This window comes from Crotalus tigris, unplaced genomic scaffold (assembly GCF_016545835.1).
Source record: "Crotalus tigris isolate CLP2741 ecotype Arizona unplaced genomic scaffold, ASM1654583v1 scf7180000023675.2660513, whole genome shotgun sequence".
NCBI classification, from domain to species: Eukaryota; Metazoa; Chordata; class Lepidosauria; order Squamata; family Viperidae; genus Crotalus; species Crotalus tigris.
The window spans coordinates 2,310,118-2,598,475 of NW_024100112.1; the positions used below are offsets into that span (position 1 = coordinate 2,310,118).

The 288,358-nt window shown below is 38.3% G+C and overlaps 1 protein-coding gene across 6 annotated transcripts; it reads left to right on the top strand.

Annotated features, from left to right (window-relative positions):
* Nucleotides 1–11,982: 11,982 nt before the first annotated feature.
* Nucleotides 11,983–223,861, top strand: GPM6A (glycoprotein M6A). 6 transcript variants are annotated; one of them, XM_039320637.1, is made up of 9 exons: nt 11,983–12,316; nt 105,051–105,366; nt 159,646–159,717; nt 202,829–203,021; nt 208,682–208,838; nt 215,414–215,567; nt 217,780–217,856; nt 218,810–218,875; nt 221,688–223,861. In XM_039320637.1, exons 2-9 carry the CDS (start codon nt 105,330–105,332, stop codon nt 221,838–221,840), a joined length of 909 nt encoding a protein of 302 aa, XP_039176571.1. In that variant the 5' UTR covers nt 11,983–12,316; nt 105,051–105,329; the 3' UTR covers nt 221,841–223,861. The 6 variants fall into 6 exon arrangements, with proteins under 6 accessions (XP_039176571.1, XP_039176573.1, XP_039176576.1 ...); XM_039320639.1 differs by lacking the exon at nt 105,051–105,366 and having other exon boundaries at nt 11,985–12,316; XM_039320636.1 differs by lacking the exon at nt 11,983–12,316 and having other exon boundaries at nt 104,909–105,366.
* The last annotated feature ends 64,497 nt before the right edge of the window (nt 223,862–288,358 follow it).

Sequence of the window (288,358 nt, forward strand, 5' to 3'; positions counted from 1 at the left end):
GCAAAATCACTATGTAGAAATATAGAAAATTTTGGTATGTATAAGAATTTATTCAATTTAATTAAATAATCTGTCCAGAAAAGGCTCTAATGCTGGGAAAGGTGGAAGGAAAGCGAAGAAGAGGATGACCAGCAGCAGCAAGGCAGATGGACTCAGTTACAGTAGCGATGAGGGCGCTGTTGGGAGATGTGAAAGAATGGGTTAGGAAAAAATAATCATGAAGAAAATCTATGTATCATTACAATGACACATAATCAAATAAACACAACAGTTTAGGATAAGGTTATACAGTCAAACCTACACAGAAATAAATTGTGTAGGAAATAGGAGGATAGCTACCTTAATCCGTATTTTATTTCATTTTTATTGGTATGGTATATATTGAATAATAGTATCAAGCAGTTAGAACCAGAAAGGAAAAGAACAATTTTAATTCCCCTGTCACATTTATTTGTGATCATACATTCCCTACTCAAGACATACATTAATTCCCCCCATGTATCCGAAACATAAAAAACATTTCCAGGATTGTCAAATGATAAAAAAGTAGTTTTGGAGTACTGCATAGTTTCTGTTGTCGCTAGCTGCTGACCGTGCTAGAGAAACTGTAAACTAACCCAATTGTAGAAGCCTTGTGCTACAACTGTGGGAATAAGAGTCCCACTGTATCACACAACCTATTGTACCAGGATTACATGATGCAGCAGGAATGACTGACTACATTTCAGAACCCTCACTGGGTTATGAACTGCAGCTGTCTGGCCACAGCATGCTGCCTCCCCTCTATGTGCCTATCAGCTATGACTTATCAGCTAACAGATGTGTGCAGGAAGAAGATTGCTTGTTGCAGTGGGAGGAAGGCTTGCCCGATACAAACTGCAGCATGTCTGTCAAGCAATGGTGTGCAAGGGGACAGGACCAAATGGGTGTAGATGGGGAGAGATAGGCAGGTAAGAGGAATTGATGTCACTGCAGTCGTAAATCTGGGTGAGCAGCCAAGTGTCCAGATTTTGATCACATGACTGCAGGGACATTGCAACAGCTGTGAACTTTGGGGCTGGTCCAAAGTCTCTTAGTTCAGTGCTGCTGTAACTTTGAACAGTCATTAAATGAATGGTCATAAGACAAGGACTATGTGTATAAAGGCATATTTGTGCCATGGTTAGATAATGCTTGTTTGACTGCTTCTCAGGATTTTCAGAAAGACATATTACAGCTTTTCTTCTGGAAAGATAAATATGTTTCCCAGCAAGTTACTCAATTGTAACCACATTTTTTTTTACTTTCTAAGAATGTCTATGTGACTCAGAAGTGTTCCTGATTGATGCTAAAAACTGCTACTTTGATGTATAGCTTCTCAATCTTTTTAAAATTAAAAGCAAGTTTTAAAAATATCAGCAGAGCAGAGCAAGATAAGTAATGAGATAATCATAAACATATGGATACCAGTGGACACCAACTCTAACCAGTTTCTATTAAACAGAATATTTTCTGATTATTAAAATGGAAGTAAGATATACTTAGCAAATATTATCAGTTCTCTAGAACACTATAACTTCTCCAGATATAAATTTGAGTAGCAATTTAGCAGATATTAAGAAAGATAAATGTGATATAAGATTATGTTTCTCATGTGTGCATGCAGATTTTTTAAAAAAGCTAGTTCATCAGAAGCAAGAGATCCTTTTAGTATCACTGTGTTTTAGAGCATGTTCTAACATACATACAGCATAAAGTATTGGAATTTCATAGTGCTCATCTACTGTGTATTGACAATGCATAGCAAAATGAACTGTGCACAGGCAAGTACACATGAAATAGTGTGAAAATATTTCTTTCCACAGATGACTGATGATAGTAGCACTGAACTTTCTATATCTGCTGATCTATCATGAGCCTGAGAAATTTCTATATGAACTAACTGCTGTAGTAAAACTCATAGGCAAGGCAATTAACTTAAAAATATAGTACAGCAAAAAATGCCACCATTTTATGGTAGGTTAAAAATTAATAAAAATCAGAATTAATATTTTAAACTTTCAATAGTATGTATAATTAAGCAGTATAATCCCATTATCATTACTTAGCTGGAACACAGAGTAGACCTATAGACATTGATAGGATGGAATGGCTTTTATTTTATTGAATAGAATATTTTTCTGATTATTGAATTGACTTGAGATATAGTTAGCAAACACTATCACTTCTTTAGAAGATAAATTCTCCAGATATAAATTTGAGTAGCAATTCGGCAGATATTAAGGAAAGAAAGATAAATGTGATGTAAGATTATATTTCCCATGTGTGCATGCAGAGATTTTTTTTAAACAACTAGTTTAAAGACTGTGGCAAGATTCTATTTAGAATAGAATCAAGTTTTTATTATAGTTCACAGTTAGAAGAACAGATACAAGAACATTTAAAAATTAAAATAAATATAACAAAACAGGAAGTAAAAACATAAAGATAGTCCCCAATTTACAACTGTAATTGAGCCTGGAACTACTGTCTCAAGTCATGGCAGTGTTAAGTGGGTCACCACATGACAGCACTCAATTTTACAACTTTTTTTGTGGGGGTCGTTAGGCAAGTGCCATAGTCACTAAGCAAATATTACTGTCATTAAACAAATCCATTTTCTTGAATGGATGCTGGAAATAAGAAGCAAACCAGAAAAAATATATGGAAAAATGCTGTGGGATACTGCAAATGGCCATAAAGGTGAGCAAGATTCTAATGACCCAAAATGTGACCCCATTGCCATAGTGATGTGTGTGTGGCTGTTGGAAATCCGGAACCAGATCTTAAGTAGCTCTGGGGAGGTGTTTCATAACTTCAAATGGTCATTAAATAACTGGTCATTAAGCAAGGATTACCTGTATTACGAATGGTGATTGATTGACAGACAAAGTCTGTCTGATTTTACAAATATCATAACAACATTTAGTTCTGATAAAAGGAGATTGAACAGAACTAATTTATATATATTCAATTTTACATTAATACCATCTGGCTCAATTACAGGCATCATTATTTAAGAGTAGTCCTACTCCATTATATAATCTTATTGGTCTCAAATCAACCCACATAGGATGCTGCCTGGGGGAGGGGGGGATATAATAAGTTCAGAATATGATGTAAGCTGCCCAGAGTCCCCTTGGAGAGAGATGAGTGGCTAAATAAATAAATAAACAGAAATGAAATGAAATGCTGAAATGTTAATAATGTTAAGACATAAACTCTGACTTTTGTACTCATGTTGTGATATCACAAAGAAGTATATAAGTTATGTGATTTGAATTGTGATCTTATCTTTGACATTTGCCTGCTTGCTGAGGATGACCAAAGTCAGTTTATTTAGCATATGTCATATCATACATGATACTAGAAATATATATATTAACATCTCATATAGATTAGAGAGAACACAATAAAAATATAAATGTTATAAAGATCCATGTTCAAATACTAATGTCTAGGCCATCTAACCATTGAAGAGCAGCATTGTTTCTATTAAAAAATCAGATACTGGACCAGTGTATGCCCCTCAGCTTACAGGCGGTCACCATGTGATCTACAGTTTGACGAGGGACCCTGCAGTCACACTGAGGATGCTGTGACGCATTTATGCAGTGAGTCCTGGCAGATACCGTGTGAGGTGCGAATCCTGTTCAGGATTGTCCATTACTGACATGATAGTTCAAAGCCTGGCACCTTTTTTGTGGGGTCATTTATATGTCTTCCTATGACGTTCAGCATTCAGCAACCGATTTGGCTTTCCATTGGAAAAGTTGTCAAAGTTGTTAGGCAGATATGCAAATCTAGTGGGGGCTTCCTCAAGTTTAGTCTTCCAGCTGATAAATGAGGAAGGCTGGCATGTATCGGTAGGAGTGAATTGTTCATAATTTTTCTGTATTCTCTTACTAGTGTATCTTGCTTTCGTAAAGCTGGTGGTGCTACATGACTCAGGACAGGTAGCCAGCAAGTCAGAATGCTTTTAATACATTCACTTATTATCTTCATGGTTGTTGAGTCTGGCATCTAACTTACTACTATGGCAGCTGTTAATCCATACAGGGGCACAGTATTCTGCTATGGAGTACACCAACCCTTGTGCTGATGACCTGAGGGTGGCAGCTGAACCTCCCCATTTAGTTCCACATAATTTCTGGAGTATGTTGTTCCTAGTATTGATGTTTGCCACTGTATTCCCAAGATATATCTTATAGGAGAGAGTCTGTCCAATGTTACTCCAAGGTATTTTGGATGGGGCTCATAAGGGAATAAATTGTTGTTTAAGTAGACCTTCGAGGCTTCATACGCTACTTTGTTCTTAAGGTGGAAGTACATAGGTTACCGTTTTGCTAGTGATAGGAGTGAGCCTCCAGTCAGTGAAGAATTTTCCCAAGATGTTAAGAACTTAGGACAGGGTTGTCAACCACCTCCATGTGTTTTTCTTGTATTGCTATGGCCAAATGATCATTGTATCCAAATTTGCATCCCCGTGTTGCTGCCATGTCTGATATGTATGTTGAATAGTGTAGGTGCTATTACAGAGCTTTGTGGAAGGCCATTGTTTAATCTTCTTACCTTACTTACTTTGTCCCCCATTATGACCTGAAAGGACCTATCATTCAGCATGTTATTAATTAGTCAATACAAATTTTTGCAGAGGATAATGTGGCATAGTTTCTATAACAAACTGTCCTTCCAAACTGTGTAATATGATGCAGTTACAATAAAGTTATAACAATAACTTATTATAACTGTTATAATAAATTATAGTAATAAATGATAGTGCTTAATAACATATTTTTTCATTATGTAATTAGGGATAGCAATAGCACTTAGACTACTTACCACAAATATTTACAGTCACTAATTCAAATTCAGTGAGTTTAGTGGACTTGATTCACAAAATATCCATCTAATAACCTAATACAGGTACTTCTTGACTTACAACCCCAGTTGAGCCCAAACTTTCTGTTCCTAAATTGGGATATTTGTTAAGTGAGCTTTGCCCCATTTTACAACCTTTCTTGCCATTGTTGTTAAGTGAATCCCTGCAGTTGTTAAATTAGTCACATGAATGAATTAATCTGGCTTCTCCTTTGACTTTGCTTGTCAGGACATAAAAGGTGATCATGTGACCCTGGAACACTGCAACCAACATAAATATGAGCCAGTTGCCAAGTGTCTAATGATATGACCATGGGAATACTGCAAACAGTACAAGCCATTTTGAGCAGACGCATGCCACTATCTTAGCCATAGCGCTGGAATCTTACAATTGGCGATGGGTCCATTTCAGGTTTATTTGATACTGTATATCACATAAAACCCTGGTTTTCAAATCCTGCTTTAAATTCTGTACAATTGGGGATAGTTATTACTAATTTTGTTAAAAATACGAATCCTGGGTATAGTCATATTATAAGAGTAAGCAAACACGAACACCAGGAAACGCCGTGTGCACATATTGACGAACACCGTGTGCACAAATTGACTAGCATTATAAAGGAGACTCCCATTGACTGATTTTAAGCCCTGATGATGTTGGCAGTTAGCCGACGAAAGCTTGGCATTAGAATAAATATTTCTAGTTTTATATTTTTCCTGGTGTTCGTGTTTGCTTACTCTTATTACTGGGGATAGTGTATACATGCCTGAAGAGACTAGTATACTAGTATACATGTATACTAATATACATGCCTGAAGAAACTAGAAGCATTTGAAATGAGGATTTAGAGGCGGCTGTTACATATAACCTGGGTTGACAAGATCAGAAATGGGGAGGTGATAAGCCACCTGGGAAAGCCAAGGGAAATCATCAAAACAATTAAAAAAATGAAAATTAGAATATTTCGGACATGTGGTGCGACACCCAGAAAAATATGGCATACTCCATTTAATCCTCCAGGGAAAGATTGAAGGCAAATAAGGTCCAGGCAGAAGAAGAACATTGTGGTTTCAAAATCTAAGGGATTGGTTTGGACAAAACTCAGCAGCATTTTTTCATGCGGCTGCTGATAAAAACAGGATCGCCAACATGATCGCCAATGTCCAATAACGGATATGGCACAAGAAGAAGTATACATGCCATCAACAAGGATTTTTGACTTAATACATCAATGCATAATGTATGCTCTTGATTCTCTCCTGATTCTGGTTAAAAGACTCCAGGTCTTATATGGTAGTATATTACAGTGGGAAGAATCTAGAGAAATAAATATTTTGGGAAATATTAAAAAGGGCAGAATATATTTCCCCAAAGGAATAATGGAGAAGATCTTTAAAAAAGACAGAAACCAGCCCCCAGAAATCAGCTCCAGCCCCTAGGTAGAAGCCAGCTTTTTGAAGTGCAAATTCAATAATCCATTCAGGAAGGTTGGGGTCAGGAAACTAAAAATTATGAGATTAGGAAGACAAAGACCTCTAAATCTACATACCCCCCCAAACTCTAAAAAACAGGACCTTTGGGGACATAATAGGATTAACCCACCAATACCAAAAGAGCGCACTCAGACTCAGGTCAAAGTACATGACACAGGAAATACAAAGCCTCAAACAGGAACAGAAAACAACCTCAAGAGCCCCAGAAGATATAATAACCCACCACTCCCAGCAACATGTGGTCTGTTTTCCCAGAGCCATCTTTCTGTCTGGCTCTCCTCTTCAATAAACTGCAATCTTCTTTCTAAAAGGTTTATTCCCAGCTTGGACTGGACCCTGATGAAGATTTTTCTTTCAACATTACTTTGAGCAGTGCTTTTTTTGTAAAAAAAAAAAAAAAAAAAGGTGCTGGAACTCATGCGTCATACAACCCGCCTTGCCTACCCTACAAGGTTCCATCCAAAAACAGGTGTCGGAACTCCATTCTGGGAGTTCTATGACAAAAAAAGCCCTGGCCTTGAGTCAATTGTAACTGAAGTGTTATTATAGTCTAATAAATAAACTCTATTTGTAATTGTATGTAGAGATCAAATTCAATTTATGGGATAAAATTAGGAATCTCATCAGATTTGATTTACATGTTTCTGTTACTCATAGTTCATTTAAGCATGATTTATTTATGTGGTAGGACTGACTTAAACAATCTCAATCTTAGGAACCCAATGGCTGCATTTGTATATTGTACTAACCTATGATTTGCTGAATTAGCCCAATTATGTTGGTTTGTCAAATACATTGACAAACCATAAATTAGCCATCCACATTATAAGTGTTACTGTGAATGTAAATTGTCAGAAGTAAGTCTTCATCCTGGTTCATCCAAGCCGGGAATAAATAAGCAACATGGCGACTGCTTTGGGAAGAAGGTTACAGTTTATTGAAAAAGCAGAAAAATGATCCTTGCAAGAAAAAGCAGAAGAGAGGAAAAAGGAATTGAGCACACGGGCAGGTTTTTATACCCTTTCTAGCCTTGTTTGGAATAGTTTCCTGTTCCTGTGGCATGAACCTTGAGGCTATTTCTGAGTGGTTTTCTAGGCCTTGATATCTGTGGTTTAATCCTATTATCATATCCTGCTTCCCAGGTGATGGGGCTAATGACTCCTAGAGTTTGGGTGGGGCATGCAGATTTTCTCTTTGTCTTCTTGACTGCTCTGGCTTCAGTTCTCTGATGGTTTTACATCTGCATTTGTACGGGGCTAGCTCTTGCTTGGGGCAGAGAGATAGATTTGGGGCCAAGTTTGGTTTTAAAAAGTCCTTTTGAGGAAAAATATATTTTTCTGCCCTTTTAATATTTCCTTCTCTGGGCTAACTTCCCTCAATCCCCGTTTTGTGCGTTAAGTGTGAGAATGTCACACTTATTGGCGCATTAAAATTGATCTGGTCCGGGAGACTTGGTAGGCAAGCTTTTAAACTGTTAAGCCAAAAAAAAAAAAAAAAGACATTAATGGAGGCAGCAGAAAAAGATCCCTTTAGTGGCTCCCAAAAGGGGAGCTTGCACCCATAAAGTTCTAAAAGTCAGGGCAAAAATTTTGTTAGGTGGAAAAGAAATTTATAGTGTTCAATATTCTGTGCCAATCATTTTCAAATGTTGGATGTCACTTTTAGCTTCCAGTCAGGTTTGCCTACCTCCCAAAATTCTTCACAGCCATGGTTTTCCTTAGTACATGACCACTGGCTGCCCATTTTCAAGGGTTGTTTCCTGCCTTAGCTCTTAGTTCAGTGCATCCTGGTTTGTAATGTCCAACTGAGGTTAGCAGTATGCCAGGCTATTAAATTTTTCTTTAAATTGCACATAATGAGATCTAGGAATCCCAATCTGAGCCCAACAGTGCAAGATAGGTTTGGGATCTCTTTCCTATTGCTTCCTTAATCAGGGCATAAGAATTGCAAATCACCTGAGGGGGCCTAGTTCCCTCCCCCTTGGAATTTTCAGGAAGTTGTGCTTGCAAAGCTTTGGTACAATAGAGCAAAACATCAGCCTGGGGGGAACTTTACTAAAGGTAGGTGGAGGGGATAGACTCAATGTGGTTCTGAATGGTGTGTGTGCATATGCAGCTACTCTACAAAACAGGCAATACAAACATTCTGGATAAATTTTCCCTCCCACCAGACAGAAGTCCAAGGTGTTCAGTACTTGTTCTGCCAACTACTCCCAAATGCCATCTCTCCATTAATACATTCAACTGGCTTGTTACAATACAAATGGGGCAAGAAAGAAAAGTTTACAATGAGTTTCCACCCTCCCCCCACAGTCTAATTTTCTCTTCTGAGACTTCACATGGCTCCAGGACTCCTTCCTTCTGCAGCTCTCACAGGCATCTGGGGACTGGTAGGACTTGGGAAGATGTTTCACTCAAATTGCATGGTGGCTTTTTAGTGGGTGGCTGGATTCAAAACCCAATTCCATGGCTCAAATGGATGGAGGCAGCATCTGGGTCTGTGTGTTCTGCTTCCAAAGGTTTTGGGGGGGATTGCAGGGCTGAAAGATACAAGAACAAGGTCTCCCCCCCGTTTTCTGGGTGGACTCTTCCAGGAGAGGCAGACAAAAGGTATGGAGAACAAAGGGCAAGAAAAGAATTGGAAGGGGGGTAGCTTGCAGGCAGTGTGAAAAGGCATCAATACTGCAGTTATTAAAGAAACAGACAAATGGGGAACAACAAAATGAAATATTTCACCTTTGAACTTGACCATTTGCAACATATTAAGGACAAGATCTTGCAACTTGAAAAAAAAATGCTAGGCAGCTTGAGAATGCTGAAAACTCCAAATAATTTTAAAAGCCTAATATTTTAAGATATGCAACTTGCCAAGGGCAGGAAGATCTGCCTTTAACATTTATTCTAAAATAGATCACATTATTTTAGAGAGTGCAAAATGCTTATGTTTCAGAAAGCTTCATAGTAGTTTCACCAGTAAGTGATAGGATAAGAAAAGTAACTTAAGAAAATTATTTCCCCACACAAGCAGACTTGAGTTTCAAAAGGCTCTTGTAGATAGACACACATTTTTCAGGAAAAGGATAGATAGATAAAACACATACAGTAAATGCAAGTGAAACTTTTCCAACAGATAAACTTAAAACAATCTCTCCTGGTAACTTTGGGCTGTTCTTAAGAGTACAAACAAACAAACAAACAAACAAACATATTTTTCTTCACTCTGTTTGTTGGCCAGACAAACAGAGTGAGGTATTTCCTTTTTGTGGCTTATTTTAAGCCGAATTTCTAGCAGAATTTAAAATTATTTTTTCTTTGGATTTGAAACAATTAACAGTCACGTTTACCTCTCACACACAGACTTTGACAAACATATATACACAAAGACAAGAGAACAGAAAAGGAAACAAGTCTTAGTTTTACACATCCTAGTCATTCCCACCATAAATTTCAGATAACTCAAGTTAGGAAAGGCACACATTTTAAACATGGTTGCATAGAGAGAGAGAGAAGGAAAGAGAATCACTATTTCTTATTTTCCCTTAAAGTACCTTTATTTAGCCAAATTGGTTTCCCAGCAAAGCCCTAAGCAAAATCTATTTTTACCTATCTCATTTTCATTCCAGCCTGGACAGGAAGCTGATTCCTGTCCCAGGCTTCAAGCAAGCTCTCAACTGGGAAACCTACCTCAGCCCTTGAATTGGAACCTCCCATGCTTAACGGGATTTTCCTCTAATGCTAAAGGGCACTATAAGCCGGAAGCCTCCTTGCGAGACTTCCTCCTTCCACCATGGTTTTGTTGGGTCCAAAAAGGGGACTCACGGAGCACTCTGGATCCCTCTCAGAGTACGTGGGCTCCTTGAGGGATCTGCTACGTTTTCAGACCAAAAAGGGTCTGCAGAGCCACTTCTGGCTCCCCCCTCAGAAGGTAAGGGTTACTCTTCGACCGGCCGGCTTCACGCCACTGTTTTGCGGACCTCCAATGTTCGTGAGGACCTCTGCTTGCTTTCAGAAGTAAGTGGCTGCTCCTAGCCTGAGGCTTAATTTCCTAACTTTGCTTTGCTTACAGGGCCTTACCAGCTAGTTGCCCAAATCCAATTCTTTCATTCACTCATTCCATTTCATTTTCACACAGCCTCTCCCTTTTTCCTAACAAAAGGTTCTGTGCTCTGACCAATCCCCCATGCTTTCCAGGATCTGCCAATTAAACAGATCCTTTCTGTGGCTAGGAAAGACCAGAAGGAACAAAATCAAACTGTGATTGGAGAAAAAAGGTCTTCTCACTCACACAAACAGAAATATATACATTTCTTTGTTCCCCTGGGCTTTAAACTTAAAATTTAGAGGTACTCACCTTCACCTTCTTTCCAAAGCAGCCCTTGAACTCAAACTCTCAAAACTCCCTTTACTATCCTAGCTCCACATGGGCAAGGCCTGGGAAACCCATCCACAGACACAAGGGGGTCTGCTGCCAGCAAGATGGGGCTTACCAGTCTCAGTCCATTGGAGAGGTTAGCTTGGAGTCCCATCTGGGGTGCCAAATTGTCAGAAGTAAGTCTTCATCCTGGTTCATTCAAGCCAGGAATAAATAAGCAACATGGCAACTGCTTTGGGAAGAAGGTTACAGTTTATTGAAGAAGCAGAAAGATGGTCCTTGCAAGAAAAAGCAGAGGAGAGGAAAAATGAGTTGAGTACATGGGCAGTAGGTTTTTATACCCTCTCTAGCCTTGTTTGGAATAGTTTCCTGTTCTTATGGCATGAACCTTGAGGCTATTTCTGAGTGGTTTTCTAGGCCTTGATATCTGTGGTTTAATCCTATTATCATATCCTGCTTCCCAGGTGATGGGGCTAATGACTCCTAGAGTTTGGGTGGGGCATGCAGATTTTCTCTGTCTTCTTGATTGCTCTGGCTTCAATTCTCTGATGGCTTTACATCTGCATTCGTATGGGGCTAGCTCTTGCTTGGGGCAGAGAGATAGATTTGGGGCCAAGTTTGGTTTTACAAAGTCCTTTTGAGGAAAAATATATTTTTCTGCCTTTTTAATATTTCCTTCTCTGGGCTAACTTCCCTCAATATATATTGTATGTGTGTCAGAGAACTAGAGTAAGCTTCAGATCAGTTAACCTCAGATACATATGTGATATGAACATGTAACACAGAAGTATTTCATTGGCAGTTTCCAGAAACTATTTCCCCCTCCTCCAAGTGGGCAGGAAAAAATGATTTTTTCTCTGTTTGGGAAGATTTAAGGTGTTTGTGATTTGGGGAGAAAATGGATGCCTTTAACTTTCCAAAGAGAAATCATCACAAGGGCCTAACTCCATTTGCTGAAGGCTAAGGTTCTAATGTTGCTCTGCTCAAAGGCGAACTTGCGTCAGCAAGTAGAAGATGGAAGTGGCTGTTCCTTCCATGCGGAAGTTGCTCTGTTCCCCAGTTGAGGGGACTCGGAGCCCTATTTTCCTTTTGCACAGCCTCGAGAAACGAGCAAGAGACACGCGGGGCGCGTGGTTTCCCATCCCTTCCATCCCTTTCCGAGGCAGGTGAAGAAATGTTGCCTCTTCTCGCACCCATAGCCGCTAGCTGTACTTCCAGCGCAATAAAAGCGGCAGTGTTTTTCTAGATGGGAAAGCAAGTATACCGTTAATGTTCCCATCTCTCGAGGGCAAGCGGAACGTGCCTTCCAGCTCGTCTGGGAAAGGCGCCGTTCGACGCCCCATCGCTCTGGGACTCAGCCTCGGGTCGAGTGGGATGAGGCAAATGGAGGAGGGGTTTCTGAACCCGCCTCCGCTTTGCTGACGCCCGGCCGGGGGAACGGGTAGGGGAAGCGGTGGCTATTGAGGCGGTTGTTGGAGGTCCCTGTTCCTTCTCTTTGGACAACATCTTTCGGCTCGGCCGTCGGAGAATAAAGCGAAGTCCAACGGCATGGGTGAGTTAGTTGGGGAGAAGCTAGGCAACTCCGGACCGGTTTCAGGCTGTAGCGTTAAGCTTGGGCCGTCTTCCGTCCGCTTCCATGGAAACTTTGAGCCTACTTGGCGCCGACTTGCAAAATCCCACTTGATGGGTACAGAATTCAAGGGCTGGGGTTTGCTCCCGCTGCTGTTCGCCTGCAAGCTGTACCTGGAGATCTCTCCCAGCTTGGGGACGCCCCCCACTTTAGGATCCGGGAGGACGGGGAAAAGAATGAAAGGGGGGGGGGAATGTAGTGCTCTGCTTTCTTTCCCATAAGCCCGCCTCTAAGTGGATAGTGGTGGTGGGGATTTAAAGCGTCGCGTCTTTCCGAGCGTTCGGAGGTGGTTTAGGGGAGCCCCTGAAACGGAGGGCGGGATTTCGATCTCGGGCACCTGCAAAGGAGTGTGTAGGTGCACCTGGTTACTTTCAAGCGTCTCGGAAGATTTGAAGCAAGCTTTGGTTGCGTTTGAGAGAGAAACACATGCCGGAATTTGGATTGGAGACCAGATTGGCTTATCTGTGCTGGGTGTACAGATAAAGTTACTTATGAACTTGCGTGGATGTTTTGGGCGCCTTTGGAGGTTCTCCTCTCGCCAAGGAAAGTAAACCAGGAAAAGCCTTTTTCTTTGCGAAGTCTTGTTCGTGGAATGCCCCCCCCACAGAGGCTCTTCTGGCACCCACATGCTGTCATTTGGCTGACCTCAGGCTAAGACATTTCTTTTCTCCCAGGCATTGTTACAGTTTTGGCACCAGTGTTAAGTCCCCATTAAATAAATTTCATGCCTCGTATTTTTAAAATCCTGACAAAAAATAACTTCTGTTCTTTTCTTTGGTGTTTATTTAATTTTAAAAGCTGTAATAAAAAGAATGGATATATTCTTTTACAAATGTTGAAAGAACTTGGGTGATATGTTAGTTTAGAAGTAACTGAACAAATGAGATCATCATTATATAAAGCTCCTTGGAAGAAAAGTGAAGTATAAGAAACAAATGTAAAACATGCATGTATAGATAACTGGCAAATGCCCTCCCATGTTTTCAGTATAGTCAATGTTACAGTTAGTTAATTGTGGCATCTTTATATTGGGGATATATATATTTTTCTGTTTGATATGGCTGACTTCCTTGTATAATGGAACCAATTTATTTTAGATGAACCCATGTGCCATATTCTGATTTCTGGTTTCATAGCAAAGGTTGTGCTGGTCTCACTCTAAAAATAATACTTGAAAGGTTTGGTCAAAGCAGGGCCGAAGGAAATTGATTCCTAATACCTTGCTACATACATCCTTTATTCTTCCCTGTTGTGCATGTTTCACTTGGTCCACCACTGCATGTTATACTGTAAATTGTATTATATTCTCTGCTCCATTATGTACATTGTCTGCTTTGTGGTGGTTAATAATGCCAAAAGTTAGTACTGCTAATCCTTTGTTATAAATATAATAGCCCAAATGTTGGGCTACTCAAATTACTCACTATGTGAAGCTTATGTTTCTCATTTGTGAAGTGTGTATTCTTAAAAATAAATTGTATACAGTGATCTTGAAAGACATATTCTTTTACTAATGTCACATGAGAATATTTTAGCAATCAACCCAATGCTGCAGTTCTTAAGTGAATCACACAGCTGTTAACTGAATCAAACTTTCTCCTTGATTTTGCTAGTCAGAAGATGGCTGAGGAAGTCGCAAAGGCAAATTAATTGACTTGGGACACTGGAACTGTTGTAAATAGGTGCCAGTTGCTTAATTCCAGTAGTTTGATTATGTAAGTGTAGGGATGCTGTAATGATTGTAAGTATGAGGAACAGTTGTATTACTTTTTTCAGTGCTGTTGTAATTTTGGTCACTAAACAAATGGTTGGTTGTTAAGTTGAGGATTAAACAATAGATTGATTATTTTTGATAGAATAGATATCTTATTTTTCTCATTACATAGATTAAACACATTCTGCCTGTTGCTCTGTCTAGTTTGGATATGGATATGCTAGATAATAATTAGGTTTTCTTTTAACCTAGGTTTGATGACTTCTATTGTATTAGTAACAATTGGAATGTCCCACGTTAAAAAGTGCTTAGGTTTACAGAACTGGTTTTGATAACAAATATTTGATAACAAATATTTTGCACATTTTGCACATCTGTTTTACAATGTCTTTTCCTCTTGATTTCTATTAATAAACAACCCATCTTTGGAAACACAGCAACATTTCACTGCTTCCAAAGAATTTCATTAGTCACAATGTATTTCTGAAATGCAACAAGTACTGCTAAATAAAACAATAAAATCCTTCTTTTTCGCATGTAACAGTTCTCATAAACTGTGGAATCTGGATGGTTCCATAAAGAACAGCAGCAAAAACTCATTAAAAAAGGGATATAAAAATCAACTGCAATTTATTCAGTTATAATTCTTTCCTTCATTTATTTCTTGTCAAATACTTGTTGCCAGAGTACATATTGTAAAACAGTGGTTCTCAACCTGTGGGTCGGGACCCCATTTGGGGTCGAATGACCATTTCACGGGGGTCACCAAACAATGCAGTCCGCCATTTCCCCCCCCTTTTCCTTAGCTGTGCTACTCCCTTTTATTCTATTGGCTTTTGAAAGCCAATAGAATAGACTCTCTTGAATAGAGTCTAATTCTATTGGCTTTCAAAAGCCAATAGGAATTGTCCAGGCTGTCTCTGCCCTGCTGAGCCCGCCAAAAGTCCCATTCTGCAAACGGTGCTGCACCAGTTGAGTAGTCCTCGATTTACAACCGGTTGAGTAGTCCTCGACGTACGACCGGTTGGGGATCGCAGCATTAAAAAGGTTGAGAACCACTGTTGTAAAATATGATAACCAATATGTGGTTAGTATTACAGAATTGTCCTACTCTATTGATTTGAATGGATGAAGGTGTTTTTGATACTTTATTATGTAGGACATAGGGGTTTCTTCCCCTTTGAATAAACAACTCTACTTAAATCTGTGGTTTCCATGAATAATAATTTGTAGAGGTGACTGAATTTTTTTAAGGACCAGACTTTATATGGCATGTGAGATTTATAATATCTATAGCAAAAGCAATACTGAATACAAATTACCAGGGAACATGATTTGCAGAGTTTTATTGCTGTCGTGTCTTGCTTGTAACATCTTCTACTGTGTGAACAGAATAAACTTGGTTTGCTCCAATAGGGTTCTTATTATGTTTTTTGACTATAATCTCATTTCCTGATAACATTTTTATCCACTTTATAGTGGCTTGGGAAATCACTAATTTGAGTTAATGCTAGTGACAACATGGAAATACTGTATAATCATAGAATCATAGGGTTGGAAGGAAACTTGGAGATCTTCTAGTCCAACCAATAAGTCTATAATTCAGGTAGTCCTCCATTTATGACCTTTCATTTAGTGACCATTCAAAGTTACAACAGTACTGAAAAAGGTGGCATGACCATTTTTCACACTTATGGCTGTTGTAGCATCCTCACAGTCACCTAGTCAGAATCTGAATGATTGACAACTGGCATGTATTTATGACAGTTGCACTGTCCTGGGGTCATTTGATCACTATTTATAAACTTCCCAGCAGCTTCTGACAAGCAAATTCTCTGGAGAAGCCAGATTCACTTAACAACTGTGTTACTAAACAACTGCAGTGATTCACTTAACAGCTGTGGCAAGAAAGATCACAAAATGGGGCAGAACTCACTTAACAAATGTCTCTCTTAGCAACATAAATTTAGGCTCTATTCTGGTCGTAAGTCAAGGACTACCTGTATGTGATTTTTTTTTTCTTCATGGGAGTTAATAGGACAGGCAGAGAGATTTTAATCAGGGAAGAGGTACACTAAAAAGGGCTAATTTCTTCCATTTAGGGTTGTTCTTTCTGAATTATTAGGTAGTACTTTGAAATAATGATATTACAATTTTCAATTACCTATCTCATTTCATGTACAGGTATTGTATATTAATTTTAAACTAACATTTTTTTTTAAAAACTTGATTACTATATAAATTGATTTCATCAACAAGCAGTGTATTTAATTATGATTTTTTAAAAAAGAGAATGGTGTGATAAATATGTTTTCTCTTTTGATTGTGGAATAATGTAGTATTTTTATTTAATATTGTAATAGAAGAAGTATTTCATTTGCTGTATCCATTGAAGAAGAATTCTCCTTCTCAAATGGTCTCCTGTTTATTATTACATTTATAGCTCAAAGTGTTGTATAGTCCTCATCTTTTTTATACACCAAGTCTGTGGCTATATGTGTATCACATAGTAGTAGTTGCATTTGTACAATAAGGTATACTAGGTTACAATTAATTAAATTGATATTTAAATATTTGAGATAAAAAAATAATTGGAGTCTGGTTTTGCATGTTATTGGCTGAAAGTATTATGAGAAATTTATAAGTATAGGTTTTATTTTTATTTTTTCTATTAAAATTAGAAATCAAGAGCATAGGAAATATAACATGTACTATTACTGATAAAGCATGGCTCCTTTGTGTTTAACTTATCAAATCAAATCTCCTTAGAACAATTTAGAACAGTTTGTCAGCTTTGAGTCCTTTCAGAAAAGATTTAAAAGGTCTTATTTCCTGTACAGTGGTACCTTGATACTCAATGCTTTGAAATTCATCAAATTTGGTACTCAATGCATTTTGATGCAAAATTTTTGTCCTATAACTGATCGTTTATTTGGTACTCAACGCACAAGCCCTGTTGGTGTTGGTTGCCTTGTGACTTGCTACATTATTCCTTATGGGAAAAATGTGTTTGGTACTTATCATTTTGAATACTCATCGTGCCTCCCAGAACCAATTAATGATGAGTTCCAAGGTACCACTGTATATGTTTCTATCCCCACCTGCATTTCCAGTTAGAACAAAACAAGTTTTGATTCTGAAAAATATTTCTGTTACATTTGTAACAGAAATATTTGTGCTGTCTTGTTCAGTGTTTGAGAAATATAGATGCACTTTGCTGCTTTTCTCTGTGGCTTGTTGACAACACTGATAGAGTGTAACATTTTGCTTTTTTGATGCTCTTGTTGGGTAATTAATTTATTATGCAACATCTGAATAAGAAAGAGTTTGTTTACCAAGGCTGCAGGATTTTGCAAAACTAATTTTAAATTCATAAATTTTGTGGTCATAAACACACAAAAAGAAGCTCACTAAACACAATTTGATAATAGTTCAGAATTTTGAGAGCAATAAATCCATGTTGACTATTACTTTCTGGCATAAATACAAAAGACTTCCTTTTCTGAGATGAGTGAACGTTTTAATTTGTCTGAAATATAATTATAACAATGAATCAAATGAATTCTCAATTTCATGTTTAGAAAATGAAATTTTCTGGCAGTTTGGAAATTAACAACAGAGGACACTGAATATTACGGTATAGTAAAATATACTTTTGTATTTATTTAAGTCTGTAAATATATTAAAGCTGATTTGCAAAATTTGGGCTTTCAAGTGAAATTCAAGGTGCATTGATGTGTCAAATTCATCATTTAGGCACTAGGCACATAGTTTGTCAGAGTCTTCTTTAAAATAAAAAAATAATGAAAACATATGAATGGATCCTGTGATTTAACCTAAATATTGTCAGACAACTATTTCTTTTTACATACTGTCAATATTTTACCATATTTAATATTTTCTTGTGTATTAGTCAAATGCAACTTGCCACAATTCCTGAAAATATTTGTGCTAGGGCTCAAAACGTACTCTTTGACCTCTGGCTTCTTTGACTCTAAAAATCTTTTCTGAAAGCAAAGTCTCCCATTGAGTTGAAAAGAAATTCTCAAAAGTGGTCCAATATTCAGCTGAAAGAACAGAGATGTATACAGCAAGCAGCATGATCTTGAATACAGAAAGCTAATGGTTTATTAACATGTTAAATCATGGCTGGTTAATCATGAATTCCTGAATGAATCATAAATTATTGGATTCATAGTGCATGTAAAGCCATAGACCAGGGGTAGGCAACCTTGGCTCTTTTATGACTTGTGGACTTCAACTCCCAGAATTCCTGAGCCAGCATAGCTCAGTTTGGAAACCTCTCCTTTTCCCCTCAGCATGGCTGGCTCAAGAGTTCTGGGAGTTGGAGTCTACTAGTCATAAAAGAGCCAAGGTTGTCTACCCCTGCCATAGACCATAGTTTACATGCCACAGTGATAGGGTATAATGTATTATGTCACATACAAAACTATTTTACTGTAAATGTGAACCTAGTCATATGTTAAATAATATAATAAGTAATACTATGTATTACATATTTTTAGAAAAAAAGAAAATGGGTTATTAAAGCAGCTAGGGGACATACCTTCTGAGAAAAAGTAATGCTTCCCATCCACTGAACTCCAGTTGGAGGCTCCATCTCTTTGTTTTCCTGTGAAAGTGTAAGATTTGGAAAATAATGTAAACACTCTTAACAACTGTCACTTCTATAACAATTTTTTAAAATAGTATCAATGGTTTTTTTGCACATTTCTGAAACAATATAAGTAAATTATATACTGTATAACAACATTATATTATATATAAAGAAAAAACTCTAGAGAACATAAGAATATTAAATATTCCAAAAGAATTTAAAAAATAACAACTAAACCTCTTGACAAACAAATGATAGATTAAAAAAAGAAAAACCATTAATAAATGTATTGGGCTAATAACAGGTATAATTACATTAGTTTTAGATTTCATCGTTATGATTAAGTTTTTTTTTAAAAATAAAGCAAGCCATAATTAAAGCTAATTAAGAACTAAGATTGACAAAACTCAACTTTTGAGCTCTGGCCCATAAACATTGTTCAGCTCTTGTTCTTTTTTCTTGCCATTAGTGATAAAATCTCACATCCAAATTTTTTTTGGCCCAATAGCAGATACAGAAAATCAATCTAATCTAATCTAATCTAATCTAATCTAATCTAATCTAGTAACATCAGAAAAAACCCTGTTAATGTCCATAGCTTTTCCACATTTTGCTAAGAAAACATAATTACTTCAATAAATCTTGTTCTTAACAAGAACCTGTCAAGTGCTAGCGAATACTACCTTATTTCCAAGAAGGGAAAAGATCATTCTTCTTAAAAAATATTCCCATGCTTCAGGGTTAGACCAATTGGTCTATAGTCCTTAATTTATAAAAGTTAGAGAATTTTTGCATAATGACCAATCGCTTCACAACTGTTCAGTTACAGTAGCCCACTTCCCAAAAGTACATACAACCCAATTTTGAAGTTTTTATGGATGCATCCCCTGTGGTCATATGATTGCAATTTAAGGGCAACTAGTTTGCATTTGTGGTTGTTTGCAGCATCACAATTTTTGGCAGTTTTTGCTGATTTCTAGCATTTCCTTCCTGTATCTAACAAAAAATGTCATTGGATATAATAGATTTGTTCAATGATCACTGCATTCATTTATCTACCACTGTGTTCACTTCCCTTAATGACTACTGCAAAAATTGTCACTAAAATCAAACGTGATCACCTGGTGATCCACATAATAACTGCATTGACTTAAGAGCATAATTCCAGTTCAAGATTAATTATAGTCATAGGTAGATGAGTACCTGCAGTTTCTTCAGTTTCTATCTGGCCTTGAGGATATGATTGGTGACTATATTTCTTCCTGGGTTAGATAGAATCCTTGGTTTCATACTTGACCATTAGAATGCGTACTGTGGGAAGTCAGTCCCCCCCCCGAAAAGGAAATATTAAAAGGCAGAATATTATATTTCCTCAAAGGGTCTTAAAGAGGCAGAAAAGCATGCCCAGTTTTTTCTTAATAGCCCCAAGTCTCCCTCTCCCAAACAGAAACCAGCTCTGTAGAAGTGCAGATGAGGCCTCCACCTAGAAGTTTAGGAAGACAAAGACACTTAAAATCTACATACCCCCCCCCTAAACTCTAAGACTGGACATCATAGGATTAACCCACAGATGCCAAAGGGGTACACTCAGACTCAGGTCAAAGTACATGACACAGGAAATACAAAGCCACAGACAGGAACAGGAAACAACGTCAAGAGCCCAAGATGGTATAAAACCCCACTCCCTTCATGTGCTTTCTCTCTTTTCTTCCAGAGCCATCTTTCTATCTGGCTCTCCTCTTCAATAAACTGCAACTTTCTTTCTAAAGCAGTCGCCATGTTGCTTATTTCGGCTTGGACTGAACCATGATGAAGATTTTTCCTTCAACAATACAATAAAAGTAACTTTTTGAAAGACAATTTGACTTTTGTAAATACATTTATTGACATTTATGAATACGTTCATATAATTTTCTTGGCATTAATTTGCCTTATTGTATTTCTCCAGGACTGTTTTGTTTTTTATTTCACTTCACAGGCTAGCCAACAGACCTCTTATGTTCTGTTTACCTGATCCAATCCTGTTTTAGCCTTTCAAGATTTAATTTGACTAGATCTTGGCAAGAGGCAAGGCACATTGGGGGGGAAAAGGCCATATGAAAATAATGCAGTTCCATTATATTATATGTCTTCCTTTTAGTATCTTTACCGAAGATCTTATATCATGTTACATTCAGTTATGCTACATTTCAATTCTGCTAGATTTTCTGTTTGTTTCTGATGATATTGAAATTGAGATTAAACACTGTTCCTTAATACTATAAAAGTGTCCTTCCTCAATTTTACCATTTGCTGTTTTTATGAATACAAAGAAAACACTGTTAAATAAGGGAATTTTCTAGGGCCTCAACATATTCAATTGCAAGATAATGATTTCCTATCTTGCTATTGCTAATAACACCAACTGTAAATAATTGCAGAGGAAAGAGTAAAAATCTCAACTTTCCATTTTCATGTCTACTGCTATTTCTACTGATGGCAATTTTAAACAGCAGAAAGAAGCACTAAATTCCACTTAATTTATTTGACCAAGCCAATGAAAATGTAAACCAAGAACAATCAACTGATGTTGGTAAACAGTGTATATCAAATAAAACATACTAGAGTGCGTACAGGTAAAGATAGTGAGTCATTTTCTGTTCTGCCTATGTTTGACTTTTAGGTGATTATTAAATAATTCTAGAAAATCGTTAGAAATTTTTTAATAGTTTATCTCTTCTATAAATGTTAGATGTTGATTGTAATATTAAAGCAAAAATAATGTATACATTCCAGCCAGTAGGGGGCAATATATATTTACCTACTAATTACATATTCTGGAGTTGCATGATTTTAAAAAAAGTTTGTCATATTGTTTTTTTGCTTTAAAGATAAATTAATACTAAGTCACAGGGATCATTTTCTTTAAAATCATTTCAGGTCAGATTCAATGAATTTTGCATCACAATTTTTTGTCATTGCTATAGGATCTGGCAAACAGTATCTATACATGATGGTGGTTATCAGCATTATAAGGAAGCCCTGTCATTTTCTACACTTGGGTTATGTTGGTATATGTGCAAAAGAGAAGCAGCTTCAATTGTGATTCTGTGACCACCATCTTATTTAATTTAATATCCCACTACCATCTCCTACTGGTTAAGTTTTTGGAATAAACAGGCTTTGCTGAAAATACCTTAGCCATCATATGAAGTTAGCTAATAATACTGTATCAGGAAATTCCTTGGACAAGTATTCAGAAACTACGTTGGTATAAGAGGCTGCTATTGGGCAAAAGTAATTATAGCAGAAGCATACTGTGATTCAGACATTACATTGATTGCCAATAGATTTCCAAGGAACAATAAAAGCCCTTGGTGGCTCATCTTCTTTCATGTGGCATATGCCCATCCTGTGCATGCAAGCCAGGATAATTTGGTATGTGTTAACTTTCTTTATGAAAGGAGTGGGTCCAGGGTCTCGAAGTAGACCTTCTCTGCGTTGGCCATGACCCTATGGAGCAGCTTCCTGCTGAAGCTAAGAAGGCTTCCAGTAGAGCATTTGGAAGCTAGGTTGTTGGCTCAGATCAGCTACTTCTTGCTCAGCACCATTTTTACTTGTTACATTTTATTCTTTATGTTTTTATGATGAATATAGACTGCCCATATGCAATACATAATTGGGATGGTAAATGAATGAAATAAAATAAATAATAATTGAAAGCCATTTTTTTTTCAAATAAAAAGCTCCTGTTTTTGTTATGTTTATGCCTGGGTGCAGTGGTGCTTTTGCTGAAATGGAGACATTTAATGAAAGTAGGATTATTTATATGTGAGCAGATAAAAAGGGTTATGGTTCCTGTATGGAGTTGTTCCCATTTACTTTTATATACTGTATGTTCCATTTTATTTATTTGGGCCTGTCAGAATAACAATAGAAAGTGTGCAAATGCTGTCAATGAATTGCTTTGTGAATTTCATATGTCATAGATACAAAAAAGGACTGGATCTAAGGGTCTGGTAATCCAAATGTACTGTATATTACTATAATAAGACTTCTATGATAAAGCAAATTAGAATGCTGGAGCTTTTTGAAACATCATCTGTAGATCATATTCTAAATGAAATTTCAGAGACCTCACACCTGCATTAAAGGCGCAAAGATATGTTATCAATTAGAGGATAAATTAAGCTTGCCATAATGTTGGTAACCAGGATGGAATAAATGACAAGGTTTCTGGCAGACCCTTCCTGAAGGTTTCCCCAGTAAAAAATGTAAATAACAATAGGCTGCCACTCATCCAGTTTTATCCAGTTTGATTGGGCATGTTGCAGATCCTGTCAGAATAAAGAGTGTTGACTGGCAGGATCTAAAAGACAGACCTTCTATCCTGTAGCCCTGCTTTGGGACTATTCTTCTTTGAGATATTAGAATGGCCCCATCCTTCTTGGCCTTTCACAAGGCTCTAAAAACTCCACTATACTGTGGGCTTGGAATATATTAAGGATGCCATTTCTTAATTTTAGTTGGTTAACTATCTTGCTTGCTTTATGTATCTGGATATTTTTAATGTTTTATTGTTTTTGTTTGTTTTAACTGATTTATTCTTTTCAAACACTAAGTTTTCCTAACTAACTAACTAACTATCTATCTATCTATCTATCTATCTATCTATCTATCTATCTATCTATCTACATACATATATATATATGTACATACATACATATATATATGTACATACATACACACATATATATATGTACGTATATATATATATATACGTACATATATATGTGTGTATGTATGTACATATATATATGTATGTATGTACATATATATATATATGTACATATATATATGTGTGTATGTATGTACATATATATATGTATGTATGTATATATAGTCAATTACCAATAAAATGTGAACACCAGGAATATAATAAACTATAAAAGTTTAATACCATCACCGATCACCAAGCTTTCGTCAGATACTTCTGACATTGTCAGGGTTAATGCTGGTCTGTGGGAGAGTGCCTTTATAGGTGAGCCATCATTTGCACACCGCTCCTAGATCTTGTCGTAGGTCCTAATTGATTTAACTGCTTTTTAATTATGGCTTCCATACTGATGACTCCTCTTTTCTTGCTTTTACTGCTTGTGGGTGTGTCATTATTCCCCTCTACCTCCCACTGTCTTGAATTAGGGAGGTTCTTTCCTCCCCTTTTTTGGTCATTCGTATCTCTAAGTTGTTCCCTCTTCACACCTCCGTGTCTCCTACCTTCCTCCTTCTTCTGATCTTTACTTGCTCCCCAATTGTCATCCCTCATTCTATGGGGGCGCACTCTCAGCCTTTCTCCCCATCCCTTGCTTTCCATTTCCCTCTCTTTGGCTGCATAAACTCCGTTTCTGTCGTTGCCATTCCGTCTGACATCTACTTGCTCTTTCACCCCATTATTAATGTTCTCGGACTCCACGTCAGACTGAATCCCTTGAATATCTCCTTCCTCCTCACACAAGATCTAGGAGCTGTGTGCAAATGACGGCTCACCTATAAAAGCACTCTCCTACAGACCAGCATTAACCCTGACGATGTCAGAAGTATCTGACGAAAGCTTGGTGATCGGTGATGGTATTAAACTTTTATAGTTTATTATATTCCTGGTGTTCACGTTTTATTGGTAATTGACTATGGATTCACCCAGGAATCATATTTTTATTTTCACTATTCCTATTAATATATATATATATGTTGTTCGGGTTTTCTCCCGCGTAAAATTGGAAGTGTCTTGGCGACGTTTCAACGAAGTCCCATTCGTCATCTTCAGGCTGGTGTTTTCAGCTTTGTGCTTCGAGGAGCAATGTGTGGTCTTAGCTGTTTCTTCCTTTTAACTGCCAGTGGGGGTATGAACTGATTGGGTGGGGGCTTGGCTGTGTTCTGATTGGGTGGAGGTGTCTTCTGATTGGTTAGGGGCTTGGCTGTGCTCTGATTGGCTGGGGGCTGGCTGTGTTCTGATTGGCTGGGGGGTTGGCTGTGCTCTGATTGGCTGGGGGAGTGTTCTGTTTGGTTGTGCTCAGGTTAGTCTGAGTTGCAGGGGGGTTTAAGATGTTGGGCTGCATTGCTATTTTTTGGCTTCGCGTTCGTGGTCGTGCCTCCTCTTCATGGAGGGTGTCAGTTTGCTTCATGTATGGATTGGAGGGGTTTAAAGTGGCTAATGATGCAGCTGTGGTCTGGCTTCTGGTTTGTGGTCGTGCCTCATCATCGGTGTGGCTTTGGGTTTGCTTTTTGCATGGATGTGTGGTGGTGACATCCTGTGTGGTTTTTGTGTGGGTCTGGTATCATTTTTTGTGTTAGGGAGTCGTTTGTCAATAAGGGCGGGTTTCCAAATGGCTGGTAGGTGGGAGGTGTCATCTCGCTTGTTCATGCTGTGTGGACGTTTTTCTATCTCGATAGCTTCTCTGATTATTCTGTTAAAATGTTCACTTTTGGCAATAGTTCTGGTATTTTTAAAGTCAATTTCATGTCCTGTGGCTTTAAGGTGTTGGACCAGGGAAGATGTTGGTTCCTCTTTTTTGACTGAGTTCTTATGTTCTTCAGTGCGTGCACTTATTCTTCTGTTGGTTTGTCCGATGTATGTGGTGGGACAAGTGGTGCATGGGATTTCGTATACTCCTTGATTTTCTAACTCAATTTTATCTTTGGGGTTTCTTAGGATGGTGGATATTTTTCTGTTTGTGCAGAATGCTGTTTTGATGTTGTGTTTATGGAGGATCTTACTGATTCTGTCTGTGGTGCCTTTTATGTATGGGAGGAGGGCTTTGCCATTTTCTTGTTCTTTGTCTTGGATTTTAGTGGGGGTTTCTTTTTGGATTAGGTTTGTAATCTTATTTCTTTGGAATCCATTGGATGTTAGTACATTGGTGAGAGTGTGTAGTTCGGTTTTTAGGTGTTGTTCGTCAGCTAAGCGTTTTGTTCAGGAGATGAGTGTCTTGGCTACGGAGTTGATCTGTGCTGGCTGGTGGTGTGAGAGAGCGTGCAGATAGCGGTTTGTGTGTGTTTTCTTCTGGTAGATGGTGTGTCCTAGGGAGCCATTGGATTTCTTGTAGACTAAGACATCCAGGAAGGGAAGTTGGTTGTTAGCTTTTGTTTCCATGGTGAACTGTATTTTGGGGTGTAGGCCGTTGAGGTGTGTGAGGAAGTTGTCCAGTTTTTCTTTCCCATGTGGCCAGATTATGAAGGTGTCGTCTACGTATCTGAGCCAGAGTTTGAACACACCTCCACCCAATCAGAACACAGCCAAGCCCCCACCCAATCAGTTCATACCCCCACTGGCAGTTAAAAGGAAGAAACAGCTAAGACCACACATTGCTCCTCGAAGCACGAAGCTGAAAACACCAGCCTGAAGATGACGAATGGGACTTTGTTGAAACGTCACCAAGACACTTCCAATTTTACGCAGGAGAAAACCCGAACAACCAAAGACCTACGTACAAACACCCGCGAAAACCTCAGAAATAATATATATATTAATAGTAACGTTGGAAGGGACTGGGTAGGAGATATCCAGAAGTGGGGGGAACCCAAACATGCAGATCTAGTTGACAGAGATGGAAAATGATCCTCGCTTTGCACAACAGCAATGGCAAGGACAGCCAGACAGCTCCCTAGACCTGCCTGTCTAGGCCAATGACAAATGCCACACTCTAAGTGGAACAGGTGGTCTAAAAGTAATTTCCCCTTCGCTCAACTCACACCAGAAATAAAGTACAGAACCACCAATGAGTAGTTAGAACAATAACGCCAGTACAGACCAGGAATTAACTGTGATTCTCCTCATAACAAACTGATAAACTTCCCCCCAGTTAAAGCCCTGACAACGCAGGCCAGTGGTAAGTAAGGCAGATCTCAGTGCCTTGGAGAGGAACATGAGGTCCCTACAAATTGGCTTCTGTGCCTAAGGATACTCTCAAAATGGCGGCTGTGCCTAAAATCACTCAAAATGGCGGCCGCTCCCAATAATGCTTTCAAAATGGCGGCCATGTCCTGCGCACACGGTCAAAATGGCAGCCGCACCCATTCAGTGCCTCCAAAGAAAGGCAATGGCAGACAGTTCCTCGCCCCAGGCATCACAGGGCTCTGGTATTCCCCCTGCACAAGCAAAGCACAGATCTACTGATTTGGATGCGGGGAAAAAAAAAGGCCAAGACAAAACACATCTCCACCAAGGAGCCCTCCAAGGCAACCGAGCGAGAGGCCTTGAGGAGACATCTGGCACTGGAGAGGGAATTCTCCAAAGCCCAAAGGCTCATGTCCAGTGAAGCTGAAGTGGTTCTCCCCATTCCATTGGACACTTCCCCATTTGAGCCTCCATTTACACCTTCTCATGATGCCCCTAGGGCTTGGTCTCCTCAGGGGGAAACTGAACAGGTTGGTCCCCCTCGCTCATCGTGATCTGCTCATCAAGGACCTGAGGGCATGTTTATTCCAGCTGAGGCTGGGGTTAGTTCTATGGAACAAAGGGATATGTGGTCAGATCAGTTTCAGGCTTTCATGCACAATGCGTTTATGCAAATCATATCTTCTAGGGGACAATGACCCTTGCAACCACCACCGCCTCCTTCTATTCCTCCTTCTCAAACGGGACGTAGCACAGTCCCTGGTTCAGGCATCTCTGAGACTTCTTCCCAGCTAGGGGAGGAGGGATCTGTGGACCTGGAGATAGCTGACATGCCCATGTCAGAGGATGAGGAGGCAGTGCTTGAACAGGCACCAACTTTGGGGCTTTTTGACCCTTCTATTTTCAGGTTTATCCTGATGAAGGCCTGTACCACCGCCAACCTCACTTCAGTACAGGAGAAGAAACCTTCTACCTCCACCAGCCAGGAATCTAACCCATTGTTCGCAGAACAGGTTGTGGAGGACAAGCAGATTCCTTGTCCACAGGTTTTCCATACTACGGTGGAGAAACAGTGGTCATCCCTGGCTACTCTGCCTTCTCCTAATAGTACAGAGAAGAAACTGTTCAATGTTTCTTCTTCATTTGCTTCCCTCTTGGAGGTGCTTTCTGTAGACACTCTTCTGACTTCTTTGTTTTCCACATCTGCTATTCCAGGGGATATAGTTGAGGCTCTGAAAGCGGAGGACAAGAAGTTTGAGCTTTCCCTCTGCCGAGCGCACCAGGCCTCGGCATGGGCGATCAAGGCTGCGACTTCATCTTCTTTCTTCTCAAGGGCTTCAATCATGTGGCTCTGTGAACTGCAGGCAATCATTCCCTCGGATCAGGTTCGGATACATCAGACACTAGGGAAGCTGGTGGCGGCTTCAGAGTACATGGCAGACGCTTCCCTTCATTCAACCAGGTACTCTGCTAGATCTATTGCAGCCATGGTTGCCTCTCGTAGGTTACTGTGGCTGAAGCAGTGGAGAACTGACTTAAAGTCAAAGTGGCATCTGTCCACGGCCAAATATAGTGGTACATAGCTATTCAGTTCAATCCTCGAACCGCACATTATTGAGGGCAAGGACAAATGCAAGATTCTGGCACATCCCTCCAAACGGTCGGATAGGCGGCCCCAGCAGGAGTTTCATAGACAGGCTTTCCGTCCCAGTGGTTCCTGGGAGTGGAGGCAACCCTTTCGGGCAGGGCAGTCCCAGGATTGGTCAAGAGGCTCGCGATCCTTTCCCCCAAGGCAGGATTGTCCACAGGACCGCCAGAGCATGGGAGCCAAGGGCCAATTTCAATCCAAACATCCCTTCCGGGGCTCGGGTGGCCATCCTTACAGAAGGTCCAAGTGACGCCAAGGAGGACTCTCCCATTGGGGGTCGCCTGGTGCTGTTCAGCAACACTTGGGAAGCTACCACCACCGACTCTTGGGTCAGGGATACCATCAAATATGGTCTAACCCTAGAGTTCTACTCTCTTCCTCCAGACCGTTTCATACAGTGCCTGATGTCACGAAATGCAACCAAGGCACAACTGGTAGCCATGGCCATCTCCCATCTGACAGAAATCAAGGCCATAGAACCCGTTCCACAGGAACAGGAAGGAGAGGGGTTTTACTCCATTCTGTTCGTGGTCCCCAAAGCCTCAGGGGGATGGAGGGTGATACTGGACTTAAAGGGTCTGAACTACTTCTTGACCTACAGAAGGTTCAAGATGTAGACCCTAAAGTCCATTCTCTCCAGTGTCAGAAAAGGGGACTTCCTCTCTTCCATAGATCTGACAGAGGCGTACCTTCATATCCCGATAGTGCCAGAACACCGCAGGTTCCTTCGGTTTTGTTACGCGCACCGGCATTACCAATACAGAGCCCTTCCCTTTGGGCTATCTTCAGCAGTCTTGGCAACTCACCTAAGGATGATGCCGGTGCATGTGCAATGCTATCTAGACGACATCCTAGTTCAGTCCAGTTCTTTCCGGTCGGCTCAGTCAGACCTGGAAATAACGATACATACCCTTCAGGTTCACGGGTTCTCAGTGAACTTCAAAAAGAGCCACACGATCCCCACGAAGCACCTCCTACATCTTGGGCAATCATAGATTCAGACCTTTGCAAGGTTGGTCTATCACAGGAACGTCGAGTCAGCATCCGAAAGTTGGTACATCAGGTTTGGAGAGCAAAAACTGTGCCCCTGGTACAACTGTCTCAACTCTTGGGAAAGATGGTTTCTTGCATGGGGATCGTTCCATGGGCCAGGCTTCACTCAAGAAGCCTTCAGTGGTTCCTCCTTCCCTTTCAGAAACAGCACCTCAGTTCATCCAACTGAAGGGTCAGGGTCCCCCACCACACCCTGTTATCCCTCCATGGTGGGCTTCGTCCGCAATGATCAAGGGGACCATCTTCAAGGATCCCTTCAGGCTCACCTTGACGACTGACCTAGCTCACAACATAAATTGGCTCGAACTCAGGGCCATACACTTAACACTGCAGCAGTTTTCCTCACTAGTGATGGGACAGCATGTCCTGATTATGACAGAAAACGTGGCAGCCAAGGCCCACGTCAACGAACAGGGAGGGACCCGATCCTGGTTGCTCATGCAGGAGGCCTTGGATCTAGGTCTTTGGGCAGAGTCCACCCTGGGGTCCATCAGGGCAGAACACATATTGGAGGAGGCAAATCGACAAGATTCCTTCAGCAGGGTCACGGTGGACCACTCGGAGTGGCGACTGGACCCGGCACTGTTCAGGGACATCTCGATAAGGTTTGGTCATCCACATCTGGATCTCTTTGCCCCCCCTTCAAACACTCAACTTCCCAGGTTCTTCTCCAGGTTCCCGACACAGGGAGCAGAGGGAACAGACGCCCTCTGGTGCCAGTGACCGGGGGGCTGCTTTATGCCTTTCCTCTCCTTCCATTGTTACAGGCAACCATCTGCAAGCTGATCCAGGAAAGGGCGGAGATAATCCTGATTGCTCCACATTGGCCAAGGCGTCCATGATTTGCTGACCTTGTGGATCTATCGCTCTCACCACTGTGGGGGATTCCCCCGGAATGAGTGGCTCTCAGCCAAGGGAATCTTCAGCACCCAGATCTACAGTGGCTCCAGCTAGCCGCCTGGCACTTGAGCGGGAAGGTTTAACTAGGCAATCCTATTCGTCCAGGGTGATCTCCATGATCCAGGCCTCAAGGCGCCTCTCGACTAATAGAATTTATGACGCCATGTGGAGGAACTTCTGCATGTGGTGCACTAAGCAAAATCTCAGGTCTCTCTCGGTCACAATTCCCAATATTTTGGACTATCTGCTGGAAGATATGAACAAGGGCTTATCACCTAGTACCATTCGCAGGCAGGTCGCGGCCCTGTCAACGGTCCTTACCTGTGACAACTTGGTTCCTTTGTCGCAACATCCGGCAGTTAGTGCTTTCCTAAAATGGTTGGTTAACGCTAGACCGCCCGCGGTACATCGCTATCCATCTTGGGACCCACCTAGGTTGTTATAAGCTCTGACCTCTCCTCCGTTTGAACCTCTCAGTTCTTGTTCTCTTCATTTTCTGTCTTTGAAAGTGGCATTCCTTGTAGCCATAACATCAGCTAGAAGGATTTCAGAATTGGCCGCACTTTCAGTTAGGAGTGATCTGTGCACCTTTTTTGAGGATAGGGTGGTCCTCAGATTGGACCCTTCCTTCATTCCAAAGGTCAATACCTTGTTTCACAGGTCCCAAGACTTAGTTCTTCCAAATTTCTGTCTGAATCCTTCACATAGTCTAGAACGACAGTGGCATAAATTGGATGTATGCAGGGCTCTGCGTCATTATGTCAAGCGAACCTCGGCATTTTGCAAGTCGGAAGCCTTGTTCATGTCTTTTCAACCCTCTGCCATGGGTCAGAAGGTTTCATCTCCGACCATTGGTAGGTGGATAAGGGCATGCACTGCTCGGGCCTATCGTTCTCAGTCACTTCCAGTTCCTGCACACATCACAGCTCACTCAATGCGCAGCATAGCTGCGTTAGTGGCTTGGTCCACACAGGCTTCGGTCGAGGAGATCTGTAGGGCAGCGACGTGGTCCACCCCTTCCTCATTTGTCAGGCATTATAGGATAATAGGTTTGCAGCGGCAAATGCCGCGTTTGGCAGACAGGTCCTACAACCGGTTGTTTCTTCTCAGCGGACACAAGCCTAGACTCCCCCCCCCGTAGGGACATGAGCGGCTTTGGTATGTCCCAGCGATGGATTCTATACTCGTCATGCTGGAGAAGGGGTGTTGTCTTATCTGAACGCCTTTTTTCAGCATGATGATGTAGAATCCACACCCTCTCGTTAGGGTAGTCTAGGCAAGTGTCACGATGATTGGAGCCATTGTGCCAGACTTTGTCAGGGATGCTTCGCCTCGTCAAAACTGGGAAGACACACCCAGAGGGAGGCATGGCCAAAGTTCTGACCTAGTCTCTTCTGAGCAGGAAGGCTGAAATTACCCACCGGTGGATTCTACATCATCATGCTGAGAAAAGGCGTTCAGGTAAGACAACACCCCTTTCCGCCATCTCCACCTGATGATCTCCACCAGATGGATCCGTAGCTGGCAGACTGGCCGTACTCAGTGTGTGGTCCTCAATGGAACCGCATCTACATGGAGGGAAGTGTTTAGTGGGGTGCCCCAGGGCTCTGTTATGGGCCCACTGCTCTTCAACATCTTCATCAACGATTTGGACGAGGGGATAGATGGGTAAATCATCAACTTTGCAGATGATACCAAGCTGGCAGGAATAGCCAACACTCCAGAAGATAGGCTTAGGATACAGGAGGATCTGGACAGACTTGAACACTGGGCGCTATCTAACAAAATGAAATTCAATGGTGAAAAAAGCAAGGTTCTACATTTAGGCAAGAAAAACCAAATGTACAGGTATAGTATAGGGGGTACCTCAATAGTAGTAACTGTGAGAGGGATCTCGTAGTCCTAGTGAACAATCACCTAAATATGAGCCAGCAGTGTGCTGCAGCTGCCAAAAAAGCCAACACGGTGCTGGGCTGCATTAACAGAGAAATAGAATCAAGATCTCGTGAAGTATTAATACCACTTTACAATGCCTTGGTAAGGCCACACCTGGAATACTGCATCCAGTTTTGGTCACCATGATGTAAAAAAAGATGTTGAGACTCTAGAAAGAGTACAGAGAAGAGCAACAAAGATGATTAGGGGACTGGAGGCCAAAGCATATAAGGAATGGCTCCTGGAATTGGGTATGTCTAGCTTAATGAAGAGAAGGACGAGGGGGGACATGATAGCAGTATTCCAATATCTCAGGGGCTGCTACAAAGAAGAGGTAGTCAAGCTATTTTCCAAGGCGCCTGAAAGCAGGACAAGAAGCAATGGATGGAAACTAATCAAGGAGAGAAGCAACCTAGAACTAAGGAGAAACTTCCTGACGATTAGAACAATTAACCAGTGAAAGAACCTGCCTCCAGAAGTGGTGAATGCTCCAACACTGGAAATTTTAAAGAGGAGACTGGACAGCCATTTGTCTGAAATGGTATAGGGTTTCCTGCCTGAGCAGGGGGTTGGACTAGATGACCTCCAAGGTCCCTTTCAACTTTATTATTATTATTATCCTGTGGCTCCCAGCCATGTGCAGTACCAAAAAAAAAAAAAAAACGGGACTAAAAACGTTGAACCAATCAATTCAAACTTCTCACGAAAGAAGTTTGAATTGATTGGTTCAACTTCTTTCGTTTATGGGACGCCGTCCACTTGTCAAGCCCCGTGGGCTCGCCATAGATGAGAGGGAGGAAGACAGCTCCTGAGGGAGGCAACCCTGCAGCCAAAAGCCGGCGGTCTGAGCGGACCCACACAGAAGACCTACCGGTCAGCATGGGAGGCTCCAGCATTGCCAGTGAGCTAGGCCTGCCATCTGCGGCCTGGTTCCATACCCCAATGACCAGCAGGACCAGCTTTCACTGCTCCAGCCTGGGGATGCGAGCAGCATAGAAGGCGGTTTGGCAGTGCTGCTGTGGGCAGGGTGTCCTTACAGTAGAGAACTCGGGCCCGGATATTGCTCGTGGCTCGGGACCGGAGACACTGGTGGCACATGGCCTGGACTGTCGGCACTGCCCGTGGAACCACCCCCTGTGGTGCCAGCTAATGTGGCATGGTTCCAGTGGTGAAAAAGGGGCTTGAGCGGTGGCAGAATGAGAGACGCTGGGCAGCACGAACTGAGCATGGTCTTGATAAGCAACAAGCCAAGGCTTGCCGCTGCTTAGTTCGTGCTACTCAGCTGCCGCCGCTTAGTCCATGCTGCCCAGCTGCCGCTGCTCAGTTCATGCTGCCCAGCGTCTGCCTGCCTGCCTTCTTGCAGGCCTCCGTGCTCCTTCCCCAAAACGTGCAATTGCTTGGAGCCCCTGCCCCGAAAGGTGCTGCTTCCCTGGCAGGAGCTGAGTTTGCAAGCCTCACCGGCAAGCTGGAAGTACCGAAGGTCTGGAGGGTTCCCTCCTGCTGCGGAGCCGCAGTGCCTGGGCTGATGGGGGAGGGGTGGGGGTATCTGGGGCCTAAAAAGTCCTCCAAGACAGGCTCAGGGCCGGCCCTCTTTCCCTGACCCAGGAGAAGGGAAGGCGCAGGGTCTCCACCTGGGCAGGTGGGCGAGCGAAACCATGAAACCTTTCGTGTTCATTTGCAAAGAGAAGCACGCTGCATTAGCTGGCATGCAGAGGGTGGTCCCATGGCAACATCGACAGTCCAAGCTGTGCGCCACTGGCGTCTTCTCTTTGCAAACAAATGCAAAAGGTTTCGGGGTTTCGCTCGCCTGCCCGCCCGGGCGGAGACCAGAGTTGGTGACTCTAACGTCCTACTATTGGCTGCAATTCTATCCCCCTGTTTTGCTCAACCAATCGCAAGACAACCGCTGCTTGGTTGCTGGATTAATAGCTTGGAGGGCATGCCAAGCCCACTCATCTGCGTGATCTCAATGACCGAACTGACTTTGCAGGAGCCTCCATCGGATTGGACCTTTCCTGTCTGATTGAGCTCAGTTTAGGCAGGGCCCTTCTTAGTGTGGGGTTCACATGTTAGTTAGTGGGGCTGACAAGTGGCTCTTTCACTGTTTCAGGTTGCCGACCCCTTATCTAGTGTTCTGGATTCACTTCTATATCAACAGATTAGTAATACAATATAATATTCTTGTTTTCATTATAATTTCCAAATATTATAGATTCAGTAACCAAAATTTCTCCCATTTCAGCATTCTTCCCTATGTCCACTTTCTCATATTTAAGCTTATAATTTTTATTCTTATAACTACATCAAAACATGTTAATTATGTTACATTACTCTTAACATATATATGTCTTGATCGTCTTTATCTTATCTTTATGAACAACTCAATATTTCAATTTAACTGTTGATATTTATTCATCTAGGTTTTAATTAGCCAACATTTTTCTTTATCTTCATATCATAACTATATCTTTTATTCAAAATACAGATCTTGTCTACTTAAGTATATCTATTTTAAACTTCCTAAATATGTCCACACTCCATTCTTCTTCAGTCTATTCTGGCTTTTTTTTCTTTGCCAAATCATCTTTTATGTTCTTGCTTCAGGATCCTGAAAGAATTCTTGTATTTTATATATATATATACATATATACATATATGTATATGAAGAGGAGGCACGACCACGAACGCAAAGCCAAGGAATAGCAAGGCAGCCCAAAATCTTAAACCCCTCTGCAGCTCAGACTAACCTGAGCACAACCAAACAGAACACTCCCCCAGCCAATCAGAGCAACACCTAAAAACCGAACTACACACTCTCACCAATGTACTAACATCCAATGGATTCCAAAGAAATAAGATTACAAACCTAATCCAAAAAGAAACCCCCACTAAAATCCAAGACAAAGAACAAGAAAACGGCAAAGCCCTCCTCCCATACATAAAAGGCACCACAGACAGAATCAGTAAGATCCTCCATAAACACAACATCAAAACAGCATTCTGCACAAACAGAAAAATATCCACCATCCTTAGAAACCCCAAAGATAAAATTGAATTAGAAAATCAAGGAGTATACGAAATCCCATGCACCACTTGTCCCACCACATACATCGGACAAACCAACAGAAGAATAAGTGCACGCATTGAAGAACATAAGAACTCAGTCAAAAAAGAGGAACCAACATCTTCCCTGGTCCAACACCTTAAAGCCACAGGACATGAAATTGACTTTAAAAATACCAGAACCATTGCCAAAAGTGAACATTTTAATAACAGAATAATCAGAGAAGCCATCGAGATAGAAAAACGCCCACACAGCATGAACAAGCGAGATGATACCTCCCGCCTACCAGCCATTTGGAAACCCGCCCTTATTGACAAACGACTCCCTAACACAAAAAATGATACCAGACCCACACTCACAAAAATCACACAGGATGTCACCACCACACATCCACGCAAAAAACAAACCCAAAGCCACACCGATGATGAGGCACGACCACAAACCAGAAGCCAGACCACAGCTGCATCATTAGCCACTTTAAACCCCTCCAATCCATACATGAAGCAAACTGACACCCTCCATGAAGAGAGGCACGACCACGAACGCGAAGCCAAAAAATAGCAAGGCAGCCAAAATCTTAAACCCCTCTGCAACTCAGACTAACCTGAGCACAACCAAACAGAACACTCCCCCAGCCAATCAGAGCACAGCCAACCCCCCAGCCAATCAGAGCACAGCCACCCCCCAGCCAATCAGAGCACAGCCAAGCCCCTAACCAATCAGAACACACCTCCACCCAATCAGAACACAGCCAAGCTCCCACCCAATCAGTTCATACCCCCACTGGCAGTTAAAAGGAAGAAACAGCTAAGACCACACATTGCTGCTCGAAGCACGAAGCTGAAAACACCAGCCTGAAGATGACGAATGGGACTTCGTCGAAACGTCGCCAAGACACTTCCAATTTTACGCGGGAGAAAACCCGAACAACCAAAGACCTACATATATATATATATATATATATATATATATATATATATATATATATATATATTAGGTTTTAGGTTTTGCTAACAAAGAATAAAGAGAGAATGGTATAGCTATTTCGGGTTCTTTTAACCCTCATCAGCCAAACTTACTCTTCTGAGATTCGAACCTGGGCTATCTGCATGTTAGGCAGATGTTATCAACCAGTTTGGCTGATGAGGGTTAAAGGAACCCGAAATAGCTATACCATTCTCTCTTTATTCTTTGTTAGCAAAAACCTAAAAACCTAAAAATGTAAAATGATGTCGCAGTTAGTGACTGCTGCTTGTGGATGGCTCTAGATTGAGCTGATACAGGCAAAAGAAAAGAAAAGAAAGAAGATGTCTTTCTCCCATATCTGGGCTGACAGGGTGTTCATTCAAGGTAAAAATCTCCTCCCCCTGTCTCTCTCCTGGTAGCTAACAAAGTGGGAGAGAACCCGTGTCTTAGAGGTTATAACATCTGCCTAACATGCAGATAGCCCAGGTTCGAATCTCAGAAGAGTAAGTTTGGCTGATGAGGGTTAAAGGAACCCGAAATAGCTATACCATTCTCTCTTTATTCTTTGTTAGCAAAACCTAAAAACCTAAAAATGTAAACTGATGTCGCAGTTAGTGACTGCTGCTTGTGGATGGCTCTAGATTGAGCTGATACAGGCAAAAGAAAAGAAAAGAAAGAAGATTTCTTTCTCCCATATCTGGGCTGACAGGGTGTTCATTCAAGGTAAATATATATATATATATATATATATATATATATATATATATATATATATATATATATATATATATATATATGGAGATAACCATGCAATCACCATTTTTGAAAGGCTGAGGTGTCTGGCAGGACTACCAGATCATATCTTTATTTTCTCCTCTTAATGTAATTGTCCTGAACTGTTTATCTTTCCTTCCATCTGTTTCTCTTCTTGATTTTCAAATTCCTTCTGATTTATATAACAGGTTTTTTCCTCCATCCAAGTTGTCAGATTTTTTTCTGGATTTTCTATTGTCTGTACTTGTTGGGCAGTTAGGTCTTCTGTGATAATATTTAATTGTTCATTTTTTTCTGTTGTATTCTGTATAGATAGGTTTTTTGTTATAGTCAAAGTTTTAGTTTGCATATCTAAGATGTTTTCTGATTTTTTTCCTGAAAGCTCTTATTTCATCACTAACTGTAAGAAGAGTTTGGTAAGTTATTTTCAATATAGCAGAAATTTGTTTTTGCATTTCTTCCATAGAAGAGGTCTGTTCCTGGTCTTCCATAGTGATAAGTTGAATTGAAAACCTTTACATTTAAAAATTTGGAAATGATAAATATTAAACGTTTAATTTAAATATCAACGCAAAATTAAAACTGGGAAAATTCATGTTATTGATGGTCCAAAAATGGAATGTTAAAATAAATAAGACATATAAAATTATTAATAAATGTAAGAAAGCTATTAAGTAGCTGATGGTTAGAATAAGAAGTATACTAAACAAGAGACAGTATGTATTAAGGGAAAAAAGAGAGGAAATATTGGCTGTAATAATTGGAGATTTGTATTAATAATATTTGTATGTAATGGAATTATTGTAACTCGGACACCACATTGCTTTTCAAAGATATAATTGTAACATTGGAAAATCAATAAAAAGTTTTTTTAAAAAATATAATCATTTCCTGATATCTCTTTGTCACTTTGTCTCATCTCCTTTTTCTAACTTGGCCATATGAATGAAATGCTGTGTAATTTTATACCGAGAAGCAAAACGCATAACTTCTTCTTGCTTCACTCACTTAACTGACAATAATTTGGGATCACCCTTTTGAGAGAGTCTACAGGTTTTAAAGTATATTGCCTTTTACTTCATCTATATCAGTGGTTCTTAACCTGTGGGTCGGGATCCCATTTGGGGTCGAACGACCATTTCATGGGGATTGCCAAACAACGCAGTCCGCCATTTTTTCCCCTTTTCCTTAGCTGTGCTACTCCCTTTTATTCTATTGGCTTTTGAAAGCCAATAGAATAGACTCTCTTGAATAGAGTCTAATTCTATTGGCTTTCAAAAGCCAATAGGAATTGTCCAGGCTGTCTCTGCCCTGTTGAGCCCACCAAAAGTCCCATTCTGCAAATGGTGCTGCACCAGTTGAGTAGTCCTTGACTTACAACCAGTTGAGTAGTCCTCGACTTATGACCAGTTGGGGGTCGCAGCATTAGAAAGGTTGAGAACCACTGATCTATATTAAAAGATATAAGGTCATGTTAAGGCTTTTTTTCATCTTTCCAGTTATTCCTTTACAAATGCATCCTTAGTGAATTTCAATACTCCTATTTAAATTGGACTGTCATAGCTTGCATAAAACTGGACTTTGGTCATTCTTGTACTTGTGTTCCAATATTTGTATTGAATTCCAATATTTAAGGGGCTACCTCCAATATTTGAGGGGCTGCCACAAAGAAGGTATGGTGCAGTGTGTCAGCAGTTAAGACTGGGCTTGTTGGATGGAAAACTGGCAGCCCAGGTTTGAGACCCAAATGCCATGCAACAGGTTGAGCTCCTGTCCTCACCCCAAATCTTACCAACCTAGCAGTTTGAAAGCATGTAAATGCAAGTAGATCAATAAATGCCACTTTGATGAAAAGGTAACAGCACTCCATGATGTCATGCTGGCCACAGACTGTAGAAATGTTTTTGGACAGCAATGGCTCAATGGCTTTGAAACAGAGATGAGCACCATCCTGTATAGTCAATGACTAGCAGAGTAAAATCTACAGGGACTCAAAAAAAAAAAAAAAAGTCCAAAGCACCAGGAGGCAAGGCAAAGAGCAATGGAAAGAAATTAATCAAGGAGAGAAGCAGAAATTTCCTGACAGCGACAACAATCAATGGCTTGCCTTCAGAGGTTGTGAGTTCTTCATCACTGGAGGCTTTTAAGAGATGAGACTGGACAGGCATGTGTCTGGAATGGTATAGGACTATAGGTCTTCTGCTTGATCAGGTGATTGTACCAGAAGGCCTCCAATGTCTCTTTCAACTCTGTTATTCTGTTAAAGTATGCAAAATTATTGTATTGTTAGAAGACAATGCAGCAAGTGACACTGATATGACTAAGACTACTAAACCAATTTATAACTCCTCTATTTTATTAAAAGACTTTTGTGAAAGAATCAATTAACCAAATCTATGATGGAAAGCAGAATTTAATATCTGTAGACCCATTGAGTATTGACTATGGCATATGGACACTTGCAACTTGAAATGTAAGAAAAATAAATGAGACAGAGATTGAATTGCCACATGAAATCAAAGACAAAATGGATATGTTTTATTATTGTGAATCTGAGAAAAGGAACGATGTATCTTATAAAGGTGGTCAAATATTGTGGGATGTATGCAGTGAAAATGTGGGTTTAAGTATTTTTATGCATATACAGGCATGAGAATAACTTTAAATTGAAAAGGATGACTGATTTAATTGTACAATGATAATCAGAAGTTCTAAATGTGGGACAGACTATTATTTAGTAGTGTCAAGTTTAGATTGTGGGAAAAGTGGGCACAGAAGAAAATGAAAGGAACTATGGTTACACAAAGAGTAAGTACAAGCCCTATATGAAAAAGTATTAGAAAACAGATTCATTCCCCTCAAATAAAAATTGGACATGGAATCTATTTCAAATAATTGAAAAAAAGCCCATAATGTATACAGGTACCCACTAACAGTGGACAGGCACAGAAAGAACCAATCTATTTCTTTGGTGTGCTTCCATGCTATTAAGATGATAGGTTGTGGTGCTGTATTTTTTGCCCCCATCTTATGCATTTGGAAACATATATACACTGTCAGGTCCAAAACCAATAAATACAAGTGGTGATTCTTTCAAGCTGAGTTGTTTATTGTTTCACACCTATAGACAACATCTTGCCAGACTGAACAGTACTGTCTGCATCTCCAATATACTCTGCGAAATATTAGGGAGTGGCTGTCTTCATCCTCTTTCTCTCACACAAAATATCTGGACCGAGGTGCCTCTTTCTCATGGGAATCCCACTCCTTACTGCATTCCATCGCATACACACACATAGTCAGGTTTCCAAACCTCAGAGATATCTATAAAGATAAAATTGCTTTCCTTACATAGATATCCCCAGCAGAACCTATGAGTGGGTAGAATTCAGCAGTAAGGTATATAATAGTATGGCCTGTTCTCTCCTTTATACAATTACAATCACACAGAGTAGGGGTCCCCAAACCCTGGGCCATGGACCATTTACTGGGTTGTGGCCCTTTAGGAGCTGCAAGTGACTGGCAAGGGCATAAAGCTTCATTTGCACATGCGCAGGATTAGGTTGAGCGCATGAACCCATTCCCTCGCCTTGCTGCTGCTACTGTGCATCACCGCCACTGTATTGGTTTTTGTTTTTTAGTTACCCAGGCTTGCTTTCTCCCAATCTAAGTGAGTGTAATTGAATCTGTTTATTATTACAACACATATGCTCATTTGGGCTTCCCCAACATTTATTTTCAATCTCAGGATTTATTCTAATGTTTGATTAAGAATGTTAGCAACCTTAGGAAACCTATCCATCTAAAGTCTCTTCTCTTTAACTTACCTTGAAAAGAAATTTCTTTTCTTTTGCCTAAAGCTAAACTAAAGTAAAATTAAAAACACTGTGAACATCTTAAGAACAGAAGGTGTAACTTAGCAACCATGCAGCCTTACATGTTAAGAAGATTTAATATGAATATTTCAAAATCCATTTTAAAAGAATAGAACCAAATATTCAGGTGCAAAAATGAATTATGTTGGGAACCATAAGTCTGTCTTGCCTAACTAGTTGCAGCATCACTTGTTAGTTTTTCTTAATTCCTATTCTAATAAGACAAATTTGGCAGTTTTCGTTTCCCTTACTTCCTCATATTTCAGCCTTAGGTTTTAATCCAATTCCCAAATTGGTTTACAAAAAAAAAAAAATAAGAACAGTTAACATGAATATCTGTATATATTTTTCCTGGTGGTACTTTCCTCCAATAAGAACCTTTATAATATACTGATCGTGTACTTTTTTTCATATATATATGTTTCTGATTAATATGCAAGCATTTGTGTGTACATTTTCTTATAGCATTTTGAAAGTTCTTCAGTGGTCATTGGTGTTCATAAAGTAACAGCTGATCAATTCCATCTTTCTGGCGTGGCATTTACTGACAAAACTCACTTGGGGATACACAGCTGAACTGTATAGTATTAGAAAGAGGCATTTTCCATTTTGTACTTTTTTATTTCTTCTAAAAAATTTTTATCATTAATTTGAAATATTGAACTAAAATACAAATGAGGCAGGAAGGGACATTGATAGATGAAGCAGCTTCTTGTTAGGGATACAGAGCACTGACCACCCATCCATTTTAGAATTTACTTTGCAGGGAATATTTATGATTTGACTACTTTCTTTTCCATAGTGTTTTTACAAAGATTTGTTCCTTTTTGTTTTTCATTCTTTCTGTAACGAATTATGCAAAGAATATGCAGGGTTGCAGACAACCCTGAACTGTTGTTAATAGGGAGACTATTTTTACTATTAAAAGAAAGGAAATACCATCTCAAGCTATCATGTATGTCATGTCATATATTTTCAAATGCAAGACAGGTTTTTATTCAGGATGCTGCTTATAAGTGCCATGTGCTTAGAGCTCAAAGCATTGTTAGAAACCCCACACATCCACTTTACGACGTCTTTCTGTTGCTCCCCTCTGGGAGAAGGTTTAGAAGTATTTCTAGCAGGACTACCCTATTCTGTGATAGCTTTGTTCCCTATCCATCTGTCTGGTAAATTCGCAAGATTCATTTTTGTCACCATGGACATATATACATAACCTGAACTAGACTGTTTTTTTCTCTGTGTCATATAATATATGTGGGTATATGCATAATTCTGTATTTATTTATTTTTGTCATCTTTATGTAGTGTATAATCAGAGGTGGTGACTCTTTGTGAGGTGAATGCAATGAAATCTCATTTTAATGTATGCCAATTGGTGTACATTCAAAGTGACAATAAAGTTATTATTCTATTCTTTTTTTAATACAAATTTTATTAGTTTTTCAATTTTTACATCCAAGTGCTTAGGAAACAACGTGGTGATGGGGTAATCAATTATCCAATAGCAAAGTCATACCTGAGGTTAACTCCTTAAAAGTTCCCTGTCTATTTCCCTTAATTAATATAACATAGTCAAATTAATACATTTCTAAATAAAGCTTAATCAATCAATACATTTATCAATAACATTTTACTTGTAGAATCCAAGTCCTGTTTTTAAGCTTTACTTGATTCCAATTACCATATTCCAGTTTAGCCTTAAATAAACTTATTGTTTACACTTCGGGTTACCCTAATTTCCCTCATTTCATGACATAATACTTATGATATTTAACATAAACATATTATTCCAAAAGTTATATTCTTACTTTTCCCAAATATATTCTATTTCTTGTCCTGATAGCTCCTCATTTACTAATACCATATCTTCCATTGTCACAATCCATTTCCTTATTCTCATTCCATTTCCAAATAATTATCATATCTAAGATAGACATATTCCAAAAATTACATTGTTACTCTAATTCACATATATATTCTATTTCATATCCTAATAACTCCTCCATTACTAATATAATAACTTCCATTATCTCAAAACCTTTTCCATATTACAATTCCAAACTATAATATAACAATTAATTTTCATCTCCATTATAAATCTAAATCCTAAATGTTAAATCAATCAATATCTCTAAAAAAAACTTTTAAACCCATCAATTGAAATTTTAAATCCCATTTTTAAATCTGACTCTGACTTTCTTTTTATGCCAAGCAGGTTTCCATAACGGAGCCTCTATATCATCAGATAGACCTCCCTTCATTCCTACACATATCATTTGAATCAAGGGAGAACATCCAGTTATCAGTTTTTCAAAGGAACTAGCTTCTTTGTAGTTATTCAATTGTTGCCCTAATAATTTGAATCTCAGTGTTTGATTAGGCATGTTTATCATCAATCCAGTCTGGTTTTGCTGCTCTTCTGCTTCTTTCTGAGTAACATAATCGGTTATATCCAATGATGTGATTATTGATTGATTGTCAAGGTTATCATAGTTCTCAATACATCGTGTTTGCAGATCAGTTCCTGTTGCTTTTGTAGTTATGTGTGCTTTGATTAAAGTCTCATTTAAATCATCAAAATTCTCAATGGGTTGTATGTAGTATTGTTTAAAGTCCTCTTTAATGTTGGTTTGTTCCTCTTCTGTTGTTTTTTTGCTTATAGCATGGTCAGTTGGTGTCTGGAATTCAGTTTGTAGTTTTGGGGGAACATCTTTGGCTTTTGTTCTGGAATTCATTTGCTCAGTAGCTTCAAGAATTTTTTCCAGTATAAGTTTATAATTGAGATGTGGATAAGATTCCTCCATCTCATTAAGTTGTACGTAGTGTTGTGTAAAATCCTCTTTAGTGTTGATCTGTTCCTGCTCTGCTATTCCTTGGCCTGTAAGTTGTTCAGTTGAAGTTTGGGGTTCAATTTGTAGTTCTGACATAGCATCTTTAGCTTTCGTTCTAGATTTCATTTGCTCAGTAGTTTCAAGGATTTTTTTCCAGTATAAGATTATAGTTAAGTTATGGTTAAAATTCCTCCATGTCTGTGGTGGTTAAAAATAATCGTTAAGTCTTTTAGTGGAGGCTATGTTTAATAACAGTCAGCCAGTGTCCACCTCCACGATTTCTAGCAGTTAGTTTCACCACCCAGCTGTTTCCAATTCTTTAATTTTTCCCTTTTATGATAATTTGAAGGTCAATCCCAGGTTCAAAATCAAAGAAAAAATTCAGTTGCAGTGCCAGATTTTGCTACAGGATGTCACAGTAGGCTATGGAATCTTTTTCCAAACACCAATAAAGTTTTATCCACTTAAAAAAGAAGAAAAAAAAGACAATGTTTTCCAACTTAATAAGTAAATAAAATAATAACATTTTGTAATAGGGATTTTTTGGGGACCCCAAAGTATCCCAAAAATAGAAATAGTCCTTAAAATTGATTATTCTTTCCTTTTGTTTCTAAAGCTTATTTTCCCAAGTAAGCAGAAAGGGAAGGGAAGGTCTCACTCGGATCTTCCATGGTGGTTCTTTGTGCTTAGTTGTTCTTCTGGCTTTCGGCTGGTACGGCTAGGTGATCGGCCATGTTAATCGCTGATCTTTACTTCGTTGGCCCTAAGGAGCTGCCTTGGACTGCAGAAGGTGCTGTCGCCCCTCCGCAGTCTGATGAGGGTCTTCCTCAACGGTGGTCACCCCTCCAGGGTGACTTTCGACCCTGTCCAGTGTCTACCGGCAAAGGGAAACTGGACGGTGAAGAGACGACTCTCTCCGAGTGTCTGCCAGTGCTGCGATCTGGAACTGGAAGCCAAATTATTATTCTATTCTTAGTCTATTCTAGCAGCTATGATGCAATAATGAAAGAGTCATTCAACATGTTTGATTCATTGAAATGCTTATCTGAGTATTTAATTCAGACTGCTGCTTACTAATTCCAAGATCGGCAGTGTTAGGTGAAGTACCATTGCATAATATGTGGGACTTTTGTCCAGCATTCCTCAAGCACATCTGAGAAGATAGAAGAGCAAGCAGTAAGTCTCTTTTAAAGGTTTGCTTCCCATTCCAGAGACAGAGGGAAAGAGAAAGAGAGAGAGAGAAAGAGAATACACTTGCTTTGGGAAATTGACGTGCGGCTCAGTTTAACATATATACATGTTCCTAGGGTACCTGGGATAACCTTAAATAATAATATTTTTAATTAAAACATAAGCTAATTATGTCTGAATTTAACTAAATTTTAAGATATAAAACTTTCCCTCACATAAATGAAGAAATGTTCTTGGTGAACCAACAAATATTTCTATGCCCTGCCCAAATGCTTTTGCTTCCGGGGAAAAAAGATGACATTTCTGTAACTATTTCCTACAACACCAACTTTCAGTTTTTTCATCCATATACTTAATTTCTCTATAATTCTCAGGATTATTTTTCAAAACAACAGCAAATTGTTTCTAGACATTCTATCTATTAACAGATATTCATAGCTATTTCATATATTCATGTTTTTTTAAAGTTGAATTTATATATAAATCAAATATATAATTCAGATTTTCGAAGATTATTTTCAGGTGGTTGGTTATAACTTTATCCCCTTCCCCTTCAAACACAACACACTCATATGGAATTCTCCATTATACAATATTTTAGTTCTTTCTTTTAACATATTTCTGTAGAAAATATAGCAATAGCAAATATTCCTGTGTGACAAATGAAAGACGGGTCCTTGGCCCAGTGTCTGATTTGCTCTTTGAAAGCTACAAAGAGTAACATGTGGCATCTTTAATTAAAAGGTAGTATATTTATAGCATTTTAGATTGTGTGGGTTGACATGTTCTGATATAAAACCTGCAATGGTTACCTTAATATGCAGGAACAATCTGTTTTCTTTTTTCTTTCTAATGCTTCAAATAATAATACAATGTCTGTAACAGGTCCCTTTAGAACACAGGTCGGCAATCTGCGGCTCTGAAGCCGCATGCGGCTCTTTGAGCCTTCCCCTGTGGCTCCCAGCCTCCTCTGCCATTTGCAGAGAGAGACAGAGACAGAGAGAGGCAATTGCACTTCCCTGCTTCTGTCTGTCTGTCTGTCTGTCTGTCTCTCTCTCTCTCTCTCTCTGTCTGTGTGTGTGTGTGTAAAAGAGAGTGCACTCACAGTGTTCTCCGAGGAGCTGAAAAGCTTATTGGATGGAGCTCCTCCCTTTGCTGCGCCTCTGCAGGAAGCAGGAAGCAGGAAGGGCAGGAGAGAGCTAGCTAGCCCAGCTATGCTGACTCAGGAATTCTGAGAGTTGAAGTCCATGAGTCATAAAAGAGCCGAGGTTGCCTACCCCTGAGCTTGTTGGAGAACAGCTTGAAGCCAGCTTGCCAGGTAAGCAGCAGATAGGAGAGAGGGAGAGAGAGGGGGAGAGAAAGAGAGAGAGAGGGAGGGAGAGAGGAAAGAGAGAGAGGAAAGAGAGAGAAAGAGAGAGTGGGGGAAGAGGACTGGCAGACCAAGGGCAGATAGGGAGAGAGGGAGGGAGAGAAGAGAGACACAGAGAGAGAGAGAGATCCTTTTGACATCTAAAATGAAGATAATACTGCATATATCCTTTTTTACCTGTGTGTGTATGTGTATATATATACATACATACATACACACACACACACACACACACACACACACCCCTATAATAAAGGTAAAAAATGATATATGCAATGTTATCTTCATTTTAGATATCAAAAGGGTTTTGCAGCTCCCAGTGTTTTGTTTTCGGTGAGAAATGGGTTCAAGTGGCTCTTTGAGTGTTTTGGGTTGCCTACCCCTGCTTTAGAAGGACTTGATAGATAGACAAAAATGCTAAATCCAATCTAGCTGACTCTGACCAAACCATAATAAGTCCATACCCCCAAAAAATCTTGGATGGCACTTAGAAAATCTGCACCTTGAGAAAATTTCCATCTGAATTGCAAAAGGCGTCATTGCTTGGATTCACACATATACTACAACAATACACGTCTAGGTTCTTGGGAAGCACTCGATGAGTATGGCTTGGAACAGCTTACATCTTGGGACCATGCCTTTAACAAATCAAACAACATCTACCTATCCCAGGTCCTTGGGAAGGACTCAATAGGTCAGTGGTTCTCAACCTTTTTAATGCCGCAACCCCCAACCGGTCGTAAGTCGAGGACTACTCAACCGGTCGTAAGTCGAGGACTACTCAACTGGTGCAGCACCGTTTGCAGAATGGGACTTTTGGCGGGCTCAGCAGGGCAGAGACAGCCTGGACACTTCCTATTGGCTTTTGAAAGCCAATAGAATTAGACTCTATTCAAGAGAGTCTATTCTATTGGCTTTCAAAAGCCAATAGAATAAAAGGGAGTAGCACAGCTAAGGAAAAGGGGAAAAAAATGGCGGACTGCATTGTTTGGTGACCCCCATGAAATGGTCGTTCAACCCCAAATGGGGTCCCGACCCACAGGTTGAGAACCACTGCAATAGGTGGATAAAAATGCAAAATCCATCTAGCTGACTGGGTGACAAACTATAATAACAATGTCTAGTATTATATATAAATCCAAAGATGTGTTCTGCATATATTGAAATAAAAAGATTAATAAAGGATTTTAGCTAGCTTAGTCTTACTTTGCTCATTCTCTTCTGCTTTGGTTACTATAGTTACTAGGTTAATCACAATGCAGAGAGCCATTTCTAATTACAGTACACTATATGCCAGCATAAAATTAATTCCTTGGGTATCTTAAGTCACAAACAACTTGCAGCTTTGTTCTTTGATGTTTTATTATCACAAAACCTGAAGTAATAGAATATCCTATAAAGTGAATAAAAAAATACAATTAATATGTGACATCTGTTGGTTTTTAAAATCTATGATGGTGATTTTTTTTTGTTTGATGGAATAGAATAGTAGGTTTTTTGGTGCAATATTCCTAGAAAGTGTTACTGTCCATTTACTGTCGTATAAAAAATAACAACAAAGACAATGTAATGAATGTAAATTATTCTATTAATAGAATATGTTTAATTTTTTCTTCATTTTGGCTAACAGTGCAAAATTTAGGAAGAATATGCTTTTGTTATGTCTAATTTAAGACTTACTGTAGTTATCATAAGAACACCATAGTGAGGTTTAGGGTAAATGTGCAGTAAGAATTTGAACAGGAGTATCTTATCAACTATTTGGCACAAAAATAGCTGATTTAGCATTGTGACCCATGTGTCATCTTTACAAATTGTGCTACTTATTTGGACTATTGGACAATTGCTTACTTTGTTTTGTTTACCCATTCACAAAACTGCTGGAATTTAGTTATTACGTTATTACTTTATTTACTGTGTAGATCATAAGTTACTTTTTTCAGTGCCTTTGTAGTTTCTGATGGTTGCTAAGTGAGTGGCTGTAAGTCAAGAATTACCTTTATAATTTCCCATCCTAAACTTAGTTGTTTGTGGGGGGAAATACCATAGAATCCAAGCTCTGCCTAGATTGCTTCAAACATCTCTCCTTCATTAGATGGGACCCCTGAAGTGGTAAAGTCAACAAACGTGGTACAACAGTGATTTTTAAACTGAGGGTAATTACCCAAGGGAGTATTTTGGGCAAATCCTGGGGATAATGTATCAATTTGTAATTGTGAGTCAGGAATTCAGTTTGGGACTGCCACTGGAAGATGCTTATGTACAACAAATCACATTTTGAAATTTGTGTGTAACACGAAGTAAAGTACTTCTACTGTTAACATGAAGTAAAGTACTTTTACCGCTACTACCACTTCATGGGATAGTTTGAACAATGTATACTAACCAGCAGTTATGTCTATATGTTGACTTTTTTGGAGCTCTGAAAATGTAAATAATTCAATAATGCTAAAAATCCTAAAAATAACCCTAAAACAATTTTTTTACTTGAATAATTCCATATATACTATAGATTTTTAAGTGTTAATAGAATACCTCCTTAAAATGCATCATTTGCATTTTTGACTGTTAATGAAATATTTGACACTGATCCAGGAGAGGTATTTTTATAACTGAGAACATCAGCATAATCACAATGCTTTGGAGTTTAATTGTAGACTGACTTGTATTTTGTAACTTAATTAAAAACTAATTTTTAAAAATTAAATGGTATTCTTCCAGAGACTGCATCTATGTAATCATTCTTCTGATTAACGTGCTATGTTATCGAAAGTAAAATACCACCTCAGTGTTCTTCTGTAAGTTCTCCAACTCATGCCTATACTGGGCCCTGCCTTTTCTGGGATTCTTTTGCAACTTCGAGGCTAGTTTTCAAACTTGGCATTTCCTGGTTCCCATCTGTTCAAGGTGCTTGAATTGTTATGTATCATAAGTTAAAGCAAAAATGGCTGAAGGAAAATAGCTCATGCCCATAAGAGATTATAATTTTGTTATTTTGCAAATTCAGCATATTTTAAAAGATCAGATTGTTGTTGCAAGTAATATACCATTATAGTCTAGAACCTTGTTTTCCAATAAGATGCATGCATACTATATGCCAAAGATCAGACATTTCTCTTACCATGGCAGGCACCTGATTGAATTTTATTCTGCAACTGCAGTGATGTATCCAATTATGTATACAACTTTCCTAGCTTCTAGAAAAATCTCTCAGAAAGTGCTTCTGAGTCTTGTATTTAATTTATTTATTGAAATGTATAATAGTAGCTGCAGACTGATGCTTTATTTTAGAAAAATGCCATCTGCCTATTAAAAAAAAATACAGAAACTAATTGAAGAGTTTCAGCATCCTGGGAGATCAGATAGCATTGGATGGGGAATAAGCTCATTGGTTTTCCTTTGGCAAGTGGTTGGTTTATGGCCAGGTTTATCAAAGAAATCATTTTCAGTATCAATGATTTAATCTCAAAAAGTAGAAGATGCCCCCAGTCCTAAAAGAATGATATACTCTGATCTAAAAGAGTTTGTTAATGTTTAATAAATATTTAATAATTGACTGCTTTAATAAAGAGTACAATTATTAATAATATTTTAGTATTCTTTTTCAGCAAGAGAGTATTGCTTTAAAGAAAGTAAAAACAAAATTGTTATTTTATGAATGATTGTGTTCTGACTTGATCTGTTTTACAGGTACTCTTCAGCTTACGTTCATTCGTTCAGTGGCTGTTCAAAGTTGTGCAGCACTGAAAAGATGGACATGTGATTGATCCTTGAAGTTCCAGCTATTTCAGCATCCTGTGGTCACATGATTGCAATCTGAGCATGTGGGGTCCATCTTGCCATAGGGAGCCACAGTCACACAATCACTATTCAGAACCTTTTCTGCTGGCTTCTCACAAGCAAAGTCAATGGGGAAACCAACAGGAAAGGTTGCAAGTTGCTCCAATAAATAATCCCAGCTTTCATCCCTCCTCTCCCCTCCCTCCTACAGCTGCCTCGTGCTCCTTACATAGGACTGTCAAAGTATTGATTTAACAGCTAGCCATTGGCCAGCATAATTGTTCTTTCCCAGCCTATGTGAGTCCTTGTTAAGTTCACAAGGAGAAACCCCTCTTCCAACAAGCAGGCTGGAACAGCAGGAAAAAACCAATCCCCTTTTATTATTCACAGACCTGAGTCAATGTCCCAGGCAAACAAAACATAGTTCACAGAAACCTGATTCCTCAACACAAATGGTTGCCTTTGGCAACCATCACCTCCCACACCTTCCCTTTTATTATGCAGCCAAGGCATGGCTTCCTAATGCTTTCTCCTTTGCCTTTGGAACCACCCCATTGCATTCCTCTGTCCGACTCTCTTTTCTTGTTGGCATTTACATACATCCTGGATATTTTCCAGCTGTGAGTCATCACTGATCAACTCAGACTCCCAGCACAGCTGTGTCTCAGCCTGAGTGCAAGTAGAGGGACCAGGCTCCTTCTCAGACTGTAAGTCTTGGAGTTCCTCAGAGCCTTCCTCTAACTCTGATGTCACTCCAGGCCCCCCCCTCCTCCTCTGATTCCCCAGATTCAGCTGCCAGGTCCACTGGCTGGTGAGGAATCACAACAATAATCCTGAGTTTGGAGGATAGCCAGCTGATACACGTGAGGGGTCTCCAGTCTGCTAAAATGTGCTGGGATGCTTTGCGCAGTGTGTATGTGAGAGAGCAAAGTTATGCTGACAAGAAAGCTATATAAGGCCCAGCTGAAACCGGGAGAGAGCATATCTTCTCATTTGCAGTCCACGAGAAAGACATTCCTAGAGTTAGAAGAAAGAGGAATGACTTTTACTGAGGCACACAAGTTCATTGGAGACTTCATGGGATGACCTAGTGACCAGTTTAGAGTCCATGCAAGAGAGGGATTTAACCATGAGTTATTTGACTGGCCGGCTGCTGGAGGAGGAACAGAAACTGCTAGCAAGGCAGCAGACGGGGTGACAATGCACACACCAGGCCTAAAACTGCAATATCCAAAGATGCCAGTAGAGCAGCTGAGAACGTTTGCATAGTGAAACGCTGCTTCACGTGTGGTTCTACAGAGCATCTCCACAGATACTGCCCTGAGAGGAGAAACAGAGGAGCAGCAAAACAAGGTTGTAGAGCTACATAACTGACATTTTCCCTGGCAGCAACATTAACTGAAAAAAAAAAACACTTGGCTGTTGGACAGTAGGGCAAGTCAGTATATTGCAAATGACCCACAAATGTTTTCAAACCTAAGACTAGCTAAACAAACATTTGTTAGCTTGGCTAATGGACAACAGTCTGCTGTTAAAGGGGAAGGTAAAGTTTATGTACCTGGTATTGGAGAAACATTGGATACTGTATTATATGTACCAGAGTTAGAACATAATTTACTCAGTATTTCAAGCTTAGATAATATGGGGTATGTAGTACTGTTTGCAAATGGTCAATACACCATCAGGAAAGGTGAGAGGATTTGTGCACAAGGTGTTAAGCTGGATAATTTATACATGTTAGGAAAGCAGCAGGTTGGTTGTGCACAAACACTTACAAACACTCCCACACATGATAATTGCATACATTTATTATACATGCAAGGTCATGCAAGTTTTAGAGTGCTGCAAAAGATGCTAGACCTAGCTGAAAAACTACACATTAAGCAATGCATCACTTATTTAGATTGCACTATTTGTAAGGTGTCAAAGTCCAGAGTGTATCCTGTAAGTAAGAAAAGCTCAAGGCAAACAGAGGTTTGCAGTTAGTGCATGGTGATCTAATTAGTCCTATGGTGTCCTTTCTAGGAGGGGCTAGGTACATATTAGTCTTAGTAGATGACTACACCAGATATGGGTTTTGCTATTTATTAAAGAACAAAACAGAAGTTCTACAACAGTTCAAGCAATGGGTGATCTGTGTAGAATGAAGATATGGCCATAAAGTATGCTAGCTGCAAACAGACAGGAGAACAGTTAATGTCTGACAATTTCCAAAAGTGGCTGAGAAACTTAGGCATAAGGCATAGACATACGAATCCATACTCACCAGCAGAAAATGGAGTAGTTGAACGGAGGAATGGCATATTGCAAACCATGAAAGACTCACTGCTGGCAGATACAGGAATGAGTAAAACATATTGGGGGAAGCCATGAAAACAGCCAACTATCTAGTAAACGGTATGTAGTGTTGCTATCAATGAAACTCCATATTACCTGTTACATGGAAGGAAACCTTTATTGGCTCACCTAAGGACATTTGGCAGTTATGCCTGGGTGCATATTCTAAAAAGCACCAGAAGGAAGGGATCGAAAAGGGCAGAAAACTTAGCTTTGTTGGATATGAGCCAGGTTCCAAAAGGTATAGATTCACAGATGGAACAAAGAAAGTTGTGATTTCAAGGTCTGCTAGTTTTGCAGAACAAAACAATTGGGACGGTACATGCTAACACCGAGGTGTTCATGTCAACATGTAGCGCTAGTTCTCAGGAAGGAGAGGCTACAGAAAGCCTAATGAAGGATGAACAAAATAGCAGGTCAGAAATAGTAGGAATAGAAGGGTATAGACCTGAGATAAAGAGAGAAGTCGCAGAAACACAGGAACAGATGATACAGAGGAGGTCTGAACATAGCAATAAAGGCGTATCTCCTGATTGGTTCTCAGCAAGTGGGGTTAGAGTATATAGTGTAAAGTAGGAACCTGTAATTATCAAAAGATGTTATCATTGCCTAAAGTAGAACAGGATAAATGGAAGGAGGCTGTGGGCAGAGAAATGGAGTCTATGAATGTGCAGAATGTGTTATGAGATTAACAGAAGGACAAAAGGCCGTGGAGTGTAAGTGGGTATATAAAAAGAAGGTTTTGCACAATAATAAACTGCAGTATAAGGCACAGTTAGTTGCACAAGAAAAAAAAGTTCATTATGTTTGCACCAACAGTAAGAGGTGAGACCATAAGACTAGCATTGGCTTTAGCAGCACGCATATCATTCTGATATTACCAATGCATATTTAAACACTGAATTAGAGGAAGACATATATATGGCACAAGCTCCAGGTTATGAAACTAAGCACCCTGGATATATATATATAAATTGAATAAAGCCATATATGGCTTAAAACAGTCAGAAAGAAACTGGAATCACTGTTTAGATGCTGCTCTCAAAGAGTTAGATTTTAGAAGCAGCAAGGCAGATCCATGTTTATACACTGCACAGTATAAAGGTGCAGAGTGTTTCCTGTTAGCTTATGTTGATGACTTGTGTTTTATTACTAAGAATCACTCCCAGGTTGACTCCTTTGTCAAGCAACTTGAAAGGAAGTTCCAATTAAAAAGCCTTGGGGAAATAAAGAATTATCTAGGTGTGGAGATAAGAAAACCAAAACAGGGAGGATATGTGTTAAGCCAAACAAGGAAAATAAAACAGCTGTTATAAAAGTATGATATGCTAGGCTGTAACAGTGTATTAACTCCTATGACATCAAGCTTCCAGAATGATATAGCAGATGACAGAATGTGACCAAGAAGTGTACCAATCAGCTATAGGTAGCTTATTGTATTTATCTCAATGGTCAAGACCAGATATATCCAGTGTGGTTAGCATTTTCAGTCAGCACACTTCAGCACCCAAATTACATTGGTTAGGGATAAAAAGAATATTCAGATATTTAAAAGGCACAATGGACTTAGGACTAAGGATAAGGCCATCTGATGAATTATCATTATAATGCTATGTAGACAGTGACTGGGCAAATGATATGCATGACAGAGTCAAACTCGGGGTTTGTAATATTGTTTGCTGGCACTGTAATTGGATGGAAATCCAGAAAACAACCTTCAGTGGCACTGTCAAATACTGAAGCTGAATTTATAGCATTGTCTGAAGCATGTTCTTAATTAACCTGGTATGTCCAATTACTAAGAGATGTACATATTGATGTAAAAGAAGCTGTGCCAATATTTGAGGACAATGTTGCATATATAAAGATGGCAATGGGAGAATGTATCAGAAGCAGAAGCAAACATGTAGACATAAAATATTGTAACATCAGGGAAGCTGTAAAGGATAAGCTGATAAAGTTACAGCATTGTTCCACTGACAATAGTATAGCCAATATGTTGATTAAGCCTTTAAATGCAGGCAAGAATCAAGAGTATGTAAAAGCATTTGGGTTAACAGCTGTTTAGATTTAAATGGGAGGAGTGTCAAGGTATTGATTGAACAGCTAACCAGCTTATGTAACGTAAAATATAAGATGTAATGATGGGAATGACTCAGCAAGGTCTGTGTCACTTTAAGAGCCTTTATATAAAGGGAAGGCTGTGCTGATGTATTCTTTCTCTTCCATTTCCTGCTGTAACTGGTTTGTTGGAGCCTGCTGTATTAGCACATATATGTATATTGTTCCTGGTGTATGATATTGTAGATAGTGTAAGATAAACCACCATTTACTATAGACCACTGTTTACTGTGTTTACTCCTGGGTTATCTAGCGTAATAAGACTGCACCCTCTGACAAGGTCTCTCACCACTTCCCCTTCATGAACCTGCATGCCTTGGCATTATGATGACAGTCATGACTGCCGAGATTGTCATTGCTAAGTGGTGCAGTCACATGATATCACACAAGAAGATTTGCTGCCTTTTGGACTTTCACTTGGCATGCTTTGCTGTTAATGCATTGTTCTCTGAGAAGCATTTTCCATATGCAGTTCAACATAGCCAGTCCTTAAATGACTACATATATATCTGAAATACCCCGGTCGCTATCTATCTATCTATCTATCTCATGGGTTGGCAACCCATGGCTCCGAAACCGCATGTGGCTCTTTGAGCCTTCTTCTGTGGCTCGCAGCCTCCTCTGCCATTTGCAGAGAGAGAGAGAGAGACAGAGAGGCACTTGCACTTCCCTTCTCTCTCTCTCTCTCTCTCTCTCTCTCTCTCTGTGTGTGTAAAAAAAGAGTGGCCTCACGCTGTTCTCAAACAAGCTGATAAGCTTATTGGGCGGGGCTCCTGCCTTTGCTGCATCTCAACAGGAAGCAGGAAGCAGCAGCTCTCTCTCTCTCTCTCTCTCTCTCTCTTTCTGTGTGTGTGTGTGTGAGAGAGAGAGAGCTTGTCGGAGAACAGCATGAAGCCAGCTTGCCAAGTGAGCAGAAGATCAGAGAGAGGGAGAGAAAGTGGGGGGAGAGAGGGAGGAAGATAGAGAGAAGGAGAGAGAGAGAGAGAGAACTCATGCATAGCAGCCTCTATTTCTTTTTAATTAAATTCTTCAATCAAGCTTCCCACCTTGTGCACGCGCACACGCACACATAAGTTTTGTGGCTCCCAGTATTTTATTTTCTCTTGGAATCCCATTGAATGATAAAATGAAAAATGGGGAAAGGGGGAAATGAAGTTATGTATTTAAATTATAGTCCATCTCCCTGCTCGTTGCAGGGATCCAGATGCATCCATACATCCAACTTCCTCCAAGAGGAACCTCCACTCTTTCTCTGTATAATTTGCTTCACTGTCAAGCTGCTCTTATTGTAAGGAAATCTGTTCCTGACATTCAGTTGGAATTTGCCATCAAGTAAGTTAAACCTATTATTTCATGTTCTGAATTCTGGAATGAGAAAGAAGAAGTTTAAAATTGTAGAGCTCACAATACAAGATAACATATGGCAAATTCTTTAGAACATTGACAGCATTCGAACGGCTGGATAACTGAACCTAAAGGCCGTATCTTTTCCATGGTTAACATACACTAGCTTGCATAACCAGATTAGGATTAAACAGATGGCAATTTGCAAATGAGAGTATTAAAAACTGCTCCCTGATATTCTTTAAACAACACACATGTGTTACCCTATTTCTTATAATAATGCCATTTCCTTTGTGGAAGATTTACTAGGACTGTGCAAAACTGTTTTGGTCTAGAGTTTTCTGTTTGTGCCTTGCAAAGGATGCAAGTTTCAAATGAGTCAAGTTGGTTTGCAAACTACTTTTTTTGAATGCTTTGCATAATTGAAAAAAAAGTAAAAAACAAACACAATTGCCACATCTGTGTTATATTAGGATGAATATATTACTTTTATTTTGTACTTAAAGAACTGAATGTATGCTGTATCAAGGCAGAACCACGACCAGTCAGATTTCTAGGATATTTTTTATTTATTTATTTTTAACTATGAATATCCTTCCTTTTGCTTACAGCATTTTAGTTTATTTTGTTATTTAATTTATTTAAGTAGATAGAGACTGTGAGTGCTTACAGCAAAAGCACTCACAGTCTCTATCTACTTAAATAAACTAAATAACAAAATAAACTAAAATGCTGAGGAATATTGGAACACAATATATAGGTGTTGACCACAACTATATACCACTGTTTGGGACCAGTATAAAAACTTTTATACTACATCAACTAATTTGATTAAAATATATTTAACAAAAACATTGAATGTGTTTTTGGAACCAAAGATGGATTTTTGAACAGCAATGAGAATAGCAAAGATGCCTTATTACATGCTCATATATTTCAACTCAATTTTGTTTAATATTTCTAGAACATATTCATATTGTCAGCCACTGATACTGTTTAAAATAAGTTGAGCTAAATCTCCTACCTGGCCCCAAAGATTATATCAGATACAATATTATTGATGTTGTACAACATTTTCTTACTATTTTATCAGTAATGTCATCTCTTGTATTGAAAGTAGATCTCCTTTTACATGAATGTTTAACAACACATTTTTATGCACCAACAATTCAATCTGTACAAATAATTTTTAAAATTAAGATTGGTGTACCTGGAGAATTATCTTTTCTTATTTGTGCCTGCTCACTGTATAGGTTCACAAACCGTGATGAGAACATTGAATTAACAACCAATTATCTGACCATAAGCTATGGTATAATCATGGCTTAATATAGTATATGAAACATTAAGCTATCTATTTCCCTACTTCAAACTCATATTTTGTTGAAAGGTTTTTTTTTCTGTTTTCTCTTGCCAAATTAGAAACTTGTGATTCACTTTGCCCCTCCTCCCATTTACCTTCTTTTCTATTGTTAACATCTTCCTGTTCAGGAAGATCTTTGTTTTTAAAATACGGATTTTATTGTTTCTCCTAGGTTTAAGTGAGTTGATTTTGTCCTATTTTCTCTGGTGGTATTCTGAATTGTTTTTGTTGCTGAGTTGATGTTTTTGTACTGCTTTTATTGCAGTTTTATGGACCATCTTGAACTGTGTAACGAAAGGAAATAAAAGTATGTAAAGTAAATCAACATTGTTTTAGGAGCTACTGTAATATAGTGGCCGAGGATCTCTTAGTAGCCAAAAGATTGGAATAAGTAATGTATGCGTGAGAGCATAATTTTAGTCATAATCTGTGCTGTGAATTTGTTAAATTGGTGAGAGTGAGAATATTGATTTATACCACTGGATTATTGCAAACATTATAAGACAGTAGAGATGAAATATCTGAAATACAGGTAGTGCTCGACTTACAACAGTTCATTTAGTGACCATTCAAAATTACAAAGGCATTGAAAAAATGATTTATGAATGTTTTTCATATTTACAACTGCTGCAGCACCCCCATGGTCACTTGATCATTTTATATTGATCCATCCAACCATCCACTGACTTCTGGTGATCTGTAATGGTGAGTTGACATTCCTTTAAAAGAGAAGATCACATTGTTCCTGAAATGGTGTCCAAATGCAGAATTCATATTGCTGAAATCTCTCTGGAGTTAAAAAGAGATTGTCAGAGAGTCAACATATACTCTGTACAACTGTAGGGTTTTTTTGGAGGGGGGAGCTGGAGGTTGCCAGGAACTGCCTTTTTGTGGTCATCTTGAGATTAGCTGGGAGTCATGGGATTCCATTGTGCTGATAGCTGCTAATGTCACCTATATAGACTCCAATTTCAACTTTGGACTTATTTTTTCCCCTATAGCTTTCTTTAAAGATTGAGAATTTTCAATCTTTCTTGACAGACTTTATTGAATTCACCAGATAAGTTTTCTTCAATCCTTTTCTTTTTAAAGAAAGTTCAACTATAATTTTAAAGATTTGCATTTTTTGAAATATACAACAGAAGGACTATTATTTTTGGCTTTAGAAAGTAAGGGCCATAAGAAGGAATCATCAAATGCTGTAAGTGAGTGCCACCACATAAGAAGCTTCAATGGCTGCCACGTTGTGTTGTGGTACTTGCCACCAGTGTCAAGTCTGGCATTCTTGAGTCCATCAGCCTTGCATCTGAAATACTTGGTATCCTTCCCAGCAAAGCTCAGATGCTTGCTCTCAAAATGCCATTTCAGTTTGTTTGGCTTCATAGATTCGGCTGATAAGACTTCACAACAAATGACACATTGCAGTTTCTCATTTCCAGCTGCAATTATTGAGGTAAAACCGCTATTGAGTTGGTTCTTCTTCCTGTGTTCCTCAGAGCATTTCTCTCTTCCACTCCTCTGGCGCACATCATACTCATTTGTATTTTTGTTATCACAATATTTCATACTGGGGGTTCCACCTCAACCCTCGTTTTCCAGCACATTTATTCCTACCACCCCTCCAGCACCCTCACGATCTTTGCCATTGATCTCATCCATACTTTTGTTTCCCCCCCACTGCTCCTAACGTATTGTCTAATTGATCCAAGGTTCGCCTTGTTTCGCTATAACAGGTGTTCCCCGAGACGTTTGTGTTAATTTGACATCTGTTCGGTGTCCTCCGTGCTCCTACTTTGTGCAATCTGGCACAATTCTCAACCTGGTTGCCTCTCTTTCAGCCTTCTGTAGTGCTGCTCTCTGAGAGCGCATGACTACTCCCATAGCAGGGCGGCTGTAAGTATTGATCTTCTGTGCATTTTTGGGAGGCGTGTCTCTGTCTTGGTAACTCTAATCAACGCAGCAGCATAGCAGAGGTATTATTCTGCCATCACTCATAGTAGTCATTTCCTTTTCTAAGTTCATACACATTCCCAAAACACCATCGTTCCTGATGGTGCTCTTATTACAATGCATCCGGTCGCTAGTGGTTTGGGAACGTGTATGAATGTTTGGCTGAATACAGGGAGACATCCACCATATACTTGGATGTGGCTAATAATTTGGTCAAATCCTGATGGAACCTGGTTTCTTCCAGCGGAATTCTTTCCTGTAACTGATGAAGCCAGGTAATAGAGATCCTTGCAAAGAAGGACGTGGCTGTTGCTGCCTTAGTTGCCCAGGCAGATGCCAAATGTGCCTTGCGCAAGGCCATTTTGGATTTTTTTATCTTCTGCCTTAAGGGCGTCCGATACATCTGCTGGGAGACTGGCAGTCGAAAATAGGGGGGCCAGAGATTCATCTACCTTTGGAACCTCTAAGAGGTCTGCTAAAATTCTTTGTCAAGTCTACTATTTTGCATTTAGTTGCACCTTGGCTGAGTAGCAGGTGACTCCCACTGTCCCTGAATATTTTTGAGGAATAACAGGGGACAGGGAATTTGGAGGTGTTTGTCTACTGGTTCAGCAAACAGGGGATTAGTTTCCTGATCAGAGGAAGGTTGAGGGTTTGGGACCTGGTGGGAGGAAAGCTTACTCGCTTCACAGGCTCTGCGCAGCAAGGCAGGAAAAAATGAAGCATTGAACAGCTCTGACATAGGCTGAGATTCATAAGTGGGTTCCTCGCAATCCGACCAACCGTCCTTACCTCCCTCATAATCTGAAATATTAGAGTCAGAATCAGGAGAATGGGATGGGGAGACCATACCTGACTGATCCAGTGAAGGACGTGTGGCAGTTGTTGGTGAAGAAGAAGGCCCCGGAATGGGAGACGTCTGCTAGTGACCCGCTGATGCCATGGCTTGGAACACAGCCTGTGATATCTACTCTCGGAGCTGGTCGGAGAAAGACTGCTCTAGCGGAGGCTTTAACCCCACAGCAGGTAGTGCGATAGCAGTAGTGGATGCTAGCAACAGACAGCAACAGACAGCAATAGACAGTAAGTGCCGCCTATGCAAAGAAGCTGAAGAAACAGTGGACCTGTCAGAATCCAATTATATTTCATCTTTAAATTATCAAATATAGAAACTCCCAATTCTGCCTTCTCTGGATTCTGCCATAAGAGGGAGAGAAGGGGGAGAACAAAGGGGCTTTATGGCCCTCACTTCCTTCTTTACCCTTCAAAGAGCTGAATGCTGAATGTGTGTTTATTGTAACCTCGAAGCGTTAACATACCAAAGGAGGGAAGTTGCCTTTCATGTAGTTATCTGAAGTCTCCATCCAGACGGAAGAAAGAAGAAAGGGAGTGGAATTGTGATACTTGAAACTATCACTGGAAGGGGGGTTGATTGGGTGGGACTACTGGGGAACCCCTTAAAACCTTGAATGGGAGAGCTTGGACCCCAAGTCCTGTCTAGCATGCCTGCAACCATTTTCTCTTAATAAAGGATTCCTGTTGGAAGAATTATTCCAAGAGTTCTGTCTTCTTAAGATGCAAAGTGGGGTGGGTCCTGAAAGTTTCCTGGGCTTTGCAAATTTTTACCGCCAATTCATCCCCTCATTTGCACAGATAGCCTTGCCCCTCACTAACTTACTAAAAACGAAGGGAACATCCTCAGTAAAACCTAGCCAGCCACTAACATGGACAATGGAGTGCCAAGCAGCGTTTGAGAGACTAAAGAGACTTTTTTCTGCCGAACCAGTACTAAGGCACCCAGACATGGACAAACCCTTCATAATACAGGCAGATGCAAGTGATGTGGCAGTGGGGGCTGTGCTATTACAAGAAAATGATGATGCAGTATTGCAACCCTGTGCATATACATCCAAGAAACTCACGGAAACAGAACAGCGCTGGCCCGTATGGGAGAAGGAGGCTTATGGGATACGTTGGGCATTACTCACGTGGCGACAGTTCCTGGAAGGCAACAAAATCCCCTTCCAGGTGTGGACTGATCACAAAAATTTAGAAGCCCTGAAAACTTCCAGGAAACTCAATCCCAAACAAGCCCGCTGGTCCCAGCATTTTCACCAATTCCAATTTAAGCTCAAACATTTACCAGGAAGAAAGAACTTCCTGGCAGATGCACTATCTCGCATGCCCCAATATAACAGCGCACGAACCACAGACTCTAGACCAATAATGGCAGAGTCACAACTGGCAGCACCAGTAACCACAAGAACCCAAGCCAAATTAAAACCACAACTGGACAGCCAAACTGGAATTGAATTCAGAAAAAGTTTGGAAACAGATGATTGGTTCCAGAAAAACAAAAATGTGTGCACAATGAAAGACGGGTTGCCTTGGATAGGGGAAAAGTTATATATACCAACAACTCAAAGAGTAACTTTCATGCACCTTTGCCATGACACAAAATCAGCAGGGCATTTTGGATTTGTAAAAACTTTACATTTAATTAAACGGCAATTTTGGTGGCCATCCATGAAAAAGGACATTGAAAGTTATATAGCCAGTTGTCCAAAATGTGCCACGGCAAAGAGGTTGCAAGGGAAAGTGCCAGGACTATTGCAAACAGTGGCAAGTCCCTCAGCCCCCTGGAGAGAAATAGCCATGGATTTTATAGTGGAATTGCCAGAAAGCAATGGGAATACTGTGGTCTGGACGGTCACGGACTTGTTTTCCAAACAGGTGCACTTTATCCCTTGCCAAAAGATTCCCACTGCAAAAGCCTTAGCAAAACTTTTCATCCAACACATTTACAGATTGCATGGGGGCACCCCAACGCATCATCTCTGACAGGGGGGTGCAATTTACGTCTGCATTTTGGAAGGAATTTTTATCCCTCTTAGGAACCACTCAGGGACTGACATCTAGCCACCACCCTCAAGGAAATGGGGGGGCTGAAAAAATGAACTCAGTACTTAAGCAATATTTAAGATGTTTTCTTAGTTTCCAGCAGACCGAGTGGGCGGACTTACTCCCCTTTGCAGAAGTTGCCTACAATAATGCAGTCCACTCCAGCACAGGTTACACTCCTTTTCAAATAGCCACCGGTCAAAGTTTCAACCCCATGCCAGAATTAACCCCAAACGAACCAACGATCCCCTCGCTGAAAGAATGGATGGAAAAATTACAAAACACCTGGCCAATAGTCAGAAAAGCACTAGATGAAGCTAGGCAGGCTTACAAAACACAAGCCGATAAAAAAAGGGTTGAGCCTACACCATTCATTATAGGAGAGATGGTGTACTTATCTACAAAATACCTAAAGTCCCTACAGCCCTGTAAAAAACTTGGACCAAAATACATAGGACCTTTTCCAATTAAAAGAATCATAAATCCAGTAACAGTAGAATTAGAATTACCCAAAAATCTCAGGCAAATACACCCAATTTTTCATTGCAGCTTGCTGAAAAGAGAGCATCAGTCACCTCTACGGCCAAAAATCCCCCCCCCACCACCTCCAATCATGGTGGAGGGTGAACAACACTTCAAAATAAAGGAAGTCGTTGACTCTAGGAGATATCATGGAGCAACTCAGTACCTAGTTGCCTGGAAACACCTCCCTCCCTCACAAAATGAGTGGGTCCATAAACGTCATGTCAGAGCCCCGAAGCTATTGAAGAAGTTTCACACAGAGTATCCTAACAAGCCTGACTAAATTTTATACTTGTGTTTTCTTTCAGGTGGATCTCTCTTATTTTTAAGAGGGGCCGGATGTCAGAATCCAATTATATTTCATCTTTAAATTATCAAATATAGAAACTCCCAATTCTGCCTTCTCTGGATTCTGCCATAAGAGGGAGAGAAGGGGGAGAACAAAGGGGCTTTATGGCCCTCACTTCCTTCTTTACACTTCAAAGAGCTGAATGCTGAATGTGTGTTTATTGTAACCTCGAAGCGTTAACATACCAAAGGAGGGAAGTTGCCTTTCATGTAGTTATCTGAAGTCTCCATCCAGACGGAAGAAAGAAGAAAGGGAGTGGAATTGTGATACTTGAAACTATCACTGGAAGGGGGGTTGATTGGGTGGGACTACTGGGGAACCCCTTAAAACCTTGAATGGGAGAGCTTGGACCCCAAGTCCTGTCTAGCATGCCTGCAACCATTTTCTCTTAATAAAGGATTCCTGTTGGAAGAATTATTCCAAGAGTTCTGTCTTCTTAAGATGCAAAGTGGGGTGGGTCCTTACAGGACCACCTGGTAAGCTGTTGCAAGAAGATTGCACAGACTGACTACAAGTAGCGGCATGACAAAGTAGCAACAATGGTGCATTGGAAGATCTGCAAAAAATATCATTTGCCTGTAAGCAAAAATTGGTGGGATCATAAAATAGAGAAAGTCATAGAAAATGATAAAATTAAACTGCTCTGGGACTTCAGAATTCAAACAGACAAGCACCTGCAACATAACACCCCAGACTTAACAATTGTCGATAAGAAAGACAAAAAAGTCTGGATAGTGGACGTGGCAGTGCCTGGAGACAGCAGAATAGAAGAGAAAGAACTGGAGAAGATAACAAAATACAAAGACCTACAAATAGAAATAGAAAGACTGTGGCAAAAGCAAGCAAGGGTAATACCAATAGTAATAGTCTCCTTGGGTGCAATCCCAAAACAACTAGAGTACCACTTGAACACCATTGGCATTGACAAATTCGCTTTTAGTCAATTGCAAAAGGCGGCCTTACTAGGAACTGCTTGCATCCTGCGACGATATCTGTAATATCATCAAACATCCACATCTGCCTATCCCAGATCCTGGGTAAGGACTCGATAGGTAGACAAAATGCCAAATTCAGTCTGAACATCTGGCTGACTGTGCGATGATCCATAATAATAATAATGATGATGATGTTTGAAGGGACCTTGGAGGTCATCTTGTCTAACCCCCTGCTCAGCCAAGAATCCCTATACCATTTCAGACAAATGGCTGTCCAGTCTCTTCTTAAAAACTTCTAGTGTTGGAGCATTCACCGCTTCAGGAGGCAGGTTATTCCACTGGTTAATTGTTCTAACTGTCAGGAAGTTTCTCCTTAGTTCTAGATTGCTCTCTCCTTGATTAGTTTCCATCCGTTGCTTCTTGACCTGCCTTCAGGTGCTTTGGAGAATAGCGTGACTCTCTCTTCTTTGTGGCAGCCCCTGAGGTATTGGAACACTGCTATCATGTCCCCCCTCGTCCTTCTCTTCATTAAACTAGACATACCCAATTCCAGCAACCGTTCCTTATATGTTTTAGCCTCCAGTCCTCTAATTATCTTTGTTGCTCTTCTCTTGTACTCTTTCTAGAGTCTCAGCATCTTTTTTACATTGTGGTGACCAAAACAGGATGCAGTATTCCAAGTGTGGCCTTACCAAGGCATTGTAAAGTGGTATTAATACTTCACGTGACCTTGATTCTATCTCTCTGTTAATGCAGCCTAACACTGTGTTGGTTTTTTTTGGCAGCTGCAGCACACTGCTGGCTCATATCTAAGTGATTGTCCACTAGGACTACGAGATCCCTCTCACAGTTACTACTATTGAGCAAAAAACCATCTATACTATACATCTATACTATACTTTACTACACCAAAAAACATTTGGTTTTTCTTGCCTAAATATAGAACCTTGCTTTTTTAACCATTGAATTTCATTTTATTAGATAGCGCCCTGTGTTCAAGTCTGTTCAGATCTTCCTGTATCTTAAGCCTATCTTCTGGAGTGTTGGCTATTCCTGCCAGCTTGGTGTCGTCTGCAAATTTGATGAGTTTCCCATCTATCCCCTTGTCCAAATCGTTGATGAAGATGTTGAAGAGCTCTGGACCAAAACAGAGTCCTGGGACACCCCACTACACACTTCCCTCCATGTAGATGCAGTTCCATTGAGGACCACATGCTGTGTATGGCTGGTCAACCAGCTACGAATCCATCTGGTGGTGATGCTGTCTAACCCACATTTTTCTATCTTATTGAGTAGTAGGTTGTGATTTACTTTATCAAATGCCTTACTGAAGTCCAAGTAAATTATATCCACAGCATTCCTCTGATCCACTAATTTTGTCACTTGGTCAAAGAATGCAATAAGGTTTGTCTGGCATGATCTGTTTTTGACAAACCCATGTTGGCTTTTAGTAATGACTTTGTTTGCCTCTAGGTGTTCGCTGATTCATTGTTTGATTATCTTTTCCAGAATCTTTCCAGGTTTGAGGTCAGGCTGATAGGTCTGTGGTTTCCTGGATCTATTTTTTTACCTTTTTTGAAGATGGGAACTACATCAGCTCTTTTCCAGTCCTCTGGTAGTTCCCCAGTGCTCCAGGATCTTTGAAAAATATAGTTCAGTGGTTCTGAGATCACATCTTACAGTTCCTTGAGAACCTTGGGGTGTAATCCATCTGGTCCTGTGATTTGAACTTGTTTAGGTTGGACAGGTGCTCACTTACCATTTTCTTGCCTACCTAACTTGTGTTTCTAATCTATTTTTTATGGTACTCTTTTTATAGGTTTGACTGTTTTTTCCCTTTGTGTATAGACTGATGCCAAAAATGAGTTAAATAGTTCTGCTTTCTCCCTATTGCTTGTCACCTTCTTGCCATTGTTTGGTTGGGTAGCCTATAGTATGCACCTATGACAATCTCATTTTCCCGCCTTTTTATATCAACCCAAATGCATTCAAGACACTTTTCATCATTGTTGTGCTCTATGTCTGTAGAGATGTAGTTATTTCTTATATAGAGAGCAACTCCACCTCCTCTTTTATTTGGTCTGTTTCTTTTAAATAATTTAAATCCCTCTAGCTGTGTGTTCCATTTGTGGGTTTCATCTCACCATGTTTCCGTAATGGCAACAATATCATATCTGCCCTCATTTACCTGAATTTCTAGTTCATCCTGTTTACTGTTCATCTCTGTGCATTGGTGTATAGACATTTGAGTCCTTTGTGACTGACCCTGTGTTTACTTTCTACATAATCTGTGTGGTGCCTGACTTCCCTTATTTTATTACCACCTGCTTGGTTAGTGCAGTTTGTGTGGCACTCGCTATTAAAAGCTTGATTTTGCTTGACAGCAAGGTTGATATTCTTGTCCACACACACATCTATGTTACATGCACTGATAGCCCTATAATTTTTTGATTACTGGGAACAGGATGTTCTTTATCAATTAACTCACTGTCCCCGTTGTTTAGTTTAAATATTCCTCTAGAAAATCTGTGAGTTTATTGCCAAATAACTCAGTCCCTTTCTTTGATGGATGTAAACCATCTCTTTTGTACATTTTTTTCATTGGACCAGCTACAGACATTGTGATTAATATTACCAAAGTCTTCCCCTTTACACCACTCCTTTAGCCACATATTGAATTCTGCTATACGCTGGCCTTTTCCATTTTGCTCCTTATACACTGGTAAAACCTCTGAAAAAGTAACCCTACAGCCTATCCTGCTAAGTTCCTGCCCCAAGCTCTAGAAATCATTTTTCACAAAGAGTACATTTTTGGGGGAAAGATTGTTAGTGCCAAGATATACAATAGGATCCATATCACAGTCCTTGCTGGCATTCTTAACTATTTTAAAAATAGTCTTGTCCCTACTGGCTGTAGCACCTGGAAGACACCTGACCTCTTTCGAAACCTTTGTGTCCTTTCTTAAATTTACCTCCCTTATAATTGAATCACCAACCAGAAGGTTGCTTCTCTTTTTGAATGCCTTTCTGTTCTTGTATGACTGATGTGTAATACCTGATTCGTACTTCTCCCTGTCAAAAACAAGTTCTTCATCTCGGATCACGATCCCCTGCTTATTTGAGTTATCATCACAAATACCTTTACCTGTCTCCTTAATGTCCCTATTAAGGTCAGCAAAGGCACTGTATCTGTTGTGCAGGGACACAGTGAAAGTTTTGTGTTTATGGTTCACAGCTTGCAGCCTGCCAGATCCCACAGTTGTCCACACTGCCCTTCTCCTGCAGGATCTTTGTAGTAGAGGGGGCTGATAGCGCAGAGGCTCAATTGAGTAGAAGGGCTGAACTGGACACCTAATTTCTGCCTGAAAAGCACAAATTCAGACCCTAGATAAACAATTTGTCCTTGTAGACTAGTGATTTGTTTACAGATAGGACAGTTTCCAAGTTTGAAAAGAGTACTGCGAAAGACAGCTGCAAAACAAGTGTTGCACTGAACTAAGCCAGACATTCTGAGATACAAGAAATCTCAGATGCGCTTATCCTGAATGTACCACTGCTGTTTTTGATTTTTAGTTATATGATTCACGGGCTGTTTTGACTGGCAAATTATCTTTGTGTTTATGGCTCATGTTAAAGTCTAATCTAACTGGGGCGTCTAAGACTCTTCTGAAAAGCAGGCAGTTCTGAATATGGAATAAAGTGCCTTGAAAGTCAAGAATTATTGCCAAGACATGGTGTTAAAATGGATATTGCATCCAGCAACTAACTTTCAATTTCAAAACAGTCCATAATTCAAGCACAGTTTATTCGGTTTAGGAATATTTTGGCCAGTATTCCATAAACATGACTAAAATGTAGCTTTTGCACAAGAATGTTCAATCATTTCGATGTAAACTAGATCTTTAATCCAGAGACTAGCTTGCAAGCCAACAAAATATTTCTTTGGTCCCATCAACTAGGAGGTCTCAGCAATGAATTGATGAGCTCAGGTTAGAGTTTATTAACATAGAATATTAAGAAACAAAGGATTAACAAAGAGCTTGTCATTGTTCTGTTTTTCTCAGAAATATTTAGCGTATAGAACTATTTAAAATATTTGCCAGTGTTTTTCCATTAAGAGTTTAAAGCTGCTTAAGGGCAAATAAAATCAGAGTTGAAAGAGATATTTAGGCCATTAAGTCTGAGCTCCTGCTTAGTGCAGTTATCAATTTAAAACATTCCTAGAAGCTGGCTATCTAGCATCCGCTTGAACATATCCAGTAAACATACCCCCATTACATCTTTTAGTCAGTTAATTCCATTGTCACAATGAACTTGCTATTAATATTTGTTTCCTTTAAATATCAGCCAGAATCTGATTTCATTAACCTGTTCATTAATTCTTGCCATGCATTCTTCCATAAGAAAAAAATTGCAAAAAGCACAATAAAAAGGTATCACTAATTAGTTATCAAAAAAGGTTGGAGCTTCCGGTGGGAGGCGACGGCGATGGCGGCTAGCTTTTAGCCGTCCAGCTGGGGAAGTGTCAGAGCCGCGGAGCGCAGCGCGCATCAGCTGGCCCGCGGCTCGGAAATCCCTTCCCGGGCAAAGGGAAGGGATAGAGAACGCAAGAGTAGAGGTAGAACCCCTGAACCCCCTCTGGATTTATTTCTAGAGGGGGTGAAAGGAGTGTTCCCTCGGAGCTCTTGCTGATCTCCGCCTCCCAGCTGTTTTTGCTTCCTTGGAAGCAAAAGAAACCGCCGCTTCTATCTCCGTGTTTACAGCATTTTGGTGAGTAATTTTTAAACGGACGGAGCAGTTTAAAGGATTTTTTGTTATATTTTAGGTGTTTATTTTTTTTATCTTTTGATTTTTACTATTTTTCCTCCTTTTCTTTGTTATACTAGTGAAAGGACTTAAGATGGCGTTTTGAAAGTGTCGGAGTTTTTTTTTCCTTTCTCTTTTGTTTTACTTTCCCTTTTTAAGGATTGTTTTTTGCTTTTGCTTTTGCTTTTGGCTTAGAATTTTTTCTTTTGAATTGTTTGCTCTTTTACTACTTATTCTTGGGATTTATTCTGGACTTTTAATGATTATAGTTTGTCTCTTTTTAAAAATTCTTTTTTTCTTTTTTTCCTCCTCCCTTTTTGGCTGGAGGGGAAAGGGAAGTGACAATTGTGCTTTTTAAAATGGCTTCAAAGAGGCAGCAGCCTTCCTCAATACCCAAGGTTATTTCTTCTCCTATAACTTCCACTGCACAGCTACAACAACAATCTAAACATGCACCACCGGCTCAGCCACCACCCTCCCCTCCTCTACCTGGACTTTCAGTGCAAGAGGTTAGAGGCATAATGGGAGAGATTGTAGTTCAAATGAGAGAGGAAATGACTCAATTTGTTTCACAGATTAAATCAGAAATTAAATCTGATCTCAAAGAAGAGATAACGGGGATAAAGTCTAAATTGCAAGAAAATAATAATGAATTACGACAAGATATACTGGCAGCTGTTTCAGGTTTGGCTACTGTGGTGGTTAAGCTCGATGCAAGGCTTGAGGAAGTGGAAGACAAAGTTGACTCTTTAGATGACAAAATTCAAGACGTGGAAAGGAAGGTGGACTCCTCACAAGAAGATATTTTGATGTTTCAGTACAGACAGATGGAGTATGCTCTGAGGATTAGAGGCCTCAAGGAAGATATGAATCAAGATTTGATGGAGGTGGTTCTTAGTGATCTGGCGCTGGCTTTGGATATGGATAAAGGAGAATTACAGAGAGAAGTAGAAAAAATTTATAGACTCAACTCCTGGATTGCTAAGCAGAAGAATTTGCCCAGAGATGTGGTGATTTACTTTACAAAGAAGTCCCTGCGGAATGAGATTATACAAGCTTTTTACAACAAAAGATTTCAGATTGCCGCCCAAGATGTCATCATTCTAAAGGAAATCCCATCTAAAATCTTAAGAAGTAGGAAAGACTTTGCTTTTTTAACCAATGAGCTTAAAGCTAGATCGATGCCATTCAGATGGGAAATTCCGATGGGTATCGTTTTGAGCCATGCTGGGACACGTTACAGATTGAACACAGTTGACAAAGCTAGAGATTTCTATACTTCGGTCCTGAGTGCAGGCTCAACTTCATCTGGTCGGAAATCTTTGAGTGCTAAGGAACCTGAGCAGCAATCTGAGGCACTAGATTTGGTTTCCGCAGGGATGATAGAAGTGGCAAAGCAACGCCAAACGGAGGCTAAAGAGCAGAGGATGACTCGTGCAGCTTATAAGCGTAAAGAGAAAGAGCAACGTAAAAAAGAGCCCAAAGAGAATTCTCCTGGAAGTGCATCACCGCCGGTGGGAGGAGCAAGACCCAAGAGTTATGCAACACACGCAGCTCTGTCAGAGTTTGATGGTGTCTTCTCCAGGCTGCGTGCCAAGGGAGATGGCAAAGTTTTTGACCTGGAATGTTAATGGATTGAATTCTCCTCAGAAACGGAAAAAAATCTTTTATTATTTGAAGCAACATACCAATGATGTTATTTGTTTACAGGAAACTCATATTCTACTTAAAGATCAGAAATATTTAGTTAATGCTCGTTTGGGATCTCATTTTATATCTCCTGCACCTGGGAAGAAAGGGGGAGTTGTTATATATGTCAAACAAAACCTGCCAGCTTGTCTGGTAGAATCAGATCCCCAGGGGAGATATGTGATGATTGAACTTGGTATTTATGGTAAGAAAGTACTTATAGTTGGACTTTATGCTCCAAATCAACAACAGGAACAATTTTATAAACAGTTACACCAAAAAATAACTTTGCTTGATTATAGATCAGTGGTATTAATGGGTGATTGGAATGGTGTCTTAGACACACAAAGGGATAAGAAAGGTTCCTCTCCTTTTCTTAAACAAGCAAGGCTACCTAAAGCCTTTTTTGATATGAAAGAAGACTGGGAATTAAGGGACTATTGGCGGGAACGTAATCAAGAGGAGAGAGACTTTACTTTTTTTTCTGACAGACACCAATCTTTTTCAAGAATTGACTTTTTCTTGATTACCACGGATTTGTATAATAAAGTAAAGAATGTAAAGATTTTTCCTAGATCACTGACGGATCATAGTCCAGTTTGGATGGAGTTGATTCAAGAGAAAGAGGAAAGAAGATCCTGGAGAGTTAATGAAAATTTGTTTAGACAAGAGAAGAATGTTCAAAAACTAAAGGAGTGTTTAAAGGACTATTTTGCTTTGAATATGTATAAGGGGACTTCAATGTCAATGGTATGGGATGCAGGTAAAGCATTTATGCGCGGTGTTTTGATAAAAATGAATAATTTTTATAAGCGAAATCAGATTCAGAAACGTAGAGAACTTGAAGATGAAATTAAACTAAAAGAAAGGGCTTTGATTCTAAATCCTTCTGATGAAAGTACTAAAGAATCTGTAAAGTTATTAAGGTCACAATTTAATATGTTGATAGCAGATCAAGCTGCAACCAATTTATTATTTATGAAACAAAATACATTTTGTAATGCTAATAAGCCGGGGAGATGGTTGGCTTATCAATTAAGAAAGAAACAGAGACTGAGAATAATAGAGAAAATAAATTATAAGGGTAAACTAGTTTCTCAGAAGGAATTAATTAAAAAATCTTTTTTGGATTATTATCAAAACCTATACAAATCTACTAATGTACAACTGTTAGATATAAATAAATATTTAGCTGAGGCAAGTTTTCCTAAACTGACTGAGGATCAGAAATATGAAATTAATGGTTTAATTACTAAGGAGGAAATTGCCTCAGCAATTCAACAATTGAAATTAGGGAAAGCACCGGGTACGGATGGGTTAACAGCTGTTTATTATAAAGCCTTAATGGAGGAGATGATTCAACCATTAAATGATCTTTTTAATGGTATCTTACAGGGTTTAGAGATTCCTCCTTCATGGCGTAGTGCTTTTATATCATTGATTCCAAAGGAGGATCAAGATCTTACTTTACCAAAAAATTATAGGCCTATATCTCTTTTAAACGTGGATTATAAGATATTTGTAAAAATTTTGGTAAATAGGCTTATGAGGGTGGTGCATCATCTTGTGCATAAAGATCAATCAGGGTTTATAACAGGAAGGTATATGAAAAACAATGTTAGACAAATTATTAATCTTATTAGAATACTTAGATAAGAACAACCAAGTTCCTGCAGGGCTCATATTTTTAGATGCTGAAAAAGCATTTGACCAACTGAATTGGCATTTTATGCTAAGAGTAATGGAAGAAATGAATTTTGGTGAAAACATATTACAAGCCCTTAAGGTAATATATCAAAAACAAACAGCACAACTTATTGTTAATGGAGGTTTGTCGGAGGTTTTCACAATAGAGAAAGGTACTAGACAGGGGTGTCCTTTATCGCCATTGTTGTTTGTTTTAACATTGGAAATATTATTGATTAAAATTCGAGAGTCTCAGGAAATTAAAGGAATATATGTTAATAAAAAAGAATATAAGTTGAGAGCTTTTGCGGATGACTTGGTTGTTACTTTGTCGCAACCTGATTATTCTGTAGTAAACTTATTACAGTTGATTCACCATTATGGTTTGGTCTCGGGTTTTAAGATTAATGTAAATAAGACTAAAATTTTACCTAAAAATATGTCGAGTCAGGAGAAGCAGATTTTGGTTAACTCGACGGGTTTTGAGATTGTTAATAAGGTAAAATATTTGGGGGTGATGCTGTCTGTTTCTAATGCAAAATTATTTAAAAACAATTATGAAAGGTTGTGGGTCGGGGTACAGAAAGACTTGAAGAACTGGGAAAAGCTGCAATTATCCCTCATGGGAAGAATTGCAGTGATAAAAATGAATATTCTACCCAAGTTTCTTTTTTTGTTTCAAATGTTACCAATTTTGAAAAATGAGATTAATTTAAATGAGTGGCAGAAGGGTCTCAATAAATTTATTTGGGCAGGGAAAAAACCAAGGGTTAAGTTCAAAATTATGCAAGACTTCCGTGAGAGGGGCGGACTCAAGGTACCAAATTTGAAATTATATTATGATGCGGTGGTTTTAACATTAATTAGTGACTGGGTAAATTTGACAAATTCTGAGATACTTTATCTAGAGGGATGGGATTTACTTTATGGGTGGCATGCCTATTTAATATTTAATAAAAAAATAGATTGGGCTTTTAAATCTCATATTTTAAGAATTTCTTTACTTAGGATTTGGAGAAAATATTATAAAAGTGATTTTAAAGTACCATTATGGGCTATACCTTGGCATGCGATAGAAGGAATAAAAAGAGGGGTTAAAATGGATATGGTGTCTTATAGACAGTTACTTAAATGGGATGGACAAAACTGGCAATTAAAATCACGGGAAGAATTAGCACAAGAAAATTTTACTTATTCTTGGTTCCAATATAGGCAACTACTAGATAGATGGAAGATGGATTGTAAGGTGGGTTTTCTTAGAGAAGATGAAAATCTTATTAAGCAACTGAAGGATCAAAGACAAACCCACATTAAGAGAATTTATGGGGTTTTAGTTGAATTGGACTCAGAAACGGAACTAATTAAAGATTGTATGATTAGATGGGCGCAGAACTTTGGTGAGCCAGTTTCATTGGACACCTGGGAAACTATTTGGGTGAGAAATGTCAAATTTACTCAAGCACAGAATTTAAGGGAGAATTTTTATAAAATGTTTTATAGATGGCACCTTGATCCACAAAAAATGTCTTACATGTACCCTGACGTGCAACCTAAATGCTGGAGATGTGGTTATAAGGAGGCTTCCTATTATCATATTTGGTGGTCATGCAGAGAGATAAAAGCATTTTGGATCAAAATATGGTGGAATATCCAGAGAATTTTTAGAAGGAGGGTAAAATTTACTCCGCAATTATTTTTGTTAGGTATTGTTACAGATTGTGATACAAAGGAGGTTGTATTGATGTTAAACTTGATCACAGCCGCGAGGCTGTTAGTTGGACAATATTGGAAGAAGGAATCTTTGCCTACATTGCAGGAATGGTTTTTTAAAGTAGCTTATCTGGCGGAAATGGCAAAGATTTCGGCTTTCTTAAAGCAACAAACGCAAGAGAAGTTTTTTGCTATCTGGGACAAATGGATAAAATTTATACAATTTAGATTGGGTATACAAAAATATTATATAGCTTTTTCATAAGTTTTATTTTTATATATATTATAGATATCTTTTATATATATATAAATATAAAGTTTTTAATTTAATTTTTATTTTTTTTTTTTATTATTTTTTTAAGCCTATATTCTGCTCTGGGAAGCTCAGGGGGGGGGAAGGGAGGGTTTTTGGGAGGGGTGTGGGGTGGGGGTTTTTTTTTATATGTATTGTTTAATTTTTTTTTTCTTTTGTATATGTTGTTTTTTGTTCTGTATTGTTCTTGTTTTTTTTGTAAAATTTATAAAACTTTTAATAAAAAAAAAAAAAAAAAGGTTAAAAAAACAGAAAGATAACACAAGACCTATAAAATACTATAATATATTGCCTACACCCAACTAATTAAATTAGAAAGCAAGGATGGTCAAATTGTAAAGGCAAGTTGACTATCTCTTTCTAATAGAAAACGTTAATCCATGCAGAAGTCCAATAAGCAAGTGGAATAATGGTTCTTTTTCCAAAAGAAGTTCCAAAATAGCATGGAAAGAAAAATATTTTTCCTGTAAAACATTATTTTGAAACACTTTTCTGGATTATTTAATATGCAAGATTAGTTTGGTTATGTGCCCTACTTTTAAGAAAGTCTTCTGCATAAAAAGCTGTTAAAAGACATTTCCACCTGCTACCTATGGTCTCCTAATCCTAGTTACTAAGTGGCACATAAAACACCTCTATTGGATAGTTTGACCGGATGATCCAGATTACGATTTTAATTTTCTGTGCTGGCTATCTGGCTATTAGAATATTAATTAGTAGGCTGTAATCTCAGGCTATTTCATAGTGTGTAGAAAATAAATAGGTTTCAAAGAGTCATTTTTCAGGGCTGTTAAAGACTTATTCTGCTCATGGTCAAATTGTTCAGGTATGAATTGAGACTAATAAACAATCAGGCAACAAATCCAGAAGACAAACAAGAGACAAAGTAGCGTAAATTCCAGTGTCCAAGATGCCGGCAAAGCAACATATAAGCAGTTGGGAACTGATTTTTGAAGAGCATTTTTCAAAACTTTGCTGAGAAAAGGGAGGATAAGCCACACTGAGACTTTACCCAGCACACAACTGAGGCACCTCACACAGGACCCGCAGTATTTCCTCTCCTGTTAGACTTCCATGCCTTTAGGCTAGCCTCTTAGTTCTTCTTCTGAATCTTCATTAAATCATGTGCCAAGGACTGAATAACTAAGAAACTGTCAGTGAGTGTGGGTCCTGGGAAACTGCTGGTTCTGTAAAAGTCATAGTGTACCAATAGATATTGGTCTTGATCTTAGTGTGGATTTCAATAATTGTATAATCTCTCTAGAGATAGAGAGGGATACCATAGGGCTTTTCAACATTTTCACCCATTGTATCACTTGATGACCCCCCCAAAAAAGGGAAAAAAGTGATAAAGTAAGGTAGTCGTTGACTTACAACAGTTCACTTAGTGACTGTTTGAAGTTACAATGGCACTGAAAAAAGTGACTTATGACCATTTTTCACACATCACTGTTGTAGCATCCCCAGGGTCTTGTGATTTACATTCAGATGCTTGGCAACTGACTCATTTATGAAGATCACAGTGTCCCAGGGTAAAGAGATTCCCTTGTGCGACCTTCTGTACACCCATTTACCACACTTTTAATCGGAAACTTGTGCCTGTTTCTCTGACATTAATCTTTGCAGTGTTCTGTCCCCTTCTCTCCTTCTGGTTGACTCAAAGAAGCTGACAGGTGATTGCAGGGGCTTTGGGGTGTGTGTGGCTTCTGCACTTGAAGTGGAGGCATGGGGGTCATGTTGGGGTGTTAGTTGTCTATCTCCCAAAGATTCACTAATGTTAAAATGGTTCTTGGGTGGCAACAGTTACCCTGCACGAGGGACTCAGGAGAAAGAGGTGCTGGCAATGCTAACTCCCAAGAATGAGGGGCTCAGAGGCAGCTACAAGCAGGGGAGGCAGGGAGAGAGGGAGAGGAAAGAAAGGAAATCATACCTAATTGACAGGGAACATAGTAACCTTACCCCTACTCTGCAGAAGGCAGATCCCCATCATCCCTGGGCCAGCAGGGGTCTTCCTCCCCCACCATTGCAGACAAAGAGAGTCTCCAATGAGAAGGAAGAGGAAGAGGGTTTAAGCAAGCTTAGCAACCGGAGTGGGAATCCCCCCCAAAAAACATATTTCGTGGGTAACCACCCAGCACAGCAGAAATGACCAAAACCTGCTGCAACTACCCAGCAGACGGGGGGGGGGGGATAAAAACTAAACAGCCCCCCTACCAATTCTCAGCAGAAATGCTCATGACAACGAAAACCTCAGATGGGGGAAGAGCGCAGGCAGGTGGGCATCTTGCTCGGTTGGTGGCTTGGGGGGGGAAAGGGGCAGTTTCATCCTCCCCAAATGCTGCCCTCTCACAAAAGCAGGAAAATGACCAGGAAAAAAGGTTAAAACAGAAGATTGTCTCTTCTGAACAAGAGAAAAAAAGATCGTATTCACATCCAGCTCTTGGGGGTGGAGTGGGGAATTTTTATTTTTTGCCTCATTTTGCTCTTTTAAAAAGACTGCCCCCCAACACCAGAAGCCATGCGCCATAACCGTTCATCTGCTGCGCCCCCATAGACCCCAATCCCTTCTTTCCCTTCCTTTGAAACAAACAACCCCCCAAATCCTCTCATTCCTCCCTTCTGAAATACAATGAAAGAAAGCCACGTTTTTTTCTTTTGTGGTCTTTACATTTTTAAATTGCTAGAAAGAAGTGGGGAAGCAAACCATCATGAGATACCCTTCTGTTTTAACCTTTTTCACTTGTTGATTTTTGGAGTTTTCATCCTGCTTTCTTGAGAGGGCAGCGTTTGAGGGGGGTGAAGCCTTTCCCCCCCATGTGATAGCTGAGCAAGACACCTGCCTGCCCACCTTGCCATGTTCTTCCTCCCATCCAAGGTTTCTGTTGTTGTGAGCATTTCTGTTGAGGATTGACAGCGTGGGGGGTGTTTGGTTTTTATTTCTCTCCCCCCCCATTTGCTGAGTGGATGCAGCAGGTTTTGGTCACTTCTGTTGTGCTGGAAGCTAACACGAAGCAAGTTTGTTTTTGGGGGGGGGGGGAATTCCCACTCCAATTGCTAAGCTTGCTTAAATCCTCTTCCTCCTCCTCAACGGACCCTCCTTTGTCTGCAACGGTGCAGCAGGCCCCTGCTGGGCTGGGGATGATGGGGATCTGCCCTCTGCAGAGTAGGATCAGGGTTCCAGCTGATCAGCACTTCTTTGGGGCTCAGCAGAAGCACCAGGTTCAGCGCCGAGCTCCAGCTGGAGCCCGGCGCTGATCCTGGTGCTTCTGCTGAGCCCTGACAGCCCCAAAGAAGTGCTGATCAGTTAGAAAGCAGCGCTAATCCTGGCGCTTCTGCTGAGCCCTGACAGCCCTGCAGCTCCAGCTGTCTCTCGGTCAGGCTTGTGTGGTGCTGCCGCCAGTTCAGTTCATTCCCCTTCCCTGCTACCACTTCTCTAGGATGGTCGTGTATTACCTGCCAGGTGCCAATGTACCACCAGTGGTACACATACCACGGGTTGAAAAGCCCTGCCATAAAACAGAATAGCCTTGACACTGATTTTAAGGACTGAAGTAATTTCTGTACCTGTTTTGGAGGAGACTATTTGAACCCTGTGAACATGCTACACAGCAATTTAATCTTCCCTGGGAAGATTAAATCCTTGGCTTCTAAGTTAACTAAGAGCAGATATAATAACATTCCAATATATGAACTGATATGTCCCTATTAGATGGCAGTTGTTGAATCTATTAGTCACATATGCAGATTGATAGCCCTTTTATTATTAAACTGTTATGCCTACTCTGATGTGAAGAAAATTTCTCTTGGCTGATACAGTTCCTGAAGGATCTAGCCAGGCTTTGCACAACTGTTTCTATTAGGACATTAACAATTTACAACACTTCTTACAATACTTCTATTGCCATTATGATTCCACGTAATCTTCTTTTAATAACTGGTTCATACATTGAGTGTTCAAAGTAATAATTGTGATGAAAAAGTAACTTATGGCCAGTTCTTGGATTTATGAGCTCTGCAGGTCTGTAAACCAAAGGAAAGTTGAAGTAAAATCATAAGTGCAGTCACGGTTTTACTTAGCAACTGCTGCACTTAATCAAATTTCTAGACCTAATTATATTTCCTTAAAAAGGACACACCCTTTATGTGTCTGAATATGTGCATTTGTGTATCATATTTTAGTATGTGTATATATGTATATGAAGTTAGCTATTCTGTTTTCTGCAGATTACCCACTATCTATTTACAGATCTTGATATTTTGTCAAACTATTTTATTCTTCTTTGTTTTCTTATGTTTTCCTTTATAATTTAGTCTGTTCTACCTGAGGAACTTACATTGCTATGATTATTTCATCTAAGAGCACAAATAATTTTAACTAAGTTGGCTGCATTTTGCCTTAGACAATGTTGCTGGTCCCCAAAGAATCTGCCAGACCATGGTACCAAAGTTCAACTGCAAAATTGTTGATTTTCAGTATTATTGGTACTATTATTGAATTTTTAGGCAGAAAAATAAATACCTACATATTTTTTTTACTCAAGAAATCAACAATTTACATCACCATTTTATGTCTCTGGAAGGTTGCAAAAGTTAATGTTACAACTTCTGCTACAATAATACTAATACTATAATTTTTGTCTTTTATATAAAGCAATATGATTGGGATGCTACAAGGTGGTTATTACATTTCAGTGACTGATTAATCTACTCTCAAATTGGAAAATTCTTTGCAACAATGTCATAATTTATCATGTCACTTAATCTTGTAGATTATGGGCATTCTTTAATTTTACTCTTTGTACAAATGCTTCTGCTTTATTGTACCCAATCTCTCATCCTAGAAATTATAGGCAGATCATATTTATTTATGGAGAAGAAACAAGAGTTTATGCAAATTGAAACAACTCTAAAGCAATAGCATATATGTAGATGCCACAAACTTTGTCCTATGTTTGATGTAGGTATGTATTCAAAGCATTTTCATGATGATGTCATCATCCCCTTCCTTGCCCTTCCTGATAACACCCATTATAGAAGATCAGTGGATTACTCTTCTGTAGTCATCTTCAGCGTGCAACAATCAACTCTACTACATTCAGGAGTGGATATCAAACATCCTTGGTACCAAAAAATAGGCACAGATATCCTAACAGAAGGGACTATTTATATGTAGGCTATAAAATTTATGCTGTTTTTGTGTAAAAGCAAGCTATCTATCCATTGTTCTTTTATGCAACATGCTATACAGGGAGAAATAAGCTTTGCTTTTTCAAAGAATAACATTTGGAAACAATATGGTTATATTTTGGCAATCAGGTTCTATAAAGATGCTCTGGCCCTTTAATGCTACATCTCTGTTGTCATGGCAATGGAGATTTTCTAGCAGCTTGATCTGCTTTGGTTTATTTTTTATATAAGATTTTATAGGTTCTTGGAGTAAATTCACTTTAGCAGGATCCTTGCATTGAAGGAGCAAGAAATCTCTATTTTTATATTCCTTTGTTTTTGTTTGATGTCCATAAACATCAGATAATAACCTCATAAACACCTAGGAATGAGGACAGATGTAAGAACTTAATATGCAAGTTCCAATTAATTGTATGATGGAGCTTATCCTTGAGATATAGAAGATGATACAATTTTATTGTCACATCTTTATATTAATTTTTGTCATGCAGCAGTTTATTTTACAAAAAAATAAAATGTTTATACAAACCTCCCAAATCAGTTCTGTACAATGCTTAAAGCTTTTCTATTCATTATAGTGTTGTACATATTTTCAGATTCATGGCTATATCTCAGTTATAGACTCAAAATACACAAATCAATCAATACTTTGGATTTAAAATATTTGATAGGGAAAACCAATTCTATGATAAGAAACCTCTTCTCAATTTTTTCTTGTTGTTTAAATTGTTGATGTATTATTGTTCATAGATGTTTTGAATAATCCTAGCTTGGTGTCCCCCTTTATGGATTACTGCCTTGTCGTGGCGAAGGGGCTTGTGTAACTCAATAAAGCTATAAGCTATGCCGTGCAGGGCCACCCAAGACGGACAGGTCATAGCAGAGAGTTCTGACAAAATGTGATCCACTGGAGAAGGAAATGGCAAACCACTCCAGTATCTTTGCCATGAAAACCCCATGGACAGTACTAAAAGGCAAAAAGATATGACGCTGGAAGATGAGCCCTCAGGTCGGAAGGTGTCCAATATGCTACTGGGGAAGAGCAGAGGGCTAGTACTAGTAGCGCCAGAAAGAATGAAGCGACTGGGCCAAAGCCGAAAGGACGCTCAGCTGTGGATATATCTGGTGGTGAAAAGAAAGTCCGATGCTGTAAAGACTTTTTCTCCATAGGAACCTGGAATGTAAGATCCATGAATCAAGGCAAGCTAGACGTAGTCAAAAAAGAGATGACAAGACTGAACATCGACATCTTAGGAATCAGCGAACTAAAATGGACAGGAATGGGTGAATTTAACTCAGATGAATATCAGGTATACTACTGTGGGCAAGAATCCCTCAGAAGAAATGGAGTAGACTTCATAGTCAATAAAAGAATAGGAAAAGCAATACTGGGATACAATCCCCAGAATGATCTCAATTCGAATCCAAGGCAAACCATTCAATGTCACAATAATCCAGATCTATGCCCCAACCACTGGTGCTGAAGAGGATGAAATTGACCGGTTCTATGAAGTCCTACAGCACCTTATAGAATTAACACCAAAAAATGATGTCCTTATCATCATGGGGGATTGGAATGCTAAGGTAGGAAGCCAAAAGATAACCGGAATAACAGGCAAGTTTGGCCTTGGAGTACAAAATGAAGCAGGGCACAGGCTGATAGAATTTTGTCAAGAGAATACGATGGTCATAACAAACACTCTTTTTCAACAACCCAAGAGACGGCTCTACACATGGACATCACCAGACGGTCAACACAGAAATCAGATTGACTATGTGCTCTGCAGCCAAAGATGGAGAAGCTCTATACAGTCAGTAAAAACAAGACCAGGAGCTGACTGTGGCTCAGATCATGAGCTTCTCGTTGCAAAATTTAGGCTTAAATTGAAAAAAGTAGGGAAAAGCACTAGGCCACTCAGGTATGAACTAAATCATATTCCTAATGAATATACAGTAGAGGTGACAAATAGATTTAAGGAATTAGATCTGATAGACAGAGTGCCTGAAGAACTATGGATGGAAGTTCGCAACATTGTACAAGAGGTAGCAACTAAAACCATCCCAAAGAAAAAGAAATGCAAGAAAGCAAAATGGCTGTCTGAGGAAGCTTTGCAAATAGCTGAGGAAAGAAGGGAAGCGAAAGGCAAAGGAGAAAGAGAAAGATACACCCAATTGAATGCAGAATTCCAGAGAATAGCTAGAAGAGATAAGAATGCCTTCTTAAATGAACAGTGCAAAGAAATAGAAGAAAACAACAGAATAGGGAGGACCAGAGATCTCTTCAAGAAAATTGGAGATATGAAGGGAACGTTTCATGCAAAGATGGGCATGATAAAGGACCAAAATGGCAGAGACCTAACAGAGGCAGAAGAGATTAAGAAGAGATGGCAAAACTACACAGAAGAACTATACAAGAATGAGCTTAACATCCCAGATAACCACAATGAGATGGTCACTGACCTCGAACCAGACATCCTAGAATGTGAAGTGAAATGGGCCTTAGAAAATCTGAGCAACAACAAAGCTAGTGGAGGTGACAGTATTCCAGCTGAGCTATTCAAAATCTTAAAAGACGATGCAGTAAAAGTGCTACACTCAATTTGCCAGCAAATTTGGAAAACTCAACAGTGGCCACAGGATTAGAAAAGGTCAGTTTACATTCCAATTCCAAAGAAAAGCAATGCCAAAGAATGTTCAAACTATTGCACCATTGCACTCATTTCACATGCTAGTAAAGTTATGCTTAAAATCCTACAAGCTAGACTCCAGCAGTATGTGGATCGAGAACTACCAGAAGTACAGGCAGGATTTCGAAGAGGCAGAGGAACTAGAGATCAAATTGCCAACATACGCTGGATCATGGAGAAAGCTAGGGAGTTCCAGAAAAACATCTACTTCTGCTTCATTGACTATGCAAAAGCCTTTGATTGTGTGGATCAAAACAAATTGTGGCAAGTTCTTAAAGAGATGGGAGTACCAGACCATCTCATTTGTCTCTTGAGAAACCTATATGCGGGTCAAGAAGCAACAGTGAGAACTGGACACGGAACCACTGATTGGTTCAAAATTGGAAAAGGAGTCCGGCAAAGCTGTATACTGTCGCCCTGCCTATTTAACTTATATGCAGAGCACATCATGAGAAAGGCAGGGCTAGATGAAACAAAAGTTGGAATTAAGATTGCCGGGAGAAATATCAATAACCTAAGATATGCAGATGATACTACGCTAATGGCAGAAAGTGAAGAGGAACTAAAGAGCCTCTTGATGCGGGTGAAGAAGGAGAGTGCAAAAGTTGGCTTGAGACTCAACATTAAGAAAACCAAAATCATGGCATCTGGCCCTCTCAATTCCTGGCAAATAGATGGGGAAGAAATGGAGGTAGTGACAGATTTTATTTTTCTGGGCTCCAAGATCACCTCAGATGGGGACTGCAGCCAAGAAATTAAAAGACGCTTGCTCCTGGGGAGGAAAGCTATGGCAAATCTAGACAGCATTCTAAAAAGCAGAGACATCACCCTGCCAACAAAAGTGCGTATAGTCCAGGCCATGGTTTTCCCAGTTGCAATGTATGGCTGTGAAAGTTGGACCATAAGAAAGGCTGAGCGCCAAAGAATTGATGTCTTTGAACTATGGTGCTGGAGAAGACTCCTGCGAGTCCCTTGGACTGCAAGGCGTTCAAACCGGTCAATCCTAGAAGAGATCAATCCCGACTGCTCTTTAGAAGGCCAGATCCTGAAGTTGAAACTCAAATACTTTGGCCACCTAATGAGAAGGAAGGACTCACTGGAGAAGGGCCTAATGCTGGGAAAGATTGAGGGCAATAGAAGAACGGGACAACAGAGAATGAGATGGCTGGATGGAGTCACTGAAGCAGTAGGTGTGAACTTAAATGGACTCCAGAAGATGGTAGAGGACAGGAAGACCTGGAGGAAAATTGTCCATGGGGTCGCGATGGGTCGGACACGACTTTGCAATTAACAACAACAAACTTGGTGTCAGCCTAATGAACAGTTTTCTTAGTTCTTGTAGCTACTCTTCTGACGATGGAATGAAACTCAACCAAGTAGGTAACCTAATTACCAATATTTGAACAATTTGGATTTATTAGGACATTTTTAGTGGCCTTTCAATAACCAGCACAATAATGGTTGTTAGATAGTTATAACTAGTTTAATTGTACCACAGGTGCTTTAGCTGATCATAATTAAGACCTTGTTTATTCCTCATTTGTTTATGCTGCAGTATACTGTTGCAGAGTAAAATAGCTCAGAGGCAAAAATTCTTAACTGTTGTTTATCTTATTTCCAAATTCCATGTTATTTACCTTTTATTTGTTTACCTTTTAAAAATGGTATTTGCAGCCTGTTCCAGTCTGCAGACTAGGTGGTATCTTACCTAGCTTATAATGTACTGATTTCTGGTGTAGTAGCAGCACATCTATATTATCACACTGATTTTTCATTCTAGGCAGGATTATAGTGATCATACATACTTTATTATAAAGGACAGTCCTTTATTTCAGAAAATTGTCTTTAAGATTTATTTATTTTTCAAAATTCACTTTATTGTCCTTTATTTTGGTCATTTAACTATTAATAAATAGTAGCTTGGCGCACTGTCTTTCACATTTATATGAAAAATATGGAAATTGAATTGATTTTTAAAAAATACATTTACATATATTGTTTGACATTTTTATAGAACACTTTTTGTAAAGTGTTTCTTAGTTTTACTCTTGAATTTTTCTTTGTACTACAAATTTGTCAACATAAACAATTAATTGTTTTTATCTTTATGAGCCTCTTTCATATTTCCCCTTATTTAGATTTGTCCGTAGTTGATTGTTCTTCCTTGTCCTCGACTAACTGAATGCTGTTCTTTTGAATGATCTCTCTCGCCGTGTAAAAAAATGGAAAGTTGACCTTGGCCATAGGGAAAGAATAGCCAAGCCACGTGGGGGGGGAGGGGAATAGTACTTGAGGATAAAATTACATAGACTGGGAAAGAAACAAGTGTGATTAGGAAACTAAATTAACCTCAGCTTGATTTTGTTTAGTATAAGATGAGACAGAGAAAAATGTGGAGGTGGTTTTGAAAGCCGGTTAGTCTATGTTACTACAAGAATCCCTGCCATATATGTCTCTTGACCTGGCTCACCTTAAAGGGCTGGCAATTCCCATTCTTTTTATGCTATTCCAAGACATTCCTCGTAACTCCAATTATCTAAGATATAAGACCATAAGAAACTGCAGGGCAAAATGGAAGCAGTGGATAAAAGAATAGTTTCTTCTCCAGCACTGGAGATGGATAATCCACCAATGGGTTGAGACTGTATTCCTGCCCAATCAGATCAGTCAGCCAAAGTTGCCACGCCCGTCCTGGACCACGAGATCCCAGTCTTGACTGATCTCGCCCACTGGTCAGACATTGCAAACTTGGCTCAGGCAAGTACAATCTCCATTGGTGGATTATTCCGCAAACAATTAGGCAAATTTATTCTTTAATTTAACTTAAATTAATTCCTTAATTCAATTTAATTTGAATTAAATTATTCAAATTTAAAATTAGAAATTTTTTTTGGGTGAATTTTTTCCCAGTAGCTGTGCATTGGGGGAGGAGAAAAGATCGGATTACTAATTAATCCAGACTGTTTAGCAAAGACTAAGAAGTATTCTCCTGCTGAGAACATCAATCTAGGTAAGGAAGGTGATCCTTCCTATCCCCCCCCCACTCCCCCTCACTCCCTCCTTCTCTTCATTCCAGCCAGGAAAAAACTGAGCCGGCAGCTAAAAAAACTAGTTTAGCCAGCTGGGGAGCACGAGTGGAGCCTGCGGCTGCAGCTCCACTGAAGATACAGTTCCCTCGTTTAATTCTCTTGGGCAGCACCGGACCCATAAGACTTCAGACTAGTGGGCCGGAAGAGGGGTGGGGGACACGCGCGGGGGGAGGCAATCCCTGGAATTCACCTGTTCAGGCGCTAATCTTACAATAACAGGAGCCGGGAGCGCAGCCCGATCATTCTGCTCGGACCTCCATTTCAAATTTCGCGCGGATCCTTTGTTAGGCTCCATGTGGCTCAGGCAAGAAAAAGGATCACTGCACATGCGTGGCAGCCATCTTTGCTGCACCACTGAGCAGGGGAGTCACTGCGCATGCATGGAAGCCATTTCCTGCACGTGCGCAGTCTTATCTCCTCTATTAGACCTTCACAGTGACTCAAGCGACCTGAATAATATTTAAATAAATAAATAAATATTTTTTTTTAAAAAAAGCAGGCCTATTTAAGGAGAACATTGTGAACGACGAAAGGGGTAAGCCCCTTCCTAGAGAGAGGGTGAATACTCGCCTTTAGGATAAGAAAAGACCCCTTTTTCAGAGAGTCCACAATGGGACGAATATTGATCTTCACCTTAGTGATCTCCATTTTTCCAGGACTTGGTGTCCCTTGCTTCCAAGTATCCACTATTTGATTGGCTCCACCCGGATTCCAGGCTCCCCCAGTAGTGTGCCTGTCCTTATCCGGATAACAACCGCTGGGATTTCAGATGCCCCCTATTGTGCGTCTGTCTTTATCCACAGCATTCCAAGCCAGATTCCAGGCACCCCCATTAGTGTGTCTGTCCTTATCCGTGCACAGCCATTGTTAGTATCTGGGCACAAAGGCTGTACCTGGGTTCCAGGTGTCCCCAGTAGTGCATCTGTCCTTACTTAGTGTGTATTCTCTCCTAATACCGGGATCCCCCTACTGTGGTCCTGTGCTATTGGAGAATGGAGGAAGCCATCATTCTCTTGACAGGAGCCTTGCCATCCACATCAGGCCTATCTGGCCCGGAAGGCAGTGACAAGGCAGCGGCTACTAAGGCCAGATCTGCCAAAAAATCTTCCAGGAAGATGGACAAACAGGCAAGCAGGAGACACCAGGCCCTAGAAAAGGAGTTCGCCAGGGCGCAGAAAAGGGCCAGGTTGGAAAAAACTCAGAACGGGGGCCTAGCTCCTGAATTACCCCTGGGAGCCTCATCTCCTCCACTGGGGGTATGGTTGACGGGGGAATCCTCTCAGTCCCCCGCACGATGCAGGACAGGTGAGTTCTCTTCCCTCTCCCAATCTTCCTCACCATGGGTGTCTCGGGCCTACCGAGGCCACATTCACACCCATGGCAACAGGACCACAACCTAGCGAGGCGCCTCCGCTACTGTCGGGGAAGCGTAAGGAAAGGAAACCTACGCATTCCTATCTCTCTGGCCCACTGCCGTTTTCTACGGTTCGAATAGGGGGAAGTCACTTTCAATACAGGCCATTCAGCCTGTCATCGGCTCCCAGGGTGTTCACCAAGATCCTGGCAGTCCTGGCAGCTCATTTGAGGACGATACCAGTCAGAATCCAATGTTACCTGGACGACATACTGATCCAGTCGTCGTCCACCCGGTCTGCCCTGGCGGACCTCAAACTAGTGGTAAGACTACTCCAGGATCACGGATTCTTGGTGAACTTCCCCAAGAGTCACTTGGTCCCCACAACAAGAATACTACACCTAGGGGCCATCATAGACATGGTGGAGTGTCAAGTGTACCTTTCCCAGGAACGCCGGAACAGCATAAGGGAGTCAGTGCTCCAATTACACCGGCGCCAGTCTACAATGCTAGTCAGTCTTTCCAAATTGCTAGGGAAGATGATCTCGACCATAGCAATCGTGCCATGGTCCAGACTTCACTCATGAGAACTGCAATGGTTCATGCTCCCATTCCAGAGACAGAACCTCAGTGCATCCCAGCAATGGGTACGGCTGCCACAACGGGTAAGATGCTCCCTCGCATGGTGGTTGTCCCCAGCCATGCTCAGGGGCTCATACTTCAGAGAACCGAACAGGTTAGTTCTCATGACCGACGCAAGCATGTTCGGTTGGGGAGCTCACCTCCAGACAAGGTGGGCGCAGGGCCATTGGTCCACATCGGACCTTTGACACAGCATAAACTGGCTCGAACTACGAGCCATTCACCTCACCCTATGGCACTTTCACAGCTTGCTGGCACGGCGTCACATACTAGTCCTCACGGACAACATGGCAGCCAAAGTTCACATAAATCGCCAAGGGGGGCACTTGCTCCAGCTCCCTATGGTCCAAGTCCCTCCTGCTAGGAGCCTGGGCAGAACAGAACCTGGCTTCAATCAGGGCCGATCATATATCAGGGGAAACAAACCCTCAGCAGACCTACTGAGCAGGACAACAGTAGATCATTCGGAATGGCGCCTCCATATGAGGGTCTTCAAGGAATTCTGTCACTGTTTTGGTTGACCTCAGGTAGACCTCTTCGCATCTCAGTCCAATGCCCAGTTGGATTGATTCTTCTCCCGATTTTTATCCGAGGGAGTGGAACGGACAGATGCACTCCGGAGCCCATGGCCTCAGGGGCTACTTTACGCCTTTCCCCCTCTGCCTCTTCTCCCGGCCATAATACGCAAACTCCTTCAGGAACGAGCCGAGGTACTCCTGGTGGCCCCATACTGGCCAAGGAGACCTTGGTTCGCCGACCTGAGAAGCCTATCCCTAACGGATCCTTGGTGGATCCCCCTGGACAAAGTCTCACTCAGTCAAGGGGTGATTCTACACCCGGACCCGCAGTGGTTACAACTAGCCGTCTGGCACTTGAACGCTCGATCTTAGCAAGGGGACTTTGTTCGCAAGGGGTCATCAGAGTAATTCAGGCTTCTCGACTCCCTTCCACGAACCGCATTTATGAGGCTATGTGGAAGAATTTTCAATCATGGTGCTCTGGCCAGCACCTGAACATCGGGGAACTTACGGTTCCCAACATCTTGGAATTTTTGTTAAGTGGCCTGGAAAGGGGTCTGGCTCCAAACACATTATGCAGACAAATCGCCGTCCTTTCCACGATTCTATCGTACAACTCCGGGGAGTCTCTGGGTCATCATCCTTTACTCCGTTCATTCCTTAAAGGGGCAGCGAACATCAGGCCACCCACCGTACACAGGTATCCTTCGTGGGATCTATCATGGGTCCTACGGGCACTTACCAGGGCACCGTTTGAACCACTGAAAACATGTGACATCCACTACCTAACCCACAAGGTAGTATTCTTGGTAGCCGTTATGTTGGCTCATCGTATCTCCGAGTTAGCTGCGCTCTCGATAAGGAACGATCTGTGTTGCTTCCACAGGGATCAAGTAGTCCTGCGACTAGATCCCACTTTCATTCCAAAGGTCAATTCCTTATTTCACAGGTAACAGGAGATAGTCCTACTGGATTTTTGCTCAAATCCAACACACGACCGGGAACGTCAATGGCATACATTGAACGTCCATAGGGCTCTGAGGTACTACATTTCACAGACAGTGGAATTCCGCAGTTCAGAGGCTCTCTTCATATCCTTTCACTCGTCTTCCAGGGGTTGGAAAGTCTCCTCTTCCACTATTGGAAGATGGATCAGTGCATGCATCGCCGGGGCATACCGATCCCCAGTCGGATCACGGCACACTCTACAAGGAGTGCAGCCACTTATATACTACCATATCTTAAGACTGCACTGTTCGCAGAAACCACAGTAAATATTCAATGAAACAATGACTCTCTACTTCAATAAATACTTTAAAAAGCCAAATAGTAAATGTCAAGTATAGTCTTAAACCCCCAACATAAGGCAACCCAATCACGATTTAGCCCCCAAATGCAAGGCAAAAAAAGAACCATATCTAGAGCCAACATTGGAACCATAATGGAACCAAATTGTTTATATTCTAAAAGTACTTTGGTTTTGTTGGTTTTGTTTGTTTTGTCTCAATCTAACAACACCATGTTGGTATTAAATAACATGGCAAATGAGCCAAGCCCTGTGGCTTCTCATATTGGAACATCCAGAGCATGACTCTTTCACTCCTATTATTTCTAACTGTAATTGTCTATTCAGAACAGGAACCACCTTAAACAATACCTTTTATCCTCTAACCTCTCAGGCTGTTCAGGAGACGACAGTGGTTGATAATACTGAATGCCAGTAAGAGCTCTGATTGGACCAGAGAGTTGCATTCATTTAATCAAGATTCTCACAAAGGATCCTCAGGAAGACCAGTAAGGACTGAACATTGTTGAAAGTGATCTGCATCAATTTGGATTTTTGGCAACTGTTTCTCTACCATCTTCTCCAGAATCTTTCCCCAAAACTGGTATTTAAAGAGTAGATAGAAGTTATCTAATATAGTAGGACCAAGAGATCCTATTACATGGTTCTTCAGGAACAGACAGACCACCACTTACTTAAGGCTGCTGGTACCACACCCTCTGCAAGACTGCAATACTGCTTGGCTACCCAAAGTCTGCAATTGTCCACATTCATACTATTGAGATTTCTATTCATGTCCTTGGACTGCACAAGGTTAAATTGATCACAGTTGTCTATAAGCTATTACTTTGCCATCTTATTATATTCTAGTCAAATGATATATAATATGAAGAAATAGGCTGTTATCTATAAAATTTCTGACAAACAGGTCACAATGCCCCATAGGAGAATTATAATATATTTTTTTTTATTTTGCGGTCACAGACCAAAATACAAGTGCAACAAAAGAAAACACAAGAAAAATATAATCACAAACAATTAACACCAGAAGCCTTGGCTAAAGGGAATTACAACATTCTCCTCTAATAGTTACAGCTCTTAAAAGAAATTTAGAAACCTGAGAAGTAATATAGGAGGAGCCATCCCCTAGACAATATAAAACCAAATTACTAATATTAGAACCAGAGGGGTCAATTCCAACGAGAGGCAATAGTTTAATTCTGGTTGTATTATACATAGGGCAGTATACTAAGACATGCTCCACAGTTTCAACTTCAGCCCTATCAAAGGGGCATAATTGCTCACTAAACAGGAGCCTCTTGAATCGCCCGTCAATTAGTGCTGAGGGCAAGACATTGAAATGGGCTAGGGAGAGAGTTACCCTTCCCTCTCTTGCTTAGCAGGTTGTGAGTACTCTTGAATATACACCTTTTCTTTTAATAGATACATTTTAAGTTCAATCCAGATATCGAGGGAAAGAGAGGCATTGTGTCTAGCATGGTAGCTAAAAAATATACAAAATACAACTGCACTTTCTGACTAAATGTTTATACAGCAAGGTTTCTTATCACACATAACATATAGAAGCATGTATGTCCATTTAGTTATAACTAGAAATATGCTTATGTATATATAAATAGGGCTTCCTGGTTGCTGATAGTATTAGTTTTACCCTTTGCCTCTTTTGGTTTCATATAAAATTGGATTATTGGTTTTGCTTCAGTTAACATCTCTTCTGTTAAATTTTCACTTTTTCATGTACTTCTGAAACTGCTATAATATATGAGCTATATTATTTTATCAGCACATGTTTTAATCATACAGAGTGTCAAACAGATTATTTATGGAAATTATTTTGCCTGTGATCTTCACATTATGATTATTCAACAAAGAGCATATGATTCCTACTAAAGGAGCAAGCAGAATCATCAATGTACCCACTTTATTTATTTGTATACAGAATTTAGTTCCAAAAACTGCTCACATAAAATATCATAAATATCAGTTTTGACAACTAACTAAATCAGAATATCAACAAATAGCCTGAGCCTGCAAAGATGAAGTGAGGAAAGCCAAGGCTCAAAATGAACTAAGGCTTGCAACCAAAGTCAAAAATAACAAAAAAATCTTCTTTCAACATGTAAAAAACAAGAAAAAAGTGAAGGAAATAATTGGTCCATTAGTGGGTTAAAGTGGTAAGAAGGTGACTAGCAATAGGGAGAAAGCAGAACTGTTTAACTCATTTTTTGCATCTGTCTTTGCACAAAGGGAAAAAACAGACCAACCTATCAAAAATAGTGCCATAAAAAACAAAATAGAAACACAAGTTAAGATAGGCAAGAAAATGATAAGTGAGCACCTGTCCAGCCTAGACGAGTTCAAATCACCAGGACCAGATGGATTACACCCCAAGGTCCTCAAGGAACTGGCAGATGTGATCTCAGAACCACTGAACTATATTTTTCAAAGTTCTTGGAGCACTGGGGAACTTCCAGAGGACTGGAAAAGAGCTGATGTAGTTCCCATCTTCAAAAAAAAGAAAAAAATGGATCCAGGAAATTACAGATCTATCAGCCTGACCTCAATACCTGGGAAGATTCTTGAAAAGATAAACAACGAATCAGTGAACACCTAGAGCAGTGGTTCTCAACCTGTGGGTTGGGACCCCATTTGGGGTCGAACGACCATTTCACGGGGGTCGCCAAACCACGTCCGCCATTTTTTCCCTTTTCCCTAGCTGACCTACTCCCTCTTATTGGTGGCCACACCCACTTGGGGGTCATCACAACATGGGGAACTGTATTATGAGGTCACGGCATTAGAAAGGTTGAGAACCACTGACCTAGAGGCAAACAAAGTCATTATTAAAAGCCAACTTGGGTTTGTCAAAAACAGATCACGCCAGACAAACCTTATTGCATTCTTTGACCAAGTGACAAAATTAGTGGATCAGAGGAATGCTGTGGATATAATTTACTTGGACTTCAGTAAGGCATTTGATAAAGTAGATCACAACCTACTACTCGATAAGATAGAAAAATGTGGGTTAGACAGCATCACCACCAGATGGATTCGTAGCTGGCTGACCGGCTGTACTCAGCGTGTGGTCCTCAATGGAACTGCATCTACATGGAGGGAAGTGTGTAGTGGAGTGCCCCAGGACTCTGTTCTAGGCCCAATGCTCTTCAACATCTTCATCAATGATTTGGACGAGGGGATAGATGGGGAACTCATCAAATTTGCAGATGACACCAAGCTGGCAGGAATAGCCAACACTCCAGAAGACAGGCTTAAGATACACGAAGACCTGGACAGATTTGAACACTGGCGCTATCTAACAAAATGAAATTCAATGGTGAAAAAAGTAAGGTTCTACATTTAGGCAAGAAACACCAAATGTACAGGTATAGTATAGGGGGTACCTTGCTCAATAGTAGTAACTGTGAGAGGGATCTCGTAGTCCTAGTGGACAATCACTTAAATATGAGCCAGCAGTGTGCTGCAGCTGCCAAAAAAGCCAACACGGTGCTGGGCTGCATTAACAGAGAAATAGAATCAAGATCTCGTGAAGTATTAATACCACTTTACAATGCCTTGGTAAGGCCACACTTGGAATACTGCATCCAGTTTTGGTCACCATGATGTAAAAAAGATGCTGAGACTCTAGAAAGAGTACAGAGAAGAATAACAAAGATGATTAGGGAACTGGAGACTAAAACATATAAGGAACGGTTGCTGGAATTGGGTATGTCTAGTTTAACGAAGAGAAGGACGAGGGGGGGACATGATAGCAATGTTTCAATATCTCGGGCTGCCACAAAGAAGAGGGAGTCAAGCTATTCTCCAAGGCGCCTGAAAGCAGGACAAGAAGCAACGGATGGAAACTGATCAAGGAGAGAAGCAACTTAGAACTAAGGAGAAACTTCCTGACAGTTAGAACAATTAACCAATGGAACAACCTACCTCCAGAAGCAGTGAATGCTCCAACACTGGAAGTTTTTAAGAAGAGACTGGATGGCCATTTGTCCGAAATGGTGTAGGGTTCCTGCCTGAGCAGGGGGTTGGACTCAATGATCTCCAAGGTCTCTTCCAACTTTATTATTATTATTATTATTACTATTACTAACTATACCATATTTCTTCTATGACTACATACATTCTTGTAAATTTTTAATACAGAATTTTGAAGCTATGGTCAATTCTCTTGAACTTCCAAATTCAGTCTCTGTTAGAGACAATAGTTCTGATTTTTCAATAGTAGTAAAATCTTAGAATCTTACAGTGTATATTTTAATAAATACAGTATGTCTGTTCCACTATCTATGTAATCAAGGCATGGCCTAAAGGTATATATGGCCAGCTAAGCAGATTGGTGTCCCTGGATGGAAATGACCAAGGAATTCCCCATAGGACACAGAATTTTGCAATGAAACAGTCTAATACTCATACTTAATCTTCTGGTTAATCTTAACTGAGAAACTGAGAGTAGTGACCAAAATTTATTTGAATACAGAAATATAGATTGTGTGAAAGATATATAAATGCACATACAGCAATGACCTGTCTTCTTCACACTTTGATGCCACACTTCAGTTTCATTTTGTCTCTCAATTTCTAGATTATTTTGTATAAAACAGAGAATAAAAACATCAAAATTTCCTATTATGTCATCCTTTTTACTTTATATCAAGCTGGGGAAAATATATTTGCAGCTATTTTTCATAGTTTGTAGCTGTTTTTCATAGTTTTCATAGTTTGGCAAGGTCCACATATAGCAGTGCATGAATAGATAATCCTTCATAAGGAATCCTAGTTCCATTCTATTGCTTTCACCTCTGTTACTTTCAGACCCTTTTCTGTGGTGGTGGCATATAAAATGTACCTGGTGTTCCATTTGATGGGAAGCTGTGTGCTCATGTTATTAATTGCAGGAAGTCTAAGCCTTTTAATACTTCCTCCCCTTTAAATGAGTATTATTTTCCACTACTGTACTCTTCTGAAAATTTTCAAGGTTTGACAATTACATCAATTCTTGAATTAATTAATTGAACATTATATAATCCCTGGCCTTTGTCCAGAGGGAATATTCAGTCAGGATTACTGGCAGCATAGTTGTACATAGATGGATAGGATTCTGGGGATAGATTTTAAGAGCTATGGTCAATATTGTATTGATTATGTGGCTTCCTTTGAAATGTGAAAAGAAATAAAAAGAAAGGTTAATTCAGCAATAGCTGCTCAGTGAAACCTATCATTTCAATTTTACTTTTTTCTTCACTTTCCTTCACTTTTTCAGTTTCTCAGATCATATATTTTGGGTAATTATCCAAAGATTTGCATACCACGTCATACTTCTACATTTCTCAGTGTATTAAATATTCCATTGTTTTATATCAGTTGCTATTTGATGCAAACCAGATCTTAGTTTTTATTTATATACATATATTCTCCAAAGCTCCTGAAGGCAGGACAAGAAGCAATGATGGAAACTAATCAAGGAGAGAAGCAACCCAGAACCAAAGAGAAATTTCCTGACAGAACAATTAATCAGTGAAACAAATTGCTTCCAGAAGTTGTGAGTGCTCCAACAATGGAAGTTTTTACGAAGAGATCGGACAACTATTTATCTGAAATGCTATAAGATTTCTTGCCTGAGTAGGGGATTAGACTAGAAGACCTACGAGGTCCCTTCCAACTCTGTTGTTCTATTCTATTCTATTCTGTTCTGTTCTGTTCTGTTCTGTTCTGTTCTGTTCTATTCCATTCCATTCCATTCCATTCCATTCCATTCTAAAAAACAGTGATGGACTGATTAATGATTGCATAATTTCTTCATAACCTACTCTACTTTTGTGAGATGGGATGCACTGAATTATTAAATGGTATATTAAGAACTTCACAGAAAATAAAAATATGTGATTTCATTTATTTGCATTAAATACAGTCAATGCAATAATTACACACATATTTTACTATTGGTTAGGACAATCACTAATCAGAATTTTTTTAAAATGCACCAGAATACAAGTGCAAATACTATATACTAAAATAATTGGGAAAAATAAAAAGCTAAGAAATTAATACGCTAAAAACTCTAAAATACTAGCATACTTGAATACTAAATCACTAAGCTGCTAAAATACTATCCTGTTTATCCCTAGAACATGTATATTTTTTTTTCTCCAAATTTCTTTTTTATGCAGCAGCACCAGTTTATCAAACAGAATTTTTCCACTTGCCTTGTAATATTGAAGTAACGCTTCTCAAGTAGATACCTGACAAAAACCATGAATGTTTCCAAGAAATTTATAGATGATTGAGGGTTGTGAAGTCTCCTGTTTCATGATCAGGTATGGATTTGTCTCAGTCCAACACTATCATCACTCCTCCAAGGGTGAGAAAGTGATCTTAGCCACAGGAACTTTCATCTATATTTATATTCATTTAAATCTATTTAGATTCACTAAAAACTATTCATATTCAGAGGAATATGGTTGTTCTACCTCTTTTCCTTTTCCCTGATTCTGCACTATAGAAATTCCATTGTGCTGGGGTGGCAAAAAAAAAAAAAAAAAAGGTGCTTCCTCCATGTCCAGTTTGAAACTGGGGAATATTTTGAGGTTCCTAATATGTTTCAAAATGTTTTCATTTTACTTCGTTGCCCATTGTATTTCTCAGTTCCTTGGCTAAAATTCTCTCTGTGTTATAGCAGCTGTAATAATTATTGGTGATCTACTTTTACTTTGACCACTACAGGAAGATTTTATTCCTTATATGGAACATCTCATGTATTTAAATAAAAAAATGTTTACCAAAATTTCTCCTTAGATTATACATCTCATATATATGTATTTAACACTCATCAGTTAAATATATGTCCTTGAAAGAAGATTAATACTGTATCATTCCAGATATTCTTCTCACTAAACTGACTCAGCGAGCTATGCTTGACTGCACTTCTAAGTGGATCACAACAGACAGGAAGTAGCAGGTGAAGCTAGGCAAAATCTCATCAGATACCTGTACAATTAGCACAGGAGCCCCCCAGGCTGTGTGCTCTCTCCAAAATTATTTTCTCTTTATACCAACGATTGCATCTCAAAGGATCCCTATGTTAAAGTACTGAAGTTTACAGATGATTCAACAGTGATTGGTCTTGTTCAAGACAATGATAAATCTGCATTCAGACAGGAAGTTGAACAACTGGCCTTGTGGCGTGGTCAGAACAATCTTGAACAGAACATACTCAAATCTGTACAGATGATAATAGATTTTAGGAGAAGCGCTTCTATTCTACCACCTCTTGTAGTACGAGACAATACAGTATCAACAGTAGAGACCTTCAAGTTTATAGGTTCTATAACAGTGATGGTGAACCTTTTAGAGACCAAGTGCCCAAACTGCAACCCAAAACCCACTTATGCATCGTCAGGTGCCAAGTGGGTGTGGCCCATTGGCTGAGTGTGGCCAATTGGGGTGTGGCCCATTGGTGGGCATGGCTGTAGTGGTAATGGTATACTGGGTGGGACTAAAAAGTTCAATCAGTTCCAACTTTGCAAGATCTTTTTTTTTCCTGCAAGAAGTTGAAATTGATTGATAGATTGAGCCTTTTTTTTTTTTTGCACATGGCAGCAGAGTCCTAAAGCAAAAAGGTTTTATAAAACCCAGCTGAAGGCCTAGGACCGGGGCGATGGCGCCGTGCCCACAGAGAGGGCTCTGAGTGCTGCCTTTGGCACCCGTGCCATAGGTTCGCCGCCATTGTTCTATAATATATCAGGACTTAAAATGGACACCTAACATCAAAAAGTCATTTAAAAAACACAACAAAGAATGTTCTTTCTGTGCCAACTCAGAAAACTCAGACTGCCCAAGGAGCTGCTGATACAATTCTATAAAGGAATTATTGGGTCTGTCATTTGCATCTCCATAATTGTCGGTATCAGGTCTGCCAGGTTTGACTTAGCACCTCACAGGCATCCTGCCATCAAAGGCTAGAAAGGGAGGAGGATAGATGGTCAATAAAGCTGTGTGTATACATGATGGTAAATAGGGAGAATGACAGATAATAAAGACAGAGAAGCTCGGAACCAGTTTGTATCAGCATCCAAGGCCAGGTACTCTGAGAAAGAATGTTGATTACTCCAAAACATCTCAGTGTTCTCAAAACACTTCAATGAGTTCCAATTGGCTAAAGGTGGACTGATCATAGGGGGAGGGCTGGGATGAGGGGAAACCTTTCTGCATTTTTTTGAGTGCAGAAAACCCAGATCTAGCCTGACTTTACTGCAGCCAACATCTTTTAGCAAAATGACCTTTTGCTACAACCAAATGGAGTCAAGAGTCTTTCTTTCCTAAGGGATCAGATTGGGGCAGGTCTGATAGACTGATTTGGAACAGCAACTAAAGAAGACAGACTTAGACTTAAACAGATAGTTAGGACTGCAGAAGAAACAATTGCAACCTACCTCCCATTGAGCTAGCCTGCCTTCCATTGAGGACCTGTATACTGCACCAGCCAGAAAGAGGGCTGTCAAAATATATATGGACCCCTCACATCCTGGATACAGCCTGTTTCAACTTTTTCCTCAGGATGACGCTATAGGGCATTGCACGCCAAAACAAGTAGACACAAGGACAGTTTTCCTCCCCATGCCATCACTCTGCTAAACAACTAATTCCCACAACACTGTCTTATACCCTGGGATGTCAAATCACCTAGTAGGACTGTATTACTATTATCCTTCCCATCTTTTTCCTTAGCTTCTTATGACTATAATTTTGTTGTTTGTATCTCATGATTTACGTTGATTGCTTTTATTTACCATAGTATCCTATTATGATTTATGTTGATTGCTTATTTAGTATCCTATGGCTATCACTGAGTATTGTATCTTATGGTTTATGGTGATTGTATTTTATGATTACGAATTCCAATTATATAAACTTCAAGTATAGTTTTAATTTTAAATTCACCTTTTCCTAGCCTTAAAACGGAGTGTTAATCCAGAATCACTATGAAAACATTAGTTTAATTTCTCTTTTATAATTTTGCTTTCAGTATAATTTGCCTGTCTGGATTTGTGGGCTATTTTTCATCTCCAGATCATCTCTCTGGGAATAGCTTCCTTTTCCACTCATATATGGGAGCTTATGTGCGTTGTTTTGAGATTTAAATGTTCAAGAACAATAGAAATGTACAGAGAGAAAAATACTACTTCCATGTCATCCTTTATTATTGCAAAGTTGCTTCTTCTAGATGAGGCTTGGTCTGTTATCAGTCATGACTGACTCCTCATCCCCTCCAGAATAGGTGACATTTCATAGAAAAATGTTTACTAGAAGATGAGGAGTCATAGGATATTTCTGCAGAAAGATTCTGTGCCAGTCTGAAAGCAGCTCTCAACTTCTGTGATCATTACAGGATTTGAAGGATGAGAAGTTTATTTCTGAACTGCAAGATATTTAAAATCACAGCAAAACAAATATTTTATTTTGCCACCCTTTGAAGTGCTGAGATAATAGACAGTCCATTGTCCCTTTTAGGAGGAACAAGTGCTTAATTGTGTCCCCTGGCTTCTAAATTTAAGGCAGAAATGCTTTTTCTTGTCACAAAACCAAAGAACGTGGTTTAGAATCTCTCTAAACAATTTTTAAAAATCTCTAAACAATTACTTGGACTTTTTATTTATTTATTATCCCGCCTTCATTAATTTTATAAATAACACAAGCAACAAACATGCTTAATATTCATTCTCCCTCCTATTTTCCACCACAACATCCATGGGGAGGGTGAATTGGATTGAGAAAGACTGAGTGGCCCAAAGTCACCCAGCCAGCTTTCATGCCTAAGGCAAACTGAAAACTCCCTGTCTCCAGCCTGGTGCCTTAACCACTAAACTAATATGGCTCTCCAATTTGTACCAGGAAAAAAAAGAGTGACTAAAACAGGATTTACGTCAATTTCAGTTGTTGCAAGGATTTTCAAAGTTAAAACACTGAGTTGGGATTGAACTCCTCTTTCCTATCACAGCAACAAATAACCTTAGTCAGAGTGATTATGAAAAACATCCAGTCCAAAAGTGCCTATGGCATAAGCTTTTGGCTTCATATCTTACATGGAATTTCAAATAAAAAAACAGAAGTAATGTTGTTTCTTTTGGGAAATAGGCAAGTAAATAGAAATGTAAATATGTGCAGGAAACATGGCTGCACTAACATTTTTCCTCCTCTTATTTGGATTTTGGTTAGGGAGAGTTTTGTTATTCTGAAGCAGCAACTACTCAGTGAGTGAAGTAGTATTTGGATGCCTGTTTTGTCACCTCTGAAGGCATCTTGAGGGTTTATAATATCTTTGCCTATTTTGATAATATTGATATTGCCAAAGTTGAAGACAATTTATGAAAATGACAGCAGTGAGGAAGAAGAAACCATGTGTATGATCATCCATGGCTTTCAGGATGATCTTTGTCCATTTCATTCAGATGAGAATTTCTTTTATGTTACTGTAAAATTGTTTTCCAAGTGTCATTGCCTCATTAGTTTGTTTTAGGGGAAAATTTCATGTAAGTTAGTAGAAAAGATTAGTAAAAGGTTAGTAGTCCTTACATGAAAGGAAAAAAGGTCCAATCTCTTAAAAGCAGCACCATGGAAGATAGAGCAGAAATGCAAATCAAAAAAGGCAAGGAATTAGTAACAGCATGCCTATCCACCTTGGACAAGGTCCAATAACTGAGACCAGATATGTTACATCCCATGGTACTGAAGAAGCTGGTAGATATGATCTTGGATCCATTGAAAAAAATATTTCAGAGCTCATGCACTAACGAGGGGACTGCCAGAGGATTAGAAAAGAGTTGATGTGGTTCCAAACTGCAAAAAGGGCAAAAAGGGATCCATGAAACTACAAACCAATTAACTTGATATCAATTCCTTTCATGGAAAAGATAAACAAGCAACAGCTGTGTGAGCATCTGTAAATGAACAAGATGATTACTGGAGGCCAGCATGGATTTGTTAGAAGCATGTCATACCACACAATAGTGATCAAGGAGATGCTGTGGATATAATATATTTAGAGTTCAGTAAGGTATTTCATAAAGTAGACCGCATCTTTTACTTGGTAAAATAGAATAATTTGGAATAGATAATACCACCACCATATGGATATGCAGTTCGCTGACTCACCACACATTGCATGTGGTCCTCAATGAGACTACATTTACATGGAGGAAAGTATCCAATGGGATACCTCAGCCCAGTGCTCTTCAACATCTTCATAAAGGACCTAAATGAGGAGATTGAAGGGGCACTCATCAAATTTGCATATGACACCAAGCTGGAAGGATTTGCTAACATTTTGGAACATAAATTCAAGATTCAGAAGGATCTCGAGAGACTTGAGCATTGGGCCCTATCCAACAAGATGCAGTTCAATGATGAGAAAAGTAGGGTCCTGCACTTAGGCAGAAAAAGTCAAATGCACAAATCAGAATAGGCAGTAGCTGGTTCAACAAAAGCCAATGCAGTCCTAGCTTGCATCAACAGAGAAATAGCATCAAGATCATGAGAAGAGATAATACCACTCTAAATTGTACTAATAAGGCAACAGTTGGAATACCACACCCAGTTCCAGTCACGTCAATATAAAAACAAAATGCTGAGGCCCTAAAAAAGAGTGAAGAGAAAAACAAAAAACATAAGGAATCTGGAGGCTAAACTGTGTGGGAAATGGCTAAGGAGCTTGGGATGGTTAGTTTAATCAACAGAAGACTTAGGCAAGATAGCTGTCTTCCAATACTTAGGGCTGTCACAGGGAAGAGTGGGTCAATTTATTCTCCAAAGCACTAGAGAAGCTTGAGGGTTTTTTTTTTTTTTTTGATGGAAACTCATCAACCTGGAACTAAGGAGAAAATTTTTAACAGTAAGAACAATTAGTCAATGGAACAGATGGCTTCCTGGAGTTGTGGGTGCTCCATCACTGGAGGTTTTTATGAAAAGACTGGCAGCTATTTGTCTGGGATGGAATAAGGACTGAACTAGAAGACCTTCAAGGTCCCTCCTGGACAAATGATTCTAAGAAAATACAAGAACTAATTCTTAAAACACACCATTATTTTAAAGATATAACTTTAGAAGAAAGCTAGTAAAACATGTAACATTATTAGAAAAATAAAGTGGTAGATTAGACTACAGAACATGTATACTTGTGTACTCTACTTTGTAGAGGCAATCCTGTAATTCTAGACAATTTTCATTGCACAAGCAAACTAAATCAAAGACACAGATTAACTGTCCTTTAGGAAATATCAGAATGTGTAAAATAACTGATGGTACAAAGCAAAGCATAGTTTTTAAAGTGTATCTACAATAAAGGAATTATAAAAAGTTGCAATTCACTAATGCTGACTTTCTAAATAGTTTAGCATGTATGAACTGTGTTTGCAATTTTTTTAACCCTCCTAGGAGTAGCTCATTCAGAAGGCTTTTATGAAGTAGTTTTTATTTTTTGATGCCTTTAGCTCCCCCTTTCATGTTTCTTTGTCTCTTTGTGAGAAGTAGGATAAATTACAGTTGTATGAATGAATAGAGAAATAATGGTAGGAGTTTAGGTGCTGGCTCAGAGTATAGAGGTTTTAAGAGTCTGCATGGGTAGAAACCAGCTATGATTGAACATAGAATTGTTGTAGATATTTGCCCCCCACCCCTGTCCCCTGGTCAGGAGAGTAGACTTCTCTGACCCTAGATGGCATCACATTTCCCTGAACACATCTGATGCAAAATTTGGAGGTTATCTTGGACTCATGGCTTGTGCTGGAAGAGAGGTGGCAGTCTTGACTATTGGCCCTTTGTAGAAACCACTCTGAATGTTTTAAAAGACAAAAAGTGTCTATCACGCAATTTACAAAGGAAAGTTTAGTAACATGGATCCATGCTACCTTGGTGGATTCTTATTACGAAATGTTTTGGAAAAATAAATCCTATTTTCCACATGTTATATGTTATTCACTACTTTTATTTACATTTCAGATGATTCAGGATTTCTTTTTTAACCAATGCTTTTTTGAAGTAAGACTGGAATCTCTTGAGATCATTGTGGTATTAGCATTTAAAATATTCAGCAATATCCCTAGGAAATCCTTGGGCTAGCTTTTCTTTTTCAAGTGTACTTTTAAAGTTTGGGTTAATTTTGTTGTTTTTATGTGTTCTGAAATTTTTTAAATAATTTTCTCTTTGGGTCTATCTATTCCCCTATGTTTCAGTATTTGAATTCTTTTTATTGGTATTGATTTCAGAATATGCTTTATTATATCAGAGCCATATGAAAATGCATGAGTAAAAGTAAAGATAAATTGCTTTGTATGTGAGGTCAATTCATCCTACAGAATTTTTTTCTTGATAGAAAAGTAGATATTTCTCACCTATTTTTCTCCAAAAGTTTAGGTTTTTTGTGCTTCACTTAATAATTCATCAAAGCTTGCAGGAAATATTTTCTAGATAGGTAGGTAATATTTTGTTCCTGATGCTTTGTCTTGAAATGAAAATATGTCAGGAAATTCTCTAGGAAGTAAGAGTTTGGCCTAGTGGTTAAGGCACCAGGCTAGAAACTAGGAGACTGTGAATTCTATTTGAGGTGTAATGTTAGCCATGAAGGTTGACTGGGTGACTTGAGCCAGTTGTTCTTTCTCTCAGCCTTTGACATCCTGTTCAGGCAACAAGTTGGTTGGTCACTCAAACAACAATAGGAAGAAAGAAAAATTTCTAGAGGAAAACAGGACTCCAGATGTGTAACTTCTTTTAAGATTTACTTATAGTTAAGAATTAATATAATAAAACAATAGGATTTCCCTAGTTTATTATTAAAAGAATCTAGCTTGGTTGATTTTGTGATTTAGTCAAAAGTATTGATGGAGATAGAACTATACTAGTCAAACAGGCAATTTAGGTCTATGTATTCCGATTGTAGACCACTGTGTCAGTATGTCAATTCTGTGACACTTTTGCATCAAGACTTACTAATATGGTTAATTGATTCTGCACAGTATCTGTTATCAGTACTTGGATGAAGATGAAATGGTTACAATTCATTTCAGACAAGAATTAGGCTATACTGGAAAGTTCAGTGAACTAAATAATTGCACTGAATAGGCAAGTTTTCAGCATATCTCTTAACTCCTGCCCTCCCTTCTCTGCTCTGTTTAAATAAAAATTTATTTAACTGTTGTGGCATAATGCATTTTAATACATCTGAGATAAGATTAAACTTTTTTTTGCTTTCAGCAAGATAGTTTCTTTGATTTATAATTGTGTGAAGCAACCTTGTACAATATTTCTTCATGTTTTATGTCCCTTGTGTTGCATGTGTTTCATATACCTGTTTGCAACCCATTCTCTCCCCAGAATGTCAATAGTTCTGCCTATTTATACTCAAGAAAAACTATACAGGAAGGTGCCAAAGAGCAGTTGCTACCTTAGTAACTCTTTTGTTTCGTATCCCTAATTTGCAGTGATGGGAAAGAAACATCAGTTTCTTTTCTTAGTCATCTCCTTTACGAAGGGAAACTAGTGTAGTGAAGCAACAAGTATCTTCACCACTGTAAGTTGAAACTCTGGTTGCACATATTTTCATCAACCAATACCAACCAATGTGGGGTTGTCATTATTCATGCTTGAATCCACAGGGTTGAACTTACATGGAATGGATATTTGTTAGAAGAAAATGTATGTTCACTTTGACTGTATTTATCTGCAGTGCCACCACATGATTAGTACTTTTACAGTAGCCACAACAAGATAGAAAATAAATTGTGAAATTTTAGATGTTTATGAGATAAACTATTAAACTGATATTCATATTTCCAATGGCCTTTTAGATATCCCTCATAATGCTAGAATAGTATTTACTTTCATGATGAGCAAGCAAGAAAAAAAACTGTTCCATGCCAAAATGCCATCTTGTAACTTGCCTTTCCATTCTGTCAGTGCATCACTATGCTCTTATTTGTCTCTCCCTGATAGCTATCATAGTGCATTGAATGTTGCATAACTAATCACAGTTGGCACCTTTATTCTTTAGCTGAAGTAATTTGAGGATGATCTTTGTATAAATGATGCAGGCTTGTAAAAGATAAATTCACTATTTATTTAGTATTGAATTTAATTTGGTGTCAAATCTCAGTATAGAAGTTGTATTTACAGAAGCATGAGCATTTCTATATAAAGCTAGTGATATAATCTTTTTGCTTCCCATAAGAGAGAATATAAAAAGCTTATAGTATAAACCACTTTTTAATATATTAAAACAGGTCCTTATTGAAATGTTTTTCATAAGAAGATAATAATGCCCCCTAATAAATACAAATAATAGAACAGAAACTGAAATTGAAATATATAGTGGGCACCGATCATAGGTTTTCCCTATGAGAGAACATCAAGAGTAGTTCTGTTACTCATTGACATAAGGTACAGAAATGCAAATTACATTCAAACTGCAGTATTCCATCAATTTGCGTGCAAAATCCAATTTCAGAGTCCTTCAAAGGAGTGGCTGTCCCCTTAAGATACTTAACCTTTGTGCTTCCTCCATAGTTCATACCATCATAGCTCTTTTTCTTACAACATATTGAAGTAAGCCCTATTTTTGCCAATGAAGTCACTTCCATTCCAAGGATAACCCATTTATTTGTATCATGTAAGAATTATAAATCATTTGATAACTGAAGCATATTTAACTCACAAGTTAGATTTTTCACATCTAGACTATGTTTAGAACCTACTTGGGAATGAATAATTTATGTTAAAACATGTTGGTCAAATGTTTAACAAATCAAGACTAGAATTATTTTCAGTAGCCAGGGTGTATTTGTGAGTGCACATACACAAATCTCTGCAAAATGTTTTGCAGTCTTTCAGAACAGAGCTTTGTATTTAAAACTATTTTATTTTAAATAGGTAATAGAGCACTGTTAATGAAAATTAGAATTCAGTATTAATAATGTGGAAGAAATAAGCATTGCAGTATTGCTGCATCTAAAGCTACAGGCATTTGGGCTTTCCCACTTTGGTAGCAAATAGGGGGGATTATAGGTTCCCAGTTCCTTCATGTTAGGGAGACACCCCTCCATCTGTTCACAGTGCAGCCTGTTTTCAATTTAAAGCACAGATTTCAATGCAAACATCAATTTCTTTCCCTGTTTTATATGCAAAGTGAGCCTTATGAATCACAGTGTTACTGCTACTGGGACCCCAACCAAATTCTCCCCTTCCCAAATTCACAGACTTTTCATTTGAATACCTGCTTACAATGGTGTACAATGGACAGCTTTGAGAAGAAAAATTGATAATCTTCATGGAAGAGTAATTTGAATGAAATTACACTTGACAGCCTGTCTCCAAGCAAGCAAGGACAGTGTGAAGAGCCTTTGCTAAGCTCCAAAGACTTGCCTAAAATCAGTGCACTTGGAGTTTCCGGAGAAAATAAATTCACAGCTTCTTCAACATAGGAGGGAGGCTTTTGATTCAACCTGTGCCACAGTTTTTAGTGAAGAAAGGTAGCCATGGAAGAAAATATGGAAGAGGGACAGACACAAAAAGGTATTGTGATAGCTATTTTGAGCTCTGTTTTTTAATGAGTTGATTAATATTTCTGCATTTGTTCTTGCTATTCCTGCCTTAACATGCAAATTGTGCAAAGATGATGAGGAAGATGCTTTGTTTCTTCCATTCGTGGTTTGTGCAACAAGATAGATGGTTAACATTTTGCCAGTTTGCTATCAAACATTACAGGCTAAAAGAATTTACAACATCATCCTATATATAAAATATTTCATGCAGTGAGCATTTTAATCTGTACTGTTTCCCAGACCGGTCTTTGTTAACCTTCATTTATTTCGTGTTTTCACGCTTGTCTAGCTGGGTCAAGAGATCCCAGGGTGAATTAAGAGAGAGCCACTTACACACACATTTGTAGTTAGCTGCATTTGGAATCCAACAACGTGACCATTATTTACACCTCTGAATGGGTTTCCTTTCCAGGATAAACAAAGAGTCTGCATATATTTGGTAAATTTCTGGTAGAACTGTCTTAATTTCTTTCCCTCCCTCTCTCCTTTCCTTTTACTGTCTGTTGAGAAGGCTTTGTTATATGGTGAAAAATACGTTGTAAATGCTGAAAGATTGCATGATTCCCCCCATTGGATTATGCATAATGAGTCTTTTTGTTCCTGAATAAATAGTCTGCCGACTGTGTTTCCGTATTATTTTGTGTGAAATTTCTAATGAGCATTGTATGTAGCTGAAATATGTCACCATTTACATGGCACACTATGCTTATTGTTTTGTATATCAGGATAATTCTGCATTTTTCTCCGTTTAATTCTCCCTACCCCCATCCCCTTCATAATCTTGTGCTATTACATCAGTGCAGTTTGTGTTGCCTGGGCATTGTGGGATTCCTTAGACATACTAAAGAACATATTTGGAATATCCAATGCACTAGTAATAAGAACACATTTAAGCCCAATGTAATTTGGTTTAGCAACATAACAGATATTACAACCCATTTCATAAGATTGCTTTAGGAACTACTTAAAACAGCTCAGTATTTCAGAACTCAAATGTATCAGTGGCTTCCATGTTTTGATTTTTAGATCCATGTTAGTCTTCCTGCCGCATGTAGGTATCATGATTTTCCTTTACAGTTGACCCACTACGATTGCATTTATTCTTTCAGTGTTTATTTCTCTCTGACCAGTGTTTTGCCCCTATATAAAAATCATCATTTCTTTAAGCAGTGTGATTTTTATGTGTTTTTGTGTTTTCAAGTGTCAGATATTTTTCGAAACCTATTTATACTTCTAAAGCATAAACATATACAATAATGTTTTTTTTTTAATTTTAACATTTAACAGCAACATGTGTACATGAAATTTTATGAAAAATCAGAAACAGAACATAGTGTATGGGTATTTGTGTGGGCAGTAAATGCCATTTTATGAGATCATTCAGTTAGATTGTAGAATCTCATATACATGTTTTCTGCCCAATATTATAATTACTGATTTCAAATATGTAATATAAAAGTAGTATACATCCCAGCTGAGAATATTCTTAGGGGGCAACAGATCCTGAAAATATTTACAAGACATATATCAAGGAAGGACTGCTAGAGACAAAAATAAGTCCTTATTCAAATGATAGGTAATTGAAATAATATTTATTCTGCATGTTGTGTATGCAGAATTATTTATTTTGCATACTGAGTTGTCTCAATTAAGACTTTTCCCACACAAAATTTGCCATGCATGAGAGCTTTTTTTCTCTGTAACTGAGCCCAGCTGTGATCACAGACATTGGAAGAATACTTTTGTTTTTGTTTTAGCTGGACAGTGGGAAAAGATGACCATTAATCTAGCATTGTTTGAAGAGCAAGGTGGGAAAATTAGGGGCATAAACATTGTGATCTGAACTGGGAAGATGTTCCTATGGCAAACACAGGCTATGAAGCTCTGGTGTCTAAAAATAATCCTTTCCCTCATAAGAGGCAATAATCCTGAACCCTTGTGTTTGTAAGAAATTCTTATATCAGCATGTACAAGATATATACATCATTTTTTAGCCTGCATGGTATTTTTTGTGGTGTGACTAGCTCATTTGTTGTTTTCCATAGAAGCAAAGGCTGTCAAAAAATGCTTCCATATCCACTGAAATTATTTGTTTTGTCCCTTCTCCTTGCAACCTAGTTCAATTATATATACCATTACTCTGAAATCCTTCATTCTTTACATCTTTAGAGTGCCTTGAACATCCCCTTCATTAGACAGCAAACTGCTATCAAGCTGCTATCAGCAAATTAATAGATATATTTCTGTACTTTACAGTTGAGACAGATGCCTTTTTATTTCTTCAATAATATTTTATCATTGGGTCCATTGTCTCTAGTAAAATAGCAGTTTAAAATGGTGATGTGGTAGAGGAGAATTTCATTATCCCTTAGTTCCATTACACATGGTGTCATTTTCTGTGGTTAAAAAGAAATCAGACCTTACTATTGCAGTACAGGCATTATTGAGTTTTCCTTTTTTTGTTATATTACACATATTCAAAATGATAGATAAGCTTCTACACTTGTAAAAGGTGTAAAATTATTTTGAAGAGTTCATTTTTTGTGTCCCCTTTATTTGCTGATGTGAGGCAGGAAAAGAACCACTGTAAATAATGATAATAAGGATCATGGCCACTAAAATTCTAATAATCATATATACATCTTTAAGCAATGGCATAAGTATACTTATTCAACCTACAGTTTGACTAAATTGTAGTCCAGATCCTAAATTAACCATGACTGTGAACTCATTTGGTTGTGTCAGTCTACCCTAAGGTGAATAATCACTCAGATAGTTTTTACAAAGCATAATAATATAAGATAATTAAATTCCAACTAATCAATGCAAATGCTACAAAAATATTAAATGATACAAACATTCTTACTTTTCTAAAGGTATTTTATAGCATGAATTAATTACTTTGGAATTTGTAGCTTCAAGCTCGAATCAACAGGCAAAAGTCATTTAAGAACAATACTTGTTTGCTTGTATGTTACTATTTTTTGTATGAAAAATAAATTTATTCTAATCTAGTAAGATGTAATTACTTTTACATTTATGCAATGAGAATTAACAGTATCAAATCTAATACCTAGATTGTTTCAATTTACAGATCTTTCAGGGAAGAATGATGCTACAGTTTATCTAACCCAATGTTATGGATTGTCTCCAATTCACTTGATTACCCTTTTTCTTCCTTTCTGGGGACGATTTAAAGGAGGGAAAGCAGTTTCCCCTGCCCTTGTTCCCTGAATCAGTCTAGTATTCTCCAAGTATACTGGTGCCCTCCAGATGGAGAAAGACTTTCATAAGCAGCCTGTCATCAAAAACTACAAAACTGAGACTGAGGATATCATTTCTTTCCCATGTGACATTTTCTAAACTACTGTAAAATCAACTTGCTCAACCATTTGCCCCAATTAACTTTCTATTCAGAACAAATAGCTGCTTTTTGTTACAGAAGTAATTAAGAAAATGTTTGAATATAAAGAAAAAATGTCTTCTGTATACCCTCATTTGAACTCCTTCCATGTGGTTTATTCTTCCATCTTATCCCATCTTACCCCATCTTACTGTAACCCAGACAGACACACAAATACACGGTATTCATATGCTTCCAGGGTAGGAGGCCATTGAGCACTATTTTGCTGCCTAAAAATTATATCTGGAGGAGGAATGAACATAGCGTGAAGTTATGTGCTCAGAACTGAATTCTGAATTCTGTCTTTCCATCAAGATCCTTTTGGTGTAAAGGGCCGAGTCTCCTCCTTTAGGATAATTCCTAAAAGAAAAATTAGCAACTTTGTTGGACTGTTACCAGTTTTAATAGAATTTTATAAAATGACTGGATTGTGCCTGTTATATATCTATTTATGAAATACAAATTTCACTAGCCTTTGTAGCCATCTCCCCTCTGAAAAATGACAGGTAGAAGAATAGTCAAACAATCCAAGTCTAATTCTCAAGTGACTACTCATAGCCAAAAAGGCATAGAAACTGCAGTCAGCAAATTAATCCAAAACTCAAAAACAAACTGATCCAAATCAAACTTGAATTTTGAGGGGTGAAAAAGAAGCAAAGTTGGGATCAGAGCAGTAAAGCCTCAATAGGCTAGGGAGGCTTGACAGATAGCTAAGATTCAAAAGGCAAAGTTACAGGATACATAGTGTTATAAATAAGACGTCCTGTTTGAACATTGAGCTATTTCTGAAGAAGGCTGAATCAATCCTCCCTAATACAGCTGATATTCAACTACCTGATTTAGCTGCAAGGCATCTAAGTGAATTCAACTGCTGTCAAGGATATCTTTATTCCCAAGGTGCTCTACCTCCTAATAAAAACATGTTTCCTTCTATATCATACCCACAGTAAATTGGGAGGGTTGCTGTTCAAGTATGTTATGGCTTCTTGTTCTGGTGTTTAATGAAAGAAATACAGAAAATTCTGATGATGGTGGTCATATCTGGATATGAATTTCTGGATCAGAATCCTAGATAGAGAATCAAGCATGCACTGATTTTGGCTTAGGTTGGGGCTCAGGTCTTGTTCTTTTGGTATATGAGCTTGGGTAGGATAGTCTAGACTTCTTTTTCTGGGGAGTTTTTCTTAGGTGACATAAGACACTGTCAGCTTGGTATTCTTTGTCTTTCTTCTGAGGTGGTTAATCTGTTCCTAGCAAAGAACTGGTTCAATTATTCCCCAGTTTTATTTATAAAGATGTAGTTTGGGATCTGTGTGAACCCAGAAGAATGCTAACAAAGATTATATTAGAAGATGCAGCTTTACTCTAGCACAGTGGTTCTCAACCTTTTTAATGCCGTGACCCCCAACCGGTCGTAAGTCGAGGACTACCCAACTGGTCATAAGTCAAGGATTAGACTCTACTCAAGAGAGTCTATTCTATTGGCTTTCAAAAGCCAATAGAATAAAAGGGAGTAGCACAGCTAAGGAAAAGGGGGAAAAAATGGCGGACTGCGTTGTTTGGCAACCCCCGTGAAATGGTCATTTGACCCCAAATGGGGTCACGACCCACAGGTTGAGAACCACTGCTCTAGCATATCCCATGCCCAAACAGATTCAGATACCAAAGTAAAATTTAGTGGGACAGGGTAACCAAGGAAAGTGTCACGGACACACTAGTGTTTATGATACTTTGTTGGCTGTCTTGTAATGCATAGAAAAATGAACAAGCAATAATGTCCCAGGGTTGTTAGTTGTTAAGTATCAGAACTCTAAGACATAAGAAGTATTTTATAAATGATTAGAACTAGTATATGTTGAAGCTGGATACATATACAAAATAAAGCCACCTTAAACATATTAGCAGCAATTTTCAAAGCATAAAGGAAATATCTGCTGGATATTTAAGTTTTACACTCATATGGCTAGCTACTTCTTTAGAAGTGGAAAGTAGAGTGCAAAATATAATGCCTTTCATTCATATCATACTATTTTTAAGCTGTGCAAAAGATAGTAAAGCTTTTCTGTTATGTTATTACATTTTGTCCTGACCTTGATTTTGTTTCAGTGAAATTTCAAAGCCCAGTTCTTGTCTGGCAATAGAATTGTGTAACTAGCAATAATGGGGTAATTATGTTTATTATTGATGGTTAATTAATAGATTAAGTTGTTCACAATTCAGATCATGGTAGAGCAAAGAATTCTATATTGGTTGTCAATATTAAGATAACTATTATTTTGATGCAGGCCCCAAATATGATATTGTTATCAATAGAATAGTAAAATATTAAGATAATGGCAAAATAGTTTATTCTGTATTTTGTGCCTTGAAGCAAAGGAAGGCCTAGATAGATGAGTTCATACAATTCTGGAGCTAGCTCAGGAACCACGTTTCACAGAAGAATTTCAACAAAAATGATTCTGCATTAGTTTTCAAAGATTGGATCTACAAAGTGTGATCTACAATTTCAAGTGGATGTGGTTCTGGAAATTTAAGCTCATTCATGATAGCCTGGTGTTCCCTATCTATCTCTTTATTTACCTGGGATACCATTCCTTCTTTTGTTAGTTGTTTTGCATAGGTCCATATGAATACATTTTAATCCATTATAATTTTCTTAAAGTCAATCACCTTTAGATATCTAAAACATTTCCTTTATATAAGCCATTCCAACTCTTTTATATTACTCATATCAAGAAATAAAATTTTAAAAAAGAAAAAGGTACTATGTTGCTTGAGGCGCTCTTCCCTCTTAAATTCACATCCAAAATTTTTCTATTTCTTTAACCATTCTTGAACAGGTGTTTCTTTTTTAAATATTCTCTCTAGTAGGCCCCATCATCTATTTTCTTAATTTTCATTTAGCCTTTTTCTTTTGCCCAGTACCTTTCTTAATCAATATTTTCTGCTGAGCCAAAGAATCTTTCCATATTCTTATAGGTGTTGCTGTAGATATAAAAAGTAAGTCAAGTACAATATCTTTGTGAGAAGCATCTGCCCACTCTTTTTTGTTGAAAATCTTTTTCTTTCTTTTTCTCTCTGTTTCTCTTGTCATTTTTTGTCTCTCCAGTTCTAATGTCTTTCCTGGCATCTCTGCAATCCATTTTGTCCAATCTTTTTTCTTATCCACAAACTTGTTTTGTGGTGTTGAAGTATAAGTTGTTTTTTCCAAATCCAGTGTTTCTTGTAAGTTTTTTCCCACTTGGGTTAAATCATACTTCTTTGTTTTGTTAGGTTCCATATTAAGTCTCTATCCTCAGATTTGTATTCAGTTGTCTGTTTTATCTATTCCTTCTCTGTTATTATTTCCTGGGATTTTTTTTGTTGTGAAATTAAATTGGAGATGATTGGTTTATATTTTCAAAGTTATTTTGGATTTCTTTGTAATTTTAAATCATTGTTATTTGGATTAGTTGCAACATATCATATGTCTCATCTTGAAAAGTATTTATTTTTTCTTGATAAGTTCTTTCTATCAATCTCTGATTTTCCATGATAACCAAAAATCCAACTTTTATTTTCTCTTCAAATAGCTTTGGGGTCAGAGTTACATAGATACTTATAATCCAGAAGTTTCAAAAAGTTTTTTTTTCTTTTGTTCCCTGAAATTTGTAAGTACTTTGTCTACAGCCCAGGTTATTTTATTTTTTGTAACAGCTGTTCTCTATTGTTAAAGCTTTGAAGGTCACAAATAGAAATTATTTTTTTTCAGATTTTACCAAGTCCTGCATAAAAGCCATAGATCTTAGTCTTTATCCACCACTAGATATCAGCACTAGTTTAATTTTCAAATTTTCAAAATGAACAAATTATCTTTTAAATGAGAAACTTAACCATTTGGTAACTTCAAATTTATCAAAATTTAAGTCATTTCATTTCATTTCAATACATTTTGGTCCTCCATAAAAGGTTTAATTCACCGCTTCCGTTAGCAAAAGGGTGGGCCTTTTTTCCTGTTAGTTTCTGGAAGGCTTCTCCTGGACTGAACAGGTCAACCGCCACCTCTTTGAGGTCCCTGGGACTTTCTTTCTTCTTTGCCACTTCTACGGGGCGGCTTCTGCCCATTTAGTGTCCCTTAACAGGAAAAAACTCAGCCGAAGGGCACGGAATCCCGAACCCCTCGACTACTACGCTGCTGCACAGGATCCGAAGTCTCCTATATATTCTTTTTAGTTCTTACTTCAGTTGAAAATTATATATGAATACATAACAATTTTCTTTGCCCACCTAGCCCTTTTATTTTCTTCTTGGAATGGTGTGCAAGTGTATTTCCAGTATCTTATTTTTTAACAGTTTGCAGCACCTTGCTCTACCTTTATCTGAAGATTCATGTCTATGAATCTTTCATGGGTGTACTCTAAGGTTGTTGAAATTGACCCTTCTGAAATCTATTATGTGACTACAAGTATGATCCGTTGTGTCTTTCTTCAGTATTTTGAACTCTGACATAATAGTCATTATAGGTAATCCTTGACTTACAACAATTCATTTAATGACCGTTCAAAGTTACAACAGCAGTGAAAAAAGTGACATGATCATTTTTCACAGCATCCCCATGGTCATTTGATCAGAATTCAGATGCTTAGCAATTGACTCATATATATGACAGTTGCAAGTGTCCCAGGATGCAACCTGACAAGCAAAGTCAAGTTACTAATTTACCTTCAGTGATTCACTTAACAACTGTGGGAAGAATGGTTGTAAAATGGGACAAAATCACTTAACAACTGTTCCACTTAGCAACAGAAATCTTGGGCTCAATTGTGGTGGTAAGTCAAAGACTACCTGTCTTTTTTTTATTGAAAAAAGTTTTATAAAAGTTACAATATACACTCCAAAACCCACCCACCCTAAACCCCCCCTCTCCCTCCCCCACTTCCCAGAGCTGAGTGCAGGGTAACAAATATAATAATCATACTCTAACTAACATTAACCAACTATGTAAATAACCAAGTCCATAATGCGCTTTAACTCCCCTTTAACATAAAAATAAACAAATTAAAAATAAACATAATAATATAAACAAGTTAATATCCTAATTCTTGAACAATATAATATCCAAATTGTTAAACAATATTAATACTAAAATAATAAAACTAATAAAAATTCTACCATAGTAAACTATTAATAATAATAATACTCTAAAATTTACTCATAAAGTAAATGGAATTTTTTGGTCCCATATTTATTCTGAATATAATCTATCCATCTTCTCCAAACCGAAATGTATCTTTCTTGTGAATGATCCTTCAAATAAGCAGAAATCTTAGCCATTTCTGTTAAATTTGAAATTTTAAGTGTCCATTCTTCTATAGTAGGTAAGACTACCTGTCTTCATCCAACTGTTTCCTGTTGATTAGAATAGACATAGAAAAAACAATATCATGCAGGCACTGAGGAATTTTTGAGACAAGGCAGTCTCCCCTTATTACTGAGGCTCCTCCTTTAAAGTTGTGTAATTTGGTTTATGGGAACATTGTTTACTTGACAGCACACCATCTGTCCCAAACGTCTTTTAGCAGTAATTATTTGGTCAATGATAAGTAAAAGTAACTTTTTATTTCCTTTCCCATCCCCTCCCCTTAATCTTGTCCAGGTCTATTTGACTGCATCCTCATGCTCAGCATCATGGATCTAAATTCTTAGGGGTCCTTCTTTCACATATAATGCCACCTTTCTTCCACTTGTCCTGATCTATTCATTTTTAACTGAATCCTTCAATGTTTGCACTCCATTTGTGAGTGTCATCTTGCCTATTTTCATGGATGTCTGTTAAATCATACATGCCCTTTTGCATATAACACATTCTTCTTTTTTTCTCATATACTCTGCTTATTCCACTGAATAGTTTTTGTCTGAATTTTCTTTTCTTTGCTTACTAATTTAATATAAATATTTTGTATGACATAACCCTATCCAATGTTTTCCCCAAAAGCTGATTTGTAGAGAATGTATTATTATCATTAATATTATCAACAACAACTGCATACCCAAATATGACAAAGTTACTGTTAGAGATTTTCAGTACGTTCAAGTTGTAAACTTCAGTGTTTCCTTTTGAAGGTTCTGAGCACTTCACTGTTTTCAATGGATCTCAGTGGACAAATTAATGCTGAATTGACCTTAATGATTATTTTTTTAAATCTAATTTCTTTGTTTATACCAAAATGTCACTATTTTATTAAAGTAAGAAAGGGACTAATAATCAGTAACTTGCCAATATAAACCTGGAGGAAAAAAAGGGAAAATATCTTAATACAGGTAGTCCTTGTTTAGTGATGACATTTGGGACCAGCAACTTGGGCATCAAGCAAAATGGTCACTAAGAGAAACTGCTACTATGCTTATTTCAGCTTTCCTTTACTTTAGAGACTCATCAAGGTCATAACTACAGGCATTGGTTGCAACACCTAAAAATGATTGCTGAGGCAGTTGCTAAGTGAGGACTACTTGTACATTAACGAAACCTATACTGTCAGGACTCTGTTTCTCAGAAGTAGTGTCTAAAAGTCAATAAGATGCAATGTGAATGTCAGGTGCATCACACTAAATATACTAATAGGACAAACTCAAGATTGGTCACTAACACAAAGAATCAATCCTACTTTACATTGTTAGCATCCAAAATATTTAGAACCTCTCTTATTGGATGAAGGTTATGCTTCTTCATTCAAATGTCAATCTTTTCATAATCCATAAACATGTTAAACTTTTATCTGGACTGAGTTTCTTTGTATTAGCTTTCACAAGTAGAACTGATGAACTAAACTAGTGGAACTTCAGAAGAATATGACATCTGCAAAGAAGGACAACTTTTCAGGACAGAGGGTTGTGTAGCTCAAACATTAGTGGATGACTTGTGAAGAAAATAAAAGTTTATTTTATGTACATTTAAATCAAATGGCTCTAGTGCAGTGGTTCTCAACCTTTTTAATGCCGTGACCCCCCAACCGGTCGTAAGTCGAGGACTACTCAACTGGTGCAGCACCGTTTGCAGAATAGGACTTTTGGCGGGCTCAGCAGGGCAGAGACAGCCTGGACAATTCCTATTGGCTTTTGAAAGCCAATAGAATTAGACTCTATTCAAGAGAGTATATTCTATTGGCTTTCAAAAGCCAATAGAATAAAAGGGAGTAGCACAGCTAAGGAAAAGGGGAAAAAAATGGCGGACTGCGTTGTTTGGTGACCCCCGTGAAATGGTCGTTCGACCCCAAATGGGGTCCCGACCCACAGATTGAGAACCACTGCTCTAGTGTTTGTGCATGTGGGCCATGGCATAATGTAACATCCATGTATCTCCCTAAGAGCTTTAGAGAAAGTCACTTTAGATATCATTCTGATAGAAACTTACTTTTCCTTTTTTCTAAATTTTTCTGCATACAGCCTTTAAAGCTTTCAGGCATAAGTTTAAAAACCCTCATTTCTTGGGTGTTTGGCTTTTTTGGCTATTCCAAAAAGACTGGTGATGTCTTCTTCGTGCCATCACAGGAGTTATTGTCCCCAGATGAGCTGCACTACAATAGGTGAATGCTGAATCATCAGCTGGTGTCTATATGATTTTTCTCGCTGTACAGATTACCAGTCTTTTCAAGTGACTTTTAAAGTGTTTGTAATTTGTTTTCAATACTTGGGACAGATTGCTGATTCTGCTGCTGGAGCACCTCTCTGAGGTGACTAATGTAGTCTTGGACTTGACGTTGAGATGTTTTAGAAGGTTAATTTCAGGGGACTTCAAATTTCATCTGGGACTACCTTGAGAGATGCAACAGTGACAACCATCATCTGACTCAAGTTGTACTGTAACTAACATTGTTACTATATATTGGAAATGGTTTTCTTTTTTCCTATTGGGCAGGAAGACATTGGTCTCAAATATTAAATTTTATCTTTGTTCCGTTGCTGTTCCATTATTGTGAGTAATTCAAATGTTAGTTGTGGTTTAATTTTAGTATTTTTAACTTATTTCTTCATTCTTTTTTAATTGATTTCATTTGTTCATAGGTATTAATTTCAACTATGGAATTAATGTTTTCTTTTTTAATGTTATCAAGAATGATATAAAATAGATACAACTAACAAAGAAGCCTAAAACAAACAAATAATAAATAAATAAAAAGAAAAATGTGTTGAAAATAGAAAAAAATTTCTCCACCTCAAAAAAGATAGTAAGAGAAAGAAATTCTCCCAGCATAATCAATATTAACAATTTATTATTTAAATTATAAACAGACATATCTTCATTCCATACCTCATCCCATTTTATATAAACTTATTCCTTCAGGTCTCCTATTGAGAAACAAAAGTCGAGAAAACATTAAGGTTTGGTAAAACCCTGAGTCCATGCAAGGCTGCATTTATGACTCAAAGCACAGAGGAATCTGAGATTCCAAGCTGACCACAGTTTCTGCAAACTCACAAGAATGAACTGTTGAGGAGTATATATGGGTATCTCCAGGTCACTCTTTGTTCCAGATAATTCGTGCAGTCTGGATTTCATATCCAGTAGCCTTTTTCCTGTAATACGACTAGAATCCATGCTGGAAAGGAGAAAAATTGAGGTGTTTGCCTTGCCTCCAAATTTAATGTTTTCTAAAGTGGAGTTTATATGTGACATTATATAAAAGATTTACTGTTCAAAGTATTAACATAGTAAATTAGTTTGTTTGGATGTGAGGGAACTAGTCACTATTCACTAAGAAACTGCATTTTTGTTTCACCTGTCCTAGAAGTTAGGGTTGGTTTTTTTTAATTCTTTCAAGCTAAAAGTCCTGTCCTCTCTTATCAAAGGAACAGTATTTTTCAAGTGAGTCAGTGTGAACATTTTCCAAAACTTATTACAAATGTTACACATGTAGCTGGGTGGAGGAATGGCACTGTGATAGCAAACAAAATCTATTGATCACACAAAGCCCTTATAAACAGAAAAGCACTGACACTGACATCCCCTAAACTTCACTAAAGATGTTACCTAGCCTGGTAATGAAATGTTGGGAAACCAACCCACAAACTCAGAGAACGAACCTCCACCCTCATCCTATATCTGAGATACAGATATTCACCACCATTGTATAGCAAGCTGTTCTTTAACCAACATTAATTTATTACATTGTCAAATTTAGATGTTTGGAACAAATAAATGTACATTGGGGCAAGAATGGTTTCCTGCTTATATGTGCATATTCTATAGTCTTATTTTGACTGTCATCAGATGGTACATAAATATTTGAACTAACAAAAATCCTATAATTTTAAGTTTCCTTAGTATGAAGTCATATTGGCATGTAATAGCATTTACTTCTGGGCAAGCCTTGTTAAAGAGGGGCTGCCAAATAATAACTGATTCTGAGGGAATTATTTCAGACAGAAGTATCATGAGATAGTGTGATATTCATCCAGGGAAATTAACAACATTAATTTGATTACTTTGAATTAAATTCTATTTCTTACTCAAAGCCTACAGTTCTTTCATTATGTGATTAGAATCTTTATACCCAGTATAGTAATTCCACAATCAAATCTAATTTCATTTGTAGTGTTGTTCTTACTCTGCGGAAAAATAAATTGATATAAAATTGTCATCTTGGAAAACTAAAGGCAGTGGCTTGTATAATGATTTTCATATTAATATAATATGTTGAGTCCTTGTCATATGTTTTGCCACACCAGTTCTACAAAATACTAGAATTAAAAATTTGAAATATTTTAAATTTTCTAATTGTAAGAAAGCAAAATTCCTTAACAGAGAGCAGTAGTATGGCCAAAAGTAAAGAAATTGATGATTATAGGAAGGTTTCATGAAACCTGAGTTAATGTTTGACACTATGAAAAATCCTCCTTCCTTCCTTCCTTCCTGCCTGCCTGCCTGCCTGCCTGCCTGCCTGCCTGCCTTCCTTCCTTCCTTCCTTCCTTCCTTCCTTCATTCCTTCATTCCCTCCCTCCCTCCCTCCCTCCTACTTTGCAGAATTCATACTGAACAATGCTTATAAAATATGCCTTTTGGATCATTTTGATTCACAACTGTATTTTCAAAAAAAATATTGCTTCAACAAAAATCAGATTTAATGGCTTCTCCTGTAGAAGTTCTTTTCTCTATTTTAGAAAGAGCTTGGAAAAGCACTATTTATTTCTTTATAAATAATCATGCCACAAACTGAAATCCAGACAAGAACCACATATTTACAGAGATCTAAAGAAAATACAACAGCTGGTAACTGTATCACCAGTGTACTAGCCAGCAAGTTAGCTAAGAATAACTTCCCTCTTCACACTGAAAGAAAATAAAAACAAAACAAACACAAGCTAAAAATTTCTCCAGACTTCCTGCCTATAAATCCAGATGTTTGAACAACTGATATTTTTTAGTTATGCTTCAAGAAAATGAAGGACCATAAAACACCCTTTTCAATGCACAATAATGTATCGGTCAAAGCTAATAAATCTGAACGTATACTTTCTTGTACTAAAACTAAGGTGATGTAGGTACCTCCAACATGTATTTTCTGTGAACAATTCCACATACAGGTACTGCATGAAATTATATTTTCCAATAATGTTTTTAAAATGCTCTTATTGTTGTAAGCTTGACAACCAAAGTTGGAGTAAGCAGTTCAAATATGTCTGTTTGTAAGAGTCTAGATTTTACTGTGTTATGAGATTTACAATATATCCATTTTGCATAGGATGTTGAGACAGGCAGCTTTAGAACTTAAGGTGGATATTATTTCCAGCCAAATGTCACAGCAATTATGCACTTGGGTATCACTCTTATCTGCTTAACTCAGCTGATTGTGAAATATAGAACTGCATGAGCCAGTGAGGTGTAGTAGTGAAGATGTTGGACTGGAACTGAGGAAACCCAGATTCAGCATCAGTGTCAGCTCCAGCAGTTCAGTGGGTGACTATACACTGGCCTGTCTTTCAGTTCTTGTTTGCACACTTGCCTCTCCATTTGTCTTTTTAAAATACAGTATTAATTTCCACACTGTGCATTTATCTTGAAAATAAGTTGTGCTATTATCTCCAGTAACAAAGCGGTTAAATCTTTGCTCTTAACATTGATACAAATTGATAATGCAATACTTCAAAATGTTCTGGATCAATTAAGCATATAATTTACATGATGCTAAAGTAGTTTTTCCTTGGAGTTCATTCGTTAGTTGTGAAATCAATGCAGTTTCCATAGCGAGAGTTCCCATTGTATTTCTCTGCAAATTACATGCAGTCTATTTCTTTGCATCGATCCTATTTCCATATATGCATCAGGACAACCTTGTTTTTCAAAATTGGTTTTTTCACCCAGTATTTCTCATACACTGTCTTTTTTATCCACTAAAGATTCTTCTTCTACATCTGTAAAACTCTTAAATAACACATCACAGATAGTATTATGCACTTCTGCTCCTTAGGCAGTTTCAAACTCTTCTAAACATGTTTTTTATACAGGTGTAGTTATAGCAGATTGAATATTCCAAACAATATGTGGAATATGTTTCTTCCATATTTCTGCATCCATGCAGCTAAACAAAACAGAATGAATATTTCATAAATGATCAGTGATTTTGAAATAATCTGCACCTCTTTTCATATGACATTTATGTAAACCTGATAGAGATGAACTATATGAATGGTAGACATGCTGTACAAACTGCAAGGCCTTCATAATTAAATAAAATGAAACAGAAAACAGTAGTCCTCAACTTACGACCACAATTGAGATCAGAATGTCAATTGCTAAGGGTGGTAAGTGAGTCACATCTGATTCTATAATCTTTTTGCATTGATTGTTAAACAAATCACTGAAGTTGTTAAGTGAATCACATGGTTGTTAAGCAAATCCATCTGTCCCCATTGACATTGCTTGTCAGCTGGGTAAGTCGGCAATGGCGATCGCCTGCCCTGGAATGCTGGTTGCCAAGTTCCCAAATTTTGATCATGTGACCATGGAGATGCTGCATTATTCGTCAGTGTGAGGATGTTATAAGTTATGATTTTCATTGCCATTGTAACTTTGAAGAATAGCTAAATCAATGTTTTAAGTCAAGGACTACCTATACTATTGTTCAGTTTTAGATTTTAGAGTTAATTTATGTTGGATCATGGTGTGTTGGTTAACCACATGGTTGCCAGGAAAGAAACGCTCAACCTTATATGTCTTCCATGTTCACATGCAGACCCAGCCATGCAATGAAAGCTGTTATATCTCAGTGAATAGGTTCTACTCACAGATCCATTTATTTTCTTTCTCACAGTTGGACCATATGAGCAGGACATGCTTGTGTAGTTACTGAAATGCCCCCAGTTCACATTAAAAGCTACAGTTATGGAGAGGGAGGTTGTCAAATGTTGTCCCCAGGCCATTGCAGTAATTCTTACTCTTAAGAAGTTCTGATAGGAACATGAGGATTCAATTTTATAAGATACTTGATTGCAGATTCAAGCAGCTTTAATTATAACAAAGATCATTATCTACAAAGGTAAGAATCTAGTTCTCTGTAAATGCATATCTCAAAATTTAACTCCTGAGTTTCTTTTCCCACTTTTCTGATGGAACAGAATGCTTGTTGCACCGTGCCTGTGTTTGAAATATGGCCCTATTTGGACCCAAGCTCCTTGTTGCTTCTTCCTATCAGCTATTATCCCTATAGCATGAAGGTAGACTCTGCTTTCTGCAACCTCAGATGTGCATAACCAACATAATGGTCCCAAATATGAACTAGCCCTTGATTCCTATCTGTTTCTTGATAAGCATCTTTTTGTGAGGTGAGGTGTTAGAAAAATAATGTCATTAGAACCTTAGTACCTATACCCCAAATTATCATCATCATCATCACCATTGTGATCATTATCACCACTAGGAGCCTTGCAGACTGCTTCAAATAAGGAAGTTGATCGAATAATGGGTAATGTCATGGAGAATTAGACTATAAATAATTATAAATCATGCCAGGCTTACACCAGTAGCTTATTTTCCTTATTAAGAGGGGACAATCACTAATAAACTGCTTGTCTTGATACATTTAATACAGAAGGGTTTTATGCATTATGTTTAAAGGTGTTCAACTTTTGTAATTTTTTAATGAAGCATATTATATTATTTCCCATTTTTATTCTAGATAAAAATGTCTTTTTCAAATATTAGTTATAGTCATACCAAAACAATTTATGATCCTTCAGCTGGAGAGTTTAGGATTTGCACTAATTCTAATCTTTGTTTTACTTGAATAGGGGCCATAGGTTGAACTGGGAAGTAAAACCCCAAAAGAATGCCAAAAAAACTGCGTGGATTTGCCCATAGACTCAATAAGAATGAAACTTGACTTTTAAATATTTTTTTTGAAAAGTTTTATACAGTATACAATATCCCAAAACCCACCCCCCCTAACCCTTCCCCCCACTTCCCAGAGCTGAGTACAGGGTTACAAATTAATAATCAAATTCTAATTAACATTACCCCACTATATAAGTAACCAAATCCATAAAATACCGTATATGCCGGCGTATAAGATGACTTCCAGAAGCGCTAAACTCGGCGCCAAAGACGGGGGTCGTCTTATACGTCGAGTCGTCTTATACGCCGGAAATACTGGTAGTTTCCGGCGTATAAGATGATATTCTAGGAATGCGGCTCGGCGATAAAGACGGGGGTCGTCTTATATGCTGGGTCGCCTAATACGCCGGCATATACGGTACTTTAACTCCCATTTAAGATAAATATAAGCAAATTAAAACAAAAAGAATAATATAAACAAGTCAATATTAACTAAACCAGAGTAATACCAAATCTAAAATGAATTATTATACTATGAATACTAATCTAAAATTTACTCATAAGCTAGATGAAACTTTTTAATCCCATATTTATTCTGAATATAATCTATCCATCTTTTCCAAACCGAAATATATCTTTCTTGTGTATGATCCTTCAAATAAGCAGAAATTTTTGCAATTTCTGCTAAATTTGACACCTTAAATGTCCATTCTTCTATAGTAGGCAAGGACTCTTTCTTCCAATATTGCCCTACCAATAACCTTGCTGCTGTTATTAAGTTCAACATCAAATTAGTTTCTTTAACATCAAAATCTACAATAATACCCAACAAAAATAATTGAGGGGTAAACTTTATCTTTCTTTTAAAAATCTTTTGAATGTTCCACCAAATTTTAATCCAAAAAGCTTTAATATTTCTACAAGTCCACCAAATATGAAAATAGGTTGCATCCAAGCTACCACATCTCCAACATTTGGGCTGTAAATTAGAATACATACAAGACAGCTTTCTGGGATCCAAATGCCACCTGTAAAACATTTTATAAAAAAATTCTCTTAAATTTTGAGCCTGTGTAAATTTTACATTTCTAACCCAAATTATCTCCCATGTATCCAATGGGATCGGTTCCTGAATATTTTGAGCCCACTTTACCATACAGTCTTTAATTAGATCTATTTCAGAATCCAATTCTATTAAAAAATTATAAATTCTCTTTATATGGGCCCAATTTTGATCTTTAATCTGTTTTACCAAATTCTCATCCCCTAAAGTAATACCAACCTTTTGATCTAAGCTCTACCTAATCACTAATTGATTATACCGAAACCAAGACTGTATAATATTTTCTTGCTTTAGCTCAACTAAAGATTTTAATTGCCAATCACTCCATACCAATCGAAGTAATTCCTTATAAGAGATCCTATCCAAATTCACACCCCTAGATACCCCTTCTATCGCGTGTCCAGGAATCCCCCAAATTGGTATTTTATAATTTAATCTACTGTATAATAGTACTTCTTCCAGACACGCAATAAGGCACTTCTTAAGATATGGGATTTGAAAGCCTGATCTAATTTTTTATTATAAATCAAATATGCGTGCCATCCATATAATAAGTCCCATCCCTCAAGAGGTAGTATATTTTTATTTGTTAAGTTAACCCAGTCACTAATCACTGTTAGGGCCGCTGCCGCATCATAATATAATTTCAAGTTAGGCGCCTTAAGCCCTCCTCTTTCCCGAGTATCTTGTAAAATCTTAAACTTTACTTTTGGTTTTTTCCCTGCCCAGATAAATTTATTGATACCCTTCTGCCATTCATCCAAATTAGTGTCTTTTTTCAAAATGGGTATCATTTGAAACAAGAAAAGAAACTTTGGTAGAACATTCATTTTAACAGCTGAAATTCTCCCCAACAAAGATAATTGTAATTTTTTCCAATCATTTAAATCCTTTTGCACTTTTACCCATAGTATCTCATAATTATTTTTATACAATTTTCCATTAGAAGCTGTAATATATACACCCAAATATTTAACCTTTTTCGCTCTTTCAAAACCTGTAAATTTAGCTAAAATTTCCTTTTCCTTCATAGTCATATTTTTAAGTAATATTTTAGTCTTATTATTATTTACCCTAAAACCAGAAACTTTCCCATACTGGGTTATAATTTCCACCAATTGCATAACCGATTGAATCGGTTGAGATAATGTCACAACCAAATCATCAGCAAAAGCTCTCAACCTATAATCATTCTTATTTATTTTTATTCCCTTTATTGTAGTTGATTTGTGGATTTTAATTAATAAAATCTCCATTGTTAAAACAAATAACAATGGCGATAATGGACATCTCTGTCTTGTATCCTTTTCAATTTTTAAATGCCTCTGTTAATCCCCCATTAATTATAATTTGTGCCGATTGTTGATGATATATAGCCTTAAGGGCATATAAGAATTTATCCCCAAAGTTCATTGTCTCTACAACTCTCAATAAGAATTGCCAATCTAACTGATCAAAGGCTTTCTCAGCATCCAAAAATATCAAAGCTGCAGGAATTTGATTATTCTTATCCAAGTATTCAATTAAATTAATAATTTGTCTTACATTATATTTCATATATCTTCCAGTTATAAATCCAGATTGATCACTATGAATCAATTGCTTCATAACATGCATTAACCTATTCACCAATATTTTCAAAAAGATCTTATAATCTGTATTCAAAAGAGATATAGGTGTATAATTCTTAGGCTGGGTAAGATCTTGATCTTCTTTTGGAATCAATGATATAAAAGCCCTTCTCCAAGATGGAGGTACCTCTGCTCCCAACAGAATACTATTAAAAAGTTCCTTTAATGGCTCTACCATTTCTTCAAATAACATTTTATAATAGATTGCTGTTAATCCATCTGTACCCGGTGCCTTACCCATCTTTAACTGTTTAATTGCTAAAATAATTTCCTCAGAAGTAATTAAACAATTACTTAAATATTTTTATTATAATTAAATACTAAGCATAAAATACACTGTAGGTTCTCTCATACTAGTCTTGGAAGAGATTAAGTTTTGTATTGAATATTACCTCACACAGAAGATGCTAAGTAATATCATCTAGTCCAGAGGTGTCAAACAGCCGGCTCGCAGCCGGATGCATCACAAGGAAACCGCGCCCACCCCATCTCTGGCAATGGGGAAAAAGCTCCGATACATCGCGCGATGTCTAGTGACGTCGCAAGTTTGACATGTCTGATCTGGTCTTAAAGTATCAGTTTAATTTAGCTGTTAAGGCACCAGGCTAGAAAGCAGGAGACCATGAGTTCAGGTCCCGCCTTAGCCATGAAAGCCAGCTGGATGACTTTGTTTTTTTTAAATTAGTTTTATTCATTTATAACATAAAAATGTGAAAATACAAAAGCAAATAGTAGGGGACAACAGTAGAAAAAGGGAAAACAAAAAAGAAGTGAAGAAAGGGAGGGGGAGAAACAAAAGACATTGACTTCCGACTCTCTGTTGCAGTAAAATCAGACTTTAAAATCAAATCTCAACTTTTTACGTTCCTGTTATTGACAAATCAGTCTAATCAGTAAAACCCAAAATCATGATATTATTTTTTTTCCACCTCAAGCACAAAGTTCAGAAACGGTTTCCAAGTAGAAACAAATGTATTTATGTTCTTTTCTTTTATCAGCACAGTCAATTTGGTCATCTCTGCTAATTCCATCAGCTTTTGTAACCATTTGTCCATGATAGGAATCGTGCATAGAGAAATCTTGCTGCTGTCACCATATATGAAATCAGAGTTCCATTTTTTTCCCTCAGTTCTCTTTCCATTAGACCCAGAAGGAAATGTTTACTTTAAGAATTTTCTCCATTAATATATGAATCCTACTCCAATATTTCTTTGCCTTATCACATTTCCACCATAAATGATAAAAAATTTCCAACATTTATTTGAAATACCTTTATACATTCTAGATAACTTATCTGGTGTTAAATATCAGCGATACATCATTTTGTAAAAAATGTCTTTTAGATTATAATTTATTGAGAATTTTAAGTCTTTTATCCACATATTTTCCCATTGTTCAAACATCACATTATATCCAAAATTCCTTGCCCACTGGACCGTACAGTGTTTAACATATTCATTTTCCAAATTTAACTTTAATAACATTTTATAGACCTTGGCAATTATATGATAATCACTACCACATAGTAAGATTTCCAATTCATTTTTAGCAAACTCAAAACCATGGCCTTTTTTGTCTAGTTTAAAACTTTCCTTCATTTGTTGATATGTAAACCAGTGACAAGCGTACCTTCTAATTCTAATTCTTCCCTAGACTTGAGGATGGGGCCTCCAGAACTGAAAAATACTATTTTACCATACATCCACCAGTCTGGCTTCACACCATTTCTTTTCTTAAAAAAGCTTCTTGTTTTATATTTATTCCAAACTCTTAATATGGCACATCTAATAAAATGATTATTAAAATCAACATTTACTTTAACTTTATTGTACCATAAATACCCATGCCATCCAAATCTTAATTCATGGCCTTCCAAATTGACCAGGCTCTTATTCTAGAGATTCACCCACTCTTTTAATGCATAGCAAGGAAAGAAACCAAGAATCAAATATAAGTTATTGCAAGATGCCAAGGAAAGAGGGGGTCTGGGTTTACCAGATCTGAAATTGTATTTTGATGCATGCTGTTTGATTTTAAATCCAGCTGGATGATTTTGGACCTTCACTCTCTCTCAGCCCAACCCATGTCATAGGGTTGTTGTTGTGGGGAAAATTGGAGGAAGGTGTATTGCATATGTTCACCATTTTGAGTTATTTGTAAAAACAATAAAGACGGAATACAAATTAAATAAATAAATACTTCTGTAGCTCCTTTATTCTTGAAATTCATATATGTGACTTCATAAGGTTAAAGACTAGCTCAAAGACTTGTTCATGCACATGATGCCTATAACAGGCAAGTTACTGAATTCAAATAGATTGGATCAAAAATAAAATGAAATATTCTGTTAGTTAAAATAATAAAATGACATGAAAAAACAGGAGCTAATTCACACATATTTGATTTCTAATCTTTCTTTTAAAATGAGATTTAACATATTGTTATATTTCATACAATACTTTAAATTTTTGAATCAAAAGGTGCTCAGCTTTTGTATAATTTGTTCTGAATTCACAAGGCTATTACTTAAAATATTATAGCTAAATTGCAGACAGAACTTTTAGATCAGCTGCATTTTTATTAATGGTTCAGTGAGAATAGACTTGTCCCCATCTGGCACAATCGTTAAAAATTGAAGGTACTATGGAAGCTGTCATGGACATTTGGAACATTATTTCCAGGTCTTTTCCTTTGTTTGGATGGCTGGATTTTTTTTTTTTTACTTCCATTAAACAGCTGTGCTCTATTTGTGCCATCTGTAAAAAAAATTATGTCTCTAACATATCACCTTCCATTATGGCTACAATTGTTCTTCCCAGCAACTATCATAGCATACCATTGTATGGTTCATTGATTTCATATATATATATATATGACAGTTTGCTTTATTTGCTCATTATCAATGTGCAATAAATCTGTAAAACTATTGAAGAAGAACCCATGCTGCTTTTGCTATCAACTGGAGTCCTGAATATGTCATTATAAGAACAGATCAGTTTCAAATCATTTTAAATTACACATGGGCACTGCAAAAGCATGGTTACAATTTGGAAGTTGTTCATGTTTGAGTACATTGTTAAGTTGCTTTTAATTTAAGATCTTTCTGAAGCTCTCTCTTCTTATAAAAATTCTGTCAGTGATGTGTGTGTGTGTGTGTGTGTGTGTGTCTGTATAGAAGCAAAGATCTGGCAGCAATTTTGGCAAATGTATTCAAAAGGATATACAGTATACATTAAAACAGAAGTCCCCAACCTGGGACATCAGCTACCAGTTCCATGGAGAGAGGTTTTTCTGCGAACCGGAGAGTGCATGGTTTTGTGTGCTGCCTGCGTCTCGCAAATGGGGTTTTGCTTGTTTGTGCCAACCAGTTGCTGGCATGCCGTGGCCCGGTACTGGTCCACGACTGGGGGTTGGGGACCCCTGCATTAAAATACATGTTGTAGGCCCTTAAATTTAAGGATGTGGAATTAAAATGTAGATTTACTTCGGAAATATTTGAAGTAGATTGATTTCAGAAATACATTCTTAGATTTTACAGATATTTCATATTTCCTGCAGTCCTTTGTCTGCTGCGGTAGACTATTTCCTGAAGGATTTCCTGAAGGATTTCCTGAACTTTACTTTGATCATTTTTATAAAGTGATCCTACTTTACATTGACATAAAGGATAGAATCCTATTTGTAAGGTGACCAACCATCTTCCTTTTGGGAGGACAGTCCTCCTTTTTTGAGTTCTGTCCTCCCTCAAAAAGTGTCCTCCTAAATGTCCTCCTTTTCCATATACCGTCCTCCTTTTAGGAGGACAGTCCTCCTTTTGTGAGTTCTGTCCTCCCCCGAAAATGTCCTCCTAAATGTCCTCTTTTTCTATATTTGAAGACTAATCTGCAGGGCTTTTTTTCCCTCATAGAACGCCCAGAAGGTGTTCTGGGACCTTTTTTTATGGTTTTTTTCAACTTTTGCCTGAGCTGTGCTACTCCCCCTGTTGGCTTTCGAAAGCCAATAGGAATTGCTGCTGAGCGCGCCAAAACACCCTGGCGGCAAACTTTCCATGTGCAAGTTGCAGGAACTTTGCACCCCTCACTGCTACCCAACTACACCATCTCTTACTTAGTTCCGCAGATAGCTGGAGGAGACTGGAGCGGTAAGTTTCTCTTGATCTTCCCTGTTCGGTTCTACATGGGGATGCACAGGGTAGGCGGTGGTGCTGGGGGATGGCTGCAGGGCTGGAGCCAGCGCGGCTGGTGCTTTGAGAGCCGCAGGGCTGGCTCTACGGGGATGCGCAGGGTGGGCAGTGGTGCTGGGGGGCGGCTGGGGGGACAGCTGCAGGGCCGGAGCCGGAACAGCTGGTGCTTCGCCTTTGCGAGCCGTGGGGTGTCTCTATGGGGATGCGCAGGGTGGGCAGTGGTGCTGGGGGGCAGCTGGGGGGGTGGCTGCAGGGCCAGAGCTGGCGCGGCTGGTGCTTTGCCTTTGCGAGCCGTGGGGCCGGCTCTACGGGGATGCGCAGGGTGGGCGGTGGTGCTGGGGGGTGGCTCAGGGCCGGAGCTGGCTCGGCTGGTGCTTTGCAAGCCGCGGGGCCGGCTCTCCATGGCAGGGCAGCGGTGCTGGCGGGACGGCTGTGGGCGGGGCGCGGAGGGCAGTTGACCTTCCATGCGCCGTGCCAGTTGGTGGTCTACGCAGTGCTGACCTGCACTGCCACAACCTCACCCTGCGCATCTACGTGACCATCCTGGAGTGCCTGGCTCACAACACCTGCCTCTGCTGCCCACCCCCGCGCAGTCCAGCCGTGTAGATTTTTGGACAGGTGAGAAATCGAGATTGAATGTTGATACTCTAGTTGCAGCACTTGCCATAAAATTCAATATGAAGGATATTTCTTGTTCAGATATTTCTGATATATTGTTAGAAGATGATACACTGACAAAAAATATTCATTCAATGGAAAAGTACTCATTTAAATAATTAATAGGCATGTAAGCACAATTACAATATAAAATGTTGTTACAAATGTTTTTTATTATGCATTGACCATATTATAGTGTATTCTGTATTATTGTTGCAATAAATACAATGTTTCTTTTATTTACGATATTTTTTTTCTTCAATTTATTCGTGTCCTCCTTTTTGTTGTAAAAAAGTTGGTCACTATTTGCAAGATAGCAACTACTAAAAATGTAAGTAAAGAGGGCCAGGGGTGGGAGGTGGGAGGCTGGTGAGCTCAGGGAGGCACGTGGGGCCTGGTGGGTGCCTTACCTTCCTTAGGCTGTGCCAGCTGGTGGCCCAGCCGGTGGTTGCCCTGCGCCGTCACTGCCCCTTGCCAGCTATGCCTCAGCCGGCGCAGGGGATGGCACCACACATGCGGGGCACTCCCGGGCAGGGAAAGTCCTTGACTTACGACTGGTTGGGTAGTCCTCGACTTACGACCAGTTGGGTAGTCTTCGACTTATGACCGGTTAGGGTCATGGCATTAAAAAGGTTGAGAGCCACTGTTTTAGGGAGTCGTTGAGGCCACTTGGAGGTTTATCTGTGTCCTTGGGATCACCTCAGTAGTGCAAATAAGGGTGAAGCCTTCTAGGAACTGCTGAAAGGATTGTGTTTTAGACTGGAAATAGATGATGTTGTATCTCCCTCTCTCTGTTGAAAAAGGGCTGTTCAGTTTTGACATAGATGGCATCTTTAACCAAACAAGTTTGAAAGAGGGGTCAAAGAGGCCATCTATGTCAAAATTGAACAGTTCTTTCTCAACAGAGGGGGAGGAATACAACATCATCTTGCTTCTTAGATGAGAAGCAAAACATCTTCAAAGAAAAACAAGAATGTCCAGTTGCTTCTTGAAAAAGCATCTTTGGGACAACCATGATCTGGGTGATTGAGAATCTCCACAGACACTTTTCTGGCAGTACATATGTGGTACATAAGTAGTTGCTATGCCTGATAAGGCAGTGGGTCAAAATACTGCTTTACTTGTCCAGTTTTAGTGATAAAAAATAATTTCCCAAGTCTGTTTTCTATATACTTCTGGAAGTATGAATGATATTATGTCATAGATTTGACAAGAGATGGAAATTTGACAATCATTAAAAAAATGGAAGTTGTTAAAAGACTAGTTGCTTAGAAAATATATACTTTTTCTTAATAATATAGTGGATGTCAATATTTTAAATCATAAATTAGTATAATAAAATCTAATGAAATTTGAATAATTCTAAAATAAATCAATACAGCAGATAGGATAAGATATAAAGTGCATGAAAGAAAGAAAATGAGAGCAGATCTCTATAAGTAAGTTACTATTGTTTCTTTGTGAAACTTACTAAATATGTAGATTGTAAGTTGCTTGTACATTAATGATATTACAATTTCATTGTTCCTTTTTGCTATGCCCACCTTCATTTCTATTGACTTTTCACAGGAAAAGAGTAATTATGATTCCATAAGTTCTATGGTATATATATTTTAAACTTGCTGTTCTTTCATGAGGTAGTAGTTAAATGAAGGCAAGCAAATAAAAATGTACATTATATTTAAAAAATGAAAAGCGCAGTCAGTCTACTGAATTTTACTTTGAATTTCCAAATTACCATTAAAAACAATTAAAATCAAATGGATCGAAAATACCAGAATCCCAGATGCTAACATAAAGGGAAAAATGAGCTTAAAAATATGTTCAGTCCAGGACTCTGATAATTAAGCAGAAAGTTTCTGCTTGACCAAACAACTGGTTTCCTCCCTTTCTTTTTCCTGTAATAGTGCAGATTTGGCCTGCACCTTCAATACTGAATATTTAAATGAATTTGGATTAATTTATGTCTATATTCCATGATATTATTTGCATTGTGTATTATGACACAGTAAGAAATTAAAATTACCAAAAATATGATCCTGTTCTGATTTTTGCATGTGAGTAGATGTTGGAGATATGCCTGCCCTGCCTGATTTCCCCTATCCTACATCTTGCTTCCCCTGACTTTCTCACAGTGAATGAGAAGATTGGGGGGGGGGGAATTAACAGCTGTCATCTCTTCAGCAGAAGCATATCTCACTGCTGTCTGAAATTCTGCCTTATTAGAGTTCATGTTTCAGGACACTTGTATTCCTGTTCAAGGCAGTATGAACAGAACTTTTTTTCAGGCCTCATGATGGAAACTGATGATAGGAAGGTGGAATGACAGTCTACAAAGACAAGGTGCAAGGCAGCTTGCTCATCTTATCTAGTTCTTATGTATTCATGTGAATGTGTGAACAGGATTATTGTGTAGGCTTTCTCAATGAGTTGTCAGCAGCACTGTGCTTTTAAACACATCTCTTTGGGAATTGTGCAATACAATTAGCCCTGATTGTGCTTTAGCTCTCTACTTATTTGATTTAGTGCTCTTGGCAATCTTGTAAATCTAAGTGCTGATTGAGCTCAACTAGAGGGAAGGGGACACATAAGAATTATACATGTTCTACCTTCCATGTTCTATCAAATTATGTGAATCATGAAGCATATGCATAAATATAGAAATAGTACTAGTCTCATAGTAGAATAAATTGGCCAGAGCTTCAGTCATATTGCTAACAGAGGAGGTAGGATGTTGATTAGTATTCAGCAAGTTATCAGTTTTACCCAATCCTCCACCCCTGCAACATTTATAGCAGCTGCCAGTTTAAAACTGACCAAAGAGCAATCTGCCTGAAATAACCAAATTATAGAAAGCTCTTCACTTTTAGTTAAGTAACTTGTGTTTGCTTCATCAAAGAAATCATTCCACAGTAAGGATTAATTTACTGAATTCTATGTACTGAGATAACACACTTCAGTTAGGGCCAAACATCTCTCTGGGAAACACCAAGTCTTTCTCTCATGTTCTATTTCACTGTTCTTTTATAAGGGATTGTACTCAAGCCTAATAATTCCCTTGTAAAATTGCTCTGACAACATGAGCAGAAAATGCTGTTCTTTTGGCAATCTCGTATGCAGAAACCTTCAGAACAGATAGTCAAATTCTGTGCTGTTGCTGTTGCTACCCAGAGATTTTAATCTAGGTTTTCAAACTCTTACAGTTTAATCTCAAATTACACATTTACTTTACCATCATGAAAGACCAATTATAGCAAATCCTTGTGAATTTTATTTTTTTAGGTTACTTTTATCTTTGTATTAAATGTCCATATAGTACATACCTTTTCTGGATAGTTAGTTTTTAATAGCTACTCTGGACTGGTAATAATGCTTAGTACTACAATAGGGACAGATCTTCGTGGCTGATATTAAAGAGCAAATCCTAACCAGATAGCCTCAGTAGTCCAGGACAAGAAGTCTGTGATAGATTGCTGCTTCACCAGAGCCCATTCCTATGTTAGTTAAGTTGGACAGAGAAACAGTTGCGCATCAGGATCTTGATCACTGTAACACTACAACAAATATTCAAAATTCAAAGTGATGAATGAAATTTCTGCTCACTGATACTTAAATTGTATAGATTACAGTCCTACTACTACAGTCCTACTACCTCTTCATCCTCCAATCCTAGTCTACTGCACCGTAGAGGAATCCAGTAAAGAGACCTGAGAGAGAATAACTTTCCTTTTGTCTCTTAGACAGATCTCCATAATACATGTCAAACCTGTGCTTACTAAAGCCAGGTGGATAGCTGAGTAATAAAGTACTAGCAATAGAAGTAGTCATCATCAAGATTGTGATTTACTCTGTTGTAACAGAATAAAGTTGAACCATCAGAAGTATGTATAAAAAAAAGTCAATACTTTTTGAAATAATGTTTCTGAATCAAATTGTTGATATGTTTTTGGATCGAAGAAGAAAGTAGTTCAGTACCACATGAAATGAAACCATGCTGCTTGTCCAAAGCACTAATATTGAAGCTGAAGTATAGACATTTTTGATATATAATGTAAAGGCATAGATCATGATGCTTGAGAAAATCAAAGGTGAACAAAATGAGCTTGACAAAAGACAAGATGGCTAGGTATTAGCATGACTTTATACGAGCTGAAATAAGCAGAGCCCACTCCTGATGAACCAGGTTTCTTGAAGACTGCAAGACAGTTATTACTTTTATATTTTTCCTATCCTTTGCTGGTGAATATATATTCAGTGTGGCCTAAATACTTTAGCATAATGTTACAGTTATGTACATCAGTTTTAGGTTAAATAAGTATACCACACTATACCAAGAAAATTTCTTACGTTGTAATATTTCATTCTTTCTATTGGAGCTTAACCCAAAACATTGCAACAAATATGTCTTAAGAATGGAAATATACATGCATGAGGGAAAAATGGGGCTCATATAAATTGTTTAATTGAACATGTGAAATATGGTCTTGGTATAAAATTAACTATTGCTAAATTTATGAATCTAATCATATTTATAGCAGCTTCTGGATCAGTTACTCCCACATTGTTACTAGTGGTAACAGAACTTTTTTTTTTTGCCCATTTCTTAACCTTAGATGGCATCTGCATATACTTTAGCCAGTTAAAAAGAGAGCGAAACAAATGAAAATCTTATATGTTATATAGTGTGCTAAATAGAAATCTGTTAAAATGTGGGTTTATTATACTGCATTACTATTAAACAAAGATGGAAGTATTTTAATTGTCATTTTAAAGTAATGTTTAATGCTCTAATTTCTAATGTTCATGCAATTTTATTTATCAAATAATGTATATGGTGTCCAACTCATAGCAGATGCCTTCTGGTGGCTTATGACATTAAAAATCTATAATATAAAAACCCATCAAACTCAATCTCTCCCCACCCCAGTTAGATTTGAACTAAGCAAATAGACTTATCTTAACTCAATGCTTGGTAGTTCAAAGCCTCATACTATAAAGACTACCATACTGTATTGCAAAAATCCAGATTCTGTTTGAAAGAAGAATTAGAGTGTTCTGTATTTCTTTGTAATTTAATGATGGTGCATAGATTTCGCAGAACTACTACTATACTACTAAATGATAACAATGCCTTGCCCTTTTGTGACTTCAGTAGGAGAAATATTTGCTGGAGCTGTGATTATTTGTGGGGCAGATCTTAGTAGGCTTTGGCTTCAACTGATCAGGCGGTGTGAATAATTCTTGTGACCAAGAATTAATTAAATATATTATCTATCCCTTCAATGGAGGCTTCATAAATATTAAAAAAGCATAGGGGATTTTATACTTTTTATTTCTTGTGTAGTATTCCCCTACAACCTTTGAACTCTGTCTCTTAACATAACCACCTCAGACTCCCACAGATCTTTCCAAAGCTTGATTTCAGCTTTAATTAGAGTTGTGATTCAAGTTGAAGCAGCTAGAACAGGGAGAAGAGCATCCACCCCAGCTCTGGCAAGGTGAAAAAAGTCACGATATATGGCAACACATTAAGTCACGTGGTGAGTTTGACACCCCTGAGTTAGAGTGTTACATCAGGAATCAGGTTCAAGCAAGTGGGTAATAAAGTATTACTTAATTACTGAGTATAGGTTTTCACAGTTACTTATTGGTAACAATAACTTCCAGATGATGGTGAGATAATGAAAAAATGTACTGACATTTCACCAGTCATGTTGCTAGAACTGAATTTGATAGCAGGCATCATCCTTATATTCTGCTCATGTTTTCCCTCTCTCATTTGTGATTGGACATCTTGACTGCTGTTCGGCCAATATTATCCATCCAACTTCATTGTTTACAAAATACACAGGACAGAAACAACCTATGTTGATGTTCTAATATGTTAGAATGACTTCAATTGAGCTAACAGGTGATAGCACTTACCAACATATCTGGGCATAGAAGCTAAGCAGTGTCTGATCTAGTTAGTACTCAGTAGAATGGTGTACATAGTCTAGGAAATTGAAAATAACTCATCAGAAAGCATTGGCAAATTACTTCTGTATTTTTGCCAAGAATGATACATGGATATGTCCATTAAGTCAACAAGAATAGAGTTGACTTGAAAATTTTATTTTTTCATTCAGTTTGACCTTTAAGCCTAATCAATTCTGAGACATTCAAAGGCTTGAAAAACAAATCATTCACAAAATAATGAAATCATAGCAATCATCATCCTTAACTGAGATTAAAACAGCTACCTGACAACATTTGAGACCTTCATGACATTGTGCCAATTAATTGATTAAAAACTTTCTAGAAGAGCTATGTTGTGACCAATTTCTAGAAGGCCGGCTTGGTTTCACAAAATGGAATAGAGAAGCATTTCATTCTCCAGCGTATAAAGGAATGTAGAATCCATAAATGGGTTGATTTAGTCTTCTAGCCCAATCAGACCAAACAATCAAAGTTGCCATGCCTCTGCAGGGTCTGACCATGCCCCAGTTTCATTTGGTCTCAGCCTTGAAGAGACGTGAGAATTTGGCTCCCAATTTAGATTCAGAAAGGTAGTTATTGCCATTTGTGGATTCTCTACTCTTTTTTTCCTTCTTTGGGGGGGGGATTGGTTCAGCTCTGGACTCAGTGCTGCACCATTTCTTCTCTCTTTAATCAATTCCCTTCTCCATTGAGTTTTTCAGAGGCAGACAGCTCATTACAGACAGCTGCCTCCTCATTACAATCCACCCCCCACCCCCTCCCAGGATCTTCGCTGTGAATGCGAAGCTTTAAACTACTAGTTTTCGGCTGAAAACTCTCAATTCACCTTCCTGGGTTCATTACCAATTCAAACAACCTGCGGGCACCATTTTGAGCCTCTAGAAGGCTCGATCCTCACATTACTCAAGTACTTCCTTGTTACTGTTGATTGTCAGCTGTAAATTACCCCAAAAACCCACAGGTGAACTGTTTCACTAAAAGAACTTATTACCAGATTACTTGCAGAAGAGGATCTTTTCTCTCAGCTTGTTTTATCTCTCATTAGATGGTCACGGCCGCCATTTTGGGCTCCGCCCGATCTCACACATTAAATTGATTGCTTTGACCTAATTACAGCCTTTTCAGTCACAAAGCAACTTATTTGGTGATTCTCCCTACGTGGGGGGGAATAGGAGTTCTAATTACACTCTTTTAGATCTTCATTACCTCGTGCTTCAGCTGCTTAATAGGCACCATCTTAGGTTACTAGTGGACATAGAGAAAATACCTTGAGTCTCTCACTCCATCTTATCTGGTAACATTACAGAGTGTGTGACTTACCAGTACCTTTCAAATACCCAGTGCCAACAGATTGGACTGCTGCTTGCCTTGCCTGTTTTCTGCTGTCTGCATAGTGGTCGGCACTTACTGTCCTAGCTGTCACTAAATGAGACACGGGGGTCAAAAAAATTGAAAATTAATTAAAATAAAACAGAATTAAAATAAACAAGATATATATCTATATTCATATATAGACTTATCTTTAATTGACATTTGATACTTTTTCGGCCAAATTGTCTCTCTATTACAGTGGGCCTGAAAAATTGAACGGGGAGGACAGCCCCTGAGCGTAGCGTGGCTTCTTTTTTTTTTTTTTCAATGAAAGTTTTTTATTTTTTCCATATAAACATTATAAAAAAAACAGTATACAATACAATTTTAAGATAAAATAAACATTATTACGACCTGCGCACTCCCCCCAGGCCGCGTCCACCCTCTCTTAAAACATTCCCTACTTCCCTCCTCTTTCTCACCTCCCATCCTACTCTCTTCCCCTCCCCTTCTCCTCTCACTACCCTACTTCCTCTCTACACTTGCCCACCTCTCATCCCTATCGAACCCATGAACGCAGCATAAGGGGAGTGCCCAGGCCGCACCCCTATATGCAACCATTATCTATATTACACTTACCCCCCCACATTTCCTCCCTCCCACCCCCAACCCCCCTCCCTTCACTTCCCAGAGCAGAATACAGGGTTAATAATTAAAAGAATTTATAATAATAAGAAAAAAGAAAAGAAAAAGAAAAAAGAAAAAAAAAGAAAAAATAATAATAAAAAAAGGAAAAAAATTATCATACTTAACCTTTAACTCCAATAGCCTATAAGACAATTCTCTGTAATATTTACTATAATATTCATTCATAAAATAAGTGAAACTTTTTAGTTCCATACTTTTTCTGAATATAATCTATCCATCTTCTCCATACAGTAATATATCTTTCTTGTGTATGATCCTTTAAATAGGCAGAAATTTTTGCCATCTCTGCAAAACTAGATACTTTAAATACCCATTCTTCTAAAGTAGGCAAAGAATCTTTCTTCCAATATAAACCTATTAATAACCTTGCGGCAGTTAATAAATTCAACATCAAAATAGTTTCTTTATCATTTAAATCCACAAAGATACCCAATAAAAATAGTTGAGGAGTAAACTTTATCTTCCTTCTAAAAATCTTTTGAATGTTCCACCAAATCATAATCCAAAATGCCTTTACCTTTTTACAATTCCACCAAATATGAAAATATGTCGCATCTTTATTACCACATCTCCAACATTTGGGCTGTATGTTAGGATACATACAAGATAATTTTTTAGGATCTAAGTGCCATCTGTAAAACATTTTATAAAAATTTTCTCTCAAATTTTGAGCTTGTGTAAATTTAACATTTCTAGTCCAAATTGTCTCCCATAAATCCAATGAAATTGGTTCCTGTATATTTTGAGCCCATTTAATCATACAGTCTTTAACCAATTCTGTTTCCGAGTCTAACTCTAATAAAACATTGTAAATTCTTTTTATATGGGCCTGACTCTGATTTTTAATCTGAATAACCAATTGTTTATCTTCTAATGTTATTCCCTCTTTCTTATCTACAGTCCATCTATCCACTATTTGTAAGTATTGAAACCATGACTGTAGGGTATTTTCTTGCCTTAATACATCTAGGGATTTCAAATGCCAATTCGAACCAGACCAAATTAACAATTCTTTATACGAGATTTTATCAAAATTTGTCCCCTTAGAAATTCCCTCAATTGCATGTCTGGGAATCCCCCAGATAGGTATTTTATAATTCAATCTAAAATAATACTTTTTCCAAACACGAAGTAAGGCATTCCTCAAAATATGTAATTTAAAAATCCGATCAACTTTCTTATTGAAAATCAGGTATGCATGCCAACCATATATTAAGTCCCAACCTTCCAAAAACAAAATATCCTTATTTGTTAAGTTGAGCCAGTCACTTAACCAAGTTAAAACGGCTGCATCATAGCGTAGCGCGGCTTCTATTGCGTAGTGACTCTGTGCTTAACGGCAGGCCAGACTTCACAGACCCTCCTGCAGGCCTGTACCACCCAGTTGGGCCGTGGCCTTCCTTTCTCCTGCAGACCAAGGGCCGATCCAGGGATCTCCTGGTGAAAACCTGCCCTTTCTTCTCTTGCAGAACAGGACTGATCCAGGGATCTCCTGGTGAAAACCTGCCTTTTCTTCTATTGCAGTACAGGCCTGATCCAGGGATCTCCTGGTGAACACCTGTTGTTTCTTTCCTATTGTTTATTTCAATATGGCGGATAACACCGTTTCAAAGGCTTCCACCCCCAGTGGAAATGTAAAACGCAAGCCATCCAGTCAGGATACACCTGCAAAAGCCAAGGCCAAAGTCAAACGGACCTCTAAGGCCGATGACAAGCAAGCAGATAGCAGACATAGGGCACTGGAGCGACAATTCTCCAAAGCCCAACGGCAGGCAGAGATGCAGCTTATCCCCTCCCCTCCTCTTGCATCCACATCAGGGGAGCATCGGCCTTCCCCTTTTACACGGGCTTGGTCTCCTGAGCAGACCCTGGACCAGGGTTCTTTGATGGGATATGAATGGGACCATCTGTCCCTCTTTGACCGAGAATTACAATTCCAGCTGCCAGGACCTTCCTCAGTGTCTTGTGGGTCTCAGGGGGGGGTTACTACAGTCATCCCTCCCCCAATCCCGTCAGCATCTTTCACGCCGACGGCGGCGGGTATTCGGGGCCCCAAACATCCTTCATTTAGTGTCCAGCTCCAAGCCATGATCTCACAGGTGGTGGCGATGGCGATGGCGGCTTCAGGGAGGGCCATTCCGGTCCAAGGACCATCAAACCCCCCTACGCCCACGGAAACTATGCATCCCAGGGAGTATGTGATCTCAGATCATGGTTCTCCACCTCAATCTGAAGGGAGCGAAATATCGGATTATTCCGCATAGATTCTGGAAGAAGGCATGTGGTCAGATGGGGAAGATATTCAGGTGGAGGCCACTCCTATGGTAGGGTTGTTTAATCCAAATTCCTATTCTCTTTTACAAAAGGCCTATGTCACCGGAAAAATTGAACTGGTGAAACCACAGACGACCGATCTGGACTCTGGACAGAGTTCTGACCCACTGTTTATGGAACCGGTCAAGAAGAACCTACAGATACCTTGTCCCCCCATGTTTCTCAAATCCATTCAGGATCAGTGGGGATCTCCTGGAAGTTTCTCTGCTCTTGGGGGATTAGATCATAAACTGTTAGATATGGTCTCTTCTCTCAACGATGTCCTCGAAGTTCCAGGTGTAGATGAGGCTCTCGCCCCCATACTGTCAGACACCAAAATCCCAGGAGATATGTCAGAGGCCCTTAAAGCTGAGAACAAGAAATTTCCCTCAAAAGGACCCATCAGGCATTGGTTTGGGCTATAAGAGCCTCAACATCTAACTCCTTCTTCGCCAGAATCGCATTAATCTGGCTCAGGGAATTACAGGCCAGAATATCCCCAGACGAAGTAAGGGTTCACCAGGATGTCACTAAACTAAGGGCCACACTGGAATACATGGCGGATGTGTCTCTGCAGTTGGCCAAATATTTGGCTTGGGCCATAGCTTCCAATGTGGCTGCACGCTGGTTGTTCTGGCTAAAAAATTGGAAGGCCGATATCAGGCACAAATGGAGAGTAGCTGCGGCACCGTATCAAAAGGGTCGCCTTTTTGGAGAGGCTATCACTCCTTAGCTGACTGAAAACAAAGAAAAGTTGAAGGTACTAGCTCATATTGTCAAAAAAACGGGGAGACCTTTTTCTCCATACAACCGGCGTCTGTCGTTTAAGTCTGGCTCATACCGAACTACCTGGAGCGGGTATCGGCCCTTTCAAACAGGGCCGGACCGCTCATCGGACCGGTCTGGCTACAGAGTCAAGCCAAAGCCACAATTCCAGGCTAAGCAGCCCTTTTGCGACAGAGGAGGTTGTCCTTTCTGAAAGTCAAAGTGACTTGAGGCGGATTCCCCCCATTGGTGGAAGACTGGCACTATACTTCCACAAATGGGAAAGCACCACCACAGACAATTGGGTTCTAACCACTATCAGAGACAGACTGTTTCTGGAGTTCCTCACGCTCCCCCCTTGGTGCTTCATCTCCTGCCCCCTATCCCAAAATCCCATGAAACAAGGTCTCATGGAGGAGGCCATTCATCATCTGTTAAGCATAGAGGCAATAGAGGGGGTACCCCCAGATCAATGGGGACTAGGTTTCTACTCCATCCTATTCGTAGTACCAAAGGCCTCGGGAGGATGGAGGGCGATCCTAGACCTCAAGGCTCTAGATCGGTACCTAATTTACCAAAAATTCAAGATGCAAACTCTTCATTCTATTCTGGGCAGTATTCGGCCAGGGGACTTTCTTACATACAGAGATCTGACAGAGGCTTACCTGCACGAACCCATACATCCAAATCACAGGCGTTTTCTCAGATTCAGGTATTCCAACCATCACTATCAGTACAGGGCCCTGCCATTCGGCCTATCGTCAGCTCCAAGGGTTTTCACCAAAATCCTGGCGGTTCTCGCCACACAGCTCAGGTTGGTACCAGTCCGCATTCAGTGCTACTTGGACAATATCCTAATCCAGTCATCCTCGGCACTGAACGCCCGATCAGACGTGGCACTGACAATCAAGACATTCGAGGATCATGGATTTATGATCAACTTCCCACGGAGCCAACTGATCCCAGCAAACCGTTTGCTTCACTTAGGCGCAATAATAGACACCAACCAGTGCCGAGTTTTCCTGTCTCAGGAGCGTCAGCTCAGCATATGTACGATGGTCACCAGGGTGCGCATGGAGAAACATGTAACCCTGCTCCTACTGTCACAGCTGTTAGGGAAACTGATCTCATGTATTGCCATAGTGCCCTGGGCCAGGCTTCATACGAGACAACTGTAGTGGTTTCTACTCCCTTACCAGAAACGGGGTATAGCATGTTTTCCACAGAGGGTGCGAGTCCCACCACAGATACTCACGTCCCTCATCTGGTGGTTGTCCCCAGCATTGTCTAAAGGATCCCTGTTCAGAGAACTGACTCGGGTAACCTTGATCACAGACGCCAGTCTGTTTGGATGGGGGGCACATCTGCAATCCCAATTTGCCCAAGGGTGGTGGTCCCAACGGGATCTCAAGAAAAATATCAATTGGTTAGAGCTCAGAGCCATACACCTAGCACTTCACCATTTCCACAAGAAGTTGGCGGGCCGCCACGTGCTGGTTCTGACAGACAACGTGGCGGCAAAGGCCCATGTCAACAGGCAGGGCGGCACTCGATCGCAGATTCTAATGTCCGAGACCCAGTGTCTGGGGTCATGGGCAGAACAGAATCTGTTGTCCCTAAAGGCGGAACACATCTCAGGGGTGGAAAATGACCAGGCGGATTTTCTGAGTCGATCTACGATAGATCATTCGGAGTGGCGTCTACATCCCCATCTTTTTCAGGAGATAACTCACCGTTTCAGTTGGCCCAAAGTCGACCTGTTTGCATCCCCAACGAACGCCCAGCTTCCCCGGTTTCTATCTCGGTACTCATCCCAGGGTTCAGAGGGAGCGGACGCCCTCCACAGCCCTTGGCCGGCGGGCCTTCTATATGCATTTCCACCCCTTCCCTTGATCCCAGCCGTCATCAGGAAGCTGTTACAGGAACGGGCGGAGCTAATTCTTGTGGCCCCATATTGGCCGAGGCGTCCATGGTTCGCGTATCTCATGAACCTTGCCGTAGCCCCCCCTTGGCAAATCCCTCCAGAGAGGATAATTCTAACGCAGAGTGCCATACACCACCCAGACCCACAATGGCTACAACTAGCCGCCTGGCATCTGAGCGCCAGTTCCTGATGTGTGGATCTTACTCTTCAAGGGTGATAGCTATGATCCAAGCTTCCAACTGGATCTATGATGCCACTTGGAAGAACTTCTGTGACTGGTGTACCTATAAGGGTTTGTCTATCTCTTCTGTCACTATTCTAGTGATTCTTGAATACCTCATGGATGGAGTGGATAAGGGCTTAGCGCCCAACACCTTGTGTAGACAGGTGGCCACTCTTTCCACAGTCTTCACCTGTGCCAACGCCACTCCATTGTTCCATCATCCCAGGGTCCGATCCTTTATGAAAGGAGTCTCCAACACCAGATCTCCGGTAGTACACAGGTATCCATCTTGGGAACTACCTCGTGTTCTGCAGGCACTCACTAGGTCTCCCTTTGAACCTATAAGGTCTTGTCCTCTTCACATTTTGTCCCACAAGGTGGCCTTCCTAGTAGCCATCATGTTCGCGAGGCGCGTGTCAGAGCTGGCTGCTCTTTCAATTAGGGAAGACCTGTGTACCTTCTATCAGGACAGAGTGGTGATGAGGTTAGATCCTTCATTCATTCCCAAGGTGAATACACTGTTTCACCGGGCTGAGGACATTGTACTACCAAACTTTTGTCCCAATCCTTCTCACACACTAGAAAAGCAATGGCATTACCTAGATGTACGTAGGGCATTGCGTCATTACATTAAGAGGGCAGCTTCCTTTCGCAAATCGGAGGCATTATTTGTCTCTTTCCACTCAGCTTCCAAGGGACAGAATGTTTCCTCCTCTACTATAGCCAGGTGGATCAAGGCCTGTATCTCTCAATCTTACCAGGCTTACTCTTTACCTGTCCCAAGCCTCCTGACAGCGCACTCTACTCGTAGCACTTCCACGTCAGCGGCGTGGCAGACTCAGGCGTCCATAGAGGCGGCTACATGGTTGTCCCCTTCACCATTCATTCGCCACTACAAACTCGACAAGTTTGCTTCTGCAGAGGCCACTTTTGGCCATCGGGTTTTACAACAAGTGGTCCATTTCAGCACTGACACTTAACCAACCTGCTTCCCACCCGTGGGATCATAGGGGCTTTGGTATGTCCCATTTGTGGATTCTACATTCCTTTACATGCTGGAGAAGGGGCGTTGTCTTACCTGAACGCCTTTTCTCCACATGAGGAATGTAGAATTCACCCTCTCCCTGATCATTACTAGCAGGTAGGTTAGTGTCAGTAGTTCGGAGCCATCACGTCACACAATCATTCGCTTTGCCCTTTCGAAACTGGGGCATGGTCAGACCTTGCAGAGGCATGGCAACTTTGATTGTTTGGTCTGATTGGGCTAGAAGACTAAATCAACCCATTTGTGGATTCTACATTCCTCATGCTAAGAAAAGGCATTCAGGTAAGGCAATGCCGCTTCTATCCATTTTCTACCCTGTTTATATCACATGTTTTTCTTATTTTCTTCTTAATTGACTGGCATAAATAATTGCTTTACAGATTAGAATGGAAAATTACAGTTTTTACCTTTTCTTTGAAATGAAACAATAAAAGCTGTAATGAAATATTTCCTGTGTTATTCTAAGTTCCTAGGATTGACTATTAACATAGAAGGTTGATAATGTTAATATTCAATACTGAAAATTGATTTCAGAAATCCTGTTATTTGTTAACAGTTATTTGTTACAAATATAATAGCTAAGATAGCTACTTTTGTTAAATTGTCATGTTTATTAGTAGTATGTCAATTGCCTATAGCTTTTTCAGTTTATTTATCTTTTATCAAGATTATAATTATTTTTTATAAGATACAGCAAAAGTCCAGAAAAAAAATTACAGTAGATTATTATATCAATTTCATTCTGATTCATATATTCCTCAAGAAGCTTATGGTTTTCAAACAAATGTTCATCACAAAAATGTATTAATTAACTGGAAAGAAAAAGTATCTACATGAAAATATTGAAGATAATTAGTATGAGTATAATTTAAGGCATGTATATATGTTTCAGTAGAATGGAGCCATTTTGATTTAATAAATTGCACTTATAATAAAAATAGTTCTACATAGTTACCATCAGTGGATAGGTTATTTCTGTATAGTTGAGTATGAACTGCCAGGTATAGATCTTTGTGTAAAATAGATTATAAAAGTGACTCTGTTTGTAAGTGATATACAATGCACAGAGTATATAGAGATATCCACTTAATATCAATAGTTTTCTAAATAATGACAGAGCTACCACATACATGTTTTTCTTCCTGATTAAGTTTGGTCAATAACATATATACTCTAGAGCATAAGTCAGAGATATCCTCTAGGTCAGCAGTTCTCAACCTGTGGATTGCGACCCTTGTGGGGGTCGAATGACCCTTTCAGAGGGGTTGCCTAAGACCATCGGAAAACACATATTTCTGATGGTCTTAGGAACCACTCCTCTATCTGTCTCCAGGCGAGGGGAGCGGGAGGCAGAGGAAAGCCTGACAGGGAGGGATCTGGCCCAGCGAGGGCGGAGCAGTGTTCAGGCGCTGCTTCTGGAGCTTGTGGTTGCTGGCCCGGCACTGGCATGCTTCAGGGTAGAAGTTTTTCTGCTGCGTTGCCACCGGGAGCCTCAGCTGGCTAAAGCGCCTTTCAGAGAAAGAGCGAGGCCATGGTCCAGCGTGGCCCTGCTTTCCCCTGCAGGGCGACCCAGCCAGCAGCGTCCTACTCTCATCATTTCAGGGAGGAGGGAGAGGAAGAAGAAGAAGGCATCCACCCGGCAGGCTGCTACCTCCAACTCCTCGCGATGGAGAAGTGCTTTGAGGCAGATGGCAGGTTATAAAACTGATGCTCGGCTCAAAGCGGGGATGGGTGGGCCTACAAAGCCACTGCTCCTCCATGGGCAGACAGATAGCTAGACAGCTAGGAAAGTTCCCCAACTCTTCTGCTGTGGAGGAAGAAAACCAAGCTTCGAGATCTCACAAGCAGGCGCGCAGACACGACTGAGCTTGCAAGAAGCTCGACAAGCTTTACGTTGAGGCGGGCGGTTTATAAATGGAAGGAGCGGTCTCCTCATGCTTGGGAGTGGGGGAGGGATGGTGGTATGTCCGTTCGCTTCCCAGAAAAAGCTGCTCGGGACATCTCCATTGCTAAAAGATAATGCCCTTGCTTTCCTATGATGTCGAAGGTGTCCTACGTTAGGGAAAAAACAAAACACAATCCCCATGCAAAAACAGTCCACCTGTGATAATGCAAAACCTAATGAAGAGCGTAGCTGTTTTTATTACTCTTATCACAACTCTGAGAAGTAAGTTGGTGGCAGTTGCTGCACAGGAGCTAACTGAGCTCCCAGATAACCCATCCTCACACAATTGGAAGTTTGCATTAGATCCCCTAAATTCCCAATGATAGATCACACTAATGATAAATGTGGGAGCTTTGTTCCTATTTATGTGGCGGGCATAAAATTGTAGTAGCTTTTTCCTCTCTTCCCACGGCAGCTGATTTCTCCCCCCCCTTGTCCTCTCCTCCTTTGAGATCCCTGCAGCCCTCCGTAAGACAGCACATACTTTTTGATTCCTGCTGCTCAATCCATCCTCCTCCCCCCCTTGATGGCTTCCTACTTGTGGGATGCAGGGGAAGGGAGCACCATTTCATTACAGGTGGGAGAAGGAAAACTGGTCCAGGCAGTGAAAAGGGAAGAGATCAAGGGGGGGGGGGGGCTTTGGAGATGAAAGTTGCCTTGGGTGGATGTTTTGGTCCGCAGCATGTGTTTCCCTTTCTCCTCCTGCCTGCCTTTTCTCTGTTTCCTAGGGACCTTTTCTTGCAGTTGCTGCAGTAATGCCGCCCATTCTTCCTGCCCTGGCTGCTGCACCAAAAGCAGTTGATTATTGCTCAGTGGAACCAGCAGTGGGGTGGGAGGAAGGAATGGATTTCCCTTCTGCTTCCTCTGCCTCAGTGGACAAGACCTCCTTCCCAAAATCTCTCCGAAGATTCTGGCAGGCACAGCTCCAGAACTGAACTATGCTGGCTCAGGAATTCTGGGAGTTGAAGTCCACGAGTCATAAAAGAGCCAAGGTTTCCCTTCTACCTTCTTCAGAGAGAGAAGTTCTGAAAGTCATAACAGTAGCAAAATTACAGTTATGAAGCAGCAACGAAAATAATTTTATGGTTGGGGGTCACCACAATATGAGGAACTGTATTAAAGGGTTGTGGCATTAGGAAGGTTGAGAACCACTGCTCTAGGTGCTCTCTGAAATTTTGCAGCATGGCATTAATATTTTCATTTTGTATAGGTATGTCTGTGTGGTACATACTAACTGATTTTTGCTGAATCCTATCATTGAAATAAATAAAAATGGATGAAAACAAGGATGCTTGTTTTCAGATATGAGTCTTTTAGTTTGCACATAAAATGTGTTAGATTTTACTTAAATATATATAGAAATAAAAGACAAGAGTGAAAATAGACATAATAAGCTCAGCAGAGGTAGTCCTCAAATTGTAACCATTTTGTTCAGTGACCATTGGAAGTTTCAATTGTGCTGAATGAAGAGACTGAAGACCATGTGAATAAAATTTATTTGCCTGGCAACCAAGTGGCAGCATCCCATGGTTACAGGATTGCCTTTTGCACCCTTCTCTGCCTGCTTCCCTCAAGTAAAAATGGGAAGCCAGCAAGGAAGTCACAAGTCGTTGGTATAAATCCCTTTACCCATCCCCAGCCTTTTGCCCATATTCTCCACTTTGCTCTCTCTCTCTCTCTCTCTCACACACACACACACACACCGCCCGCAACCTTTTTTCCATAACCTCTCCGCAACTGCACATTTATGTATCTGATACCCTCCTTCCATGGCATCCCTGCAAGTGTGTACACACACACACACACACACACACACACACACACACACCACAGCTTTTTCCATAACTTTCCTGCTCTCTTTTTTATTTACCTCCCTGTGATTACACCTCGCACCCTCTTTCAATAGTCGGACTTTGATTGCCTACATGTACCCTGTCCTCTCTTTTCACAGCTATTCTACAATTGTGTACACACACAGACACACCATCCTTTTTCCTGGCTTCCCTGTGACCATATGCACTCATTCATCAGCTTTTCTGAGCTTACATTGCTCCAAATACCCCGTCCTCCAACATGTGTCTGTGTGCACCCAGCCTTCCAGGATCTCTCCACATCTTATTGATAGGCACCAGTATGTGCAAGTTGGGACTAATATTTCTAACACCATTTTCTTGAGCACACCTCAGGTCTATGTCCTAAGTCTGCTGTTGTTCACGCTGTTGACCCATAACTGTTATGCCAGGTTTGCCACCAACCATATTGTGAAGTATGTGGCTAATACAACAGTAGTGGGCCTTATTCAAGATGACAATGAGGGTGCTTACTGCAAGGCTGGTGTAACAAACACAGCCTTGTTTTAAATGTAAGAAGAACTAAAGAAAGTATTGTCACACATCTCTGTATATTAATGATTCACCTGTGAGGGTGGTTAGCATCAAGTTTCTGCGTGTGCGGCTAATGAGTAAACTAGTTTGGTTGTTCTACAGTGAGACACTGGTGAAGTGGGCACAGAAGCGCCTGCATTTTCGGCATCATATGAGAAAAGTATATCTTCCTTACCACTCTACAGAGGGATAATTGAGAGCATCCTGTCATATTGCATTACTGTCTGATTTGGAAGCTTTACTGCTTCAGACAGGAAGGTAGTGCAGAGAGTGGTGAGGATGGCAGAAAAGATTATTGGTAGTTCACTTCCTTTTACCCAGGACATAGCATATAAGCAATGCTTGAGCAAAGTCCTCAGGATTGTCTGGGATGCTACATATCCTATTCATGACCTGTTTTCCTTGTTACCTTCTGGGAGGACATTTCGTGGTACAAATAAGCACATAAAAAGCATATAAAATGGTTTCATTTAATAAAAAAAACAGTAAACTGATATAATTTTAATTTATAAAACTAAATATCAATCAGAATAGAGCTGGAAGGGACTTTGGAAGTCTTTTAGTCCAATGCCCTGCTCAAGCAGATCATTATACCCTTTCAGACAAGTGGCTATCCAGTCTCTTCTTAAAAACCTTGAGTGATGAAGCACCCACAACTTATTATAAAAAAGTGAAGCTTACTTTGTACTGAACTGAGCATGATCTGAAAGTCTCAGACTTTCTACCAGCCAGTATAGATAATCCTGATTCTCTCCAGATATGTGACACAGAAGCCATAACTGGAAATCAATTTTATGGAAGGTTGGGATTAAAGATGGGCTATCTGAAAATAAAACATGATCTGTACTTGAAATGACAGGATAGGTCTGGTTAATAATGGAAGTATCAGTTGGGGATTTATTTATTATCCCACTGCAATCAAATGCAGATTTCAGCCATTTATAAAACGTATAGAATATTTTATTCATTAATAAATAAAATAAAACAATGAAAACACAAGATACATAGAACGGTTAATTAAAAAATCTAAATCAGTAAAAACACAAGACAATCAAGCAACATTTATGAGAAATGTGCATCTTGATGTTGAATCAATATATGTAAATTCTAGAATAAATGATAAATTCTCTACCATTTTTAACATTTTCTGGAATACAGTAAATTCAGGGAAGTGTCCAGAGTGATTTTCACTGGAACTCTGTTTCAAAAGACTAAACTATTGCTAAGGATGTTTTGGCTTTAGCCCTCTTTACCTCATAGAATAAAGAACTATTAACCATGGCTTTTTTGGTTAGTCAATTCCAGTAAATATGAAAATGCCCATGAAAATAACTATGTGACAGGTCATGAAGAACTTTCTAGATCAAAGCCAGCATTTGAAAATCCATGCCTATAAAGTACAGGGCCCAAAGGACAGCAGTAATATATTCCCAGAAACTGATTGCACATGGACCACTCTGTTCTGGGCCAGTTATACTTTTAACTGGTCTTTAAAGGCAGCCTTATGTAGAATATTTTGCAGATAATAAAATAAGTCAGGCCAAGGGACATATTTTTAAAAAGTGCAGATTAAAAATGTCATGAATTTGATGGAGGAAGAGTGTAAATTAAGCTGTGAGAACTGGTCATACATTTGAAATTAAACATTTTTAGGATGGACTGCAAATCTCTATTATTAGATATTTATGAGATAATTACTATACACTAAATTATTTATTTATTAGCAGCTTAATTTTGGGCAATGACAAATCAATACATGTTAGGGGAGAAGACTGTAGTACATATATAGAATCATTTCAACAATAGCCATCCATTTCTGTTTTATATTTTTAAAAGGCATAATTAAATGTACGTTAATGAGATTGTAGTGAATAACATTGTAATAAAGTTGTAGGAAGACCTCTCCCTCCATGTCATCCTTACTCTGCTGCTTATCTGAATGAACCCCAGACAATAAAACAAAAGACCACTTAAGCCTTTTAACACCCAGACTGAAACTTAAGTGAAATTGTCAAATACCAGCAAATTAATCAAATAGGAAAATCCCTTGAAGAAATGGAAATCTTTCACACACACACACACACACACACACACACACACACACACGAAGAATTCCTAACCCTGGACCCATGCTCAAGGTCACAACCTTGACACATGTTCTGGATCAGCCATTTAGATGGGATCTGTATGTTAGAATGCCATCTCCTTAAGAGATGGCTTATGGGTAATGTAGTTTAGCTATTCAGTGAATCCCATGTTAACAGGTCAGTAGGAGGGGCTGCTAAGTTCATCACAGGATATCCTGGCTATGTGCCAATTTGGAATGTCTTTGTCTGAGATAAGCATGGGATCACCAGAGGACACACACGTCTTAATCCACACTAGAAGTTGATATGAAGGAATTAATGATTTTATCTGTAAAGATGAACAGATATGCAACATTCAGAAGAAACTACAGAAAAGTGAGTTCTGACCAAGTATTCCTGAATAAATATTTGTTTTACCATCATCTTTGTTGAGTTATCTGTCTGGCTTTGGATTAAAAAGCATCTTGATTCAGGTTCCAGAACACACAAAAAAGAAAGATTACAACCTCCCCCCCCGAGAGTCAGCCCATGTTTTTCCCCTACCAGATCTGGTGTGCTTTCCAGTAATTCCTAGAACAGAGGCTAAGTTTTTTTATTAGAGGAGAGAGAAACGAGTAAAGGAGGGGAGAAGGAAGTAGGAAGGTTGGAGGAGAAGAGGAGAAGTGGGGAGAAAGGGGAGGAGAGTGGTGAAGGAAAGAGAAGAGGAGAGGAAGAAGAGGGAAGTAGGGAAGAGAAGAAAGAGAGAAAGAAGGTAGAGAAGAAGGAGTGTGGATACAGTGAAAGGGGAAATGGGCGAACAAAACCAAAAGTCATGTGTATGTATTTATTTCATTTTATTAAAAGTATCTTATACATGAATGTAAAAAGAATGTATGTTAACATCTGATAAATATCACGGTATATGTATAGGGGAGAGTTTGGAAAAATAAAAAATTATTAAAAAAAAAAAAGAAAGACTCCTTTATTAAAGTAACCTTTCCAAACTCTAGCTTTGAATAAACTTCAATTGCTGTGACTGTCATGCTCTTGAATAAAAGTCACCTCTGCTTCAAGCAGCTGTCCTGTGCTCTTTGAGAGACCTGGCCTGGATCGAATCAAGAATTTTCTTCTAGCAAATTAAAGAAATAAAAAAACGCTTATTGTTTTTTTTTTTGTAATCAGTCTCAGCACCTTTTCATCTTTTCATGAAATGTCAACAACTAGAGATACCAGCTTGGTGAGAGCTGGTACTAATAATTATATTGACAAAAATAGTTGAGATATAATAGTACTAGATTCCTTTGTCTAAATATTCCTATTGAATTTTTTTTCCTAAGTTTAATATTTTCTTCTCATTTACTTTTATGTATGTATATTTGTGTAACTGTTCCGTGTGCCTTGTGTTCCATATAATCATGCTGGCCACATGACTGCTGAAGTATCTTTGGACAATGCTGGCTCTCTTGGCTAAGAAATGGAGATGAGCACCGTCTCCTCTAGAGTTGGATATAACTTGACAAGGGAAAATTTTACCTTTACTTTTATCTGTGTCTATGTACTATAGAAAATGGGGCCAATATCTTACGTTAACATTTCGATTCATTTTTGCTAAAGGATATCTTTATGAATATATTAGCTATTATTTGTGGGTCAAGATACACATTTCTTATCTGAGTTTTAATCAAAGTGTTTAGTTCATTTTCCCATGCTAGATAAATATTGGTACAAAAGAAAATGTGCTACTTAATTTATTTTGCCATTTCTAATTCCTTTGAATGTTAATTGATTGATTTCCTGGTTGAGTGATCCAGTAGTTCAAACGCATTCATTAAACAGAAATATTCACACAGAAAACATAGATGAAAAGGAAATAATAAGCCATTTCTTTGTTTACCTTTTCCATGTGCAAGATGCTAATTTGAAAAATATATTAGAGCTAGAATGTGTAGATACTGTTTAATAATGTTAATGAAAATGATAAATAATTAATTTTTATTGGGTGTTATTGTAGATTGTGATGCTAAAGAAATTAACTTGATGTTGAATAACAGCTGCAAGGTTATTGGTAGGGCAATATTGGAAGAAGGATTGCTTGCCTACTATAGAAGAATGGACGCTTAAATTGTCAAATTTAGCAGAAATGGCGAAAATTTCTGCTTACTTGAAGGATCATTCACAAGAAAGATACATTTCGGTCTGGAGAAGATGGATAGATTATATTCAGAATAAATATAGGACTAAAAAGTTCCATTTAGTTTATGAGTAATATTATTATTAATAGTTTATTATAGTTGAATTTTTATTGGTTTTATTATTATTTTTAGTATTAGTATTGTTTAACAATTTGGATATTGTATTGTTTAATAATATTGACTTGTTTATGTTATTATGTTTATTTTTAATTTGTTTATACTTATGTTAAAGGGGAGTTAAAGCGCATTATGGACTTGGTTATTTATATAGTTGGTTAATGTTAGTTAGAGTTTGATTATTATATTTGTAACCCTGTACTCAGCTCTGGGGAGAGGGGGGGTTAGGGTGGGTGGGATTTGGGGTGTATACTGTAATTTTTATAAAACTTTTCAATAAAAAAAGGAAAATGATAAATAATTAAACTTTTATATATTGCAAATGAAACTCATCTATACCAAGATAAGTTATAGAATTCAGCCAGCCCAGTCCCAGTTGTATTGGACTACAGTAGTTGACTTGAGAGAATGAGCATAGAGCAGTGTTTCTCAACCTTGACAATTTTAAGGCATGTGGACTTCAACTGCTGGCTGTGGAATTCTGAGAGTTGAAGTCCACATGCCTTAAAATTGTCAAGGTTGAGAAACACTGGCATAGAGCATGTTAAGCATGGATGGTATATTCAGTTTATAAAAAACTTCAAGGTTGGAAATGAAGATTTTTCACATCACCTGTTGCCCAATTCATTTTTTTAACTAGCACTTTTAGAGGTTAATGCCTTTTAAAACTTCTTTTCTTCATTAATTTTCATAGAGAGCCTTTCCCCTCCCTATTTTTGTTTGTTTGTTTGCTTGCTTTGTTTTACAAAAAGGTTAAATTTTCAAGAGTGTATTGCAGCTTTCTGGCTTTCTTCTTACATGGTGGCAAAAGTTTCAATGTGCCTGTTCTGCTTTTTATTTTACGGCAAGTTTTTCAGTGGTTTAGTGTGGTTTTCAGGCTTCCAAAAATTAGATACCATGAACAAAACTTTTTTCATGGATTTTTTTTCAGTACCAGAAGGATGAGCATCAAGGGAAGCTGCAATATAGTGAAGATGGAATTGTGTACCACAATAAGGCAAAACCTAAGCCAGAAGAAATTCTAAATAAATTTAATACATATGAAGTAGAAAAATACAAGCTGTTTTTACAGGGGAAGGGCATTGGAAGACAGATTTTGGTATTACAGTAGTTGTGATTAAATTATGGTTAAACCATTTAAAAGCATGCGTCCTATCTTCCTACTCTAAGATAGATCAGGATTGTATTATTCCTATATTGTCCAAATCGGAATTATATTTTGTTATAGTTAAGTTCTACTTGTATTTTTCTACCTCATATACATTAAATTTATTTAGAATTTCTTCTGGCTTAGGTTTTGCTTTATTGTGGTACACAATACTATTTTTCCATCTTTCCATCCATCCATCTTCACTATACCGCAACTTCCCTTGATGCACAAGCTTCTTTAAGTAGGAGTCAGGTAATTTTATAATGTATATGAAATAGTTATTATTAGATTACAGTAGATAGGGTTATCAATAGGGGTTTGCTGAGAACATTTGCATCAAACAGTGACATAATATATTTTATCTATATGATAGTGAAATATTTTTGTTCCTATGACAACTTTAGTATTAATTTTGTATTTATGTATATTAAATTATCCATCTGTTTCTGTTAAGAATGGAGATGTAGAATAGAAAACAATGGTGAAGCAATAATTAAAGAAAACATAATATCTTACATCCCGAAGAAGCTCTTTTGCTGGTGTCTGCTGAGAAATGTAACAATTGCTGTTTTTCTTCTATATACTGGTAACTTAGGTTTGTTATCAAGGATGGGAACAATGTCTGACTATTTTTATTAAAAGATATAATAACTTCGTCTATTTAAAGCATGTCTGCACAAAAAAATTATTTTAACACTTCATTTAGTGTTTACATTTAATGCTGGGATTGATACAAGAATATTTGTGTTTATTAAACATTTCCAGTTTTCAAGTTTGGAGCATTCACAACACCTGGGCTAAGTATATAGCAATATTTACAAGAAAGAGACCGCAATGATTGGATACTTTTTTTTTGTTTTATAGTTGTTTAAAAGCATGTAATACATTTGAAGTATTAGAAAACATTACCATTAACTCTATTTATATTATCTGCCTTGTGAAGTGGACTAAGATTTCGGTTCCAGTCATTTTATGTTTCTGTCTCTGGGCTGTAATCTCAGTAATGTATTACACTTCATTGTCCCGCTGAATTTGTTGACAGACAGTAATTGGGTCACTGCATTGAAATACCAAGTGTAGGCTTAGAATTCTCTTGACTAGTTGGCATGACAACCATAGTGGTCGATTAAACATGCGCAGAGAGGCGTCATCAGCCTATGGTTTTTCAATGCTGCAAAATAGATTGTTAAAAGGAAAAAAAATGTTTTAATGAGCATATAAAAAGACAATTCCAAAGACATTTTCTGATGTGTTTTTTAACATGGCAATCTTCGGGGGGAAAAGGGGGGGGGCGAAAACCCATGTACAGAAAAATAACTAATGTTGAATCGCTTTTTTGAGTCTGAAACAAACACAGAACAAAATAAATTCAAACTATAAATCATCATAAACAGCAGATGAAAACAACCTAATTAAAACAATATGACATTATTTCTCTCTGGGATAAAAATAATAATTTCTAGTGCCTTATGTAATGCAGCTTAAAACAAACAAAACAAAAACCAAAAAAGCCAGTGTGCAGTTTAGTTTAATCCAGAGCTTCTTTCTCAAGGGTAGATTAAATTGCTAGTCACCATTCCTTGGACTGGCAGAAAAGTATTCCTGCAAAGCATTTGTGGCCATGATGGCAGATCCTTTTCCTGCCATACACTATTCCTGTATGAGCAGGGTATAGTGCTGTCTTTTTTCTCTACTATGAGACAAGTTAAGGAAAGGGAATGATGGATTCCCTTCTGAACACCCTTCACCTTATAGCAAGGAAACAGGCACAAATCACCCTTCCAGAACCAGATTTACTATAGCAGTGTAGCCATCTGTCAAGCTGCTTGGCTAACAGGTGACAGGGTAGTGGGAGAAAAATAGCTAAGTATGGGATGGTGGTGAGGTGAAATGAGAGGTAGTTTTCTCTTGCTTACTCAGTGTTAGTCAGACATCAAAGAATCACTCTGCATGTATTGGTGTTACACATATAATCCACAAAGGTCAGGATTTTCACACGGTTAAGTTGCATTCATCCATGGGTTGTTCAACTATGGTTAAGTAAATAAGCCACAGTTTACTAGGTTTACATATTGGTTCATAATTTTAAAGATCAGAATATGTAAATGTTCTAGACAACTTGCTAAGTCAAAGAAAATAACATCACCAATTTTTATGTGATGTGTGACTGTTTGTCTAAAGCAGTTGTGACTTAAGAAATAGCAGTGAAACTTTAAATCAGATGCAAATAAATAGATTCCTTTCTATGCTCTACCAGATGCTGGGTATTTCTTGCCTTTAAATGCTCTTTACATATATGGTATAATTGCCTTGAGGAAGACAATCTACTTGTGTTAACCGTAGCCTGAATTTTTAGTGAAGTGTTGCATCAAAATGTGTTCAGTACTTACATTAAAGATATAAAAGTAGTACAAAAGTTTCACTGTAGTCTTATGTCAGGTTTGGTGTGCTGTGTTTCTGAATACTGACGCAACAAGAGGTAAGAAAATTATTAATATAGTTTTTGAGAAAAAAAAGCAAAGTGCTGCTTTTTAATTTTAGTGTATTCATCTGACATTTAAAAATATTTGGAAGATAATAATCTTCAGATCACAATTTAACCTTTTTGTCTATTCAGCATTTGGTAGGGCAGCATTAGAAGATACAAAATGGTTTCAACAAGGATGCATAATTTGCAAGAGTGGGATTTAATGTAACTCTAGGTTATTTAGTGAGAATCAAATATTTCAAGTTGCAATCTACATAGACACATTTTATGTCCAGATGTAAAGACAATAAAGAGATATCCCATGTGGAACAAAAAATTGTGATTAAAATATAAAAATAGTCAAATTTGTGTTCTCTATGTTAATTTTTGTCAGAGGAAATTCTCATCTGTGTTGCTGGTTACATGTATACTTTGAGTATAATATCAACTCCATAAAAATAATGCTTATAAGATAGAAATTTTCCTATTAAATGAGAAAATACTAAATTGAACCTATCTAACACATGCCAGGAATTTATGTGAATTAACATTTCATGTTTTTAGAAAGATATAGATAAATTATCTTTTAAAAGTTTATGAAATCATTTTTATGAAGGCCTTAAGATATAATACATTTTTGCTAACATTTGCTGATACAGCTGTTGATTTATGTTGATACAATTTTAATGATGAATTTTAAAGATGGTGGTGTAGTATTAAAAGATAAATTTGGAATTTTGAGAATTTTACTGGTGATAGCTGCTCTGTAGTTCATAGGGTCCGCCTATTGTAGATGGAGTGAAGTCACAGTGATGAAAAGTGTGACTTTGAATCAGCAGCAAAATCAATCATGGTTAAATAGCAAAGAACAATAAATTATGACTGTATTAGGACCCTTTAATTGCATCACCAAATGTAAAATTTCTGCTGTTAAACATATTAAATTAAATTTAGAGCAAAGAAAAAAGGGAGAACCCTTAATTTATTCCAGAAATATGGGGGGAAAGTCATGTTCATATGTATTAAGTGTCCCAATCTATTTTGTTCTGTGGGTTTACCTACAAAACTTTTCAGTCCTGAAGCTATCAGTTTCCAGTTATTGGGAAACTGCTCATCCTTATTTTGGGATAACACAGGATCAATACAGAGTGTGATGCAGCAACAACACAACAAACTATAATTGTGCATCATTTTCTTATGATGCAAAAATTCTTCTGAATGTTTTAATGTAGTTGTACATTTTGCTTTTAGAGCAGTGACCCCCAACATTTTGAGCACCAGGGACCGGTTCCATGGAGAGAAGTTTTTCTGTGGATCGGGGTGGTGGTGGCAGGGTTTCATGTGCTGCCTGCATCTCGCAGAAGGGGCTTCGCTTGTTTGTGTGGACTGGGTGCTGGCATGCCACAGACTGGTGCTGGTCCATAGACTGGGGGTTGGAGACCCCTGTTTTAGATCATATATACACACATACACATACATATATATTTTGAAGACAATTATTATGAGAAAATTGCGACAATAAAACCAAGGACAATTTTAAAAAGCTAGTTAAATGTATTGACCAGATCAACTTGAAATATTATGTATGGTTAGCATTTATGCATAAAGTCACAGATGGCATTTTGTAGTATTTCATCTTCATCTTTTCTCATTTGTTAATGTTTTTCAATTAACTTCAGTATTTGTTATGTAGCTATGTTAAATGTTGTCTCTCACTCTTTCTTTTGCATGCTTTGGTGTTTGTCCAAGGATTCAGGTTAGGATCCCTCAGTCCTTGCAATAGCATCCACCTGCTATTGTAAAGCTGTATAAGTGCTTCAAAAGAGGCAGACATAGGAAGCTCCTTTTTTGGAACTGTTAAAGTAGCCATGTCTTGTTCCACAGTCACAAAGCTGCTTTCTGAACTGTTCCCAACTGTGTTTGAATGCCTGTGCATATTCACTCACTTGCTTCATTTTTTCTCAGTAAAGGAACGTGGTTATGCATGTAAACATATGTGGAGATTACTGGGAAAAGCTTTTAAAAAATTTGCATAGCCTCACCAAGTACTAAATAAATGAAAACAAAATTACACAGAACCAGCATATATATTAGAAAATAAATAAATAATAAATTTTGCAATACATATCTTGTAACAATGTGTATAAAAAAGCCAAAGAGCATCAAAAATGAAAGCAAAGAAGTTGACATCTTATGTTTCTAAATTACATATGGGAAAAGGAATACAATTACATTGCACTGCTGGTAAATATAAGAATATAGTGTAGCTATATTATTCCATATACAACATTCCATATATCCATTAGAATTTTGCATAGGGAAAATTATGATACAATCTTTCAGTAAAATACTAGTTTCATATGTTCAAATCATACTTTTATGTTGTGTATAACAACTGCTTACTTCAGAATTTAATTCTGATATTTAAAAAATTGTATGAGATCTGAAAATAAATTAATAGAAAGATATTAATGATGGAAAATGTCTCTTCAGTCCAATGCAACTGACTACAGGGGTAAAGCTTATATTTAAGAGATAAGGTGAGATTCTGGGGATTATTGCAGGATCCCCAGTTGGAGGTTGATGAAAGAATTGCTTAAAATTAGAAACACATTTGTATAATTTTGAGTAATTCTTCTCCCACTGGTGAAGCCCGAATGTATCTTACATTGCAGGAAGATTTCTAAGCCTTCAAAAATGATTTCAGGCATATGATAAGAGATTTTTCAACAACAGTAAGAAAATTTCTACCCTTCACTTTCAGGTTAAAAAACCTGAAATATAAAATTATATTTCCATAGTTCTCTATCTAATAATCAGAGTATTTGATATACATTATTTGATATTGACTTGGTTTATTGATCAAAATTGTATAAATTTTAATGCATTGGTTAGCTGCAGCCCTCTACCTCAATTTTATATGATAAAATTGCAGTAAACCTATATTATATATAGACTTTTATGGAAGTTTATGTCCTTTGTAGCTAGTTGACAGTATACTCCATTTTTTTCAGTGTTGCTGGTTCTATGATTCTTCTGTATTCTGATAGATGGTCTATCATCCATTATTTAGAGAAATTCCCATGTTTGTTTTTATTCAGTTTTATTATCTGATAAACCAGGATTGTGGTTAATAGCAAATTTTACAGAAAGATTTATTACAAATGAATTAAAATTGTATTTTTATCTGCAGTCCAGTACTAATATATCTTTATTAATATGTTTGTTTATTTTATAATTTTGTATAATTATTTTTTAAAAAATCTCTGATGTTGGATCTTGCATTAATAATAGAGGTTTTTTTAGATTCAGAAATTTTCCATATTTAAACCATCCATCTCCCATGTTTATTTAAATCAGTTGTATTAGTCATGTACTTAATTTTTTTTTCTGCCTGCTTGGTGTTTACACCTTTCAGATATGGGCAGTAGGACAGGGAGAGAGGAAGAAATCTGCTTGGTTAACATGCATCTCACTTGTCATCGTTTAGGTAAGCTGTACATTTGTTCTTTTAGTTCTTCATCAAATAGGATTTTCTGTCATATGCATAAAGACAAAACTTGCTTTGCATAGCCTAATTTCTATGTACATAGTTTCTCCTTTCAAAATGAAAAGGAACAATAATGTTACATGAAGAGCTGCCCAGCAAACCAATTGTAAGTTGCAAGCCATGGTTATGATTTTGGCTAGAGTGACATCAACATACTTAGAAAATTCTGTAGATATTCTGTTCTGTAGACTTGACTTGGCTCTCGTGTATGTATTTCAAGAGCTAAACTTCCTACTATCATCAGAAGGGCTGAAGGATGCTTTGTTCATTAGCTTTATATTAACTAATCTAGATTTGTATAGACTAAGGCCATGAGCTATGTACGCTTAATCCCCAACATCTGCATGTAAATAAAAAAAAATCAATTTGTGTCTTTGTGTATTTTTGGGAAAGTGGCACAAGACACACTACTCTAAGGCCGAGTGTAACCCTAAGTTTTGTTAAAATTGCACACAAAATTGTATTTAATGTACAGTGTATGCTGCATAACTTTGAGATTAATATCCTTGATTTAAGTCTATATCAGCCAAAGAATTGCCTAATTCTTTAATTTTGAATGTAATTTTCTGGTTGCACTGATCTCACATACAGTACATTTTATTGTGATCACTTATCCACTAATAGCAGTCATTTCCTTCACAAGATATAAAGAAACCTACAGCCCATCAGTCTCAGGGTTTTTCCCAGAGTCAACATCACTCAGTAGGAGGTGCTTAAATTTGCTTCTCTCTTGGCTGTTTCTTCTGGAGAATTTCCAAACCTGATGTACCACAAATGTGTTCAGACTGTAGAGGAGATGCTGGTGAAATTCTGGGACCTGCAGTCACATGTTTGGAAAACATCTGATTGGAGGAGCCTCCAGCAATGGACCATGATATTAATTACTCTGCTTAGTTGGTTAGCCATATTGTACAGGGCTTGTATCTTTTTGTTCTGAGCACAACTGGGGCAGGGGAGGAGACTGCCATATTGTTTCCTTCTACCTGCAATATATCTCAGCATGTGATCATTCTTGCCTAGCCTTAGAAGCTAAGAAAAATCATGTACAATTAGTTCTACATAATTGCTTCTCAGCTAGGATGTCTCCAGGGAATACCAGAGGTGTAGGATGACTTTCAGTTGAAAAAAAATAACCAAGGCAATGGTAAACCAGTTCTTACTGTTTATAAAACTGGATGAAGTCAGCAATAGCTGAGCTCCACTTGGGGGGGGGGCTGCCCTTTTTTTTCTTAAGCAAACAAGCTGCAGGATGAACTTGGCCTCCCTTCATAATGTTGTACCAAAAGATGAGAATCGCAATATATATCACCTTTCCTTGACATAAAAAATAACGTTAATGGAAATGACATTAACTAATAATTTTAGGAAGGATACTTGCACAAAAAACAGGGAAAGCTGAAGAAGAAAACAAATTTCTTCATGTGAAATAATTGAAATGCAGTATCTTTTAACATTTTATTTACGTGGTATATTTAAACTGAGCATTTATAAATGAGACATGAATAATTTATTCAGTACACAGGAAAAATATTAGTTGTCTTCTGTTTACAGTATGAATATATAATGTAGCCAATAGAAATATTGAGGGTAACCACAGGACAGTGATATAAGAAGGAAGCTGCTTTATTGATCATATTTTATTCCACTTCATATTCTGAATAATTGTAACTGATTAAAAATAGCAAAGGTTCTCTTCAGAGGAGGAGGATTGGAGGAAAGAAGAGCTACTTTCAATTACCAAGTTGCCATATTTGTTATTAGAAGAGAATAAAATAGAAGATGCACAATAGAAGCAAAAAAACAATAAAATGTTACTTTATGACAAAACTTGGTAACTGGAACCTCTAATCTAGCTGCATCAGCCAGGTAGAGACACCTGGTCCTAGGCCTATAGGTTTCATCAACATACTTAAGAGAATTTTGTACAATGTGTGTGTGTACCTGTCTGTGTCTGTGTGTAGGTACTGTATATGTGTAGATGTATGTGAGTATCTCTCTCTCTCTTTGTGTGTGTGTGTGTGTGTGTGTGTGTGTGTGCGTGTGTGTGCATGTATTTATGTATATATTGCAAATGACAATACAAAGGAGCAATAGCCTGAAAAAAAGGAGGAATGGTACTGAAAAATTGGCTTAAATTTAATCAGAGTATTAAGCAGATATAAAAAATCTACACACCCTGTTAAAATACCAGGTTTTTGAGATGTAAAAAAAATCAGACCAAGATTTCAGAATGTTTTCCACATTTAATATAGCATATCATATATGGTATTATGTTTAAGAACAATCAGCACAAATAACAAAGCAACAACTATAATAATAGTTTCAAAGTACACAACTTGTTCACTAGATATAAATAGTATGACAATTTTTTAAAGCTTTGTGATCTGATTATTAAGACATCTTGACTGTTTTCAAAGTGCCTATGATTTAGTGAGTAAAGTATCAATAAATATGGGTGGCATATCAGATTACTATTAAATAGATAAAGAATTGGATAAAACTTAATTAGTGCAATTGGCTTAATTTTAATAGTTGGTTTTCTAAACAACTAATATATCTGCATAATAATTTTTCAACTAACTTCTGGAAAAAGCCAAGAAATGCTAAAAATCATGTGGCATAGCTAATGTCTTTAAGGAATATACAGAACGTTTGTGCCCTCAGAGCATGAGAAGAATAGAAATTAAATGCAGAAGCCATAAAGAGACACAAAGTGGATGTGTAAGTTATTAACTAGTTCCTGAATGCTTCAAAATGAAGATAACTATGTTAAAAAAATTGGCAAATAAAATACATATCTGATTAGAAGTAAAAATTCATTGTTATTAGTTGTTTCTAAATAATTAGGGCGAGTCATAATTCTCTTTGTTCAGTTTACTGGATTACCGAAGATAGGATTTTAATTATGCACATATTCCTCCGCTATTTGGTAAGGGTTGTAACTGGATGCTCTTATACTATATACAGGTAGTCCTCGATTTACCACCACAATTAAGCCCAAAATTTCTGTTGCTAAATGAGACAGTTGTTAAGTGAGTTTTGCCCCATTTTATGATCTTTCTTGCCATAGTTGTTAAGTAAATCATTGCAGTTGTTAAGTTAGTAACATGGTTGTAAAGTGAATCTGGCTTCCCCATTGACTTTGCTTGTCAGAAATTCGCAAAAGGTGATCACATGACCCTGGGATCCTGCAACCGTCATAAATATGGGTCAGTTGCCAAGCATCTGAATTTTGATCATCCGACCATAGGGATGCTGCAACAGTCATGAATGTGAAAAATGGTCATAAGTCACTATGAATTGTCACCAAATGAACTGTTTTAAGTTGAGGACTACCAGTATATGTCGGTGTATCTGTATTGATCACTCATTTTCTTCTTAGAACTAAGGTTGTCATCTGATAACCAGATGTTCTTTAATGATAATGCTGGGATCAAATTAAAAATAATTCACAGTAAGGTCAGTGTCTCTATAAAGTTGGCACTTTGTCAGATCTGCTTGACTTTGACATCACTGTTACAAACAAAAAGCTGTTGAAGCTGTTACTTATTTTAATTGCAAATAAACTCAGTGGAGGTGCTGGCGGCATGGCAGTCATGGGAGAGTAGTTGAAATTGCCTAAAAATATGAAGGCATTAGGAGTCAGGATATGCAGCTGGGATTTTTTTGCTCAGAATTGCTCAGAAAGTTCACAAAAAGAGAGAATGTACTGTGAATTTCACCAATATAATTTTGTAAACATAAATTTCAGTTAAATTTTAATGGCTATAACATTTATGGAAAAGATGAATTAGTATTAATGAAAGTGGGGCTTTGTGTACTAAAAGGTTATTGAATATAGCTCTTTAGAGTAACAATAAATCCAATCATTATAATACTGTAGGTGAAAATCACTGTTTTTAAAAATATATATTCAGTTCATTATAATATATACAAAATATCCAGGTATATCTGCATTTAAACAGTGTTTCTCAAAGTGTGAGTTATAGCCGCCCATGGGTTGCATGGAAGGATGCAAGTCCTTTTAAAGCAGACTGAACAATTTAATATAAAAGTATGCCCAATGCAAAGTGACAGCTCCAGAACTTCATCAGAAATATGTGTGATTTTTTTGTGGTTTTTTTTTTTAAAAAACCCACATATTTCAATGCAATGAGGAGTAATCCTGCATAGAATACATGGGGTTCTCAGATGGCTCTGGCCATCTGACCTGACACTCTGCAGCAGGAATATATACAGAGGGGAATAAAAGTGGGGCAATATATTGCAAGGAGGGGAAGATGGAAGATGTGATTTATAAGCACCAAGCTAGAAGAAAACAAAGATGTGATTCACAGGGATCCATTCCAAACTACAGTGATGCCAAAATAACAAAATATGCATCATAACATCACAATGCAAGTTTCATCCTTTTATACTTTGCAATAATATTGCAAATAAATAGCAATGAATATTTTATTACTTGTTTATTGTTGTCCTCCTGTGGACACCTGTGCTATAATCGTTATCTCAGTACAGTTACAATGGGAAATTGCCAGAAGCAATTGCCAGTGTTTTGCAAGCTGCAATGTTTTAAGAGAAGTTGGTTTAAGATAGGGGTCTTCAAACTCGGCCCTTTTATGACTCATGGACTTCAACTCCCAGAATTCCTCAGCCAGGCACGCTGGCTGAGGAATTCTGGGAATTGAAGTCCATGAGTCATAAAAGGGCCGAGTTTGAAGATCCCTGGGTTAAGGCAAAAAAACACCTCACTTGCTGTTCCACTTCTTAGTGAATGAGAGTTGTTGTGTTCATAATACAGCTCAAATTTCTGGAATTATATGAAAGTAAACAACTTCATCCTACCCATTAAAAATAAGCTTTTAACTTTCATCAGAATCTTGTTTATTTCTATTATTTCCAATTAAATAGTTTTTTTTTATTTTTATACTTTATATATTTTGAAATATAAATAATCTTTAAATATTAAAAATAAATATATTATTTACATTCCAATTTTCATGAAATCATTAGTTTTATTCCTTTTCAACATTTTAGGGGGTCAAAAAATAACAGAGTTTGAGAACTCCTATCTTAAATGGTTGTGGAAGTGACAAGAGAACCAATAAATGTTTAATTAATTGTCATCAGGATCTAGTTAAGGAAAGTAATATATACAAGCAGTACCTTAATGTCAAAGAATTAAAGACTATTTGTTAACTGAATGACAGAATTTAAAAAGTAAAGTCATTTCTGAAACACGAGAGTATTTAAAAGAATTAAGAATCTATCTATCTATCTATCTATCTATCTATCTATCTATCTATCTATCTATCTATCTATCTATCTACCTACCTACCTACCTACCTACCTACCTACCTACCTACCTACCTCACAGTCATAGAGCAGCGGTGTCAATTTCACAGAGAGCCGCATCAGCGTTATGGTTTCTCTCAAAGGGCCAGTAGCTGGGTTGCTGTGACTAGATGGGAATGGCTGGTGGGCGTGGCCAGATAGGCATGGCCGGCTCAACGCTGCTCACTGGGTGCTGCTGACTCAGGACAGCTGAGTCAGGATGGAAGAAGTCACACTGGCTAACTCAATGTGGGAACAATTCAGTTTCCACAAGTTCCTTGCCTCCCCAAACTGCTGGCATTCAAGCATGTGCATGCATATGTGTGCGTGTGCACACCACATTCCAAGTGTGGGGATTTTTATCCACAGAGGAAGGAGAGCACCTTCTCCCCAAGCCTAGGCATGATTGGCAGTTTTTGGGCTTAGATGTGAATAAAAATCTCCATGTTTGGAATGCTATGTGTGTGTGTCCGTGTGTGTACACAGCACACCAAAGAAGATGTTTTTCTCCCAATCCCAGACATCATTGGCATTTCCCTGTTTGGTGCCCCTCTCAGCAAAGCAGGAGGCAGAAGACGATGCTGCTGCATGTGAAAAGCACGGAGGAGAAAATTTTAAAGAAGCAGTTTCCTTCGAGTCCAACTTCTGCCTTGTCAGATCTTTGAAGAGCAAGAAGAGAAGGCAGGGGAGCAGCACTCCCTGGTCCTGCACAAAGGAGTTGGCCTTTCTTAAAAGGGAATCCCCATTTCAAATTGTGCATGGTAATGATGCTGGTTTGTTGAGGCAGCCTTCCCCCATGCAGCTCCCCTGCCACCCCTACTCTCCAGAGATCTGTCAAGGTAGAAGTTGGACTCAGAGGAAACTGCTTCCTGCAAACTTTCTCCTCCATGCTTCCACACGCAGCAGTGTCATCCCCTGCCTCCTGTGAAGGGTCACACAAGGCTGGAAGGGGTAATCCGGAGGTCTCTAGTGGAGGAAGATGAAACAAGGTGAGCACCGAAGCCTAGTCCACCACAGGAGCTTCACTGTCCCTCTCAGGCCACATGGAGAAGCCCAGATGGCAGCATGGGCTGCCTGGAGCTCCTGGAGCACCAGGATCCTGGAGCCCAGCTTAGTCCAGCCCAGCTTCCCCAAGGGAATGCCTGGCTGCTCTTACCTCCTCCTTACTTGCTGCTGTGCTTACTTGCTTTCTTTGGCCAGGTTGCTCATCGTGGGTGTGGGAGGGCAAAGTGCATGAGTCAGAGGGAGACTCAGTCCCTTTCCCTCAGTCCCAGCTTTGTACCAAAGCATCCTCAGCAATAGGATGGGAGACTGCCAGGAGAAGCCAGGAGGAGGGGGCAAGAGAATGGTGAAAGGGCAGCAGGACTACTGATGGCCAACTGATAAGGCAGGACTTTCCTCAGATCCTCCCTTCCTCTCATTCCAATCTCCTTCCTTCTCTTCCTTCCATCCTCCCTCCTTCTTATTCCCATCTCCTTCCTTCCTTCCTTCCTTCCTTCCTTCCTTCCTTCCTTCCTTCCTTCCTTCCTTCCTTCCTTCCTTCCCTCCCTCCCTCCCTCCCTCCTTCCCTCCCCAGGAATGGACAAGGGGAAGGGGAGAGATTGGCAGTGCTGCCAGTGGCCATGCAGCTGGTAGCCATGGCTTTCCCATGCAGGATCAAGGACAGTCCCAGTAAAAGGGAAGTGCTCATGAGCAGCGAGGTCAGGCTGGTGAGCGGGCCATCGAAGCACAGTGCTGATCTATAACTTCGTGGCAACCATACAGGCTGGAATGCGGTCAGCCTTAGATCTGGCCCATGAGCAGCGAGGCCAGGCCCGATGAGCAGGCAGGGGCTGGCATCCCTAGTGACCGTCTTGCCCTGCAGGGTAACCACATTCTGAGCACTTCCCTTTCACCCAGGATGCTAGCCCCTGCCCACTTGCTGCTTCCTATGTATGAGCCCAAGGGGCAGGACCAAGGCAATGGGGGCGGTCCCTTGCCATCTCCAGGGCAGCCCCACAGTTCTAAGGCTGACTGTGTTCTGGTCTGGATGGCCGCCACGAAGTTGTAAATCAGCACCCAGCTAGGCTGGGCTGGGGCCAAGGCGGCAGGGGCCAGTCTCCTGCTATCTCCAGGGTGACTCCATGAGCCAGATCTAACCACATTGTGGGCCAGATTTGGCCCATGGGCCTTGTATTTGACATGTCTGTGATAGAGGATGCTCACATAATTAGCAGTATCAGAGAAGCATATAGGCTCTCCTCTAATCAATTTCCTGCATGTTGGAAATAACATAATTATTTCTTTGATTGTAGATAGATAGGATAGGGTAGGATAGGGTAGGGTAGGACAGGACAGGACAGGACAGGACTGGACCAATAACTTCCTGGCCTGATTGGCCAGTTTCCTAGCATCATATATAATGTTTTAGTACAGAACATATGCATGAAATTTCACTGAGCATGTTTCAATGAACATGGCATTTACTTAATGATTGCAATTACTGTACTTTCTAGGAAAACTATTGCCATTATTTATGGTGAAATATTGATTAAGAAACTGGGACCTTTCCCGGAAACTCAAGTGAAAGTGAGGCACTTGTAAGCGATTATGACTAAGATTTAATTTTAAAATACAGTCAACATGATATATATCTGCAGTTAAATTAAGGATGCCTTAAATGAAAACATTGCCTAATCCTTGTTCTTAGTTTATTATTTCCTTGGATTTCTTGTTTATATATTTAATATACACATTGAAAGCTGACTCCAAGTACTTCAGATGAGGACATATAAGCTTCCACCCAAAAATTGAATATGTCAGACCCTCAAACTATCTATTCATTTCATTTTGTTTTTCAGGTACTGCCATTCTGTTTGGAGGAGGGAGGTTTTGCCCCTTGGTGATGGGGGCAACTCTGTGGGCTTTGGATTGTGTTTCCTTTACTTTGTTTTTTTTCACCTTTGATGCATCTCTGTGGGTGTGAAAGTGGGGATGAATGTGCCGGGAACCATCTGTCTTAACTCTACTCCACTGGAAAGAAACTGGGATGAAAACAAAACACCTGACAACTGCGGCTTTATCACTCTGGTTCCCATAACAACTTCACACCTGTAGATTGGCCGAAATCATACTGGACCATTGGGCACTGGAAAGGGGTTTGAAAGGAGAATTTTAATGTAATGTTTTGTACAGGAATTATTCAGATCTTGTCTTTCTATTTTGCTATCACTGTCTCTCAATAAAAGTTCCTTTTGAAACGATGTCAGTTTCAGGAGTTCTGCTTTCTTGGGAGTTCTTCTTTCTTCTTCCTGAAGTAGGACCTTACATTAGGAAAGATCTGCAAAGTGAACAACCTGGATAGTCATCCGCCCTACTGAGGGGACTTTACGCACCATGTTGCTCCATGTCAGTGAGCAGGATGAGACTGAATGGAATGCTGAGAAGAGTTCACCACCAAGACTCAGCCTGAAGAGAGCCCCTCTGGATGGATGGAGGAGATGGCTGCCATAGAGGAGTCCATGAGGCTGAGATGGTTGGTTGGCATGGGAAAAAGGGAAGATTGGGGCAGAATGGCCCAATGGGTAACTTTCACTCAGGGCAGCCAAAAGCAGGGCTGGAGTTGTGAAATGGAGCTGCTCTGCAACGATGAGGAGACCGAGAGAGAGCAGGACTCAACTGATCAGATCCTGAAATGAGCAATACACTTCATGGTGGAAACTTTTCAGGACCTGAAAGTGAAATCTGATCAGTTGCAGAGGGAGAAGTGAGGAGCGACTCAAAGAAGCTACGTGTGATAAGAGCACACAGTGGGGATGACTGGCTCTACTGAGACAGCAGCAGCCACCTCAGCCACACTACAGCGAGCTCCCCCTGAGCCAAAATTGATCCCCAACAGCTGGGATTCTTCCTCGATCAGGTTCTCACATACATGCAAGTGTACAGGAGAATCTTCCCTAGTGAGGAAGCTAGAGTCAGGGTTGTCCCCCTGGCCCTAGAAGGTGCCACAACCGGATGGATGGTAACTCTGCACAACTCCAACATCCTGGAGCTCTGAAATTTTAACCACTTCATGAGGCAGCATTTCAAAGACCATCTAGTCAATCAGAAGGCACAAGACTGCATAAAGACAGTGAAGCAGGGATGCTGCCCTGTAGCTGAGTATACAGAGGAGTTCTGAGACCTAACATACCACCTCAACTGGCCAGAGGATATCTTGGTGAACTACTTCAAGAACAGGTTCAATGATGACCTATATAATGCCTACATTGCCCGTCAAGCCCTGGCCTGCCTGCATGACTGGTGCATCCTGGCTGAAGAAGCAGAGATCGCCTAGAATTGCAACCACTACTGGTCAGACAAGGTTTGGAAGCAGCCTCCACCAGAAAAGAAATGGGAGGCAACCAAACCCATGGCAACCCAGCCACATTCAACCGCTTGCTTCAAATGTGTCAAGGAAGGCCACCCCACTCTGGAGTATTGCACAAATACCCCCCCAAGAAGGGAGACCTGGAGGGAAGATGATAAAACCTACTGAATGTCCAAAGGAATGGAGTGGCCTCTCTTTCTGGGGCTAACCTGGCTAAAGAAATGGAACCTGCTGGTGGATTGGAGAGAGGGATGCTGGAAAAGGAAAAAACCCTCACCAAATAAGCACAACCGCCCAAAGAAGGAACTAGCCTGAGAAGTAGTGGCCGCATTGAGTGGTAAGATCTTGCAGAACATACCTAGAAAGTATTATGACCTGGCTGAGGTCTTCAGTGAGAGGAGTTCGAACGAGTTCCTTCCCCCACTGACCCACTGACTGTGCCATTGAAATCATCCTGGGGACTAAACTGTCAAAACCAAAGCTGTATTCAATGAGTCCGAGGGAATTAGACAAACTGCTCCAGTTCATAGATAAAAATCTGGCCCGTGGTTTCGTCCAGATGGCCATATCCTGGGTGGCAGCACCCGTATTATTTTGAGAGAAGAAAGATGGGTTTCTTCATCTCTGCATTGACTTTAGGGGCTTAAATGTGGCGTGCGTGGAAAATGGATATCCCTTGCTCTTCATGAAAAAATATGCTGGCCCACCTATCAAAGGGAAGAATATTTTCTAAGCTAGATCTGCGAGAGGCGTACTATTGGGTCAGAATTAAGAAGGGGGATGAGTTGAAAACTGCTTTTAATTGCTCTCTTGGTTGTTTCCAATTTAAGGTGTTCCCATTTGGACTGCAGCCCCCCCCACTGTATTCATACAACTGATCAATGACGTGCTCTGCCTTGCTCCCAACACGTGAAATACATTCCCACCCCACAGCTCCACTCCCCAAGGAGCAAGCCAGCATCCGGTGTTTATCCTAAAGGGAGCTGGTTCACCCTGGCCTGCTGTCCTGTCCCTGCCTGTAGGCATTGCGCAGTGGAGCGTCGGGGCCGGTCTCCATCCAGGTAAGCTTCCACCTCACCCTGGGCACCCCCTGATCCTCGTCAGCATTGTTGCCGTCACCTCGCAGTCCTCTGCCAATCGGTGGCCTTGCTGATGCTGCATGAGACCGCCAGCCACTCGGCGATTCCGGTGTTGCCCCGGGAGGCCTCCCAGCTGTCCGGCAATGCTGTGGTCGTGCTGTGGCTGGTTGCTGCCAGCGTGGCTTTCGGCAGTGTTCTGCTCCGTGTAGTGCTGCTCTTGTTCCCCCCTCCCTTGAATGTTGAGCCCATGGGCTTGACATGCTCCATGTGCACCTTTCTAAGGGAGTTTTGGTGTACCTGGATGATATATTAATTTATACCGAAATGAAAGTTGAACATGTGAAATTAATCAGGGCGGTCCTGAACAAACTCCGTCTGGGTAAGTTGTATGCAAAATTATCAAAGTGTGAGTTCCATAAGGAAAAAATTGACTACCTAGGCTGGGTAGGTAGAGATGGATCCAGAAAAAGTGCAGGCCGGCTTGGAGTGGGTGACCCCCTGCACCAGAAAGCAATTACAGAGTTTCCTGGGCTTTGTGAATTTCTATTGGCAATTCATCACCTCCTTTGCACAAACTGCACTCCCTATTACAAATCTATTAAAGACTAAGGGAGTGGTTAAGCCAAAGCCCAGCCAGCCACTGAAATGGACTATGAAACGCCAAGCTGCATTCAGAAAGCTAAAGACACCCAGACCCAGAGAAACTGTTTGTAATTCAGGCCAATACCAGTGATGTAGCAGTGGGTGCGGTACTGCTCCAAGAGAATATAAAGGGCCAATTACAGCCCTGCGCTTACACTTCAAAAAAGTTATCAGAGAGTGAACAACACTGGGCAGTCTGAGAAAAGGAAGCTTATGCTGTGAAGTGGTCTTTCCTCACTTGGAGGCACTTCCTGGAAGGGAGCAAAATCCCTTTCCAAGTTGGGACTGATCATAAAAACTTAGAGGCTCTCAAGACCCCCAGAAAGTTGTTTCCTAAACAACCATGGTAGGCCCAACATTTTCAACGGTTCAATTTTACTCTCCACTACTTGCCAGGAGGAAAGAACTTTCTGGCTGACGCTTTATCAAGAATGCCACAATATAACAGCATAAGAGCAAAGGTAGTGAAATCCCTACTCTCTGCACGACAGTTAGCAGCCCCAGCAATTACGAGTGCTAGCTGAGCAGGACCTTACAGAATAACTGTCCATTATCAGCAAAATCTTTGGAGTAAAGCTAGCCAAGCTGATACTGTAGGATCTCAAGGTGTGTGCTTTGATAAATTATTGAAAGCTGTGAATTGGGCAGCTTTAAAACTTACGTTCATATCCTCTCCTTTCTGACAGTGGCATTGTAGAGTATTTTTACATGATTTTTTTTTACTTATTTATTTAAAGAGTTTATAAAGTGGCCTATCTCAGTTTTGTGACTCCAGGTAGCTAACAATATATAAAAAAACATAATAAAGCAAAAGGAAATTGGTTCAATGTAATCCAGTTTCCAAACACAGTAGTAATGGGGACTTTAACTAGCCTGACATCAACTGAGGAGACAAATTCTGCATCAAGTAGGAGATTGAACTGGTTCCTGACCACCTAGCTGTCAACTTTGTCATCCAGAAGGTAGAGATGGGAACTAGAGAGACAGCTATACTGGACCTAATTCTTACTAACAAAGAAGAAGTGATAGAGGAGGTTAAAGTTACTGGAACTTTGGGGGAAATTGACCATGTCATATTGGAATTTAATATAATGCAAATACAAATAATAGAATATAATCAAACCAGTGACTCAGCCTTTAAGAGAGCTGATTTAACAAATTTAGAGAGAGCTTGTGAAAGATTCCATGGATGAAAATATTGAAGGGAAAATAATTCAAAAAGTTTGAGAAACTCTGAAAAATATAATTATAAAAGCCTAGTCTACCTTAATACCACTGAAAAAAAAATCAAGAAATCCAAGAAGAAACCAGCATGGTTACACAAAGAACTCTTTGAGAAACTAATTAGGAAAGAGAAACTAAGTCAGGGAAGCTTAGGCTCCGAATGAAGAATGACTTGCAACAAATGTCAAAAATAATAGAAAAAGTTTCTTTCAACATATAAAAAATAAAAAACAAAAGTCAAGGAAGTAATCGGTTGAGTAATGAGAGAAGATGGCAAGGCATCAGGCAGCAGAGAGAAAGCAGAGCTGCTTAATTCATTCTTTGCATCTGTCTTCATGCAAAAAGATAATACAGCCAACCTACCAGAAACATAATTGTAAGAGAGAGAGAGAGAGAGAGAGAGAGAGAGAGAGAGAGAAACAGATCCAGGAAACTATAGACCAATCAGCCTGACATCAATACCTGGAAAGATTCTGGAAAAGATAATCAAGCAACAGATCTGTGAACACCTAGAAGTAAGCAAAGTTATAACCAGAAGCAAACATGGGTTTGTCAAAATAGTTCATGCCAAACAAATCTTATTTCATTCTTTGAAGAAGTGACCAGCAAAATCCAGTGGACATAATATCCTTGGATTTCAGTAAGGCATTTGACAAAATACTTCCTGATACGCTAAAAAATGTTGGATAGACAGCTTCACAGACAAATGGATTTGTAATTGGCTGACAGACTGTACTCAATGTATAGTCCTTAATGGAGTTATATCTACATGGAGGGAAGTAAGCAGTGGCTACTCCAAAGTTCTGTTTAGGCCCAGTACTTTCAACATTTTCCTAAATGATTTAGATGAAGGAATAAAAGGGGAAATTTGCCCTGTCATCAAATTTGCAGAGGACACTAAACTAGCAGGAATAGCCAACACCCGAGAATCTTGTCAGACTTGAGCACTGGGCCCTATTTAACAAAATGAAATTCAATGTTGAGAAAAATAATGTTTACACTTAGGCAAGAAAAATAAAATGTACAGGTACAGATTAGGTGAAACCTGGTTCAATAGCAGTAACTGCAAGAAGGATATTGTAGACCTAGTGAACAAGCACTTAAATATGAGCCAGCAGTATGCAGCAGCCAAAAAAAGCCAACACAATCCTAGGTTGCATTAACAGAGGGATAGAAAAAGGCCACATGAAGCATTAGTAGAGCTTTATAAAGGCTTAGGAAGACCTCTCTTAGAATTCTGCATCCAGTTTTGGTCACCATATTATAAAAAAGATGTAGAGACTTTGGAAATAGTGCAGAGAAGAGCAACAAAGATAATTAGGGGCATGGAGGCTAAAACATATGAAGAATGGTTGCAGGAATTGGATATATCTACTCTAATGAAAAGAAGGACTAGGGGTTGACATGATAGTGTTCCAATATTTGAGGGGCTGCCACAAAGAAGAGGGGATCAATCTATTTTCTAAAGCACCAGAAGGCAAGACAAGAAACAATGCATGAAAACTAATCAGGAGAGAAGCAACCTAGATTTAAGGAGACATTTCCTGCCAGTGAGAACAATTAATCAGTGGAAGGGCTTGCCTTCAGAAGTTGTGGGTGTTCCATCGCTGGAGGCATTAAGGAAGAGATTGGATAGCTACTTGTCTGGAATGGTATAGAGCAGTGGTGGCAAACCTATGGCACGTGTGCCAGAGGCAGCACTCAGAGCCCTCTCTGTGGGCACGCGTGCCCTTGCCCCGCCTCCCCCCATGGCCCCCTTACCAGCAGTGGTAGTATTTTTTAAAAAATTTCTCATTCTAAGTTGGTTAGGTACTGGTATCTGCCAAGGGTTGAGGAATGGTTTAAAAAAATATTTAACATTTGCCCTGATTGATGAGAATTTTTTTTTAAAAAAAAAAATCTATGTAACTGCATTACATTACAGAGCCTAGCAATACTGAAAATCTTTTCATTGATTATCAGTCTTTTAGATCAGCTGATTTCAAATAGTTATTTTAAAGACTTTGCAAGATTGCATGTTGAGTTGGCATACATGTTATACAGCTGGCAATATACACAATTGAAACATGCATTAATTAAAGAGTATATCTTGGATACTTTAGTAATTTATCATCCTTAAGAGTTGAAGCACCTGAATGGAAACCAATAATTCAATTTAATAAGAAATTAAAAACAAAAATAAAACTTTTAATTACATATTTAAGCTGTGAAATGAAGAATTTGAATATATAATTTAGGAGAATCAATGAATTCATGTGTTAACAAATATGACATATACTTCTGATTTAAACATGACATTTATGTATCAAAAATACATAAATTTTGGGTTTATTGGAGCCTTCAAAGAATGAGAAAATGGTGCAGTATGTCTCTGTATTATATATACTATATAATGTGCAATTTTATGATTGAATTCATTTTACATCATAATCTGGATAATCCATTTATAATATGGATTTCCCCCTGTTAATTAATTTTTATAACTGCATTTAGGTTTTCTTTGGTGTAATAGATTTAGTGCATAATAGATTTGATTAGGAAATAAATCAAATAAACACATAATACATGATTTATTGGAGCATTAGAATAGTTTGAATTCTTGAAGCATTTTAATGATTGAAAATTAACATTGTATTTCAGTAACAGGTGCCAGTCATGCGATATAAAAGATTAAGTGGATTAGGAATAGGGAGAGTGAAGTTCAAATACACATAGGATTTGTCAAGTATCTTTGGCTCAAGTCAGCTGAGAGCATTGCACAAAGTTCTACAAAGAACAGAGCACTCATACCTTAAACAAACTAGGCAAAATCATCAATGCTCTGTTGATGATGTTCAGCACTGATTGTGTTGCCTTGTTTGGGTGATGAAATGTCTGCAAGAAAACAACCAAACTCAAGAGACCACCAAAGACAACCCCCATTTGAACCCTGAGCTACAAATATTTTCCTTTATCAGTTACACATAATCATCCCAACAGTCACTGCTTAAAGTTTTCTGTGTAAATTTGCCTTATAAGGACCTCACACAGAGACACACAATACAAACAATTTTCTTTATAAAGGTGTGATACACACACATACACAAAGTTTTTCAGACAGACTGGTCTGATTGATTACACCTTGGCATTTTGATTGCTATACTGCAGTTCTACTTTTTTATAATCTCTTTTGCCTTGCAGCCCCCCAACTAGGGGTGTTAAGCAGGCTCAAGTCACAACTGCGATACATTAGAAATTCAGATTTCTTTCTGCTGACAAAGAGTAAATATTTAAGTGGGAGACTAGTATAGCTATTTCGGACTCATTAGTCCTCATCAGCTAGCCACGCCCTTTATGGGATTCGAATGCCCCTAGTTGGAGGGCCGCAAAGCAAAAGAGATTATAAAAAAGTAGAACTGCAGTATAGCAGTCAAAATGCCAAGGTGCAATCAATCAGATCGGTCTGTCTGAAAAACTTTCTGTATATACTCTCTTGACTCGGCTGACAAAGAGGGGAGGAGAGCTTATGGCCTAGTGGTTAATACAACTACCTAGCATGTAGACTGCCCAGGATCGAATCCCATATATACACATACATACATACATACATACATACATACATACATGCATGCGTACATATATCAGAATTGAGGCTGATTTCAAACAAGGCAGAATTGACATCTATGAAAAGTCTTGTTGGTTTTAGAGGAGAATATCAGTCACATTTTATCAATAGGGTCATTGTTGGTCTTTGAGAGCTGATTTGGCATCTAGGAATATTTCAGATGTAGCACAACAGCCAGGCCAACTTATAAAGAGAAAGATAACAGTGACCAGGCCATTCTATATTAATTACACACAAAGAGAAAGATTCTGAAGGTTTTTTTTAAAAAAAATGAATATGTTTTCAGCTTTTCTTACAAATATTCAGTTACTGGTCTGACACTATCTCTTATTTAGTTGCTATAGAAACTGTATCCTGCTAGCATTTCCAACACCATTCTAAATTCAGTATATACCTCTGAAGCCTATTAATTAGGTAATAACATACTTGCCTGTCCTACACTTAGCTCTACTCTTACCTCTTCTCTTACCAATAATGTGACCGTTCTGATAAATGATTACAAACCCTTATATGTGTAGTGTGAGAATAACAGAGAGCATTGTAATCTATGTTCATCAGGATGGTCGAGCCATATTATAACTGATTTAATTCACTCAGATTGTTCAGAATATAATACCCGCCAAAACCTGCCAGCTTTGAAGATCTATTAGCAGAGTTTCTTAGTTTCAGTTCTACATACATGGTCCAATTTAGTCTGTTTTAACATTACTGAAATTGAATATAGAATATGCTGAACCTGATTTATGGACTAGATGGAAAAGGAAAACATTTTGATGGCATTAGTAGAATGATTTACTATTGTACCTCAAAGTAATGAATCCATTGCTCAGTCACAAGAATTGTCATCCATAGATAGATAAACAATCAAATTAATGTAACTTGTCCATATATTAGTGCAGCAGAATTGCTAGCCCAACTAAAGTAACCCAAACTTATCTTTGGTTTTAAAAATATTTGAATGGAACAAGGTGAGAAGGAGATCTTTTTAGTTTAGAAGGAATCAGTAAAAATAATAGTTGATACAGTGTAATGAAATGAAAAATATACATGGAAAAGTAATGGGACTAATTTTTTCATTGAAACAATGCCACAAATTTAAAATTTGCAGAAAATATTAATTATACCATGATGACCTGTATGTTAACTCAATATTTAGTCACTAGGATTATTAAAATTATGTGGCTAAATATGCATGACCATTGTCTGCTCATAAGTCCCCTATGTCCTACTGTACTTGCCCATACAAGTGACTGTAATTGCCAAGAGAAAAGGTGGCAAGTCTAGCTAATGGCATACCCAACCTGCCTGCAAATATTTCTGTTCCCCTGAGAACCAGTTGTAGCCTTGTGCAGTGTAATAATATGGAAGCAAAGAAATAAATAAACTCAGAGTTTAGAGGTTTTTTTCCTATTTATATTATATGATTTAAAACTTGCAAATGTCACCCACTGTGAAATTCACATACCACAAATAACTATTTTGAGCTCAGGGACCATGCACATTAATAGATTTTAGAGGCTGGCTTCAATATATTTTACTAATTTTGCCATCAACTTCAGGATTGCTGCTGGATGTAGAACATGAATCAAAAGAGCAGTTCAGTGTTTGTGACAAGTGATGGTTTGTCAGGGATGCTTTAATGGGATTGTTGACCAATTCTAGTTATGTAAGTGCATTCTTAATATAGTAGCTTATTATATTTAATTATTTTTATACATGTATTCTATCTTACTTCTAAGAACTCAAAAGTTATACATATAACTGCAATAGCAAGAAGAGTTTATGAGTAAAAGAGTTAAGCCCTCTCTTTGTGCAATTATTTATTTCTGAATGATATATGTGATCCATTGCATGTATTTAGTATTCAATAAACTACAATAACAGTACTGTTGATTGTGCAAAATAAAATCCTTTATACAGAAGATTTATAAAAGTAATATGTCACCTGATATATTATGGAATATATCAATGTAAAAGTGTTCCATATTCATACAAATAGGAAACAAATAAAGGACAACTGACCTGACTATTAATTATTAAGAGTTTGGAAAATCCAGAATCCATTCAATCCTCTTCTATGGATGTTCATAGAATTATTTTTTTGCCAGTCTTTCTATATTTTGGGTCAAAAATTGAAGTTGGGAATGGTGTGTAAAGATATTCCTACAAGAAAATTGGGCAAGAGTCGAAAAGAAATAAAGCAAAATAGAAAACTACAACATTACATTACTTTTTGACATAATCGCCATTCAAACTGAGGCACTTGTCGTAATGTTTTACAAGGTTTGAAATTCCTTAGTAGTAGTTGTTTGGCATCAAATCTGGGCTATAGAGAGGGGTGATCAAAAATATCCCAATGGAACTGTTTCAAAAGTTCTTGGGTGCGTCTAGCAATGTGTGGGTGAGCATTATCATGAACCAACACCACACCAGAAGTCAGCATGTCCCGATGCTTGTTATGGATGGCTTGTCTGTGTTTTTGTAATGTTTCACAGTAGGTTTCTGAATCGATGGTCGAACCATGCTCCATGAACTCTACTAGCAGTATTCCTTTGACATCTTCACATTTGGTGGGATTTTCTATGGCACCACTTCCAGTGTGTTGTTGGTTTACGATAATGCTTGCCTGCACACTGCTAGACGCACCCAAGAACTTTTGAAGCAGTTCCATTGGAATGTTTTTGATCAACCCCCATAGCCCAAATTTGGCACTGAGCAACTACAACTAAGCAATTTCAAACCCTGTAAGACGTTATGACAAGTGTCTCAATTTGAATGGCAATTATATCAAAAAGTAATGTAATGTTGTAGTTTTCTAATATGTATAATAAAAGTTCTGTATCTGCAAGTGTCTGTCATTGATAACCAAACGAAGGGTTTATTTCCCAATTTTCCTCATATATAGATACATGTCTTTGAAAGTTATTAAAAGTCAGCATTATATTGAAATTTACTATATGTGAAGAGTATCAGATTGGAGGCTGTACCATACACATTTTATTATGAACGGGTCTTGCCTGAGAATTCCTTAGTTTATTAATTCATGTCAATAAATATTAAAAAACAATCCCAAACCTGCAGTTGCTTCTTAGTTTTATTTAAGTTATGCTCAAATATAAGTACAGTGGTACCTTGATACTCAACTGCTTTGAAACTCATCAAATTTGGTACTCAATACATTTTTACACTAAACTTTTGTCCTGGTACTCATCATTTGTTTAGTACTCAGTGCACAAGCTAGAATTTCTTGGTGTCGGCTACCTTGTGACTCACTACATTATTTTGGTACTCATGGTTTTTGGTATTCATCCTGGAATCAATTAACAATGAGCATTGAGGTACCACTGTAAGGATGTTACTATATTTGAAGTGTCACAGCAAAAATAGTGTGCCTCGCTCGTCTGTTTAGCTTAATCCATCTGAGATAGGTATTATGACTATCATGAGACTAATAGGCCAATTGTGTGGCAGCTTCTGACTGTGTGTGTAGCCTCAGGGAGGGAATACACAGGTGTTTCTCAAACTGTGACATGTATCTTCCCACTTGGGGGATATATAGAGAGAGTCCAAGAGAGATATGAATGGTGTAGGGTTTCCTGCCCGAGCAGGGGGTTGGACTAGATGACCTCCAAGGTCCCTTCCAACTTTACTAATATGAACATATGAAAGTTACAAATAGTTACTTTAACCATTCATTTGGTGACCGTTCAAAGTTAATGAAAAAAGTGACTTACCGTTTTTCATGCTTACACCTATTGCAGCATCTGCATGGTCACATGTTCAAAATTTAGAAGCTTGGCAACTGGCTCATACATATGATGGTTGCTGTTTCCTGGGGTCCTGTGATCAACTTGCAACCTTCTGACAAGCAAAATCAACAGGGATTCACTTTACAACCATGTTACTAACAACTGCATTGTTTCATTTAACAACTGTCACAAGAAAGATCATAAAATGGGGCAGAACTCACTTAACAACTATCTTGCTTAGCGGGAAAAAAATTGGGCTCAATTTTGGTCATAAATCAAATGGCAAAAGGGTATCAATAATTTTATATGGGCCGGGAAGAAACCAAGGGTTAAATTTAAGATATTACAGGATGCTCGAGAAAGAGGGGGACTTAAGGCACCCAATTTGAAATTATATTATGATGCAGCCGCCCTAACTTGGTTAAGTGATTGGCTTAATTTAACAAATATGGATATTCTTTTTTTGGAAGGTTGGGATTTAATATATGGTTGGCATGCATATTTAATTTTTAATAAGAAAGTTGATCGGACTTTTAAATCACATATTTTGAGGAATGCCTTACTTCGTGTTTGGAAGAAGTATTATTATAGATTAAATTATAAAATACCTATCTGGGGGATTCCCAGACATGCAATTGAGGGAACCTCTAAGGGGACAAATTTTGATAAAATTTCATATAAAGAATTGTTAATTTGTTCTGGTTCGAATTGGCATTTGAAATCCCTAGATGTATTAAGGCAGCAAAATATTCTACAGTCATGGTTTCAATATTTACAAATAATGGATAGATGGACTGTAGACAAGAAAGAGGGAATAACACTAGAAGATAGACAATTGGTTATTCAGATTAAAAACCAAGGTCCGGCTCATATAAAAAGAATATATAATGTTTTATTAGAGTTAGATTCGGAAACAGAATTGGTTAAAGATTGTATGATTAAATGGGCTCAGAATATACAGGAGCCGATCTCATTGGATTTATGGGAGATAATTTGGATAAGAAATGTTAAATTTACACAAGCTCAAAATTTGAGAGAAAATTTTTATAAAATGTTTTATAGATGGCATTTAGATCCTAAAAAATTATCTTGTATGTATTCCAACATACAGCCCAAATGTTGGAGATGTGGCAATAATGATGCGACATACTTTCATATTTGGTGGAATTGTAAAAAAGTAAAGGCTTTTTGGATTATGATTTGGTGGAACATTCAAAAGATTTTTAGAAAGAAGATAAAGTTTACTCCTCAACTATTTTTACTTGGTATTTTTGTTGACTTAAATGAAAAAGAAACTACTTTGATGTTGAATTTATTAACTGCAGCAAGGTTACTAGTAGGTCTATATTGGAAGAAAGATTCTTTGCCTACTTTAGAAGAATGGATATTTAAAGTATCTAGTTTTGCAGAAATGGCAAAAATTTCTGCTTATTTAAAGGATCATACACAAGAAAGATATATTACTGTATGGGGAAGGTGGATAGATTATATTCAGAAAAAATATGGAATTAAAAAGTTTTATTTATTTTATGAATGAATATCAAATATTATAGAGAATTGTTTTATAAGTTATGGAGTTAAAGGTTAATTATGATATTTTTTTTTCTTTCTCTTTTTTTTTCTTTTTTTTAATTATTATAATTTTCTTTTTCTTTTTTTTTCTTAACCCTGTATTCTGCTCTGGGAAGTGAAGGGAGGGGGGGTGGGGGTGGGAGGGAGGGTAAGGGGGGGTTCTCTATTTTAAAATTTTATTGTATTTTTATAAATGATTGTATGTTTTTTAAAAAAATAAAAATTTTCAAGATAAATCAAAGACTACCTGTACATGCTTACAATACATGCACTTTTCCCAAAGTTTCATTACATTGTTTTCATTGTTCATTTGTGTTCATACAGTATGAACATTAAGATTATACTAAATGGAGGTGTGATGGCAGAAGGTTTAGGAACTCTTGGAATAGAGAGGAATGGTTTAGAATTCTTGAAAGTGCTGATTTGACATTTAGAGCGTAACATATTTACTGGACCACCATGCAGTGGACTTCATATGGAATGGACTGATTGTCTTCATTGATTAAATCATTTAGGTCATATTATCATTAAATGAGGCAATTAATGCCATTTGCAAATTGATGTCATTTACATAAGTGATGTAAATTGACACAACTTGCATTATTTGCATAATGATATCATGCATATGATACCATATTTCCACTGGTCAGTAGTCTCTATTTCAAACTTCCTCCAACTAGCCTATGAAAATGAGGATTATGGTATTTGTATTCTTCTTTGAATACAAGTTCAATTCATTAGGAAAAAAAAATAGAATGGCTGTCTCATCTATGTCCGTTTAGGCCAGAAAGGTAAATCAGGAAGTGAGAACAGGGAGTGAGGATGGACAGTCTAATAATACACAGTTTGGTTGCTCATCATACAGGACAACCACACACAAAAACCTAAAAGCTCTCTGTGCTCTTTGAAGTAGTTCCTGAAGGTAGCATCCTGGGAATTTGTTAGTTTTCTGTGTTTGCAAAAAGGGCAGCATAATGCAATCCAATCTTTGTCCTTTCTATAATTAAAGTTGTTGCTTTAGGGCAACTCTGCACACTCAGCCCCTACAATATATAATCAGCTCAGTACAATAGATTATTGGAAAGAGAAAATTCTAAATCTGGCAATATGATACTCAAAAATAGATTGCTAGATCTTTATGATTAAGAAAATGTTCTGCAATAGAGTTTTTTTTTCTAAATTTGGTAATGTTATATTTGAGATGTCTGTAAATGCTTCTAATGTCAGCTATCAAGCAATGTCATGTTACATAATGACAAAGTGGTTTGTTTCCATTAGGTCAGTCCTATATAAGAAAAGAACATTATTGTGCCTGCCTTAGCTCTCATGGAAGAATGCCTGCCTTGTGATTTTTCTGCTGTGAATAAGTAGGAGTTTTATTTAAAAGGAACATATTTGCAACGTCTTGTGCATTTTTTCTGAATGTACCTACATCCATGTTTATCCCTTGGATGCCTCATTTGTTGCATTTGTTAAGCAGCTTAGAGAAAACATTTTTTTAATTTATTTCTAGCCTGTACAAGTATAACCTTGCTTAGACAAAAGCTGCATTGCTCTTATTGGAGCTGCTATGTTTCTTATTCCACTATTAGCTTGTTATGCCGAAAATGATTCATTGTTTTCCCGTTAGGAATTTTTAATTCTATAGAAATATCCTATTAGAATTTAATAATATCTCTGAATGACTGCATCTTCAAGATCTCCGCTGAAGTGATCGGTTTGAAATGTTAATTAAGCAATGTGCATCTTCCTTTCTTTTGGCTTTACCGATCTTGTAAAATGTATATTTATTTGACTCTATATCTATGCCTCCAAATATTCACTGTCTACTAATACCCATCTGTTCCATTTATCCTTTAGTTAGTGTAATAAACCAAGCTTATCATGGAATTTAAACTTGTCAGCTTCATAATTTATAGTGCAAATAAAAAGTTTCATTCATAATTAAAAGATAACTGAAACTATGTGATGTTGCACATGGAAGGATTTTAATGAGAAATTCCCGTATTAAACCCAGGCATCTTTAGATATAAAGAGAGATTTATTCAGGAAAGAAACAACAAGCAAAGAAAGCAACAACCATACCATCACATTCCAAATAAATTCAGTAAATTAAATTAATTCCTTATAGGCATCAATAAACTTTTGGTTGTCAGTACATGATCAGAGTTTACTGCAGAGGCTATTTTTGGACAAATGCAAGTCTTTCTTTTTAAATGTTGAATTCATCCTTGATTGGACAGTAAAGACACGAGTTGCCTTTCATTGATGGGTGTACATGTACCGGTATTAAAAGGCTTATGTGGAGAAGGTATTTTTGGAAAACAGAATTTGATTTAAAGTTTCTACCCTGGCTTCTCTTTATTAGAGACTTTAAAGTCAGTGTGATACTACAAAGATTAAGGGCTAGAGAATATACCAGGTATGGGAGTGGCCTGGAAGAAAATGTAACAGCAGGTTGAATAATGCATGAATTATTCACACTAACACTAATATTTAGGACAATATTATAATATATACATATATTTACTTGTCTGTGTGTACAGCACAGAAAATAGCAAGTCCACAACTGTTGAAAATAAGAGTTACAAACAAAATAACAAAAATAAATCAAGGTGTAAATTAAAATCTTCATATTCCTGAAAATCAGGTGATAAGCTAGCCTGCAAATTATATCCTAAAAAGACCTTTCAAAAATAAAAATGGTCAAAGGCTACAGCACACAGTTCTGTTTTGGAAGAATAGCCACTTGCGTAGATAACAGCAGATGTGGGCAACTATGACAACTTAAGACCTGTGGACTTCAACTCTCAGAAGTCCACATGTCATAAAGTTGCCATAGTTGCCCACACCTGTGCAATAGAATCTATTCTGGAATCACAATTCATATCAGGGCTCTTCAGCCCTCTAGAAGATCAGGGGTGTCAAACTGCCGGCCCATGGGCCGGTTTCATCATACTGAAGCTCACCCACCCCATTGCCAGCAATGCAAAAGAAGTCACAATACATCGCAACACCTCACTTGATATGGCAAGTTTGACACCCGTGCTCTAGATTCAAAGGAAAATAAGTGCCTCAGACAATGTAAAGGCACAAAAGTTGCACCTGTCTACAACTCTGCAATACAACTGACTCTTTGTCCAGGATTGTATAACTCCTAAATGGTTAAAAAAAAGAGATACCTTTTTAAAAAGTTAAAAAAGTTGTAAAAAGTAATAAATATATATTACATTCACAGTCGTTTCACGCACTTTTACATACACTTGTTAGTGGCAGCTTTTTTGTCTAGATTTGAATTTCTGCTCAGTCCTAACTCAAATTTGATGAATGTGTCTTTTCCATGTCTTTTTGATACTGAACTTCACAGTGCTGAGTTGCCTCCAGCTAACCTGAAAGCCAAAACTGAAGATAAACAATCCCAATACATATACTAAAATGGTTCTTTTATTTTTAATCATAGTAACTGGAATGAGATAAAAATTCTGAGATCTCTTTTCTGTATGGTTTTCTATTATTTTTTCTTTTAAAAATATGTTGGAAGTCTGTTTTGAAATATGAATGGATATTTGGGCATAACATCTTTCTGTTTCTTCTCAAGGGAAAGCCCATTAAAAGCCCATTATTTGTTAATTGGTTTTCTGTGTTTTACTGGTAACTGAAGAAACCACTGTGCACTGCTAAACTGAGAACAGTGTTATTATAGTTGGGCACTCTGCCCGAGTCCCTACTAAATTTACTCTTGGTCTCTTGGATAACAGGACTATTTTTTTATTACCAACTATAGTTCTTTGTCAGTTTGTTATGTTTCTACCAACCAGACATAAAGAGAAAATTAAGGTTACTTGACAAAGATGTGTGTTTATGTGTAGTACAAATAGATTTCTGTATTATTTCTAACAAGCAAAAAAAAGAAATTACCGGTTCTTCCTCCTCTAAGTTTTCAATACAACTTTGGTGCATTTGTTCAGGGCTTTTCAAGTTGGTATGGGTACCACCTGTGGAACATTGGCACCTGGCAGGTGGTACGCGACCATCCTAGAAAAATGATAGTGGGGGAGGGGAATTAGCTGAACCAGTGGCAGCACCTCACAAGCCTGAGCGAGAGATGGCTGGAGCTGCAGGGCTGTCAGGGCTCAGTGGAAGCACCAGGATCAGTGCCGCTTTCCAGCTGATCGGCACTTCTTCAGGACTGTCGGCTCAGTGGAAGCGCCAGGATCAGCGCCAGGCTCCAGCTGGAGCTCGGCGCTGATCTTGGTGCTTCTGCTGAGCCCTGAAGAAGCACCAATCAGCTGCAAAGCAGCACTGATCTTGGCGCTTCTGCTGAGCTCTGAAGAAGCACCAATCAGCTGGAATGTTGCAACATCTCCAGGGTCTTGTGATTTACATTCAGTTGCTTGGCAACTGATTCATATTTATGATGGTCACAGTGTCCCAGGGTCATGTGAAGTGACCAAAACCTGCTGCAACCACCCAGCAGATGGGGGAAATAAAAACCAAATACCCCCCACCCCACCCCCGCTGCCAATCCTCAACAGAAATGTTTACAACAATGAAAACCTCGGACAGGAGGAAGAGCGCCGCTGGGTGGGCAGGCAGGTGTCCTGCTCAACTGTGCCTTGGGGGGCACTTTTTTCAGTGCCATTGTAACTTTGAACAGTCACTAAGCGAACTGTTGTAAGTTGAGGACTACCTGTATTTTATCACTTTTTTGAGGGGGGTCATCAAGTTTTTGACACCTTGCTAGATACTCGGATGTTGCCATATCCTAAAAGTGGCATAGTGGGTGGAAAGGTTGAAAAGCCCTGGTGTAATTTATTAAACTGTATTCACTGTGTCACAATATAATTTATAATTTTATATACATTTACACATACACAGTTTCATCTGTTCTAGATGTGTTGTATATAATCTGTTCCAGCTGTTCTAGATCTGTTACATATAATCTTCTGGGTTATATAAATACAAAGGCACATCAGATTTTTCCTCATACTCAAAATTATCACAAGATCCTCATGAGGACTACTTTATTAGTGTGGAGCATGGGTGTTAAACTGTCAGCCCACGGGCTGGATGTGTCACATGCATGTCATAGCCACTCCTGTTCTGCAAAGGCAAAAAAGTCATGATACATCATGATACGTCACGTGACACTATCAAGTTTGACATCTGTGGTGTAGAGAGTATAAAGGGTAACTTTCACAGAAAGAGGAAAGACCTTTACCAAGGCAACAAACAGATAAATGTGGCTTAAACCCATATAAAGAAAATTTATGAAAACATCTCAGACACCTCTCTAATTTTCTAGAAGATAAAAGAGGAAGGAAGAACGTTCATGTTCTGTTCTGTGTGTTGGTAAGGCATTGAAATGAGGAAGAAGTAACAACAGTTGCTTCTTTATTCAAGCTTCAACCGAACAGCACAAAATTGCGCTGATCCCTTTTATACCCTTTTGCAGGGAACAGCGTCAGCTAATAAATGCAATGTATTTTCCCGCTTTGCGTGTGTGCAATAGGCTGGAGACAGCCTGTCTGGCCCAGGCAGGCCATATGGTCTGTGCAGGTCTCTCTGCAGCTTACTGCACCTGCTCTGTCAATCACAGGCCCAGGACATAATACCCCTCCCCTCTTTGTTCGAAAAAATAGATACTACTATTTTAACTACTACAAGTCACACTGTTGAGCATGTTCTTATTTCTAGGGAACATTAGGCCTGCCCGCTTACAGACAGGAACCTTACATAATCTTGTAAGAACTTTGGCAGGCCTCTGGCCTGCTACGACTCTTTCGGAGCTGCTGCAAGCTCCTGGTCTGCAAGCTCGCCTGCCAGGCTTGGCAGACTGGGACTTTGATGCCTGTTTGATGTGGGAGAACCCACATCTTGCTGGCTGGCCTGGTCTAGTAGGCCCAACCCTTTGTCCATTTGACTTTGGCTGGCTGTTTCCGGTAAGCCCAGACCAGAGTTCCTTGGTGGGGTGGAATTCCCCAGATCAGTGAGAGACCCCAGTTGGGAGCACTGTCCTGTAGTGTCATGAAAAGACGGTTGCGTGCAATGTCCCATGGACCCAGTGCCAGAGTCAGGAGCTGCCTCGTTGGCAAAACCCCTATTTGGAGAGTGCAAACCCCCGCTTTCGCAGAGAGACTGAGATCCACAATCGTGATCGTGGTCCTCCTCCCCCCGAGAGCAGAGTCAGGAGCGGAAGGGTGACTAGGTAGCCTCCATCACAGCTGGTCAATGTGCCAACGCAGCACACGACCATCTTCCGAGGCCACTTTGTATGACAGTGGCCCAGTGACCTTGCAGACCACTGCTGTCCCCAAAGATGTTCAGGTCTATAGTTCCTTGCCCAAACTGGATTGCCTACCTGTAGTCTCGGTGCCCACAGCTGTGACACCTGTGAAGCCACCCGGTCTAGGTGCAATCTGTCTAGTTTGGTAATGAGACAGTGACCCCAGCAGAGTTCAGCTGGGCTCTTGCCTGTAGCTGTGCAAGGTGTGGTGCGGTGGCAAAGGAGAAAATCAGCTACTGTAACCTGTGGTGCCAGCTTCCATGAGTGAGCCTCTTCAAGGCGTCTTTGGTTGTGCATACCATGTGCTCAGCTTGGCTGTTGGAAGCCGGATGAAAGGGTGTCGAAGTACCATGACGAATCATGTTGGCTTTCATGAAAGCCTGGAACTCTGAAGAGGTGAATTGTGGTCCGTTGTTGGAGACAAGAACATCTGGAAACCTGTGAAAGGCAATGATCCTCCTCAGCACCTGGATGGTCCTGGCAGTAGTCGTGGTGGACACTGGAATGACCTCTAGCCATTTAGAGTGACTGTCCACAACAATGAGGAAGAATTGCTCCTGAAAGGGGCCAGCGTAGTCGATATGAACCCTCGACCAAGGAGCATGTGTGTCCTCCCATCTATGCATGGGAGCCCAAGCCACCAGAGATAGCTGCGTGCAAGCACCTTCATCCAAACTATTCCCGGATGTCCCTCATGCAGAGACTGTAAGACTCTAGTCCTCTATAAGGTTGGGATCACTACCCTGCTACCCCACAGGACACAACCCTTAAAGGTGGATAGCTCATGCTTCCTTTTCCAGAAACTCTGGAAATTAGTGCCAGGACACATGTCAGGCCATCCTGACAGCACCCAGTTCAACACACATGTTAGCGTGTTATCAGTGACTGTTTCTGCAGCCACATCCCCTGCATTGAGGGGAGACTCAGGCAAATCCTGGATAGCCAGGATGTGGTTAGCTGGATCAGGATCTGATTCTATGATTCTATGATTCTATTCTATTTCTTTGCCTGGTTTGTAAACCAGGGAATAGTCATACGCAGAAAGGAAAATTGACCACCTCAACATTCTAGGAGAAATTATGTGTGGGGTTTGCTTGTTTATTGTGAACAACCCCAGCAGTGGTCTGTAAAGACTGTGAAGTGGCGACCATACATGGAACTTTTTTATGCCAGCCACAATGGCCAAGGCTTCTCTGTCTATCTGAGCATAATTACACTCAGCAGAAGACAGGGTCCTTGAATAGTAGGCTACAGGAACTTGTGTCCCATTAGCCTTGAGTGGCTTAGGACAGCCCCGATCCCATAAGGGGATGCATCACAAGCTATACACACTGGCAGCTGCTCATTGAAATGAGCTAGAACAGCATTTGAAGACAACAATGCTTTGACCTCAGCAAAACTCCTTTCATGGACTTATGTCCACTTCCATGGAGCCTGTTTATCCAAGAGCTGGTGTAACGGCTCTGCCACTGCAAGCCTTGTGGAGAAGGAAGGAATGGTAAAAATTTAGAAGCCCAAGGAAGGCTTGAAGCTCGCTCTTCGACTTGGGACTTGAGACCTGCTGAATCACTTTGAGCTTAGATTCAGCAGGATGGATGCCTTTGGCGTCTATGCGAAACCCCAGGAATTCAGTGGAAGTTACTCCAATTTTGCATTTTTCCTACTTAAGTTTTAGCCCCGCTTTGCAGAAACGCAGCAAAACGGACCGAAGCCTTTCAGAGAGGTATTCAATGGATTCCCCTGCAATGAGGACATCATCGAAATATGGGCAAACTCCCAGAATGTTACAGAGCATTCACTCCATCATGCTTTGGAAAATGCCAGGAACTACATTAAACCCAAACTGCAGTCTTCTGACTTTGAAAGCTCCCCGGTGCATTACGATTGTCTGGGCCTCTGCCATTGCATCATCAACCGGTAGCTGTTGATAGGTCTGGGCTAAATCAAGTTTGGCAAAAACTCGGCCTCCCTTAAGTGAGGCCAAAATGTGGCTCACCACAGGCACCAGATAAGAGTGCTGTTGTAACGCTTTATTTAGCGTGCATTTATAGTCAGCACAAATGCGGACTTCCCCGTTGGCCTTGAGTGGCATGACTATGGGTGTTTCCCATGGATTACTATCCACAGGTTCCAAAATACCTTACTGTAGCAGTTTATCCAGCTCAACATTAATCTTTTGCTTAAGCGCAAAAGGCACCTGACGAGGCTTAATCCTAATTGGTGCAATGGAGGGATCTAACCATAAAGCAGTTGGAGGTCCCTTGTACAACCTTAATTCTGGGCTGAACACATCAGCAAACTCCTTGCAAACTTCTGCAAGGCCTGTCGCTTGCAAGCTGTGTAGCCCAGTCACTTGAATCTCAAGTGCCTCGAACCAATCGAGTCTGATTAGACTCGTGCGGTCACCCTCAACCACAACAATGTCCAGAAACCCTTCAAAGTTCGTACGCTGCACTCTGAGCGTGGCCTCCCCTTTCACACTGACTTGGGAATTCTGGAAGTCTGTTAGGATAAGATTCGACGGCCTGAGTTTAACTCTCTGGACGCTTCTACAGCAGATCTGCTTGAGGGTGTTCTGGGTAATGATTGACAGAGCTGAACCCATGTCCAGCTCCATTATTAAGGGGACCCCCTGCAATTTGATATCAATAGGCAGCTTCTTCTTCAATGGCCGGTGGGCCCCTGTTCTCAAAATGCTCCTGCAGGACACGCAGAAACCCACCCTATTCTGGCTGGGGACCCTGATACCTTTCTGAGGCAATTCTTCCGATGGAGGGTCTTCCTTGCGACCCAAACAGATGGCAGCTATATGGCATTGCCGGCCACATGTCCGGCAAGTAGCAGAGCGAAAACGGCAGTCGGAGCACTTGTGGCGGCCTCCACCTCCGTAACAGCAAGGGAATGGAACTGCCTTGTCAGACCCCTTGTCAGCTCTTGGGGCCTTCTCTCTGCTGGCTGCTGCAGCCGGTTGACCTCATTTTTGGAATCCAGTTCGGATACCTCTTGAGCCACCTCTTGATGGACTGAGCCCGAACACGTAGGGTTCTTGGAAAGCCGCAAGACCTTAACAGCTCCTCCCACTGCTTCGTCGGCCGTGATCTCCCTTAGCGCATCTTGGAAGGAAACATCTTCTTTTGCAAAAATCTTTTGCTGCAGTTCTAGTCTCCTCAAACCACAAACTAGCCGATCTCGTAGCCATTCTTCCAAGTCTTTGAACTCACAGCGCCTTGCAGCTTGACGCAGAGCCGCAATAAAGTCTGCTGCAGTCTCTCTGGGACGTTGGTCCCACTATTCAAATGCATGACGCCATACAATCATCGATAGCTTCGGTTCAAAATGTTCCTTTAACATTTTCTTCAGCTCTGCATAAGCAATGGATTCTAAAGGTGCTGGGGCAACCAAATTTTCAGCAATATCAAAAGTCTCTTGCCCACAGACACAAAGTAATGTTGCAGCTTTGAGCCCATCCTCTTGGACTTGGTTTACTCTAAAGTAGTTCTCTACTCTGGCAACATATGAGCTCCAACATTCAGGGTGTGCTGTATCCAATTCAGACAGACGCCCTATCTTAGCCATCGTTTCTTCTTGGCAGCCTCTTTCAATGCCTCGTGCTGCTCAGGCTTGCGAAGGGTTCCAGGATGAATCTTGCCGAGCTCTCCTCCAGCTTCTTCATACTGGCAGGCAGTCAACACAAATTGGAACGCTGAACTTCCAAGCACTTTGGCCTCCCATGGTGAGTCAGCCTAGTATTCTTCTGGTGTTTTCTTGCAGCACGATCCCACCTTGATCGCCAATGTTCTGTTCTGTGCATTGGTAAGGCATTGAAACGAAGTAGGAGTAACAACAGTTGCTTCTTTGTTCAAGCTTCAACAAAACAACACAAAATGGCGCTGATCCCTTTTATACCCTTTTGCGTCAGCCAATAAATGCAATGTATTTTCCCACTTTGCGCATGCGCAATAGGCTGGAGACAGCCTGTCTGGCTCAGGCAGGCCATGTGGTCTGCCCGGGTCTCTTTGCAGCTTCCTGCACCTGCTCTGTCAATCACAGGCCCAGGACATAACAGTTCATTAGAAAGAAAGTAACGTAGGCCTATGTGATATCTTTTTCTTGATATAGTCTACCTTTAGAGGGTGACAATTAGTATGGACTGAAACCTTCATTTATACTAAGTCTTTAGAGAGTCAGAAATGAAGACAAAATATATGATGCTACATTAAACGTAACTGTTAATTACAAAATACTGAATTACTTCTGCCCTACTTATGATAGAGTAGACATATTCCGGAACTCATTTATTAAACAGTGTCATCTTGTAGGACTCAGGAAGCATGCTTTATCTGAAGTGTCAGCTGTCCCTCAAAAAATCATGTACCTCCGAACTTCATATGGCTCTGACCTTACGTGCTTTTTCCAAAGCATTAAAGACCTGGTGGTTCTCCTAATCAAGGATCCAAAAGTTCAGGTGAATCCATTTAATATGTTGTGTTTTCCCTGTTTGTTCTATCTGGGTAACTTGAATGCATATCTGCAATCCAGCAGCAGCTTCCTAATTAGGCAAAACCTTGTAGTTCATTGTATTTTACATTTACTCTATATGTATATCTCCAATGAAAATATTTTTGTCCGTTGTAGATCTGATGGCTTTAGATTAGCATCTCTGAAATGCTGCTCAATTTCACAGTTTCATATAACTGATAGAGCAGAACCAGTATACAACTGCATTAATACAGCTTTGCAATTTGCTTCTAGATGTGAACTATATTACTAGAATCATTTTATAATTTATATTATAGATTTCCAGATTCACTATCCCTGCTTCACTTTCATTATCAGATTCTTCATTTTCTGGCATACATTGTCACATTCTTTTCAAGGGGCTTGGTTGTTTATTTTTAGCAAATTGTTTTTTCTTGAGCAAAAAGCTCTCTGACTATGCTTTTGAAAGTTTTATCTTTTAAATCTGCCTTGAATTGGTATGTGTGAACTTCTGCCATAACAAAGGAACAGTTAATTTTCCTTTCTGTATTAAATTGCATGTTAATTCATATTTGTTTCACTCCTGATTGCAACTCTATAGTATTTCTAGAGCAGTTTCCATGGATATTCAAATTTTAGTGTGAAATGTTAAATCTGTTAACATTAACTGTTAGGAGTCTGTTTTGAATGCTTTATTTCAAATGTGCATGACTTACTTTATCTTTTAATGTATCATTTAGTACTTCACCAAATTTGCAAATTTGAATATCTCTTTCTAACTTTGACTCAATATGCATCAATATATTCTCCCTGTTTTTGCTTAGGCATATGAAATGCAATCAGTATTTTGCACCTGGCAGATAGAAATTTTTAAGTGCCAGTCAAGATTTTTAGGTATGGCTTTCAGTGTGCTGATATATTTGTTATTATTATGATGTGTTGCAGTCAACCAGATATTTGACTGGATTTGGTATTTTATCCATTTATCTAATTCTTCCCCGATGTTGTTAACAATAATAATAATTAAATTTTATTTTATTTTTTGAGGGCTTCAACTATCTACAAATTTTTGAAACTATGATATCTTAAGTCAGTGGTTCTCAACCTTCCTAATGCCGTGACCCTTTAATACAGTTCCTCATGTTGTAGTGCCCCAAACCCCCATCCAGCTGGCTGGGGAGGGGGGGCAGGAAGTCCGCTCTGCCGGCTCTGCCCAGCCTGGTTGGAGAAGCGCCATTCCTCTCCCTCTTTCTCTCTTTTTCTCTCTCTTTCCTCTCTTTCTTTCCTCTCTTTCTCTTTCTCTTTCCTCTCTCTCTTCTCTCTCTTTCCTCTTTCTCTTTCTCTCTTTCCTCCCTCTTTCTCTTTCTCTCTTTCCTCTCTTCCTGTTTCTTTTTCTTCTTTCTCTTTCCTCTCTCTTCTCTCTCTCCCTCCTTCCTCTCTTTTCCTCTTTCCTCTTTTTCTCTTTCCTCTCCCCATTTTTCTCTTTCCTCTCTCTCTCTCTCTTTCTCTCTTTCTTCTCTTTCTCTTTCTCTTTCCTCTCTCTCTTTCTCTCTCTCTTACAGCAGCATTATCGCGATCCCCGCCGCCCCCAGCCCGGCCTCCGCCACGTCCTAGCTGAACGGGCAGGGAGGGGGAGCAGGATGGGAAGCAGCGGCTGGGGCGGCAGTGGCCACTGCTGCATCGTCAGGGGTCCCTGCCGGCTCCGGCCTAGCCGCCGCCCCCGCTGGGACTCTGCGCTGCCTGGCCTCGTCCTCCATCCATTGATGGAGCCGCGGTGGGGGCTGGAGCTGTGCAGCCCGCCAGCCCTCTGCCAGCCTGGCTGCTCCCCCCTAGGCACCCCTCTTCCTCCTTGTGCCTGCCCGAGCCGCCTTGGGGGCAGCAGGAGGAAGAAGGAGAGGAGAAGGATGAGAAAACTACTGCCCATCTGATGGAGCCACGGTGGGGGCTGGTGCTGCGTGGCCCCCGCCAGCCTCTCTGCCAGCCCGGCTGCTCCCCCAGCACCCCTTTTGCCCCAGTGCCCGCTTGAGCCGCCTTGGGGGCAGTAGGAGGAAGAAGGGGAGGAGGAAAAGGATGGGAAGGAAGTTGCCGCCAGTGCTGGGCCCCAGGAGGCAGCTCTCCTCTCCTACCTTTGCTGAATCTCCTTCCTTCCTGGCAGCCTGGACTCTGGCGCATCTTCCTGGCCAGTGGGTCCAATGGTCGGGCTGGCTGAGGATCACAGGCGCTGGTCTCCCTTGGGCCGCGGCTTGCAGGAGGACTGGCCCGCTCAGTGGATCCTCCAGCGGGCCGCTCCCAGCAGGGATCCCGGGGCTTCTCCGAGCAGCTCCAAGGCCACGAGGCGCTGGCCGTGCTTCTCCCAGGGGGTGAGGCACCCGGGTGCAGGGCCAATCAGGAACCCTGCAGGAGGTAAGTCCACCTGAGAGAGAGAGAGAAGGGAAGTGAAAGTGCTTCTCTGTCTCTCTCTCTCTCTGCAAATGGGGGAGGAGGCCATACAGAGATGGATGCGGAGCAGTGTCTCCGTTCCTAAGACCATCAGAAATATGTTTTTTCTGATGGTCTTAGGCAACACCTGTGAAAGGGTCGTTCGACCCCCAAAAGGGTCGCAACCCACAGGTTGAGAACTGCTGTCTTAAGTGGACAAACTGAACTTTTCTTAAAGTAGCCTTTCTCAACGTAATATTCTTCATTCTTCAGATGAGCTGTACCCTGCCTTCCATCATTAAAATAAATAGTGATTATGTTGAGCATGGAAGAATTGGAGGTATAGGTCAGTACATTTGAAGGATACTAGGGTACTAGGTTAAGGTACACTGTGTTAGAGTAAGTTTTAGAGCAGATGTTCAAGTTGATACTTAACAATAACCAGTCATAAGTACAAAAAGTATTACTGGAAAAGTATTACTGGGTTTCCTATACAGACACATTTCTGAATAATTAGGGGGATTAGAACCCTGCACATCATTTTAGGTGAATACAAAATATATTTCACATTTTGAAAATCCTTTCTAAATACAGTAAATTGTTCCCACATGAGAAAGGACAGTTCATGACATCTTTCTTTTTAGTTCCTTTTAAGTGACAAATCATTTTTATTTTTTAATATGCCCATTGAAAAATCCCAAGGTGTAACTCTTCAGATTTTTGGCTTGCACTATTTGGGTTTGTACTGGTGGTCTTCATTCATTTTGCTCACTTAAGGAATACAATTCCCAATATTAGTCCTTAGAATCACCTCCATTTGCTACCTTCCCCATTCCATATTCATATTTGTCCAGATTTGTGTTCTACAATTGATCAAACCAGAAACTACAGTAGATACTGTACTTCTCATAGTTGCTATCCTACTTCCTGGTTGGAAAGTTATACAGTAATATTTCTAAAACAGTAAAAGCTTTAGCTTTGTAACTTGAAGATCAAAAATGAGAAAGTTGATTGTTAACATAACATTTTAGCCATTCTGCTTTTGGCTACAACTATTTTATATATTAATATGAAGATTTATCCTTTTATTTGCTCTTTTTATTAATTTACCTAAACATTTTTGGTTTGTCTTGCATGTTAGAGGAGTTTGACAGCATGAGTATATAACACTTAGATAATTGTGGCAAATATCAGAATAGTTAATGGTGGACCTGCTTAGATAGGAACTAGGATTGATAATAATGATACATTATGACAGTGGTGCCAAACCTATGGCACACATGCCAGAGGTGGCACATAGAGCCCTCTCTGTGGACACGCACACAGTTTCCCCAGCAGAGTTCGCCAGAGTAGTGAGCACGTGGCATTTGGAAGCGGCAGGGCAGGAAGTGAGCAAGCAAGCAGCATTGGCCCCCAGGGATGCCTCAGAAATGGCAAGGGACTGGCCCCGGCCATGCTTACCCAGTCTGCCATGCCCTCTGCCCCCCAAGGGCACCACAATGCTGATGCAACCCTGGCACTTTGAGATAAATAAGTGGATTTTGGGTTGCAGTTTGGGCACTCAGTCTCTAAAAGGTTCGCCATCACTGCATTATGACATCTTAGGTTCTTGGGAAGAACTTGATGCAGATGAATGCTTACGCCAGCTAAAAACTGGCAACTGAGATTACACATTATTGTGTATATTATTATAATAACATCAGCCAGAATAATACTGGCATTGACAAAATCACCCTCAATCAATTGCAAAAGGCATATTTTCTTGGAATAGTTTACATCCTTTAACAATACCTTCAATTCCATCAAGCAATAGCATCTGCCTATCCAAAGTCCAAGAAAGGACTTGATAAGTGGATAAAGATCTGACTTGACTGTGCAGCTGTAATAATCCAGTAATGACAGTCCCCTTTATGAAGAAGATTATGTGGAAGTATTCATATGGTCATCAGCAGTGAAATTTAGCTCAAGGACGTTTTTTACTTGACTAAGGCTACTGAATTTTTCAGTTACATTCTCAAACAACTTTGGGTGGCTCACAATAGCAATAAAACCAATCCCTTAAAACATAGAACAGTAAAATGATCAAACAAACAACAAAAATCTGGCACCTTACTCATACCCTTAGATATCCTGCAGCAAGCTCCAATTACCATTGTTCAAGACCATTTATCATTATATTTCTCAGCAACATTTATACAGGAAAACATTTAATACCTACTTCTGATTCTCCATCAGGATATAAAATAAATTAGAACAGGACCACTACCCAGTACTCAAATAATGGACCAAGTCTCCTGTCTCAGAACAAGAATTGTTGGTTCATAGAAGTTCTAATAGCAGCCAAATTGTTAGTAGTAACCAGGAATATTGATAGAATATAAGTTTCCACCTAACAAAGAAAATTATTGTAGAATAAAAGGATTAATCTTCTTCTAGTTAGAGTGATATGACAAAAAACAAATAAGACCAGTTCACAGGCTAGTTTATAGATTAGAGGGTCCATTTGCAGGGTGGTGACTAATTTACCATATATGCAGGCAGGCAATGTTAAATATCCATATCTTTCATGTGTATTAGTTGCGGGAGTGAATGTTTCATTTAAATTGTAACAAACCTAATGTACTGAAAACATATAAAAGCTAATTAGAACCCAATTTGCTCTGCATTTTCATAACCATTAATGTCCCACAAATGAGAATTTTCTGTTTAATGAAATATATACTATGCAATTAACTTTTGGGTATGTTGATGAATTTCTTTTTGCTGTTTGTGTTCTTTGGGTATTTTAAATATTTTAAAAACTAAAATATATAAAAGTACTTTTATGTGCCATTGTAGAAAGTGATTTTACTGTTTTACCAACAACTTCATTCTCAGCATGAAATTGTCAGTCGAGAAATTCCCCAGTATAAGCTAAAAGAAATCCATGTTGCCCCTTTTTTGGAGCTATATATTTTCAAAATACCAAAGCTTAATTTCCTTAAGGAAAAATATCCTACAAGTATCCCACTATTTTAAAAAAAATATTTGCCATATGATACAGAGGGCTGATGTTTGAACAAACGTAAGTAAAATCTATAAGGGGCATTTAGTAGAATTAGTTTTGTGACATCCTGGATTAATTATCATAGAAGTACCATATATAAATTAAGAGGGAGGTAGGATGAAAAGCAGAAATCTTGATACTTATGCCATGCCTATCAGTTAAGTATTGAAAAGCATTTTTTTTAATTCAGATGGGTACTTGTTCCTGTTATGAAGCAACATGACTTTGAGGTTCCTGGATGAAGTGTCTGTGAATAGGTGTCATTCACTCAGGTTACAGGTGATTCCTATAGCTTTGACTAGACTGGCCAAATTGTTGCAGAAGCACAGCCCATCTTGCTGACTGAAGAAGTTGGAAAAACATTGTTGTCCCTTTCTCTGATCTGTGACTTGCACACTTTCATCCAACGTTCCACTCCTTGAGCCTAGATGTCAGAAGCTCAGCATGGGACTTGATAAGGTCAAGGTCTCTGATCAGATTGTTGAGGTCTTTCTGATTGGGGAAGTATGGCTTTCTCTCCTCAGACGCATCTGAAAAATTGTAATCTGTATCTGCAATATCTTCCTCACTGTCTGACTTGTTTTTCGCTCCTGAAGATAGCTGATCCCTCTCCGGAGAAGTGGGATGGTGAGCTTTGGGCAGTGTGGTACCAGGTGATGGATGAAAGAATGCCTGGATACATAATTGGACACGTGCTCTTGCCAATTTGATGTTTGGAAGGGTCCACCATGCAGAAGTAGCAGTTGCTTGAGTGGTCAATCATTTTACTGCCAAATTCTTGGGCTAGCAAACATCATGACTCTCTTTTCTCCCCTGTATCAGCCTGTAAATTTTTCAAAACAAATGTGATATTTCACACAATATTGTGAAATTACCACAGGGCATAAAATATTTGTTGTAGAACACTGAAAATAGTGAAAATTTTCTGAATTGAAATTCTTTTAAACTGTAATAAATCATTGAAATTCCATCTAGTGAGCCGCTATTGTTCACTTTATCTTCAAGAGTTTTGTTCCAGTGCTTGCATGTGAAATTAGGCGCCCTGGGCTTGTCTTGATTTCCAACAGGGATGCCGAACTATACTTTGTAGGCCTTACACATCTTAACAGATACTTTCATTGAGTACTTTTTCCCTCTTGTCTTGATAAATTGTCCACATACATAGCAAAATGCATGTAATGGGTGCAAGCAACCTCTTGATGCCATCTAAATAAAATATTGCTATTCACTATTCTCTTACTCAGTAATTAGACAAAGTAAAATGTTGGTTTAAGATATCTGTACTTTTATACTTCTATGGAAAGTCCTGGATGATCCCAAAAAGTGCTAGAAAGTTTTAAATGATTCCAGAAAGTTCTAGAAAATTCTGACAAATTCTAGAAACTTCTGGACAGTTCTCGCAGTTCCAGAATATTCTGGAAGTCTACTCAGCATTGAATGTGAATCAAGAATGTTCTCAAAAACAGATAAATTTCAAAATATCATTATCCTGACCACAGACGCAAAGTTTTTGTGAAACAATAGCTATTTTCTATTTATTTTGGAAATAAGGAATTAGAAAATCATACTTTTATACCCAGGAACAAAAACTAAATTGAAATTGTGTGGTATTATATACAATAGGTGGTTCTACCATAGGTCATTGCATCACTTGAACTCCAACTGAATTTCTAGTAGATTTGGCTACTAGTTTTTTTAAAAAAATCTTTTCTGATCTTTCTCTATTTCAGGCAACATATGACCATATGGTGGGAATAAGAGCACTGATGTTCTCATCAATCAGGAGGAATCATTGTATAAATATTCAGCTCAATTGTAAAGCTTTCTCAAGTTCATTTCAATGCACAGAACAGTTTCTTAGATCCAGCATTGTAAAATTTGTCCAATGCATGTTTATGAACAAAAGCTTCTCTGTTTTGGAGATTAAGGAACTATTTTTCTTGGAAATGTCCGATTTTCAGTAGATTATCTGATTTAAGATCCAATATTTATCATAGAATTAAATCCTAACATTGGTCTACAATAACTGTTTAGAATGAAAACAATAAAAAAAATCACCCCAAAAGACATTTGTGAGAATTTTGTTTTATTGATTCAAAAAATTAACATTCAGTAGCAGTATTTTCAATAAATATAGATTAGTTCTTAAATAAATTATATACAATAATAAGAAACATCAATATTCTAAACTGAGAAATTACTTAAAAAAGAAAAACATAAAAAAAACCCTAACAAATTCAGGAAGTTGAACTAAGTTACTCAGATTCACAAAGTATTAAAAATCAGTGATTGCAGAGACACATGGTTTTTAGATTAATAATGGTATTTATATAGGCAATTTGGGATGCTTTGGGTGACCGAAGCTTGTGAGGGACTTCGTATTGCAAAAACACAACATTCCGCCATTGAAATTGTTTTAAAAAAACTAAACTAAAAAAACTGCTTTGGTATAAGATTTCATTGAGATGGAAAATTGATCACACTATTTGCTTATTTTATAGTATGTTTGCTGTTAAAAACCTGTTAAAAACATCTGTAACTTGGGACCTAAGGAAGGCATAAGTGTTGTTTTTGTTTTTCCTGTTATTCCCCTTTGGAAATATGTAATGCATTTTGTTAAAATAGTGTAAAAGGCCATTTTTCTCATATTATCTGGGCACATTGACATCTTAACTTGATGTATTTGTGTGAATGAAAAGTGTAAGGCAGGAGAATATATAAATTAAATACATTGATTGGGCATTTATGTGTGCAAAAAGCTTAATACTTTCAGTAATATAATTTTGCTATACATTTAAAATATGAAAGAAAGCTAGATTTTTTCCATACTTTCAGATGGAAGCTTAGGCAGACAATTTTTGATCATATCCCACCCACTCTTATCTTTTTATAAAGGTAGTGGGAGGACTGTACTGATGTTTAAAAGAAGGACAATAGTTAATGTAAGGACATGTGCATTATCTCAGCTCAAGATATCTAGTGCATTTTAAAATATACTTACATTGTTTATTGTCAGCTAACATCACAAACTTCTTTATGTTGCTTTATGGTTGTAATTCAATATGAATCATATTATTTCTCCTAACTCCCTTGAGCAGTGTAAGCATTCCAAATACAATGCTACAAGCAGATTTTATTTTAAGCAAGTAGATTTTTTTCAAGCAATAAAACTGTAGAAAAAGTAATTCCTTGAAGAGCAAGGAATGTAATCAATTATGATTGTACAGTATAGACTTAGCTCATCAAGATACATTATATTGAAGTAAATCACAACTTCAAACATTGTCTGTTATTCAATACAAATTCAACTCCAGAAATAATGTCCCACTCTCACCAACTAAGCTCTTGTCTCAGCTGATTAATTATACATTCAGGGAACTGTCTGTGATAACCTCTTCAGCATATTCAATCTCTAGAGCTGTTGAGATTATATCTTCCTGAATTTCCAACCACTGTGACCAGGAATTTTATGAGCAGTTACTCACTGTTTCTGGAGATCATCTACCTTTAATAAACATTTTGTTTTGTTTTGCCTACTTGTTCATCATGATTAAGCCAGTCAATATTTGATACCTTAACAAAAGATAATCCCATCATTTCTAATGATAGCTGTTTGAAGTTGAACTATTTTTATAGACAAATCACTGGTTCTAAAGTTGGTGAAAGTAATATTAATCAATGACATAGACTGTACATGTTATAAACATAAATTCCTTCACTTAAAGGATGTGGGATTTTTAAAAATGTTTAAATGTTTAAATGTTGATAGTATTATTGATTCAACATGCACATCAATTCTGTAGGTGTATTGAGTATTACTCTATGTGGCACCTATGTTACATTATTTCAATGATCTTATTTTATTATATTTTCAATTAGTTTGATTTATTTTAAAATGCAAGTTTATCTGACATATCTTATTTCCTGTATGTATTATATTTGGCACCAAAGTGGATGAACCTCATATAAGGAATAACTGTTCAAAGAGTGTACAATGATTTTAAATATTGCCTTATAGAAAAAAATATATATTTAGATTTTCATTATCTGTCTTGATTATCCAATTTTAATTTGTTTATCTTATAATGTTACTGTACTTTTAAACTTTCTAGTCAGGGATATTAAAGCAAGGAATAATAATTAAGGGAGAGATCCCTTTATAATAATTTGCATGGAATCATCTTTAGCTTAATCCTGACATGTTTGAGTAACTGTGGGTTTAAAGGTCCCATATATTTAGCGATTAAAGGCCCCAAGTGTGGTTTGAGCAAGATAGCTGTTTTCTTATCTGTCAGAGCTCTAATTGCTGGAGACAACTCCTTGTGAGGAGTAACTGTCTGGAGCACTTGTGGGCAACCTCAAGTCCTTGCCTTGTTCACAAAGAAATTACAAAGAGCCAATTTGCTTGCCAGTTCTTCATTCCATCAGGGTTGTCAGCTCTGCTTTTAGTAGAGCTGTCTTCACTTCACAATTTCTTCACTGGAAGTGTAGGTGTCCAGAACAATTTAAAATGCTAGTTGTTTAAAATAATCTTTTTAAGATTCCTACTGAGTTTATTCTAATGGTTTAGGCAGCGTAATGGTAAAGTCTTCTTAGAGACAAACCTATGGTGCCATAAGGGGGCACGTCCATTAATTTTTAATATAACATTGCAAATGGCATGCTATTGTCCATTATAAAAACATTTTTATTTTTTCCAACTGAATGGAATGTTGGAAAAATATGAAAGGGAAATCTGTCATCTGGGTAGCACTTTAAAAACTGAACACAATGGGATAAAATTTGTTGTCATTTGAGAGGTCAGCATCTTATGGAAGATGCAGTTGGACATTCACATGAAATGTTGCTGACTTTTCATTCTGAACTGATCTCTCTTTTCCTGGTCAGGTATCCCAAAGAACATATGCAATCCACTCTATGCTATCCAGAACTCACATAGACGCACACAGATGCAAACATGAGAGCAAAGCAGAAAATCCAGCAGAAATCGATTCAGAATGTTTCTTCATTTTCTTCAGAAAATATTGGTGCTGCTTGCGGAAAATGGGTTGAAAACCATTCCACAAGCCATGCTCTGCACAGTTTTCCAATTTTTAGTGGGGAGGGGATCTGGTTTCACCCAAGACCCTGCTTAGCATTTCAGGTAAGCTAGGCATGCCACCTAGCTAGGCTTAAAAGAAACCCCAGAATTAAAGGGGAAAAAAAAATGTTTAGATTGTCTTGAGGCAAAAGAAAATTGTCATGTATTAAGTACATTCTTCTCTTGTCAGGTTGTTTTGAATGCTGTATCAAGTGCTTGGGGGGCATTCCCTATGCCTCTCTGATTGCCACCATCTTGCTGTATGCTGGAGTTGCTCTCTTCTGTGGGTGTGGACATGAAGCACTCTCAGGAACAGTGAACATTCTGCAAACCTATTTTGAGATGGCAAGAGCTGCTGGAGACACTCTTGATGTTTTCACAATGTAAGTCTCTGCCTAATCTTTTATTACATTGTTTAAATACTGCTGTAAGAATAAATGTAATTACTAGACTCTCCTCTTCCAGAATATCTGTTGCAAAAGCAATCTAATTATAATATCTTATATTCTGTCAAACAGAAGGAGTATCAAACACTTTTCTTTATATAATTGTTTCTTTTAATGGCTTTTGCAGTCTGAAAAACAGATACACACTATGATTGGCAGTGGTTTAAATTTAAAGACAAAATGCACCTGTGGAAGGAAACTGACAGTAGATGTATTTACCACCCTCCCTATTCAAAGTATGATGTGGGGTCAAACCATTAGAATAATAATCAACTTGATTGACCTTCACCTTTCCCAAAGGCTAAGTACTATTAATTACATAATATTCTCTTTCCTGTATACCCATATATGTACTCCTTACTGTTTAAAACAATTCAATGGTCAAATGTATACATACACTGTACTCGTCATCAATCTTTATTGACCAGTCTCAGGAACACTTCATTCTTAACAATAGAAGAAGAAGAATTCATTGTTGCTTGCCAACTTAATGAAATGATTTTTGGCATTTTTCCACTGCCCTTTGGAGCATGTAACACCTTCTACAATTGCTTAAAGAATCTGTTTAATTACATTATGAATAGTACAATAGCTTACATGAGTAATATATAAATAACTCAATTATCGGTGATAAATTATATTCATCACTAAAATATAAAAGGCTGTCATTCACTCTTTCTAATTTCTTATGTTGCTTTTCCTGGGAAAGATTTAAGCTCTAATACAACCAGTGAGAGGAGGTATAAATTGAAACTGATTTGTGCAACATTGGTTGGCTGTTTTACACAATGGAATTCATTTTACAAAGTTGATGCAAAATAAAATGGCTAAAAGGACAAAAAGCATTTTTGCTGTCCAAAGTCCCATTTGAAGGCCCTAAATATTTGCATATTATTGTATGATAGATTCTCAGTGAGCAAAAATTAGGATTAATCAGGATTAATTTACAAAAAATGTCCACAAACTGTTTTCCTTCTGTTCTGGCAGAAGTTTTTAACTGATAGAACTTCATAAAATCTATACAATTCATATTGTAGAAGACTAGAAGCAAGACTACTGGTTTCAGGTTCAGTGCCAAAGCACATGAAATATATTCAATATTGTAGTTATAGCAAGTTCATAAGTTAGCAGCACATATGTACAACAAAGGCAGGGTGTGCTTGCAGTGCTGCTTTTCTCTTTTTGTTCCTGCATGGGCAGAGATGAAAGTTTTGACAAGTCTCCTTTTTTATTTATCATTCTCTTTATATGTTGATTGGTCCAATAAGTATAAGCTGCTGTTTAATTCAAGGGATCTGAAATCCTCATGACGCTGTTGTAGGCCATTTAGTTACAGTTAGTACTATTTGATTGAAAATAAAGAGATGGGTATAAATTCATTTGAACTATTCTGTAAGATTTTAATTTAGCCACAGAGGTCTTAATAAATGTCAAATTTATTTATTGTGTCAAATTGTTACACTGCCCTCTGAAATAACTTCTAATTGTCATCTTAGTTCAGAACACACTCTCTCTCTCTCTCTCTCTCTCTCTCTCTCTCTCTCTCTCTCTCTCTCTCTCTCTCTCTCTGACACACACACACACAGAGAGAGAAACTGAATTTGTAGGATTCCTTTCATGTACAGGTAGTCCTCTACTTATGAACAATTGCATAAAGACTATTTAAAATGACAATGGATCACCATTCCAGTCATGTGACTACATTTTGGCTTTATGACTGGTTGCAACATCCTGTGATCACATGACTGCAATTTGTGAAGTTTTTTGCCAGTTCACACTTATAACCACAATGTTCCTTTCATGACCGTGGTAATTTGTTTAATGACTACTGCAAAAAATGTTGTAAAACTGGATCCAGTTGTGTGGTTTCCTCAGCTTACCGTTGTAACAGCTTATGACTGCAAATTCAGTCCAATCATAGTCATAAGTTAAGACTACCGTATATGCCAGTGTACAAAGCGACCCGGCGTATAAGACGACCCCTGTCTTTGGCACCGATTTTAACGCTTGCGGAAGTCACCTTATACGCCGACATATACGGTACTTGTATGTACTGTCTGTTTGTGTGTATCTATGTATGGATAATTTAGTTTAGTTTAGTTTAGTTTAGTTTAGTTTAGTCTATAACTACAGGAAAATAGACACAGTGGTATGTTTGTATAATTATAGACTATATTATGTTCCTTTCCTTCCTTAATCAGCAATACGGATTACTTCAGTTCCTTCCAAGTGTGATAAACCAGCATAGCTGTGTTCAATGATTCTTTTTGCCATGGGCAAAAAACTTAGAGGTCTCCTCTGTGTCAGGACAGTTAAGGTGTCAAAGGACAACTGGAGCAGTTCAGACCAGTCATTAGCCATGGGACCTTTTGAGTGACTAAGAACCAGCCACTCAATCTGTTATGAGATAAAATTAGGAAGGAATGCTATGAATGCAAATTGATGCTGTTGGAGGAACAGAGAGATAAAAATTTAAATAAGAACAACAATATCATCATCCACTTTGATGCCACCATTGGACACTGGAAAATTGCAATTGGGAAGGGATTATTATTATTATTTCCCACTATTCACATGCATGGCAGGACTATTTTAAAAATACAAATGAAAATAAGTAAACTGCATCTTTAATGAAATATACTGCTGATGCTTCCATTGTTCTAATGCTGGTTACCTCTTTCTTATACTTCACAAAGTTGGAAGCTGTAGTTAATCAATTGTGTTCTTGTTCCATATTAACAGTTAGTAATCAACAGTTACCTAGTTAGTGTATGCATATGACGTTCTTTCTGGAATAAGGCATCTGCTTCTTTGTTTAGAGTATGATACATTGTCACCCACCATAAGGCAGCTTTCATAGGAAATGATCTAATTTCATGCTGTCTGGTTCATAATTTTTATATCCCTATGATTTAAAAGCAAGACAAAATCCTAACTCTAAGCTTATAAAATATTAATAACTTCAGTGTCCCTCAGCCTTTAATCCTCCTTTAGAGCATAATCAAGCCGAATGGCTCAGTGCTGATGTTGGGAAAATACACTGTTTCTTTGAATGTATAATCTTGAGAGGTGTAGAAGTGCAACTTAAAAATTAACCCCACTAAGAAATATATCCTTTTATTTTGAATTGTATTTATTTAGTTGTTTATTCAATAAAGCAAAATTAAATTATTAAAGATTGTACCCTGTAATGCTCTTTATTTGAAAAAAAATAATCTGCTTAAACATAGATGCCGGTTGTGCTGTAGAATGGCAACATGAAACCCTTGAAGGTATCTTGATTATAAATGAGTCTCAAGGGGGATATGAACATGAACTGGTCACGGGCAGAGATGCTTTCATTCTGCTTATCATCCATTAGCATTTCAAAACATAGATTTCCGAGATCAAAACCTTTGCTTCTTTTCCTTTGACAAGCGTAAGCAAGACTGAAAGAGGAGTTCATGAGTAATAGTAATTGTGTGAATTTGGACTATAGAGAGAATTCCTGCCTCTTTTAGCATTAATTTTAATAGAAAACTTTTATTAAGAGTCAGAACTATGGTCATGAATAGGGTTGACTGTCCCCTTAACTGAAATGAGAGACCTCCCTCAGGCAGCAGTGCAGTAGACCTGTGGAAAACTTCAACACATCCCTCCCACACACCAGGGCCCTGGGACAGGGCATAGTTATCATGAAACACTGTGTATTATACCATCACAATACGAGCTCTCATTTCTTATATCCTTATGTGAGATACCTGAACACAAATATAAAAATCACAACTTTGTGATGCACACCCATGCTTCACTTTGCCCCATCTGTGGATGCTCAATATTGAAAATTTCTGCAGTATTGAAAATGACAGCTTTGATTTACAAGATTAAAAAGGGTTGCTGGAGACATCTAGTTAGCATTTGTGGAGAAGGATTGAAAGTTAAAATTGGGAAAGCAGATAAGGAAGCATTTTTTTATCATTTCAATCTTTAATATTTGTCTTAAAATAAGCATGAAAAGATCTGAAAACCTACCACTGAAATTTGGTCATCTTTTGCCAATATTATGAAGTTTAATCCTAAAATTCTGAGAGTATGCACAAATGTTGCCACATGTAACATCTTTTTTAAAAACAAAATGATGACAAAAAGTATGATAAAAGAACTCACCCTATTTACATCTGCTCTTAGATCAGTTACCTATGTCATCCAAATGTTGTTTATTATTGTTTCTGGAAGGATAATAGTTGATCAATTATTTTTATAATATATAAAATAAGGGATCCATTAAACCATAAAATAAGTGCCTATGGAATAAATAAATTAAAAAACTTAAAATCTCCTTCAAGCTTAATGTAGGTTTCTGAGTAGGGTCATATGTTGTCCAGGCTGCTGTAATAAATGTAATATATTATCTAGTGTAAAAAACCAGAGCCAAGGTTATGAGGATAATAAATGGGGATAAATGAGTGATGTTATGGAAAGAGTGACAATTAGGATAGGCAATTTTTGCTGATTTTTCCCCAAATCCCAATCTTTTCCTCAAGATTGTCCAGGAGAGTTATAAAACCACTTACATCTCTGTAGGTATAGCAAGAGATTTAAAGAGGTGAAACTGAAATAATTGTCCTCCCCCCTCTTCTGTTATTTTTTTTTAATTATTAAAAGAACTTCTATTCTAGAATCTTGACTGAGCACTGTGCATTATGACATTATATAGAGAAGAGATGACCAGGCTGAGCCTGAGGGAGGAATCAAGCATGTCATCAGTGTCAAGTCTCTTCATTTCCAAAAAAGATCTAAGTCCAGCCCACCTTGAATTCTGTTGACTCTTATCTACCACCAATGTGCTTTGAACCTTAGTAGTTCAGATTCTTGTAGAGAGCTTTAGCATGTAATAAATCTGTATTCATTTGAGCCACCTTGGCTCTGGTTTCTTACACTTGATAATATATGTACTTAGCTCACATAAAATTCAGCTTTCCTCAATCTATTGTCCTCCAGATTGATAAGACTACAATTCCAGTCTGTTTATGTGGGCATCATGTTGAAAGAGATTGCAGTAAAACTTAGTTTTCTCAAAGAACTGCTAAAGTAATATAAAAAATGGATATGCAAGATAGATAGATAGATAGATAGATAGATAGATAGATAGATAGATAGATAGATAGATAGATAGAATCACAAACAACTGATAGTGAATAAAGGATTGCCTTTAATGTCCGAGTTCTATAGATCTGCCTGATTCTTCCAACAAGTGCCGGTTGTGCTTTGCTGACAATGATAATAAATATCCAGTTGTATGATTATTTTGAAAGAATATCATATTGCTCTGAATAAACTCTGATATTATGACAATTGTGTTTTGTTGATATATGTCATTGTTATGTGTTTGTGTGTTGGGTGTTTTATGGACTCAATCTCATACTTTAGCATAAATGACTTAATAGTTTTTAGTGATTAAAATCTATTCCTCATATTTTGCTATTCATAAGTGAAAATCTATAAATTATGCCTTCTTATGATAAAATTGGTATCAGCTACTAGAGAAATGTATTTTTTAAAATAAATTCTAATACTATCATTCAAGCCTCATTAACAATGAATTCTATTAATTGCAGGATTGACATTTTCAAATATGTGATCTACGGAGTAGCAGCTGCCTTCTTTGTTTATGGCATTTTGTTGATGGTGGAAGGATTTTTTACAACTGGTGCCATCAAGGATCTCTATGGAGATTTCAAAATCACCACTTGCGGCAGATGTGTCAGTGCCTGGGTATGTTAGTATGACACTCTTGATTGCATAGCTGTCATAATATGCTAACTTCAGCAGGGTCGACATGCTTAATTTAATTCAGACAAAGTTAGACACTGTCTATAGACTCAAAGTATCTCTCAGAATGTATGTCGACTAAAATAGTTTTAGAGTTAAGATTTAATCAAAATTCCACGTGCAAAGTTATAATCAGTAGCTCTTTGAAATTGTGATATTTTTATTCATTAGCAAAAATACTTATCACTAGCACATTATTTTGTTACAGAAGAAATTTTACACATTTGATACCTTTAACTATATAACGTAATTCTCTTTTAACCAGTCTAGGGGCTTGCTGGCTAGAAAATCCAATCTGTTCAATATGTGAGTTTTTAGCTGAAGTACCTTGACCATAAGCTTAGCAGTTTTGCTCATAAGGTATACCTTACAGGGCAGAATGGAATAGGAAAATGTGTGATTCAGGTCCCAGTGGGCTTAGATATTTCAAATCTTCTTCTTGTTGTTGTGCCATATCCATTATCAGACGTTGGCAATCATGTTGGCGATCCAAATAGGGATGTTCAATATCTAAGCCTAAAAGAGACATAGAAATGACAGTCAAACAAAATATGAGCAATACCTTCAGTGACTAGGGCACCACATATACACATCCTCTCATGATATAGCAAGTGGTGAGAGTGCCCATATTTGGCATAGAATCCCACAATTCAAATCTTGTATTTGAATAAGCCCTTCTTAAGATTTGGGTCAAACTCATTGGCAAGTGTTTTTTGACTTGGAAAATAGTTTTGTCCTTAGCCAATTTAAAGACTTATTTTTTTGCTAATAACTCCCTATCTGTTTGTATACTGATATTTAGGACTTTGCTTAAAAATGTCCTTCTCGTACCGTGAAGTAATTTTAGTAAGCTGGCTTATTCAGGAGGTGGATTGAGCCATGCTTATCTGTTCCACTAAAACAAATTGAGTCCATTTAATAGGTATATGTAATACTAATACAAGATCCTCTGTTAAATTAAATAATGAAAAATAACCACAGTGTGTGTGTGGTCTTAATTATGGTAATTATGCTATCTGAGGAGACAATCATACTGCAATTGCCAGAAAAACATCAAATTTCAGGCATTATTTTATCTTTTGGTGATATATATTAACTGAGCAAGATATTTACAATACATTTATAATAATTTATATCTAATTTTGACAAGCATGAGAAGCCATAAATGTGGCTTTAATTTTAAAAAGTAGCTCAAAAAGAAAGAAAGTATTTCTTTCCATTTTCTTTCCATTTCATTCCATTTTTGGTATGAATATCACATTAATTCAGTTGGCATATAAAAACATTATGTCAGTCTTTCAAATTTAATCTGATAATAAACACCAGTTTTTATCGTGCAGTTTCTATACCTCATGTAAGTTTCCTGAGATATTATTTTTCATTTCATATTCAGAACATATATTGACAAATATATTCTACTTTATCTTTACTTTAATTTATGTTTTTGGTTCTTATCTTTGATTTTCATTTCCCCAAGAAGCTCAGAATTGAGTAATTGTTTACCGAATCCTTTCATTGTTCATAGTGTCTGTTTCAGAAAAAAGTGAAATTTACAGTTGTTATTTTTAGTACCATTTGTCATAACCTAGTTTCTCAATAAATTGATTTTACCATCAAATTAATTCTTGCTTTTTGTAGTAAATTTGCAGACACTATTAATCATTAATGAGATAGCAATGTTGCTATTCTATTAGCTACAAAACATCTTCCTTTGAGCAGCTCACACCAATTTAATAATATGACGCATTTTAGTACTTGTACTTATGAGTTTTGTTATCCTATATATTTATGCCTCTGCACATTCAGAAAAGTATATATACATTTTCCTGCAACTATTAATTCCCTTGCGAGAGATGGGTGATCTAGAAACATGAAATAGAAATAAATAAAAATAAATTATCTATTTGTCCTGAATCTCATATATTTAACATTACTGATGGACATACTGATCCTACAATAATTTCTGTTGAATTGAATTTTCTGACTTGGACTTTCTAAAATGATTTCTTTCTTTTTCTGGTCAGAAGCATTCACAGTTATAGAATTTTTGCAAGTATATAAAGTATATCGAATCTTTGGAAAATTATGATTTTTAAAAAACAATAGCAACATAAATATCAGCTAACTCAGCAGTCCCCAACCTTTGTGGCTTGAAGGCCTGGTTGGGGGGGGGGGGAGAGAAGAACCGGGCTGCATGAGAGGTGGCCAGATGCACATGTGTGCCCATGCAGCTCAATTCGTGCATACGGTGGACCAGCGCCCAGGGGCTTGTGCACACAGTTCGTGTGTGCCAGCCCACTGCTTGGGTGAGTTGAGCTGCAGGCACACATGTGCATGACCCACCTCTCACATGGACCGGTTCCGAATAGCCGCGGTCTGGGGGTTGGGGACCCCTGAACTAACTCATAGGTTATGACCCTTATATGTAAGAAGAATATGGGTAGCCTAGAAGAATTGTAACTAATGTATAATAATTTTAGAATTATAATAATACCACAGCTGTCTATATATATAAATATGACGGTATATGAAAAAAATAGAAAACAAATATTTCATATATAGGTGAAAAAATGGTATTGCCATTTCTGTTTTTATAATGCATAATTTTTACTTTTTTATGTAAGAGTGAAAGGATACAAAATAAAATAAAATAAAATAAAAACATTCTGGCAAAAGAGAGGGAAAACCACTGCTTTGATTACATAATGTATATTACAGAGATCAAAACTGACAACATTGTAGTGTTCAGCATAATTTGAAAAAAAAAATAGTATTAAGTTCATATCAACAACCATACTCCTTCCACATTTAAAACATTTTTAGAAGAGTTGATTTATTATGTTAAATATTATTATATCCTATGATTAGTGTGTCTTTTTTTCTGCATTATGTTGTTTGAGAGATTTGTAATATCCAGAATATAGCAAACAATTTTAAAAATATTTTTATGTTAAGATACCCATATTCCTTATTTATATTATTTCAAAAATTATGTAAATACTCTCTAAAGCTATTTTCCATTTTGGAATTTTAACCTACTTTTGCATGAAGAATTGCTTAGCCTGATGGATGATCTCCACTAGATAGTGTTTAGTGTGACCACCCCCGATTCATACTTCTGCATGATTCATTAGCTTTTGATAACACTGACCATGATATCTTCTTCAAATGACTGAAGAAAATAAGGGTGCCTCTTCTATTTCCAGTTTAAGTATAATCATTAGAAAATATAAAGATTGTTTGCTCAGTTTCTAGGAATGATCCTGGAAGGCTCCACCTTATCTCCTGTGTTATTTAATATTTATATGAAACCACTGAGTGAGGGGTCATGTGTAGGGTTAGAACTAATTGTCACAAGTACACTGATGAGATTAGAAGTAGAAACTGAATTGAGGATTCTGGGGGATTAGGAGCATATGTATGAACGAGCCGTATTTCTCCTTAAGGATGAAGTCCACATTTTGGCTTACTATTAGATCCAGAATTTATTCTGGGAAGCCATATATAACTGAAGTGAAAAGAATCTTATAACTGACTGCATTAGATTGGCCTTGATAAAGAGTATTGGTTGACAGCACTTCATAATTTGCCTCAATGAATAACTTAATGTACATCATTGTGAAGCAATTACCCTTCTAATTTATAAAAACCAAACCTTCCTGTTTTGGTGAGTGCTGACAGAGAATGTTGTGAAGAGAGCATTGCCTTGCAACTGCTTTGTCTTTCAACTTTACCAACTGCATTCACCAAGGCCAAATCAACTTTGAAAATGTTCAGGAAATGTCTGAGGTAAGTATTTTCATGAGAGCCTGAATTTTTCAGCTTTGGCAAGTGTTTCTCATGAAAATTGAAAGAAGCATGTCTATTTTGAAAAAAATCAAAAGAATTCTCTGACAATGTTGGAGACTTCTGCCATTGACAAATGCTACTGAATGAAAATTTTAAGAAGAATGTGTTGTTTTCCAATTGTTCTCAGTCCTTTTTATTTTTAGAGCTGAAACAGGTTTTTTTCTGCTAGTGATCTAGCATCATAGGCCAAAATTATCCTATCTTTTGTTTTTGTTGCATGTTATTGGAAAAGACTATTTACTTGAGTTCCTCTCAATATTATCCTTGTTCAGGAGCCTCTTCATACTCCAATCCTAAAGAAGATGTTGAAATGGTTATGTTTTTAAATTTATTACTTATTGATTGAAGGTAGAACACATTGTACTGTATGTAGATGCTGTGAGGGCTTAGTATCAGGTCAGAAGTGGGCCCTGAACTAATCAAAATTAAGTTGGTTCTTGTACTAAATTGATATTTTTTTTCTTTCTTCAACATTTTCTTTTCTTGCATTTGTTTCTTTTTCTTTGCTTTTTCTCCCTCCTACTTTATGCTAGTTTTTGTTAGTTTTTAATCTTAGTTTGTTTAAAAATAATAATAATAATATTTAAAAAAGAAAAAAAAATATATGTGTCCTCCCCTCATTTAGCAACGTTCAGTACCACAGTACCATTGATCATGACATCCTTTTTGGATTGGTTTATAAGGTTGGGAGCTATAGGCATAATTTTATAATAGTTCTCTAATGTCAGTTCCACTTGTAGCAGGGAGAGCTCTAGCCTAAATGCCTTCTGTGTAGATCACCTCAGGGTTGACGTCCTTTTCCATTCCTGTTTAACATCTATTTGGAACCTTTGGGTGAACGTTATCTCTTGGCATACAGTGGAAATCACCATATCCTATCATCAGTATGCTTTCCTAGCTAAATAAAATTTTATTTATAGTCTATAGTCTATATTCTCAGATTCTAAAATGAGTTCTGTTTCCACCTACTTTTTGCAGTGAAAGTGTCTAAATTTGGGAGAGATGTTTTATCTATTTGCATTATACTGTGGTGTCGTGGAGCTCTTAAACAGAAATGATAGAAGAAGGCTAAGACAGAAAATTCAATCTTTTTAATGAGAAGTTCATTTACTTTTTAATTTTAATTAAGCTTCCAAGACAACTTCCTAATTGTATTAAATCTTGATGAAGGTAATCTATATCACATGTCACACTGAGTTGAAGTTTAGGGTAATTTTAGGTAATTGTTATTTTTCTGTTAATCCTTTCCTGAAGCCAGAAAAAGCAGTATCCTACTAGAATAGGATACAGGATCTCTGCCTACTACTGTATATTCAACTACTAAAGGAGCAATTGCCTGCATTACATAAGCAACTTTATTAGCTATGATAGAGAAAGCACAATGCATATCAGCTTCCAGCCTCATTGTGACAAAAGAAGTATAGAAGGTGAAGTTTGGGCACAGCATTCTTTTTAATATATTCATCTGTTGTTTAACAGTTTATTAACAGTCTTTCAACTGGAAATCTGCCTGAAGCAAATAAATTAATAACCTGCTGGCTCACCTTTGTCATTGTTGTGTCAGCATGGAAAAAGGATGGTTAGAGAAGAAAGGAAAATACACAGAAAAAGAACTGAAATGTAGTTTATGCTTTTAATAAAATGAGAGATAAAAATGAGCCGTGCAGACTTGTTGTTCTACTTGTGGATATGCCTCGACCTTTCCCAACAGGATTGAGAGAGGATCGCTGAAATGACTTGAGTATACTTTTCTAGAAATTAAATGAAATATTTAATTCAGACCATTGTGGGTTTCATTGGCTGATTCTTCTGCTCCATGCATTCTGTGATCCTGTAAGAATTTATTTAAAAAAAAGGTGCTGATTATTTAAACTGTTATTCTTTCATGTGAGGTGAATGCATCACATACATGTGGGAAACTGTTTATTACTATTGGAAGGAAAATAGGGGATTGGAGAATTACAGATATCAACAGTGTTCATTTACAATGAAGGGAGAAGAATGGCAGACATGTGTATCAATTGCAAAAGTTATATAGTAATACTTACCAGCTTAAGGTGCAATCTCTTGATTCTCCAGCTACTTTAGTGGATTTGATTTAAAACCCCCAAAATAAAATATAAAAAAATTATATTAATGTCTATAAGATTGCATTTATTTTATGAGAGCAGTGTGTAAAGTGACTGGGATAGAATACTTTGTCCAGGTTTCAAGTTAATGTAAAGTTCTATCACTGACAGAGCATAAAACAAGGGATAAAAATTGTGTCTATATTGTATTTCTAAGTCATTTGAAATTCTCTCAATGGATTAAATATTAAAACATTAAAACTTTAAAAAGTATTTGCCTTAAAGAAGAAAAATGATGAATCAATAAAATAGATAGAAACAGAAGTTATTGTTCCATTTTATAGCATATTTTGTATTTGTCAGAGCTACTACTAATCAATCCCATAGTTCTTTAACTGTGGAAGCCTAAATATAGGATTAAATTACTTTAGTGATTAATATATGCATTTTGTCTTGAGCCTTTTTTCGATCTCATAAGAAATTAGTTGTTCATGCCAATTGTAATAGATAAATATTTTGTTCGGTGGCAAATATTACTTTTCTTCTCTGCAGGTTTTAACACTTGCCAGATTTTATATTCTTTGTTCATATTTGTTACAGTTTATCATGTTGACTTATATCTTCATGTTGGCCTGGCTGGGAGTCACAGCCTTCACCTCTCTGCCTGTTTACATGTATTTCAACCTGTGGACCATTTGTAAAAACACCACCCTTGTGGAAGGAGCAAATTTCTGCTTGGATCTTCGTCAGTTTGGTAAACAATTAAAATATTGATTAATTCTATCAATAAAATACTAATTAAAAGGCATGTTTGCTGTTTGAAATCTTGGATGTATACAAATATTATTCCAAACCTATCATTCTCCTCTGGAGTAAATTTCTGCAGGAATGTAGAATGCTCTCCTTGGCTATTTTGATCCTGGTTTTAAACTAATAATATTGTTTTATTGCATATCAAATTGAATGGATCTGTTTAGCTTTGTTCTTTAGAGCTGTTGTCTGTTCTTATCAACTCCTTTCTATTCTTATCATCTATGGGTAAGAGAACTTTTGGCTGGTACACAGAGTAATGGATTAATCTCTAGAATTTATTGAGTACTTTTTTCTCCCATATGTGGTAAAAAGGAGAATATTTGTAGCTTAGGGTCCTTGATGCTCTCAACCAAACTCAGGGAGTAGCGAAAAACTTTTTTCTGTCACCTTTTGATTTTTTACAAAAATGATTTACCAAATTTATATAGATTTCCATGTAATAGATATGACTCTGATTTTTTATTTTTACTGGTTTCTTTAAAATCTTAAACTGGTTTTAGTTTTGATAATTCTGCATTTTGGTCTATTTATACTTATACAGGTAGTCCTTGAGTTATGAGTGTAATGGAATCTACCATACCACTTGTAATTCGAAAACTCTTAGAGTGAATCTCGTACCTCGAATGAGATCATCCCTTGCTCATTAAAATGCATGAGATATCTCAGGGTGGGGAAGACCATGGAGGGCCTAGTGAAGGAACAGGCCCAAAAGGCCTCCCCAACCCACGAAGATACCTTAAGCTTCCCCCTCCCTTCCTGCCATGCCAGACTCACCTGGAAAAGAGCTGTCTACTTTCTGCCACGGTTCCTGCTTCTGCCCGGATCTGAGGCTGGGGGATGCTTCCAGAGCCCCCTGCGGCTCAATCCGGGTTCTGGAGGCCTTTTTCAGGCCACTGCTGTCCAGATCTGAGTATTTGAAGTACTTCCACAGCCCCCCCGTGGCCCGATGCGGGTTCCAGAAATGTTTTCCAGGCTGCTGCCACCCAGATCTGAGGCCATGGAATGCTTCTGCACCTCCCTGTGGTCCGATCTAGGTTCTGGAGGCCTTTTCTAGGTTGCTGAGGCTGGATCTGAGGCCAGGGAAAGTTTCTGCCCCCTCCCACAGCCCGATCCAGGCTCTGGAGGCTGCTACTGAGTGGATCTGAGGCCACGGATGCAGCCAGATCTGGGCTCCGGATGCCTTTTCCAGGTCGCTGTAACCCAGAAACATGCCACTGTGGGGGTACGCAAATGTCCCCTGGCCTTAGGTCTAGGCAGCAGTGGCCTGGAAAAGGCCTCCAGAGCCTGGATAGGCCACAGGGGACCCCGGAAGTGTCCCCTGGCCTCAGATCCCAGTGGCAACGGCTTGGAAAAGGCCTCCAATGACCCGATCCAGCTTCTGGATGCATGTGGAAACGTCCACAAGCTTTGGTTCCATTCTCTGTTGCAGAGAACAGAGGCCTAAAATACCATGAGATCATGCAAGATCTCGCGTGATCTTGTATTACTTTAGGTCTCCATTCTCTGCAAATGCATCGAAGGCCTGGAACAGCCAAGAAAGCGAAGGATCTCGATCTTCGCAGTGTGAGTATTGAAGACCTGGTGCCGAGGGAGACCCGGGCCAGGGATAGGGAGGGAGGGAATAACCAGGGTGAATGTTGCAGAGCTACTGTGGTTGCTCGTAAGGGAGAATGACTGCCATAGTACTGCAATATTTGTAATTTCGGGGCTTGCTCGTAAGCACTAGGGGGCTCTCATCACGTAATTTTAAACTAACATTAAGTGAACACTTGTAACTCGTGGATTATCTGTAATTGCTTTTATTATTATTGAATTTTAATTTCATTCATTTTCTTGTTTAAAAAATACTTAACTTTACAATGTGGCAGCCAAAAATATTATGAAAAAATATATAATTGACTTTTTCATGACCATATTATGAGTTAAACTTGTGAAAGCAGAAAACAGTGATATTTTTCTATAAAAATTTTATAGAGCCAGCAAATCTCCTGATTCCTAAAACAAGGTTATTCTTTAAATTGCTTTCAAATGTCATGTTATCAATTAATTGGATTTTCTTATACATAAAGCTATGTTTAAGTTTATTGTTAATTTTACTATTGAATGTGTGATAAATATGCATCAAAAGTCACTGACTGTTTCATCTATTCCAGGAATCGTAACAATTGGAGAGGAAAAAAAGATTTGTACAGCATCTGAAAATTTCCTCAGGATGTGTGAATCTACTGAGGTGAACAAAACTATGAAAAGTTTTGTTATTGTATAAAGATGTAACTAATACTCTTCCAATTCCTTAATATTTGACAGCAAAAAGTTAGCTAGTTAATGATGGTTCTGTTTGCTGTAAGTCCTTTTCAACTGAGAAAGGTGTTGATCTGAATGGTCATAAATAAAGTCCTTAATTCCGTCATATTTTTGATTGAACAAATGACTGTTTTTAATAATATAGGAAAAAAATATTTTATGGATGATTTACGCATTAATAAAGGGCTTATCATTGTTCATTTTCAGTTGATTGGTGGCCCCATATAAACTCAATGGGCAATGTGCAACTGTCTTTTAGTCAAATACTTTCCATGTTTTAGTATAGAAAATGATAAAATATATCAACCCGAGCTTTTATTGAAGTAACATATCACCAGTTTCTTTAGGCATCGGGCCAGTTCAGACATAATTATATTCCATTTCTAAGCCATGTTTGGGAAGATTAAACTTATATTGCTGTATATACTTCATCTCATCTCTTCCAGTTAAATCATATATTAGCTTTTCATATTTTTTTATTTAAGAAGAGAAGAGGCGAAATTACATTTTGCTATATTGCACTTTTGATTGGCTCACATTTTATCCAGTACAGACATAGCTGTCTTTCTCTTCTTCAGATAAATGCAGTTTTGCTTCCATCAGGGAAAAAGAAAGAACAAAAGAGGCAGCAGGAAAATACTGAAAAATGTTCAACCCCTGTTTACTTACTAAAGTATGCTTTGTTATTGCATTGATAGCTTGGCTATCAATAAAACTAAGACAGCTTTTCCCAATTTTCAAATACATTGTAAAGAAAATAATGAATAATGGTAGTGATAATATGTAACAATATGACTATTTGTATGTGCACTGTGATATTTGCATAGCATGGCTTCAGTTGATATTCTTAGTTTGTAATTTTTTTTCTTCCTTTTGTAGCTGAACATGACATTCCATTTATTTATTGTAGCCCTGGCTGGGGCTGGAGCAGCTGTCATTGCTATGGTAAGATTTAGACAACTTTGCCTTTATTATAAGTTGTAATCTATGCCCTCGGGATCCTTATAACATTAAAGGTAATCACGGGAACTTTGATATTCCTTCAGATAAAAATGTGTGGAAATACATGTCAAAAGAGATAGGGAATATGAATACGTCCTCTAGTAAACATTGTGATTAAATAGGTATTTGAATTCAAATCTCTTTAGTCCTAATAATAACACCCTATTCAGTTGTCCTACAGTTCATTCATGATTGTTTGGAATGCCGTTTTAAGCATTCAAAGAAAAGAAAATTATACACACAAAAATCAAATATATAAAATTTTAATAATAATTTTAGCATCTAATAGTCATTAAACTTTTTTTTTACTTTAATTATTCCTTCTTGACTCTTTTGAAATATTTATTACTTTGAACAATTACCTAGTTCAGATATGAGTGTTTTATGGACCAGATGTAGGCCCAGAACAAACTGATAATTACCTCCAAAATTGAATGGCAAAATTACCAAATTTGGCCAACAAAAGTTTTTATTTATATGTTTAGCAAAATCAAGAGGGAGAGTGGCTGTCTTAAATCTTGTGAGACATAATATGTTCCTTTCAATCCTTAAATCTCTTCCCAAATCTTCTTAATACTGTCCAAAAGGTCTAATATTTTTGGGTTTTGAATTGTTAATGTTTGGGGGTACACTCCGTGCACAATGACTACCAAAGTTGGTGGCTGTTATTATATTTTTCAGACTAGAACAGAGATTGATTCTTTAAAGTAGCTTAATTTTAAGGGTGCCAAGTAAATGATTTTGTTCACTATATAATGCATTTAATTATTTTATAATTTTGTAACTCTTTTACTCTTGGCTGTATAAAAACAATTCTTGCTAAAACAACTATAGTCAGAATGTTTACAATGATAAAATTCACACCTAAGATAAATTTTTCACTGCTTCATATAGTAAACACAATATACATCTTCTTTTATGTCATAGAAAGTTCTTTGGCACAGAGAAATATTGCCGATTTTCAGATGATTATGAATTACCAATAGGAATAACTTTCAAATTCACATTAAAAACAATGATATTGCATTTGAATGACCTTAGTAACAGATACAAAATGACAGAGACCACCAGTGTAAGGTCTATGACAAAGATGTACAAACAGGTAGGGGTCAAAATTTCTATTTGGGTTTTGAGTTCCAGTTTTTTCAGATTTTGGTATTAAAAGCATCAAAAGTGGTTTTTATTTTGAAAAGGCAACTGGACTGGCAAGGCAACAGACCTTTCTCAACAGATGAGGAGGGATAAGACATTACCTATGCCCAATTTACAATGCAGGCCTTTTGGCTGTTCCAGAAAAATTTCTACACCTCTGATTCAGGTGATTCTGAGGTCACAGATAAAACCCCAAGTAACCACAATGGCTCTCAGAGAGTGTTAAGACCAGTTGATTGCAAATAAAATAACAATCTTTCAATTTCCATTCTCCCCTCTCCCATATACACACACCATCCTGTCAGAAGCTATAATTCCCCATCCCACCAACTAATATCAGCTGTCAATAACTGTCCTTCTGTCTCCCACAGCATCCAATACAACTGATGAATCTTACAGTTGCCTTTTCAACATAAATACTTTTGATACTACTATGACCTGGATAACTGAGAATCTTCATAGATATTAAAAACAATTGTACAAAAGTCCCTGAAAATTAATCTTTGTTCAGAGGACTGTAAAATGCTTGACCTAGCTCTCAGGTTACATATGACACCTGTAAGTAAAATAACTGTAGATACACTGAGACCTTCTGAGGCCTTGGAAAGTTTCATCTCCATCTCAGAGAGATTGTCTCTTTGTAAACTCTGTTTCTGACAACATTGTCCCAAGAGTACCAATGTGTTTTCTGACATCTCCATTTCCACACTTGTTTAGTTCTACATCCTGACTGCCAAAGATGGCATGGAGATAAAGTGATCCTTTTAAATTGGTATGTTCCATGAGACCCTTTTAACCCCCCTAGAAGATTGGGATTTCTATCAGAGAAATTAAGGATTTTTTTTTTACCCATTAAATCCCCCTTTCCCCAAAAAATCTGAAGTCAGTAGCCACAAGAGAGAATTACTCTTCTGATGCCCATTTTCTCAAACTAGTTCTTCCAGCAGCAAGAAAATTGAAACACCCTGCTATACAGCAAGAAAGGAGCTTTTGCTAGACAATCAGTAGTTCCTTATACAACAAATGTATATTTTCAGCATTGAAGTGCGGAAACTGGGTAGATAAAATAAAAAATTAAAAGTTAAAAAAATAAAATTATTAAATTTAATGTCAAAAAAGAACAAAAGATGCAGTTGGGTTGGTTTGAAGGAAAGGCAAAAAGAGTACGGTAGTATAATAATTCTGCAAACTGATATGGATAGAAGTGATCAGAAATGGTTCTGTGAAAGTCAAAAAAGACACACACACACACACACTAAAGTGAGTAAATCAGCTGGAGCATATATAAAAGGCTAAATAATCAAACAAGTCAAAAAAACAGGAATATGTATGAATGCATTTCCAACAAGCCAAAAGCCATAGAGAAAAGGAATAATTGCAAAATTAAAAATAGCAAATTAGTATTTCCAATTTGTATTTTGTTTGCCTGTTTTAAGAATGTAATTATTTTAAATAATTCCTGCTTATTTTGGTAAAGAGCTTTAAAGTACACACATTCTCAAAGTATTCAAGTGGATATGATAAAATTTAATGTTAATAAGATTAAAACCACAAGATTCCTTCCTTCCTTCCTTCCTTGCTTCCTTCCTTCTTTCCTTCCTAGGTCCACTATCTTATGGTTCTGTCTGCTAACTGGGCCTATGTGAAAGATGCTTGCAGAATGCAGAAGTATGAGGATATTAAATCAAAGGAAGAGCAAGAATTACATGATATTCATTCTACTCGCTCCAAAGAGCGGCTTAATGCCTACACATAAGGGAAACCTTGTCTTACTTTCTTTTATTATTTGCTTTGTTGTTTAACTAAAGGCCATCCATCTTTCCATTTTTAAAATCAAAATGAAAAAGTAATTCTCACAAAACATAGTAGGGTGACTTGTACATTGCCCCTATATAATTCTTGGTTGTCCAGCACTTGGTTTCTTAATTAGTTAATAGTTTATGTGATCAGTTTCTACTACAGAGCTCCTGAAATAGCCTTTCCTGCACCCTAAAATGATTTTCTGTTAAATTCAGAATACTAACTATTGTCAAATACAGAGATGTGTTTTTTTAAAAAATCACTTCATATGTGTTAACACATAACACTTTTTTTCTTATAAGTTTTTGAAAAAGAACAAATGGCTTTTTATACTTTTTAGTTTGAATTTTAGTAAGTACTTTAACTACAGGTATGCTTCTAAGGGACCCCTCGTACACCATGTACAATTTTTTGAGGAGGCACACTGCTGACATTCCTTCAGATTTGGAAATCTTGCCAGATGGACCAGTGGGCATCTTGATGGAGGGTCCTGAGAACATTTTAAAAACAATCAAAGGTGCAATTTCTAAATTTGTAAGAGTAGGTAAAAAACAAAAAGAAGTGCTTCTTATCTTTGTTAGCATTGTATTATTCTTGATGTACTTAATGGAGTAATCACTATTTTAAAGTTTCATTGATGGCTATTCCTGTTTATATTGTGAGCATGCAGACCGTAGTGCTTGTAATGCATGGCCATGCGTCTTTTTCAAAGCGTATGATGACCACCGTTACCCTCAAGATTTGCAGTGTATAGACAAATGTTACATAGAGTTATGTATAGGTTTCTACAGAATGACCTCTGTAATTCCAAAATGGCTATGCTAAACTGGAGCTGTTCATGTGCTGATCTGCGCAATTTTTTCTTAGCTATATTTATAAAAATGCTATATCTATAATACAGCAATCTTAAGAGCTAGAGTCTTTTTACCTGCTTTAAACAATTAAGTGGATTGCACCTGTCTGAATTATACATAGAATGTATGTGATCTTTTTTTGAGGAGGCTTCCATAATTGTAATAGCTTGGCTTGTAGCTTTCCTACACACATACTGGTTTACCTGTATAATGTTAAAGTGAAGTTAACGGCTGCTACTGGAGCTATTGTTTGGAAATGTTAATAATATACTTGAACCTTTATTTTCAATAAGAAAGTATTAAGAGAAAAGTCAGTCATGTTAATCTGAAAGAAATACCTGTCTAAAAACAAACAAAAACAAATAAAAACATATAAAAATGGAAAAAAAGTATTATTGGACCAAATTTGGTGTTTTTATTTTTTGCCTATTTCTAATGCTACAAGAATGCTGTAAAGTGTCTTTTAAAGTGATGTATTCTGACAAGACATTTTTGTCAGTGTTTTTTTTTTTTTAAAAAAAAACCTAGCTAGTTGTGCACTTATTGGATCATTGTGAATTCTTTCTCAGTGTAAGTGCATTTCTAATAAAAATTCTTGAGTAAAACTCTTCTTTGTACAATTACTAGTCATGCATCATCAGTAATTTTTACCAATTCTTGTAGTAAGTAGAGGGTAATTCAATAGTTACTTGTGGCATGTTTATGCATCAAGTTGTATTAGTTCATTTTGCATTTTTTAAATTTGTTTTGATTTTATTTTATTTTTTACACTTTACTGTCTTATAAGGGGTCAACATTCCAAAATGTGCAGTACCAGTATTTACAGTTCTGCAGAGGTATTATTAACTTCTTTCTATTCTATATTGTAGTGTTTCAGTTTTGTGTCTTAAAACAGTTTGTGATGCTTTTTAAAATGTCTTTTAAACTCATGTAATGATGTTGATGGTTTTGGCTTTTCTCTGTATTAGAGTTTGTATTTTCACAAAGAATGCTTTGTAGCAGGCATTATAATTAATCTGTTTTGTACATAAATGTGCCAACAGCTTGATGGTGGCGTTTTTGAACTGTAGAACCAAGTGCTTGCAAAAATGTAATAAATACACTTGTGTACTTTGTGTACTTATTGATCGTCTGTGTTTCATTTCTCTTTTTTTCTGAAGAAGTTCCTATTTCTCAAAGATTTAGACAGATACAACTGCTGATCCCAGAAGTGATATCATAAGTTACTATATCCTTACCTGGGAGGTTTTTTTTAAGGATATTATGATTACATTGTTCATCTTAATTGTGAAAATAAGAGCAAATTAAATTTATAACTCCATATTCAAGATATAATTCTTTATTCCACTCTTTATTCATTTAAATGTCATAAACATCTAATAGGCAACCCATGTATGAACCATAACAGAAGCTAGTGTCTTATCTTCTGGCACTGCAGAAATTCAATAGTATAATATCAAATTAAAGACAAAATTAAAATAAAATAGGTTCAGCATACCTGTTCTATGTTTTTTTTTTTTTTTCAAAAGCCATAATCTGAAGTAGGAAGACTAGAAACGGGCTTCTTCAGTAACATCACTGCCATGTTTTCTACAGCCTTTAGACATCAAAGATACCAGCTGAGTTCATGCCCATCTACAAGCCGTTTGCTCAATCTGGATTTGAAAAGAGGGTTGTACTGTACCTCTGTTACTGCTATTTCTGAGTGCTTATGATATCAACTGTTAGCAAGCTTCTTCTTGAAGTAATCAAAGTAAATTGTTCTATTTCAGACAATGATCAGTGCTTTTAAAAACATGTAATCAAATCACTCTTAATCAATGACAAGTGTTAAAAAAACAGATGAGTAATGAATAGGGTGAGCAATAACAAACAAATCCAAAACACTGGACCCATCTAAGTTCATGAACAGCATTTGGATACAATGTAATATAATACTCTACATGGATTATTATTAAGGCCAAAAGTAAAAGCAATAAAACTAATAGCAGTAATAATGATATTGCATAAAAAGGTTTTTTTTCAGTTGACCACATCTTTATGAAATTTATTTATTTATCATATTTCTGTACGCCTTTCCTAAGTGATTCTAAGTCACTTAGTTACCTTGTCAACTCAAGTTTTATCTCTCTTTGATATCAAAATTGAAATTACTCATATTTTCTTCAAAAGGCCACATTCGTAATTCTAAAAGGCCCTTTTAAAACTCCACTCCGAAAGCTAGCCATCATGTTGGTTGTTGGAGCACTTTTAGAGGACTCATAGTTTTACCTGGAACATAGAACAAAATCTTTATCACTTCTGTATTTACCTAATGCTGGATTATCAAGCTCAGAATGTATAAAAAAATTTTTCACAAATACACATGAACAGGATTCAAATTCAATATATCAAATTCATTTAAATATGATAATAAGGAGTTAATTGGAATATCAACTCAAAGACTTGAGATTTCACACTAAACTGAAAGCTCTAGAAACCTAATATTTATTTTAGGTAATTCAGCCAAACCAGAGATTTAAAAAAAAAAACATTCTAGCAATTTAACTATCATACTATTTTCTTGAGAATAATATTTCCTTTGGAGAACCAGGGAACTAGTTTCTAACATATCTTACTACACTATGAATAGACAACATTTAGCTAAAGATAATTAAATATAACCCTTCTAAAGAAAAAAACAAATTCTTTCAATCCAGAAATTGGCTTTCCTCCAAGCTCTTAGGTGGAAAATCAAACAGTCAAGCTATTCTCTAAAGCACCTAAAGGTGACACAAGAAGCAATGGGTGGAAACTAACCAAAGAGAGAAGCAACTTGGAATTAAGGAGAAATTTTCTGTCAGTTAGAACAATTAATCAGTGGAATAACCTGCCTCCAGAAGCTGTGAATGCTCCAATAGTGGAAGTTTTAAAGAAAAGATTGGACAGCCATTTGTCTGAAATGGTATAGGGTATATAGGATATATTATTGTTGTTGTTGTTGTTGTTGTTCTACTGCTCTCCATAAAACTTTGGAACAAGTTGCCCAAACTCAGATGGATTAAAAAAAATATTAGTTAAAAAGTGTGTGAGGGTTTTGCACATGCAGACTTCAATGCAATAGACCTCAGGGTTATTCCATCCTAAGTATTCCTATGTAACTAACAAAAGTAACTTTTGTGCATCCAGAACATGTATTACCTGTTAGTAATCCAAGTAACAGGTAATGAAATCATCCTTTGTGGGTGCATCATAGCTCTGAATGTGAGAGTGATACAAAACACACCTAAGGTGTTGAAGGACAACTTATGCATCACAACCCCATTTTTACTGATGCAAAGGTTGATTTCATTACCTGTTACTTGCAAGAGACCCATTACATCAGATATGTCAAACTTGCAACGTTGCGCAACGTATTGGGACAGTTTGCCATTGCTGGCAATGGGGTGGGCATGGCTTCCGGATGACACGTCCGGCCCACGGGCCAGCATTTTGACACCCCTGCATTACATCTTCTCCAAAAATACTTTCAACTCATTAAGCACCTGGTTTCTTTTTCAGTCACACTTCATCCCATCACACCATTTTTCCATCTTAAGTGATAACATTGCTACCTTCCTTTTCAAAGTGCTTAAAATGACTGGTAAAAATGTGAAGTTGGATGAAACCTAAAATTTTCTGCTAGCTGGATTTATTTAACATGTATGTGTATTGCATTTGGAAGATACTGTACCCTTTAAAAAATTTTATGTGCCCTACATCTTTGATCAAATCTAAAAATGTTTTTAGTATTGGCTTAGACACAGAAGCAGATACTTACTTTGCCCATTAAGTAACTAAAAGAGAAATGCTAAAACACTGGCAGATAATTTGCCTTGTTTGCTACTGGATGAGGATTGCTTGCAGAACCTGAATTCCATTTCCAACTATCATTTCAGTAAGTATTCATTGTAGGCATGCTAATTAAGCCCATGTGTTTATATCAGGCAAAATAAATTAATACCAAAAAAGCTTACAGCAATGCTTATTTATAAATAGCATGTATAGAATCTACAGTTTGCTGATCATATATATATTAAAAATTATATTACTTTGAGTAGCATGATCTTTGGTGGTTGCATGGATAATTATGGAATCCATTTTCTCTTGTGAGATTCATTGCATTAATAGTTTTAATTATCATTCAGAGGACATCTGTCTGTAAATGAACCTTGTGAGAAAATTTGCAGGTGTGGGAAAACAGAAGTGACACTACTGCATTATCGAATAAGTCTGAACACATTTTAAAAAATTGGTCTCTGGTTTTGGACTTAATCATTAAAGAGAGTGTTCGGTCTGAAACCATCTATTGAAGAATGGGTGCACAATTGGTATTCTTTCTCTCTTGCATAGTTTAATTTATTAGAATATTCATGAATGCAGAAAATGGTTGAACATGGAGGAAGACGATAGGAAAAATACAGACATCTAGTGGCTGCAAAGAGCAGCAACTCAATAATACATTTAGAATTTTACCATTTTACATAATTGAGTCTTTGTGTCCAGGATGCTTTTATTATCCATTAACTTTTGCAGCAGCTTTGCTTTCTAATTTAAGACCACTTTTGTTTTGCTTTTTCGGTTATGAAATGTACACAGGTTCCATGATTTATATTGTTTAATTATTCTTTATCCAGTTAATACTGCATAGAAGTATAATTTATTTAGTAATTTTATGCTGTTTTTAAACAAAAATGGATAACAAAAACACCAACACAAATTAATAAGCATAATATGATCAAAAATTAAAACAAGAGCAATTATTCTTTTCTGCCTTGCTGATGTGACAATTTGCAGTAATGTACTTTTCCTGCACCTTTACATTACCCTTTACATTACCCTTCCCAATATCTGAGAGTAAGTCCCAATGAACTCAAAAGCTAGGTAATCCATAATATGATTAGCTTGAAATAATTAATTATTAAAAACTATGATTTATAAAACACAATAGGTAGAATCACTCACACTGTAAATTGTAAACCAAAGAAAGCACATTTTGGCTTAGTATGATGAAAGTATTAATCCTTTATTATTAAGAATTAATCTACAATTGCAAATAAAATCTTAATAATAACCTAGAACTCTCATTTATCAAATACTTTATTTTGCTACTTTATTCCCCGTTCCACTGTTTGGGTCTTTTAATCAAACTTTGTGACATGGAGGCTGGATCCCACAATGTGATCACACCAATTGTAGATTAACAAACATGGTTGCTGCATATTTGTGGTCTACAGTTTTTAAAACAATATTAATAACTTGAACCCTGATTCACAATTATGCTAAAATAACTGGGTTCAAGCAACATTCTGTTCCACAAGAACTTAATCTTCATTTACTGTAGCTAAATTGTGCAAATCCCATCATCATGTCATTCCATGCAACCATTAGGTATCCTAAATACACTTATATTTTCTGTAATGAGGCATACCAATTTCTGGAACAGACATGGAGCACAGATGGTGCAACTCTACAACATGCATGAAACAGGAGTTGTTTCAACTGAGATATCAGAACACACATTGCACCGTTTACTTCCTTTGTCCCTCCTGCAGAGCTCCATAAGTAAATTAGTACTTTAATTTAACCTCCAGGAGGGACAACCTGCAGATTTTGCTGTGCAGCTCTTTATCAATTTGCATACAGATTCAGAAGTAGCAGATCTGGTAAGTTTGTAGAAAAATTCAGAGTGTACAAATTTCACAACATCTCTGGCTAAAATATTCCCACAATATTTCACCAAACACTCTACGAACAGTGAAAAATCTGTTGTGATAGCAGTCTATTTTTACATTTTCAGGGAAAGTTATTTTGGGCTTCTAGTATAATACAGAATTTTTTCTCCAATCACTGTTTTATTAATAAACATAATACAGAGAACAGAATAAATAAGTTTCTAAATGCTTATCTATGGAGTTGCCCAACATGACACCTGTGGACACCAATTGTATCCAGATACCCTTAACATATAACAAGCTATATTGTCTTGCCTACGTTCTTAAATATTTTCCTTAAGGTTGTTCCAAAGAAAAGTGTCAACTAATCATAGTATTTTTTTATTTATAAGAAAGCCTAACCCCATAGGAAGCCAAGAATATTTTTTTGCAGAAGATTCACTTTGAGATGTACATATTAAGGGGCAGGGGTTTGAACTGTTTTGCTGCAATTTTCATTTAGACTTGAGGGGTCCTTGGTGCTTTCTGAGCTTGGTTGCTTTCTTGCAGATGTTTCATTACCCAAACTAGGTAACACCATTGCTCCTTGTAAATAGTGGGGTTTGCTCTCATTTTATATTCTAGCGGCTTGCCTGTCAATGGTGGTGGTGGTTTTACAGTTTCTTTGGTTGGACTAAGACCACTCCCACCACCACTGACAGGCAAGCCACTAGAACAGCAGTTCCCAACCTTTTCTATACCCCGCATCCCTAGAATGTTTCTGATATATTCTTGCATCCCTTACAAAAGTTCGAAATAACGGCAACAAATTATGCATATACAGTATAATTTTGAAACTTCTAAACCCAAATTTTCATATCCCCTGGAATATCATCTCGCACCCCCAGGGGATGCAAGCACCCTCAGTTGAGAACCCCTGCACTAGCATATGAACTGAGAACAAACTCCATTCCTTACCAGCACTGGCAGTGTTAGTAGTTTGGGTAATAAAACATTTGCAAGAAAAGAACCAGGCTCAGAGAACACCAAGAACCATTTGTTTCAACCCGGAGCTATAAATATTCTATTGTTATCATTTTGACTTTTTTGTGATCCCTTTACACCAATTGTGTATTTGGGTGTTTGCATAGAAGATAGCCATAAGAGTACAGGAAAAGGCATAACTCGTCAAAGGAGTCATAGACACATGCTAAACATGTACCCCCGGATCTTCCAAAAGATAGATTTGCTTTTGAATCAAAAGCTCTGCACAGCCTCTTGAGGAAGAACTCCAAAAAGCAGAGGCAGAGATTTTGTATGATTGCTCAAAGTTTTTTCTCAGAATTAGTTTAACACAATCATTAAGCCGACGTCTGTCCCAGTATGTCCCAACTAACACAACAGGCTAATACGGGCATTGTTTTCAGAGTTAATATGCACACAGAACTTTGGAAAGGGACCATACTGCATAGCTTTCCCCTGCCTATTTTAGTGCAAATATCAGCACAAAACAATAATTTTTCACGTGTTCATTAGATGCAAAGAAAGTTTTGTGTGATACATAATATGCTAACATTGTAAAAGTAAAGTGTGTTGAGGCATTGGAGTAATATATTTTCTAGTTATTTTATTCATCATAACAATGCAGTTATAGCACATAATTGAAGAGGACTGAATTGTGTCTTTCATTTGTTTCAGTCTTCTGCTTTCAATCATTTTTCACTCAGCCTTGTGTTATATTTATTAGGGCTATTCATAGTTTGCAAGTATTTCAGAAGAAATATTTTGGGCATCATGCAAATAAACCACAACATCTTTCTTCTATTCTTTAAATCAACCCAACTCTTCTTGAAATTTTGCTGGAGCCTAAAACAAAGTGCCAATGGTTTTATGAAATTACCCATTGAAGGTAATCATAGCTGTTAAAGCAGTCTGAAACTTTTGCTGGTTTGTAAAAGTTTATTCTTCCAAACGTTTCTTTACCAGGCTAGGTAACAGTGGTGTTTAGGGACCTGAATCCCTTATAAATAGAATAACACTGACACTGGCATCTCCTAAATTCCGCTGAAGATGTTACCTAGCCTGGAAATGAAACGTTCGGAAACCAACCCATAAGCTTGGATGAACTTTCACCTTTATCCTACACCGGAGCTACAGATATTTGCCACTATTGAATTTGCATAATATTAATTCCAAAAATTCTACTTCATGTCCACAAGATGTCGCTATAAGCCTTTGCTAAGGCAGAAATGAAGCAATAGCAGCAGTATTTCTGTTCATTCAGATTAAAGAATAAGAATAGAATGGAATAGGAAGGGACCTTGGAAATCTTCTAGTCCAGTCCCCTGCTCAAGCAGGAGAACCTATGCCATTTTAGACAAGTGACTGCCAGCCTCTTCTTAAAAATCTCCAGTGATGGAGCGCCCACAATTTCTGAAGGCAAGCTGTTCCACTGATTAATTGTCTTCATCGTTAGGAAGTTTCTCCTTAATTCCAGGTTGCTTCCCTTTTTGATCAGTTTCTAACCATTGCTTCTTGTTTTGCTCTCTGGTACTTTGGAGAATAGTTTGACCCCCTCTTCTTTGTGGCAGCTTCTCAAATACTGGAATACTGTTATCATGTCACTCCACATTAGAACTCATTTTGTTGGATAGGGCCTATTATTCAAGTTTGTCAAGATCTTTTTGGATCCTGAGCTTGTCTTCTGGGGTGTTGGCTATTCTTGCCAGTTTGGTGTCATTTGCAAATTTGATGAGTTCCCCTTCAGTTCCCTCATCTAAGTCATTAATGAAGATATTGAAGAGTACTGGGCCTAAGATGGAGCCTTGTGGTACCCCACTGCTGGGGTATGTGGTGGATTTGTATGTATGGTTTGTCAGCCAGCTACAGATCTATCTGATGATGATGTTGTCTATCCCACTTTTTTCTACCTTACTAAGCAGCAGGTTGTGGTCTACTTTGTCAAATGCCTTACTGAAATCTAAGTATACTATGTCCACAGCGTTTCATTGGTCTACTAATTTAGTCACTTTATCAAAGAATGAAATAAGTTTGGTTTGGCAAGATCTGTTTTTGACAAACCTGTGCCGGCTACTGGTTATAATTTTGTTTGCTTCTAGTTGTTCGCAGATCTGTTTTTTGATTTTCTTTTCCAAGATTGTTCTAGGAATTGATGTTAGACTGATTGTTTTGTACAGTAGTTTCCTGGGTCTGTTTTTTCTTGCTTATTTTAATATTCGTTTCTAGTTTGTCTTTTGCAGTACTTTTTATTTGGTATGTTGGGCTATAATTTCTTTTTGTGAGAAGACTGATTCAAAGAATTAGTTAAGCAGTTCTGCTTTCTCCGTACTGCCTATTACTTCCTTGCCATCTTCTCTCTTTAGTGGGCCTACAGTTTCCTTGACTTTTTTTTGTTATTATGTTGAAAGAAACTTTTTTTTATTGTCCTTCATTTCTGTTGCAAGTTTTTGTTCATTATGAGCCTTTGCTTTCCTGACTTCATCTTTGCATGTTCTGGCTGTCTGCTGATAATCATCCATAGTTTTGTGTCCCTCTTTCCATTTTTTGTACTTGTCCTTTTTGTCTTTCAGTTCAGCTGATCTTTATCAACAAAATAACAACAGATAAATATGACTACAGGATATTTAAATATAGTACACACACACACACACACACACACACACACACACACATTATTAAAGTGATCACCAAGAGATGATGTTTTAGTCCAGCGCTCAATGGATGGAGCTTTGAACACCAAGGTCTATCGGAAGCCCACCCATACAGATCGAATCCTCCACTATTATAGCAACCATCCGCCCCCCCATAAAGCCAGCTGTATCAGGACCCTGTTCAAACGGGTGCACTTGCACTGCAGCACGGCTGAGTCAAAGGCAGAAGAGAGGAAGCATCTATTTCGTGTTTGCCGGATGAATGGATACCCCCCAAGATTCATCAAACGGCATAGTATGGTACCAGAACCCTGAAACAGACAGCGGGATGAAGAACCCTCGACACGGGCCACACGGATGTCCTTACCATATATTAGCAATGTGTCTGAGGCCACGGCCAGGCTGTTGGCACCACATAATATTAAAGTGGCTCATAAGCCCAATCAGACTCTGCGGGCAAAAATGATGCGCCCTAAGGATCAACTCCCTACCACTGAGAGATCAACAGTAGTCTACAAGATCAATTGTATGGATTGCCAGAGTAATTATGTAGGCGAGACATCGAAGAGGTTAAAAACACACCTACATGAACATAAATTGGCAATCAGACGAGGCGAACAATACTCGCAGATTTGGGCTCATATGGCCGAGTACGACCACCGTTTTGATTTTGAGAACACCCAAGTCTTGGCCAGTGATGCTACAAAGGGAGGCTGCCTGCTGAAGGAAGCGTGGTATTCAGGAGTTGATTCCATCAACCGGCACATGCATCTATGTGCAGCACATCAAGCCTTAAGAACGTGGAGCATGGGCAACCATACTAACGCCCAAAGGGAGCTTCATTATAAACGGTATGACCGGAATAAGGACACGACTTGGAATCCCTCCCTGTCCCACCACGTTAGTGGACTCTTGGATGGTACTCCCCACTTACTAGAAAGGCAACTGCTGTTGGACCAACAACAGATCAGCCCCAACATACAACCCCCACAGGACCAGCCGCAACCCGTTGAAATCAAGCCCTCCTCGGAATGGAAAGTTAGCACGCGGAATAACAGCCTGGGACCAGAGAGATCAAGGAGTAGATGGGATACGGTGGAGTTGGAGGAAGGTGATGAAGATGAGCTACCCCCTCCCCCCAATGGGATCGTTAGGCATGCAATGGTGACTCGGTCACGGCTAAATGAAAGAAGGCACCCCCTTCCAGTGCATTTGACACGAGGTCTGGTAACTAAACAACAGCTACGATCAAGGCAGAAGAGCCCTGAGAAAGGTGACGATCAGGAGTTGGGGGTGAAGGAAGGTGATGCCCACCGACAACGGACTGAACAACGGAGCACTCCCAATGAGATGACAGCAAAGAACGCTTTGAGCATGTGTGGGAGGAGGGTGATTGGAACAGACAGCAGACCCCTCAGTATGGTGCACGGGAAGGAAGACAGAAAGGAGAATAATATGGGGTGGGGGGGGAGAAGAATCTGTAATGCATCCCCAAGTGACGAATGGGCAGGACCAAGGTGAATTTGTGACTCAGGGGGATACTGGAATAAATCCAAAAATCCCCCCACCCTCACCCCTTAAGTGCGATCGTATGCAGGGTGACGGAAGAGGTACACATGGGGGAGGGAAGACCTTGGTCCTGAATCCACTTAATCCCAAAGCTACCGATCGAGTGGTGTGTGAGGGAATGCGAGCTAGGAATAAAAGAATGTGTATTAAAGGAGACAAGCTTGAGTTACATTCTGAACAGCTGGGGCCTATGACGCGCTCTAAGAGCCGGAAGCAGATGCTTGATAACGGGACACTTGATAACGGTATATAAGTCTACTCCCTATACTTGCCTTTTAACCCTGACGATGTCAAATGTATTTTGACGAAAGCTTGGTTGATTAATTAAATTTTATTCTCTTAAAGCATTCTCTTGGTAATCACTGTTTTAATAGTATGGATATTCCCAAGAGTCATATTTTTACTTTTATTTTTAATATATATATTAAATATTTCCTTTTATAGACCTTTGGTAAAAATTATAGATAATGCACAAATATACAAAATTAATATTGTATAGTCAATATGTACATTATATATCTCACACATTTATATGCCACAATTTCATGAGATCATGCTAAAGTCTGAAATGGCGATGTTTGCACATGAACATTTTAAAAGAGTTTTGATTTTGATGCAAGATTTGACATTTTCATGTGAGTTCCATGTACTTTCAGGGATTGTGTTCATCTCATCAATTTTGGCACTTTTATAAAATTTTTGATTGTAATTTTTCAAGGATTTCATGTTTTCTTTTGCATCCATGTAATTGCACATGATTTTCTTGTAAGTAATTCATGCATGAATAGCCATATTATTATAAAACTAATGAAAGAAAAATATGTCATAGCTATCTTTGTTTTTTTGAGCCCATGTCAATTATCTTCTTGATGTTTCCTAATTTTGAAGACAACTTGGCAGAATGCATTGCATATTGTAATCTAGACACACTGAATCCTTGGCTTTGTTACTTTGACTTACTAAGAGTGAGAATACAGATATTCCAGAAAAAGGAAGGAAGGAAGGAAGGAAGGAAGGAAGGAAGGAAGGAAGGAAGGAAGGAAGGAAGAAAGGAGAACCAATCAATGAGTAAGTTTGTCTTTCTCTCGATAGTTATTTTTTGTACGTTTATTGTAAGAGACAAAACCTACAACTAGTAACCAGTATATTCAGTTCATTATCCAGACAAAGAAAAAAGCATCACATAGTTGCTTTAATTTTGCTTTATGACTTTTAAAAGTTTCTTTGGAAAAAGGAGTAGATTGTGTGGTAGTATATCATTTATCCAATTAGCATCTATTCTATGAACATTTTTCACAAATATTTACTTTTATAGTTTCTTTTCCTAATTGTTGCAGGTTTTCCCTTCATGGATCACCCTCACTCAAGGCTTGTCACTTATTTCCTGTTTTCAATTTGTCTTAGTTGCCTTCTATATAATTTCCAAATGTTCGTTTCTGAATTATGCTCACTTCCTACATCTATTTTGTATTTTATATTAAAATTAATTTGCCTCCGTTTACTTATGTGAAATGAATCCCTGCTGAAGTAGACTACCTCACTGATGAGGTAGGCATATATTTTGTCTCTCAGCTTTTAGATAGGTGACAGCATGCAAATTATATGAATTAATACAAAATATTCTTTTTCACATAGATTATACAGAGGTTGTCTTTACAAGAATTCATTTAGTGACTATTCAAAATTACAACATCACTGAAAAAAGTTAGGACTATTTTTCACCCTTGCAACTACTGATTCATCTCCATGGTATGTGAAAAAAATTCACACGCTTGGCAACTGATGCATATTGGGATCACGTGATCATCTTTTGTTCTGACAAGCAAAGTCAATGTGGAAGCCAGATTCACTTAACAAACGTATTATTAACTTAACAACTGCACTTAACAACTGTGGCAAGAAAGGTCGTAAAATGGGACAAAACTCACTTAACAAATGTCTCAGTGACAGAAATTTTGGGGTTGTAAATCAAGGACTATCTGTATTAAGTAATGGTCATGCATCACTTTAATATCACCATAATCTTTACAAGAATTTGAAGTAAGTGAGCCTATTAAATTCTTGATTTCATCCTCTCCCTCAGCATTCCAAAACCATCAGCAGCACTACAGTTTGTTATCCTTGAGTGCTGTCTAATCAGTATTATCTTCTTCCTGTTTTCTAGGTATGTATGACAAGAGATATAAATCAGGAATATTTCTATTCACTATCTGACACAGAAGGTTACTCACGGAGAAAGTACTCTTCCCTAAGTTGGGAGCAATCATTGATATATGACATGAAACTGTGGAATAGAACTTAGTTCAACCCAGAAAGAAGAGTATATTTTGGGGGAGAGGGATATGGAGAGAGAGAAAGCCAACAGTATTGTTTATATTATCAGGTTAGTCTAGGGGTCTTCAAACTTGGCCCTTTTATGACTTGTAGACTTCAACTCCCAGAATTCCTCAGCCAATTCCTCTGGGAGTTGAAGTCCACAAGTCATAAAAGGGCCAAGTTTGAAGACCCCTGGGTTAGTCAATCTTTCTGGTTTTCTACTAACCTAACTAGAAATATGCAAAAAATGGACTTCTGGTTTGGTGCGATAGTGACCGGTCATGGGCTTGCGGATTCTCCACACCTCCACAGCTAATTTTGCCCTGCCAGGGGACCCTAAATGGGTCTAAGTCACCCCAGAGAGGCGACAAAGAAAGAAGGGTACTCCAGCGATTTTGGAACAGTGGCGGCCATTCTGTTCAACTTGGGGAAAACCTTCTAACCCGATAGGAGAAAGGCTGGCCGTATTGCATCGACCAGCCCGAACTGCTAGCAACTGAAGTCCAAAAGCACTAACCAGCACAACTGTGAACAGCGTGCTTGAAACTGGGTGAGGAATTCGATCTCTTTTCTATTTTACATTTAATTTCCTGGAAAAGATTCCCAAGAAGCAAAATACCTCCGAAAGGGAAGGAGGGACATTTCTGCCCCACCCTTATACTAACGGAAGTGGTGAATTAATCTTCTTATGGAGGATCAAAATATATGGAAATGAAATAAATATAAAACCTGCAACTTAAAACTTAAATCTGGATAAACCTAAAATTGTTTGAATGTTTAAGACTCTCATTTTAAAGATAACTGTTTCATTTTAATATAAGACTTGGCAAAATCTGGGAAAAGCTTTAACAACAAAGAACAGCTGTGAAAAAAAAGACAATAATCTGGGCTGTAGACAAAAAGAGAATTATAAATTTCAGAAAAAAATCTTTTTTGAACTATTTGGATTATAAATATCTATCTAATTGGGACTTTAAAACTATTTTCAGAGAAAAGAAAGAAAGAGGAAAACTCAAATTCTTGGCTATCATGGATCAGGGACATGTAGAAAGAATATATAAAGAAAATATAAATATTTCACAGGCAGAAGTATACTATATACTGCAATTAGTTGCAGTATATAGTATACTGCAACTAATTCAAACAACAATGACTTTAAACCACAAAAAAATCCAAAACAACTTTGAAAATATAAATCAATCTATTTCCAAGTTAACTCTACAACAAAAAAATTCCCAGAAAACAACAACAGAGAAGAAGCAGATAAAACAGATAAATAGATATAGAATTGAGAATAGAGATTTAAAGATGGAACTTAACAAAACAAGGAAACATGATGTAAGGCTAGTGGAAAAAAATTCCAATTGGAAAAAACAATTTATCCCTTAAGACTACAAAATAAGTCTGAGGACAAGAAAACAGATTGGATAAAATGGACTGTAGAGATGTCAGGAACATCGAGGAGAAAGGAAATGATAAGAGAAGTGGAGAGAAAGAAAAAGATTTTCAACAAACAAGGAATGGCAGAAGTCCAGTACAACACAGAAGGTTACTCATAGAGAAAGTCCTCTTCCTGATTTACTTTTTATATCTACAGCAACATATATGAACATATGGAAAAACTTTTTGATTCAGCAAAATACATTGATTAAGAAAGACACTGGGCAAAAGAAAAAGACTAAAGTGGAAACTAAGAAAATAGATGATCGGACTTACAAGAGAATATTTAAAAAGAAACATTTGTTTGAATATGGTTAAAGAAATAGAAAAATTTTGGGATATATATGTCACTCTAAGAGGGATGAATTCTCTAAATATAATATAGTATGCTTTTCTCCCTTTTTTATTCTCTTTCTTGATATGAGTACTATAAAAAAGTTAAAATGACTTAGATAAAGGAAATGTTTTAGATATTTAAATGTGATTAAATTTAAAAAAATTATAATGGATAAAATGTTTTGAATAAGAGTTAAAGGACTAGATGATTAGATGTATTAAATGGAATGTTTAAAGATTAAACATATTTTGAATTATGATTAAAAAGTATAAGAAATTTAGGAAATAAATATATATTACCTTGGGAGGGATATATATTTTAAGTAGTATGTTATTTTTTATGCTTCTTTACTCTTGTTTTTCTTTCTTTTTTTCCTACTGTTTTATCTACAGTATTCCTTAAGAAATGTAAAAGTGTGAGATGATTCATATGGAAAAATAGAGTTAAAATCTTAAATGTAATTAATTTTGAGAAAATCTTAACCAGTAAGAATATCTAGAATTTGGTGGGAGAAACAAATTAAAATAAGGACTGTAACAGGATCTATGATAAGGCAATCAGAATGATTGGATAGAAAAGAAATATTATATTGATGTGATTATTAGTTTTAGGACTAGGAAAAAATTACATATTGTTATCTATCAAAACAATAAGAATTGTATTAACTCAATGTTTGCAAAAGAAGATGTTTGGGGAAAAGAAAAAATCAACTAAAACTATTATGTGGATTATGGATTATAGAAATCAATTGTTAGTGATTGTTTTACAAATGTAATCCAGACAACACACCGTTCACCAATTGTTAAGTGATTTATATTTTTTTAAAAAATAAATAAAATATATTACAAAAAATATGCAAAAATGCTATAAACAATTTTACTTTGTTGCCATGCTATCATACATCTGATGCAATAATGTATTTTTCAGTTTCTTCATGTACATCTCTCTCTGTGTTATGTATGTGTGCGTTAGAAGTATAAAGTAAATATAGTATTAGATGGTGAAGTGACTGTATGAAGAAAGGCTTCTTGAACATCCTTACAATAAATAGGATCAAGGTAAGAGGCATCATAGCATATGCAGTTGTCATCAAGTTACCTAATGCAATGTTTTCATTGCTTCAGCTTCTCTAGAGTTCCTCAAAGGCCTTTGTCTATGTCACAATATTCTCTTTTTTTCTCTTATTATTTTTGGTCAACAAATAAATTGAAGTGTGTGAGGCAAAGAGTGTACTTTAACTGATTTGTTTACAGCCTTGAATTAGTTATTTTTATGTGTGATATACAAAGTAGGTTTCTCTCTATTACATCAAAAATGAAAGAGTCTGGTAGCCCCATTTCTGAGTTACAACTTTATTAAAAGACATACAATTTTTTTTGAACTTTTTAAATTAATTTTCTAATTTTACGTTTAAATATTTGAAAAGCAACATGGCGGCTGAGTTGGTCAATAATTCAATAATATACAAATATTACATTAAATAATTCCTGTCTTTTCCCCTGTCTCAAATTTAAATTAATACAATTCTTATTATATCGCTTAAATAAAAAGGACTTTTACATTTATCAATAATTTTTGTTTATACATATCTTAATTGTTTTAACTTCAATCTTTTTTGACAATCAATGTCCTGATTAGTTTTTCCAAATTTTTAGTTTTCCATTAATGTTTAAATTTAACATTTAATATTTATAATTTTCAAGTTTTAAATAACCCCAATTCCCTTTATCACAATTCATCACAGAATCTAATGTTCAGGAGACATGTCTTATCTATTTGAGTTCTCACCATTTTATATCAACCAATTAATAATGCAATATAATAGATTTATTTTCTAGTAATTTCAAAATATCTTAAATTTAGTGACCAAAATTTCTGTTATTTGAACATTTAATACCTCCTCTCTTTTTCTCTTAATATCTACTATCTCATATTTAAGCTAAATAATTTTATTATTGCTTCTAAATAAGAATATATTTATTACATTCATCAATAAATTTTTAGCTTATATCTATCTTAATTACCTTTACATTTAACCTTTATAAGCAAATCAACATTCAAATTTAACTGTTAATATTTATACTTCCAAGTTTTAAATGACCAAAGTTTTCATCTCCACTCATTACAATATCTAGTATTCAAAGTATACATTTTATCTATTTGAGTATATTCTATTTTAACTCTTTAACTCTTTAACTCAGGGCTTTTCAACTTTTTCACCCATTGTACCACTTTTAGGTTATGGCAACATCCGAGCACCACCAATCACCTAGCAAGGTGTCAAAAACTTGATGACCCCCCAAAAAAGGAAAAAAGTGATAAAATACAGGTAGTCCTCAACTTACAACAGTTCGCTTAGTGACTCTTCAAAGTTACAAGGGCACTGACAAAAGTGCCCCCCCAAGCCACAGCCGAGCAAGACACCTGCCTGCCCATCCGGCGGTGCTCTTCCTCCTGTCCAAGGTTTTCATTGTTGTGAGCATTTCTGTGGAGGATTGGCAGTGGGGTGGGGTGGGGGGTGTTTGGTTTTTATTCCCCCCATTTGCTGGGTGGTTGCAGCAGGTTTTGGTCACTTCACATGACCCTGGGACACTGTGACCATCATAAATATGAATCAGTTGCCAAGCATCTGAATATAAATCACAAGACCCTGGAGATGCTGCAACATTCCAGCTGATTGGTGCTTCTTCAGGGCTCAGCAGAAGCACCAGGAGCAGTGCCGAGTTCTAGCCATCTCTCGCTCAGGCTTGTGTGGTGCTGCCATCGGTTCAGCTCATTCCCCTCCTCCGCTATCACTTTTCTAGGATGTCGTGTACCACCTGCCAAGTGCCAAGGTGGTACCAGTATCACTGGTTGAAAAGCCCTGCTCTAACTCTCTAACTTTTAACTCTCACTAACCCCAATTTTTTTCAGTCTTATTCTAGCTTTCTTTCTTTGCCAAATTGTCTTCCATGTCTGTGCTTTTGAGTCACCAAATAAATCTCTCTGTATTGTTATGTATATTTTTGACATAGAAAAAAACATCCGGTCGCCATTTTTTTGAGAGGACTAACAAATCATCTCTCTATTTTTCCATCTCAACGTAGTTGTCCTGAACTGTTTATCTTCTCTTCAGTCTGTTCTTCTTCTTGATCCTCAGATTTCTAATGATTTATGTAGAAAGTCTTTTCCCATTTCCATATTGTCAATCCCTTTTTTGGATTTTCCATTGACTGTATTTGTTGATCAATTGAGTCTTCTGTCATAATGTTTAATTGTTCCACTTTTTCTGTTGTATTCTGTGTAGTTGATTTTTTAGTTGTAATCAAAGTTTCAGTTCGTATCTCTGGACTAACATCTTGTTCTTTTCTGTAACCTCTTATTTCGTCAGTAGCTATTAGAATAGTTTGATGAATTGCTTTCAACATAAAAAGAATCTGTTCCTGGCCTTCATCCATATTCTCTTTGTAGTGTATTAGTTTAAGAGCTTTACAATCAGAGAATACAGAAAAAAATGTCACTGAGTATGGAACACAACTGGGCTTCTCACAGCTGACGTCTCAAGGTTACATAGCTCTTATCTATTTGTTTGGGCTGCTAGCCAAGTGTCTTTTAAGGAATAACAAGTTGTAATGTCGGGTTTAATCACAAGATGTCCACCTCTACCATTTAAAGTTTTGTTTTAAGTCCCAAATTCTTATAATATTTTCAATTTTGCTTCTTTTTTATAAGTAAAAACCCAGATCTTCACTAAAAATAGAAATTCTTTTAGTCCACAAACTTTAAAAAGTAAAATTCTAATTAGGATCAAATTATTCTTGCAACATTTTAAACTCCCCTGGATAGTCAGTCGCCACTGTTTCTGGAGGTAGGGGTAAAATCTTCCTTCTTTCTCCACAGGGAGTAAAGTACTTTAAGCATCTTTTGCAGGTAAAAAAAAATAGTCAGGATTTAAGACAGGGAGATCTCACCCAGTCTCATCTGCGCTGCTTTATAGTTGCCTGTTGGTAAGTGTGACTTTGGCTGTCTGCAGCCTAGTGACAAGCCATATTGCTATGGCCGGTCTTTCATCTGCCAGTTTGGAGGGCTGTCCCAGATTGAGCGGAAGGGCTACCACCCTCCCACAATCAAGCGGGGATCCCCTCCTTGCTGGTCACCCCTACAGGACAACTTTCAACTCTTTCCAGGGTGCCCTAGTGATGCAAAACTGGATGCGGAAGACAGAGCTCATCTTCCAGACATCCATGGCAGCTGCGACAGCAAACTGGAAGTCAAAAGACATACAATTTTAATGAGCTGTAGTTCACTTCAACAGAGGCATGAAACAGTAAAATTATATAGGGTTTTAAAAGAAGTTATGAATCTTATATGTAACTCAGATTACAAGTATCTCATCAATTAGCAACTATGATATGTAAAGTACTCAGTTTTTAAAGCTTTCTAGATTACCAGAAAACTTTTGATATATGTGAGTTCAGCAGTTTTTCATTCTCTAATGCTAGCAGGTTTTACTGTTCTAAAATGGATACTTTGAAATTTGTAATCAAGGATACTAAGAAGTTACAATCTTACTTTGTCCTTATTTTAAGTTCTGGTACACAATTTATTATTATAGCCAAAGGCCAACACATAAATTAAACATTCAAATAAAACAAAACTAAACTAAACACAAGAAGACAAAGCAATATATTACAATTAATGATGTAATCAATGGGTGACCAAGGTCTGACTAGTTTTACAGACAGTATAACAAAACCTAGCTACCTTCAGAAAAACTGAATCACACTGACCTGACAATAAAAATACATTGAGTATAGTCTAATTCTGGATAAAAACACGTACTAAAATTAATTATAAAAGATTATTAAAAAGATCTAAAATGTTTATTTATGTTTCTGGTGAATCCCCAATACTGCTGTGCAGAATCTAGCCACCTGCGCCGTGATCACTGCCTGCTGATCCTTAAGCAGCTACTGGGGATAAATACTTTCAGAATGACCTGGATACTTATCAATTATGGGGAGGATATTGTTTTTCCGAATAGCTCTATAGAAGGAACATCGAAGGAGTATGTGTCCAATGGTTTCCACCTCTCCTGAGCCACAGGAGCAGAGTCTTTCAGCCAATGGTGTCTTTTTATACTTGCCGTACAGGACAGCCGATGGAAATGCATGGCACTGTGCATGCGAGAATGCTTTCTGGTGATTTACTGACTCCAACTGACTAAGATACCTGGCAATTGTAACCACATATCTAATAGAGTCTGGAGCCAGAAACAGCAGAGCTATACCTAAGTCTGCTTGCCTTTTGATGTCCTCTACCCTTTGACATAAGGTTTGTTTTGCTTGGTCGTAGTCCAATTTGAGAATTGAGGCTGATGAGAAGCCTAGTTTGGCAAGGTTAGACTCGACTGCCTTGATCCATGAAGAGGAGAATTTATCTTGAAGAATTAATGGAGCAAGGCCTTGCATAAAGCAATTAAGCCTTAGCCAGATATTTAAGGAAGCTATACAGATTCTTGCTTCAACTTTTATCAATCCTGTCTCCAGGCACAGAAATGCATTTGGGACACAGTGCGACATGTGGAGAATTGTTCTGATAAACTTGGATTGAACTCTTTCCAGTGGTGTAAAACACGAAGCTGAGGGTCTGAGCAAGGTCCCATAGAGAAGCTGTGCTAGTGACTTGTCCAGAAAGAGCTTAATTGCAGCTGGAACACAGTGTCCTCCCTTTGTGCGGAAAAATTTAAGAATGGCATTTGCTGATCATGGGCCAGAGGCAACCACATATTCTCCATGGGCTTTTTGTGAGCCAGTGGCATGGATGACCACCCCCAGGTACTTAAAGGTGGTTACCTGCTCTATTTTTTGGCTATTTAAATACCATGAGTACCATTTTGGCCTTTTTGCAAAGCCATGACCTTTGTTTTCTCATAATTTATGTCCAGTTTATTATATTTACAATACTGGACAAGGGCTCGCAAGGCTCTTTTAAGACCAACTGGAGTCCTGGAGAGAATCAGAGTGTCATCTGCATAGAGCAGCAGAGCAATGCTTTGGTCACCTAGTTTTGGGGGGTGGTAATTTGGATATTTAACCATTTTACCATATCATTTATGTAAAAATTGAAGAGCAAGGGGGCCAAAATTCACTCCTGTTTAACCCCCTTTTGAGTTTCAACTGACCTCGAGAGAGACCCTTACATATTTTGGTACTAATTTAGGGTTATTAATCCTTGGGATGTGAGTGAGCCCAGGTGTGGCTGGGGGAGGAGGGACAGGAGCTATGGAATTTTGCATGGTACAAATGTGGTAAAAGATACTGTTACTGCACCAAAGCCATTTAGTCCGAGGTGAACAGTGAATGTGGTTTTAGGTTTCACACTGTCCCTTGACTAGAAAGGGTCTGATTCAGAGATTGCTCCCCTTTTCCTTCAGCATGGCCCCGCACTTCTTTCCAATTCTGTCTCAAAGCCTCAACGATTCAGTTGTCTCTTGACATTCCCAGCATGCAAGCTTAACCCCTTCCTTTCACTTCCAATACCACTACCATTTACCTTTTTTCACCCATGAAGGGTAGGCTTTCTTTCTTGTCACTTGTTCTTTTCCAGGACTGTTTTCTTACAGAAGTTTTGTTCATTTATTTTCTCAGCAGCAAACATGACCCACTCTGAAGCATCGCCCATTGGTTTTGGCTTATTGGAGGGCTCCACCCAATTTGGTGATTGATTTATGGGAGGGCTTCTCTTCAGCCTGGTGTATGCTGGGTGCTGAAGTTCTGTCCAAATGAGGTTTAGCAATCCAAGAGCTCAGGGACCTGTGTGTGTGTGTGTGTGTGTGTGTGTGTGTGTGTGTGTGTGTGTGAGAGAGAGAGAGAGAGAGAGAGAGAGAGAGAGAGAGAGAGAGAGAGAGAGAGAAACAGACAGACAGACAGACACAGACAGAGATAGAGACAGACAGAGAGATCTGATCCAACCTCTCTGTGTGTGTCTGTGTGTGTGTGAGAGAGAGATCTGATCCAAACTTTTGCAGCACAGCAAATCCACAGCATTGTGTTGCCATGTCTGGTAATCTTGAGGCAGCTGCTGCCTCAAAACCATGCAAGGTGGACTTCCGGTTCCGGATCGTGGTGCGTTCAGTCGCACGAAGAGATTCGCCTCTTCGCCAGCTGCTTTCCCTCCGCTGGTAGACCCCTAAGTCAAAAAGTCACCCTGTAGGGACGACTACCATCGAGGAGGCTCCTGTTCAGCTATGGAGGGGCGGCAGCTCCCTCCGCAGTCCAAGCTAGCTTCATAGGGCTGACAGAGAAGATTGGCCAGTAAAATGGCCGATCACTCAGCCGCACCAGCCGAAAGTCAGAAGATCAGCTAAGCATAAAGAACCACCATGGTGAATCCGGGTGAGACCTTTCCTCCCTCTCTTTGTCCTGACTACTTTCCTGTTAAAAAGCTTTTGATTATTTCCCTGTCCTAAGAGAGCGGCGTCTGTCTACTTGGGAAAAAGAGCTTAAAAGAAATAAAAAAGTTAATTTTTTATTGACTATTTAATTTTGGGGGGATACCTAGGGGTCCTGGGAAAAAAAAGAAACAATATTATTACTCTATTTACTGTGTTGGAGATACCTGTTTTTTCTCTTTCTATTTCTCTAAAGAGATAAAATTTTACCAACTTGGAAAAAAGATTTTACAGTCCACTGAGGACATCTTGTGGCAAAAGGTGTCATTGCAATTGTATTTTCCTTTGCTATTTGAAGATGGATTTGACCTTCAAATGATAACAAAAGGGAAAAGAAAAAGGACTTGGAACAGCTGGGTGGTGAATTTGCTTACTAGAATTTTGGAGGTGGATATTTGTTGATCTTTTCTAAATACAGCCTCCATCAAAAGATTAAAAGACTATTTCACCACTGAAATAGAGGAATCTTACCCACAGCTTGATTATGAACTTACATTGGAAAAAATCTTGGAAACTACAGACTATATGAAAACTTATATGAAATCTTGGAGAAAAATCAAAGATGATATTACAGAACCACAAACTGATTCTCAAATAATGGATCAAGCTATAGACCAAAACCATGCAAGGTTTTAAACCATAGGTTTAAAAACACAAAAACTGTTATTATTCAGAATAGAAAAAAGAGAGAAGATGGTTCAGCAGACCAATGGCATGTATTGCCTCGTTAAACATATAAAAAGTAAGCATTACTGTCTAGTCAAAACCACAGAGACATCACAAGGCTAGAAGGCCAACAACAGTATTACCAAGCAGACATTATACAGTAGTCTTTGGACATTAGAACAGTCTAAAGCATTATAAGTTTAGAACAATCAGTACCAAATAAAGGGGGGGAGGTATACAAATGCTAATATAGAAATTACACAGAGTAAATAACTAATCAAAAAGCCAGTCTGTCAGACTAGAGATTAATATTGTATCAATAAGTTTGTCTGGTGTTTGCCCAAAGTTGTTATCCACCCATATTATGGCAAGTAAGTTGATTTATTTTTGTTCCAGGAAAGGTTGAGATAAAACTGAGTTTAATAAACATAAGCAATTCATGTGTTATGTATTAGCCTTTCATAAATAAAAAACAGATTGATGACAATAAAATCTATATATTTGGGATATTTAATGCAAAAGCAGCCCCCCCCGAGCAAACATGATACTTAAAGAAATCCAAGACAATAAAAAAAGAAGTTGACCTTTCAGGTGTTATGAAAGGTTAGAAACATTTTATATTATTTTAAAAATGTAATAAAAATATTTTACATATACTGAACTCCTCATGCTTAAGAAATATTGTCATTTTCTTTGACTGGAAATATGATAAATTGGATTGTTAGGCTACATATTTTTGATATGCCAATTCCTAAGTGGTTATATGGTTAGATGTTGTTAAAATGTAACAATGTAACAAAAACATTTAAATATCTTATTATGCCATTAAATTGTGTTCCAAAACTTGTAATTTCTACATGTATTAAGGGCTTTACATACATTGTGTTTGAACTATTGCAAAAAAAAAAAGTGATTCTGTGTCTCTAAATGGTAGATGTTAAAGGATAGCTGAGTGAAATTTGTCACCTCTCAATCTCTGGACTGGTTTTATATTGATGAAAAAGCAAAACAAATATTTTTCTTGACCAGTTTTTGCTTGTTGTTTAGAAACTGACAGTAAAGATTATAAACATAATAGAATATTAGTATGCTGATCTCTTAACCAAGCCATACACTTGCATGATGGACCCATAGCCAGACAAATGAGAAGTATTAATGTAAGAACAAATGATCTACTTTGTTAAAATCTCACCAAGAAAATTCATGGGAAGGATCTCAAATGAATCAGATATTTTTCTCAATGATAGTATCCTATGCAGAATGTGCCCAACAAACTACTGAGGAAGAGCAAGGACCTAGAATGAGTAGTCAAGATATTAATGATGTCCCTGAGGGAAATCCAAGAGGAATCCTAGTTGTTGATATAGCCATTGGTGAAAGCAGAAGTTTGTGCTGCATAAAGACATCAAGATAGTAGTGCTATTACAAAATAGTTTTCTATATAAACAGAGTAAAAAAAAACAAAAACAAAAAAGAATTATTTCGACCTGTTAAGTAAAATTTAACTCTCAACCAAATTACGTATCTAAGACAGGCATATTATCACACCAATTATTATCTTACTGCTTTCATTTACTTAATTAGATTGTCCAATCAGTCCAAATTTCTAAAGCCTTTTTGACCCAATAATTAAAATTTTAAATCACATTTTTAAATCTAACTCTGGCTTTTTTTCTATACCAAGCTGGTTTCCGTACTGTCGCTTCTATGTCATCAAATCTCAGTATTTGAGTACTAATGTTTATCAACAAATCAATCTGATCAAATTCTCTTCCCCTTTTTCCAGTATCATATACGCAGTATAGTCCATTTTATTCCATATTATAATTTCAGCTTGCTTATCCAAGTTGTCATAACTTTCAATCGATCACATCTGGCTATCAATTCCTGTTAATTTTGATAATGGGAGAACTTCATTTATAGTCATTTTTTGATCTTCAAAGTTCTCCATTTGTAGATAGACTTGTGAAATATCCTCATCTGTAGTAGTTAGTTGATTTATAGAGTAGTTATTTAAGGTCTCAATCTGGGATTTTGGGTCCAGAATTTTTCCAAAGTTCAATTGATCAGTGAGTTCTTCCATCTCAAATTGTGTACACTGTTGCATATAAGCTTCTTCTTGGCCTGTAGATTGGTCTTTTAAAATTTGGGGCTCAGCTTGTGATTCTAGAAGATGGTCTTTAGTTTTTCTCCATGACTTCATCTCCTCTGTCATTTCTAATATTTTTTTCCAATATCAGCTCATAATCCAGTCCAGAATTCAATTGATCAGTAACTTCTTCTTCCATCTCAGATTGTGTATACTGTTGCATAGAGGCTTCTTCTTGGCCTATAGGTTGATCTTTTAAAGTTTGAGGCTCAGCTTGTGGTTCTGCAAAATAACCTTTAGTTTTTCTCCATAACTTCATCTCCTCTGTCATTTTCAATATTTTTTCCAATATCAGCTCATAGTCAAGCTGTGGATAAAAGTCTTCTATTTCCATAGTAAAAGAATCTTTTAAATTTTTGTGGAAACTATATTTATTAAGAGTCCATATACATCTGCCTCCACAATTTTTAAATCCCAAACACAAACCACAGCTGTTTCCAAGCCTTTATCTTTTCTTCTTATTAATTCCTGAAGTAGTGTTCTCCAAACACTATTTTCACCACAAGATGTCCTCAGTAAGCTATAGAAATCTATTCTTTGCACACTAAAAGCCTTTATCTCATTAAGAATAACAACAAAAAAGACAGGAAAAAGCAAATATTTTCACTATACTAAGTAAAATAATGCTCTAAATTGGAAATCTTTCCAGGGATGCCCAATATCCAAAAGGTTCAAAATATAATGAGTACGAATGAAAATTTATTTACACAGGAGGAGCTTGTACAAAAATGTAGAGAACATTTGAAGGAATTTTTTGTCTTAAATATGAATAAGGGTACTTCATTGTCTATGGTCTGGGATGCCAGCAAAGCCTACATGAGGGGAGTTTTGATTCATATGAATAATGCTTTTAGGTCTAAATTGACACAAAAATGTAAAGAAATTGAAGAAGAGATTAAATTAAAAGAAAAGGATTTTGTTTTGAATCCAACGGATAATAAGTTAAAGACTTCTATAGATATGCTTAGGGCACAATTTAATATGTTAATGGCAGACCAGGTTGCGACCAACTTGCGTTATATGAGACATAATACTTTTTGTAATGCAATAACCCTGGGAGGTGGTTAGCTTATCAATTGTGTAAGAAACAGAAGGCGAGAATTATAGAGAAAGTGAAATATAAGGGTAGTGAAGTCTATCAACAGAATTTGATTAAAAAGTGTTTTTTAGATTTTTATACAAAATTATATGCTAATGATAATATACATGCTCTAGATGTAGAGAAGTATTTACAATCAGTACATTTTCCTAAACTTTCTAATGAACAAGAAAATGTGATGAATTGTTTAATTACTTCGGAGGAAATTGGTTTTGCTATTAAGCAGTTAAAGGTTGGAAAGGCCCCTGGTACAGATGGATTAACGGCTAAGTATTATAAAATGTTATTTGAAGAAATGATAGAGTAATTAAAAGAATTTTTTAATAGTATTTTACTGGGAGCTTCGATCCCTCCTTCTTGGAGAAGGGCCTTTTTTTTGTAAAAATTTTTATTTTCAACTTTACAATACATAACAATCTTACAAATACTTCAGATAAAAAATAAAACAAATTGATACACGCCACATTCGGTCTTGCCCGCCCATTTCCCCCCAAACCGCATCCCACCTCAAACCAACTTACTTCTTTCCCTCTTTTTCTTCACTCACCCCCTCTCCTCCTTCACCTCAACCTTCCTACATACTTCTCACCTTCTTCTCCTCCCTCTTGATGCGGTCCAGGGAAAATGACCGAGCAGTTCCTCTCTCAAAATTAAAACATTAATATTATATACAATAAGACTATTTCTACTTTATCTGAACTACTTAAACTTCAACCCATTCACTCCCCCTCCCCCCGACTTCCCAGAGCAAAATACAGGATTATGCAAACATATTAAACATAATCTATTTAAGTTTACTAATTATACAATGAACAAAATCATAAAAACCCTTAACTCTCTTCAAACTTTGACATCATAAGTTTATAAACAAGAAGGGCCTTTATATCATTGATTCCGAAGGAGGATCAAGATCTTACTGAACCTAAAAATTATAGAATTTAAAAGTTTATACATTTAAAAGAATATCTCTTTTAAATGTAGATTATAAGATTTTTTTCTAAAGTTTTGGCAAATAGATTAATGCAGGTTATGAAGGATTTAATTCATAATGATCAGTCAGGATTTATAACAGGAAGATATATGAAATATAATACAAGACAAATTATTAATTTAATTGAGTATTTGGATAAGAATAATCAGATTCCTGCAGCTTTTATATTTTTGGATGGTGAGAAAGCTTTTGATCAATTAGATTGGCAATTTTTATTTTTATTAATAGAGAAAATGAATTTTGGAGATAAGTTTTTATATGCTCTCAAGGCTATATATCAACAACAGTCTGCTCAAATTATTATTAATGGGGGATTGACAGAGACTTTTAATATTGAAAAGGGTACAAGACAAGGTTGTCCATTATCTCCTTTGTTATTTGTTTTAACAATGGAGATTTTGTTAATTCAAATTCGAGAGTCTACAGTACTTAAGGGAATAAAAATAAATAAGAATGAGTATAGATTGAGAGCTTTTGCAGATGATTTGGTGTTAACTTTACAACAAGTGATTCAATCGGTTAGTTATTTATTGGAACTTATAATTCAATATGGGAAAGTTTCTGGTTTTAAAGTAAATAATAATAAGACTAAGATATTATCTAAGAATATGACTGAGAAGGATAATGAAATTTTAGTTAGACTTACAGGTTTTCAGATAGTGAAGAAGGTTAAATATTTGGGAGTATATATAACCGCTTCTAATGGGAAATTATATAAGAATAATTATGAAGTATTATGGACAAAAGTCCCCTTTATGGATTACTGCCTTGTTGTGGCAAAGGGGCTTGTGTAACTCAATGAAGCTATAAGCTATGCTGTGCAGGGCCACCCAAGACGGACAGGTCATAGCAGAGAGTTCTGACAAAATGTGATCCACTGGAGAAGGAAATGGCAAACCACTCCAGTATCTTTGCCATGAAAACCCCATGGACAGTACTAAAAGGCAAAAAGATATGACGCTGGAAGATGAGCCCCTCAGGTCGGAAGGTGTCCAATATGCTACTGGGGAAGAGCAGAGGGCTAGTACTAGTAGCGCCAGAAAGAATGAAGCGACTGGGCCAAAGCCGAAAGGACGCTCAGCTGTGGATATATCTGGTGGTGAAAGGAAAGTCCGATGCTGTAAAGATTTTTTCTCCATAGGAACCTGGAATGTAAGATCCATGAATCAAGGCAAGCTAGACGTAGTCAAAAAAGAGATGACAAGACTGAACATCGACATCTTAGGAATCAGCAAACTAAAATGGACAGGAATGGGTGAATTTAACTCAGATGACCATCAGGTATACTACTGTGGGCAAGAATCCCTCAGAAGAAATGGAGTAGCCTTCATAGTCAATAAAAGAATAGGAAAAGCAATACTGGGATACAATCCCCAAAATGACAGAATGATCTCAATTCGAATCCAAGGCAAACCATTCAATATCACAATAATCCAAATCTATGCCCCAACCACTGGTGCTGAAGAGGATGAAATTGACCGGTTCTATGAAGCCCTACAGCACCTTATAGAATTAACACCAAAAAATGATGTCCTTATCATCATGGGGGATTGGAATGCTAAGGTAGGAAGCCAAAAGATAACCGGAATAACAGGCAAGTTTGGCCTTGGAGTACAAAACAAAGCAGGGCACAGGCTGATAGAATTTTGTCAAGAGAATACGATGGTCATAACAAACACTCTTTTCCAACAACCCAAGAGACGGCTCTACACATGGACATCACCAGACGGTCAACATAGAAATCAGATTGACTATGTGCTCTGCAGCCAAAGATGGAGAAGCTCTATACAGTCAGTAAAAACAAGACCAGGAGCTGACTGTGGCTCAGATCATGAGCTTCTCGTTGCAAAATTTAGGCTTAAATTGAAAAAAGTAGGGAAAAGCACTAGGCCACTCAGGTATGAACTAAATCATATTCCTGATGAATATACAGTAGAGGTGACAAATAGATTTAAGGAATTAGATCTGATAGACAGAGTGCCTGAAGAACTATGGATGGAAGTTCGCAACATTGTACAAGAGGTAGCAACTAAAACCATCCCAAAGAAAAAGAAATGCAAGAAAGCAAAATGGCTGTCTGAGGAAGCTTTGCAAATAGCTGAGGAAAGAAGGGAAGCGAAAGGAAAAGGAGAAAGAGAAAGATACACCCAATTGAATGCAGAATTCCAGAGAATAGCTAGAAGAGATAAGAATGCCTTTTTAAATGAACAGTGCAAAGAAATAGAATGCTAAGATCTCTTCAAGAAAATTGGAGATATGAAGGGAATGTTTCATGCAAAGATGGGCATGATAAAGGACCAAAATGGCAGGGACCTAACAGAGGCAGAAGAGATTAAGAAGAGATGGCAAAACTACACAGAAGAACTATACAAGAATGAGCTTAACGTCCCAGATAACCACAATGAGATGGTCACTGACCTCGAACCAGACATCCTAGAATGTGAAGTGAAATGGGCCTTAGAAAATCTGAGCAACAACAAAGCTAGTGGAGGTGACAGTATTCCAGCTGAGCTATTCAAAATCTTAAAAGACGATGCAGTAAAAGTGCTACACTCAATTTGCCAGCAAATTTGGAAAACTCAACAGTGGCCACAGGATTGGAAAAGGTCAGTTTACATTCCAATTCCAAAGAAAGGCAATGTCAAAGAATGTTCAAACTATCGCACCATTGCATTCATTTCACATGCTAGTAAAGTTATGCTTAAAATCCTACAAGCTAGACTCCAGCAGTATGTAGATCGAGAACTACCAGAAGTACAGGCAGGATTTCGAAGAGGCAGAGGAACTAGAGATCAAATTGCCAACATACGCTGGATCATGGAGAAAGCTAGGGAGTTCCAGAAAAACATCTACTTCTGCTTCATTGACTATGCTAAAGCCTTTGATTGTGTGGATCACAACAAATTGTGGCAAGTTCTTAAAGAGATGGGAGTACCAGACCATCTTATTTGTCTCTTGAGAAACCTATATGCGGGTCAAGAAGCAACAGTGAGAACTGGACACGGAACCACTGATTGGTTCAAAATTGGAAAAGGAGTCCGGCAAGGCTGTATACTGTCGCCCTGCCTATTTAACTTATATGCAGAGCACATCATGAGAAAGGCAGGGCTAGATGAATCAAAAGTTGGAATTAAGATTGCGGGAGAAATATCAACAACCTAAGATATGCAGATGATACCACTCTAATGGCAGAAAGTGAAGAGGAACTAAAGAGCCTCTTGATGCGGGTGAAGAAGGAGAGTGCAAAAGTTGGCTTGAAACTCAACATTAAGAAAACCAAAATCATGGCATCCGGCCCTCTCAATTCCTGGCAAATAGATGGGGAAGAAATGGAGGTAGTGACAGATTTTATTTTTCTGGGCTCAAAGATCACCTCAGATGGGGACTGCAGCCAAGAAATTAAAAGACGCTTGCTCCTGGGGAGGAAAGCTATGGCAAATCTAGACAGCATACTAAAAAGCAGAGACATCACCCTGCCAACAAAAGTGCGTATGGTCCAGGCCATGGTTTTCCCAGTTGCAATGTATGGCTGTGAAAGTTGGACCATAAGAAAGGCTGAGCGCCAAAGAATTGATGTCTTTGAACTATGGTGCTGGAGAAGACTCCTGCGAGTCCCTTGGACAGCAAGGCGTTCAAACAGGTCAGTCCTAGAAGAGATCAACCCCTGGCTCTTTAGAAGGCCAGATCCTGAAGTTCAAACTCAAATACTTTGGCCACCTAATGAGAAGGAAGGAGTCACTGGAGAAGGGCCTAATGTTGGGAAAGATTGAGGGCAATAGAAGAAGGGGACGACAGAGAATGAGATGGCTGGATGGAGTCACTGAAGCAGTAAGTGTGAACTTAAATGGACTCCAGAAGATGATAGAGGACAGGAAGATCTGGAGGAACGTTGTCCATGGGGTCGCGATGGGTTGGACACAACTTCGCAATTAACAACAACAATTAACAACAACAATGGACAAAAGTAAAAAAGGATTTAAATGATTGGAAAAAATTGCAATGAATGAATGTTCTACCAAAGTTTCTTTTCTTGTTTCAAATGATACCCATTTTAAAAAAAGATGCTAATTTGGATGAGTGGCAGAAGGATATCAATAAATTTATATGGGCTGGGAAGAAACCAAGGGTGAAGTTTAAGATTTTGCAAGATGCTCGAGAAAGAGGAGGGCTTAAAGCGCCTAATTTGAAATTATATTACGATGTAACCACATTAACTTTGATAAGTGATTGGCTTAATTTAACAAATAAAAATATTCTTTCTCTTGAAGGGTGGGATTTATTATATGGTTAGCATGCATATTTAATTTTTAATAAGAAAGTAGATCGGGCTTTTAAATCACATATTTTAAGAAGTGCCCTATTTCGAGTCTGGAAGAAATATTATTATAGGTTAAATTATAAAATACCTATTTGGAGGATTCCTGGACATGCAATTGAGGGGATCTCTAAGGGGATGAATTTTGAAAAAAAATTGTATAAAGAATTACTTATTTGTTTGGGTAATTAAAATCTTTAGATGTATTAAGGCAAGAAAATATTTTACAATCAGTATTTACAAATAGTGGATAGGTGGACTTTAGATAAGAAAGTTGGAATAAGATTAGGGGATGAAAATTTGGTAATTCAGATTAAAGATCAGAATAAGGCTCACATAAAAAGAATTTATAAGGTGTTAATAGAATTGGATTTGGAAACGGAATTGGTTATAGATTGCATGGTTAAATGGGCTCAGAATATCCAGGAACCGATCCCATTGGATTTATGGGAGATAATTTGGATTAGAAATGTTAAATTTCTAATCCAAAAATTTAAGGGTCAAAATTTAAGGGAAAATTTTTATAAAATGCTTTATAGGTGGCATTTGGATCCTAAAAAGTTGTCTTGTACGTACTCTAACTTACAGCCCAAATGTTGGAGATGTGGTAGTTCTGATGCAACTTACTTTAATGTTTGGTGGACTTGTAAAAATATTAAGGCTTTTTGGATTATGATTTGGTGGAACATTCAAAATATTTTTAAAAGGAAGATAAAGTTTATCCTCAACTATTTTTATTAGGGATTTTTGAGGATTTTGATGTCAAAGAAACTATTTTAATGTTGAATATAATTACAGCACCAAGGCTATTGATAGGTCAATGTTGGAAGAAAGATTCGTTGCCTACAATAGAAGAATGGACACTTAAGGTTTCTAATTTAGCAGAAATGGCTAAAATTTCTGCTTATTTAAAGGATCATACACAAGAAAGATATATTATGGTATGGGGAAGATGGATAGATTATATTCAGATTAAATATGGAACTAAAAAGTTCCATTTATTCTATGATTAAATTTTAATATAATAAGTATTATTAATAGTATTTTATAATTGGAATTATTTAGTTTATTTACTGTTATTATGGTTTTTTATAATAATTGTTTAAAAATGGATTTGTTCATAATATGTTATTAAGGTTTAAAGGGAATTAAGGGTTAAGTATGAATTTAGTTGTTGTATAAATTATTAAATTTAATTAAATTATGTTTAACTTATTTGTTAATTTAATTAGATTATGTTTAATATGTTTGTAATAACCCTGTACTCGGCTCTGGGAAGTGGGGTGTGTGTAGGAGGGTGGGGATGGGTGGGTTAGTGGGTTTATTCTGTTAATTGTTAATAAAACTTTTTAAATAAAAAATATATAATGAGTACTATTTCTATAGTTGGTTTAAAGTATTATTATTATTTTTTCCCTCAAACAGACAGAAGCTGCTTTCTTAAAACAGGGAAGTCATCCAAAAAGCAAGCTCTTTGCAGGAAAAGTAGTTCAGAATGGAGAGAGGGAGGAAAGGTCTTACCCGGATTCACCATGGTGGTTCTTTATGCTTAGATGATTTTCTGACTTCAGCTAGCACAGCAAAGTGATTAGCCATTTTACTGACCGATCTTCTCCATCAGCCCTACGGAGTTAGCTCCGACTGTAGGGGGAGCCGCCGCTCCACCATAGCTGAGCAAAAGCCTCCTCGACGGTGGTCGCCCCTCCAGGGTGATTTAAGACCTCATAAGAGTCTACTGGTAGAGAGAAAGGCAGCCATCGAAGAGCGACAGCTTTTCATGTGGCTGAAGCTGCCTGATGACTATTTTGTAATAGCAGAAGAATTAGAGAGATCTATGATAAGAGAAGAAAGGGTATTAATTAATGATGTATCAAATTAAGAGATGGAATATATGTGAAAATATTAGAATGCTATTCTTGGAATATTATGTGTTTAGAAGGGATACCCAAAATTTTATTAATATGTTTGTTTAAGATCAATTGGAATATTTTAATTGAAATTAGTGGAGCTTAAAAGCAGGAGTGATTTATGTAGATGGAATAGTAGGGATGATTCTGTGGATTGATTGAATTTTAAGAAGAAATAGATTAAACTAAATTTGCTATATTATGTGAGGAAACAGAGGGGGGAAATTATTTTTAAGGTATTAATTTTAGTTTTATATATATATGACTTGTTTTGTTATGATTGATTACCCTTTCACCATAGTGTTTTCCTGAACAATTTTTGTTTTAAATTTGGCATTATTTGATTTTGATAATTGATTTTCTTTAATTTGTTTAAATTTGTTTTGTATTTGAGTTAAAGTAACTTATTGATTTTGTTATTTGTATAGTTGGATAGGTTTAGTTAGATTTAGTTTGCATTAGTTAAAGTTAAGTAGATTTTGTTTAATATGCTTGAAAAAAAATGGGTAAACTTTGATTAGAGTAGATATGATTAAAAGTATTGTCTTGATTATGAACAATTTTTGTTTTAAATTTGGCATTATTTGATTTTGATAGTTGATTTTCTTTAATTTGTTTAAATTTGTTTTGTATTTGAGTTAAAGTAACTTATTGATTTTGTTATTTGTATAGTTGGATAGGTTTAGTTAGATTTAGTTTGTATTAGTTAAAGTTAAGTAGATTTTGTTTAATATGTTTGAAAACCCTGCCAAGCTCTGGGAAGTGGGGGGGAGGGGAGGTCGGGGTGGGTGGGTCTTTGGGACTGGGAGGGAGGGGGGTTGGGGTGGGGGGGTAGGTAGGTTAGATGATAGGATCAAAGTAAGATAATAAGGGATAACTTATGAGAGAGATGTTGCTTGGGCATTTCCCCGGTACTGTATCCGAAGAGGGATGAGAGAGGAGGAGAAAGGTTAGGGAGGAAGTAGGATGGTGAGAGGAGAGGGGGAGGGGAGAGAGAGAGGAGGAGAAAGGTTTGGGAGGAAGTAGGATGGTGAGAGGAGAGGGGGAAGGGAGAGAGAGGGGAGGGGAGGGAGAAGGAGGAGGGAAGTAAGGGAGAGTATAAGAGGGGCGGATGCAGTTTTGGGGGGGGTGGGCAAGCGACATCTAGGTGTATTCATTCTATCTTGTCAAATGTGAAATTTCTTCTTTTTTGTTTATGTAATTGATAATTGAAAAATAAAAACTTTTTTGGGATAACAAAATATCAAAAATATCAAAAGAACATCTATATTTGTTTTATTGACTCCAAGAAAGCCTTCAATTATATCAATCATGTCAAACTGTAGAGAGATGTAGGGGCTGCCAACACCTGCTTGTTGATGCAGTCAGCTAATCAGAAAGCTACTTTGCAAACACTACTGTATTTGGAAAGCCTCAAAAATAAATAGATCTGTTCATGTTATAGGTCTTCCCCATAGCACTTAGCACAATTGCAAAAGTTGGATCATGAAAAATCTGGACAGGAGAAATTCAATTCATTTGAAATAGAATTATTATTGGAGAAGACATCTCTGCAGGGGACAACAAGCAAATGTATAAAATGAGACATATTTCTGGAAGAAAATATAACAAAAGTCTGCCTTATTTTGGGCACATCATGTGATCAAACATACTGGAAAAGGTCATCACTCAAAGAAAACAAGACCACCACCAACCCCAGTGACTAGACACCATCAAAGCCGACACCAGCCAAAGCGTAAGACTGAATAAAGGTGGAGAAAATTGGAAAATGTGGAGAGAACTGATCCATAGAATAGCTGAGAATCAGACATGATTGAATGGATGATAATGATGATGATGATCTCTTAGAAAAGTGCTGATTCTTTTTCTTTATTTTTTTCTCTTTCTCTCCTTCCTATCATTGTTTTCTTTTCCTTCTTTTTAAAGCTGTACTAGTTAGTTTATAAATAATAAAAAAGGTTATCAGCACTTGGAATATGGGCAAGTTCTCTTGGGTCAAAGTTTATTTTTAAATCTTTTGCTTGCAGCAGTTTTTAGATTCTCATCAATGAGGGAAAGAGCACCAAGATACCACTTTTATGTTCCAGACAAACATTTACTGCTTTTAAGAACATGGGGGAGCGCAACCTATTCCTCTGTGGCCTGCTCTTTTGTTGCTTTACCCTACTTTCTATTTAAGTCTTATTCATTAAATATATGGGTATTTTTAAGGATCTCTGAAAGTGCAAAGTTCCATTTCCTGAGAAATTAATAATGCAGAATTATTATAGTCTATTCAGATAGAAAGCCTGTAAAATGCATTGAGAATTCTATTTAAGTAAGCCAGCTTAAGACTGTGGATTGAGGGAATATGATGTAAACCTTTTGTTCTTCTTGTTGTTATGAAAGATTTGTCTAAACTGAATTTAAAATGAGATCAATTGCCTGCTTTATTTCTGAGAAAAATAATTTTAGGCCCTTTTCTTTTTTCCATACACACTGAAAATTGCAAATCCCTGCAGTTCAGAAGTTCATTTTTAGCAAGATTCCTTTTTGTTTTTTGAATATCTACTACTTATTATTTTAACTAAGGGAATCATGAAGATGAATGACATTTCCAATAATTGATTTAGCTGTTTTGGGACATTTGGCTTATTTTTACATTTGGTCAGTTTCTGTAGACCAGTGGCCCCGACCTTTTGGTTCCATGGAAAGAGACTTTTCTGCAGATCGGAGAGGGGGTGGTTTCAAGTGCTACCTGCATCCCACACGTGTGCGGATGGGTTTCGCTTGTTTGCACAGCCTGGTTTCTGGCACACTGTGAATCGATGCTAGTCTGTGGACTGGGGGTTGGGGATCCCTGCTGTAGACAGCACCTAATATCTGATTTTTGTGGGGATTAATCAATCAGTAGAAAGTGGATGCAATGCTGCATTTTATTTGTATAAATGAGTCTGAACTTTGATATATCTATTACTTTCTTCAGGAAATTTTGTTGATAGAAATTTCTATGATAACTTCCACACTGGCAATTTCCCATTTGCACTAGACCTGACATTTTGAAAGTTCCAAAACCAAAAGGTTGTTAGCTCATCATTGAGAAGATATAATGGTTGCAGAGAAAAAAAGCCGTTGCCATCCTCAACACATGCTTCAATTTCTTGGGAAGCTGCTTTATCTAACGTTTAACTATAATTAGTTTCTAGTTTAGTTTCTACTTTACTACTGTATAAATCTGACTGACATGGCTCTGGAATCTTCTGTCTGGAATATATACTGTATATCCAGATTAATATATTGTCATGTTTTTAAAATCATTGTGTTGAATGATTTAGTTCTTTAGTTCTTTCCAAGATGCAGCAGCATAGGAAGCAGTATCAGATCATGGGGAGAGAAGTAACCAAACTAAGTAGGAAGATACTAGGAGAGGGGAAGGGGGGGGGGGAAGAAGCAGAAAGTTAGATAAGGAAAATAGAAAGGATAAAGGAAAAGAAGAAATTGGGGCAAGGAGGAAAACACCAGCAAACAGGAGTGCAGTGAACAAATGGCTGCACATGGAGTCAGAGGCAGCCAGCAGCAGAGAATGAGAGAGCCAGCTCAAGAGCACAGCTAAGCAGCTCAACGCTGGGGGGCGGGAAGGCAACCGAGAGCAGCAAATCAGAACTGGAGCGCCTCCCCCATCCGACAGAGCGGCTGCACAGGATAATAAAGGGGACACTAGAGGACTTCTAGGCCAATGGAGGCCTACCTGAAAGGCTCAGCAGCCCAACAACCCAACCCGGCACAACAAAGCGGAGACCAGCCTAGCAAACTGGGCCATGCGATGCACCGGCAGCTCAAATGGTGGAGAAGAAGTGGCTGACAGCAGTGCAAAGCAGAGAACTGGTGAGATGGCTGGGGGCAGCACAGAGGTGGCAGCCAATGGCAGACTGGTGAGACAGCTGGGAGAGGCAAAATGAAGTGGCTGGCAGCAATGTGAAGCAGGGGACCAGTGAGGTGGCTGGGGGCAGTGCAGAGGCAGCGGGCGGTGGCAGCAGCTGACTGGTAGGCCCACAGGTGGCAGAGAAGCAGCGGCGGTGAACCAGGAGGCCTGCAGGCAGTGACGAGGCAGCAGTGGTGAATAAAGGGCAAGGCAGCATGACAGAGACTATAAAATACCAAACACTCATGGAACAGGCAACTGATGCTATTGTGTTATCAGACATGTCAAACTCATGACGTTGCGCAACGTATTGGGACTGTTTTGCCATTGCCAGCAATGGGGTAGATGCGGCTTCTGCGTGATGTGTCTGGCCCATGGCCCAAAGAACACCCAAACTATACATGCATCAGATGCAAATTATGTGAACTACTACAGAAAAAGATTAGGAACTTAGAAACAACTCTAGTCAAACTCCAACATACGAAAGAAAGCTCCACCCAAACCATATCAAACAACAAACAAATAATTTCCAGAGGACTTGACCCTACCGATAAACCCTTAGAGGAAGACAAATGGAGATATGTCACACACAGAAGGAAACACAATACCCAAGAAAGAAACAGTATACAATGAACAAACCCCCTCTGCCCAATCCTACCCAATCAGAAGCAGCCCCACTAAAACTGACCAATTGATTTCTCCCCTTAGAGGAAACACACAGACCTCCCCCTCAAAGAAGACATGCAAAAAACCCTTCAAATATCCCTAAAAAGCCACATCAACAAGCACACCTGAGATAAATAGAAAAGCGCCCCAGACTGCAGCCCCCCCCCAAAAAGAAAGGAGAGCATTGGTAATAGGAGACTCTATCCTCAAAGGAACAGAACCATCCATCTGCAGACCAGGGAGGTATGGTGTCTCCAGGGAGGTATGCTGTCTCCCTGGAGCAAAAATCCAAGACATGGCTGAGAACCTAACCAAAATAATTAGGCCTACAGATTACTACAAATGACACAACAAACAACCTGAGCACAATAGTGAGGGATTACAAACAACTAAGCAATAAAGTCAAGAAGCTAGGAGCACAAGTAGTGCTCTCATCAATACTCCCAACGGAAGGCCAACATCCATTGAGGGAAAAAAAGAATTTTAGAAATAAACCATTGGCTAAAGGGTTGGTGTCGCAAAAAAACCTTTGGTTTCCTGGATCATGGACTGCATTTCCTACACAAAGAACTCTTGGCAAGGGATGGGCTACACCTCATAAAAACAGGAGAAAATGTACTTGGCCCAACTCATCAGGAGGGCTTTAAAATAAAACTGAGGGAGAGGGTGACCAATGTCTAGAATCTCTAGAACCTCTAGAACCCCAAACCAATCACAAATCCCAAGAAAACAAATCAAACAATGAGGTAGGCAGTGATGAAAAAAAAAGAAAAACTCAAACAACAATCAGGAGATACAGGAAACATTCCCATAGACAGGCATAAATGTCTTAAATGCTTATATACAAATGCTCAAAGCTTGGGGAACAAATAGGGTGAACTAGAAGCAATAGTACACGAGGGAAGGTAAGGCATAGTTGGCATAATAGAAACCTGGTGGGATGAAACCCATGAATGAAATAGATTGATGGATGGATACAAATTATTCAAAAGAAACAGGTCTACAAAAAGAGGAGGAGGAGTTGCACTATATGTAAGAGAATCCTACATATTTGCAGAAATGCACATGACCCAAGACAAAATCTCTCCCGAATGTATATGAGTCAATATAAAAGAGAAAAAAATTGACATTACCATAGCTGTACATTATAGGCCACCCAACCAACCAGAAGAAACAGATGAACTCTTTACCAACTAGTTAACAGATATATGCAGGAAGCACACCACAGTAGTAACGGGAGACTTCAATTATCCAGATATCAACTGGGAGACAAACTCTGCAGTGAGTGGGAGATCAAACAAATTCCTAGCCAACCTAGCTGACAACTTTGTCACCCAAAAGGTGGAGGAGGGAACTATATGCAAAGCTATATTGGACTTAATCCTTACAAATAGAGAAGTGATAGAGGGAATTGAAATTGCTGGAACCATGGGTGAAAGTGACCATGTCAAACTGGAATTTAATATAATGCAAACACTAGCAATAGAAAACAATCCAACCAATGTCCTAAACTTCAAAAGGGCCGACTTTGACAAACTCAGAGAGAACCTAGGAAAGATCCTATGGATTAAAATCCTAAAGGAAAAAACAACCCAAGAAGTGTGGGAAACTCTGAAAAATGTGATCACAAAAGCCTAGACCAGCTGAGAAAAAAAAAACAAGAAATCTAAAAAGAAATCACCATGGCTGCACAAACAATGGTTGGAAGCTGATCAAAGAGAGAAGCAACCTGGAATTAAAGAGAAACGTCCTGACATTGAAGACTATCAACCAGTGGAACAACTTACCCCCAGGAATCGTGGGCGTTCCATTGCTGGAAGTTTTTAAAAAGAGACTGGACAATCATCTGTCTGAGATTGTATAGCTCCTCCTGCTTGAGCAGGGGCTAGAATAGAAGACCTCCAAGGTCCCTTCCAGCACTATTCTATTCAAGTCCGAAACTTCAAAAGAGCCGACTTTAACAAACTCAGAGAGAACCTAGGAAAGATTCCATGGATGAAAATGCTAAAGGGGAAAACAACCCAAGAAGCATGGGAAACCCTGAAAAATGTCCAGACCAGCACAATACCACTGAGAAAGAAAAACAAGAAATTCAAGAAGAAACCAGCATGGCTGAACAAAGATCTCACCATCAAACTAAAAGACAAAAAAGGACAAATCTAAAAAATGGAAAGAGGGGCACATAACTAAAGGTGATTATCAGCAGACAGTCATAACATGCAAAGATGAAGTCAGGAAAGCAAAGGCTCAGAAAGAACAAAGACTTGCAACAGAAATCAAGAACAATAAAAAAGGTTCTTCCAACACATTAACAACAAGAAAAAAAATCAAGAAAACTATAGGCCCACTAAAGGAAATCACAGGCAACAGGGAGAAAGCAGAGCTGCTTAACTCATACTTTGCATCAGTCTTCACACCAAAAAAACCACTGCAAAAGACATATTAGAAACAAAAATTAAAATAAGCAAGAAAATGGCAAGGGACCACCTATTCAACCTTGATGAATATAAATCACCAGGACCCGACAGACTACATCCCAGAGTTCGGAAAGAACTGGGAGATGTTATCTCAGAACTGTTGCACCACATCTTTCATAAATCCTGGAGCACCAGGGAAGTACCTGAGGATTGGAAAAGGGCTGATGTGGTCCCCATCTTCAAGAAAGGGAAAAAAATGGACCCAGGAAACTACAGATCAATCAGCTTAACATCAATACCTGGGAAGATACTAGAAAGGATAATCAAAAAACAGATCTGCAAACAACTAGAATCAAGTAAAGTTGTTCTGTTTCCAAAGAAGAGGCATGGAGACAAAGTGGAGTAACAGAAACAGTCTTCTTTTATTCAATTCACCAACAGAACAATGAAGAAAAATGGCGCAGGCCTTTTTATAGTCCCCTGGTAGGGACAGCATCAGCCGATCATTCCACGGCATTCTCCTATCTTGTGCATGCGTGCAAGGCTGGAGACAGCCTGTCTGGTCCCAGGCAACCACGTGGTCTGCCTGGGCCTCTCTGCAGCTTTCCTGAGCCAGCTGAGCAATTCAGCAGACTCAGGACATAACACCCCTCCCCCTAGGATAAAACAATAAGTACATACTTATTATTTCTTTTAGATCAATACACATATACATGTGTTCTTATGAGCATGTTATTATTTCTAAATATACCTGCCCCCTAGCAGACCACCCTTACATTTCTTGTATTTACAGCAATATCATTCTAACACCCATTCTTCTGAGTGCGTTCTGATTGATAGAGAACTACTAGGCTTCCCTCGTACTTGATAGGAACCTCACATTGTCCTTTAAGTGTTTGAGTGGACCCTTGGCCCGCTCTGACCTTCTTGGAGCCAGTGTGTGTGCCTGGCCTGCCAGCTCATCTGCCAGGCTAGGCAGACCAGGACTTTGATGCCCCATAGAACCAGGCAACCGCCCATGCTGCTGACTGGCTGGATCCTCTGAAGCCAAACCAGAGTTCCTTGGTGGGATGGAATTCCCCAAGTCCACAATGGACCCCTCTTGGGAGCACTGTCCCTCGAGACCAAGACCAGCAGATGGAGTGTCCTGAGTAGCCGACCCGGTGCCTATGCCAGAGGCAGGAGCCACCTCCATGGCAAAACCCCCTTCTGGAACATATGCTGAAGCATGTGAAGATCCACTTGGGTGAGAGATTGTGATCCACGAATGTAATCGTGGTCCTCCTCTCCCCTGAGAGCAGAGCCAGGAGCAAAAGTGTGGCTTAGAAGCCTCCAGCACAGTTGGTCGTATCACATGACCATCATCCAAGGCCACTTCATATGACAGCAGCCTAGAGACCTTGCATACCACTGCTGTCACCTAGGGATGTCCAGGTCCATAGTTTCATGCCCAGACCGGATCGCCCACCTGTAGTTTCCTAGGTGCCCGCAGCTGCGACACCTGTGAAGCCACCCGGTCTGGGTGCAACCTGTCCAATTTAGTGATGAGGCGGCAACCCCCGCAGAGTTCAGCTGGGCTCTTTCCAGTGGCTGTGCAAGGTGTGGTGCATTGGGAAAGAAGAAAGTCAGCTAACCTGTGATGCCAGCTGCCATAAGTGAGTCTTTTGAGAGCATCTTTGGTAGTGCGCACCATCTTCTCAGCCTGGCCATTGGAAGCTGGATGAAATGGTGCTGAAGTGGCATGCCAGATCAAGTTAGCCTGTAAAAAAGCCTGAAATTCAGAAGACGTGAATTCGGATCCTTTGTCAGAGACAAAGACGTCTGGAAGCCCATGGGAGGCGAAGATCCCTCTCAGCACCTGGATGGTCCTATCAGTAGTAGTGGAGGAGACAGGAATGACCTCTAGCCACTTGGGATGGCTGTCCACAAAGAGAAGGAAGAATTGCCCCTGAAAAGGCCCAGCGTAGTCAATATGAACTCTCGACCAAGGGGCATGTGTCTCCTCCCACCTATACAGGGGCCTGGGGCATTTCAGGTCTTGACTGTTGGCACACCTGACACCCATAAACCTTGGTCTCAATCTCTTTATCAAGCCCAGGCCACCAGAGACGGCTGCGCGCAAGCGCCTTCATCCGAACAATTCCAGGTTGTCCCTCATGTAGAGAGAGCAAGACTCTAGTTCTTAATGAGGCTGGGATGACAACCCTGTTTCCCCCTAGGTCACACCCCTTGAAGGTGAATAACTCAGACTTCCTCTTTCAGAAACTCTGGAACTCTGTGCCGGGACACGTGTCAGGCCATCCTGACAGCACCCATGTCAGCATGCGTGTCAGCATGTGATCAGTGGCAGTTTCAGCAGCCATGTCCCTAGCAGTGAGGGGAGACTCAGGTAATTCCTGAAAGGAAAGTATATGGTAAGCTGGAGCAGGATCTGGCTCTACTAGCTGTAGAGGTAATCTGCTGAGGCCATCTGCATGGCCCATTTCTTTGTCTGGTTTATGAACCAGAGTGTAGTCATATGCTGACAGGAAAATTGACCATATCAGCATTCTAGGAGAGATTATGTGTGGGGTTTGTTTGTTTGTTGTAAACAAACCCAGCAGAGGCTTATGGTCTGTGTAGACCATGAAGTGGCGGCCATATAAGAAGTCATGGAACTTCTTTATGCCGGCCACTATGGCCCAGGCTTCTCTGTCAATCTGCGTGTAATTACGCTCAGCAGATGAAAGAGTCCCGGAATAGTAGGCCACAAGGACTTGTGTCCCATCAGCATTCAGGTGACTAAGCAAAGCTCCAACCCCATAAGGGGATGCATCACATGCTATGCACACAGGCAATTGCTCATTGAAATGTGCTAAAACCGCATTTGAAGATAGCAAGGCCTTGACTCTGCAAAGCTCCTTTCGTGGACCTTTGTCCACTGCCAAGGAGCCTGTTTGTCCAAGAGCTGGTGTAACGGCTCAGCCACTGCAGCCTTGTGGAGAAGGAAGGAATGGTAAAAGTTTAACAGTCCCAAGAAGGCCTGGATTTTGCTCCTTGACTTGGGACTTGGGGCCTGCTGAATTGCTTGCAGCTTGGATTCAGCAGGATGGATGCCTTCAGCATCAATATGGAACCCCAGAAACTCAGTGGATGTGACTCCAATTTTGCACTTGCCTTGCTTAAGCTTCAGCCCTGCTTGGCAGAAACGCAGCAAGACAGCCCTCAGCCTTTCAGCCAGATTGTCAGATGACTCCCCAGAAATGAGGACGTCATCAAAGTAGGGACAGACCCCAGGAATGCCACGGAGCGTACGCTCCATCACACTCTGAAAAATGCCAGGGGCTACATTAACCCCAAACTTCAGCCTTTTTACTTTAAAAGCTCCCCGGTGCGTTACAATTGTTTGGGCCTCAACCGTTGCCTCATCAACTGGTAACTGTTGATAGGCCTGAGCAAATCAAGTTTTGCAAAGATACGGCCTCCTTTGAGAGAAGCCAGAATATGGCTCACCACTGCCACCAGGTAGGCGTGCTGCTGTGAGGCTTTGTTAAGCATGCACTTGTAATCCGCACAAATTTGGATTTCTCCATTTGCCTTTAAAGGCATGACTATGGGGGTTTCCCATGGACTACTGTCCATAGGCTCTAAGATTCCCTGCTGGAGCAACTTGTCCAGCTCTGCATCAATTTTGTTTTTTAAGGCAAAGGGCACCCTTCGCAGCTTGATCCTAATGGGTGTGATGGCTGGGTCTAAATGTAAAGCAATGGGGGCCCCTTGTACGAGCCAAGGTCTGAACTGAACACCTCAGCAAATTCCTTGCAAACTCTGGCAAGGCCTGACATTTGCAGCCTGTGAAGTCCAGTCACTTGGATCCCAAGGGCCTAGAACCAATTGAGTCCAATAAGACTCATGCGATCACCCTCGACTACCATCACATCTAGCAATCCTTCAAAACTCCTACGCTGCAACTTGAGTGTGGACTCCCCCTTCATGCTGACTCTGGAATTCTGGAAGTCAGTAAGGATTAAATTGGAGGGCCTGAGTTTAACTCGTAAGCCACTCATGCTGCAAATCTTTTTAAAAGTGTCTTGAGAAATGATCAATAAAGTGACCCTGTGTCCAATTCCATCAACAAGGGATCCCCTTGCAACTTCACATCAATGTGAAGCTTCTTCCTAAGCGGCCTATGGGCCCGTTTTTTTTAATTTTTATTATTTTATTTTCATTACAATCATAAGAAAAAAAATTCAGATACATAAGAAGTTAAAATACAACACACAAATTCCGACATTGCTCACCCATTTCCCCCCAGACCACATCCCCCTCTCATCTCTTCACTTCCCCCTTCCTTCTACCTCCTCCTCTCCTCCCCTCCCTCTCTCCTCCATCTTTCTACTTACTTATCCCTCTCCTCTTCTTCTCAATCGGATGCAGTCTGGGGGAAAATGCCCGAGCAATCGTCTATCACCAAAATCTGAACTATTGAACATACTACCCATACTCTCCCCTCTCCCCTCCCCCACCCCCCTTTCCCCCCCTACTTCCCAGAGCTCAGTATAGGGTTACAAAAAAAAAAGAAAAGAAAAAAGAAGAAAACTAAACATAGTCAACTTAAATTTACTACTTATACAATAACCAGAATCATAATAACCCTTAACTCTCTGCAAACTTCAATTCATAATTAATAAAAATCCATTATTCATAAAGTAAATGAAACTTTGTTGTTCCATATTTCTTCTGAATATATTCTATCCATCTTCTCCATACAGAAACATATCTCTTTTGTGAATGGTCCTTTAAGTAAGCAGAAATTTTAGCCATTTCTGCTAAGTTAGAAACCTTGAATACCCATTCTTCTAAAGAAGGCAGAGAATCTTTTTTCCAATACTGACCCACCAATAGTCTTGCTGCTGTTATTAAATTCAGTATTAAAATAGTTTCTTTAACATCAAAATCCACAAAAATACCCAAAAGAAATAATTGGGGAGTAAATTTAATGTTCCTTTTAAAAACCTTTTGAATGTTCCACCAAATCATAATCCAAAAAGCTTTAATATTTTTGCAAGTCCACCAAACATGAAAATAAGTTGCATCTAAGGAACCACATCTCCAACATTTGGGTTGCAAATTCGGATACATACAAAATAACTTTTTAGGATCCAAGTGCCATCTATAAAACATTTTATAAAATTTTTCCCTCAATGAAGGTAAAAGATACTATAGTTGAAGCAACAGGTTATGATGTAGTTAATAAGGTTAGGTATTTAGGAGTATATATCACAACATCTAATGGGAAATTGTATAAGAATAATTATGAACAATTGTGGATAAAGGTACAAAAAGACTTAAATGACTGGCAAAAACTACAATTATCATTGTTGGGGAGAATTTCAGTAGTAAAGATGAATGTTCTACCAAAGTTTCTTTTTTTATTTCAGATGTTACCCATTTTGAAAAAGGATGCAAATTTGGAAGAGTGGCAGAAGGGTATCAATAAATTTATATGGGTTGGCAAGAAACCAAGGGTTAAGTTTAAGATTTTGCAAGATGCTAGAGAAAGGGGTGGACTTAAAGCTCCTAATCTGAAATTATATTATGATGCGGCCACCTTAACTTTAGTAAGTGATTGGCTCAATTTAACAAACAAAAATATCTTGGTTCTTGAAGGCTGGGATTTATTATTTGGTTGGCACGCATATTTAGTTTTTGATAAGAAAGTAGATTGGGTGTTTAAGTCACATATTTTAAGAAATGCCATACTTCGAGTCTGGAGGAAGTATTATTACAAATTGAACTATAAAATACCCATTTGGGGGATTCCTGGACAGGCAATTCAAGGGGTTTCTAAAGGGGTGAATTTTGACAATATTTCCTATAAAGAGTTGCTCATTTGGTCAGGTACAGATTGGCAATTAAAGTCTTTTGATTTGTTAAGGCAAGAAAATATTTTACAATCATGGTTTCAATATTTACAAATAATGGAGAGATGGAGGGTAGATAAGAAGGTGGGAATTACTTTAACAGATGAAAACTTGGTAATTCAGATTAAAGATCAGAAATTTGCTCATATCAAAAGAATTTATAATGAGTTGATAAAATTGGATTTAGAAACAGAGTTAGTAAAAGATTGTATGATCAAATGGGCTCAGAATATACAGGAACCGATCTTAATGGATTCTTGGGAGATAATTTGAGTCAGAAATGTTAAATTTACTCAAGCACAAAATTTGAGGGCCCCTGTTTTGAAAATGCTCCTGCACAATGCACAGAAGCCCACCCTGTGCTAGCAGGGGACCCTGGTACCTTTCTGAAGCAATTCTTCCAAAGACCGGTCCTTCTGGTGACCCAAACAGATGGAGGCAATGTGGCCTTGCCTGCCACATGCCTGGCAAATGGCAGAGCGGAAGCAGTAGTCGGAGCGCTTGTGGCGTCCTCCACATCCGAAACACCAAGGGAATGAAGTTGCCTTTGCTTTGTGCTCTTGAGGCCTTTTCTCTGCTGCCTGCTGAAGTCTGTCCATCTCCTCTGCTGGATCCTGTTCGGACTCTTCCCGAGTGACCTCTTGATGGATGGAGACCACTGCTGGAGGGTTCCTGGCAAGCTGCAAGGTCTTCACAGTGCTGCCCGCTGCTTCTTCAGCTGTAATCTCTCTCAAGGCATCTTGGAAAGAGACATCTTCTTTGGTGAAGATCTTCTGCTGCAGCTCACGACTTCTTAGTCCACAAACTAAATGATCCCACAGCCTCTCTTCCAGGTCCTTGAATTTGCATGGCCTAGCTGCTTGTTGGAGTGCAGGAATAAAGCCCGCAGCAGACTCACCAGGCCTCTGGTCCCTCTGCTCAAATGCGTGTCACCATGCAATTACTGAGAGTTTGGGTTCAATTCAGCATAAGCAATTGATTCAGATGGTGCTGGGATGACCAGATTCTCAGTTATATTGAAAGTCTCTTGCCCACAGAAACATAGTAAAGTAGCAGCTTTGAGGCCATCTTCCCTTACTTGGTTTACTCTCCACCTGAGCCATATAGGAACTCCAGCGTTCTAGATGTGCTGTATCAAATACTGAGACACAGCCGATTTTGGACATTGTTGCTGCCCTGGAGCTTCATCAGTGCCTCTAGCTGCAAGGTTTGAGGAGGGGTCCATCTTGCCTCCAGCGTTCTCATACTGGCAGGCAGAGTCGCAACCTCCGGATGCCGAACTTCCAGCGCTTCAGGCTTCCCTTTGTAAGTCAGCCTAGCTTTTTCTTTGTTGTTTTCCTTGCAGCGATCCCATCCTCGTCACCAATGTTCTGTTTCCAAAGAAGAGGCATGGAGATGAAGCGGAGTAACAAAAACAGTTTTCCTTTATTCAATTCACCAACAGAACAATGAACAAAAATGGTGCATTCTTTGACAAAGTGACTAAACTAGTAGACCAGCGAAATGCAGTGGACGTAATATATTTAGATTTCAGTAAGGCATTTGACAAAGTAGACAACAACCTATTCCTTGGTAAGCTAGGAAAAGGTGGAATAGATAACATCACCACCAGCTGGCTGACAAACTGTACTCAACGAGTAGTCCTCAATGACACTACATCCACATTGAGAGAAGAAAGCAGTGGGGTACCACAAGGTTCCCTCTTAGGCCCAGTACTCTTCAATATCTTCATAAGTGACTTAGATGAGGGAACTAAAGGGGAACTCATCAAATTTGCAGTTGAAACCAGACTGACAGGATCAGCTCAGGATCCAAAAAGATCTTGACAAACTTGAATAATGGGTCCTATTCAACAAAATGAATTTCAATGTGGAGAAAAGCAATGCCTTATATTTAGGCAGGAAAAACCAAGGATACAAATACAGATTGATTGAGATGTGGCTTAAAAACAGTAACTGTGAGAGATACCTTGGAGTCCTAGTGGATGATCACTTGATTATGAGCCAGCAGTGTGCAGCAGCAACCAAAAAAGCTTATACAATCTTGGGTTGTATAAACAGAGGCATAGAATCAAGATCACATGAAGTATTAGTACCTCTTTATAAAACCCTAGCAAGACCACACCTGGAATACTGCAGCCAATTTTGGTCACCATATCACAAAAAAGTTATTTAGTTTGGAAAAAATTCAGAAAAGAGCAACTAATATGATCAAAGGCCTGGAGACTAAAACATATGAAGAATGGCTATGGGACTTGGGTTTGGCTAGTCTAAAGAAAATAAGAAATAGGGGAGAAATGATAGCAATGTTCCAGAATCTGAGGGGCTGCACAAGGCAGAGGGGCCAGGTTGTTCACTAAAGCATCAGAAGGAAGGACAAGAAACAATGGTTGGGAACTGATCAAAGAGAGAAGCAACCTGGAATTAAGGAGAAACTTCCTGACAGTGAGGACAATCAACCAGTGGAATCAGTTTACCCCCATGGGTGCTACATCACTGGAGATTTTAAAGAGGAAACTAGACATTCACCTGTCTGAGATGGTATAGGTTCTCCTGCTTGAGCAGGGGGCTGGACTAGAACAGGGCTTTTCAACCTTTTCACCCATGGCAACATCTGAGTACCACCAATCACCTAGCAAGGTGTCAAAAACTTGATGACCCCCCCCAAAGGAAAAAAGTGATAAAATACAGGTAGTCCTTGACTTTATTTATTTATTTATGAGACTTATATACCACTTTAAGTGCAAGCACTCTCTAAGCGGTGTACATTGCCCCCAACAATCTGGGTCCTCATTTTACCTACCCCAGAAAGATGGAAGGCTGAATCAACCTTGAGCCGGTGAGATTTGAACCGCTGACCTGCTGAACACAGTCAGCTAAAGTGGCCTGCAGTACTGCACTCTAACTGCTGTGCCACCTCGGCTCTTTTTGACTTACAACAGTTTGCTTAGTGACTCTTCAAAGTTACAATGGCACTGAAAAAAGTGCCCCCCAAGCCACAGCTGAGCAAGACTCCTGCCTGCCCATCCGGTGGCGCTCTTCCTCCTGTCCAAGGTTTTCATTGTTGTGAGCATTTCTGTGGAGGATTGGCAGTGGGGGTGGGGTGAGGGTGTTTGGTTTTTGGTTTTTATTCCCCCCATCTGCTGGGTGGTTGCAGCAGGTTTTGGTCACTTCACATGACCCTGGGACACTGTGACCATCATAAATATGAATCAGTTGCCAAGCATCTGAATATAAATCACAAGACCCTGGAGATACTGCAACATTCCAGCTGATTGGTGCTTCTTCAGGGCTCAGCAGAAGCACCAGGATCAGCGCCAAGATCCAGCTGGAGCCTGGCACTGATCCTGGTGCTTCCACTGAGCCCTGACAGCCCTGCAGCTCTAGCCATCTCTCGCTCAGGCTTGTGCAGTGCTGCCAACGGTTCAGCTCATTCCCCTCCCCCGCTACCACTTTTCTAGGAGTTGCATACCACCTGCCAGGTGCCAATGTACCACAGGTAGTACCCGTACCACTGGTTGAAAATCCCTGGACTAGAAGACCTCCAAGGTCCCTTCCAGCTCTATTCTATTCTATTCTATTCTATTCTATTCTATTCTATTCTATTCTATTCCATTCCATTCCATTCCATTCCATTCCATTCTATTCTATTCTATTCCATTCTATTCTATTCTATTCATCATATTAAGCCAATAGTAACAAAACTATAATATAGTTAGTCCTGGACTTACAACCATTTGTTTAGTGACTTACAACCATTTGTTTATCTGAAGTTAAAATGGCACTGTTCAAAGTTACAACATAATGGCACTGAAACAAATGACTTATGACTGTTGCAGTGTCTCAATGGTCACATGATCAAAATTCAGGTCCTTGGCAACTGGCATGTATTTATGACAGTTGCACTGTCCAGGGTCATGTGATCACCATTTGTAACCTTCCCAGCTGGCTTCTGACAAGCAAAGTCAACAGAGGAAGCCAGATTCACTTAATTACCACATGATTCACTTAACATCTTCAGTGATTCACTTAAAACTATGGCAAAAAGGGTCATAAAATAGAGCAAAACTCACTTAATTGCTTTGTTTAGCAATAGAAATTTGGGGCTCAGTTGTGGTCATAGGTTGGAGACTACCTGTAGATTAATTTACACTATAATTAAAGATAAACCCAGAAAATTGAATAATGTCTTAATGCAATACATAAACTGATGCTATTTATACTGCATAGCTTTGTTTCATCTATATTCATGTTCTACAAATATCTCCTATACTTATCATATGAAGTAACAAGGAGACACTTGGCTCCATCCTAATAAGACTAAGATTGAGATAAATTTGTATCAACACTTTAATTTTGATTCACCCTAAAAAAGTGAGAAGAGATCAAATTGGCATTCAGAAACTGACTTCTCTATAACTCTATATATTTCTCTATATCACAGTCAAAATATAGAGAAATTCACATTTGTAACTTGCCACTTGAATTAAACCAATGACACATGGAAATATCCCCACATCTCCATAGCAATCAAGAATTTATTTAGCTAATAAGGTTGCCATTAGACATGCTTCCTTGCTATGTGCTTGGCCTCCCAATAGTAAAAATTAATAGTCCTGGTCATTTTATGGTGATAGCCACATGTTGGATAGTAAGCTGTAATGTTCTTAATGACAAGTCATAATATGTTTGCTATGGGCAGAATGTCTAATTTATCTACAAAAGGTTCCAAGTTCTTTAGTTGTAGAGAAATCTCATATGAAATTCTGGAGCACAATTTTATGTCAATTTAGACTGTATTAAGGTAAATTAATGGATTTATGTTCTATTTTGAGGGTAGCTTTCTATCTTCCTGTAATGTTTGGTTTGTGCAGAAATAATGACCTGCTTTTGTTGTACACAGAGAGAAATAAAAATCTAAACATCTTGGACTTTCTACACATTGGTGGATTAGGATTACAAGTAGACATGCATGTACTGTAAATCAGTATCAAAAGCATCATGGATTGTGAAATCAGGAGTCCCTGTCAAAGTATTGTTATAGCAGCAATATGCTCACCCAAAAAAAGACAAACATATACATTCAAAATGCAAACAACTATGTTTCCAAAATTGTTATGTAGCTTTTTTTCCCTATATGCATAGGGATACTTATTTGAGAAAGAAATATTTTATGTTACCCATGGAGATTGAACTCTAACTGAAGTTAGTGAAAATGGAGAAAGGAAACCTTGAATTTTAAGCAAAGCTGTGATGGTATGCTCTGTTTAGTTACATGGAAGATTTGCGAGGTCTAATGAATAATGCATTTAACATATTTTTCTTAACAGCATAAGGTTCCTTGTAAAAAGTTTGAACAAGGCTGCAATTTACCTGACTGGAAATAAGGAAACATAATATTGGCAGGTTCAAATAGCTTTGGTTAATAGTTCTAACTTAAACATCTGGAGACCATAGATACATTTAGTTGTATTGGTGCCCAGGGAACTCATTATGGTTGAATAGTTCAGACCAAACAGATCTAGGATGGTAAAATGTCATTATCTTGTTGGTCCAAACTATGTTGCCAAATGTTAAATTATCAGTGGGATTAGGACTGGAATTCAAGGAATGCAGCCACTAAGAGACTATAGAAAACAGGGGAAAGCAGGGCATATGCAACACGAGTGTCAATTTGCTAGAATTTAATTCTAAGTCAAAGACTAGATGACCTGTCAAGTGTTATTAGAACAGCTTGTTGAAAGATCATCGTTGCTATTCTGAAAGAAGCTATTGCTTAAAAAAAAATCCCCCAAAATTTGAAGGTTTGAAGAGTAATCTTAATGCTCTCGGGGATATATTCTCAAACTAAATTTCCTTTGGATGGAAACTAACAGGATCACAGTGTTTGAAAGTGCAAACTGGCTGCTCTTCTAGCAAAGAGTCATTTATCACCCTAAAACATAACTAATTCAGGTCAGAAGAATAAGAATAAAACTAGAGTTTGTGAAGGCAATTCTCCCCTTTCTTCTCCTGAAATGAAATCTTGCAGGTACAGAAAAGGGATCAACCTGTTAAATCATGACAGGCAATGAGATACTCATGATCACCTCCCAGTACATAGAACAGTGGCTACAAAACTATGATGTGGCTTGTTTCCTTACTATAATATACGAGCCTAGCTATTCTGGTTTGTAAACCTTGATTGCTGGAATAATATAGGTTAGTATATGTGAACAGGTCAGGATGGCTTATTCAATAATCAGGTACATAATTAAATAAGCAAGTAGCATAAAATACAGTGGATATAGAAAGTCTATGCATCCTTGTTAAAATACCAGGTTTTTAAAATGTAAAAAATTAGACAAACTTTAATTTTTTTTCTACTTTTAATATATCATATAAGTTATACAAGTCAATTGAAAAATTTTAATCTTTGGGGGTGGAATAACAAAAACATGCAATAAAATGGTTGCATAAATATGTACACACTAATACTTTGTTGGAGCACCAATTGATGTTATGACAGCATTTAAACTTTTGGGGTAGCAGCTCATCAACATGGCACATCTTGCCTTGGGAATCTTTACCTATCCTTCCTTGCAAAAGTTCTCCAAATCTGTCAGATTGTGAAGAAATCTCCTGTGCACATCCCTTTTCATGTCACCCCACAGGATCTGGCTGGGCCATTCTAAAACTTTGATCTTCTTCTGGTGAAGAAGATCAAATAAGTTTTATTGATTTGATGATATGCTTTGGGTTGTTGTGCTGAAAGGTGGAATTTCTTTTCATCTTCAGCATTTTAGAAGAGGCCTGAAGATTTTGTGCCAAACTGACCGATATTTGGAACTGTTCATAATTCCCCACCTTGTCTAAAACCCCAGTTCCAGCAGAAGAAAAGTATGAAGTTGCCACCACCACGCTTTGCTGTATGGTGTACTTTTAGTGATGCACAGTTGTTTTTGTGCCAACCATACCTTGTTCTTACAACCAAAAAGTTCAGCCTTGGTCTTATCAGACCATAACGTTTTGCCACATGATTTCGTAAGACTTGATATAGGTGTTTGCAAAATGTGGCCAGGCTTGGATGTTTTTCTTTGTAAGAAAAGGCTTCCATCTTGCACCCAACCACACACGTCAGATATATAAAGAATTTGGGAGATTGTTGTTACATGTAGTACACACCCAGTATTAGCTAGAAATTCCTGCAGCTCCTTTAATGTTGTGGTAGGTCTCTTGGCATCCTTTTGGACCATTTTTTTTTCATTGATTTTGTCAGGCCATCCGCATCTGTCATGCCATATTTTCTCCACTTCTTGATCACTATCTTCATTGGGTTCCATAGTATATCCAATACTTTAACATTTTTTTTTTGTATTCTTCATCTGACTGATACCTTCCAACAATGAATTTACCTTTGATGCTTTGTAAGCTCTTTGAAGAGCATGGCATTTGCTGATGTCAGAAAATTGATGCCAAAAAACTCCTACCAAAACAGCTGAACTTTATATGGACTTGATTAGAGTCACTTTAATTGATGGCAGGTTGTACTGACTACTATTTAATATCAGTTTGATTGTGATTAGTTAATTCTGAACACAGCTACTTTTAAGAGGGTGTGAACACTTATAGAGCCAGCTTTTTATTGTTATTTTTCCTCATACAAGATTTCAGTTTGTTTTTGCAGTTTATATGTTATATTAAAGTGGAAAGAATTCTGAAGTGATTTATCTTGGTCTAATTTTTTTACATCTCAAAAGTTTTGCATTTTAATGGGTGTGTAGACTTTTTACATATATAACAACAATAATCCTTAGTTTACCACAAAACTCATTGCACAGCTTCGTTGCACCGAAGTAGAAGCCTACAGGAAAAAGCCTCTTTGAATCAGTCTTCACGCAAAAAGAAACTCTAGCCCAACCTAGCAAACCGTAAAAGACAGACTAAAAATTAAAATTAAAATAAGCAAGAAAATGGTAAGAGAACACCTGTGTGATCTTGAGGAATATAAATCACTTGGACCTAATGGATTACATTCCAGAGTTCTGAAGGATCCAGCAGATGTTATCTCAGAACCATTGTACCATATCTTCCAAACATCCTGGAGCACTGGGAAATTACCCGAGGATTGGAAAACAGCTGATGTGGTTCTTATCTTCAAAAAATGGGAAAAAATATAGCTAGAAAATTACAGACCAATCAGCCTGACATCAATACCTGGGAAGATAATAAAAAACCAGATCTGCGAACATCTAGAAACAAATAAAGTTATATCTAGAAACCAACACAGGTTTGTTAAAAACAGATGATGCCAAACCAATCTTATTTTATTCTTCGACAAAGTGACTAAATTAGTAAACTAGCAAAATGCTGTGGACATAGTATACTTAGATTTCAGTCAGGCACTCGACAAAGTAGACCACAACCTACTTCTTAGTAATCTAGAAAAATATGGGATAGACATCACCATCAAATGGATTTGTAACTGGCTGACAAATTGTGCTCAATGAGTTGTCCTTAGTACAAATCTACATTGAAGGAAGGAAGCAGTGGAATACTGTAAGACGCTAAGAAACCATCACAGACATGTTTTGAGCAGAAGCTGAAGCTGCTGAAGCTGCTTGACAACCTCTGTGTGTTTATTGCCTTTTATATTCCTTGTTACATGCACAAGCTTTCTTTAATCATTCAATGTTTGACAATCATTTATTCATTGTACAATTCTTTTATCTTAACCAACTATTTTCCAGTTACATATTACATGGTCAACAACTAGATAAAGATCAAAGAAGAAGGAACTAACAAAGACAGGAAAATAGAAGAAACCTGTTATCTATTTTGGTACGTGAGGCATTAAGTCAGAGGGATGTTGTGACCTTTTGGCTGTTTTACTGGAGCAAAGGTTATAGGAGCAAGGGGGTATAGAATTATGAGATTTGTGGGGGTGCAAAGCATGGCAGTATACTGCACGCACATGTTACCCCTACATCTCACTCTTTTCTATTTTATTAGTTAGGGCGTTATCCTAAGCTGAAGTAGTTAGTGGGTCTTAATCAGGGGACATACAACCTTGCATTTGTTTATATAAAACATAAACTTGTTCCTGAGGCAAAGTTAATGGTGGTTTAATATGGAGAACTGAAAGACACCTTATTGAGTAGAGAGAAAAGACATTGTATTAAACAACAACAACTGATAAGTATACAATGAGGTTTTTTAGATGAAGTAGTACAATTGACAATTTTTGCACAAGTAAGATTTGTAGGAACAACTACAATTGGTGTATGCAAAACAATAGCATCAAAGGGTAATTTATAAGAGGCAGGACCCCAGTTTGACATAGTTGCATAATGAAATTCATTGTCTGATAGAAAATTGCTTAAACCAGTATAATTTTTTAAAACTGACACTGGGACACACACAGGTATAAGACAGGTAGAGAGTAGATTTTCCATATCATATGATTCAGAAAGACAAAAGTCTGTCACTTGTGTGACATTAGCTAATTACACCCAAATATTATACTTCATCCGTGATTCTAAAGGATGAGGTGGAAGAGCTTGAGTCCCCACTCAACAATTAAGAAGAAAAGAGAGGCAAAGAATGACTAAGGAATTTGCAGTCAAAACCACAAATATAGCAGCGCATAAATTTTCTGATGTAGGTTCTTTCCCTTGTTGCCGCAGAACCTCCTGTGCTTTGGATGTTAGGTTCTTTACATCACCTCAGGTCGTTAGTTGACTGCGATGGCAAGAGCGAAAGGGATGCTGCACTGTCTGAAGAGTCATCTGCTTCATTTCCAGGATTGGGTTCAGGACTTGATGCCACGACATCTTTGGCTGGTCACACACACCGGGCTGGAATCCAGAGAGGGCCTGTAGCAGCAAGCACAGCAGCATAGCCTCATCCCCAAGTTAATAAAGGAACTGGACCTAACCAGGTTTTATCAGGCAATTGCCGTTAATATACCAATGGATTAGGGAGCACAGCTTTCTGCTGAAAGTGACGCTGGTAGGCAGTAGAGTTTTGAAAAGAAATATTCAGCTGATTTAAAGTTATTAGGACTTTATTAACTTGATGAGTTATCCATGCCAAATTATGTACCCTTGATCCCTTCTTTTTTAATTGTTTAAGTAAACAATCTTTAAATGAACGATTGGCTCGTTCAACAATAGCTTGGCCAGTAGAATTATAGGGAAGGCCATGACAAATAAGAATATTCCATGTAGTGCAAAATTGTAGGAAGGAAGTAGAAGTGGCAATGTGTTGAGCTTGTAATTGTTCTTGAACAAGAATTTTTAAGGCTTTTAATCTGTACAGAGGAAGAGGCCATTGTTCCACCCAAACAGGTGTAATAGTTAACCAAGTTAAGGGTAAGGCAAACATTTTATTCATCAAAAATGATGGTAGCCTCCCATTTACTAAGCTAGTCTCGTTCCCATAAGTTGATATGAATGTCAAGAATGAAGGGACGGAGTTGAACAGTTACAGTAGAATTGGGAAGACTTGCAGAAAGAAATTGTGTACTTTGTCATGCACCTTGTCACCCTCCTACACCCTAAACACTAGGGCATGGGTCAGTAGGCCAAGATGCAGGCCAATCTTTAGATGAAATCACTGAAACATCAGCCCCTGTATCAATTATGCCCTCAAAAGGCTTACCCTGAAAAAGAACTGTCTGACGGGTCGCTGGGTGGTGATACAATTATAACGGGATCCATGGACCCAAACCCGCCGTCCCTTCGATCCCTATCACAACCCCCTGCAGGGACAAAATAGGGCAAATGGAGTAATTGAGCAGGACTAGCATTGCTTGGCAAAGTCTGTGGCATGTTAGTCCATAATTGAATAAAAATGACGCCTGTATAGTCCGAATCAATTACTCCAGGGATTACAAAAATTCCCTTTTTTCCCCATGCTAGATCGAGGCAAAATTAATCCAACATATCCAGAGGGGAGAGGACCAGAAAGTTGCGAAGGGACTACTTGTACCTCTCCTGGAAATTTGAAACACACTTCTTGTTGGATAATTAAATCTATCCCAGCACTCCCTCTAGTGGCAGCAGGGGTATTATTAATTGTTGATTTAATTACTGAGGTGTCTCTGTTTGAACTGGGGCCAGAGACCGGTCTGCTTTGAAGTTTCCTGACCGGCATTCATTAGCCCAATGAAAACCCTTATTACACTTAGGATATTTTGTTTTTGGACGCCCCCCAGCAATATTTTGAAATGGTTGAGAGGCAGACATTCCTCTCCCAAGATTCTACATTCCCATTTAAAGTGACCAATTTTACCACAATTATAACATTTTCCCTAAGGTTTCTGAAATTTGTAAGCTAAGAGATTAGTTTGAAAAGAGGCAGTTCCTATATCCTGACATGCTTTAATCATTTCTGCCAAATCAGGTTGAGCTCCCAATCCAATAATGGCCCATTTACATTCAGTGGTGGCATTTTCTTTAGCCAATTTCATGAGCAATTCAAATTGGGCATCAAGATTATCAATTTGTCATTTTAAGACATCTTGCAGATGATTAATAAAATCTGCATATGGTTCATTTGCCTTTTGACGAATATTTGAAAATGTTTGAGATGGTTTCCCAGTTACAGGAACTTTTCCAAAAGCTTTGTAAGCACATTCAGAGAATACTTGAAGAGTAGCCATAGGCAAAACAATTTGTGCATTCACTGGAGTGAAAGCACCAGAGCCATATAACTGCTCTGGGAGGTAAGCACCTCCAGAGGTTGCAGCTCTTAATGCACACTGATGCCTAAACTCACTATCCCATACTACATACTGAGCTGGCGTTAATAACATACAAATTGTTGTTTTCCAATCTTCCGGTACCAAAACATGATTCCTCATTGTTGCTTCTAACATGCCTTCTACATAAGTACTTCTTAACCCAATATCTCTTATACCCTTATGCAATTCTGTTAAGATTGCATAGGAAAGCAGTCAATATTTCACCACTGGAACTCCATTTGGAGCCACTTGTCCAATCAAATGTACAGGACAAACTGAGAGCATATCTGCTAGTTCCTGCATATCTCCCTCCCCTTTCGCCATTTGATCTTCTAATACATGGAGAATAGAAACAAAAGATCTAGAATCCTTTTGCTCTGAAGGTGTCACATCTATTGTGGAAGATATAGGAGCTGATGGAACTGAAACCTTTTCACGATCACAATCTGGAGAGGGCGTAAAGCTTAATTGAGCTACTGCATCAGCCCCATATTTTTCCACTGCATGGCGACATTGATGCCAACAATGCAAAATATCAACTGGAGCTCGGAGTTCCTGATGAAAGGTGTTACCTATTCTTTCCCAATCCTTAAGTTGGAGCGTCCCCCATTCAGGTTACCAAGGACAGTTTTTCCCTATCTCACTCACTAGCTTCCTAATTTCCTTATCAGACATCGTCATGCCTGATTTGTGTAAGAGAAACCTTAACTCTCTTACATGCTTTTGCTGATGTTGAGATAGATCATAACCCATACTTACTGTTTGAGAAATCCCGAAGGACGAAGGTGCACCAAGGGGTTTATTTCAGACGACGGCAAGTATGTTGGCTGTTGCTTTCCCTCAGGGGGGGGGTGTCCCTGTTCAGGTGCCAGATGTAAGACACTAAGAAACAGTCACAGACATGTTTTGAGTAGAAGCTGAAACTGCTGAAGCTGCTTGACAACCTCTGTGTGTTTATTGCTTTTTATATTCCTTGTTACATGCACAAACTTTCTTTAATCATTCAATGTTTGACAATCGTTTATTCATTGTACAATTCTTTTATCTTAACCAACTATTTTCCAGTTACATATTACATGGTCAACAACTAGATAAAGATCAAAGAAGAAGGAACTAACAAAGACAGGAAGATAGAAGAAACCTGTTATCTATTTTGGTACGTGAGGCATTAAGTCAGAGGGATGTTGTGACCTTTTGGCTGTTTTACTGGAGCAAAGGTTATAGGAGCAAGGGGGTATAGAATTATGAGATTTGAGGTGTGTGTGTAAAGCATGGCAGTATGCTGCATGCACATGTTACCCCTACAGAGTACCACAAAAATACTGGGCCTAAGACAGAGTATCATCCGTCTTAGGCCCAGTACTCTTCAGTATCTTTATAAATGACTTAGATAAGGGAATAAAAGGGAACTCATCAAATTTGCAGATGACACTAAGCTGGCAGTAATAGCCAACATCCCAGTAGACAAGTTGAGGATCCAAATAGATCTTGACTAATGGGCCCTATCCAACAAAATGAAATTTAATGTGGAGAAAAACAAAATTTTACACTTAAGCAAGAAAAATCAAAGATACAAGTACAGATTAGGTGAAATCTGGTTCAAAATTAGTAACTGTGAGAGGGATGTTGGCGTACTAATGGATGATCACTTAAATATGAGCCAGCAGTGTGCAGCAGCAGCTAAGAAAACTAATACAATCCTTAGTTGTATAAACAGAGGCATAGAATCAAAATCACATGAAGTATTAGTACCACTTTATAAAACTTTAATAAGACCACACTAGAATACTCTATCCAGTTTTCGTCACCACATTACAAAAAAGATGCTTTGACTTTGGAAAATGTTCAAAGAAGAGCAACTAAGGTGATTAAGGGCCTGGAGACTAAAACACACGAAGAACGATTGCAGGAATTAGGTATGGCCAGTTTAGATAAAAGAAGAACTAGGAATGACATGATAGCAGTATTCTATTATTTGAGGTGCTGCCAAAAGAAGATGCGGTTAACTTATTTTCCAAAGCACCAAAAGGCAAGTGTCAGACCCAGCGTGCAACCTACCACCTGCATACGCCGCTACGCAACTGGGCAGCCTCGGTGACGCCGCACATCGAACGGCCGCCGCCATTCCCAACGAGTTGCTGATGCTCAGCTGATGACGTCCTATATGTGACGCGCGTTTCCCTTCTCCCGTGGCCGGCCAGTGAGGGGGATTGTTTTGGACTGCTTGCGACGCGCGTTCCCCCCTTCCCTTCTCCCGTGACCAGCCGGTGTGGGGGACTGTTTTGGACTGCTTGCGACGCATGTGGGGTACTGTTTTGGACCGCTGTGGCGCTTACATCGAGTTGTCGAGACGCTGGGTCTGACAGACATGAGGGTATGGTATGGGTGGTGTTATACACTGAGGGGCGTGAAGGGGCGGTGTGGGTGGAGCGGTTTACCGGTGATTGGGGGTGTTTACTATGGGCGTGGTGGTGGGGTATATTTAGAGCGCTGGGACGGAAGGTTTCCCAGGGCTGACTTTATCTTCAACTTAGCAAATCAATAAAACGAAAGCCTTTGTTGAATCCTGCAACGTTCCTAGTGCGTTGGTTTATTGCCCGTAGTTAGGACGTGCTTACAGCAAGACAAGAAATAGTGGATATGTTTATTTAGAATTTGTTTGTTTATTTGTGACCCTGTAACCAGCTCTGGGAAGTAAGGGGGGAGGGAGGGAGGGGGTTATTTTAGGGGGGGATATTGTTAAAAACTTGTATAAAACTTTTCAATAAAAAAGAAATGGTGGATGGAAACTAATCAAGAGAAAAGCCACCTGGGATTAGGAAGAAACTTTCTAACAGCATGCCTTAAGAAGTTGTGGGTGCTTCATCACTGAAAGTCTTTAAGAAGAGACTAGACAGCCACTTGTCTGAAATGGTATAAGGTCTCTTGCTTAAGCAGGAGGTTGGATTAAAAGACCTCCAAGGTCCTTTCTAGCTCTATTCTGATTGATTTATTGAAAGGAGATGGGATCTTGTACAATCGGCCAGGAACGCATTAACAAGGGAGATCAGGGTAGCAAAGAGAAGCTATTCTGAAAAGCTGAGAAATCAGTTCTCAGCTAATGAACCTGCAACTATGTGGAGAAGCATGAAGTAAATTTTTGGCTACAGCTGACCTTTACTGAGGAGAATTGTCAACTGGCTGACATCCTGAATGTAGGTCTGAGAGGAAACCACTATCATTTACTGCTACTTACTCAACCTTAGATACACCAAAAGGAGCTAATTTTCCTCTATCTCTACCCCCCCCACCTCTGGTGATCTGAGAAAAAGGTATGCAAGGTATATTTCATAGACAAAAGATTGGAAAAGCACCAGGCCCAGATAGAGTGACTCCTTCTTTCTTGAAAGTCTGTGCTGATCCACAGTTAGACCCCTTGAGATTTGCATACAAGCAAATAGGTTGATAGATGATGCTGTCAATATGACATTGTACAACATCTTGAATCCCAGGTGATCTATGCATGGGTCCTTTTTGTGGACTTCAGCTTAGCATTCAGTACCATCATTCCAGAAAACCTTAACTCTAAACTGATTCAGTTGTTCATTAAAAGAGCAAGATAAAGGGTGCTCTTAAATATTCTGTTCCCTCCCTTAAAAGCCAGACAGTAAGTGATTTTATTTGCCGTGCTGCATGATTTATTTTATGTATGGAAATATTCATATGGATTGTACTTTCAGTGGATTATACTGAAGCAGGTTACTTTCCAGCCAGCATGAATGCAGTGGTGGATAAGATGGGATTCATGCTTTTTCTGAAACGAAAATATTGTCTGGTTGGACTTTTTCAGGCAGGTGTTCAGGCAAGAGTTCCTTCTGTGATATTTCCCTGTTTGTTCATTATAAGTTTGAATCAGTGTGACATCCTTCTGAGATTAATGACTTGTACAGGAATCTAGATGAGATGATAGAGATAAAAGGGGACTGATAATGAATATCTGCTGTCTATCAGTCCACTGCCTGAAGTAATAGTTTTAGAATTATTGCCTTACTCTCCCAGGCTGTCTATGACCGGGTCAAGGGAGATCTTTGTTATTTCTTTAGTGTGAGCCTAATGAGACATCGGTGTTGGTGACATTGATGACATCTTCTGGATTATTTAAATTTTAAATATCAAATTTGCTGGAAATTTGGCAAGAGAATATCTTTGCAGGAGAATATTTTTGCACACTGCATGCTGATGGGGAGAAACTTTTCAGTTTGCCCCCTCCAGTTGTGAGTTCATGAATCAGCATTATCCATAATGACTTAGTGAACCGGCAGTATTAAGGTCATAAATTATGTTCTCCTGTATTGCTTTTTTATTTACAGGCTTCAGTGGAGGTGTTCAGATTCTGCAGCTATTGTTAATACTAAATTGCTGAGTTCTTGGGAGCAATAGAATGCATTATGAAGTCACTTTTTAAGGATTTTATAATCAAATCTAAAGAAGGTGGATTATCCAAATTAAGATCCAAATTTGTAGCAGAGGAACAAAGTCTTATTTGCATGATTCTGGCTGATACATGGTTAGATTTAATGTAGTGTCAGCAGAGAAATTAGAAGTTGTTTCACTATCTAGGTGTAACTCTGATTCTACCAGCAGCACACATGTCAGCCATTTCAAGAAAGTCCAATGTACGAATGTAGAGAAGTACTTATAAATCTTGGGTTACTTTGGAACTTTTATGGTTTCAAGCACACATTATCACTTGAGTTATTTCTTAATCTCTTTTGATTTCTTATACAGGTAGTCCCTGTTTAGTGACTATAATTAGTCATTAAGCAAAACAATTCCTAAGAGAAACTGCAATTGTATGTACAATCTTCAGTCGTACCTTGCTTTACAGACTTGAGAAGGTTGCAAGTATGAGGATTGGTGGTACAGTTCATCACCATCTTAACTAGAAATAGTCGCTAAATGAGGCAGTCACTAATCGGTGGTAACCTACAATTGCAAGTGACTATAACTGCTAAAGTTCCATGGACTAGAAAATCAATACAAAAATCAGAACAAGAGATGATGTTCTATCACCTTTATTCCTTCTTGACGAGGGGGTCAAACTGTTTTCCAAAGCACCAAAAGGCTAGACAAGAACCAATGGATGGAAACTAATTAAGAAGAGAAGCAAGCTAGAACTTACTGTAGGAGAAATTTTCTAATAGCTTGCCTTCAGAACTTATGGGTGCTCTATTACTGGTGCTCTTTTAAAAATAGATTGAACAAGAAATTGTATAACATCTCCTGCTCCCTTCCAACTCTCTTATTCTATGTTCTATGTTGATGATGATGTTATTCATTCAGTTGCATCTGACTCTTGGTGATTCTATGGGCCCAGTTTCTCCACATCTTCCAATTTTGCAGTACTTCTTTGACTTTTTCTATGCTTTAGCGTGTGTCAGGTTTGATGATGTCCAACCACTGTGTTCTTTCATGGCCTGTTTTCTTTTTACCACTAACTCTTCCAAACATAATTGCTTTTTTCAGTGATTAAATGAATCATTTTAAAAAATCTTCATTATTTGGTTGTAATGTGGATTAATAAACAATCACTAGAATAATGATGTGTCTGCATAATTACAGGAATAATGCTGTGTTAGTAGTATGTGACTAACCTAATGCACATTGCACTTGGATACAATGTATGTAGCAAATTCTCTCTATTGTATACCTGTGAGAAATGAACCTAATGTATTACAATGTGTATCACAATGTGTATTCCTTTGTTCCTGAGAAAAAGAAAGTATAAAACTGAAGTCTGAACCCACCCTCGAGGATCAGAATTGCTGTTGCTACTGCTTCTGAACCTGAGCAATAAATCTCTCTGCTAAAACCCTCTGGAATTCATAAGAGTCCTTCCATTTTCCACAAGAATTCTGGTGACTCCGCTGGGACTCTTAGGAAGAGACCAGATGGACTGCTCTGGTGGGTAGCCCCTCTCCTAACGACTCCTCCTCCAAGCGAGCTCTGTGGCCTTTGTCTATGGGGAGACCTCGATGGGACGGGAGGAGAACTCACCCACCAGTGAAGTACTCCAGTCAAGGATCCACCAAGGGTAGCAGATGGGTCTTTAATCTGCAGAAGAGTCTGGAATGCCTGCAGGCAAGTATTGTAAAAGGGGATACCTGATCGTGTTTGGATCAGAAGAGGGGATTGATCACCCCCTAGAAGACAAGGTGGTGTCCTTAAGTCTTCAATAGGTAGGATTGTGTGGGTTGTTAAACCATCTCATTTCCTGAAGAGTGACCGTTGGAATGTCTGGCACTCCAGGTCGGTGGTAGTGTGTTAGGGAGAAATGGGAGGAAACCAGATTAAGAAGGGTGTTGGTCAGACGCCGCTTCACTGTATGTTAGGAAACTTCAAAAAGGGTTTTTTTAGGGATTATGGGGACCCACGACCAAATCCAGCCATGTTAAAAAGATTCTGTGAATCTGAAAGGACCACCTTTGGCATAGGGTGGCCCAAAGAGGGATCGGTGAATCCCGAACTTGTGGCACGGGTTCATCAAATTGTGACTGGAAGTGGTCATTGGGACCAATATCCCTATATAGACCAACGGCAGATCAATATTAAAGAAAACCCTCAATGGTTAGCAAAGTGTCCGATAGAATGTGCTAAAATATATTTGGCAAACCAAAAAGCCAAACCTCAATCAAAAGCTAAGATTTTGAGCCAAGAAGAAAGGGAGGAAATTGCCAGGCCCCCCGCCCTATGTTGCTAGAAGAGAAGAAGGGGGGATATATCAGCAAATTCCACCCCCTCCGGTTGAAAGAAATGAAGTCCACCTTCAACCAGAAGCCGGTGTGAAAAGAAAGATAAAAAAAGATAAAACCGTTCAGAAGAAAGATCAGGACTTGGATAGTGATGACATCAAAACATCAGTTTCTAGTTGAACTAGAAGTAAAACGAGGTAAAAACAGAAGAAATGATAGCCCCTCTAGGAGACGTTTTGGTCCCTGGACCAAACAACACCAATATTCCGATGCTCCAGTATGTTCCCTTTACAACCACTGATCTACTCAATTGGCGTCAGCAATATGGACCATTTTCAGAAAAACCTCAAGAAATAATAGACTATTCTCCACCATTATTCAGACGCATAATCCCATGTGGGATGATATGCAACAACTTATTTCTACTTTACTGGATATGGAAGGGAGAGAGAAATATAGGTTAGGAAAATTAAAAGTACTTGCCTGCCGACACACCGATGGGGGAGCGAATTATCAGGCAAGCAGAGATACCAAAGCAGTAGAAGAAAGACCAGACTGGAATGCTAATGAAGAACAACACCAAACTTTGTTGCAGAATTATCGGCTTTTGTGTTTAGAAGCCCTGAGAGAAGCTGCAATTCATCCAGTTAATTATGCTGCAGTAACTAGTATTTGGCAAGATAAAAATGCTTTTCTCAGCCGACTGATAGAAGC

Coding starts and splice junctions, on each gene's coding strand:
- GPM6A (XM_039320637.1), top strand. CDS start 105,330: ATGGAAGAAAATATGGAAGAGGGACAGACACAAAAAG. Junction 203,022..208,681: donor ACTCTTGATGTTTTCACAAT/GTAAGTCTCTGC, acceptor TATTAATTGCAG/GATTGACATTTTCAAATATG. Junction 215,568..217,779: donor CTTGGATCTTCGTCAGTTTG/GTAAACAATTAA, acceptor CATCTATTCCAG/GAATCGTAACAATTGGAGAG.